The sequence below is a fragment of the Trachurus trachurus genome, assembly GCF_905171665.1.
Source record: "Trachurus trachurus genome assembly, chromosome: 10".
Classification (NCBI taxonomy): domain Eukaryota; kingdom Metazoa; phylum Chordata; class Actinopteri; order Carangiformes; family Carangidae; genus Trachurus; species Trachurus trachurus.
Genome location: NC_139894.1, coordinates 36,630,463 through 36,918,820, shown reverse-complemented (window position 1 = coordinate 36,918,820; position 288,358 = coordinate 36,630,463). Strand labels below are relative to the sequence as shown.

Genomic DNA, 288,358 nt, shown 5'->3' with positions numbered 1-288,358 from the left:
AAGACAGTTGGTATCCATTTGCAACCGTTATATGGACATGCAGTGCTACGCCGAGACCCCCTGTAACTCAGAGAAGCCACGGAGGACTCTGAAACTTCTCCCAGCCCTTAGTCCACATGAGGGTGCAGTAGATAATGAGTTGAATGAAATTTCAATTTTGGGTGAACTATCCCTTTAACGTCCTTTGTGACCTAGTAAACTTGAAACACTGTTTGGTCAGATGCAGTGGAAATCTTCTGTTTAACCCTGAACCTCTGATCGGAAATTTCAATTTTGGGTGAACTATTCTTTTAACAACACAGGTCTAGATATAGATTCCTACAAAAAATATAAAATATCCATAGAAAAAACCATATAATGCACAAACAATAAAAATATGATACATTTTTATTCTTAGAATTTACCCACTCGCACACCAATGATACATCAGGGCAGTTTGGAGTTACCCATGGACACTGATGTGTGGACTGCAGATCAAGCCACTGATGTTGTGATTAGTGGACAAGCTGCTCCGCCTCCGGAGCCACAGCCGCTCCATACAGGAGCAGTCAGACGTCACCTCCATGTTTTGATAGAGTTCATGAATTCAGAGTTTTCCCTCCTCTGGTCAGAGGTTAAGCTGTGGAGACCCTGAATGTCTCAGCAGCTGATTTAGAATGAAACAGTCAAACTGAAGCTACACACCAAACATTTACTAAATAGTATATTTCATCATGGCACAAATTCTTTGTATTATTATTATCATTATTATTATTGTACTCACTAATAATAATAAATGATAAATAAATATGTATATTGTCACTCAACAAAGAGTGTGTGTGTGTGTGTGTGTGTGTGTGTGTGTGTGTGTGTGTGTGTGTGTGTGTGTGTGTGTGTGTGTGTGTGTGTGTGTGTGTGTGTGTGTGTGTGTGTGTGTGTGTGTGTGTGTGTGTGTGTATGTGTGGGTCCATGTGAGACAGGGTGAAGCTCAGGGAGGTCAGAGATCAAGTGGTTTGACCCTGAGGTCAAATGAGCATTACTGCCCTAACACACACACAGACACACACACACACACGCACATCAACTTAATATGATGTGAAGAGCTGAAAATATGTGAGGCCTAATGTGTGTGTGTGTGTGTGTGTGTCTGGTAACACTTCAGTCTCTGATTGACTTCTCCCTTTAGTATAAACTTAGAGTAAATAATTTCCATGTGACATTTGGATAATGAACGTAATACAGTATGTTATGGTTACAGTGATCTTCATGTTAATCAGATGACACTGAATTAGTAGTGATACCATCTCTGTCAGTACATTTGTCTTTGCCATGACACACTGAAGGATTCAAAGCAAGCTGAGCCAGTGAGGCTGCAGAGCTGGAGCGCTGGGTGGTGGTGAGACCAGACGACGGCGAGAGCTCTTCTTTGTGGAGAACTTTCCAGAAGCAGAGACCAGGGTGAGGTGAGTCAGTCCAATCAGTCTGAGCTGCTCAGTAGGCCGGGTCACTCTCTGTGGTGGAGAGTTGTCTGCTGGGTCCATAGTTTGGTCGGCTCGTTCTGTCAGAAGTTATGAATTTAACAGGAAAAGACCAAATGCAGATGCAGAATTGGAAGGTTAAAGGGATAGTAACATTTTTTTAAGTGGGGTTGTATGATCTACAAATAGCCCCTATACTTTAATTGCAGTAGAAGACTCTCTGCACTCCTCCCGTTAGCAACGCCAGCCCATAGCCCTGCCCAGAGATTTACAACATACCTAACCAACTGCTGATCGGCGGGCGCTAACCCTGGGCGGAGGGATACGTGAGTTGGTTAGGTCCAAATAAAAACTGGGTTTTTCCTGCACTTTGAAGGGCTGGAAAAAATGATATTATAGCGAACAATGGAACTATGTTTTTTTTTCAGGTAAAACGTCTTTTAGGCCGCGAAAATAGGCCGTTTCTTTGGGTCTGTTCACAACAATGTTGTAAATCTCTGGGCAGGGCTATGGGCTGGCGTTGCTAACGGGAGGAGTGCAGAGAGTCTTCTACTGCAATTAAAGTACTTAGGGGCTATTTGTAGCTTTAAAAAAATGTTACTATCCCTTTAAAAAAAAAAAACAGAAACTGGAGGATTGAGAGAAGCCAAATCCAGGGCGTTCAGGGCCATTGTCAAACCAAATCCAGAGTGTGTGTGTGCTACAATGGCCTCAGCGTCCTGCCTGAAAATCACTCTGCCTTTGATGACGGCTTGTCATCCATGGCACAGGTCAGATCCCACCTCCTGATCCATCCTCAAGGATCTTCTCCTGCTTCCTCGTCAGTGTAGGGTGTCAAGCCCCAGTATCCCAGTTCACATCATGCAAAAAAAGTCAGCTGCCATCTTCTCTTAACTTCATTGTTCTAAGTATCGGTACAGCCCCCACAGGAGGGAAGGGTGAAGGAGCATCCAGATGTGACCAGATGTGGTCCGACTTTAGTTAATGGTTCAGGATTGTACTAATGAGAAACAAATGACTGAGATAGAAAGAGAAACTTCAATAAATGTTGAAAATACATTGTCCTCTGAGCTCTCAGTGTTAAAGGTGCATTGTGTAGGAATTCCTCCCATCTAGTGGTGCGGTCACTTGAAATTGGGCAGACGGCAGACGGACGACAGCCGCTGCACGTAACGGCATAAACAAGCCTCTATGTAAACAAGTGGTCCGTCAGCACGAGACAAAACAATACACATGACAATATGTTGTCATGGCGATGTGGTATTGTTGACCTGACCCACGTTTTACCGGCTTTCTCTGGACTTCTGTGACTAAAATGACATCTGGTTTGTTACCGACGGCCGTCTGCCCGACTGCAGGTGAATGCACGATGTAGATATGAATGATATGAACGGTTAATTCAGAGCTGAAAGGAACACTTCAGTTTGTTGATGGGGGGGATTACTGATTAATGAAAAACATACTTTTGAACCAAATAGTCGATTTTCATGAATAGATAACAGAAGTTACACAATGTCCCTTTAAATGTCACTATAATTGCATCATATATAGCATCATCTGATAGTGTATCAGGATCCTCTATTTGGTTTGTAATTAGAGAGTAATTTGGTGCGGTGTGGTGTTAATTTGAATTTAATACAATTATTCTCTCGTTACTATAACTGTTTACTAATAAACACCAAAAATTATTTTTGTCCAAGTTGATAGAAAGTATGCTTTTACATCTTATTAGTGAACCCTAAAATACAGTGTGATTATTATCATTATTTTTATTATCATTATTACCATATTGTTGTTGTTGCACACTTCTCTTAACTGCCTCTGAACTGTAGCAGATTAGTCACCTGACCTTCCAGCTAATATGAGTGCTTCCTACATTGATTCAAACCATGTTAGAATAAACTATAAAGTGGATTTATTATTGTGATTCTGTTGAAGTGGAGAATAATAATCACAGTCAGATGATGTGGGAAGGCCTGGATTAAATTAACTAACTGCTCCAAATGCTTTACACCATGCACACACACAGAGAGAGATACACAGTGGACACTCTGTCAGCACATACATGCATACAGTAGCTGCACATAAACATGCACACATTACTCTCCCCACACAGGGACACACACACAGATAGCGCTGGCCGTGGACAGTGTCCAGACCACCAGCGCTGTGCTACCAATCCATAAATCATAATGTTTCTGCAAAAGCAGAATTTCATTTCCCTGCCGGTGCGTTATCAGGCTGAGGGGAGATATACAGCCCATCACCGTGCTCGTTTATTATCTCTGTGAATAGGGCTGTGGCAGGGATAGGGCTAGAACCTGGCAACAGCAAGCATGGGACTGGATCAGACTATTAACTGGAATTTCATATCAGGGCTAAGTCTATTACCTAAAGCACTGGTATCATGCTCTCCTCCAAGATACTCACTGTTCCAACACAGCTGTGGTCATACTGAGGAGTCCCTTTCATTTGTTCCATTATTATCTGCTCTCCCGCTCGCTATTGATTTGCACAGATGAGTGAGTTGGTGGCCCTGCAGACCCGCCGTGGCCCTGACCTGAAGCCTTGCCTTGTTAAAACACTAGAGTAGCTTGTCAGGCTTCATCACACCGGCTCTGAGGCTCATTATTACATAACAATACCTGCTCCAAACAACTAGTCTTCCTGTTAACACATCATTCTGTGTATGCACATCCACACTCTGGTCCATAAACTCATAACACTATACCTGAGACAGTAACCACCACATCGTCTCACTTTAACTTAAAGGGATAGTTCACCCAAAATTCAAATTTCACTCATTGTCTACTCACCCTCATGTCGACTAAGAGCTGTGAGAATTTTCAGAGTCCTCCGTTCCTTCTCTGAGTTACAGGGGGGTCCGCGCAGCACTATTTGTCCATATAATGGTTGTCAATGGATACCAACTGTCTTCGTCCAAAAAGACACACCAAAAAACATCCAAATACCTCCATACTTCTCGTCTGTAATGTCCCTCTTGTATTGAAGCCCCGACATGGGAGCCACTGGGAGACACTGAGAGCTTCCGCTACAAACAAGCTTAAAATATAGACTTATTTAATTTTTTTTCGGAACAATTTCTCATGTCGGGGCTTCAATACAAGAGGGACATTACAGACGAGCAGTATGGAGGTATTTGGATGTTTTTTGGTGTGTCTTTTTGGACGAAGAAAAGTGGTATCCATTCACAACCATTATATGGACAAATACTGCTGCGCGGACCCCCCCGTAACTCAGAGAAGGAACGGAGGACAAAAAATTCTCACAGCTCTTAGTTGGGTGAGTAGATAATGAGTGAAATTTGAATTTTGGGTGAACTATCCCTTTAAAGGGATACTTCAACATTTTGACATATTCGCCTATCATCATAATCCCTATAGCCATAGCAGTAGGTTCATTACCTGATTAATCCAGGTGTGTCTGACCTCACAACAATGGTCAGACACACCTGGATTAATCAGTTTGTCCAATAATGTAAGACAGGAAACAAAGGAGCTGCCTGAAGTTCAGGAAGTAGTGGAATACGCGAGCGAGCTGCATGGTATTTTCACATTTCCCTCATCAAACTAAATACACAATCCAACAACTCCAAAACGCTCTGGTGGACAAGTTGTGACCTGCACATTCGCCACGCTATGAGATAATAACGTATAATTATGTAACATTATGACACATGAAGCAAATACTCAGAACTACTTGCTTTTGAAATCACTCCGCCCAGCAGCCGTGTCTGAAATTTGTCTTGAAAACAACTCTGTCTCGTAATGTTACAATATCATTTCATAGCGTGGTGAATGTGCACAACTCACAACTTGTCCACCAGAGCGTTGTGGAGTTGTTGGATTGTGTATTTGATGAGTTTGATGAGGGAAACCCGTAAATACCATGAGCCTCCGTAGCGTAGCTCTGAGCAGCTCACGTCTCTGTCCCGCCAATCTAAAAACAGATTGCACCGACAATTAAAGGTAATGAACCTCCTGCTATTACTATAGGGATTATAGCAATGGGCGAATTTTCCAAAATGTTGAAATATCCCTTTAAAGGTGTACAGAAAAGAAAATTGAATTTGAGCCCACTTTGGGTCATAAAATTAATGTGATAACTCATCTTTCAGACGTTGTAGGCCAAACTTTGTGCAAAATTCTATTTTTGAGTAAATCCGGGATGAAAGTGTGTATTTTTTTTTTCGCATTGGATAATGCAGGCGCACGGATTATACGTCAGCCTGTACACGATTCACCAGCCACTGATATTGGATCCGTCATCCGTCATTCAAACGTCTGAGACACGCACACACACACGGAGCTCGGTCTCGCCCCAAGCTTTGAATATCCCGCCCGCTCGATAACGACCAATCAAATTCGTTTTCCTTACTCGGGTAAACTCGCGTTGCAGCTCGTGACAACTCGGCGCGACAAACAGGACAAACGGCCATTTCTGTACACCTTTAAGTGTTTAACCTCACAATAACCAAACTTGAAGACGCTACATGTACACAGTTCTGATGCCACGTAGCAATGTGTTTTAGAATGACAAAACGGAAGGATGAAGGGATGTGCAAAGATCAGAATGTGGACAATAACCTCTGTGTGCAGTGATAATACTCCAAGGTGTGACTGTAATGTGGTTGTTGATTGATGAGATCAGACACAGAAGAGGAAGCAGGCCGCTGGTCCATCAGCTCACTCTGGCCCTGATACAGACAAACATGTGATAGGACAATTCATTTACATCATATATGTTATTCATCTACTGGCAGGTGCAGCTGGAATCTCCTCAGAGATGTACAGGCCCAGTGTAGCCCATCCACAGGAATAGGGATTTAATGAATCCACATAACCTCTACCACCAGAAGCTGCCTTCATCAGCTCTTGTTAACATTTCTATGTTTTGTGATATGAACTGTTTTCTTGTCTGTATACAAGATCTATTACACATGGTGACATATTTTCTAATTTACAGAGTGATAAAAAGAGATATCCAAAATCCTCTCAGTAAAAACTTCTGGCTCTAATATGTCAACAAAATAAAACAAAATGTTGAATGTGGCTTTATCCATTGTTGAGATTTCTGTTCTGGAAATGCAAATGAGCGCATATTTAATTAGATATCGCCTCATTTTCATATTGAAACATAAAATTTGACAAAACTTGTAATACAAAAAATATTTGTCTTAATGTGAGTGATAAACTTGGGACGTGATGTCTGTTAGTTTCAACTTTTACCCTATTCACCTGTAGTGTCCCACCTTATCCCACAGTCCAGCACACTATGTTACTGGTGTCTCTAAATTACACGTAAGTATAAATGTATGAATCTATGTCCAAGCCCATCACAACCCAGCACACAGCAGTATAGACGATGGACGGATGGATGTCTCTGGAGGTGGACAGTCACACCTACAGTATGAGCTTCAGCCATCTCTGTGTTTCTGTGACGTTTGATGGGAGCTGTTGTGTAACTGTAAAGGAGAAGTGCCGTTTTTTACAACCTGGAACTTATTTTTGGCATAAAATATGGTGGTTTACTTTGGTGACATTTGGACGATATTTGGATCCATTCAGAGCTGTGTATATCCATAGAGTGGGAGTGATCGAGGCACCGAGATGCAGCCTCTAAATAACATTATCTGCTATGAAACTGGTTCATTTCACCAACATGTTGTTATATTCACTAGTGCTGTTCCCATTTAATATAATTTTTTTAATTTAATCGTTTATTTAACAGGGACAGTGCATGGCTCTCAGCCATACCAGAATTAGCTACCAGTTAAATTTCAGTCCCTGGGCAGGAACAAATAACATGAATCTAACACAGAAGCACATACAAATAGAAAAACTTTGAGTCTAGAGTTGCCAGTAGATCAGTAGATTGACCTACTGACCTCTGAACTGGATGATGTACATCATTTTTATAAATATAATACCTGGCTAAACAGTATTGTTCCGTACATAATTGCTAATAAAGCAATTAAAAAAAATAAAAAAGGGTCTTTCACACTTTTTTTGCGACGGTCGGCCTATCTACCTGGAATTTGCTACTGCTAGTTTTATGCAACATGGCTGAATATTTGTCAGATTTTAAGGGTGTGGACAAAGACTTTGAATGTGATGGACGTCCTCACCGTTTTGAGCGTTATTTAAAGGCTGCATTCTCAGTGCCCCGATCACTCCCACTATGGATATACACGGCTCTAAATATCGTCTGAAGGACTCCGAATGACACCAAAGTTATATGGGTGAGTAAACCAACGTATTTTATGCCAGAGATAAGGTCCAGGTTAAAAACGGCACTTCAATCTTTCCAAGAATATTTGTCTTATTTCTTGTCAAAATGTCTCATTTATAGTCAAAACTAATCTCTTTCCACTTAAAATAAGACTCATTACCTAAAAATGAACTTGTTTTTAGATCATTTCACTTGTTTCAAACTCATTTTCAATTGAAATAAGTAGAAAAATCTGCCAGTGAAAGCAAGTTTTTTGTGCTTGTAATAAGGAAGAAAAACTTGCTGCACTGTCAGATTTTTCTACTTATTTCAAGTGAAAATCTGCTTGAAAGAAGTAAAAAGTGTCTAAAAACAAGCTGCTTTTTATGTGATGAGTCTTACTGTGCGTTCACACCAAAAGCTTCCAAAGCGTCAAAAACGCTCGAGGGTGGGCGTCAGACAAGACAGCTCCCAAAACGGCAAATATTTTCAGCCGCTTTGGCCACTCATCACGGGACTGACGTCAAAGTTCGCTGGTCATTGGGGAGCCGAAATACAAAAAAACGGGAAAAAAAGGCAGCCGACGGACATTTCTATTCTGACAGGCTGCCACCAGTTGCCGCTTGACCGCATCATAGCTAATTACCCTAAAGTTAAAGCAGAAGTGAGTGATCCGGTCGTTTTGGCTAATGCTGCGTTCCAGGCAGGCTTTTGAAACCGTAAGTTACAGCTTCAAGTCACAACTTACGACTTTGTAGCGTTCCAGGCAACCCACTCGTGTTTTTCCGACCCGTTTTACCTGTGAAAGTCACTATAACGGCCACTCGTAACTTCTGACCCGTGAACTCGTACCAGATCGAACTGGTACGACTTCACAGGTCGGAAAAACACGAGTTACGAGTTTCCTTGAACGCACCATAACAGTCCTCGTCCATACGTCACCACATTCACGGCGTCCCTTGGCTGCACACACAGCCCTGCATGCCGTTCTCTCTCCTCATTGGATAAAAATTGTAGGATACGAGAAATGTTTTCTCCTCGGCTCAGAGCAGAGCAGAGTGACTGACAGACCCGTGTTTCAGACCAAACACTCTATGTAAGTGATTGCTGTCGGAAGATATAACTATTTAAGACTTATATTAACACAAATATATCACTTACGTCTGCTTTAAACCTGGCTCAACTTCTCATCTGGTGACGCTTTGGACGCTTTGGACGCTTTGGAAGCTTTGGAAGTGCGGCGACGCCTGTTGACGCTTTGGACGCTCAGTGTCGCCGGGCTCTCATTGAAAATGAATTGACTTCCGGCGTGTTTGACGCTTTGGAAGCTTTTGGTGTGAACGCACAGTTATTCTAAGTAGAATGAGATTTGTTTTGACCAGAAATAAGACAAATATTCTTGGTAAGATTTTGAGTTTTTGCAGTGTTTAAGCTCTGAAGGAAGCTGTTCTTCGGTAGGACTGAGGGCAACATAGAATGGGCTAGCTAGCTGATATCATGTGGCTCCTTCAGTGCTCATTTTGTGAATATTTAGAATTGTATTGTTATCTTGTCTAATTCTTGTACATTGTACTGACCAACACTGTGGGATCCCTGCCGAGCAGAATCCTTCATGATGGCAGCAGCTCTAATGCCTCAGCTCCATCTAACCACACAGTAAGTTACAGTCTGTAGCTACAGGCATGTCTGTTACTGCAGAGTAAATATCTGATATTCACACTTCTATATTATATTGTGATATTCATCACAATATGTGTTATTATAGTTACAGTCAGTGTTAAGATGAGATTGGTTCCTTGTTTTGAATTAAAGAAATCATTTAAACTCTTAAAATCTGCAGCTGCAGGTGAAAAATCAATCATTCTCATCGTCATGTTTTCTCATGTTTCAGTTGCTTGTGTGGTTATTGCTCTCAGATGTTAAGCAGACATGTAAAATCTGAAAATCAATTCTTTAAATGGTTTGAAGATGTGCAGCCCAGCAGCAGCACACTCTGAGATAATTACTGTTATATACCAAAAATTAAATACGGTCACAACAATTCGTTAATCTTTTCCAGATTTCACCTCCTGCTGAGTTTGACATTAGTTAAACATCAGTGTCCTGAGATGGAAGTCAGCAGGCAGCTGATGGCAGATTTCACAGAGCAGGACACACATCACCGTTTAATCATTTCATTCTTGTTATTTTCACCATAGAAAACAGTGTTGTGAAGGTGTGTCTGCCTCCATGTGTGAAGAGCGGCTTCGGTCCTGTCATCCTTAAAACCATCTTTTCATGTGGAATCCATATCCTGCTGCAGGAGCTTCAGGAGGTTCATGGTACAGTTTCAGCTTAAAGTCATTAACCGTCCCTCTAGTGGGCTTGACACAACACACAGAGTGGAGCTATTATGTGCTGATATTTTCTGACAGCTGTCATAGCACAGAAGTAAGGTAAGGCTCCCTGAAGGTGTGTAGAAATAAATTCTGACAGGAATGAACCAAAGAGTATTTTAATCACAATGAACTCCTACTGTGTCCAAAGGAAGACTTTAACACTTTGGACATGTATTTGTATTGTTCCCCGCTGTTGCTGGTCGATGGACTCTCTCTCTATCTGGCCTGTCTAGCCAAAGTCACAACTCAACTTCTCACTCAAAAAAAGGCAAAAATATGCCAAGTCACAACTCCACTTCCAGGTATGGGACCAAAAATGGCATGTTCCCCAGGTCCTTTTGGGGAAAAGCGGGGAACATAGGACCCTTTTTCTAAAATAGGGTTCTATGTTTCCCGGTCTGGACACAGAGGGGAACATAGGAACCTTTTGGGGAAAAGCGGGGAACATAGGACCTTTTTTTAGAAAGAGGGTTCTATGTTCCCTGGTCCCATACAAAGTGGGGAACATAGGACCTGGGGAACATAGGGATGATCCCGTCTGACCTGCCCTGAGTGGGTTTCAAACCCTATCACCAGGAAAAGTAACTATTGCGTTACTTATATGTCAAATTACTTGTACTCGCCCTCCTAACCATCTAACCATAAGCCGAGTTGGTTAGTTCCAGATAAACAGCTTTTTTACGACTAGTTGATGGACTGAAAAAAAAGTTTATATAACATACACTTTAACAGGAGTAGCCTTTTACTTTGTGATGGGTCTACTTGAGTCAACTAACGGTACATTTTATTGTCAGTAATGGTAAAATTACTCGTTGCTGAGAAAAGTAGCACCATTATTTTATAATGCCATTATTACCATCATTGGCAGCCACACCGGCCCTTTGTGGCATAGTTTGGACATGCCTGACTTAGATGGTCTGCAGCTGGAGTTCTTGCTCTCTTGTGCATGTTTTTTATTTATTTTTAAACTGGCAGCTGCAGTTAGGACTGTGCCTATGTAATGGAGGTCACGAGGTACCAGTGAGGAGAAGTGACGGCGTGTGGCAGTTAGCGGTACTGAAGTTAAACTCACTCACCCATAAAAGACTCACTCACCCACAAAAGACTTGCCAAGTGGTCATTGACCTCTTGGCGAAACGGTTAACATCGTCACGCACGGTGCGGGAGACTAGTTACTTTTATAATTTATTAATTCAGTGACCTAGTTACTTTTTGAGGTAAGTAACTAGTAACCATAACTAATTACTTTTTAGAAGTAATGTGCCCAACACTGCGGCGGCAGGGTTTTTTTTTTCACACCAGGCCTGACTCATTTAAAGCAGAGGTGAGTGGTCCGGTCGTTTTGGCTAATGCTGCGTTCCAGGCAGGCTTTTGAAATCGTAAATTACAGCTTCAAGTCACAACTTACGACTTTGTAGCGTTCCAGGCAACCCACTCGTGTTTTTCCGACCTGTTTTACCAGTGAAAGTCACTATAACGGCCACTCGTAACTTCCGACCGGTGAACTCGTACCAGATCGAACTGGTACGACTTCACGGTCGGAAAAATACGAGTTTCCTTGAACGCACCATAACAGTCCTCGTCGCTACGTCACCACATTCACGGCGTTCCTTGGCTGCACACACAGCCCTGCATGCCGTTCTCTCTCCTCATTGGATAAAAACTGTAGGATACGATAAATGTTTTCTCCTGGGCTCAGAGCAGAGCAGAGGGACTGACAGACCCGTGTTTCAGTCCAAACACTCTATGTAAGTGATTGCTGTCGGAAGATATAACTATTTAAGACTTATATTAACACAAATATATCACTTACTTCTGCTTTAATCAACCAGTCTTCAGACATTGATTGGTCAAACTGTCTGCTCTTGGAACAAAAACCTGCAGCCACACGGCCCTTTGTGGAATAGTTTGGACATGGACATCTTACTTCAGGTTCATCAAACAATACTCGCTGCTTTCTACAAATGCTTCATCGAATCCATCCTCACATTCAACATAACAGCCTGGTTCGGTTCACTCAGCATCTCCCACTGAAACAGTCTAAACAAAATAGTCAAACTCAGCAATAAAACCATAGGTCAGGAACAGGAGCCACTGATCAACATTTACAATACTCAGGTCAAGAAAAAAGGCACACATATCGCCACAGACACAACACACACACTACATAGCAACTACAGCCTACTACCATCAGCATGCAGATACAGGTCACTCCCACTCCGGACAAAGAGAGCATCATCCAGCTTCATACCCACCTCAATCCGACTTCTAAACACCTTACTCCCACCAGAACTTTTTCCTTTTCAATTAACCTGTTTTTAACTAATTTTATCTTTGTATTTGTCTTTTTTTTAACCTTTGCTGCGAGTACTTGTACTTATGTGTGGTTGTAGGAATGTGTATTATTATTGTGTTGGGTATGTAGGAAGACATCTCTCCCACTTTAGCTTCTCTCCACTGGCTTCCTGTAGGATTTAGAATAGACTTCAAAATCCTTCTGCTGACTTATAAGGCTCTTAATGATAAAGCTCCGTCCTATCTGAAAGAACTAATCATTCCTTACTGTCCTACCAGAGCACTCCGCTCCCAGAACGCAGGTCTGTTAGTGACTCCCAGTATCTCTAAAAACAGACTGGGAGGTAGAGCCTTCAGTTACCGGGCTCCTTTACTGTGGAACCAGCTCTCTCCATGGGTCAGAGAGGCAGACACTCTAACTACATTTAAGTCTAGACTTAAGACCTTCCTTTATGACAGGGCTTTTAGTTAGGGCTGGTTCAGGTTCAGGTAGCTCTGAACCATTTTATAGCTACGCTGCTATAGGCTGAGACTGCTGGGGGACACATCTGGTTACACAGAGCCTGCCTTCATCAACTCCTGCTAACATTTCCATGTTTCCCACATTCTGTGTCATAAACTATAAACTGTTTTCTTGTCTGTAACAACATCTGTTGTGGGAATTTTGGTCCTGCCGGTGGCGAGTCAAAGAACAAGACAGGAGAGGTAGCATGCACCCAAGTTTATTCTCCAGTCTCCACAGAGAGGGGGAGAAGGGAACAGAACACATAACTACATGGCAGGTAGCAGTTCAGAGTAGTGCCCCAAGAACAGGGATTGCAGTCCCTTCTTATACCCCACTTTATGACTCTGGTTACTTCATTACTACAAGCACTTCTAGTTTTCTCAGACAATAAAACAATCCAACAGATGTGCTACTCAACAAATGTCTACCCCCGTTGTTGGTTTCCCTATAGGAATTTACAACCTCAGTTAGTAAACAAGGTTGTACATGGGTCATCCTAGTGTCCTTCCTCTGCCCCCAGGTTTATTATGGTCAATACACAAATGTCCCCACTAATGGAGTTAACAGGATTGCAACATGGTCTTACTATAACTACTTCAAAGACTATGTTAGCCAAGTCTGGCACGGGTGAGGGATCCCTCCTCTGTTGCTCACCCTGAGCTTTCTCCTGGTTTTCCCTGTTAAAAGGGTTTTCCATGGAGTTTTTCCTCAGTGGATGTGAGGGTCTAAGGACAGAGGATGTTGTTGTGATGCCTTGTGAAGCCCTTTGAGACAAACTGTTTGTAAAAACGGGCTATACATATATGTCTGTGGTATGTAGGGATGTGTGGATCGTTGTATTGCACCTGCACTTTTGATGTCCTTCCGCAACGAAGTTCCTAACGGAATAATAAAGTACTTTTGAATTGAATTAACTGTATTCTGAGTATTTTATGACTTAAAAAAACGTTATTACCTCCAAACCCAGAACCTTCTTGCCAAGAGGTAAGAGTGCTAACCACCATGCCACCATGACACTCCCACTGTCATAAATTATACATATTTTTAAGTGGGTTCTATGCATAGCCAACACTCACAGTCAAACTGAATGATCCCTCCAAACACAGATCGGGTTCGTTCAGCCTTATTTCTCAGTCTGCTTTAACACCCTGATTGACATTAGAGCCATCCCATCATCATGACCCTTAATGGAGATGAGCGGTGTCTGGGACCGGTGCAGAGCTGACAGGTGCTCAGCTTCTGACTGGCTGTTCATCAGTCTAAGAGGAGGAGACATCTGTGGCTCTGATAGCTGATTGGTTGTCGGGGGCTGCTCGGGATGCAGCCATGCGTTGTATTGGCTGTACGCCTCTCAGTCAAAGTAACATGCTAATGTCATTGAAGTGGACAGTGATAATGTCATTCAGGCTGGATAATGCGTTGTGACTCGGCTGTGATAGTGGGATTATTACAGAGAAAACGAATTAGGAAAATGAAGCTGCAGTTAAAGCAGCTGATCAACAGTGACAACTCACCGATGAATAACTTTATTATTTTCCAGTTTAATTTAACATTTTCCTCTAATTTGTCTCCTTTAATCTAACCTTTATTTAAGCAGGCAGCCGTTTAAGAACAACTTCTGATTCAGGATGACAGCTAGATAAAACCACTGCTGGCAGCTGGATGATATTCTAACAAGACGTATGTGGAGAGGAATATATCACACACTTTCTGATTCCGCGTTCATCCTTGGATTTCAATTATAATGAGTCTGGTCATCTCTCCCATGGCTTTTAATACAGAAATCTGACTAATCTGTCTTTTTATTTTCATCTTTAAAATCTTAATAGTTTAACATTAATCCATCAAAGATGCTGCAAAGTGCCTTTTTTTGTTGTTTTTTTTACTACACAGCTTGAATAAATATGCTCTGACATTAACATAATGGCTGTTATACCTTTTAAAAATTCCATTTATAGGAATTCAATTTATTTGTGTAGCCCACATGTGTAGGTTTATACACTTATACTGTACACATGTATGTTATATCTGTCCATCGCAAAGCCTGTCCCTTCATATTGATATTGTACACATTTTTAAATTAACATATAGATTAGATTACATACAGATGTTTGTTTGTTTTTTATTTGGGAACATATGGTAACATCACTCTTAATATCGATGTCATATTTTTAGTACAAACCTTTCAATTTCCTTGTATGTCAGTAACAAATATCCAACAAGACACAGTTGTAACCTTTTCTGAGAGAAGACATCTCTTTGTAATGAACATTTAAAGGGACAACGAGGAGTTTATTTGGTTACAAAAATCATATTATATATCATTTTAATGTGGATGAATCTACATTACCCACTTGTTAATGGCTCCATTTTCAATAAATATATTGTTTTGTCTCTATCGTTATTTTGTTATTATTATTAGTGGTGGAAATGCTGGGCGAGCCGACCAGCGTTTCATTACTTTCGGTTTCGTGGACGCTGCCCGACGGTCATGAGAATAACGCCGCCGAATCGCCGTTTATGGTCGGAACTACAGCGGTATCTGATCGTCTTCCAACCTCTGACTTTAATTCTTGATGAATGAAAACATTATTGGCAAGACGTCCGCCTTGCGCCGGTCCAAGAATTTCACAGTGCGCACAGAGGCTCATGGGAAATGTAGTGTGAAAAAACACTTTGCTTTCCAAAACTCCTCGTTGTCCCTTTAAAAAGAACGTATGCGACACCATGCAGGGCATCTTGTCACACAGGTAAGTTGTCACATGTCATATTTCCTACAGCAGAGGGAGTTAAATCCAAAAGTTGCTCTTTATGTGTGCAAAGTGAGAAGTATATATACAGTATAGTATTTTTTTTAAACTGCACCATTTATGTAATAAAACTTTGTAAAACTGTACAGAAAATCTTGTGCATATTATATTTTGACACCAACACATACTTACACCAAAGTTCTGTACTAAAGTTGGTATCGCTAGCAACAGCAAAAACATCATTCAAATTGTGTTAATGCTTCTGAGGCAAGTGTGACATTTTGCCCGGTAAGCATAAAAAGCATCAGGCTACACATTTCAGAAGGTTGAAGGATGAAGATAATGACAATAAGCTTTTAATTAGAACACATTAATACCCAACACTTCGATTATACTTTTGTAGGAATTGACCAACAAAGGGGAGAAAATAAAGAGGGAAGTAAGGACAACGTGTAGGCTGTTAAAATGGTTGTGTGAGTTGTTGTGTTGTCATAAAGTTGAAGCAGAGAAAATGTTTTGTTATTTTGCCATATTTTCATTAAAAAATGTGAAGTGAAGGTTAAGAACTGATGTTGTAAACCTGTAAAGTCAAAGTGGTCTAAACACAAGCACAAGGACTTATTATTGAATTTAATATGGAAATGAAAGCAAAAAGGGTTACAGGATGCCACAGTCTCGCTTATTTCAAAATGTGATTTTGAATGATGTTAATTTGACTCATGAAAACTAATTTAAATAAACCACAGGGGCACATCAAACAGAATGCATCCTCCCTACCTGACATCCTTATTTTTCAACAATGCAGCTATCAAATACATGTTATATGTGTGTCTGTGGCTCCACCTTACCTTTAGCTGTGGAAAAAATAAATTCAATGCATGAGTCACTACAGGAATTAATCTAATAATAGTTGTAGCAACTGCTCCTCACACTGAATTAAGGGCTCTAGAAGTGACACAGCTTGTGAACCAGGATGACAACAGCACTCCCACAGTTAACCCTAACTCCATCCCAGCCAGAGGAGAACATAGCAGGGGCTCTGCATGGAGGCAACCTGTGGTAAAATGAGCATGATGTGTAAAAACACACACCTGTCCATGTCAGAAAACACGAGGACGAGGGAGCTGCTGAGTGTTGTTGAAGAGTGAAACCAACATCAAAACCTCTCAAGTGGCTCCAACAGTGACAGGCCCCATAGACTCCCATGTTAAAGACTTTACAGCAGAAATAAACATGTTTACAGCCTGCTAAACTGTTGTAGTCTCCTACAGTCAATGAGTGACTTTATATCTGTTAAAGAGATAGTTCACCCAAAATTGAAATTACACTCATTATCTACTCCCCCTCATGTGGACTAAGGACTAAACAAGCTTGAAATATAGACTTATTTAATTTTTTTCGGGACAAATTCTCATTTCGGGGTTTCAATACAAGACGGACATTACATACGAGCACCATGGAGGTATTTGGATGTTTTTTGGTGTGTCTTTTTGTTACGAAGACAGTTGGTATCCATTTGCAAACCGTTATATGGATATGCACTGCTACGCCGAGACCCCCTGTCAGTTTTGACCCCAGTCTTAAATCAGCTGTAAAACAAAAAAATAATTATTAATCATCCCTTTTTTTTCCCCTCATCTCTTGGTTACGTTGTTAGGCTTCCTTATCAATGAAAAGATTGGTTTTGCACTCATGATTTCAGTTTTAACTCTCATTATTGTTCTTATCATTATAACCGGGTAAAAAAAATGTTTTATTTTGTTTAAATTGAGGTTCCTGACAAAGTCAAATAGCCTTGATGCAATAAACTAATTTATGTGGTACTTTTATGCATTAAAAACCTATTTTTAAAAAAGGGTCAGTGGCGACAAGAGGAAGGTTAAATGTCATGGTGATAGCCTACCTAGCTACACTGGCTAACTCACCACAGACATGTAGGCCTAATGACTGCTCTATTTGTTGATAGAGGAAGCTGTGCGTGGATGTGATTGTTCTCTCTGTCTATGCCATGTGGATGGGAAGCTAATGCTAACTAGCTGGCCCCCTGCAGCCATGAAGATGGTGGACGTGATCAAAATGAGTCAGAGCAGCAGTGTGACCAAACACAGACACACACCAGGCTTCAGGCCACTGCAGTAAGTTTGAATGAAAACATGACAGACGGATCGATGGAGTGGAGACAAACAAAGAGGAGCAGGACTCCTCACAACACAACAACACAACAACACAGCAGCTGGACAAAGGGCCTGATAACAGGTGAGGAGCCACCAGCTGACTGGAGGCTGGAGCAGGTCAATCTGACTATATTCTGATTCAGCTACTGATTATTATAAGATTTTTGCAAAATTGTCCCGAAAAAAATTAAATAAGTCTATATTTCAAGCTTGTTTTGTAGCGGAAGCTTCTCGGAGCTCCTCTTCCCAGTTCATCAAATTTGGACGAACTGGGAAGAGGAGCTTCGAGAAGCTTCCGCTACAAAACAAGCTTGAAATATAGACTTATTTAATTTTTTTCGGGACAATTTCGCATTTCGGGGCTTCAATACAAGATGGACATTACATACGAGCAGCATGGAGGTATTTGGATGTTTTTTGGTGTGTCTTTTTGTTACGAAGACAGTTGGTATCCATTGACAACCGTTATATGGACATGCACTGCTACGCCGAGACCCCCTGTAACTCAGAGAAGCCACGGAGGACTCTGAAACTTCTCCCAGCCCTTAGTCCACATGAGGGGGAGTAGATAATGAGTGAAATTTCAATTTAGGGTGAACTATCCCTTTAATGACAAATACAAGAAAAAAGATTAGACAGTCCTTCCTGTTGGTATTACCCACCGCACAGGTGTGACATAAATAAACAATAAGATTACTTTCAGTACTCAACTACATATCGCTCTTCATCTCATTGCCCAAGGCTTTTCAAGAAATAAAGAAAATGTAAATATATTCAACTGAAAAAGATGTTTTAGCTTCTCAGCATCGTCTAACCACACACATTCATTATTTGGATCTACTTTACTAAACAGTTTTTGTCTTATAGAGTCATTGAGTTTTTCCTCAGTGGATGTGAGGGTCTAAGGACAGAGGATGTTGTTATGATGCCATGTGAAGCCCTTTGAGACAAACTGTTTGTAAAAACAGGCTATACAAATAAAATTGCCTTGCCTTGCCATAGAAAGGACAGTAGAACACAAAATGAATTTCATTCTCCACCTCTTGGATGTCACATAAATTACAAATTCTATGGTCTTCTGCTGTGCCGACATCTCTGCCTGTCTCCATATGAAGACCAAACCAGCTCTCAGGGATCTTTTCTTTTTAGACAAATTATACAAAACATAGTTTTCCGGGCCAAATACCTGTTTTATTTCACAGTAAGTACACAGCTTTGGTTTACCCCAAATATCTAATGCCCATCTATCTTTACTTTGTTGGAAAATAATTTATTTTAATATATTTAGTTTATACAGTGTATATTAATTTATCTTTATTCCTGTCAGAAATGTCCTAATGATGTTCTTTTCCCCAATAGTACAGGCTGACCTGTAGGTCATCAGGCGCTTTGTAACTGACCGACTCCTGTTGTCAACTGCACTGACAGTATTTATGTCCCTTGTGTAGGAACCCTTGTACTTTTTTTATGTGGGCATAAATAAATATTTCAAATGTGTGCTTATGAACAAACTCCTCAGCTTTAAGACATTGGAACAAGGGAACAGTTCAAAAATGATTATCATTAATACTCCAGACTGCTAAATGACTGTTTGAATAAACCACTGAGTACTTTAGTACAGTGGTTCTCAACTGGTGGGTCGGGACCCAAAAGTGGGTAGTGAAATAATCCTGCTTTATTAAGAACTACACATACAGAGAAATAAAATCATCTGAGAAAAACATCAAAACTTGATGAACAATTGATGCACATCTGATGTTGGACATGTATCTTATTTTGAAAAATAACACATGTACTTGTAATGTTCCTCCTCAGTTTCTTATTATTTGCTCTGAATGTAAAGATATCAGTTTCTTATTAATGTGGCCTGAATGCAGTGAATCTTGTTTTGTTTTGTGGGTCTCCATTTTGTGCAGTTTGATATTTTTTTTATTCACTTCCGTGCATGCAGTTGTCATGGTAACTCCTCAGTTTCATTCATGTGCTCTGAAATGCACTTTGCTCAATAAAGAGCAAAATGAGTTTTTAAAGGCTTTTAAAAAAAAATCTTGGTTTGAATTCTATAAAAGTGGGTCGCGACTTAATGACCATGGGAGAATGTGGAGCCCAGAGTGAGACTAGTTGAGAACCCATACATTGTGCACACTTTGATTTAAATAGGTAAACTATGGAAAAGTTCCCACAGCTGCTGCGTGAGTGCGTGTTACAGTAAAGCAGCCTCCATAATAGTCACTAACAACTGTCACAGCTTCAGAGTGTTGAGTTCTCTATGTGCTGACTCAGTCTAACAGCACCACCGTGTTCCCACACTTGTAGCCGCTCCAGAGCTGTGATGTGATGCCGGTGTCGGTGACAAGGCCCAGCGCCGGGTCACAGCACGGAGCCGCTTCCATTCACATGCAGATGTGCACTAATTAATTCTCATGTTTAAGGGAATTAAACATTATTGCAGAGAAAGGAAGAGTGCGGTTGGGAGCGGCTGTAATATGTAGGCCAGATAAAAAAGGAGGAGTGTATTTCCCTGTGATGGACACATATTTATTCACATTTCCCCAGCCAATTTCATTTAAGTGTAAAATGAGGAGATGAGGTTAGAGAACACAGAGAGCAGAGTTAGCTAATAGAAAACAATGACTGGTGTTTTATTCTCCGGAGGCTATTCTGCCGTTGTCGATGCTCCCTCTCCCCCCCCCCACCCCCACCCCACCCCTCCACCTCCAACTGCACAATGCTCAGAGACAAAGAGAGAGCACAGCCGGGCCAAGTGCCTCCTCTAAAACACACAGCAGCTTATTAACCCCGACATGCACACATACGCACACACACAGAGCGCCGCGGCAGGCTGCATGGCGATATCAGGCAGTAATATATTGAGGTTATATTCAGGTTGTAATGGTGTTATTAAAGCAACAAGCCCAGGCTGAATAGAGAGAAAATCCTATTAAAATAATTATAGAGGCCTGGGATATCTCTATGTGTGTGTGTGTGTGTGTGTCGGTGTGTGTGTTGAGAGAAGGAAGGAGAGAGTGAAGCAGCGCTCTCTCACATGCTCAAATACAATACGTCTGTGTGTGTGTGTGTGTGCGTGTGGGTGTGTGTGGGCGAGTGTGTGTGTGTGTGCCTGTGTGTCCTTGGCTTACTAATGTGTAGTAATTGACTCTGCTAATAGTGATTGCCAGTTAATTTTATTGCTGCTTTTCATCAGGCTCGAGATTAATTAGAATGTATTGCTGCTACATTTGCTGGTAGCAGAGCTCTTAAGAAATAATTATTCCTACATGTAATTATACAGTTATATCGCCACTAAAAATAACGGTCACACTGAAGAACGCTCAACACATTTCATTAAAGTTTCAATTTAATTCAAGAAAATGAAATGTCTTGTGTTAACATATCTTTTTAACACAAAAATACATTTACAACATTTAATCACCGTTTGTTTGTTTCAGTCTCTCTCAGTGGGTGCAACTTTGTGTCATTAGAGCAGCCAACATTTTCAACATTATTTAGTGGGTGGTCCATTAAAGGTGTTCAGAAAAGAAAATTGAATTTAATTCTACTGTGGGTCCTAACATTAGTGTTATAACTCATCTATCAGACGATGTAGGCCAAACTTCTAAAAAAAATTCTATTTTCGAGTAAATCCAGGATGAAAGTGGGGTATTTTTTTTCACATTGGATAATCAGGCGCACGGATTATACGTCACACTGCTCAGGATTCATAAATAGAAGTAAAAATAATAATAATAATATAATAAATAGAAGAAGAAAATAAACATATTTTTGTTGACACATGGAAACAACATGTTTCATGTGACCTAATTCAGTTTGAACCAGTTACACTGCTGTTTAACCTAAAAAAGTGCAAATGTACAATAAATTCATCATTTAACACCACACACTGACACACTACACTGATGATATCATTTATTTATCTCCCTATATACCCAAATAAGTCAACATGTTACCACTGGACCCCAAGCTTTTCCTTCTGGGCATATATCCAACTATCCCATACTTACAAAGTAAAGAATCTAGATTAGTAGATGTGTGTATATTACAAGATAAACGTATCATTTCCCTTAATTGGAAAAACCTTGATGCACCAAGAATTGGAAGATGGCATCAAACATGACATTGGAAAAAATAACGAACATTATTAAACAGAAACATCATGTTTTGATGACATCTGGAGAGCTTTTATGAGTTTTTTAAGACATGATATTAATGTTGGTCATTTGCTTCAGCAGGAGGAGGCTCTGAGGGAGTAGAATGACTATGAGATAATAACACAACGTTACCAGACAGAGTTGTTTTAGAGGTAAATACAGAGTCTGCTTGATGAAAAACTGTCCCTGAAGGCAACGAGCATCAGCGGTTTTGCATGTATTTCCCTCTAAAACAATTCTGTCTGGTAACGTTGTGTTATTATTTCATAGCGTGGTGAATGTGCAGGTCACAACTTGTCCACCAGAGCGTTGTGGAGTTGTTGGATTGTGTATTTGATGAGTTTGATGAGGGAAACCAAGAAATCCCATTAGCCTCCGTAGCGTAGCTCTGAGCAGCTCACGGCTCTGCTCCACCGTTCTAAAAATAGCTTGCACTGACAATTAAAGGTAACAAACCTACTGCTATGACTATAGGGATTATGGCAATGGGCCAATTTGCCAAAATGTTGAACTATCCCTTTAAACCAACAGGAGCAAATACTGCACTTGTTGGGGAGTATTTTGAGTGTGTGTGTGTGTGTGTGTGTGTGTGTGTGTGTGTGTGTGTGTGTGTGTGTGTGTGTGTGTGTGTGTGTGTGTGTGTGTGTGTCAGTGTGTAAATGATCCAGCACAGAGGAGAAAAATGCATGTATTTAAGCAGCAGAAATTCTGTGTATGAGCATGCACCAAACAATCCGAGCCTCTTTGAAATTCTGTGTCTGCGGGGGTTACACGCGCGTGCGTTTGTGTGTGTGTGTGTGTGTGTGTGTGTGTACTGATAGACATCAGGGAGCCAGATAGCTGAAGGCTGAAGGCATTAAGAGAGGAGAGGAGGACATTAATCCAAAGAAAATTAAAATCTGGAGCGGCGCGTTTAGGATGGAAAGCGACCGCCACTTCTGATAAGAAGTGGTTAAGGAGAGCACAGATTTAGATAAATGGGCAGGAGAGAGAGGAGAGGAGGAGGAGGAAGAGATGAGGAAGAAGGAAGGGAAGGGGGTGAGGGAAAAAAGGTGAGGGGGTGGATGAAAGGAGAGTACAGATTCATGAGGAATAGTGGAGAAGAGGAGGAAGGATGAGGGACGGAGGAAGACGAGAAGAGGAGAGGTTGTCCAACTCTGTAGCTCTCACATCTCTCGGGTGTGTGTGTGTGTGTGTGTGTGTGTGTGTGTGTGTGTGTGTGTGTGTGTGTGTGTGTGTGTGTGTGTGTGTGTGTGTGTGTGTGTGTGTGTGTGTTATGCAGCACATGTAGATAGCAGTGGTTGTGTGGGTCCTGAGCATCAATAACATCAGGTTATCTGGAGCATGGTCTGGTCACACTCACACACATACGCACTCTCTCTCTCTCTCTCGCTCTCTCTCTCACACACACACACGCGCACACACACACGCGGTGAGTGATAGCAGTGCCACAGAGGTGGCTGTCTGAGGTTAGCAAAGCTGTGCTCAACAGAATGTTGTAGATTTAAGACTGTGGCTAGAAGACAAGATATGGAGCAGATTTAGCTGCAACCTGAAGCCTGCAGCCACAGCTGCCCACGAGAGGAGGAGGAGGAGGAGGAAGAGGAGGAAGAGGAGCCACACCACTGGCCTTCCACATGGAGAGCCAGGCTGGAGATGATACTCCACCATTTCATCTTTTTTTTTTTTTTCAATTCAGCAATGGCGTTCGGCTGCTTTCAGCATTCACACGTATTTCCTTCAGGAAATACAATTTCTACTTTCACTTTATTATTTCATTTGCAACATGACACACAGAAAAAAACAAAACAGATGTGACACAAAGGTTCGTCAAATTTAGACTAACTGGGAAGAGGAGCTTCGAGGAATTTCCGCTACAAAACAAGCTTGAAATATAGACTTATTTAATTTTTTTCAGGACAATTTCGCATTTCGGGGCTTCAATACAAGACGGACATTACGAGCAGCATGGAGGTATTTGGATGTTTTTTGGTGTGTCTTGTTGTTACGAAGACAGTTGGTATCCATTTGCAACCGTTATGCACTGCTACGCCGAGACCCCCTGTAACTCAGAGAAGCCACGGAGGACTCTGAAACTTCTCCCAGCCCTTAGTCCACATGAGGGTGAGATAATGAGTGAAATTTCAATTTTGGGTGAACTATCCCTTTAATGAACAAGAGCATGTGAAATAAATTCCATGCAAAATGTAAAAACGAACCTGTTATTTACAAATTGTAGTCGAGCAGCTTTTTTATTTTGTAAATACATCAAATGTTAACCAAGCTATAACCAGCTGCTGAGCTAGCACTGCTTACCATCAGCAGGGACATGCTCTAAAGTTCTCAAGCTGTGATGCTGCTGCATGGTGGCCTCTCATGTGATAATGATAATAGTATCTGTAATCTTTTCATAGCAGCATGTGTTTACAGTCTGCAGATAAAGCGGTGAGCGCTGAATAGCCTCCAGCTGTGGAGCGGCTGACACATATTTAACACTGCAGTCAATGGTCTGACCACCTCATTCAGAAGTAAAACCTCCCATAATGGATAGTGGGATCAGTCAAGTGCTCTAAATGTGTATATGTCAGGTGAACTGACAACTCTGAGCCACACACACACTGTCAGGCAGCCAGTGGCCAGTCAATCACTCAGAACAAAGCTTTGAAGCTCAGAGTCAAGCCTGGCAGACCATGTGAAAGAGTGATTCCCTGTGTGTGTGTGTGTGTGTGTGTGTGTGTGTGTGTGTGTGTGTGTGTGTGTGTGTGTGTGTGTGTGTGTGTGTGTGTGTGTGTGTGTGTGTGTGTGTGTGTGTGTGTGTGAGTGTGTGTGTGTGGGGGGGGTCGACTGCAGAATGAGCAGTGGACTTGCTCTCGGCTACCACTGGTTTTACAGTTGTATAGCGAAAAAACCCATGAGTAGTTTATCATCAGCCATATAAGGCAATATTTCTCAACCATCAAGGACCCCTAAACTGAAGTTAGACCACGGACACCCCCATTGGACACAATTTTTGAGCTGTAATTGATTAAACGCACAATTATTGATTAAAATTAAATTAATCGTTTACTATTCTGATAATCGAATAATCGATTTTGGTAGTCCAAAGTCCAAATCCTCTGACTTCAGCTTCTTACAGTAAATGGGAATATTTCTGGTTCCTTTGTTATGACAATAAACTGAGTGTCTCTTTGGTTTGTGAACAAAACAAGACATTTGACGACGTCATCTGGTGGTTTGGGAAACACTGACTGACATTTTTCAACATTTTCTAACATTTTATTGACCAAATAACTAATTAATTAATCGTTTTACTGTAATAACCAGAAATACACAAATATTTGTCCTGAGACTGAATAACGTTACCTTTTTTTTAGTAAATGTACATTCAAATTACTGCCAATGGCATGATTTTTTGGACTTGAAAAGACATTTCTGGAAAAAAAATTATATTTCTGGAGAAAAAAAAATTGGTAAAATTTTACGAAAAAGTTGGGGACCCCCTAGAACCCTCTCAAGGACCCCTGGGGGTCCCTGGACCCCCCTTTGAGAACCACTGGTGAAGGTACAGTTGTATTACAACAGCTAAAAAGTATTTAGGTATAGTCAGGACACAGATAAAGGTTCATTTATTATCATGCTTTCACATGAAGAGGGTGAAAGTCATTCTCAGGTCTCTGCAGTGCAGTAAAGTGACAGCAAACATCTGGTTTTATTTTATTTAAACCACATTCTATCCCTACTTACTTACTTACTGCCTTAATACCGGCTGGCATGTACAGTATACAGATGTTAGATAGTTTTGGGCCTATGTCTTCATGGTGCAGGGCCTTCAGCTCTCCCTCCACTGTCCTACGCCATGATTCTTGGGTCAGTTTTTGTTTACCGTCTGGTGTCCAGTGAAAGGCATTTTGGGTGACGGTGTCCTTCTCATAACTGTGCGTTCACACCAAAAGCTTCCAAAGCGTCAAAAACGTGTCAGGCGTGCAGGAAAAATTCAGTTTTTATTTGGACCTAACCAACTGCTGATCAGCGGGCGCTAACCCTGGGCGGAAGGATACGTGAGTTGGTTAGGTCCAAATAAAAACTGTGTTTTTCCTGCACTTTGAAGGGCTGGAAAAAATTATATTATAGCGAACAATGGAACTGTGTATTTTTTTTTCAGGTAAAACCTCTTTTAGGCCGCGAAAATAGGCCGTTTCTTTGGGTCTGTTCACAACACTGTATGTTGTAAATCTCTGGGCAGGGCTATGGGCTGGCGTTGCTAACGGGAGGAGTGCAGAGAGTCTTCTACTGCAATTAAAGTGCTTAGGGGCTATTTGGAGATCATACAACCCCACTTTTTTAAAAAAATGCTACAACACCTTCTTAAAGGGATACCTTTAAGAAGGTGTTGGTTTGATATTGTTTTGGGCCTCTCTCCCTACATGAATGTTTAAACATCATTGATATGGACATAGAGGTATAGCCAAAGTGTCTGGTAGTGGGAGCGGTGTGAACAAAGTTAATAGCTGTGACAGGTAAGTGTGGTCCCAGGGCTGAGTCATTATTAGGAGTTGTCAATCAGTTGGAATCAACAGGGAGGTAAACAGAGACGCTGCAGCTGCAGGGCAGACTGGGCTGATAGCTGTGAGCCGGCCCAGGTCAACATGACATGTGAATTGCGGTGTGCACATGTGTGTATGAGGAGGTGTGTTTAACAGCTGCTGGTGTGCAGGTGATTCCCGGTGACAGGATTAGGGTTGGCCAGCTTTCCATTAGTGTGGACAGCATTCAGTAACCTTCACTTTCACCCCTCCTCAGGCCATACATTAACATTCACTCCATCCTGCCCACTCTATGACTTTACTTGACTTTATGGTATTTTGCTTGTCTGTGTGTTTATGTCTCTGAGTATATGTATGTAGCTCTGTGTGTGTGTGGAGGGAGGGGGGGCGGGGGGGTTAATCTCCTCAATACTGCTTCCATGAAATTGACATTTGACAATAATTGTGTAGCGACAGCAATTCGGTCTGTCCTGTGCTCTGAATGGATGAGTGTATTACACACATCCATACACACACACACACACTGACCAATCACAAGTAAAGTGCAATATTATGGCAAATCCTCAGTTTTAACTCAAGATGGAGAGATGGGAAGAGGAGGGGAAGATTGTCTGAACACCATGAAACAGGAAGCACTTTGGAAAACAGTGTCTGTATGACACCTGTGTTTTCACCTCATTTCAGCTCAGGAACCACATGTAGCACATCATACTTCACTCTGATCTGGCTAGGTTTGAGCACATTACAAACAAGACATTCCAGGCACTTTTCACAAGTTTTTTCTGTTATCATCAGATATTCACTCTTATTCAGTGAGAGGTCTGAAGAACTTTCATTTACCTCTTTGTCGTACCTCCAGTCATAAATCTTTTATTAAATTTCATGGCCCCCAACTCTGGAACTCTTTAGATAGGTCTCTTAAGCTTATATCATCCTACAAAATGTTTAGGACTAGTTTGGTGAGGTATCTTCTATCCAGGCAAAAATAATACTCTATGTCTAGTATAATTGAAATTAATTTGTAATTTTATGGATATTTTCTGTTTGTTTGTTTATTGTGGTTTTTTTTGTTTCTTTCCCTTTTTTTTTTGCTTTTCTTTTCTTTTTCTTTTTCTATTGGTTGATTTGTTTTAGTGATTTTGTATTGAGGGGGAGGATTTTATATAAGCCCTTTGGGCTTCTTTTCCTCTCCTGCACAATTATTTGTCTTTGTATTATTAAATAAGATTCTTGTTTTATTTATGTGCATATGAATAAAATAAAAAAAATTAAAATAGGACCCATTTTCAAAAAAAAGGGTCCTATGTTCCCCGCTGTTGCTGGTCGATGGACTCTCTCTACTCATCTCTCTCTCTCTATCTGGCCTGTCTAGCCTCTACCTGGTCTTTTTACTAAACTTAACCAACTCCTTTCTCCATTGCCTAAACCCAACCAATGGGACAATTACACTTCTCACTCAAAGTCACAACTCAACTTCTCACTCAAAAACAGGCAAAAATCTGCAATGTCCCAACTCCACTTCCAGGTATGGGACCAAAAATTGCATGTTCCCCTGGTCCTTTTGGGGAAAAGCGGGGAACATAGGACCCTTTTTCTAAAATACGGTCCCATGTTCCCCGGTCCGGACACAGCGGGGAACATAGGCGGCGCTAGGACAGTAGGAATGGGGAAGCTACGGGACAAAAAAAAGAGAAAGTTTTTACCCATAGGCAGATATATACATTTTGATTATATTCATCAAAATGAGATGCAGTAGAATGATTCCTTTCATTCTCTACTTGTTTTTTTTTGTTTTTGTTTTTTGCTGGTGTAGTAGCCCATAATCAATTAATCAATGTTCTTAGCATACGCCACGGGGCGTTTGTGTCATATTTCTCAACTATTTCTTCAGGGTTAAATCCTTTTACCGTAGTTATTGCTCTCGATGTACAGAAGCGACACAGTTGACAGTATCTGCTGTGCCATAGTTGTCCTCATCCAGTTGCGCACCCGCTGCATCGCTGAGAATGTGCGCTCACACAGGTGTCAGGTGACAGGATTTCAATTTTGGACGGGCCACAGTAATTTTGGATGGGCCACTACTTAGGAAAAAATAACACTAACATACATAGAGTTGGAAATTATTCCTGAATGACTCGTTCGTGTCTATATTGAAAGCACGCATAATTTCTGCTGAGACGAGCTTTGACAGCTCGGTGCGCCGCTCTCTCTCCCGTTAAAAGTTAATCTAGCTCACCCAGCGGACCCCTCTCTCTCTCCTCGTCTCTCTCTCTCTCTCCTGTTACTTATGTGTTTAACCAAATGCACGAAAAGCCAAATCAAGTCAGAAATGCGTAGCCCACATCTTTTTAACTCACAGACATTTATTTTCATAAAGTAATAAAATATCTGGACATTTTGCCATCGTTAACATTGAGACAAAAGGCTGCAGGAATGGAAGAAGAATTCGGCAAATCATCTTATAACGCAAAAAGTCACAACAAACAGGTTTTGCACAATGGTTTGCACAGATAAGTCTTAAAATATGTGCAACACCTTCTCATCACAATCCACACCATCTATCAGCTCAGCTGTTAAAAACCCAACTCATCAGGACGCGATGACCACCACTCACATTACACAACAAACCGTTAACAATTAATCCACACTCAAACCGAAGCAACAATAGTGTTAACTGTACTCAACAAGCTGTTATTACAAGGTTTACAACATGACAGGCTGTGTGTGTGCGTGTATAAAGAAAGAGAGGGAGGGAAGAGAAAGTACGTAACCTGTTAGCTGTTAGCTACCGTAGCTCAGGCGTCGGTCCGTCAGGTAAAAGCTGCCGTTTATTCCTCAAATGAAGCTCATGCAGTTATTCAGCCTCTCCGGTGGAGTTATCCATCACTGCTGTTGAATTAGCCGCTAGACTGCTGGAAGCTAAAACCGAGGGGGCGACTGTTTGTTTACAATTCACGAAAGCAACGTGAACGTACGTGCCGCACACACTCAGTAGAGTGAGGCAGTGAGGCAGCGTTACGTAGCCTCAGCCTCCCTCGGCGTACAGAGGCAAAGCACCACACTCGCTGCCTCTCCTCTGAAATACAACGAGACGGCGAGTGGTTTCTACGGCCGCTGCCTGACACACGCTGACACATTTAAACCTACGTAATGAGGCAGGTAACCAGTCAAATACGACCGAAAATTCTAAATCTAAATCTAAATTTTCCATTTTATTATTTGTGATGATTTTTATTTTATTTTCTGTGACAATCTAGGGGAAGCTAAGCTTCCCCTAGCCTATTGATAGCGCCGCCTATGGCGGGGAACATAGGAACCTTTTGGGGGAAAGCGGGGAACATAGGACCTTTTTTTAGAAAAAGGGTCCTATGTTCCCCTGTCCCATACAAAGTGGGGAAAATAGGACCCGGGGAACATAGGGATGACCCCGGTTTGAGCTTGGCCTGGGTGCTGTCTACAGGTCATCTCAGACCTATGGTGGCTACTCCCAAAAAAGACAGTTGTCCAATTTCATCACTTCAACAGTGATGTCACAAGTCTGAGTTCCTCAATTATTCATGTCATGTGTATGTATGTATTTGTTGATGTATTAATGTATGGAGTCTGCATGTTCTCCCTGTGTGGAATAGACAGTGGATGAATTGAAATGAAATGAACTGAAAATGTTTTTTTTCTAATATATTATTTCAAAAAGAAATAATTGTTCAAAAAAGTATAAATGTATATAAATCCTCCTCTACACCCCATCTGGAGTGTTTTGAATTTTGAATTCTGGTTAAAATTGTCTCTGCATTTGGATGAAACCTCCTTCTGTCTCACTGTGATTCTTTCCACCTCTAAGCACCTTGGACAGCACCCACAGCCGTTCCACTACTGATTAAACCTAATAATTAGCTCCGTGTGTGTGTGTGCGTGTGTGCGAGAGTGATTTTTATCATAGTTTTGAGGACATCCTATTCTTCTCCAATCATCAGCCAGCTCCCTGTGGGCAGACACTAATTAAAATCAATAGTCTCCTCAGACTGACACTGAAGGTTCAGCTACGACGCAGCAACATGACACAACCACACACACAACTATCTTCAGATTTCACAGCGGAAGCCTGCGAAGCCGCACGCTGCTTCACACGGGGACACACTTAAACACATCAGGCATCTAGACAACAAAAACACCTCTGTGCACTTTAAATCCAAACCTGGGAGTGTCAGTGTTAATAAAGCTCCTTATTGTGTGTGAAGTCTTTGTTAGGCTGGCAGGGTGACAGGGGTGATGGGGTCGCGGGGGGAGGATGGAGGAAGGTGTAGAAGGTCACAGGGACCTTGTTGACCTGGAGATTTGCTCCAAGATAAACACAAAAAACCTTTTGTGTGGCATAACAGCCACCAACAGTGAGTTACATTCTTACAGTGCTGCCTACAATACACAGCACATCCCAGCTGCCCCACAGCCTTTGTTGAACAGGTTCATTTATCAATTGCAAGTTTGGCTGTGATTGTTAGGGATCTGGCTGATGTGATTTGCTAACTCACACCATCAGCAAAATGAGGTTCTACAGTAATTGCTAATTAACACTGTGGTTAGTTTATATTGTGCTGATGACGATAGCTGTGTATTGTGCAGAAATAGACCTCATTTACACAGGTGTGTGGATATATACGCACTTCAGAGAATTGTAAATAATGCGCAGCGATTGGTCGGGTCCGGGCTATTTTTTGGGCAAATTTAGGCAAATTCTGAGCAACAAACAGGAGAATAGGAAGACAGGACAGTTGACCTTGTAATGTTCACTTTGCACCAGTTGAGGCTTGAACCCACAACATCTGAAACCAAAGACCATTGTCTATCGCACTGAGCTAATTGGCAAGTAGTAGTTCAACAGTGGCTTCACAAATTGAGTAAGCCATTCACTGTCGTGCAGGCAGATTTGAAACCACAGTAAAAAGAAAAATCAGTTTTTGAGGTAAAATTCTGATATATTTGTCAAACATCATCTACTATGACTCTAAGATTTTTTACATTTGTTTCACAAAGACCATTTGGTATTTTGATGTGTTATCATCAACTCCCTTGTTGGGTCTTGAACCCACATCCTCTGACACCACAGTGGGCGCTGCACCGTGGCTGCCCTCTGCTCCTCAGGGATGGGTTAAATGCAGAGAAAGAATTTCACTGTACTAGCTGTATATGTGACAAATAAAGTACCTTTACCTTTACCTTTACCTTTACCTTACCAAGAACCAGCTCCTAACTCACTGAGCTAATTGACTGGAAGGGTAATCAGGTGTTTGTCTTCTCAAATTGACTCAGGGAGTCACAGGCCAGGCAGCAGTTGTCAAGGCAAATTTTTTAAAAATCGGGGACTCCCGGTATTCCTCCCTTCTGCACTGACGTGTCGATGTACTTATTACCCAACAGGAAGTTGGAGAGTCTCTTGGGCGCGATGCCAAAGAAAATTTTGCTCTCGCTGAGCAAGGAGATGACCTGAAAGAGAAAGAGCATATTTTTTAATCTTCAAATCAGCGAAGTTGTACTTACAAAAATAGATGCAAAAATTACAGTAGACTGTTTTATAAAGTACAGTATGTTTCTGTTATAAACTCATTGTAAGAATATTTAACGATGGAGTAATGTATTTTATCTAGAAATGAAACAAAATCACAAATTTACAAAAATTTACTGACGTGTTTTTACAGTGTTTAAACTCTGATCTCCAAACATTAACACCAGCTATCAATCCAGTGTGAAAAGGCCAGTTCCACCTGAAGCATAGACCATAATCACACCTGACAGTTGTGGATGGAGTCCTACAGGAGCTCTACATCCTAATTAAACAGCACCTCCACCATGAGAGGAGGGAAATCCCCCTTAAAGCTACAGGAGAACAGCCACCAACACAATGTAACACTGGGTCATTCACATCTGTAGGTAAACAGATCCAAGTACTATTGTCTGTTGAGCACAAACAGCTCTGTGCGGTGGCCTTTTGCTCTGTGTGTGTGTAGCTGGTGTGTTAATAGCAGGATGGGTGTAGGTGATAGCAGTGTAGCAGTGTTTAGTCCCATCCCATATATTAGCAGATGCTTTCTATCCATCCATCACACACAGCCAGAGTGGCTGAAACACACCAGCACACAAGACACATTCATCACAGCCTCTGAAGATGGCAACACACACACACACACACACACACACACACACACACACACACACACACACACACACACACACACACACACACACACACACATAATACACACCTCAGCCAGTCCTACAGTAAATGTTTCTGTGGGATGGTAGTCAGTGCAGCACGCACATGCAGACACACACACGCACACACATCTCATCCAGACCTACAGTAAATGTTTCTGTGGGATGGTTGTCGGTGCAACACACACACACACACACACACACACACACACACACACACACACACACACACACACACACACACACACACACACACACACTGACCAGTCTCCTATCATCTCCTCTACTCTTCAGTGGGCAGCAGTCTTTAGAAAATTAACTTTGAGAAATCTGGAAGAGACACACAATTCATCACATATAACTCTGTCAACCACAACACTAGAGAGAAAGGCTGTGGGTGTGTGTGCACATGTACGCGTTTGTGTGCATGCACGCATGAGGGTGTGTGTGTGTGTGGGAGAGGGGGGCATTGGGTGGGGGGTGTCAGGATCACTCTACTGCTCTTCACTTTGAGGGCTTTAGCCAGCTCTGGCGGTTGTTTAGACAAAGACTTTCCTCTCATTCGTAGGGCTGGGCGATATATCGATATAAAAAATATATCGATATATTTTTTAATGGGATATGGAATTTGACCATATCGCATATATCGATATAGTTCAAATTTGCGCTGTGATCCTTGCTCCATTCAGGCTGCTGATCTGGAGCTCTCTACACTGCTCGCTGCGCTCCGCTCCGCTCCGCCCCTCCTCTTCCTATTTTATTCATGCTTATCAGACCGCTGCTTCACCAGCTGACCGAGAGGAACGCAGTCGCACCGAGTCCACGTCGACCTCGTTGCCGTTAACGAGCCGAGCCGCGGCTCTAGAGGCTCAGTCAGCTGCTGTAGCACGGCTGTTAGCCGTTAGCTGTTATTAGCCGTTAGCACGTCGTCCCCTGCAGCAGCGTCAGAGCTCCAGACCTCTGTGAGCCGCGGGGCTTTCACCAGATTCAGCTCGTAAGGTTCGCGTTTACCCCATGGATCTATGATAATATAATACATCCATGGTTTACACACGTTTGTTTTCACTCTGGTCCAAACCGTGGGTCCGTGAGTGTCACGTGACGTTTCCATGACGACTGACCGGAAAAAGACGTGGGGCACGTCACGTGACTCCAGGTTAAAAAAAAAATCTCTGAGAAATAACAGAGACACAAGGCAGTTGTTGTTTTTTAGTTTTTAGTGCAGACAATTGATAGTTTTTTTTATTTCAAGAGTGCCTTTCTATAAGACTCTGCTATAGCTGGTGTTTATGTTACAGAAATGTCTTATAATAAATTATACATGATAATGACAATATTTTCAAATTTCCAGCCAACTTTTAACATTGATCTTAGAAGAGGCCTTATGGAATCACGCCTTCTAAAATCCATTACTCCATTACTTTGATTTCAAAAAAGGTACTCTTGTCAGGCAGTATTTATGTTTACATTTTGTTATTTGAACTGAACATTTATTCATGAACCAGATGAAGAAACCTGTTTATTATTTATTCATTTGATTTTGCAACTGTTAAGTGAAGTAGCCGGTTTCAAAAAAACTACCTGTGGCTTGTCATATTTGGCTTTAACTTTGACTGAACATTTGCTCTCACTTTGCGGAAAAATATTGGGATATATATCGTATATCGATATTCAGACAAAATATATCGGGATATAACTTTTGGTCCATATCGCCCAGCCCTACTCATTCGTACCATTTTGCATCAGCAGCAGAATTGTAAGTGAATGTTTCCTGGAGGCAGCTGTGTGTCTGTGTGATAACAGTCCTGAGACACACTGGAAGTGATGCATTTTACACCGTTCTCTGCAGTTAATAGAAGAAAGCACAGTAACAGCAACACATCTCTCCATGCAAAGCAAAAGGAACAGTGAAGATGGGAAAAATATGAAACATATACTGTAGGGGTCTTCATAGGTGTTCTCATCCATAGGCAAGGCAAGGCAATTTTATTTGTATAGCCCGTTTTTACAAACAGTTTGTCTCAAAGGGCTTTACATGGCATCATAACAACATCCTCTGTCCTTAGACCCTCACATCCACTGAGGAAAAACTCCATAGAAAAAAAAGGCAGCGGTCGGTGCAGAGAGATGGAGCTCCGGTGGATCTGTGGAAACACAGAGAGAGTGAGAGACACCAAGGCCAAACTACATAGTGCAACAGATAAAGATAATGACAATTCAAAATGTGCGTAGAGGAGAGGAGAGAAGAGGAGAGGAGAGGAGAGGAGAGGAGAGGAGAGGAGAGGAGAGGAGAGGAGAGGAGAGGAGAGGAGAGGGCTCCATGTAACCAGATGTGTCCCCCAGCAGTCTAAGCCTATAGCAGCGTAGCTATAAAATGGTTCAGAGCTACCTGAACCTGAACCAGCCCTAACTAAAAGCCCTGTCATAAAGGAAGGTCTTAAGTCTAGACTTAAATGTAGCTAGAGTGTCTGCCTCTCTGACCCATGGTCTTTTGAAAGTCCAATTATGCCAGAATGTCTATGTTTTGGGCTTGTCCCCAACCCAGACTTTTGAACATCTCCTTCAGAGTAAAGTAATCATTATATTCATAAACTTGACTTTGCATTGTCACATAATAACGTTAAAAAATATATATTAAATATATTAAATTCATTTGGTTTATATTTGAGCAATAACATTTTGTTTGTTTGTTTGTTTGTTTGTTATGGCTGTCCCTAACATGTGTCATTTGTAGCATACTGTATATGAATGTACAGATTAAATTATTATTAGGCTATAGGTCAAACAGAAGATTTTAAATTGGGCTCAGGAAGGAAATGGAGGAATGGAAACAACACACAGAGACAGGATAGTTGCTTTAAATAGGTACTATGGGGAAAAAAGAAAGAAACTAACTCAAGGTAATCCCACAAAACCTGCCCGATACCATACCAGGGTTTGTACAGTTCAATGCAAGATGCAGATCAAAACTTTATTCCAGTGTGGCCCAGCGTCCCACCCCAAAGTCCCAATGAGTCCACCACACGTTGCCAGGTAATATGACGCCATCACACCAACTGTGATAAAGATTTTTCAAACTACTTTTGCCAGACATGACAGAAGCACCATGATTTATTGAATTCAAGTGTGAGTAATTTGAAGTATTACTGACATGGACAAAATTGTTGGTTAGGGTTAGGGGTCCCTTGTGTTGAATCTGTGCAGGGTTCAACAAAATCTCAAGGCTATCAAGGTATTCTGGAGCTAAATGTGCTGCCCAGTGTTAGAAACCCCGGTCTGAGTGGCAGGTCAGGGGTCCTCCAACAGGGTACTGGACTGTTCTGAAGTGGCCTTCTATGAGCCCTGCTCTAAATCCTATTGAACACCTGTGGAAGGAGCTGGGACAGGCAGTCTGGAGAAGGAGCCTTCAGACCTGAGACAGCTGCGGTCTGGTCAGCAGGAGTCCACAGGTGCAGAAGTCTCACTGAGAGTTACACAAATCACCTGACTGCAGTGATTGGCTCAAAAGGTTGTGCAACAAATAGGTTGAATATGGAGAATGCTTATTAAAAGATATATTTTTTCAAAAATAATACATCCATGGGTGCAGAATACAAGTATTGCTTTTCCATAAAAAATTCTATTTAATCTGAATCAACTTATTTAAGAAATGTTGACGGGTTGGACAATGACTTCCTGTTTACCTCGTACCAGTCGGGTACGGGTCACTTCTCCACTGTTCTGCCGACGCTCCTCCCAGTCGTGTGCATTTGTTTTCAACTCAGCCTTTGATAATCGATTAGTGGATCGATGGATTACCATACACATGTTATGGTGTGTGTATTTGTAAGTCTTATCTGTCATAAACATGAAATTACGGTTTATAGGGCACGTTTGTGTTGCGGACTCGAGGTGCCACCGAGACGAGAGGAGAGCTGTGACACCGGGTCAGAGGCTCTGATCGCAGGTTTGGTTTCCAGCAGCGATGTGGAAGGAGCCTCCACTCTCCCTGTAACAAGCTACAAGTCATTTATCTAATATCAATATTAGTCCGAAGCTGTTTAATGACGGTTAAAATGAAACATAAGGTAAATATCCTGAATAGTTCTTCTCCTCTGTGCTACTCTGATCAGAGCGGTGTCCCTAGCAACGGTCTGTTACACTTAGCAATGTTCTGGCAACCAACTGCTGGAATTATTTTTCTGTTGTTGCAAATCCTATCTTGATCAATAGATGGTGGTATTCTGCTCATTCTCCATATTCAACCTTTAAGTTAAGATTAAGTTAAGGGTACCATCATTTTTCTCCAGGCCAGTTTCATTAGTTTGTTTTTTAAATAATTCTGTTGAACCACAATGCAAATGCAGTGTCTGATTTTAGTTAATTTTCACTGAATTATATTTATTATTTGATGAAGGCTCTTAGTGTTCTGTTGATGTTACAGTATCAGTGTGTGAGACATACACGTTTATATTCCTCTTGTCTCATTCTGTCTTTTCTGTTGCTATTTGCTGCTGCACAAATGTAAATGTAAATTTCCCCACTGTGGGACAAATAAAGGAATCTTAACTTAACTCTCTCGTGGTCAACCCAGGCAGTAGCTGGGTGATTGCTTTATCTACTAGTGGCTGGTGCTTTGCTCCTCTGGTGTTTCTACCAATTCCTCCTGGGCCCTGCTCATGTACTGAGCCATGTAGCTACTCATCTTACTCACTATGATGCCCGACAGGAGCTTCCATGTTGTGCAGAGGCAGGTTATGGCCTTTAGTTGGATGGAACTGCCTCCTGTTCGGGACTGTCCAGGCTCCGGGTCCCATGTCTTCACTGGTTTAGCCTACTTGTGCTGCCAGGCGTTAATACTGCACACTTAAAAATGCTGGGTTGAAAATAACCCAATTTGGGTTATTTGTGTAACCCAACGCTGGTCCATATTTGGACCTGGCCAATGCTGGGTTGTTTTAGACCAACAGGGTTGGGTTATGGGCTTAACCCAGCATGTTGGGTTGAGACTGTATACCAAAAAATGGGTTAAAAACGACTCTGCTGTTGGGTTAATGTTATCCAATAAATGGGCTAAAACACAACCATGTTGTTGGGTGAAAGTTACCAAAGAAGTGGGTTAAAATGAAAATGTTGGTTTGAGAACAAAATTAGCATTAATTAATGAACATTAAAGCAGAAGTAAGCGATATATTTGTGTTAATATAAGTCTTAAATAGTTCTATCTTCCGACAGCAATCACTTACATAGAGTGTTTGGACCGAAACACGGGTCTGTCAGTCACTCTGCTCTGCTCTGAGCCCAGGAGAAAACTTTTCCCGTATCCTACAGTTTTTATCCAATGAGGAGAGAGAACAGCATGCAGGGCTGTGTGTGCAGCCAAGGGATGCGCGTGAATGTGGTGACGTAGGGACGAGGACTGTTATGGTGCGTTCAAGGCAGCCCGTAACTCGTGTTTTTCCGTCCTGTGAACTCGTACCAGTTCGATCTGGTACGAGTTCACGGGTCAGAAGTTACGAGTGGCCGTTATAGTGACTTTCACAGGTAAAACAGGTCGGAAAAACACGAGTGGGTTGCCTGGAACGCTACAAAATCGTAAGTTGTGACATGAAGCTGTAATTTACGGTTTCAAAAGCCTGTCTGGAACGCAGCATTACCCAAGACGACCGGATCGCTTACTTCTGCTTTAACCTTAGCATTGCACAATGAAATTGTTATTAAACCTGAAATTATTCAATGAAACAAGTACATAATGCTCATTATTTTATTACCATACAAGTAAAAGGAAAATTTCAAGTTCAGATGTAATTCACTTTAAAACAGTGGAATACATTTTTACCATTGCTGGATCATAAAATTATTGCAAAGTGCATTGATTTAAGTGCTAAACATACAATAACTTGCATAATAAAAAAGAAAAGAAAAAGAAAAAAAACAAAGTGCATATAGCTTTTTGCCCCCTTCACATGTTCAGTCTACATACTTTGGCAAATTACATCAGTAACAACTATAACCCATTCACCGCACCCGACAGAGATGGGTGCTCCAAGGCTATCCCACTGATGCTTCTCCCTAGCATGGGGACATACAGGTATTCTGCGCTACTGCTTGCGGTCGCCAGGTGCACTGTTTGTTCCAGGCTGAAGAATAAAGAAAAAAAAAAACAAGATTAAAAAATTAGGTTCAACAGGTTAGGTTCAACTCTAGTGTAGCCTCTGCAGCTTATAGCCAGCAGGCGTGGATCATGTCAGGGCCTGGTGCTGCCCAGCTCTTCATGCTTGACAGTCTTTCTACAATATCTGCAATTGTAATGCTTTTTGGCTCGTGACCCCATTTTGACATCACAAATTTCAGATGACCCCGCGATCACAAGCAGTCACATGATCACGGCTGTCAATCAAGATGTGCCAGCTCAGATATTTTTACTGTATATGCTGCATTTTACTTGAACTCGATGTATATTTGAGAAAGTGAAAGTATAGAATACAGTTGTTTAAGGTTGTGTGTGGTGTTTTTAATCATAATTTTAAAATAATTTATTTATACGGCGATCAAGCCTTCTCCTGGACTGCACCCTGCCTCTGGAACTCCCTCCCCCAGCCCATCAGAGACTCTCCATCACTCCCCCTCTTCAAATCCCGACTGAAGACTTTCCTTTTCACCCTCCCCTGCCCCTAAGGTTTTTTTTGTGTTTTTTGTGTGTGCTTTACTGTTTTTATGTATTATATTGTATCTGTAAAGCGTCTTTGGGTCACTGTAAAAGCGCTATACAAAATAAATGAATTATTATTATTATTATTAAGAATTAGTTTAAAAAAATATTTGTATCAGTTTTTTTTAATTATCAATTACTAGACATCTTGGCGAGCCTACATGGGGTCCCGACCCCAAGGTTGAAAAACACTGCTGTAAGCTGTTGTCTGTTATAGCTCCCATGTGACCAATCAATCATCCAGGGACAGTGTGATTGGTGTAAAACAGAAGCTTTATATTGTGCGAATTGTTTTTAACAAACAGTTTTTTACAGTGTTTTACCTCACTCTCCTAGTCTGAGAGCAGCAGGCCAAAGACACACGACAACGAGTGAATGAGTTTACTGAGTTCTCATAAAGGAGTGGATGGCAGGTAGAGGGGGGGAGGAGGAGGGAGGTCTCTTATTAGCAGGAGAAGAATGTTTCACTTCCTCCATTTCCCCTCTTTCCCTCTCTGTCTCTCACACACCGTGAAAATTAGCCAGCCAGCCAGCTTGGTGTGTCTGTGTGTGTGTATGTGTGACAAACTGCTGCCATTATCCCCCTCTGACAAAAACCTCTCTGAGGGCAATTTCTAGAAATTATTTCAACAATGGTGCACACCAAATGTCAGCTTTTACTAATTATGTTTATGCTAATTGTTAATTAGTGTCTTAATGGGGTGATCTTAATTAACAAAAGACTTGCAACAACCAGTGGCAACGGGCTGCCATAAAGGAGATATAATTGTTGCACATTGCTTGATGAACATGGATTTATTGGCCAGTTTAACCACAACATTTGTTGTTTGATAAATAGAAAGGACAAAGAGAGCAGAGAGAGGAAAGTGTGTGTCTGCGTGTGTTACTCCGGTGGATGAAGAATCCCACAGCACAACTGCAGCAGAAGTGAGTGATATCACTTGGAGCACTTTCAGAGGGATGTGATGAACAGCAGAGCCACTGACACACAGATCCACATACATATTAACTCACAGGAAGCATGAGTGTTCGTGCTCCTCAAGATAATGTTAGTGGGGCAATAAACTACCCACTTCTGCAACCTGAGCCACTTCTGCTTAAATCATGGACTGTGAATAAAGATGGACACAGTTGTAATGTTTCACAATAAAAGCCCTAAGGAAATGGAGGGTATGTGCCGATGTAATTTGAAAAGATTACAGGAAGTGTTTAGTTTGTATCAACAGCACAGTGCAGCAGCTTTAAAGGGATAGTTCAACATTTTGGGAAATTGGCCCATTGCCATAATCCCATAGTCATAGCAGTAGGTTCGTTAACTTTATTTGTCGGTGTAAGCTATTTTTAGAATAGCGGAATACAGGCTCATGGGATTTCTTGTTTTCTCTCATCAAACTCATCAAATACACAATCCAACAACTCCACAACGCTCTGGTGGACAAGTTGTGACCTGCACATTCACCACGCTATGAGATAATAACACAACGTTACCAGACAGAGTTGCCAAAATGTTGAACTATCCCTTTAACAAAGCAAACAGGGGGAGATAAAACTGAAGCTTTGTCACATCCAACCGCCTCTCAACATCACTGGGAATTACAATTTAACACCTGTTACCTTCTGCAGCTGTGGTAAATAAAGGCCCCACATAATACATATGGGAGAAAATTGTGTGAAACCTCATACTTTAAATGGTTAAACATATATCGTGTATTTAGCTGATCTATTTAAACTGATGCTGACTTTACAGGTTAAGGGGCCTTTGTGTAACATTTGAACATTTCCCACTCTGATGGCTCCCTAGTGGCAGAAACAAAGACACAGTTCAGCACCACAGACAGGTTGTGTACATTGCCGTCGTGAGAGCCTGTTCATATTTGTGTGTGTGATGGTGGAGTGGTGGTGGGACGGGGGTGAGGGGGGTCATAAACAGCAGAGTGGATACATTGTGTTGTGGAGATAAAAGATTCCAGTGGACAGATCAATAGGCCATATCAGCCTGCTGTTAAATTACTGATAACACTATTTGCTTTCTTTGCTTTTTTTTTCTGCCACTGCACACATGCAACATTTCTCTGCCTCCAGCCCTGATGTTATACTCAACGTGTGTGTATGTGTGTGTGTGTGTGTGTGTGTGTGTGTGTGTGTGTGTGTGTGTGTGTGTGTGTGTGTGTGTGTGTGCGTGCACCTACAGCATGTTCTTGTAATGTCCTCACAATGCTAATAAATTGAGGAACAGCCTGCAAAATGTTGTCCTGACAAAAGCTTAAGGGATTCAATTGCAGTTTCATTGTATTCACATGTAATTATACAATAATAAGTAGCTTTTTTTGTATTGTGATTGAGTCTTCATTTTATTACCATCATCATGTTTTGCTATTTTGATGCTTGAATCAGATAAAGAAAATAAACATCATACGTATACGTCAGAATAACAATAAAGTTGTAACTCTGCAGAGCTTCCTTGTGTTGAGGTCAGGTCAGACATGCTGCAGAATAAAACACTGGTCACTACTGAATGATCAAACATGAGCAGCATTTTACTGGAGACGTCAAAGCATCATGTTGAAAGTTTGTCGACGAACCCAGAATGCAGACTCTGCATGGGGTACGGAGGGATTTATTGACAACAAACTTACTTCAAAATGCAAAATTTCAAGCTTGTTTGTAGCGGAAGCTAGGAGCTTTGAGAAGCTTCCACTACAAACAAGCTTGAAATATAGACTTATTTAATTTTTTTCGGGACAATTTCACATTTCGGGGCTTCAATACAAGACGGACATTACATACGAGCAGCATGGAGGTATTTGGATGTTTTTTGGTGTGTCTTTTTGTTACCAAGACAGTTGGTATCCATTTGCAACCGTTATATGGACATGCACTGCTACGCCGAGACCCCCTGTAACTCAGAGAAGCCACGGAGGACTCTGAAACTTCTCCCAGCCCTTAGTCCACATGAGGGGGAGTAGATAATGAGTGCAATTTCAATTTTGGGTGAACTATCCCTGTAACATTTTAGGATTAAAGTTTTGTCAAATTGACCAGCACTCACTGTCTCAGCTCCACACACTCAGTCTGGTTATTTATTTATTTTTATTTCAATTTTGGGTGAACTATCCCTTTAATGCAGACAACTCAACCAAGACAAAGGGAGACACTGAGGTTAAATACACAAGGAAAGACACATCAGGTGAGACACATCAGCTAATCAAGACAGGAACTTCAAAATAAAACAGGGAACAACAAAGTGACACCGAGACAAGACACGGGGACTTTCACAACAAGACAGGACGCAGACCAGGACACAAAGGACCTGAGCCTCCTCAGGGACCAGTTCAACTCCTCTTCCTGCCCATTCTATATAGCCTACACACCACAATAGTTGTGTCATCTGATTATTTCTGGATGTGGCAAGAGTTGTATTGATGTATACGCATGAACAGTCCTCTGTGCTTCTCACTGTTCCTGCCAGTCACCCAGCTTGATGTAGCCTACTGTGGTCATCTTATCAGATCCCAGTCCAGGAAGTGAAGCAGGAATCCAGCTCCATGCTTTGAGCTTGAATGGGGGATCAGATGATGTTAAATGAACTTGATAATCCTTATGTAATCACCTGGCTCATCCAAGTGAGACTGGGCCTGGTGGAGCATATGAAGGACAACATCATCCACTGCATTATGTTCCTGCTAGATAAGCTGGAGGGGTCTAGTGCATGTTGAACCTGTGGCCTCAGAAGATGGAGGAGAAGCTGCTCCGGGGTTTTCATCATGTCAGCTGTGAGGACCATCAGTCTGTGGTCATTCATGTCAGATGGCTTATTGACCCTAGGTACTGGAACAAGACATGACGTTTCCACAGGACTTGAATCCTCTGTGCACAGAGCCTCAGAAAAGCCTGCAAAGGAGATGTGACACTACACTGAAAAAGTTTTTGGTTAAACTCAATGAATGAATGATGGACATTGGTCTAATACACATGTATTGTATTTCTGTGTGTGTATGTTTCTGTGAATTCTAGAGTATGGTCATGTTTTGGTTCTAGTGAATGTGCATCATATACTGTATGTACATATATCATGTGACCAGAGCCTTAAAGGGATAGTAGCATTTTTTTAAAGTGGGGTTGTATGATCTACAAATAGTGTTGTGAACAGACCCAAAGAAACGGCCTATTTTCGTGGCCTAAAAGAGGTTTTACCTGAAAAAAAATTGTTTGCTATAATATAATTTTTTCCAGCCCCTCAAAGTGCAGGAAAAACACAGTTTTTATTTGGACCTAACCAACTGCTGATCGGCAGGCGCTAACCCTGGGCGGAGGGATACTGTACGTGAGTTGGTTAGGTCCAAATAAAAACTGCGTTTTTCCTGCACTTTGAAGGGCTGGAAAAAATTATATTATAGCAAATAATGGAACTATGTTTTTTTTTCAGGTAAAACCTCTTTTAGGCCGCGAAAATAGGCTGTTTCTTTGGGTCTGTTCACAACACTGTATGTTGTAAATCTCTGGGCAGGGCTATGGGCTGGCGTTGCTAACGGGAGGAGTGCAGAGAGTCTTCTACTGCAATTAAAGTACTTAGGGGCTATTTGTAGATCATACAACCCCACTTAAAAAAACATGCTACTATCCCTTTAACGCTTTTTCTCACTGTAAGGTCACTAGTTGAAATTACATAATTTTCTCACTGTTATTTTCTCACTCAGCTCTTGAAAACATTGATTAAGTATAGATATGGACACTGAAAATGTTAAGTCTTCCCAAGACATTATTATTATTAAAATATAGAATAGAAAAACACAGTTTCATGTGAAAAACCAGAGTTTTTGTGTCAGAAACAGGAGGGATACTGACACAGTGTCACCTCAGCATTCACAGCTCCCAGTACAATCACTTCTATTGAGAGGAGCAAACTGTGCATGAGGAAACACATGACTAATCACAATTGTAATCAAATGTACATTTTATTGCAGGTTAACATTTTACTAAATTCATCCTTCCATTGGTCATTAAAAAACAGTATATATACACTTAAGTCTTATTTGGGACATGGCATCGCCCTGGCGCCCTCTATTGACCAGCCACCACTCCAACATTTGTCTTTATTTACTTGAGAGTGACTCAATTTAACAAAAGAAAAATCTACTGTACAATTTACGATGAAGACTGTGTGTGTGTGTGTGTGTGTGTGTGTGTGTGTGTGTGTGTGTGTGTGTGTGTGTGTGTGTGTGTGTGTGTGTGTGTGTGTGTGAGAGAGAGAGAGAGAGAGAGAGAGAGAGAGAGAGAGAGAGAGAGAGAGAGAGAGAGAGAGAGAGAGAGAGAGAGAGAGAGAGAGACAGAGAGAGTTATTTAGTCTGTTATTCAGTATGTGCCAACACCGATGGCTATCAGTTTAATTCAGTGGCTTAAGAGGAAGTGATCTGTCGATCTCTGGTCTATTCTTAAACAGGATTTTCTCTGTTTCTTATTTGGCTCCAGCAGGTTTATACTCCCATTCACATCAACTGGCAGCAACACAACTAATTCCTGCTTTAATAGCTACAAACTGTTTGTCCCCTCTCAAGCCTCAGAAGTTAACTTTTAACAGGGCCGTGCACAGACATTTTGGGGGACAGCTAAAAAAGGACACCCTTTAACCAACAAATATTGTGCAGAAAATACTAATTACCTGTAGCTCCCACAGTGCAGTGGTACAAGCCCAAACATGTCTGATAGCATTTAGTATCTTCAAAAGGAAGCCATGTCTTTATCAAGGTTCCACCACCTAGCTTCTTTAAACCGTCGGGAACAGGGGCGGAGTGGCCATCGGGAGGACCGGGAGATTTCCCGGTCGGCCGGCGGCCAATAAACTCAAGGGAGCCGGCCGCAAGCTGCCCTGCGTGGCCGTGTGGTGCCCACGAGTTAAAAGTAACTATACGCCCCCATGAAAATCTCCAAGCTCTACCTCTTTACCCATGTGGAAAGTCCAGCCATCATTTGTACCCCTTCATGTCTCTCTACATCTCACTCATGGTTGCGGTAGTGAATCACACTCTCATCAATCCAGCCTACTAAATGATTTTTGTTTAGCCTCCTATCTTTATCTAATTATTTTTGTTCAATGTTACAGAACTTTCATGACCACAAAATATAAAATAACCAGCAATTTAATTTGTTTGTTTGTTCTTAAACTAATGTAGAATGGTGCAAAGCCTCATGGGAAACGGTAAATGCGTTAGCCTATCACTGTGAAAGTTATCATTAAACTAGCGGCTACGGCCATAGACTGGCTCTGCTACGGCTAAAAACAGAACGACTCAAGGAAGCCAACCAGCAAACCTTATCAGTCCTGCCCGTGTGTTACGTTATCTATAAGTTATATTCATTTAACAAGACAACACAGTCCGTGCTTTACTGTAAGTGGGCCAGTGCGCGTCGTTACGCGGACCGCGGTACCGTTACGAGCCGGAACCTCTCGCATCACAGCAGCAGCTGCTCTGTCTTCTCCATGGGCACCGAAGCATGTTGGTGAGTAGGACAAGACCCGAAACGAAACCGTGGCGTTTGCAGCGCGCTGTCAGTAAAATCAATTTGCAGAGTAGAGTAGTTGAGAGGGGGAAATAAAGGAGTAAACATGACTGGATGTAATGTTATGGTCAGCAGTGTTAAGTAGGCTAAATCTGCTCGGGAGGCACTAATTGCAGCTCTTTCACATTCTGTATTTCTATTTCTTTCTTTCTTTCTTTTAGCTAGATAAAAGTAAGTTAACAATGTGTTAAAATGCACCAGAATATGGGAAATGGTGTAGCCTTCATAAAAAAAATTATGTGGGAGGACCCCCAGACCCCCAATTAAGTTGTTTCACCCACATTTTTTTTTTTTTTTTTGCTTCTGGCACTCATATATTTTGCCATATGGAATGACACATAGCTCTGTTTGAGTGGTGAGCGGTACAGAAATATGTAAATGGTGTGTGTGTGTGTGTGCGTGTGTGCGTGCGTGCGTGCGTGCGTGCGTGCGTGCGTGTGGGTGGGGTGGGGGTTGGGCCGATCGTGGGCCGGTGCGGTCAGAATTTTCCCGGTAGATTTTGGTGCCCCACTCCGCCCCTGGTCGGGAACGTTACGGACGCTCTGGTCACTGGCATCGCGCCGCCTGCCAGCAGCGTCCAAAGGGGCGGGGCTTTCCAACTGCTCTGCAGATCCATGCGTCCATCTACACTCTTAGAAATAAGGGTTCCAAAAGGGTTCTTCTACAAGGACTGAGGTTCTACCAGGAACCATTTGCTTCTGAAAAACCCTTTTCTGAAGAAAGTATCGCTTCAGCTCCCTTGGAACCAGGGCTGAGGTGTTACCAAAAATGTACCAGATTCCAGGTACCAGGTACTAGTGGAAAAGCAAAAAAAAAAAAAACGAGTAGAGCCAAGATGAACCTTTATAAAAGGTTCTACCAAGAGCAAAAAAGGGTTCTCCTCTGATGACAAGCTGAAGAACCTTATATGGTTCTATTTAGCACTTTTATTTCTAAGAGTGTAGGCTAACTGGCCATGCACTTTACAAGGATGACCATATACTATTAGATTAGATATATACTAATCATGTTTCACTGTGCATTATGCATTATACTCTGTATATGAATAAAGAGACATCATACAGCCCCGGGAAACTGGAGGCCACAACAATTATTAGCTTTTCCTCCATCTTCGTCTTCTCTTTCCCTCTTCTTTTTTTCCTTTTTCAATTCCTCCCGCCTTGGGAATCCCAGTCTGCAATTGGCTGCTGCTGCTTCAACGGTAATGCTTTTCATTTGCATAAAGCCACCGACGCGCCGGACGCCCTTGGACACCGACGTCCATTTAAATTGGATGGCTGCCAGCTTCCTTGACGCTCTGGATGCTTTTGGTGTGTTCTGCATCTGGTCTGTAGAATCCCTGTGTGTGTGAACACTCAAGTTAAAGTGAACATGAAGTGAACTACAATCATAGCTAACAGCTGACTGTTACAAATGAGCTAAACACAAAGCTGCTGCGGAGACAGACAGCCGTCCTCTCTCTGCAGCACAGGAGCAGGACAGAGAGGAGGGAAGGCAGGATCTCACATTCAACCATGTTCTTCACTCCTTTCATCCAGAGCTATGATTTCATTTAGCCTACTGCATGTATCAACAAATGCATTCAAAAGCATGACCATCTAAGATAAGAAAAAGAAAAACCTCTTGCAAAAGGCCACATATCCAGTCAGAGGCCAAAGAGGCAGGTATTCCAGCAGCACCCGAGTCCTGTCTGTGCACTTGTCTGCTTTTAAAGGTACATTGTGTAGGAATTACTCCCATCTAGTTGTATATCGCAGCAACTCAATTGTATTTTTCATGCTGCATTCAAGTGAAATTGGGCAGACGGACGACAGCCGCTGCAGGTAACGGCATAAACAAGCCTCTATGTAAACAAGTGGTCCGTCAGCACGAGGCAAAACAATACACGTGACAATATGTTGTCATGGCGATGTGGTATGGTTTACCTGACCCACGTTTTACCGGCTTTCTCTGGACTTCTGTGACTAAAATGACATCTGATTTGTTACCGACGGCCGTCTGCCCGACTGCAGGTGAATGCACGATGTAGATATGAATGATATGAACGGCAAATTCAGAGCTTACCGGAACACTTCAGTTTGTTGATGCGGGTGATTATTGATTAATGAAAAACAGACTTTTGAACCAAATAATAGATTTCCGTGAATAGATAACAGGAGAAGTTACACAATGTCCCTTTAAATGGCACAGAGAGACTGCTCACACACTCTATGATGCCAGAACATTGTTGTTCTTCCTGTTCTCTCATAGTTAACAACTGGATGTCATGTTTGATCCATGCATTTTAAACATAACACAAACAGTATGTAGTGCAGAGTGGAGACCATGCAGCAGCACAATGCACAGCGTTAGCTCCTCTGTGGAGAAACAATAGCTCAGCAGAATGACGGTGCAGTGGGATGTTCTCAACTGTTGTGCTGATTCTTAACCATGTTGTCATCATTCCTGTATGAGGTTGAACATCAGTATTGATGCTTGTAGGTATCACAGGGGTGAAGGTGAAGTATCACAGTGTTTTTATCTCTTGTTGATTACCGTGACTCAGAGTGTAAGTGGGGACTGTGTAATCTGACATTATAATTGTCAAAGAATATGACTTAATTATCCAGGCAGCAGCTCCTCAGATTGAACATCCTCTCCTAATTATGAGGAGAGTGAGCCTTTCTTCACTGTGATTGGATGCGACAGAGACATGACAGCTAATGACAATGGGGACATGAAATGAGCAGACAAGAATATACGCCATGTTTCCGGTGAAGTCAGCATTTGGTTGTATATTTCAAATCACTAATTAGCTTATTACTTTCGAACCAAAAGCACAGCCTGCTTCCCTGTGTTAGATCATCTGGTCAGGTGGCACTGCTTTAATGAAACCGTTTCCTGTGTTTATTCCACAAGACGTAATTGTTAATGTTTTTTACACTAAAGTTTTTCATTTGCTTTTCAGTGTCCATGAAAAAACACAGACAGATTCAAGCCACCACAATACGGAAGATAATGGACTCATATGGTAACCATGGTTCTATGACTGATTGATTGTTTGATGAAACTTGCAGTCAACACAACTGTGAATGGTCTGTCTTTTCCCTGAGTGATATATTTACATTTTCTTAGAGAAAGATCTACTTTCCTGTCAAGTCTTCTTTTTTCCTTTTTGCTCTCTCTTATAGCTACATGTGCATCTCAATAAATTAGAATATCATGGTCAAGTTAATTGTAATGATTATGGCTTACATTTATGGAAAATCCAAAATTCTGTATCTCAAATTAGAATATAGTGAAAAAGTTCACTATTGTAACCTAATGGTGTCACACTCTAATTAGCTAATGAACACCTTTAAATGGGCTCTTAGTCTGGTTCAGTAGCTCCACTATCATGGTGAAGACAGCTGACCTCCATCACAGTCTCTCTTACTGAGATGAACCTGTCATTTCCTCCCTCATGACAGCTGGACGGGGGTTAAGCTCTCTATGAGAAAAATATACACTATTAGAGGGATAGTAGCATTTTTTTTAAAGTGGGGTTGTATGATCTACAAATAGCCCCTAAGTACTTTAATTGCAGTAGAAGACTCTCTGCACTCCTCCCGTTAGCAACGCCAGCCCATAGCCCTGCCCAGAGATTTACAACATACAGTGTTGTGAACAGACCCAAAGAAACGGCCTATTTTCGCGGCCTAAAAGAGGTTTTACCTGAAAAAAAATACACAGTTCCATTGTTCGCTATAATATAATTTTTTCCAGCCCTTCAAAGTGCAGGAAAAACGCAGTTTTTATTTGGACCTAACCAACTCACGTATCCCTCCGCCCAGGGTTAGCGCCCGCCGATCAGCAGTTTGTTAGGTCCAAATAAAAACTGTGTTTTTCCTGCACTTTGAGGGGCCGTTTCTTTGGGTCTGTTCACAACACTGTATGTTGTAAATCTCTGGGCAGGGCTATGGGCTGGCGTTGCTAACGGGAGGAGTGCAGAGAGTCTTCTACTGCAATTAAAGTATTTAGGGGCTATTTGTAGATCATACAACCCCACAAGTTTTTCTTCGTTACAAACTACTAAGAGAAAATCTACAAAAAGTGTAATACACTAAGGAGTTGAACAGGATCAAGATAAATAAAATATTGTTACTAAGGTGAAAGCAGAATATAATAAGATAAAATAGAATAAGATTTTTTTTTTTTTTTTTTTTTTTACATATGTACATGTACTTGAGTGAAATGTAAAAAATTAAAAATTAAAAAATAAATAAACATGTGCAGGGATGGGTGGGGGTTTCCTGCCCCCACTGGTCAACACATGTAGCACAAGTCTTCCACTGGACTTGTTAGGATCAGTTAGTACAGGTATGAATGAGGTTGAGGAATGTTATGTTAAAAGGTTCAGTGATTACTGGAGCTGCACCACACTGACGTTACACAACAACTGAAGAACCACACAATCCCAACAGACAGAAACGTGTCATCCATGTAGTGGACTCTCTGCTGTGTGTCTGTCTATAATGTGTGGCTACAAGAAACAGCTCCTAGTTTCATTAGGTGAAGGAGGGTGAGTGGACTCTGGTGTGGAGGAGATTTCCCTCTATGTCCTTATAAATGTTGTCAAGTGGCCAGCTATGACTCCATCGCCCCTGTGTGTGTGTGTGTGTGTGCGTGCGTGCGTGCGTGTGTGTGTGTGTGTATCTGTGATTGGTTTCTGTTTTATGGACTGGCTGGCAGAGTGCTTGTAATCCATAGAAATAAATCTGCTTTATTTGACCTTAGTGTTAACTCCAATAAAATACACTTTACTGACACACACACACACACACACACACACACACACACTAAAGGAGTGTGCAGTGAAGATATCATTGCTACTGTGTTGGAGCCACTCTGAGAATAACATGTTGTGTTGAACTGTTTTAGCCACAGAGACCTGAAGCTGATCTGAGGTCTGAGCTCTTTAAAGCTGGACTCTCTCTCAGTCTCCTGCACTGACCATCTCTGACAATCATCTTCATGGTGTTTAATGCACTTGAGTCCAGCAGCAGCAGCAGCAGCAGCAGCACAGTGAGCTGAGTGTTTACTGTGTGGTTACAGTGCAGATGCAGACAGCTCATAAAGGCTTTATTACTAAACAGCTCTGTTTCCAACTGGGTGAGGATGATCAGCTCAAATGGCTTCAGATCTAATGCAGAAACATGCAGCGTCTATTTTACTGGAACATTTCCATCCCTCTGACATCTTCCTGCTGAAGGAAATCAAACGTACGATGAAGAAAATAAAGTATCGACTTCAAATAAATCAGGCAACTTTTTGCATGATGCATTTATGTAGATTAAGTGAGGTTCATTTTTGATTAAATGACTCATTTGTTTTTGTATGAACAAAATTTTTTTTTGTGATTCAACAATGTTCAAATTATGTCATGGTTATTTCACTTAAAGGTGTTCAGAAATGGCCGCTTGTCCTGTTTGTCGCGTATCCTTCTATGAGTTTCCACGAGCTGCAACACGAGTTTACCCGAGTAAGGAAAACAAATTTGATTGGTCGTTATCGAGCGGGCAGGATATTCAGTGTTTGGGGCGAGACCGAGCTCGGTGTGTGTGTGTGTGTGTCTCAGACGTTTGATTGACGGATGACGGATCCAATATCAGTGGCTGATGAATCGTGAGCAACGTGACGTATAATTTATGCGTCTGCATTATCCAATGTGAAAAAAACTACCCCACTTTCATCCCGGATTTACTCGAAAATAGAATTTTGATTTTTTCTGATAGATGAGTTATTTACAGTTAGAGTGGAATCAAATTCATTTTTCTTTTCTGTACACCTTTAAGATTCTATTTTATAAGTGTATATATTAACTAAAATCTAAAGACACACACAGATCTTTATTTATGGACATTTTTACTTGGGTTTTACACATCACATGTACACATGAGTTAATAATCACAACCCTAGAAAGCTGTCCTTGGTCTGAACCAGGCCCATATACTTCCACGTATGAACAGAGTCCAACTGTTATCCTTCAGTATTGACTGACATATCGACTCATTCCCTGTGTGTACAGTGAGTCCAGATGGTGAAGCAGTATCACACAGTCCTCCTGTGTGTGTCCATGGGCCTGACTGGGGCTGTGGAAATGGGAGAACACTGGACCAGAAGAAAGGCACAATTTATTTTGCTGTGTGGGATCAATTATATATATGACAACACACACATACAGATGAGCAGCAGATCAATATTTATGAACTATCAGGCTGCCATAAAGCAGGAAATGATGGCAGCCAATCAGTGGAGTCAGTGAGGTTGTTGTGTGAGTGTTCTGTGAACAAGGACATCATATGAATATACAATGCTTTTTTTAGAGCGAACCTGCTGATGAAACATCCCTGTGCTAAGTCTCACCTGAAACCTCATGTTGAGGACGTTTATCTGTCTGTTCTCATGGACACCTTGATGTGACATCTTCAAATTTGGCTTCGATTTTGGTGATCAATCAAAGGTCAAAGGTCGTGGTGAGTTTTTTTTTTTTTTTTAATTATTATTTTGCACAAACATATTATTTTAAATAATATAAACAATTATTATGATTGGGGTGTGCGAGGGAGAGGTATGAAACCCGAAAGGACTTATGTGAAATCCTCACCATGAGGAACATAATCAAAAACCAAATAATCCAATAAAGACACATGCACACTCTTAGAAATGTTGGGTTAAAAACAACCCAATTTGGGTAGTTTCCCAACCCAGCGCTGGTTAAATATTGGACAGAACACACACTGGGTTAATTTAACCCAACAAATTGGGTTGATTCCCTTAATACAACAATTAGTATATATTTAACAGAAATAACCTAAACTTATATTCACAAACACACTGCTAGGAAACTCCTCCCACCGAACGTCAACCCAATGTGTTGGGTAGTCCAAAACAAACCAACACAACATTATAGAAATTACAACTCAACTGCTAATAACTCCATTCCCAACAGAAATAACCTAGAGTTGTGTTCTCAGAATACCCAATTCAATGAAAATAACCCAATTAAATTAACCAACAGGCTCAGTTGGGTTGAAAAAACAACCCAGCATTTCTTTGTGTGCATAAATGAAAATACAGAGTATAAACAACACATATATAGATGGCTTTTTAAAATAACTATAGATGACTTTTAAAAAAAATAATAATAATAATGTTAAATAAAAATTTCACACAAACGGTTCGGTTTTTATGACTAAAAAAATAAACAGAGATGTAACCTGAAACCAATCTGGAGCAGAGGAAGTATATGCTCCATATTACTGAATACATTAGTACTGGTGGTCTGTGAAGGAGGCTGATCCCAGCTGACACAGGGTGAGGACCCTGGACCGGTCACCAGTCTATCACAGACCCAACATACACACACACACAGCACACACCCACATTCAGTTTAGGGTGGGTTGGGGTTGATTGATGACTCCACTTCTTTATCATAGGAGCTACTCAGAGCAAGGAGTTTTCCACTGCATGTTTTTGTCAATATTTCATCTCATCTAAAGGTTTTGCAGAACAATTGTAGTTTCTTTTTCTAGTTAGTGCTGCTGTACTGATGGGATACACATTGTTTTCAATGTATTCAAAATAAATGAAAGCTTCAGGTCTGACCTGATCACATCAAACTGTGAAGTTAGACTTCGTTTCAGCTCGTTCTTACTGCAGTTACATTAAACACACACACACACACACACACACACACACACACACACACACACACACACACACACACACACACACACACACACACACACACACACACACACACACACACACACACACACACACACAGAGGGAGAGAAAAGAGGAGAGAGAGAGAGAGTCACTGAGCTGTGACTTCCACCAATAAAAACTCATCTGGCTCCACTGCTTCACCCTAACCTCAGGGTCAGCACAGGGCAAACCCCCAGCCACACACACACACACACACACAAAATCATACGTAATATGAGATAGGTGACATTTTAGGAAAATATAAAGCTCTTCATGTGTGTCTGCTTCTTTTACAGATTTATGTTCATAGTGATGAGGGGACATTTTTTGTATTTATTATTAGCACATGAAAAATATAGATAACAGCATATTAAAAAGTAGAACAACAGTATACAATGTATACAGTAGATAAAGCAAATGTGCAGGAGAAACCAAAAAACCCCTAAGGGCTTGTCCAGTGGTCCTCCTATATAAACATTCAACATACATTTCATTTACAGTAATGTGAAGAACAACATAAAACAATTAGAAAAGAGACAGAGAGAAAATCAATGTTGTGTGGTGATGAAAAGTAAATATGTGGTTTATGTATTGCTCAACTGGGCCAATTATTTGTTTCTTAAATGAATTTATGCTTGTGCAGTTTCTAAGGTGGACTGGTAATGCATTCCAAAAGTGTGGACCTCTAAATCTAATTGAGAACTGAGAGAAAGTAGACTTGAAAAAAGTGGGATGAAGATTATTTGCTGACTGTTGAAATTATGAATCTGGGAATTGAACTGAAATACAGATTGGGAGTAACTTGTGAATGGATTGATGAACAAAAATACATATTTGAAAAGTATTTACAGCAAAGATAGGAAGAATATCAGTGGAATGATGCTGTGTCGTCTAAGTGCTAATAAAGAGGTCTGAACCCATCTGAATCACCTGGCAAAGACGTGTCGGTTCACACCAAGACAGACATTTGAATTTGATATAAAAGTAAGAAGAGTGAAGAGACAGAACGTCAGAAACAGAGAGAGACAGATAAAGAGACAGAGAGAGAGACAGTCAGAGACCCAGACCCAGACAGGGACTCAGACGGACACAGAGAGAGACATTAGGAGACCGGCAGCAGGAGGGAGAGACAGGCAGAGAGACGGAGAGACAGAGAGACAGGCAGTGGAGTGTAATGATTCCAGATGAGCTGAGTGGTCTGTGCCTGACAACTGAAATGAACAGGAATCAATAGTGAGAGCGTCTGTCTGCAGCAGATAAGACATACACACACAATGTTGACTATTAAAGACGACAGCTTGAGATATTACACTATTAGTTATGCTATTTTTAATCAGCTATCATATTTAATTAATTCTTCAGGTCAGATGCTATCTGAGTGTCGAACTGTGGATATGTATTGTAGTGGGGCCGTGTGTGTGCGTGGGTGGGTGGGTCAAGTGTGTGTGAGTGGAGGATGGGGATCTATTACTCCTGTAATGGGGAAGAGGAGGGGGCTAATCTAAAACACCTTGAAAAGACACAAACCCCACAGCACGGAGGCAGGGACACGAAAACAGCCCCACAGGAAAGAATTACTTCAACTTCCAGCTGAACATCCCATCAAAAAATCATTCTTCCTTTGTTTTGTTTTTTTGCATTTTCTTTTAACTTCAAAAACAGACCAATTCACACTCACTTCTTTTGTAGGATCATCTCTGTAGCGCAACACAATTATTTCACCTGTGTGTTAGGTCGCCCTACATCTAATGAATGAATGAATGAATGAATGAACAAAGACCATGTGCTTTCATCTGATTCCAGTATTTTTACATATAGAAAATTGACTGTAAAAGCAACTATAGAAACAATATTTTGACTGTGAGACACTGGATCATATAGGAAACCTACATAGTATTACTGTAGCTGTGTTGATGCATCATATCACTAATCATATGATGCTATGAGCTCAGAGTGGAGCACAGAAATGTAAGATCTGAAATATGATCATAAAAATAATTATGTCATTACACATGTCCTGTTAGAATTATAGATGTATTAAATATGAAAGGAGCCACATTGAAAAAAAACAAAGTAATAATAATAATGATGATAATAATAATAATAATAATAGTCAGAGGCTGTGTCGGCAGAGGCAGGCTGAGGTGTGATGAAGGCCTCAGTATCATCATCATCACCTCTGACTAGCCACCGCTGAGACATCAGGCAGCTCAAGCTGCTAATTATAGTAATTATGATTCATTACTGGCTGAGATTAATTTAATAAAGAGGAGGTTGAGCAGAGCTCGTTAACCTTCATTAGAATAATTATAGACACAAAACACACACACGCTCACTTTTACACGCACACACGCGCACAGGGAGAGGGGGAGAGGCTGCTGCTGGTACGTGGGAACTGTCACTGTGTGTGTGTGTGTGTGTGTGGGGGGGGGGGGGGGGGGGGTTGCAGCAGATCGTAAAATTATCGTGAAATTATCGATTTAAACCCTTAAAACATACGCGCGCCATATTATCATAGACTATCATAGGATTTTCAGTGTTTTCATTTATTTATTTATTCTATTTTATTCCATTTCTTATTTAAGACATATGTATCTATGTGTTTGGTTATCATAATTAGCATGTATTATTATTCCTCTTATTATTATAATTATTACTTTGTTGTTATAGCTTCAAAATGCTGCGCGTTACATTTATTTAATTTCTCTGGATCAGGATTTCCGGTGACTAAACGCACACACGTCATAGTAGCAGCTCGTGCTGGCCCTAACGCAGGGTGGCGGACCTCCCAGGTGGACCCGGGTCTGCCTGGGTCTGAGCTGCAGACAGAGCCCCTCCTCTTCCTCCTCCTCCTCCTCCTCCTCCTCCTCACTCACCTGACTGATGCTCCTCTCCTCTCTCCTCCATGACGTCCTCTTGTCTCTCTGTGTGTTTTTTGCTTCTGCTTTATAGTTTCCTCCACTTCTTAGAATGCTAATATTTCCCAAGGTGAAAACGCTGCTGCAGATATTCAATAAAGTTAATAATACACTGACTGTTTTAAAATAAAGCCATAAAGTCTCCAAGCAGACACAGGAAGTAGATCAAAAGGGGCTGGTAATGGCCTCTTCTCTCTGATTGGCTAATCATGTCTCATTGTTTCAGTCATTATTTTGCTCAACTTTTAATTTCGCCCCCCTAAGGATCATTGAGCAAAGCAATTACATGGAGCTGACCTTGTGTATCAGGCCGGGAGGAGGACAGACAGGGAGATGTCCCGCCGCCTCTCTCTCTCTTTCTCATTTCTTCCACAACAATATAAAAAGTGGCGTCAGAGCGTCGTCACCGCTCTCTGCTCTGCTCTGCACCCACAAAGAGACTCAACTGAATATTAAAAGGATAGTTCACCCAAAATTCAAATTTCACTCATTATCTACTCACCCTCATGTCGACTAAGAGCTGTGAGAATTTTCAGAGTCCTCCGTTCCTTCTCTGAGTTACGGGGGGTCCGCGCAGCAGTATTTGTCCATATAATGGTTGTCGATGGATACCAACTTTCTTCGTCCAAAAAGACAGAAATTGTTCCGCTGGTCAGTGCGGAACAATTTCTCATGTCGGGGCTTCAATACAAGAGGGACATTACAGACGAGCACTATGGAGGTATTTGGATGTTTTTTGGTGTGTCTTTTTGGACGAAGAAAGTTGGTATCCATTCACAACCATTACAAATACTGCTGCGCGGACCCCCGTAACTCAGAGAAGGAACGGAGGACTCTGAAAATTCTCACAGCTCTTAGTCGACATGAGGGTGAGTAGATAATGAGTGAAATTTGAATTTTGGGTGAACTATCCCTTTAAGTCCCAGCATTAGAATAAACACGTCATGTGTTAAATCAAAATCCAATTCTGTGGTCTATTATTTTCTGGCATAGTAATGACTGCCAAGGATTAGGAATCAATATTTCACTGCAGCGGGGACATTACCGGCTTTATTCAGCCCGTAATTGAGTTTTGAGGAGGGGCCTTATAGCTGCTCTGGAATCTGCATCCCAGATAAGAGTCCTGTTGGTGTGGATGTGGATGCAGAGCAGACCTGAACCCTGCTGGCCCCCCGACCCTGTGTCCGTCCACCTGTCCTGACACGTGCACAAATACTGTAAACCTGGTGGGAGTATATAGGGAGCGCGCCTCACACACTCTCTACTGTCTGTTTTGCCCAGAGCGCGCACCCCGAGATAATAGACTATTAGTGGAAGTGGGATTAATTTGTAGCCAATTACAAGCTGTATAGTTGAATAGGAACGCATAAATAAGGAGGGATACACACACACACACACACACACACACACACACACACACACACACACACACACACACACACACACACATTATGTGAGCGTGTGATAGAGGGTCCTCGAGGGGCCGCCTAAAGACCAAAAAAGGAGTTTAGAGCTGCAGGAGCTGGAGAGAGAGAGAGAGAGAGAGAGAGAGAGAGAGAGAGAGAGAGAGAGAGAGAGAGAGAGAGAGAGAGAGGAGGGAGGGATGAAGGGGACAGAGAGGGGACGGGGGTCTTCACTTAACTAATGGGGACAGAGAGAGAGAGACACAGCAGAGAGAGGAGAGCGCGCTGCTTTAACCATTAGCCACAGATCCGTTCCATCCCATCCCGCCTTTAACTCCTGTCAGGCTCCAGAGCGCGCGCACCCACCGGTGATCAGACGGAGCGCGCGGGGCTCAGAGCGCGGTGTGAAGTGTGTGTGAGAGTGTGTGTGTGTATGTGTGTGTCACTACGGGACAGCGGCGCCGTCACGCAGACGGTAGATGACGGCAGTGTGTGTGGACGCCGAGGATGAACCGGAGAGAACAAGTTTAAACTTTTAACGGGGACCGAGTCCGGAATCCAGCTCGACCCCGCATCTAGTCCAGACTCTGACCGATGGGAGACTTGAAGGGGCTGATAACCTGACCCCCCACCACCACCCCTCCCTGGATGCTGCTAGTTGTGTGTGTGTAACGCGCGTCAGGCGGAAACTTTTCTGTTCACACGGCTCCTGCTTTTTTTTAATCCGGATCGTCGCTTTATGGGAAGGAGCGAGTGAATTAAGAGATGAACCGGGACAGAGCGGTACCGGGACCGGGGCCTGGGACGGACGGGGTCCAGACTGTGATATGCCGGGACAGAGCCGCGGCGGCGGGAGGGGGGCCCGTGCAGGCTGCTGACACGACCCAGTCCGCCATGAGCCGGGACAGAGCGAGACCGGCGCCGGACGGGGACGGGGACGGGATCCAGACCGTGGTTTTAGGCCCGGACAACGGGGACCTGCTGGTGGACGGGGACAAGCGGCTCTTCTCGAACGCGGTGGCCGCGGGCAGAGACGCTCAGGCCACGGAGAACCACACGGAACCTCCGAGCAACCCGGTGCTGGCGCCGCCACAGCAGGTAGAGTCCCCCAGACCCCAGACCCCAGACCGAGCTGGAGCGGGTCTCCTGCTGCTGGACCAGAACTAGAGCAGGTGTAGGGTCCAAGACAAAGAGACAGAAGCAGAGCACAGCACAGAATTCAGCACAGACCCGATCTGAATTTACAGAGGAAGAGTTTGATTATGCTGTATTGTTGTCAAGTAGACTCATTTATGCCACGGCCTGGTCTTGGTCCGGTGTTGGTCCGGTGACGGTGTGGGCCTCTGAACAGACATAGCTGTTTATTTGTTCCCGCGCTGAGTCAAACTGAACTCAGAGTGAAACTTTATTCTGAGAAAGAAAACAGGAGAATTCCAGTTTAACTATAAACTAATTTAATCTGACATTTGATCTGTCTTTTAAACGAAATCACAATTATCTGAAGGAAAATTGTGTGAAATTTTAGTTCAGCAAGGCAAGGCAATTTTATTTATAGCCCGTTTTTACAAACAGTTTGTCTCAAAGGGCTTTACATGGCATCACAACAACATCCTCTGTCCTTAGACCCTCACATCCACTGAGGAAAAACTCCATAGAAAACCCTTTTAACAGGGAAAACAGGAGAAAGCTCAGGGTGAGCAACAGAGGAGGGATCCCTCACCCAGGACGGACAGACGTGACATAGATGTTGTTACAGACAAGAAAACACTTTATAGTTTATGACACAGAATGTGGGAAACATGGGAATGTTAACAAGAGTAGACTTGGTGTAATTTAAAAATCAAACCAAGCGTTTCTGTCCTTAGCGATAATGAAAAAGAATAAAGCAGTTTTGTAATGTCTCCTATAAAATAAGAGGAGTTGTTGGTGTTAGTGAGGGGCCGCTGCGCTGTGTGGTTGTGTTAATGGGCCCGTGGCCCCGGATTACTGGCGGACAGAATTCCTCCGTGGAGAGAGTGGGATTATTCCTGTGGAGTCGCTCCACAGCGGCCTCATCAATACATGAACGATCCTATCAGCTGCCTCTCTGAACCTTTATCTGCTGCACACACCGGGACCACCGACTCCTCTGCTCCACATAAATCTGAAGGACACTCAGTGACCGGGTCACACAGATATGAGTGGGAGGGATTTATGGAAACATAAATTTGGGTTTTATAACATTTAAATACATCGTTCAGCAGAGATGCTATAAAGAGGAAAATAGCTGATTTCCTTTTTGTCTCATCTGACGAGTGTAAATAGACAGACGCCAAAATGTGTGTTGTTGCTGTGTGAGTTTGTTCCAAGGAAACACTGATGTGACCGTGTTTTTTATTATTATTTTATAGTGTGTCTTATTTGTAACAACGATTTTTATTATTGTTGTTGTTGCTGCTGTTATTATTATTATTATTATTGCTGTTATTAGTAGGCTGTTATTAGATGACTAGAAAAAAATGAAATGACAAAAGCATATAATAATAACAATAATGATAATAATAGCATAGTAATAATAATAATAATAATAATAATAATAATAATAATAATAATAATAATAATAATAATAATAATAATAATAATAATAATATATTGATATTGATAATAATACTAATAAATAAATAAAGGCCATGACTCATTTTTAAAACACAGCTCAGAGACAGTGGAAGGTCCTGAGCCTCAGCCGGAGCTACTTCACTCAGCAGTTCAACTGGCGGGAAGAAGCTGAGTGTAAAATAATTATAGCCTAATAATAATATTGCTATTATTATTATTATTATTATTATTATTATTATTATTATTATTATTATTATTATTATTATTATTATAATAAATAATAATAGCCTAATAATAAATGTGTCATAATAATAATAAACAGTAATTGATGAGTTCCGGTGTGTCGTTTTCCAGGGCCCCACCGGGCACCGGACCACATCCTTCTCCGTGCTGGACATCCTGGATCCCAACAAGTTCACAAGCAACCGGAGACCCCAGCAGCAGCACGCGAGCCACCGGGGAGAGCGCGAGCTGAGCGGCTACGGAGCAGAGAACCGGAGAGGAGGAGGAGGAGGAGGAGGAGGAGGAGGAGGAGGGGAGCGGGAGTCCGGCCTGGAGACCAGCAAAGGCTGCTACGGCGCGGAGGAATACCCGAGCAGTAAGTCTACCTCCGCCGCGTATTTACACTAACTTTTAATTTGAAATGTGTGTGTGTGTGTGTGTGTGTTTGTGGAATTGAACGGCGGGAACTGAACCCCCCTCATCCACCACAAGTCATCAACAACAAGGACTTTTTCCTTCTAAAATATTGATCTGGATTGAATTCGTGTTCGTTCACACTTGATTGGACCGTTAGATGTTTCATTCTGCTCGTTCTGCATGCGGCCTCGGCCTCGTAAATCCCGCTTTAATGACACTACTTTATTTTTCTGGAGGATTTAAAAATTCCCAGTTATTAGCGTGTCAGTGTGTGTGTGTCTGTGTATTGTGTGAATGTGTATGTGTGTGTGTGTGTGTGTGTGTGTAAAAGAGTTGCGAGGTAATTGGCAACAGTGCATGCTGATAGGTAGGCTATTATTGATCTGCTCAACTGTGTGTGTGTGTGTGTGTGTGTGTGTGTGTGTGTGTGTGTGTGTGTGTGTGTGTGTGTGTGTGTGTGTGTGTGTGTGTGTGTGTGTGTGACCCATTAGACCTGCTTCCTGTTTAATGAAGGTCTATTTATTTATTATGTCTTCTTATTTCTTCACAAATTTCAAAATAAAAGCCCGTCTGAGCGTCAGCTCTGGTAATTTTTATTTTGTAATAAAAAGAAGTGAAAATGTAGAGCAGTAAAATTATCTCATATAGAAACAAACATTTATGTGAAGCCCATGCTTCCTGTTGTCGAACACGTGTTGCAGAAAGAAAACAAACAGAAGCTGTAGCCTAAATGTTTGAAATGAGCTGAACCTGGATCAGCTCCGTTTTTTTTTTTTGTTTAAAATAAAACTCAGTGAGACTCGGAGCTGTTACATTCTATAAATAACAGCAGCATTTTGAAGCTATATAACATGAAATTAAAGTGTGTGTGCGAAGTTTTAATTTAATGTATAACTTTTAGGAGCAAATGTTCCTTTGTGAGCAGCGCTGTGACTGGAGGAAGCTGCAGTAGAAACGCAGCGCGGTGTTTGTGTTGGAGCTTTATCTTTCTTGTCCTGTACAATCTGGTTCGTTTTGTGTCCATGTTAAAAAAAAAACAAGTTCGACCAGTTAAAACGTAAATTATTCTTATTCCATTTTTACTGTGCTCTTTTTTTCCATATTTGATAGGCTATTGAGTATTAACGGCAGCGGCCTGCAGCTTCACTCACTGGGCCTCACAACCTTATTTCAATTAATGTATGTAGGTCTAATAAACATAATAAAAAAAAAAGTTTTGCTAAATATTTTCTTGTGATTTTAGATTTTATTCTAAGACGAAGTTTTAAAATCTCATCTCTTATGGTGGTTAATTAAAAAAAAAAAAAAAAAAATTTTTTTTCCCCCAATCAGGACTAAATGGATCCGTTCACTCACTAACCCTTTTTTTCCCCATTCTTTTACCTGTTTTTTGTTTTTTGTTTTTTTTTGCATTTGTATTTGTTTATTCTTGTTGTTAATTATTAATGAGTGCTGTGTGTAGAGGCTCCTGAGGCCTGCTGGCTCTCAGGAGCTTCTGCAGGCCCCAGCATAGTGTGTTCATTAAATTCATTCTAACTGTAGATTTAAGGTATCATTTTTTCCATGGTGAGCCTGTTCTCATACTGTGGCCGTGGGCGTGAACCTTGGCTCAGTGGATCAGTTGTGTCTGCATAGGGACTGAGGCAAGGCCGTAATTACCATATACATTGGGGGGGACACATCCCCCCCCAATATTCAGATATGCTCAAAATGTCCCCCCCAATATATAGCTATCTGATGAAAAAATAAAAATGAACAAATAAAAAAGTATCCCATGTGTAAGCAAATTTACCGTACTTTCTGGTCTATAGAGCACACCTGAATATAAGCAGCACCAGGCCGTTGCTAGGAATTCTGCACCCCCTTAAAGAATACTAAAGTGGGCCCCTCCCCCTAACTTTTCCAGTTTTTTTTTCTTAGACTACGCATGTATTATCATTTTTTATTTAATCTACCTTGTTTTGATGCTAATGCAACATTACACTGCAAAAACCCAAGTATCTTACCAAGAATATTTGTCTTATTTCTAGTCAAAATGTCATTTCTAGTCAAAACAAATATCATTATACTTAAAATAAGACACATCATATTAAAAGTAGCTTGTTTTTAGACACTTTTTTACTTCTTTCAAGCATATTTTCACTTGGAATAAGTAGAAAAAATCTGATAGTGGAACAAGCACAAAAAAACATGTTTTCACTGGCAGATTTCTCTACTTATTTCAAGTGAAAATTAGTTTGAAACAAGTGAAAATTATCTAAAAACAGTTTGTTGACGGTTTTTTGTGGGCCCCACTGGGCACTGGGCCCCTAGAATTATCATCACCTTCTCCCCTATACAATGGCCCTGGCAGCACCAGCTAAATTTTAAAAGAAAATACGTATCTAGGCCGCACTTGAATATAAGCCTCAGGTTTTCATGTTGAAACATGAGATATTTACACAGAAAGACAGTAGGGAACTGTGGAAGTCCACTCGCTTTTCTGCTGTTTTGGTTACGCTCCTCTCAGACATGTGCATTTGTTGACAACGAAAGAGAGAGATTTGGTCCCCCCCCCCCCCCAATGTTGATTCCATGGTTACGGACTTGGACTGAGGGTCCTCCCTTCCACAGCTTGTGTGTGTAACCTGCTGTGTGTTGTGTGTTTCCAGAGGAAGGCTTTGTGTACAGAAGTCCGGACGAGGACGACTACCACAGATCTGGGACTCCGGAGTCAGACGCTCCGGACGGCCCCTACAGCAGCGAGGAGAGCAGCTCGGCCCTGCTGCCCGGCAACGGAGACAGGGACGCGGGCCAGCTGGGCCACCAGGACGCTTCCAGAGACACCAAGAGCCCCGGAGCAGGGTCGGCGGGCCAGACCAACGGGGCCGGAGCCACCAAGCCCAAGAGGAAGCGCTCGGGCTCAGACTCCAAGTCAGGGAAGCCCCGTAGGGCCCGGACTGCCTTCACCTATGAGCAGCTGGTGGCGCTGGAGAACAAGTTCAAGTCCACGCGCTACCTGTCGGTGTGCGAGCGCCTCAACCTGGCCCTGTCGCTGTCCCTCACCGAGACCCAGGTCAAGATCTGGTTCCAGAACCGCCGGACCAAGTGGAAGAAACAGAACCCCGGCGCCGACACCTCGGCCCCCACCGGAGGCGGTTCGGGGGGCGCGGGCGGAGGGGCGGGGGGCCTGGGGGGCCTCAGCCCTCTCAGCCCCTCCCCTCCGGTCAGCGGCCACCTGGCCATGCACGCGGGCTACGCCGGCCACCACCACCCCTCCGCCGGCAGCCTGGTCCAGCTGCCCTTCCTCACAGCCAGCCACGTCCTGTCCCCCTTCATGCTGGGGACGCAGAGCTACGCTGCCCCCGCCTTCTACAGCACACACCTCTAGACACACAACCTCCCCTCAGAGACAGACTGCCAGCTCTGCTCTTTTTACTACCAATATTTGGAGGCTTTAATTTGAATGGATTATTTTGATAGAATGTGAATATGAACAGAACCTGTACATAAATCTACTTGTAGCTCTTCTGAATGCTGTTTTAAACTCTGTACTAGACCGATAGCTGATTTCTTTGATTTGAAAAAAGTCTGTATGAATATTGAATGTTTATTTATGACTTAAGGAATGGCTTGATCTATTGTCAGTACTGTGTATCTCCAGCTGTGGTTGTTTTCACATGGACTTCTTCTGTTATTTATTGAATTTGTTGACAGTTTCCAGAAAACCCTTGGATGTATTGAATCCTCAGATCATATGATTGTCTTTGATATTAAAATGATGGGAATTAAACAATGAAACAACCCAGTGAGCTTATTTCAGTCACAACAACTTGGAGTGGATCTGAAGTGGTTTTGGTGAAGAGGTTTTTGTCTGTGTCACAACCTAACCAAAGCTTTGTGCAGCTTTTCTTTCAGCTCTGCACAAAATGCACCAGATTTTAAGTGTTGATTCATAAGAAGCAAATATATTTTGGGTTTTAAAAACCAAGTGTATTTTTCCAGCTGGTCTCTCAGGCGTCTCTGGAGCTCTAGTGGAAACAGGGCTGTGAGCCATTCTGTGTTTAAAAAAAAAAAAAAAAAAAAGCAAATTTCAGAGGAATGTGGAACGTGTGGACTGAGGCATCGATATTATACCGAACATAAAGCTGCTATAAAATCACACTACAAACCTACACAGCAAGTTACAAAAACCCACAATATTCATTTGAATGGAAGAATTTCAACACTTTTGTTACAATAAGCATAGTATTATTTTTAACAGTAAAAATCTAGTACTATTTTAATTTCTGAAGTAAAACTAATCCAAAAATTATGGAGTTTTGTTTTGAACAGAACACAATGCATTTTATTTATTCTTTTTTTTTTTTTTTTAGCTGTTGATGTGTTCTGCTCCAGGAATAAATACTTTCTACAGTGGTTACAGTGGTACAGTGGTTCCCAACCTTTTTTGGCTTGTGACATCACAAATTTCCAATTTTCAATCAACATGCGCAAGCTCAGATATTTTTAGATGCTGCATTTTATTTGAACTCAATTTATATTCGATAAAGTGAAAGTATAGAATACTGTTGTGTTTGGTGTTTTTAATCATAATTTAAAAAATAATTTGTTAAAAAAAATATTTTTATCAGTCATTTTTTTAAAATCAATTACTTGACATTTTAGGCGACCCCATTTACATTCCAGGCGACCCCACATGGGGTCCTGACCCCAAGGTTGAAAAACACTGATTTAGTACTTAAAATGTTGCATCGTCCCCATAATGCTGTCACAACATAAATGAGACCCACAGAGGACTCGTCATCTTCATCCTGATCAATGTCAGGATTAATGAAAAGGATCATCTCATTATCATTATCATTATCAGTTGAGACAAGAGTTCATTATTTCAAGTCATTTCAGCCAAGTGTTGTGAAATACAGATTCAGTTCAGTGTCAGTTCCAGTGAGACACAGCAGCAGTGATGTCTCAGGCTGTCTCCTGCCTGACGGACTGACTGAGCAAACCTCAACTTCACAGTCAGGTGAGACACTTTCAGAACATGTGAACCTGACAGATCGGTTCACCTGCTGGTCTGAGGTTCTACTGTGTCATTTTTAATCCAAATTTAAGAATTCTCAATCAAGCTTCTCTGAAACGAACGCACTGTACTCGTACAGTCTGCAGGAAGCAGCGCAATGTGCTTCACAACAACCGTACATCTAACACAACACATATATAACACAAATATGTCATATAGAATAAACAGACAAATAAATAAACAACAACCTAAGTAGATAAATGTATGCGTTCATGAAATTAAAGGCAGATTAGAACGTGTAAATTACATAGACAAAAGGTGTAGATTATGCATGTGACAGGTAAATAGAAATAAAACAAATCAGTGCTTTAAATTGTTTTTTTTAAGTGATTTCTGGCATGTATAGAAAGCTAACACAGGGATTTAAAGGGATAGTTCAACATTTTGGAAAATTCGCCTATCACCATAATCCCTATAGTCATAGGGATAGGTTAATTGCCTTTAACTGTCAGTGGATGTTGTTCTGAGATCAGTGGGGCAGAGGCGTGAGCTGCTCAGCTAGCAAAATGGAGGTGAATAGGTCCCCTGTCCCTCATCAAACTCATCAAATACACAATCCAACAACTCCAAAACGCTCTGGTGGACAAGTTGTGACCTGCACATTCACCACGCTATGAGATAACGACGTATAATTATGTAACATTACGACACACGAGGCAAATACTCATAACTACTTGCGCTTTTGAAATCACTCCACCCAGCAGCCGTGTCTGGAATGTAGTTCCGGCTACGCATTTGCCTCGAAAACAACTCTGTCTGGTAATGTTACATTATTATTTCATGGCGTGGTGAATGTGTAGGTCACAACTTGTCTACCAGAGCGGATCTCAAAACACTGTGACTATAGGGATTATGGCAATGGGTGAATTTGCCAGAATGTTGAACTATCCCTTTAAGAACCAGCTTGCTGTCTGTTGGGTTTTTGTGGATTAGTAGTTACTGTATTCAGACAGAGAGAGACCCAGAATCGTGTATTATCTTCGTAGTTATTATTTTGTAAATTTGAAAGCTATGTTGAGGTGGAAGCAGGAAAAGGAATGGATCAAGGACTGAGCCCTGTGGAACCTCTCAGGTCACAGGAGCTGTATCAAATGGAAATCCCTGTCAAGAGAGGTAGTAGATAAGCTTGTGAATCTTGTCTGTCTCAGAATCGACAGTGTTAAATGCAGCACTGAGACCTAACAGCACTGGGATTCAGACTCTGCAGAGTCCATGTTAGTGCAAATTTTAACAGGGGCATGATGAGATCTAACTCCAGCCAGAACAAAAAACATACAATTTGTAATTTTGGTTTGGTAGGTATTTAATTATTAAAAAATCTAACCTTTTCAAAGATTTTGATGAGAAATATGAAATTTGGGATTGGTCTGTAGTTAGTCTGGGTGAATGGATCTGGATTATTAATGGATAATGCGTTTTCCACTAGCTTTCAGACAACAGTTGAGGAAAAAAACAGAAAACTGGAGGGAGCAGTCGACAATTTGTATTGTCGCTTTATTAAGAGCTGAAAATAGATTTTTAAAAAGTTGTAGGACATGGGTTTTAGTGCATCTTGTAGTAGAAAGTAGATGACTGACTGACTGACTGAATGGTTTATTTTGGTCATACGATATAAATTGATGATGATTAGTTAAGAATGGTGAATTAATGAGACCATCATCAGTAATTGCTTTTTAGCTGTTTTCCAGATGAATCTGGTGTGGACAATATCGGATCAGGCATGGATTTAACAGTATTAATATACTGTTATATATATATAGGAGCCACATTTCACTTAGGCTACTCATTTCACTTACTGACATGATGTACCCGGGTACTCAATACTAATAATACTTAAAGCAGAAGTAAGCGATCCGGTCGTTTTGGCTAATGCTGCGTTCCAGGCAGGCTTTTGAAACCGTAAGTTACAGCTTCAAGTCACAACTTACGACTTTGTAGCGTTCCAGGCAACCCGCAACTCGCATTTCTCCGTCCTGTTTTACCTGTGAAAGTCACTATAACGGCCACTCGTAACTTCCGACCCGTGAACTCGCACCAGATTGAACTGGTACGACTTCACAGGTCGGAAAAACACGAGTTACAGGCTGCCCTGAACGCACCATAACGTCTTGTCAGCCGATGGAGTTAGCAGCCCCCGCCCTCGTCATGGATCTATTGGTCCTCGTCCCTACGTCACCACATTCAGGCTCATCCCTTGGCTGCACACACAGCCCTTCATGCCGTTCTCTCTCCTCATTGGATAAAAACTGTAGGATACAAGGAAAGTTTTCTCCTCGGCTCAGAGCAGAGCAGAGTGACTGACAGACCCGTGTTTCGGTCCAAACACTCGATGTAAGTGAATAACACAAAAATATCGCTTACTTCTGCTTTAATCTTGAAATGATGGAGCACAAGAAACAAATGAGACTTAAGAAAAAGACTGAATTTACTTCTGGTACAAATCTCTGATGTTGATTTACACTTATCATCACACACACACACACACACATCATGTCTTTCAAAATCACATGCACATAAACATTCAAAATCACATAAAAACGATGAATTTAACCAGACAACAGGAGAAAAGGAGCAGACATCGAGGTAGTCATCAAAATGAAAAGTGGAGACTTCCAAAGGGTCTGGTGCTGAACCATGTGGTCTATACATCAGACATACAGTACATCATTCATTTAGGCATCAACAGTGTGTGAGGAGCTGCTCATGAAGAATCTCTATCATCATCTCTCAGCACGCATTTGATCAGTGGTCAATAATCAATAATCAGTCAATCAGTCCTGTTACTTCCAAAGCTTAAAGAAACCAATCAAACGCATGTAGTGTTCAGACATTGGGTTGTCAGATCTCAGTCCACTGCTGAACTCAGGTCAGTTCAGGGCGTAGTTGAACTGGTTGGAGAACTTGTCGTGTTTCCTGCTGTCAGCTTTACTCATCACCTGAGCCACTCTGCGCATGGCGCTCCTGGAGGACACACACACACACACACACACACACACACACACACACACACACACACACACACACACACACACACACACACACACACACACACACACACACACACACACACACACACACACACACACACACACACACACACACACACACAGACAGAAAACAGAAAAACATTAATACTTGTCTTTTTTCTTTGTTTGTTTGGCGTGTTTTTTATTTTTTATGATTGCCGTTGTTTTTGATTTCTTTTTCTCTTTTCTCTTTTTTTTTTCTTCTTAAATATTCTAAAATTTTGGTTTTCAGATTTTTTTCTTTTTCAGGTGTATATATAAATCTAAAAAAACAAAAACAAAAGACAATTGTTTGTCTACTAATACCACTTGAATTGTCCAAATGGTTGCTGAATTAATATTGTAAAAGTGGTTGTGAGGAAATAATAAAAAAAAAAAGAAATTGAAAAAAAGTGAGCCAGTGAACGTACTTGTTGAAGACTTTCCTCTCCAGCCGGGAGCGGGACGTGTTGGAGCTCTGTTTGAGGTCGCTGAGGTTGGGGAACTTCTTCTTTTTCCCTTTTCCTTTTTTACGCACTCTGTCCGAGCCCAGGTTCTCTCCGGTCGCTGCCTCGATGTCTCGCATCAGATCCGCATCACGCCAGTCTGCAACATACAGCCAAGACATCATTTACAGCTGGGTGCAAGACTTGGAAACTATGACAAAGACTTAAAGGGATAGCTCAACATTTTGGCAAATTGGCCCATTGCCATAATCCCTATAGTCATAGCAGTAGGTTCGTTACCTTTATTTGTCGGTGCAAGCTATTTTTAGAACGGCGGAGCAGAGCGGTGAGCTGCTCAGAGCTACGCTACAGAGGCTAATGGGATTTCTTGGTTTCCCTCATCAAACTCATCAAATACCGATCCAACAACTCCACAACGCTCTGGTGGACAAGTTGTGATCTGTTCATTCACCACGCTATGAGATAATAACACAACGTTACCACACAGAGTTGTTTTAGAGGGAAATTCATGCAAAACAGCTGTAGGCGAACCTGTTGGGAAGGATGTACAGTACTGTAATCTGTGATGACTATATGTATTTATATGTATTTATTGTATCATGTGTGCTATGTGAGCTCTACTGTGTTGACTCTGAACTTTTGTTGCAAACCAAATTGCCCTTCGGGGACATTAAAGATTTTCAAATAAAAAAAACCGCTGATGCGCGTTGCCTTCAGGGACAGTTTTTCAAGACGTTACCAGACAACTCTGTCTGGTAACGTTGTGTTATTATCTCATAGCGTGGTGAATGTGCAGCTCACAACTTGTCCACCAGAGCGTTGTGGAGTTGTTGGATTGTGTATTTGATGAGTTTGATGAGGGAATCCAAGAAATCCCATTAGCCTCCGTAGCGTAGCTCTGAGCAGCTTGCGGCTCTGCTCCGCCGTTCTAAAAATAGCTTGCACCGACAAATAAAGGTAACGAACCTACTGCTATGACTATAGGGAATATGGCAATGGGCCACCTTGCCAAAATGTTGAACTATCCCTTTAAGCTAGCCTGCTCTTCCTGCCTTTCCTATGACTCAGCCTGCCCACCAGAAGATGCCTTCATCAACTCTTCCTTGACTCAACAATCCCCATTTATCCCACATCCCATGTTATTAATAGTTTTCTATTGTATTTCTGTATGCAACTCTATGTCCCGTCTGTCCGTCCTGGGTGAGGGATCCTCCTCTGTCTCTCACCCTGAAGTTTCTCCTGGTTTGTCTTGGGAGTTTTTCTTCAGAGGATATGAGGGTCTAAGGTCAGAGGATGTTGTTATGATGCCATGTAAAGCCCTTTGAGACAAACCGATTGTAAAAATGGGCTATACCCAGAGGAAAGCAAAGTCCAAGATGAGATCTCATTGTTGTTTCTTTCATTTCTCCTAAATGAGCTACCGGTATATTTGATACTAAGGTGAGACCAAAGGCTTTTTCTCCTGCTGCTCAACTTCAACTCAGGAGAAACAAGCACATATAATATCATGCTTGATCTCCATATGATCTAAAATAAGTCTAATTTAAGTCTGATACATCATTATGGTTTGGTTTTAAAGACCAAACATAGAGGTCTTGTGTCACATTTGATCACACTTTCTAAAATCTGAAATTGTTGTTTTGAGGTAAAAATATATTTTTTAAAGCATTTTTGAATATGAATTCTATAGCAGTTTCTTTCGTCTTTTGTAAAGTATTACTTCAATTAAAAACTCTTTCTTTTTTATTATTTTTTTCTAAAGATTTTCTCAGAATCCTTCCCCTTACAAAGGATTAGATATTCTATAAACGTAATTATTGTTCTTTGTCTCTCTCTGACAATATGTCAGCATCCCTGCACAGCCATTGATAAAAGCCACACTGTTGCTGTGGCATTGTCAGGGGTCTATTCAGCTGTGGACATAAGTGTCAATCGTACAAAAAAAAAGCTCTAGTTTTTGTATTTCTTCTTATCTGGCTCACCCTTTTATTATCTTTTCACTTTTTTCACTCATTTCTAAAATATTCATATGAGACTACAGAAAGAGCTCAAAGAAAACTCAGCTATGACTCCCAAGATCTCATCATTCTTCTCAAATGTCTCAATGTCTTCTCATAGTGGCCTCAGGATAATATAGCTCATCTGTGTCTCACTCTGATCAAAGGAAGAGATCTCTAAATTATATTGAATAGGTCTCATTTTTTCAAATTACCAAAGACAGTTTAAGTGCAAAGGATTGTGGGAAAATAAACTGTTACTGCTGTATTCTTCTGCCCGCAAATTTGAAAACTGCTAGACTTGCCTTGAAATATGAACTCCTGTGTAATCAAGCTAAACTCTCTCATCACCTCTTTTCTTTCCTGAGTGTAAATGCAGATGATGAGAGAAACAGTGCTACAGAAACACACTCATCTGAATCCACTTCTGCTCTTAATGAAAAGCGCGATGCCATATTACTCTGTGTGATAACGTAAAAGTGTGTGTGATGTGGAGTAATGACGAAAGCGACCGGACGAACACACACTCTGCTTAATGACGAGCCGAGGGGGGAATTAGTGATAAAGCTGTGGTAATGCAAAGTAATTACACTGTGATGGTGACGGGACTGAAGTCTCTGTCAAAACACTGACCCCTGCTTTGTGTGTGTGTGTGTGTGTGTGTGTGTGTGTGTGTGTGTGTGTGTGAGGGGTTATTAATCAGCCGGGCTGACCCTGGGTCTGACTGGACCTTCAACTATCCCTCATTACACACACACACACTCACACACACTCACACACACACACACACACACACACACACACACACACACACACACACACACACACACACACACACACACACACACACACACACACACACACACACACACACACACACACACACACACACACACACACACACACACACACACACACACACAGATCAGCAGTAATTGAAAAGCAGCTGGTGTATTTAGGAGAATCATTACTGCTAAAGAAGAGCAGCTGCCTTTACATTGTGTGTGTGTGTGTGTGTGTGTGTGTGTGTGTCTATTACTCTGTTGTGATCTTAGGAGTTTGAGAAAGAAAACAAGGAGATGAAAGAAAAGAAAAAAGAGGAGAAGCTCCAGAGAAAGAGAGAGAGATGGTCTTGTGAATTTAATCTGCAGCAGCAGGGCTCTCCTCTCTGTCAACACCTCTTAGCCCTCCAGCTGGGTCTGTGTGTGTCTGTGTGTCTGTGTCTGTGTCTGTGTGTGTGTCTGTGACTGTGTGAGTGTGTTTGTCTGCGCAGGGGCCAGGCCACACACACACATCCACGAAGGCATCTAGGGTTTTTGGTTTGTTCAGATGTCTCTCAGCTTCGCATCAGTAAGCACAGTGTGTGTGTGTGTGTGTGTGTGTGTGTGTGTGTGTGTGTGTGTGTGTGTGTGTGTGTGTGTGTGTGTGTGCGTGTTCTTGTACTTACTACGTTGTGAGGACCGGAGTTTTTAACCAACAGAGTGAGGACATTTTATCCGGTCCTCACTTTTTCTAAGGGCTGTTTGAGGGTTAAGACTTTAGGTTATAATAAGGTTGAAGTTAGGTTAAGATTAAGCCTGTGAATATTCTCATTTGTCCAGGTCATAGTCATCTCAAGGAAATTTAAACCGAACGCAACTGGACTTAGTTATTTGTCTGGGAAGACGTTTCACCTCTCATCCAAGAGGCTTCATCAGTTCATGTAGCATCTGACCAGGCTGGGACTGGTAGGTTCAGAGTAATGGTTAAGCTTAGGCATTTGTTTTGGATGGTTAAGGTTAGGGTAAGGGGCTAGGGAATACATTCTGTCAATGAGTGTCCTCACAAAGATAGCATTACAAGGATGTGTGTGTGTGCGCGTGTGTGTGTCAGTAAAGCAGAGTGTAGTGTATCTCTGTCAGTGAGCCCAGTGTGCTGCATAAACTCTGAGACAACCCAGCACACACTAAGACTGTCAATCCTGTCAGGGAGCCACACGTCCACACAGTGTCCCCACGGTGTCCACACAGGGTCCTCACTAAGTCTACACACTCAGCGTCCACACTGGTTGCACAGACTAGTCGATTAGTCGACTGTACTGCTCCACAATGACGTTTTGAGCTTGACGTCGACTAGTCGCTGATCATGTGACAGTACAAGAGAAGAGCTGCTTGAAACAACAGCTGAGTGCGCTGAATGAAAATAATCCCTCACCCTAACTGATTTAAAGGGACAACGAGGAGTTTTGGAAAAGCGAAGTGTTTTCACACTACATTTATGAGCCTCCGCGCACCGTGAAATTCTTTGACCGGTGCAAGACAGACTCATGTTTTCATTCATCAAGAATTAAAGTCAGAGGTTGGAAGACGATCACATACCGTCGTAGTTCCGACCATAAACGGTGATTCGGTGGCGTTATTCTCATGACTCGCCACAAAACCGAAAGTAAGGAAGCGCTGGTCGGCTCGCCCAGCATTTCCACCATTAATTAAAATAACAAAATAACGATAGAGACAAAACCATATATTTATCGAAAATGGGCCCATTAACAAGTGTGGGTAACATAGATTCATCCACATTAATATGAGACTTTTTTATAACCAAATAGAAACTCCTCGTTGTCCCTTTAAATTGTCTTCTATTGCTGAATTCACGGCCTTGGTAAACTTGGTTATTCATTTTATTCTAGGTGAGAGTGTCCAAAGTGAGGACGAGGATGATGGTGAGGGAGAGCCAGTAGTGCTGCAATGGATCAGAGTTGATCTGTGATGGCTCCACGGATCGTTGATGAAAAAAAAAGTAGCATGTAACACTAGTGCAGCCGCACCACTTTTCATTGAAAAAAAAAAAGAAACACTTGTGCACAACAGCAGCCGAATAAGCTGGCAGTTAAAAAAACAAAAAAACAAAACTTGGCTCATATCAACAGCTTTACGTTACGTTTACCAACAACACTTGGACAACATGTTGTTGTCTAAGTGTTGTCCATTGTCTAACTGTGTCTGTTTATGCCTCACCTTTGTATAATAGCTTGTATTCTGTGTATTTTATCACTTTTATGTTATGTGTAGGGACTACAGATGGAAATTAGCTGGGAGTGAAATCTGGTGCAACCATCTTTTCATTTTTTTTTCTTTAAATGATTAATGTAATTGCACATTGTCCCTTATTAAACTAATAAACTAAACTAAACTAAACAGCAACAATTAACCAACCAGGATCAAAAAACACAAACTGTGAGTGAAACTGTGACGGAGCAGGACTGTGATGGTGTCGAGGCCTGTGTGTCGTTTTCCTCTCTAATTGATACGCCTTCTGATGGTGGACATCCATGTTACTGGTCTTTACTCACTTCATGTGGCTCATGTCTATTAAAGGGACAACGAGGAGTTTCTCCATCAGCAACGAAAAAATCTGCAACAATAAAAAAAGTCTCATATTAATGTGGATACACCCACACTTGTTAATGGGCCCATTTTCAATAAATATATGGTTTTGTCTCTATCGTTATTTTGTTATTATTAGTGGTGGTGGAAATGCTGGTCGAGCCGACCAGCATTTCCTTACTTTGGGTTTCGTGGCGAGTCATGAGAATAACGCCGCCGAATCACCGTTTATGGTGGGAACTACGACGGTATGTGATCGTCTTCCAACCTCTGACTTTAATTCTTGATGAATGAAAACATGAGTCTGTCTTGCACCGGTCAAAGAATTTCACGGTGCGGAGGCTCATAAATGTAGTGTGAAAACACTTTGCTTTTACAAAACTCCTCGTTGTCCCTTTAATGTCCACATGCCAGGGTTTTATTAGAAGACATGTCTTCTTCTGTCCTTTGCTTTATATCTGCTTTTACTCTCTCATAGTTCATCTCCATGTTTCTTTCTTTGCTGGGATTGAGGTGTTTGTATTCCACAGATACCTAATCTCCATCTGATCACATTTCACTTTGCACTTGTGGCCATGCTGCCAAACTCTCCAAATGATGACATCACACAATACTCTCATTTACATAGGCCTACTGCTGTCTGCACCTGTCCTCATTTGGACAATTACTTGTAGTAGATCACCCACAAAACACACACAATGTTCCCATGAACGTGAGATTTAATGCTCTTTACTTACTGGCAATACTCCAGTCAACATGTCTAGTGAAACTAAAAGACTTAACAACAGCTGTGTGTGAGTGCTGCAGGTGAAGGATGAAGGAGCTCCATCACTGTCACACTGATTTCTGTGTGTCTGTGTGTGTTGTGTGTGTCTATGTGAGATTGTGGATCAATAGTGCTGTTGGTAACAAAAGATGCTATTTCATAACTCACTGGACTGCATGCCATGGACACACACACAACCACACACACACAGTTGGTGGCTCACAAGACACTGCAGGCTGCTAGTTGACATGTGGACTCTCTTGGTCTTGGTCTTGGTCTTGGTCTTGGTCTTGGTCTTGGTCTTGGTCTTGGTCTTGGTCTTGGTCTTGACTCGGTCTGGTTATATAGTATTTTTGTACTTTACCTTCCTCTTTTAATTCTTTTTCATATATCTCTTAAATAATCTTTGTATAATTCTTTAATATCTTTCTTTTCTCTTAAAGTGATAGTTCACCCAACATTCAAATTTCACTCATTATCTACTCACCCTCATGTGGACTAAGGGCTGGGAGAAGTTTCAGAGTCCTCCGTGGCTTCTCTGAGTTACAGGGGGTCTCGGCGTAGCAGTGCATGTCCACATAACGGTTGCAAATGGATACCAACTGTCTTCGTAACAAAAAGACACACCAAAAAACATCCAAATACCTCCATGCTGCTCGTATGTAATGTCCGTCTTGTATTGAAGCCCCGACATGAGAAATTGTTCAGAAAAAAATTAAATAAGTCTATATTTTAAGCTTGTTTGTAGCGGAAGCTCCCAGTGTTGCTCTGCCGGAATCTCGCGCGATTTGCGGAGCCGTGAACTGTGTCGACGCAAATCGCGCGAGATTTGGACGGACCAGGAAGAGCAGTAGTGGGAGCTTCCGCTACAAACAAGCTTAAAATATAGACTTATTTAATTTTTTTCTGAACAATTTCTCATGTTGGGGCTTCAATACAAGAGGGACATTACATACGAGCAGCATGGAGGTATTTGGATGTTTTTTGGTGTGTCTTTTTGTTACGAAGACAGTTGGTATCCATTTGCAACCGTTATATGGACATGCACTGCTACACCGAGACCCCCTGTAACTCAGAGAAGCCACGGAGGACTCTGAAACTTCTCCCAGCCCTTAGTCCACATGAGGGTGAGTAGATAATGAGTGAAATTTGAATTTTGGCTGAACTATCCCTTTAAATTATGTTGTGCTTTATTGCTGAAATTGAATTGATTATTGATTTGTTGTATTCCTTGTGTTTTTTATGACGTTCTGACTTTGTTGACTTTGCATGTGTGTTTGAACAAACTGGTCACCATGGACACGCCAGTGTTTAGAGTCCAAATCATCACACCTGTCTCGCCTACAGGTGGTACTGTGTGTGTGTGTGTGTGTGTGTGTGTGTGTGTGTGTGTGTGTGTGTGTGTGTGTGTGTGTGTGTGTGTGTGTGTGTGTGTGTGTGTGTGTGTGTGTGTGTGTGTGTTGCTCCCCACCTGGCTGCTCCTCTCTCCGTCTCCACTCCTCCTGCTGCTCCCTCAGTCTGTCCTCCTGCCTGCAGGGTCGACCCTCCTGGTCTCGAGGAACGATGGGGCCGTGGAAAGGACACTGGAGGAAACAGAGTCACAGTTCAGACACACACCCCCCAACACACACACACACAGGCAGTCCAGGTGTGTGAGTGTGTGTCTGTTACCTTGAGCCGATCCTGCCTCTCACACAGCTTCCCGTGACCGAGGGGAGCTCTGCAGTGATGGCTGACAGGAACGAAGCTTCCAGGGAAGGAGATGTATCTGCTCTTACTCTCCGCCAGCAGCTGCTCATTCTCGACCTCCTCCTCCACCTCACAGGGAACCCAGAACTGATGCTGAGAGGCCGCCCTGCAGGAATAACAAACACAGTGTCCACTTGATCCACCACCACATGTCCTGACCGTTTCACTTCTGTCTGACTGGATTAAAGGAGACATATTATGCCCCTTTTCTACAAATTAAAATAGTTCCCATGCATCTTAAAGGAGAATTTCGGTCATTTTTGACCCCTAAATCGCTGTCCTGATGGTCAGCCAGTGTTTTGCTTCCCCCAACACTGGGTGACCATCAGGACAACGAGTTAGTGGTCAAAAATGGCCGGAATTCTCCTTTAAAGACATATCTGTGACATGCTTTGGTCAAAATCAAACATCACAGCTCTTTTCATCCTCTCAAAACAGCCCTGTTCAGAACGGCTGGTTTCAGTGTCTGTCCCTTTAAATGCAAATTAACCACTGCTTGACCCGCCCCTTCTACTGCTACCAGGTAGGGGTGGGGAGGGAACAGTTCGTAAAACCACATAGATTTCAACCTAGGGAGTCAGAAAATTACAGATTTTTTTTTCATCAGTTCTCACATTTTAGGGGCCAGAAGGCAAAACAAACACCTAAATATATGTTAAAGAGCCTTCAAAAAGTGGTATTTCCATAATATGTCCCCTTTAAATATAAAAACTTTAATTCTCAAACGGCAGTGTAGACTGTTCATAAAAAATAGGGGAATACCGTACTTAAATCATGTGTGTTTGTGTGTGTATGTGTGTGTTGTTGTTACTTGACAATCTTGCCAGCGTTGGGCTGCTCCTGGCCCCAGTAGTACAGGTCCAAACCAAACGGAACCACAGGAGCATCAACAGGCCTCTGATCTGAAGCTGATTGAGATGAACTGGGACCAGTGGAGCTGCTGCTGCTGCTGCACAGGAGACACATGGGGGGAGGGTTTACAGAAACACCTGATGGTTAAATGACTGACAATGAGCAGAGGACTTAGGTCATGTACATTGGATGCAGAGAGGTCCTCTAATGCCACCATTATCTAGCAGGAACATAATGCAGTGGATGATGCTGTCCTTCATATGCTCCACCAGACCCAGTCTCACTTGGATGAGCCAGGTGATTACATAAGGATTATCAAGTTCATTTAAAGGGATATGCCAACATTTTTTTTTCGTGTCTTGCCTCACTCCCGAGTCCATGACCAGCAGATAGACACCATCCTTTCGACTGTGCGTGCAGTAACAAGGGAGATAGAGCCGTATCGCCTGTAATTAGCTTAGCTCAAACACTGGAAGTGTATAGGTAGTGTTAGCCTGCCTCCTACCCGAGCTGGAATCAGCAGTCAGAAGCTGATTTCATTTTAGCTCTAAACTCTGTAAATATATCACTTTATCAACATTTCAAACATTTTTAGGTGAGAAAGTAGCCGTTTAGATCAGCAGTGTGTCGTTCATTTGTCTAAATACCAGCTGTTTACAATTTTGTTCTGACAAATTTGGCGCTACTCAAGCTAGCCGTTGTGACCAACGCACTTGCGGTTACTTTCACAAAATAAAACACCCGTTGCCCTTTACATACAGAAAACCATGACGATAGAATGTGTGCTTTTACTTTGAAATAGGAAGCTAACCTACCCTCAATGTAGCTAGCTTGAACCAAAATAAACCGTCTTTGCTTGAACCCTCCGTTTTGACCGATCTCGTCCCGTTAGCGGCATTTGACCGCTCAAGATGCCTTACCGGAGAGTTTTGTCAGCTCTGAGACGAAGATCGGTCCGTTTAGAGTTGCTGAAGAGTTTTGCTGAAGGCTAACACTACCTATACACTTCCAGCGTTTGAGCTAAGCTAATTACGGGCGATACGGCTCTATCTCCCTTGTTACTGCACGCACAGTCGAATGGATGGTGTCTATCTGCTGGTCATGGACTCGGGAGTGAGGCAAGACACGAAAAAAAATGTTGGCGTATCCCTTTAACATCATCTGATCCCCCATTCTGAAAGACAAGCTCAAAGCATGGAGGTGGATTCCTGACTGGGGGACTGTGTCTCAGGGACACAGAGGACTAGAGGAGTGCACCTACACAGTAAACTCCTCCCTTTCCTCAGTGAAACAGGAGGACTTGTTACCTGGACCCTGCAGGCAGAGACAGGTTCTGTTTGAGAACCCTCAGGGTTGCAGCTGCACATGTTGGGTCTTGCTCCTCTTCTGTGAGTCGCTTCAGACGCCTGGAGGAAGAGGAGGAGGAGGAGGAGGAAGGCTGAGGGGGAGGAGCAGCTGGTCTCTTAGCAGGAGGGGTCTTTGTAACAGGTGCTGCTGAGGTGGACGGAGACGGATCCAGCCCTGAGAACACAGACCAGACGGAGTTCAGATCAGACTGTAGACCAGTGGTTCTCAACGTGGGGTCCGGGGACCCCCAGGGGTCCTAGAGAGGGTTGAAGAGGGTCAACCTAAATATCAACCCAAACTTTTTTTGTTCGTTTGTTTTTTTTTTTACTTCTTTTTTTTGGACAATTTTACCACTTCTTCCTAGAAAATGTTTGAAGGTTTTTGGAGAAATTGTACCACTTTTTTCCAGAAATTTCTCCATAATATTTCCAAAAATCCACACCATTGGCCCTAATTTGAATGTAGAAAACCTGTTTGTCTCTTAATGTTCATAGTTCTATCAGGAAGTAGGGCACACAGAAACAGGCAGTGTGTGTGTGTGTGTGTGTGTGTGTGTGTGTGTGTGTGTGTGTGTGTGTGTGTGTGACACCACAGTCTTCAACACAGAGGGTAAGATCAAAGGGAGCACTAAGCTGTGAACTGATCCCACACATAATTAGATGTGACCTGCCACAGTCCACTGAAATTCAACCAGTAAAAGTCTTTTTTATGAAAAGCCTAATTGGTATATGATGATGTCAATGACACATCATGGTCCAGCGTTATCATCATTATGACAATAGGGGGGTTAAATGTGCAGGACTAGACATTTAGAGTTAGTTAGGATAATTGGTTAACAATCGAAAATGTGTTCAAATGATCCACCTGCAAGTTTCTGGACCTCTCAGCCTGGTTTCTGTTAAAGGGATAGTTCACCCAAAATTCAAATTTCACTCATTATCTACTCACCCTCATGTCGACTGAGGGCTGGGAGAAGTTTCAGAGTCCTCCGTGGCTTCTCTGAGTTACGGGGGGTCTCGGCGTAGCAGTGGATGTCCATATAACGGTTGAGAACGGAGCTCACTTTTCTTCGTCCAAAAAGACACACCAAAAAACATCCAAATACCTCCATGCTGCTTGTCTGTAATGTCCCTCTTGTATTGAAGCCCCAACATGAGAAATTGTTCCGAAAAAAATTAAATAAGTCTATGTTTTAAGCTTGTTTGTAGCGGAAGCTCCCAGCACTGCTCTTCCTGGTCCGTCCAAATCTCGCGCAATTTGCATCGACACCCAGTTCACGGCTCCACAAATCGCGCGAGATTCCGGCAGAGCAACACTGGGAGCTTCCGCTACAAACAAGCTTAAAATATAGACTTATTTAATTTTTTTCGGAACAATTTCTCATGTTGGGGCTTCAATACAAGAGGGACATTACAGACGAGCAGTATGGAGGTATTTGGATGTTTTTTGGTGTGTCTTTTTGGACGAAGAAAAGTGAGCCCCGTTCGCAACCGTCATATGGACATGCAGTGCTGCACGGAGCCCCGCTGTAACTCAGAGAAGCCACGGAGGACTCTGAAACTTCTCCCAGCCCTTAGTCCACATGAGGGGGAGTAGATAATGAGTGAAATTTGAATTTTGGGTGAACTATCCCTTTAAGGTGCATTTGCTGGTGATTGTCTCTTGACAATTCATTCTTCATTCATTTGTTTTTGTTGCGTTTATGTATCAATCAATCAATCAATCAATCAATCAATCAATCAATCAATCAATCAATCAATCAATCCATCAATCAATCAGCCCTTGAGACCTAGCTGTTTAGTATAAGGGGCCGTCCAAGACATAATTCATTCTGACCCACATATTCTCCTTCCTCATACACATATTCTCATTCTCACTCACATTCATTCTCCTTTCACGTTCATGTATGTATTGTTACTCACATACATACATTCTCCTTACTTCTCACACACATGCATTCTCCTTTCACATACATGTATACTTGTCATACATAATACCTATTTTTCAACACATGCACACATTTTCACTCTCACGTACATGCATTTACACTTACACACATTCTCTAATTTCACTTACATTCTAACTCTTGATGTGGCTTATAACTTAGAAGTTATAATGCAAGGTTTGATGGTGAACTCACCTCTGTTCTAACTGAAAACAACTGCTAATGCTAATGCTAATGTTACAGCTCTATTAAACAGGTCAATCACACAATAAATAGTCACATCATCCATGTGTCTCGCCATGATAGGACAAACTTCTCTCAAAACACACACACACACACACACACATCCTTGTAATGCTATCTTTGTGAGGACACTCATTGACATAATGTATTTCCTAGCCCCTTACCCTAACCTTAACCATCCAAAACAAATGCCTAACCTTAACCATTACTCTTAACCTAACTTAAACCTAATTATAACCTAAAGTCTTAACCCCTTAAACAGCCCTTGGAAAAAGTGAGGACCGGCCAAAATGTCCTCACTTCCCAAAAATGTCCCCACTCTGTTGGTTAAAAACTCTTTCCAGTCCTCACAACGTAGTAAGTGCAAGAACACACACACACACACAGCTGATTGTGGAAGTGAAACCAACAAAAACACATGGGTCCTATCTTCCACCTGTCAGGGCAGACAGTATGCCTTTGCTAGCTTCAGTCTGACGCAGTTCTGAGGAGCAACACCCATGTTCTATATATAGCAAATATTTCAGTGTAAATGGTATGGCATAAGACATGCACTCAAACAATGCCCAGCTTATGGAAAAGCCTGCAACTAAAGGACAAAGTCACCTTGCAAAGCAATGCTCCACTAAAGGTAGACCGACCAAGTGAATGGTCTCTCTGTGACAGCTTTGTGGGCATGGTGGCACAGGAGGAATCCAAGCCTACAGAAAAGGAAACACTAAGTGTGACTAGTGGAACAGGACAAGTGGACAGAGGCATTGCTTGTGAATGGAGTTGTCAGCACTTTGAAGCAGGATACAGGGCTGATAGCTAATTTAGTCAGTGAGCATGACGTCAGGGCCCTGAAGGTGAATGGACAACCCACTGACACAAAAGGCAAATGCAGACTTAAAGTGAGGATAAAAGGGAAGGATCACAGCCTTATGTTTGCAGCTGTTCCAGAGGGACACCTTAGCCACTGCTAGGTGACAAAACATGACAAAGACTGGGTCTGGCTGAGAGAGGGAACCTCAGCAACAGAAATGCATTGAACAGTAGCCTAGCTGCGTTTCCATTACAGATTTTCGCAAAATAAAAGCGATATTTCTGAAAAGTGCAATTGCTATTTGCGGGTGTTTCCATTGAAAGGTATTTTGCGAATGAGCCGTAATGCGTCTTGCGTTTCTATGGTGACGGCACAGCGATCTCAGCTGCCTACAGCTGGTGCTGTTATTGTTTTTAACAAAGACGAAAACAGCGCTTGATTTGTTGAAAGGCAAAGCCCGTGTGGCGCTGGCAGCGGCCACACATAAGGAAGCACTGACACTAGGGCCAGTTGTTCTATACCGTGCTGAGGCCCGAATGCCCCCTCCACTGTCCCCCGCTGGCCCGCACTCACACCACCTCCAACCCAAGCTGCTCAAGCACGGTTGCCTCCGTTGATCAAGAGGGATTATTTGTTTACCAACACGGCGGATGTGCGCTTTAACCTGACTGCAGAAAGAACGGAGCCTTTTAACACCAGCGGTGATGAGGCGCTGACAACAATATAGGCTAGGTGGTTGTGTCCACACACCCGTACTGGTTTATGTGACTAAAAGGGACATTTCGGCGCAGGAGGGAGTGGAGCGTGGATGCAAGCCAATCTCCTTCAACCATGCACGGAAAAGGGGAATGATATTAAAGGTTTTCTAATTTATTGAGAAACAATGCTCAGGTCAGCAATGCATGACAATAAACATGTGGTTCATTTGTCCCCTCAAGTTACATAAACACAGCGTGGACACACACAACTCCGCTGACGTGTAGAAAAGCGAAAAAAGTGTTTCCATTACACTTTTGCAATACACGTTTGTATCGATACGTCTCAAAAACCACCTCATGAGAGCGTAAAAACCTTTTAGCGATATTTGAGAGTTTTTTCAAAATGTAGGTGTTTCCATTACCAGTTTTTCATTTCGATATTTAGGTTTTTGCGCATTTCAAGGGGTAATGGAAACACACCTAATGTGGAAGCATAAGTGAACCAGTATCCAGACATCTTTCAAGGGCCTAACTTTCACCTTCAAGATACAGGTAAAAGAGAGCGCACAGCCTGTTGTTCATGTTCCAGCACCATCACTGGACAAGCTACAGCAGGAAGGACTGGAAGACAGCAGAATTGGTTAATCCCATGAAATTCCAGAAACAATGGTGATTCACATGTGTGCATGGATCCAAAAGACCTCAATGCCAACATAAAGAATGAGCATTACCAGATTCCAACCAGAACCAAAACTCCGGTGGGTCCTATACGTCCTATATGTCCCACTCTGCAGCGGAGACACAGCGGCCTATAGAGGGCCAGGAAGAGGATTTTCCTGTAAAGTTCCAGCCTCCTAAATTTCACCAGGAACTTCATTAGTGTAAACAGGACTATTGATGAGGCTCGGATGTATGTGGATGACATTGTGCTTCAGGGATTCCAGCATCTGGAGAGAAAAAGCTACTGTTTTGGAGGAAGGAGAGCCAAGATCACAGACATTTGCTGAAAACACAGGAACTAATTCTAGAGTACCAACCTGAAAATGATGCTGTCGCAGCACCAGCAGCAATAGTGGATCAACTGAGCAGTTATACACATCACATGCTGAGAAGATCTCCATTGTTAAGGCACATAGACACTATCTTTAAAACACAGAGATCAAACTGTGAAAAAAAAGATCTAATAAAATAAAATAAAAATCAATAGGGTCAATAACAAACAAACCAATGCTGCAAGGCTGGATGGTGCGTGGAATGTTGGTCGCTGCTTTGTTGTGACATCACAAAGTTACAGGAAGTCTTGACGGCTGGTTTTAAGGCTCAGTTTCTGGCATTTTGTGCATTTCTTTGAACTGAGGCTTTGACATTTTCACAGATCAATCCAGAACCTAGAGCTGCTTTAAAATCAAACTACTCATTCACAGCTATCTATATACTGCATAGGACCTTTAACTGTACTACATACAACATGGATATTAGCTTATTGTGAGTTCAGTTGATTAAAAAAACCTAACTCTATTAATATCCACCTTTTTTGCCAGCAATGGAAAAGGATCTAATCTGCGGGGTTTGTGCTCTGTCTCAGGTTTAAAGGTAGGCTACAATATGTAAGAAATCTAAAGCAACTGGCTGTAAAATCGTCCTAATATGCCACAGAGACTCAGGAATAATGTTCATATAACATACTGAACTCACCAACAACAATCCTACAGCCAAGATATTCGCATTAAAAACATTTCTTTGCAGACCGCAAATCATGTTTATGTTTTGAATTTCTATGGTTGGCTTGTGTCGCCACCCAGCGCTTTTTCCCCGTCACAGCATCAGTGGCATTTCAGACTCCGGGTTGCCAGTTAGCTTCCACTGAGCTGCAACTACGGCTGGGAGATAAAACCAGATCGCGAAAAAAAAGATTGTGTTCTAGGCTATTATCGGTTATTATGGTCATATTTCCTTGATATCACACGGTAGAAATAAGCAGCTTGTCGCTCTGCCGTTTAATAGGCTACACAGCTTGCTGTAGTAAGCTATAGCCTAGTTGAGCTGCTGCTGAAGCTAAAGGGAAGCATTACAAAGTGAAAGTTAGAAAAGGGGGAGGAAATGTGGCGAAATGGAGCCGATGGTAAATTAAGTGATTGTGAACGACCGGAGAGATTGTGATTGTGTCTCCGGTCGTCATGTTTTATGATCCGACGTCAGAAAGTGGAGGAGAAACCATAGACTGTAAAGGGAGAAACGGAATGAAACGGAGCGGCTGGTGTCGTTTATTCTGCGGTAAGACGTCTCATATGTTGGCTCATCTACGGCGTGCAGAACACGCACTAACACCTCGTCCTGACATGCAGCGAGCAAGCAAAACGGCAACGAAAACTCACGCGAGGGTGTCCTGATATGCAGCGTGACGATTTTGTCGCGAGTATATTCTATTGGTTTAGAATCCAAACCAATCAAATTATCGAGGGACGTAAACAAACTTGCGGCGCTATTTTGAGATTCCTTGCATTTCCTGGTTGCCGTTTCTCACATCTTTGAGTGTTTTTTCCTCTCATATTCTCCTCTCTCTGACAACTTGCTTGTCAACAGAAAGCAGCGTGTACTTATGGGGGGACAACGTGCTGCTGTGTTTTGAATTTGACTGCAGCAACAATTTTGGCCACATTCCCACATATTGTACCTTTAATTATATTAGCATGTTTAAAAAACTTATCTGCTAATTTCATTGGAAAGGGGCTTCTATTATATTGATCTTTTAATGATTAAATATTCAAGATGGGAAAATAAATTCACACGTGCATTTATTTAAACTACTTAATAAATAAGGGATGAAAAAAAGTAGTTATTATTTTCAGTACGGAGGGCCACCTGAAACCAGCATTAAAATACCCCGGTTATGGTTACAGGGCTGATATGAACCTCAGCTCCTCCTCCATCTATCACGCCTCCATCTCTGACTGTCACATGATGACACGCACACTCAACCTGCTCATTACAAACCAGGAAAATGGCAGAGGTTGGTCTGGATTTCACAGACACTACGACACACTGATCAATGGGAGGAAAGTGGTGTAGCTGTAGGTGTCTGACTGCGGTGTACGGATGTGGAAAATGGGTGGGTGGAAGGTGGCAGGGGTTCAAAGACAAGGAGAAGAAAAAAGAGAAAGGAGGGTTCAGGGGAGAGAGAGCGAAGAGAGAGGAAAGGTGGAAAGAGGTATTGATTTTCTGGGGGTTAAGCAGGGCCTGTAATTAAAATGTTAATTTGAGAGAGAGAGAGATAGTGTCCTGACAGCAGAAATGGGGATAAGACGACTGATAATCAGAATGACAGAACAGGACAGAGGGGAGGAAAGAGGAGAAGGGGAGAGATAAACACTCGCCAAGCACTTTATTAGGAACACCTCACTAGCGTTGAGTAGCTCCTCAGTTCTTCATCTGGAACTGATGGAGCAGATGTTGACACTTTCCTGACTGCATGGCATCAGATTTCACAGCTGCACATTGTGCTGTGGCTGGCACGGTGGTGCAGCGGTCAGCACTGTTGCCTCTCAGCAGAAGGTTCCCATGGTTCTGGGACCCAGGCCCAGGCCCAGGGGGGCTTTCTGGGTGGAGGTTGCATGGGTTCCCCAACTTCCCACAGTCCAAAGACATGCACTCTGGGAGTGGCCAGAGAACCCAGAGTGCATGTAAACGCAGCACTACACTCTTAGAAATAAGGGTTCTAAAAGGGTTCTTCTACTGTAGAAGGCCCCCCCCCCCCACAGTGTTCACGGAGGAAAATAAAATGTACCAGGCTGTAAATATGTTTTTTTAAGCTGTAAAGTCGGCCATTTTAACATGGGGCTCAATTGGAGTTGCTCCCTTCTGGAGTCAGCCCCCAGAGGCCGCCGGGGTACTGCAGCTTTTTGAACGCGGAAGTGGTCTTCACTTGTAGAACCCACAACCTTTGGGTTCGACCTGGAACCATTTGCTTCTGAAAAACCCTTTCCTGGAGAAAATGTAGTGTAGTGTTCTTGGTAACACTAAGGGTTCCAGTAAGAAACATTTTGATCCAGAGAACCTTAATAAAAGGTTCTACCAGGAGCCAAAAAGGGTTCTCCTATGAGGACAAGCCGAAGAACCTTATATGGTTCTAATTAGCACTTTTATTTCTAAGAGTGTATCGGGTATCATTTCAGAGCTCTGACTTTCCAACTTGACGTCACAACAACATCAAAACATGGCGGCCCTCGTCTTAAACGGTTAGAATTTAGACATATTAAGTTATTTGTTGAGGTTTGAATGCATATTTTTGTGTATTATTGCAGTAGCCTATATGAAATACGTTTATATTAAGCTGTGATTGTTGTATTGTGTGAAATTGTGTTCCTCGTATGTGACGGAAATAAGGTTTAACTGTTATCAAGGCTATAACATTATTATACTCATCTGCGGCGTCTCCTCTCCTCCAAAATAAACAAAATTTACTGCTGCATATATTTTTCGTATTCAGCTATGAGCCACAATTCGCCAAACTTCCTTCAGGTATCCATGTTTTTTCTCTTCTGAGTTCCTGCAGCATGAACGCAATGATGTCGGAAGTTGGACGTTTCCGAGTTGGGAATTCCGACCTCCGAGTTGTTTTGAATGCAGCATAAATGTGTGTGAGTGTGTGTGTGTGTCTGTGGATGGGCTGCTGAAGTGTCCACCCTCGGTTGGGTTTGGGTTGATTCCCCCCACCCCCTCTGCAACCATGCATGAAGAAGCGGTATAGACAATGAATGGAGGGACATTCTGCTGTCAATCTCCTGTTCCAGCACATAACAACGGTCCTTCAGGAGTCAGGACACCACACCACCACCATGGCAGGTTGGGTCCAGGGTTTAAACTCCAACCATACCATCCAGACCTCAACACAAACACAGATCCCCCGTTTCTAAACTGCTGCCACATGGTTGTATGGTTGCATGGTTGCATGAATAAACAAGAGTTCCTAATTAACCCTCCTGTTGTCCTCCTGGGTCAAGAAAGGAAGGACGAAGGGAAAGAAGGAAGGAGAGAGGGAAGAGATTGGGTCAACTGGGTCAAAAAGTAAGGAAGAAGTAAGGACAAAGGGAAGGAAGGAAGGAAGGAAGGAAGGAAGGAAGGAAGGAAGGAAGGAAGGAAGGAAGGAAGGAAGGAAGGAAGGAAGGAAGGAAGGAAGGAAGGAAGGAAGGGAAGGAAGGAAGGAAGGAAGGGAAAAAGGAAGGAAAGAAAGATGGAGGGAGGGAACAGATTCGTTCAAGGAAGAAGAAGGGGCAAAAGAAGGAAGGGAAAGGGAAAGAAAGATGGAGGGAGGAAACAGATCAGGTCAATTGGATCAAAAGAGGAAGGAAGAAGTAAGGACAGAGGGAAGGAAGGAAGGAAGGAAGGAAGGAAGGAAGGAAGGAAGGAAGGAAGGAAGGAAGGAAGGAAGGAAGGAAGGAAGGAAGGAAGGAAAAATGAAGGAAAGAAAGATGGAGGGAGGGAACAGATTTGTTCAAGGAAGGAAGAAGAAGGAAGGAGGAAGTGAAAGAAGGGATGAAAGTGGGGAGGGAAAAAGGAAGGAAAGAAAGATGGAGGGAGGGAACAGATTCGTTCAAGGAAGGAAGAAGGGAAAGAAGGGGCAAAAGAAGGAAGGGAAAAAGAAAAGAAAGAAAGATGGAGGGAGGAAACAGATCAGGTCAATTGGGTCAAAAGAGGAAGGAAGAAGAAGTAAGGACGAAGGAAGGAAGGAAGGAAGGAAGGAAGGAAGGAAGGAAGGAAGGAAGGAAGGAAGGAAGGAAGGAAGGAAGGAAGGAAGGAAGGGAAAAAGGATTGTGGAAAGAAGGAAGGGAGAAAGGAAGGAAAGAAGGAAGGAAACAGATTGGGTCAATTTGATCCAGAAGAACAACAGGAGGGTTGCGGTCAGTGTGTGTAAAGGCATTACAGTGTAGTGCACACATTGACTGCTGTGTGTCACAATATCAACACAAACCTCCACTTCTTTATTGTCTATTCTCATGTATTTTACCATCTCAGTGGACCCATGACGTTTCGCTCTTCCTCAGACGTTCAGAGTACTATAGAGACAGACGCCATATTTAAAAGTCACGTCATACTCACACACCTGCTATGTATCAGCTCCAATCAGTAAACAATCATTCATTAGCACTGATTGTGCAGCAGTTACTCGTACACATATTAAACATAATACACAAAGTGCTGGTATATACAAAAATATCATTTCAACGGGCCAGGCCCAAGTTAAAGTGAAACTCAATTTTCATTTTTAATCAATAAAATCAATTTATCGGCCAGCTCTAGAGCCTTGAATTGTAATTGGTCAGCTAATGAGCCAATAACAGCTCTGACCTCTCCTTCAGAGTTTGTAATGAGTTAATCAGAGACGAGATGTTGCTGGGAATGTGTGTGTTCACTGCTCACATGGGTTTGGAAGCAGGTGGAGCAGAGAAGGCTAGGAGCTCTGCAGCTAGTTAGTAGTTTTCAAGCAGCCCTATGCTTGTATTATCTGGCTATTTAGCTTTGTGTGCCATTAACCCCCCCACCCCAACACCCCACCCTCCGTGTGTGTGTGGGAGATGGGAGGGTTAAATGTGGTGTGGGGCTAATGGGGGCTCATTACAGAGGTTATATTGTTAATTTGGTATGGTCCCTGTCGATGGTAATGGTCTAGCCCACTAATCACCCTGACACACACACAGCTGTTTTGGACCCATCAGATACAATCTAATTACTTTTGTGTCTAATTGATTAGTAATGGAGGGAGGGGGGTGGTGGGGGGAGGGGGGGGGGGGTCTCCCAGGTAAAGAAGAGGCTCAGTATGAATAGAATCACTCAGTGGACTGTTGGCGAGCAACACAACGACGACGACATGGCTGACCCAGCAATAACAGCACAGCCAGCATGTTTGTTGTGTTACGGTGTCATTAAAGGGATAGTAGCATTTTTTTTAAAGTGGGGTTGTATGATCTACAAATAGCCCCTAAGTACTTTAATTGCAGTAGAAGACTCTCTGCACTCCTCCCGTTAGCAACGCCAGCCCATAGCCCTGCCCAGAGACCAACCCACGTATCCCTCCGCCCAGGGTTAGCGCCCGCCGATCAGCAGTTGGTTAGCTCCAAATAAAAACTGTGTTTTTCCTGCACTTTGAAGGGCTGGAAAACATTATATTATAGCGAACAATGGAACTGTGTTTTTTTTTTCAGGTAAAACCTCTTTTAGGCCGTGAAAATAGGCCGTTTCTTTGGGTCTGTTCACAACACTGTATGTTGTAAATCTCTGGGCAGGGCTATGGGCTGGTGTTGCTAACGGGAGGAGTGCAGAGAGTCTTCTACTGCAATTAAAGTACTTAGGGGCTATTTGTAGATCATACAACCCCACTTAAAAAAATGCTACTATCCCTTTAACACAGACAAATAAACACACATATAAACTTCACATCTGAGTGTGTGTGAGTGACGGTGCGGGGTGTGAATGTGGCTGACAGAGCAGCGCCGTCCTCCGCCGCCTGCAGCCTGGAAACCATATCAATAGGATTCATATCCATCTGATATTTACAAAAAACACGTTGCCGTGGAGCTGACGCAGCAATAACATGGTGGTTAATGACCTGGACATTTAACCCCTGACCTGCTGCTGTGCTGCCTGGAGGCCAGACATGATCCATACCAGGAACAGTACGAGAGCAGACAAGCATGTGTAGCAAATGTGTTGACAGGACAATATCCATCAGAGATACACAGGAAAAGGACACAATCAGTCTCCATTGAAAGGCTCAGCTCATTGTTGTTTCTCCCACCCGGGGATAACACAGTTTAAAGATTTATTTCAGAAAAAAACAAAAAACTAAAATCATTCCTTGAGCTTAAAGCAGAATATAACATTCCCAACTCTGATTTTCTTGAAGTATATGCAAATCCAGAGCATCCTACATTCACTCACTGATGACAAAAAGCTCAACTTTGAAGTGTCTGGATTGGAAGAAACTCAGTTAGACGATATCTTAATGAAAGGATGCCACTCAAGTTTCCCTACCTTACTTAAAAAATTGGGAGGCAGACATTGCAATAAAGCTGGATGAAAACATTTGCCAGAACATCTGCGAACTAATACACTTCCCATTTATGAGCAAAAATAAAAGAAACAAATTGTAAATTCATTCATAAATGTTATCTGACCCCCATGAGAATGCTTAACATTTTGAAAGAAAGCTCACCACATTGTTTAAGATGCAAAATTAAAGAGAGAACATTCATGCACATGTTCTGGCTGTGCCATAAATTAAATAGTTTCTGGAATCTGATTGACTTATTTACAAAATCTGTTTGCATTCTGCATCTGTTTTGAATTTGAGTTATCCCCTCATGTTTACTTACTACTAAATAGACTTGTAGTCAAGACCGCCTAAACCGAGACCAAGACACTACCAAGACCAGACAGTATCAAGACCAAGACACTACCAAGACCAAGACCAAGACAGACCAAGTCAAGACCAAGACCAGTTCAGCTCGAGACCGAGACCGAGACCGAGACCAAAAAAAAAAGTTGTTTTTGCCATTTTGCATGAGTTGTAGAACATAAGCACCATATTGGGTTCAGCTGCTTAGTATGAGAAATGTATTATTTCAACTACAGGCACAATAATACAGTGACAGTACATGTCTTGTGTGTGAACTCACTATAAATGTTTTCATCAATTGACTAAAAATCTAATATGTGTAGCAATTGCATGACCACACCGTACTACACTATTTGAGGATTGACTCTTGAGTGCTGTTAAGGACTGACATGACTATAGTCCTAAAGTCATCTAACAAAATAACAATTGTTAGTTGTGTGGCAAACATCTGTAAAACCGAACCTGATGACTGACGAATTCGCCGACATTTTGCGTCCTCCTTCATAGATCTTGACTGTGCTTCAGAGGCTTCAGAGGGGGGAGGGGAAGCGTGAGAGGACAAGCGCCGCCGTCTGTGTCACAAAATGTATGTGATTGGTACTTGAAGGGGGCGTATAATGATAGCTGTATTTTTAAAAAAAACTGTCCTTGCCTGCCTGGATAGGTTACATTCCCTTCGAGACCGCGCTGCCAGTCCGAGACATTGCGAGACCGAGAGACCCGAGACCGAGACGAGACCGAGACCAAAGACTGTCGAGGCCGTGACAAGACCAAGACCACGAAAAAGCGGTCTCGAGACCGGTCTCGAGACCAAGACCGGTCTCGAGGACTACAAGTCTACTACTAAATTATCTTATCTTATCAACCTGAGCCATTTAGACTCAAAGAAATGTAGATTATTGTCATTTATGGAAAAATGAATCACCACCAACATTTCATATGTTCCTGGATCTTACAGCTCAATTTCTTCCCTTGGAAAAATATAATCAGGGTAGTAACCTTTGTATACCTATATAATTCTGTCACTGAATTGATATTTAGTATTTTCCTTCTTTTTTGTTTGTAGGTGTATGTGGGGATGTTGAAAGTGTTTTGTGGGGCTGAATGAAAAAATAAAAATAATTCAAACACAGATGATGTTTCTGTGAGTCAAAGTGTGTCTGACCAAAACCTCCAATCTGGTCTTACTGACTGACCCCAGGTCTGCTAACTCCTTTCACACAGAGAGGAGAGAGTCTATGACAGACAGCGACGGGCGTGGATTCCAAATAAAGCAGCTGAATAAGAACTTGACCTGCTGCTGAAGGCCGCCTCTTAGAACTCACTGTGTGTTTGTTTGTAGAGTGTGTGTATGCATCTTAACAGATTAGCATGGCAGCAGGTCTTCCTTTGTAGCTTAACTTGACTGTTGATCCAGATGTCTGTGGGTCTGGGCTGACCTGGACTTACCATACTCTGCTCGGAGATGTTCTGGAATGTGGGGCTCGTATCCCTCTTTCTCTGGAACCTCATCAAAATCGTCGTCGTCGTCCTCCTCCTCTCCGTCTGAAGAAGCCTTCATCTGAGGAAGAGGAGGGAAGATGTGGTGTTTGATGTTACATCAAAAAAGACAGAGAAGAACATTCCACATCTCTGTCCTGAGGCAGGTGTAGGACCAGTGTGGATGGATCCAACGGAAGAATTAATAATAAACAATAATAGTCCAGTCATTTGATGAAAAAAGGTTGAACAAATTACAACAGAAGCAAACTCAACTGATTTTGTATCCTCAACATGTCCTGAGTGAGGAAAAAAAGCCCAGAAGAATCCTATTAGGGGAAAGTTTAGAAAAAGACCCAAATATCCCATTCATACGCCTATTCATTATTTTTCTCACCTGAATAGGGTACAATTTTTAACCTTTAAATATCTCCATGAAAATTACTGAGTTGATTACTTACATTAAGACAAACAAAAAATGTATTACAAGTTTTTTGAAATTCTTTGTTAACATGAGCAAATTTGCATAGATTTGCATAAATTCCACCGTTTTGACGGCACATAAAGGTGCTGTGGTGGTACCAGCATGAAAATTAGAATGAGTTGACTCCAGAGGTTCATAAAGGGACCTGTGTATTGTCTTGAAATTTCAGACCAAGTCACGGAGTTTACAGTACTTTCACTTTCGTCAGCTTACCAACTGTAGCTTTAATGAGCTAGGGCGCTTAGGCAAAATGAGTCCGCAGCGACGGATTCTTGAAAAATTGCAGTCATCTTGAAATTTAAAGTGGTTTCTTGTGGGCTGACCGATGGAGTCAACTCATTCCAATTTTCATGCTGGTACCACCACAGCACCTTTATATACGTACACATATGCCGTCAAAACTATCAAATCTATGCAAATTTGCTCATGTTAACAAAGAATTTCACAAAACTTGTAATACATTTTTTGTCTGTCTTAATGTAAGTAATCAACTCAGTAATTTTCATGGAGATATCTGAAGGTTAAAAATTTTACCCTATTCAGGTGAGAAAAATAATTAATAGGCGTATGAATGGGCTATATTTGGGTCTTTTTCTAAACTTTCCCCTAATGGGATTCTTTGGGGCTTTTTTCCCTCACTCAGGACATGTTGAGGATACAAAATCAGTTGAGTTTGCTTCTGTTGTAATTTGTTCAACGTTGACCCCTTTTTTTGGCTTAAAATTACTGGACTATAAACCATTGATTAATGTCTCAGTGTTGGACCTATAGCACACCTGTCTACACTGTTTACTCTACTTTAATAAAACATGTTATTAAATGACGGACTGTGTGTTGTCTCCTTCTGTGGCACCATGACTAGAATAAAAACAGAGTGGAGCTTCTTCCCTCATAAACAATAGCCAAGTTTAATCTGGTCAAGCCTTCTGTTCTGGATATGTGGTGCATATGACACCCCCTCTTCATCTTGTAATAATTGCACACATGCTTAAAAAATATAGTATATAAATAATATTATGAATCAAAGAACATATAATATTATAATACAACTTTTTTCATATTTATTGGTCAGCCACAAATCTCTGTGGTGGCCTGAGATGGAGTCAGTGTGGAGTCCAGCTGTCTTAAAGGGATAGTTCAACATTTTGGCAAATTGGCCCATTGCCATAATCCCTATAGTCATAGCAGTAGGTTCGTTATCTTTTAATTGTCGGTGCAAGCTATTTTTAGAACGGCGGAGCAGAGCGGTGAGCTGCTTAGAGCTACGCTATACGGAGGCTAATGGGATTTCTTGGTTTCCCTCATCAAACTCATCAAATACACAATCCGACAACTACACAACGCTCTGGTGGACAAGTTGTGACCTGCACATTCACCACACTATGAGATAATAACACAACGTTACCAGACAGAGTTGTTTTAGAGGGAAATTCATGCAAAACAGCTGATGCACGTTGCCTTCAGGGACAGTTTTTCAGCAAGCAGACTCTGCATTTACCTCGAAAACAACTCTCAACTGTCTCGTAACGTTCCAAGAAATCCCATGAGCCTCCGTAGCGTAGCTCTGAGCAGCTCGCAGCTCTGCTCCGCCGTTCTAAAAACAGCTTGCACCGACAAATAAAGGTAACGAACCTACTGCTACGACTATAGGGATTATGGCAATGGGCCAATTTGCCAAAACACAGGAGGCCAGTGATGGAGGGACTGGGTTATGTACTCATCCTGGATCAGTTACAGAACTGATCCTCAGGACTGGCTTCAGACTTTAGTGTTAGTAGTTTTAATAGATTGTGTTGTGACTTTGATAAAGGCATGATCTATTTTAAGACAATTCCATAATTCAAATGAACGTGTAAAATAGAAATAAATCCAGATGGTTCACGTACAGTACTGGTTCTGGACTTCATCTGGATGAACTCTAACACGCAGACTGAGGAGGAGAGTAGTTAAACTCACCTTCTATGTCAGTCCTTCTCTCTCCTTGGCTTAAGGGAGATAGGGATGGCTGTGTGTGTGTGTGTGTGTGTGTGTGTGTGTGTGTGTGTGTGTGTGTGTGTGTGTGTGTGTGTGTGTGTGTGTGTGTGTGTGTGTGTGTGTGTGTGTGTGTGTGTGTGTGCATTTGTTGAGCTACTATCAACGCTAAGCAGAATTTATGGTTTTTAATTTCCCAGTCAGGCTGTTAGCCACTGCCTGGGCTACAATGCAGAACACAACACTCCTATACACACGGGGGTCATACATACAAATGTGCTTATGGAAATGATGACACAGACACACACACACACACTCCAGTCCAGTTCAGCATAATGATCACAGTGATTAGCGTTATGAGGAGCAGTAAAACCTAACGTTAAGCTAACCTCTTATTCCCAAAGGCCTCTTTTCATTAGTGTGTAATACCTATGTGTGTGTGTGTGTGTGTGTGTGTGTGTGTGTGTGTGTGTGTGTGTGTGTGTGTGTGTGTGTGTGTGTGTGTGTGTGTGTGTGTGTGTGATAGGAGGCTGCTGTGTTCCGGCTGATGAAGCCCATTAAAATGTTAGAATTAGTTTACGAAGGCAGAGTCCTTAGATGATTAATGAAAGATGTTCACACACACAGGACAGTCAGTGAACATTGCTCAGCCCTCTCCCACTCTGTCTCTCTCTCTCTCTCACACACACACACACACACACACACACATACACGCAATTAAAACACCTCATAATACGAATGCCACTATTCTGTTAACCAGCAGCTAAACAATTAATGCCTAATTAGTTGTCATTAAAGACAAAGGCAAAGAGCAGACAGGTGGACTCAGAGAGAAACTAGACTTCATTCATAAAATCTGAAGATGATGGGATCCGATATTTCATGTTAGGCAAACAAAATGCAAACCCTTCACTCCTACATTAACAATAACATGTTTTTAACAAATAATTACAGGCACACCTGCTAACTTACTGCTCAGATATTAAAAAAACTCCATACGGTATAAAGGTAGATGTTTGTATTAAAGCTCCATACGGTATAAAGGTAGATGTTTGTGTTAAAGCTCCATACGGTATAAAGGTAGATGTTTGTATTAAAGCTCCATACGGTATAAAGGTAGATGTTTGTGTTAAAGCTCCATACGGTATAAAGGTAGATGTTTGTATTAAAGCTCCATACGGTATAAAGGTAGATGTTTGTGTTAAAGCTCCATACGGTATAAAGGTAGATGTTTGTGTTAAAGCTCCATACGGTATAAAGGTAGATGTTTGTGTTAAAGCTCCATACGGTATAAAGGTAGATGTTTGTATTAAAGCTCCATACGGTATAAAGGTAGATGTTTGTATTAAAGCTCCATACGGTATAAAGGTAGATGTTTGTGTTAAAGCTCCATACGGTATAAAGGTAGGTATAGGTATAAATGCTGTGTTTGGTTTACGCCAAACATGTCCTCTGTTACTAAGCTCAAATAATTCAATTCTAGATTCATCTGTGCATCTGTCCGTACGAGCATATTTTTCAAAAAAGGCCAGGTTTTGGTCTAGGTGGTCTCTGGCAGTCTTCAGTCTTACTTTGCACAGCTCGTGCAGCGTGTCTTATGGGAGATGTGTACTCTGACTATCCAAAGAGCTTGGAGACTTCATGAACTGCTTGCAGTGAACTTACTAGCACGGCTTGACCTGGTCATAGATGGTTGCTTTGAATGTTCACCAGTTGTTGTTTTTTTTATCCGGCCAGTGGAATGGCTTAAGTTAGATTCTCTTTAGGCTTATTCATATGTCTTCCCAGACTCATATTCATCTATCCGTCCTATTTTTGATGGACCATTAAATGTTTTCTGCATCCGTCAATCTCTCTGGTGGACATTTTTGATCAGTGTGCAAGCTTTTTCCTGTTGTCTTGGTTTCCCTCATCAAACTCATCAAATCCAACTCCAAAACGCTCTGGTGGACAAGTGATAAATACTGCTTACTGAAAAACTGTCCCTGAAGGCAACGCACATCAGGTTTTGCATGAATTTCCCTCTAAAACAACTCTGTCTGGTAACGTTGTGTTATTATCTCATAGTGTGGTGAATGTGCAGGTCACAACTTGTCCACCAGAGCATTGTGGAGTTGTTGGATTGTGTATTTGATGAGTTTGATGAGGGAAACCAAGAAATCCCATTAGCCTCCGTAGTGTAGCTCTGAGCAGCTCACGGCTCTGCTCCGCTGTTCTAAAAATAGCTTGCACCGACAAATAAAGGTAACAAACTTACTGCTATGACTATAGGGATTATGGCATGCCAATTTGCCAAAATGTTGAACTATCCCTTTAAGTAAGTTAATTTTGTGTAGTTTTTGTATAAATGGTGCAGTTATATCACATGTATAAATCTAATCTAAGAGAAAAATTAATATTGATATGTTGATATTTCTTGACAAAGAATGGGGCTAGGTTATATATGTGTTCCAAGTGTGAAGCAGAGCTGCTATTACAGATGTTCCTCTTAATCCAGATGTTGCTCATCCTTAGGAGAAACATTTTCAACAGCAAACTTTCTCCATCACCTGACTCCTCTACTGCACATATTTATCCTCACAGTACAATGGATTCACACTCAGCACACGTACACACACACACACTCACATTCACACAGATATAGACTATAGGTTTTGTGCTTGTCTGCTTTAATCCTGCCTGGTTTATTCTGCTCTGATCAATGACCTCAGACTAAGAAGTGATCACCCAGCTGGAGGAAAATCCTGCCCTAACATCATCCCTTTTTCCCCTCTTCCTGCTGCTTTGTCTCTAATTCACCTTAATTTAATCCTGATAGCATCGAGTGCTGTCTGCCGGCCTGGCAGAGCTGTAAGTCTCACAGCAGAATTAGCTTTCCTCCAGAAACATTTTGCTGACGGGGATCATGGCTAAAAAATGGCCTCTATTCCCCCACATGGCTGCATGGGGGGCTGCTTTGCATTTAAACAGAGCTTTAGTTTACTCTCTAGGAGAAAATCACACAGAGTCACCCGCAGGAGATAAAAACTGCTTCTTTAAATGAAACTCAAGATTTAGCAGACAAATTAGAAGTGATGGTCTCAGAGAAGCAGGGCCATGTGTCACTGTAATAGGAATGAGACAAAACAAATATCGCCAACTTCAACATTAAAAACCTGCACAGATAGAAATAAAATAGTTCCTGAACAGAGCAGAATAAATAAAAAAGTTGTTTAAGTAAAGCAGGGTTATGTGTTACTGTAATGGCAAAGCATAAAATATGGAAGGCTCCTAAAGGCTGGAACAACAAGCACACAGCACAGATCTGTTGGCTCCACTGTGGATGTATGGATGTATACAATATTTATCCCCTAGGGGAGATTCATTAACAACAACAACAATACAAATGAGGATGAGAATAAGAATGGACCTGCCCAGTTCCTCTCCTAGGTATCTATATGTATGGAACACGTCAGTGTGTTACCTCATATGTAGTCTGGCCTGACGGAAGTGCGTTGCTGCGATTAGCCTCTGATTGGTCGGAACGAGCTGTCACTACCCGATTTGCATCTCTGCCCGATTTGTGTAAATACTAGGGCTGGGCCGATACGCTTTTGTGCCGATTTGATTCTCTAACGATTTTTGGGTCCCAATTCGATTTAAATTGCGATTCTGATTGAACAAGTATTGCAATTTTATGTTTCAATTATTGTGATTTTCTGTCCTTAAACAAGAGCAGGTTGAACCAAACACTTGACAATAAGTCATATTTACAAAATACAATACACACATCACATCAGTTTGTCTGTTGTGTTCGTTTGTTCACATAGATATCTGTGAACAAACGAACACAACAGGCCAGTTTGACTTTGTCGAGTGTAATGGCACAGAATACATGATCGTACAATAAAGATTGGTCGTCCCAAAAAAAAAATAAAAAAAAATAAAAAAATAAAAATAAAAAACAAATCGCCAGAAAAAAATCGCGATTAATATAAAAATCGTTTTTTTGGCCAGCCCTAGTAAATACTGGTCTGCGCATCCGCCATCTTTGACCGCTGCCTACGGCAACTCCACTTTGACAAAATTCATTAGGGCACTGCCCGATTTGCGGAAGCGGAAGTCTGCTTAAAGTTCTGTAAATTTAAAATACGGTACTGTGAAAATGATTTTAAAAAAGACAGTCAGTCAGTCTGACAGTCTGTTTAACTGACATGTTGTAACCTAGCTACCGCGGACGTCCATCACAAGACAGCTGTGTTGTGGTAGTTGTGATTGTTTGTGGTTGTCATGGTGATGAGGCCGGCGAGAAAAGACGAGAGTAAACACTAAAAGTCGCCTCTGTTCCTGTTTTCTGAGCATCAAGATCCATACCACCACAACCCACCCTCAATTTACATTATTAATAAAGTTTTTTTTTTTTTTTTTTAAATAAAAAGATAAAGCGTCTCTGGTGACGCACATAGGGCAGTGATCCTAAGTCAATTCAACTAAGTTTGTCCAAGTGGAGTTGCCGTACGTAGCTGTCACAAATCGGGTAGCGATGCAAATGGGGTAGTGACACGAGCCACCCGGCGGAAGTCCTGCCTCCGTGCTGCAGCTTTCCCAGTCCGCCCGGTGACGGGAAACATCAACAAACAACAACAGGAACCGAACCATGGATCTATTATACATCCGTGTCATGAACCAAACAGAAGAATAAATATCTGTCAGCGGTTGCCAACCGCCGTTAAACCGAACAAAAGAAGAAATATCCGTCAACGGTTTCAATTATTTCAGTTCATGCACACCGTCAGGTCCTATGTACATATGTGATTCATCTCATGTTTATAATATCTCTCTGATTAATACTGTAGGAGTATAAAAGCCATCACATGAACTGGTTTGTTCATGTCTGTTTCCATTCATCTGCCATAGACCTGCATTTAAAAAACAGACTTTTTCCAATCATTTCTATTTCAACTATCCAACACTAATGATAACAATAGTAACATTTATTTGTAGAGCACTTTTCACATAACACAAATAAGAAAGTTTCCAATGTAGGCCAGTCCCAAACCATTAAGAGCTTTAAAAACAAGTCCAGGGAACTTCAAATCTATTAAAAAGATAACGGGAGCCAGTGGAGGGAGGCTGTAATCAGGATAATATCATCTCTCTTCCTTATTCTAAGTCCTGCGCTGCAGTTCTGAATAAACTGCACTCTTCCAGTTGCCTGCTTCATGAGTCCAGTAGACCAGTAGGAAGAGCACTGTGCAATCATCTAAATGCCGGAATATCTGCATCTTTATGGACGCCAACAACATCCAACACCATCCATCATCTCACACTGTCCAACAACAGCCAACACAGGCTGCTGTGGCAGAGGACGACTGCCTATTAAGGATAATAATGTTTGGATGTCAACATTCTTTTGGTGTAATGCATCTTCTGCAGGGCGGAGTCCAAATAAAAGTGTCAACCAGAGGAAAAAGTTTGGTTTGTGCTGTTTCCACAGGTGTCTGTGCTTTTCTCCGGGCTCTAAAGCCTCCACCACCCCCGACTCCCCCCTGAAATAAGACTCCTAGCCTTTATAAAAATGATGTGAGGGCCCCGCCTCAGACAACTGCTCCCCTGACTTCATTTGTCTCTTGGCAAGTTTGATGGCACTGCATTTAAAAACCCATTCAATCTTATAAACCAAAAATTAAATGTAGTCGACTGTGATGGGCACTCAGTGCATCTGCTATTTATATGCTAATGCACACTCAGCCTGCCAAGGTCTGGCAAATTATTACTGCACAGCCATAAGTCAGGTGTATGGCAGAGAGGGGAGGGGCGTGCTAACCATCACACACACTCACTTATATAGGAGGAGAGGAGGAGAGCAGGGGAGGGGAGAACACACGGAGGTGAAAAAACCTTTAAAGATGTCTCCATTGTCTGCCCTGACAAGTTAATATAGCTCTCCACCTGGCTACACACACACACGCATGCACACACACACACGCACACTAGATGATTTCACTCTGTGTTTAGGGCTGAAATGGAAAATGTCTTCTTGGAAAAGTGAGCGTCTCAAGCACCGCCATTATCACAGAGAGGAACAATTAGCTTAATGGAAATGTTATGCACACATGCTTTTATAAACACACACTCACCTTCCAGACAGTGTCACACATCAACGACACACCCACAGAGTTTAACACAGAGTCTAGATTCTTGGTGCATCCTTAAAATAAGCTTCTCCAGGATTGGGCGGTAATACGGTAATAAGGTACATACCGCCGTATCTTAAAATAGAGGAGAAAAGACGACACGTCGCTCATATAGTGAGTTGATCCTCAAAAAAAACACAACTTCTGCAAAAACCTTGGCTAGATTTGAAGCACTACGTTGCCATAGTGTGTCTTGTAGGGTTGTGCCAACGTTTTTTTTCTTGCAGATGTTATAAAAACACACAGAGACGCTGCTACAGTTGAGCAGGGGTAAATACAGGGTCTGCTTGCTGAAAAACAGTCCCTGAAGGCAACGCGCATCAGCGGTTTTGCATGAATTTCCCTCTAAAACAACTCTGTCTGGTAACGTTGTGTTATTATCTCATAGCGTGGTGAATGTGCAGCTCACAACTTGTCCACCAGAGCGTTGTGGAGTTGTTGGATTGTGTATTTGATGAGTTTGATGAGGGAAACTAAGAAATCCCATTAGCCTCTGTAGCATAGCTCTGAGCAGCTCACGGCTCTGCTCTGCCGTTCTAAAAATAGCTTGCACCGACAATTAAAGGTAACAAACCTACTGCTATGACTATAGGGATTATGGCAATGGGCCAATTTGCCAAAATGTTGAACTATCCCTTTAATGTACTGTACATGTTTTGTTGTTGTTTCAGTATTCTCATGTGGTGTTTGGTAGGCTGTTTGGTAGGCTGGCATCTTGGTGACTCCGTGTGAGCTGTACAACATGATTTTTTGGCCAAGCTAATACGGTATACCACGGTAAAATGTGGAGGAGGTTTAAAGGGATAGTTCAACATTTTGGCAAATTGGCCCATTGCCATAATCCCCATAGTCATAGCAGTAGGTTCGTTACCTTTAATTGTCAGTGCAAGCTATTTTTAGAACGGCGGAGCAGAGCCGTGAGCTGCTCAGAGCTACGCTACGGAGGCTCATGGGATTTCTTGGTTTTCCTCATCAAACTCATCAAATACACAATCCATCAACTCCACAAAGCTCTGGTGGACAAGTTGTGACCTACACATTCACCACGCTATGAGATAATAACAGAACGTTACCAGACAGAGTTGTTTTAGAGGGAAATTCATGCAAAACCGCTGATGCACATTGCCTTCAGGGACAGTTTTTCATCAAGCAGTCTCTGTATTTACCGAACTAGAAACATTACAGGTAGCTGAGAGGTTAACTATTAGATAAATGATAGAATGATCAGAAGAGATCACACTCCAAACACTGCAACGCCTTCTGATGTGATGGGTTAACATGACTGGGACAGTGTGAGGTTGTATTAAACGTGCAATCATTTTTAGGGCCCGGCTAATTAATTCTCCGAATATCGCCCTTTGAGAATAATTGTCTATTGGCCAAAAGTTGGCTGACAGACGCCGATGTTAAAAGAAAGAAGTTTCTTTAGGTGGAACATTCTTTGTGGAGACTTGGTGCAGATTTGATCAGTCCACTTGTCCCACTTAAACTTACTGTCAAGCACAATCCCTAGATATCATACCCAATAACTTGTTATACATACGTTGCTTATCCATCTACCTATTGTTAGCATTGTTCATATGCAGCTCGCCCCACACAACAATGTTTGACAATAAAAGTATTTGAAAATAGTCAAATGTTCTCGCTTCAATCTCTATCTTTGTAACAAGTGTTTAAGCTATATTTAAAGGATCAAAAACAGCTTTTTGTTTTATTTTATTTTTTATGTAAAAATTTAATCTGCCAATATATCAATTATTGGATTTTTTTTTATTCCATAATATTGACAACAGCATCAGCCCCCAAAAAATCCATATTGGTGGAGCCCTAATAACTTTAAATGAAAAAGGTGCAGGACCTGTCCTGCTTTTAATCCCAGACATGTAGAGATGCTGCAAGAACAAGATAGTTGTAGACCGCTCCAGCCTGACATCATGTGGTTGATGAGGTCGTTGATATGAAGTCATTAACATCTCAACGTCCATTTATCTACAGAGACCAACAAAGGCTCTTCCAGGGTTCCTGGCTCAGTGACTTCACAGTTTGCAAGACATGTGTTCATGAGTGATAAGTATTAATGGTGTTTTTATTGTATTGATCCATGTGATACATTGTTTATTTGTGTGTTGCTGACCAGTGTTGGACACTGTTGGTTGTATTAAATCTCCTGAATGGCTTCTTTTAGGCAACATTTAACATTTGAGAAGATGGGGACAGAACAACAACCATGACATGTCATCAGGGACTCAGAAAACATGTTATGTCCAACAGCGCTACAGCCAGTGTGTTCTTCTACGAGAACAACGTCTGTTTGGGTTTGTCCTGTGTGTTCGTGTCCACTCTTAACACAGCCAATGTCAGAAAGCAAAGAGCTGGACTGACAGATGTGACCTCTGAGTTGGCTCATTTTCTCCTGAACAGGTTGAGCTTCAGGTAAGGTTCACTTTATCTATCTATATCATTGTTTTGTACTGTTTTTTTTATTTATGTCTTGTGTTTTTACTGTTTACTGTCTTGCTGCCATGTGGAGCTGCTAAAACTGATTTTCACAGTGAATGTTGGTGACAATGTTGACATTGACAATAAAGGATTCTACTCTATCCACCACTTTATTTTCCCATGATCCATTGCGTCACACCACAACGGAAGTGGGTTTTAGTAGCATTCTAGCGAGCAGCTAACTGGTAGCGTTAGCCACCGGTGTAGGTACCAAATGTGGGGGCTCCGGGCTGCCAAAACCGTTTTGACTAAATCTGATGTTTGTTAAGTCTATAAAACAAATTATTGAACAAACATTACTATTTCTGTGTGCACGTTTTTGTAATTAGTCATGGTTATCGTAGTTGTTAGCTTTGCTGCTGCTGACAGCTAACGGCAGCAGCAAACTCATCAGGACGTCAGCTGTTAAAACCCTCCCGTTGTCGGACACGACACGAAACTACTCTAGTTAACTCAATCATGTTGGAACTAGGATATCCGCTGGAAAAAAAAAAAATTTCATGGGCCGTTTATTGAGTTATTGTTTATTGACACTGCTAATGGCTAACAGCTAACGGTCAACGTTAGCCCAGCTAATCTAAAATGTTTGTTCAACAAATCGTTTTATAGACTTCATAAACATCAGAGTAGTCGCAACGGTGATATAGTGACGTGAAAATGTGACAGAAAGCTATAACCTCGTCCGTATTGTTCTCATTAAAATTAGGTGATGATTATAAATAAAGTCATCACGGCCAATGTCTATCAACCAGTCTATGCTATCAACAATACAGTAACGGTGGAATGGAGTGTCATGGCGACACCCAGCGTCATTCTCCGGAAAGTGGTGGATTCTATCTCATAGAGGGGGGTGGCTGTTTAAGTAATGTCAACAGTCAAAGGTTGGAAAAAATGTAGTTGTGGTCTTGTATCAGCTGTCTTCGTGAAAGAAGCTCCAGCTGCAGCAGTTATCGATCAAGCTTTTTGAAAACCAACTTGGATGCAGGTTCTGGATGGAGGATCCAGAGCAGGACTGACTGGTTCTGGTCCCTGTCCTGGTCTTGTGTGAGCCTCCATCACCGGCCTGCTGAAGACATTATTTTCAGAAACGGGGTTGTAACGGCAGGTCAGCTGCCTCTGATTGATTCCAACATATTTACAAACTAATTAGGCCTCAAGCTTCCACGGGACTCTGACCTATTCACAGCTTGATTTGCCACAACATCCCAAATCTCTATTACCACCTTGCACTGCTATTCATTACTACACACCCTGGATCCCCAGGGATCCCAGACTAATGACAAAAAAGCTTTCCTCTCCCAACCCCCCCCCCTCCACCACAGTCGTTCCTCTGCTGCTTCACCCTATTATACCACTCCAACCCCCCGTCCCCGTCCCCGTCCCCACCCTCACACAGAGACGCGCCCTTCGTCTCTGGGGAGCAGTCAGCTTATATGATGTATAAGGTGACATCTTTATTTCACTAACCTAGCGTGGCAGGTCTATTAGCCAGTCCAGAGCTTTCCCAACCTTTCCCTGTCAATGAGCTTATTCTCAACTATCTAGTTCACTTCCCCCTCCCAGCCTGTCTCAATCTGTGTTTAAAACGCTTATTATAGGCATTATTATACATTCTCACCTAGCGCCAGGCCCAGATTACCCCGGGCCCCTGAATACTCAGGGAGGACACGACCTGTCTGAAAACATGTGTGTATGTGTGTGTGTCTGTGTGTGTGCCTTTTAAATGTTTTAAGACACAAACTCTGTGATGAACTGTGATTAATCTGAAGGTATGGAAACTAGGGCTGGGCCAAAAAAATCGATTTTTATATTAATCGTGATTTTTTTTTGCTGGCAATTTTTAAAAATCGATTCTCATATGAGAATTTTTTTTTTTTTTTTAATTAAAAAAAAATAATATATATATATATATTTTTTTTTTTTTTTTTTTTTTTGGGGACGACCAATCTTTATTGTACGATCATGTATTCTGTGCCATTACACTCGACAAAGTCAATGTCACGTAACATTACGACACATGAAGCAGATACTTGGAACTTCTTGTGTTTTTGAAATCACTCCGCCCAGCAGCTGTGTCTGGAATGTAGTTCCGGCTAAACTTTTGCCTCAAAAACAACTTTGTCTCATAATGTTAAGTTATTATTTCATAGCGTGGTGAATGTGCAGGTCACAACTTGTTCATGAGAGCGTTTTGGAGTTGTTGGATTGTGTTTCGCTGAGCAGCTAGCGTCTCTGCCCCGCGGATCGCAAAACAACATGCACCGACAATTAAAAGGGAATTAACCGACCCCTATGACTCTAGGGATTATGGCATAGGCGAATTTGCCAAAATGTTGAACTATGCCTAAATGTAGCATATTTAATCCTGCATAGTTTCTCTTTAAGGCTGAGTCTCTCTGTGGTCTGAGGCTTTGATACAGACACAGTAGTAATATAGAACCTAGAGCTGCTAATCAATGAAGACATGGACTCGGACCTCAATAAGCTTCAAATCCTGTTAACTGTGGAGGATACCTCTGTTTTATTCCACTCCTTTAATATCCACATTTCTATTGTTTTATGCACCACATGCATTAATGAGGGAATAATTGAGTATAAAGAGAATGAAGGAGAGAAATAAAGACAACTAGTGCAAGAGAAAAAACATAAGGGAGAGAGAGACAGAGTACAAAAGAGGGAGTGTTAGAGGAGAGAAATAGAGGGATAGTCTTTCTTTGTTTATCTCCAGTGAGAAACAGGCGGCCACATCCATTGTGCTGTGATAAGATGGGTTATCAGCAGTAAACAAGGCCTGGGCCTGTTTGAATGGAGCCCAGAGTGACTGAATACACTCTTAAAAATAGATATGTTCTAATAAGTCTGCACGTCTCATCCTTCTATAAACACACGCCTATGCTTTCTGTCAGCAGCTCTGCACAGATTCATACAGGTTCTCCGGTCACGGGCTGGATTGAAAACTGCTCCAGACAGATTCATCGGGCTGGATATTCCTACAGCAGCTGCTTGAAGAAACTATATTTAAAAGTTGCAACAGAAAGCTTCCACTTGATCGAAGACAGAAGAAAGTTCCACTAAATACTATATCACAACACTGCAAACTAGAGCTGAAAATCATATTGTGATTTTTTTTTTTCACACTTTGTATGAGTCAGGATTTCAAAAAAACATCTAGACAATATGATCTGTAGACTGGTCCTTCCACCACGGTTTACCTTTTTGAAAATGTGACGATCTGGATATTGTATTTTAGTTCATGTTACAATTTTAATCATTTCCAATAATCATGTCATAGAGAACTGGATTTTATCTGTTTTACAACAACAACAATAAAAAACAGTCCACTCATTTCTCCCCAGTTTTTTCACATCTCACTCCAAACACCAGAAATCAACCACTATCACTGAGACACTAAGGGAACTCCATCCAGTGACAAAAGTCAAAGGATCTGGTGAGTGAACTGTGATTTATTGCTACTGAATATGTCGAGAATCAGATTTTTATACCTGATAAATAGTATTTCTGTCCTTCTATTAGAACAGCATCACACAATGTACAATATCAAGCTGGCAGTCCTTTGTTTTATGTGAGGACACCAGATGGAAAGTGGCTTCTGCTAAATGTGGTGCACACATCACTTCATCTTTTAAATGAATAAGTTCAACCCAATAAAATAACTAAATACGGATCCTTAAAAAGTCTTACAAGGCATTGAATTCATTAATCTAAAAACAAGGCCTTAATTGGCATTAAAATGTCTTAAATCAATTTTTCAAAGGTCTTAAAAATGTTAACACTTGGTAAGTGGGATTTTATGATTATAATTAGTCTCAAATCTCAAAATAATTGGTAACATTCTGACATAGAGAAGTTAGTGGCGGCCGTCACTGCTAAATTTCTTACCGCCACCAGCTCCCAAATCTGTTTTCCCCCCCCAATCATTCATGTAGCAGTCACTTTACCTTGGACCACATAGGAAAGTGGGTAAAATTGTCCCTAACCCTATGTAATAGATGTGGTGACGGTTTTTTTTTTTTTTTTGCATTTGTGTTTATTGTGAAGTCGGTCTTAAATTTCATTTCAAGTGGCTTTAAAAAAGTCTTAAAAAGTCTTAAATTTAAGTTGGCTTAAGCTGTAGGAACCCTGTAAATCAATAGTCTGAACTCTGGTTCTGCTTCTCCAGATGAAGTCATCAGAAACAGGTTCACGAGATAAATACAACAAGAATATTGTGCTGTTCAATTATACTGCCTTATTTTAGTGATATGTAGAACTGTGGGGTAACACATTATGTTTAGTGCAGAAAAGAGCAGTTAGAATCATTCATGTGGCTGAATGTAGTTGATCGGATCACCCAAGTAAGTACAATTTTTGGAATTCTCAACAGAAAGATTTGAAGGGTTGAATGGATATTTTTCATTTTAAAAAATGGATAAAGAGAAACAAATGAGAAAATATGCTTTGGGAATTTTACTGGATGTTTAATTTAGAGTTGTTTTGGCTTGTAAATTAACTTATACTGTATGGGTTGTTATTTTGTTGACACATCATCAAGGGTGTAGATGAGGGTGCAGGTGACTGGAAGTGACAGACCATCTAATATAACATGTATTGCATATTGTATTGTGAACTGAATGTGTCTCTGGTATTTTGGTGCTATCACAAATGTGTGTGTTGTCCTACAAATGTATATTTATTAATATGTCTTTGGTATTTTACCTCATTGTTGCTTTTTTTTTTAAGGTTGCCTTTTATCATCAGGCAGAGGGACTGGCGATGAAAACTAGCTTTTCTAGCATTTACATTTGTTTTTTACAATGTTTTATTAATGTACATTGTCCCTTGTCAAATAAATTAAACTGAAACATTCTCTGAGTTTAAGTTAGGGGCAGCCATAAAAAAAAATATATATATTCTTCTTACTGCTCTTTTCCAATCATGATAAAGTGTTGATTTGAATGTATACACCGTTTCAGAGAGTATAAAATACAGGTGTTACCAAGGATACTAATTAAGGCTCCATTCCATTTAGTGTACCAGAGCGTTTTCTAATGAGCCACACCTGTCTTTGTTTACACTCTCTGAAAGGGTCTATAGATGTGTCTATCATCATAGTGTATTGTACTGTACACTTTCATGAAAGGAACAAATAAAGAATGAAATGAAATCTACATTGGCTTTGATTAGCCACAAGTGTCAAAAACACTCAATTCAGCCTGATCATTAAAAGAATAGTTCACCCAAAATTCAAATTGTTACAGGGGGTCTCGGCGTAGCAGTGCATGTCCATATAACGGTTGCAAATGGATACCAACTGTCTTCGTAACAAAAAGACACACCAAAAAACATCCAAATACCTCCATGCTGCTCGTCTGATGCCGGCACAAATCTCGCGAGATTTGGACTAACCAGGAAGAGAAGCTTCCACTACAAAACAAGCTTGAAATATAGACTTATTTAATTTTTTTCGGGACAATTTCGCATTCCGGGGCTTCAATACAAGACGGACATTACATACGAGCAGCATGGAGGTATTTGGATGTTTTTTGGTGTGTCTTTTTGTTACGAAGAAAAGTGGTATCCATTTGCAACCGTTATATGGACATGCACTGCTACGCCGAGACCCCCTGTAACTCAGAGAAGCCACGGAGGACTCTGAAACTTCTCCCAGCCCTTAGTCCACATGAGGGGGAGTAGATAATGAAATTTCAATTTTGAGTGAACTATCCCTTTAACACTGAGATTTTACCCACAACATCATCAAAGTGCAACCCGCACAGGTGACATCTCCAGGACTGGTCAGGCTGACCAGAGATCAGAGCTGATTACCAGGCTCATAATGAGGCAGGGTCACCACTTAGATCAGCTGCTCTCAGCTAATACTGTCGCTTTTAAAAACTAAATCCAAACCACGTGATGGTACAGTCGGATCAACAACTCACCGAGCATTTATATATTGAGAGCCACAGACTGAACAATGAATAAAAACACCCCTGTGCATTTCTATTTTCAACACAGCTCTAAAACGTGGATGCTTTCTCCCCTCTCTATCTTCCACACTGCCCTCCTATTCTCAGCTCCCCAGTTCTAGGAGACTTTCTTCACAGGCCTGTTGAGACACAAACCAATCGGCGTGTAAGCAGCCCGATAGAGAGGGACCCAGTAATGGAAGGCCTTTTAAGGCTAAAAAGGAAAAGCTAATTATGATAAAGGGGCTGTAAGTTGTGTGGTTATCGCAGTGCTGGGCCTGCTGGTGCAGCAAACTGGTCCCTGACAGTGATAACCACGCAGAGCGAGACGCCCGGCGCTCTGTCACTGTCACTCTGCTGCTCTGTTCAGCTAAAGATGGATTTACACGCTACAACTTTTATGTCTTTTTTTTTTCCAACTCATAAAGCAGCCCCTTTTCATTGGTCCTTTAAAAAGTGGAAGCCGCAGCCTGCAGGAGATGCCTCTGGATTCTCTTTGTTCTGAGCCTCAGCACCATGAGAATGCACAAAGCATCACTTAAAGATATCTCAGCACCGGTGTTTCCTCTAATTAGCAGTAAAGTAACTTTCATGAGACGCCAGCGGTGTGGTCTGGTCTGTGCCTCCATTTCCAGGTGGAGCTCAAACAAGCAGCTGAGTGACAACGCTGAGCTTGATACAGACATATCAGCTGTGGAGGCCTGGGCCGCATTAGTAGTATTAAAGGGATAGTTCACCCAAAATTCAAATTTCACTCATTATCTACTCACCCTCATGTCAACTAAGAGCTGTGAGAATTTTCAGAGTCCTCCGTTCCTTCTCTGAGTTACGGGGGGGTCCGCGCAGCAGTATTTGTGCATATAATGGTTGTCAATGGATACCAACTTTCTTTGTCCAAAAAGACACACCAAAAAACATCCAAATACCTCCACACTGCTTGTCTGTAATGTCCCTCTTGTATTGAAGCCCCGACATGAGAAACTTTACGGAAAAAAATTAAATAAGTCTATATTTTAAGCTTGTTTGTAGCAGAAGCTCCCAGTGTCTCAGTTCACTGCTCTTCCCGGCGGAACGATTTCTTATGTCGGGGCTTCAATACCAGAGGGACATTACAGACGAGCAGCATGGAGGTATTTGGATGTTTTTTGGTGTGTCTTTTTGGACAAAGAAAGTTGGTATCCATTGACAACCATTATGGACAAATACTGCTGCGCAGACCCCCCCCCGTAACTCAGAGAAGGGACGGAGGACTCTGAAAATTCTCACAGCTCTTAGTCGACATGAGGGTGAGTAGATAATGAGTGAAATTTGAATTTTGGGTGAACTATCCCTTTAAAGTGAATAAATGTGAACATTCTCCCCCTTTGCACTCCAGCTTTTTTTTTCTCTTTGTGTCTGATGCATTCTGCGACATGGCTGAGCCACACCACCTCACCCCTCCCATGTATCATGTTTGTTTAGCCACCGGTACCGATCATCTCAGAGTGTGACCGGCTCAGCCACAGCCAGCACTGATCATTTTCGGCATGCATTGCAGATGGTGTACATTATATTAGCCTCACACACTATATGAAGTGACATGGCCGACATGTTGTTTTGCGCAAACGTGTATAGGTTCAATTTCAAAGTGTATGTTGTGGAATGGGATGCAGTTCTATCTGTGGTCACTAGATGGCGTGGATGAGAGATGGTTTTCAATTTTAAGACATTTGCAAACATGTGTCTACTCTCTGCCAGGATGGATTACTGACTGGTTTTGTCCAATAAAATGAAAGCCACTACACAAAGGGTTTAGGTGAGGTAGTGAAGGGTCTCGCTGTCTGAAGACACTGCAGGAATGTACAATGTGACACCTGGATGTGGAAATGGCCACACATCCATTGGCTGCAGCCTCACCTAGAGTGGGTTAAGTCTGTTTGAGTCTTCTGTAGCTGACAAAGATCCAGTTTAGGATTTCCTCGTATATTTGATTTTTCCACAATATAAGACTGTCACTCGCTCTGATGCGTGCTTCAGTGTTGCTCCACTAGAGAAATATTCAGTTAGAACAAACCAATCAGACGTGTGGTCTGCCTGTCCAGGCTGATGGAGTCAATATAGACAGTTATAAATACACCTATGAAGATGCTCCATCACAGTACAGAGGCGTGTCAAATTATTATTCAATCAAAAAATATATTTCAAAACAAAAAAAACAACATTTTCAATCAAAGAAAAAAAGTGTTTGAATGAAAAATTGCATTTGAACACCTTTTTTTCTTTGATTGAAAAGGTTTTGTGATTAAAGTGAGAGAAAATATATTTCTTGAAGTAATCTTTTTTGTGTTTGGGCCATGGTATGGATAGGACATTTGTGTCTTTATTATTCAATCCCCAAACAATATCACTTCAATCAAAAAAAATATTTTCAGAAAGGGTTAGGGTTAAAAAAAAAAAAAAAAAAAAAAAGTGTTCAAATGCATTTTGGGGGATCTCAATTTTTTTTTTTTTTTGCATTCAAACACTTTTTTTCTTTAATTGAAAATGTTTTTTTTTTTTTTGATTGAATAATAAAGACCCAGTCCAGCTTCAGTCTGTGTGTTGTAGCCATGTTGCTCAACCTGTGATGTGCTGTAGGCTGCTGCCACCTGCTGGCCTTGTTCCATACTAACAGCAACTAACTACTGACATGGAAACACATGTAGCTACATAGCACTTCCTTCTTCCTGAGGGTGTTTAAAAACTCATGAAACACATTCAACTCTACATGACTTCATTTGACCTCAGATTGAATCCAAAAACCTCTGAAAGGAGCCGGGTTCTTTCCAAGCTACACAATTCCTCTGACATATGACATTGTGGTGATATGAGTCTTTTCCATTTGGACTGCTGTACAAACATGGCAGCACAAGATGGTGACACTCTCTAAAGCAAGACCCTTGCTACATACAAGAAGAATTATAAGGCTATGAATACCGAACAAATTTTATTTTATAGTGATTATACACTTATTCAAATATATTCACAGGTAGTATAATCAGATTTTGCCAATAAACCTTGTCAATTATTACACACTGGACCTTTAAAGCCCCAGTATGTAACTTATTTGGCTTTTTATTTGCAAAAATCAAATATGTCTTTCATAAATACGTATTTTACTGAAGTGGAATCACACCTGCATACAAATGAAAGCTTCCTCGTTCCTTAGAATGAGTTGTTACAAGTCGTTACAAATACATAAGTGGGTGACGCACCGAACCGAGGCGGCCATGTTGCATCGCCATTTTTTACGTTGAGTGGCAGCGTGACCGTAGGTAACCATGGAAACTCAGCGGAGCTGTGGGCTCGGCCTGTTAAAACTGTCACCACTGTGTAGTGTGAGGAAGGACGGAGGCACTGGTGTTGCATTCAGGTGCAGTCAGGCAGACGGCCGTCGGCAAACCAACCGGATGTCATTTTACTCCACCAGAGAAAGACGGTAAAACCAAGGGGGCAGTTGTCGGACTGAGAAGTGAAGTCACTTCCGCGTTCAAAAAACTGCAATCCCCTCGGATTCCTCTGGGGGCTGGTGTCAGACAGCAGCATTCTCCATAGACCCCCATGTTAAAATCGCCGATTTTACATCCTCAATAAACATGTTAAAAGCCTGGTGTCAGAACGGTTTTTTTGTCTCAATCGATAGTTTCTACCCCCGCACACACTCTGAGGGGGGTGAATTTTTTTTTAACTCTACCGTTTTACTGTTATTAGGTTAAAACTGGCCAATTAGGGCGCGGAAACGTTGAGTGACAGGTCCGGAGCGGTCCGGAGACAGCTGCTTCGAGGCCAGTGGGCGGGTTCTCGGCCGGCCAATCCAACATGGCGCTGTTCAGGCCGCCATATTTGAGTCACAAAAACGACTCCCCACAACCAATGGGTGACGTCACAGGTGCTACGTCCATTCTTTTTAGTCTATGGGTAAAACGTGGGTCAGGTAAACAATACCACATCACCATGACAACATATCGTCACACCTGTATTGTTTTGCCTCGTGCTGGTGGAACACTTGTTTACATCGATGCTTGTTTATCCTGTTACATGCAGCGTCTGTTGTCTGTCTGACGTCTGCCCCATTTCACGTGAATGCAACATCAAGAATACGTTCAGATATGCAACCGCACCGCTAGATGGGGGGAATTTCTACATGTTATACCTTTAAGACAGTATAGAAAAGAGTGTCCAAATACAGCACAGACGCTTGTGCTGTACTGTATGTAGTGCTGTATTGTTGTGACATGAACAGATGACAGTTCATCCGTTAGAGTTCAAATGCTGAAGCTTTGCACAACACTAGGCTGTGACAACAGGGACAATATACTGTATCTCTTTGTCCACACAGGAAGTGTTTATCAATTCAGAGCACTTTGGTAACAGCTGATTACAGTGATATGTCCGTCATGTCATTTTAAACCCATCAAATACAACATGTCTGTGCTATTCATTTCAGACAGTCAGTTGAGGGATACAGGAGGTGCTTTGTGTTACCACTGGTTATTTCAACTGGGACCAAACTCTCCCCTGAGCTGTGAAACAGAGAGGAACTCACCACTCTGCGCCGCCTGGTCTTGTAGTCGATGTGAAGCTCTTTGTGTTTCTGCAGTGCAGCTTCCAGAGAACTCTTCAGATCCAGTGCTCTCCTCAGTAGCTGCTGGTCTGCTCCGGCCTTAGTGAAGACCTGGACACACACACACACACACACACATTGGTTAGCAGGGGTGTGTACAACAATACGATAAAAGCATACTAAAAACATGTGTCATATTTTAAAATGTAATATTGCCAACTTTCGCCATATTAGACACTCGTTGACAACAGATGCTGCAAAGACATATCTAAATGCGATGATTCTATCCTACATCCAGTATTGTATATCATCTTGGTCACAGGCAAATAAAACTGTATTAAACACTGTAAGATCACTCTACGGGCAAGCTCTGAAGATCCTGGACAGGAAACCACGGTATTACCATCACTGCAGCATACTCTCTAAATATAAGTTCTTGAGTTTTGACAACCTAATCAAATTCTGTAATATTCGACTGGTTCAGAAGATAATACACAACGCAGCCCCTCCCCCTCTGAAAAATTGTGTACAGCTCCGCTCCGAGTCGACAATTAGAGTCTCAAGATCAGTATCCAGGGGTGACTGCATTATCCCCATGCGACACTCCTCCTTTGCACAATCTGTCTTTTCATGGACAGCCATCAAAGAATGGAACAAGCTGCCTGAAACCCTGAAAAGCAGATCAAACTATTTAAATTTCTCTCATTATTTAAAGGGACAACGAGGAGTTTCTATTTGGTTATAAAAAAGTCTCATATTAATGCGGATGAATCTACGTTACCCACATTTGTTAATGGGCCCATTTTCGATAAATATATGGTTTTGTCTCTATGGTTATTTTGTTATTATTAGTGGTGGTGGAAATGCTGGTCGAGCCGACCAGCGTTTCTTTACTTTCGGTTTCGTGGCGAGTCATTCAATTCAATTTTAATTTATTTAAAAGGGACAATGTACAGTTAAAACATAAATGTTGCCATTTGATGCACTATACCAGATTGTAGCTTTAAGCTAATTTGCATCTGTCATGAGAATAACGCCGCCGAATCGCCGTTTATGGTGGGAACTACGACGGTATGTGATCGTCTTTGAACCTCTGACTTTAATTCTTGATGAATGAAAACATGAGTCTGTCTTGCACCGGTCAAAGAATTTCACTGTGCGCAGAGGCTCATAAATGTAGTGTGAAAACACAATGCACCCAATCCATGAAATTATCTTAAAATCTTATGGAATATGAATTGTGGAAATTTTAAATGTTTTATGTATATTTGTATCTTGTAAGACTTAGCTTTTCTCTCCATTGATTATATAGGATAGGGTACACCTCAGCTCTCTCAGGTGTGTTGCACTTGATCAGGTCTTTTTAGATGTGGAAACTGTTGTTTTTGTGTCTATGTGCTGTCTACTGTCTGTTTGTGTATCACTCTTGTATAGTAGTTTGTGGTCTGCGTTTCTTGTCTGTTTGTTATATGTTACATGTTGGGACTGCAGATAGAAATGAGCTGTGAGCTAAATCTGGTGCAACCATCTTTTCGTTTTCTGTAAATGATTAATGTCATTGCACAATGTCCCCTAAATAGACTAATAATATATATATTGTGAGTAAAAAATCATTATTGATACAGTATTATTTATTATTTCAGTGTATCAATATTTTACTGTTCAGACTGTTCTACCACCACATGCTTCCACGTGAACATGTGGTACCATGGTAACAGATGGGAGCTCCGTGCAGTTACTGACCTGAACCCAGCCCTGCACGGTTGGTAGATGTTTGGTTGTTATCAGTTTGTGGAGGTCTATTACCGTGGAAACCACTGCCTCATTATCTTCTGTCTCCTGCAAATGCAAACCTGAAAGAGGAAAACGGAATTAAAGGAAAGACAAATAAACATTTTACTGATATCTGATTACTGATGTCTCATCCCTGGTGAAGAGTTCTACAACATTGTACTGTATTTAAATCTGATTAGGAGTCTGATTATCCTCAAAAGGGGTTAGCCCAAGTATCACAAAGTTCTGCACTTAAAGGGATACTTCACTCAAAATCGATAATTCACCAATTTTCTACTCACTGTCATGCCAAGGAAGGGTTTGGAGTTGTTGTTGTAGCAGTAGCTCCCAGTGGCTCTGTTGATGTTTGTGCACATGCGCGAGATTTGCTGCGAGATGTTCGCTCATCGTTGTAAACCATTGGATGTATGATGTAAACACGGAAGAACATCTCGCAGCAAATCTCGCACATGCGGCAGAGCCACTGGGAGCTACTGCTACAACAAGGCTAAAAACAGATATCAAATTCATTTTTTCCAAACAACTTTTTCCTGTCGCAGCTTCAGGACACTTAGGTCAGTAGGACGAGCAGTATGGGGGTATTTATCTATATAATATTTTGGGTGAAGTATCCCTTTAAAAGAACTTCCTGTCCACACTGGTTTAAGAGCTGCAGATTGGAGCTCATGGTGACGAGTCTGTGCCAGCACAGCCATGCTCTAAATCAGGGGTCTCCAACCTTTTTTCCTCTGAGAGCTACTGTTACAAAATGAAAATGGCCAAGAGTTACTCGTGTTTTGTAACATTAATTAAAACAAAACTGTGTTTCCCAGTCTTCATGGAAATAGTCTGTTTTTAGCCTCTACCATACTGATAACTGAAATGATTACTGTCAGGTATTGTCCCTCCTCTATTAAATATGAATCACAGGACACGTCTGTTCTGATGATACAAGTCAGTGGTCCTGAAATGTGTGTTTCTCTTCTATACAACACATTCTACATCTGGGGACAGAGCTCCATGGGAAACAGTAGGAGAGGAACATCTGGACAGGAGACCGGGATTTGATACAACACCGACAAGCACTGAATGTCGCTGTAGGAGAAGCAGAGCTGATTGGTCGGTTCTTATCACATGACATGCAGTTCACTTGCTGCCTCCCAAAAAGATGAGATTTTGGACATGAGGACAGACATGAAAAACAGTCACAACACACCGGCTGCCTCCACTACGGCTTCACTTTGGTTGTGAACACACACGATGCACATCTACACGTTACATCTGAATGGCCCCATGCACAGACACACAAAGCGTGTGTGTGTGTGTGTGTGTGTGTGTGTGTGTGCGTGCTGCTCTCCAACACGCAACTAATGCTGCCCACAAACAGACTTCTGTGTCTGCACTAGTACAGACCTGAAGTCTGAGCAGCTCCTCCTCTAACACCTCTGACCTACAAAACCATGAGGTGTCTGTCACTCAAATATGTCACATGAGTAAGTGTCAATGTGATGTGATGAGTCAGTCAAGTCATGGAGCACAGTCTCCAACATGTAGTGTAGTGGATCCATGACCTGAGGAACTACAGAGCGTTAATGAAGTTCCTACAGTGATCATAGTGTGTATCTGGTGCAAACATTCTACATCAGAGACTGTGTAGCTGCTCCACTCACCAGGACTGAGGTTCAGGTCCAGATTGTAGGCGTGAGAGATGAGCCCCGAGTTCCTGATGAATAAGTCTTCATCAATACACTCCTCCTCCTCCTCCTCCTCCTCTTCTTCACTACTTCCCTCCTCACCTTCTTCCTGCTCTCTCTTCTCCTGTCCTTTCTCAATCTCTTCCCCCTTCTCTTCTCCATCTCTCCTCCTCTCTTTGTCCTCCTCCTCCTCCTCCCTGTCATCTTCAAAACCTTTCTCCTTCTTCCCCTTCCCCTTTCCCTCTTCTCTGTCATTCCTCTTTCCTCCCCTCTTCTCCGACATTTCTTTCTCATCTTCCTTCTTTTCTGTGCCACAGCTGGTGTTTTCTTCCCTGCTCCCCTCTCCCTCTCTCCTGTCGTCCCTCAGGTCTCTGCTGCAGCAGGGCTGTTCATCATCTGAAGGATGGCGGTTGGCTGGTCTGGAGTCTGGAGGTGTGCTGTTTGAGTCTGAGAGGCCAAACTCAGGGAAAAGCAGCTTCATACAGGACTCCATCTCTGTCAGCGTGGCCTCAATCTCCTGCTGGGACTCTGACAAACAAACATGATTTATATCAGAAGTCTTGTGGAAAGTGTTTGAACTTTAAATATGTGAAAATGAAATTGCATTAAAACTCTGAGTTATTGTGTATCCATAAACATGAAGAATTTAATATTTAAAGCAAATAATGATGCTGTTACACTTTAACCAACAACACACAGCACATAATCACAAAATATTTGTCATTATGTGCTCTGGTTTCAGAGTGCTGTATAACAGCTGATATCATATGTGGTGACATCATGATTCATGGTGTATCATTTTCATAGTACTGTAACACCAGGATCCTGCTCCTGTTCCTCTAACAGGTCCACAATACCTGGACCATCAGCACATGTTTTAACTGTCTGGTCTTAAAGGGATAGTAGCATTTTTTTAAAGTGGGGTTGTATGATCTACAAATAGCCCCTAAGTACTTTAATTGCAGTAGAAGACTCTCTGCACTCCTCCCGTTAGCAACGCCAGCCCATAGCCCTGCCCAGAGATTTACAACATACAGTGTTGTGAACAGACCCAAAGAAACGGCCTATTTTCACGGCCTAAAAGAGGTTTTACCTGAAAAAAAATACACAGTTCCATTGTTCGCTATAATATAGTTTTTTCCAGCCCTTCATAGTGCAGGAAAAACACAGTTTTTAATTGGACCTAACCAACTCACGTATCCCTCCGCCCAGGGTTAGCGCCCACCGATCAGCAGTTGGTTAGCTCCAAATAAAAACTGTGTTTTTCCTGCACTTTGAAGGGCTGGAAAAAATTATATTATAGCCAACAATGGAACTGTGTATTTTTTTTTCAGGTAAAACCTCTTTTAGGCCGTGAAAATAGGCCGTTTCTTTGGGTCTGTTCACAACACTGTATGTTGTAAATCTCTGGGCAGGGCTATGGGCTGGCGTTGCTAACGGGAGGAGTGCAGAGAGTCTTCTACTGCAATTAAAGTATTTAGGGGCTATTTGTAGATCATACAACCCCACTTTAAAAAAAATGCTACTATCCCTTTAATAGATGACAGAATCATGGAGAAGCCTCAGTTTAGCATAAATGTATCTGATCACAGATGTGGTGTTTACCCTCCATTTCTCTGCAGGCTGCCTCCACCCTCTCCTTATATATCCTCTCCATCTTCCTCTGTCTCTCCTCCTCTCTCCGCCGCTCTGTCACCGTCCTGGCCTCAGCATCCTGGAAGTCCACCTGACCACACGGACATGGCTCACATCACAACATGGAACTCAACATGGGAAGCACTGTTCATGCAGACAGGAAGTATTGGTTTAATGCAGAGAAGAGTGGCCTTCACCTCATAATGTTGGGAATTTTTTGACTAATTATTTAACATTTTTCTGTCTATTTTTTTTCCTCCTGTTTTTCGGAGTAATTTTTTTTTTTATCTGACTTAAGATTTCAAAATCCCGTGAGAAGCTCCCACCTGCAGGTAACGTAAGGACTGGTTTCAAAATAAAGGTGCTACATCAGACCGCTCTGATATTTTCTGAGTGACACTCTCTGAGGTGGTGTTCTGTAATGACAGGTAGTCTCCTTTCAATATCAATCTGAATTTACAGGGAACATATTGAAAATCGCCTTGCATATCATGCAATTGAATCCGTTTTGGAAGGTCACCTTTGTTCTGAAATCAGTCCTTAGACGCTCTATACACTCCGAGAAACATGAGGGGAAAATGTACCACGAAAAACAGGGAAAAAAATAATTTGTCAGAAAAACAAAAAATAAATATTCAAAAAAACAAACCAGAAAATAAATTACTCGGGAAAAAAAGAGTTTTGCTTTAATATTTGATCCTATAATGAATTCTCAGTAGACTCCTCCTCTAACCATCTTGATGCTCTCTGCTCTTTCACCTGGGGGCGGGGCTTAAGGCCTGTGTCACATTTCTCAATCAGGAAGTAAGGATCAATTTGATTTATTGTCACTTTTTAACTGTGAAAACCACGTTGAACAAAATATGAATCATAACAGAGGAGTTGAACATGTATCTGGAAAGGAACTTTAAAATCATGTTATTATAGCTGAAGTTATTTTAGGTTAGGGAGTAGAACTGAAACAACAGGTGGATGTTTGCTTCAGTCTCATTCAGTCGTATCTCACCTTTTTAACTTGTTTGAGGAAGTGGTAGCCAAGAGCCAACTTCTTATATGCCGTCCCATAAGAGCTCTGCCACGACTGGACCGTCTGGATGGCCAGTGACCTCAGCTTCCTGGCTACTTCTTTAGGCGGTGGGAGGGGCTGGTCTGAGTCGGTCTCCACTGTCAGCTCCAGGAAGTCCTGCAGGAGGAGCATTTCTCACACATTAAAGCTCTGTTGAACTCAGTCTGCTATCAGAGCTTCAGCTCCACAAATCAGCCGCAATTTAATGACTGTACATGATAACTTAAAGGGGTAGTAGCATTTTTTAAAAAGTGGGGTTGTATGATCTACAAATATCCCCTAAGTACTTTAATTGCAGTAGCAGACTCTCTGCACTCCTCCCGTTAGCAACGCCAGCCCATAGCCCTGCCCAGAGATTTACTACATACAGTGTTGTGAACAGACCCAAAGAAACGGCCTATTTTCACAGCCTAAAAGAGGTTTTACCTGAAAAAAAAATACACAGTTCATTGTTCGCTATAATATAATTTTTTCCAGCCCTTCAAAGTGCAGGAAAAACACAGTTTTTATTTGGACCTAACCAACTGCTGATCGGACGGGCGCTAACCCTGGGCGGAGGGATACGTGAGTTGGTTAGGTCCAAATAAAAACTGTGTTTTTCCTGCACTTTGAAGTTATAGCGAACAACGGAACTGTGTATTTTTTTTCAGGTAAAACCTCTTTTAGGCTGTTTCTTTGGGTCTGTTCACAACACTGTATGTTGTAAATCTCTGGGCAGGGCTATGGGCTGGTGTTGCTAACGGGAGGAGTGCAGAGAGTCTTCTACTGCAATTAAAGGACTTAGGGGCTATTTGTAGATCATACAACCCCACTTTAAAAAAATGCTACTTTAAAGGTCCAGTGTGTAAAATGGGGGTAAAACCGTTATATATCTAGTGTTCAGATTCTAGACTGCAGCGCTCCCCCCTCCCGTCGTCAAAGTGACGGTGGCCTCCGAGGACAAAAAAACATGTTTACCATGACTGAGACGAGTATTTCAGGAGCATGGAGCGATGAGGTGAAGATCTAAACCATTTTACAATATGTCTGCTGTTTTCTACTCCTTCTTCTTTCCTTCTGCCTTATTCTTCGTTGGTTTATATGAACACAAAACTCTTGAAACGTGCTCTCTGACTGGCTGGATTTTCCATTCAGGCTGCTGTACAAACATACCGGCGCAAGATGGCGACACTCTCTAAAGCTCAAACCCCTACATGTATATATAAAAGAAGAATTATAAGGCTACGAAAACCAAACACATTTTATTTTATAGCGATTATACACTGATACAATTCATAGGTAGTATATTCAGATTTTGCCAATAAACCTTGACAATTATGACACACTGGACCTTTAAACACCTGTTATAGGTCAGCTGTGGTGTGTACCTGGAAGTTGTCGACCAGCAGCGTCCTGAAGTGGTGAGATCTGGAGAAGAGCTCACTGGCGATCTGGAAGGCTGACAGTCTGATCTCTGAGTGCTCCTGGTTGAGCTGGGACATGACCAGGTGGTACAGGTGGTCTATGCAGTCATTAGACACTCTGAGGGAAGGGTCAGAACCAACATCAGCACCGGGGTTTATACAGAAATCTATCTATACAAAGGTTTTCAAAGACGTGATTAATATCCTTGTGTACATGGGTGCAGATCCCGGGGGGGGGGGGGGACATGTCCCCCCTAATTTCTGAAAAACATGAATTGTCCCCCCCAATAAAAAATACCCCAAACTATTCAAAATGTAACAAATGTATTTTCAGACTTCACATTCTTCACATCTAAAAAGAAATGATTGAAATGGTGGAACAAATAATGTTTGAGAAAAATATTTCTGACTCCACATCCCATCTCTGGTCTCCTCCACTACGATGCAAATGAATGTGTAGTTTCTTACACAGACACTGATGACATCAGCAGGCTTTAAAGAAACAACCCCCTCAAACTTAGGGCTTCACATTTTGATATTCATCCATATCAATTAATCATGTATAAAGTTCCATACACTGGGAGAAAAGGAAGATGGTGAGGAGAATTGGGGATCTGGGAGGGTCGGAGAGAGGTGAAACGTGAGTAGACATTACATGTCCGAGACCCTTAGAATTAGAAATTAATAATATAACAGCAGTGATACGGCTGTTGGCTGTTTAGGACAAATAAACAAGAAAGGTAAGCACAATAAATGATTCCTTGTGCAGGACTTTTTGAATGATATGCCGAGACTCTGCGGAGTTGTGATTTATGGCGGCATGGTATCAGTTGTATGGGCGAAAAAAAAAAAATCTCTTTTGTGTCCCCCCCCAATCCTGGAATCGGATCTGCACCCCTGCTTGTGTATACAAAAATGTGTCAGATTATCACTCAGGAACACCAAGGTGGATCAATTCTGTCTAGTATAACACTGTCTTATATAATACTGCACTCTCACCACAATTTTATATTGTTAGCTGCGGTGGCTTCAAGTAGTTTCATATTATTCTCATTTATTTCAATTTTTCATTTTTTGTTGACAGATCATTTGTCCAGATATGTTTAAAAAGATCGATCCTGCTCTCAGTCCACCTCAGCAGTTTCTGTCCAGTTAAAGGGATACTTCAACATTTTGGCAAATTGGCCCATTGTCATAATCCCTATAGTCATAGCAGTAGGTTCGTTACCTTTAATTGTCGGTGTAAGCTATTTTTAGAACGGCGGAGCAGAGCGGCGAGCTGCTCAGGGCTATGCTATGGAGGCTAAGGGAATTTCTTGGTTTCCCTCATCAAACTCATCAAATACACAACCCAACAACTCAAAAACGCTGTCATGGACAAGTTGTGACCTGCACATTCACCACACTATGAGATAATAACGGAACGTTACCAGACAGAGTTGTTTTAGAGGGAAATTCATGCAAAACCGCTGATGCGTGTTGCCTTCAGGGACATTTTATCAGCAAGCAGACTCTGTATTTACCCTGTATTTACCTCGGAAACGGCTCCGTTTCATAACGTTCCGTTATTATCTCATAGCGTGGTGAATGTGCAGGTCACAACTTGTCCACAACAGCGTTTTGGAGTTTTGGGATTTAGTATTTGATGAGTTTGATGAGAGAAACCAAGAAATTCCTTTAGCCTCCGTAGCGTAGCTCTGAGCAGCTCACGGCTCTGCTCCACCATTCTAAAAACAGCTTGCACCATCAAATAAAGGTAACGAACCTACTGCTATGACTATAGCGATTATGGCAATGGGCCAATTTGCCAAAATGTTGAACTATCCCTTTAAGCTCTCTGTGTGGGAACATACTTGCAGATCTTCTTGATTTCCTTCATCTTGTCCTGGTGGAGCTGAGGCTGTCCTGACGTGGTCAGCTCCTCCACCAGCTCTGACAGCCGCTCCCTCTGAGACAGCTCCATCACTGCTCATCAACACAAAACACTCATGACTACTCAGAGATCACCCAAAGTCAGCATCTCCAAAACACTTCACTTCATGGAACATAGACACACAATGACAAAATGCTACCAATGAAGACAGTGTATCATGTGGGGGGAGTTAAAGGGGCAATGATGAACAAGTGTTCCTATCTGAAAAGGTCCTGGGGAAAACAGAGAGCTGTGAATTAAGATAGTGGTGCTGGCTGATACTCTGCATTCGGTGCAATTTGGGCTGTCTGACTGAAAAAAAAAAAAAACTTTTAACCCTGTAACAATGTCTCAATCCCCTAACAGTGTTTCTTGTTACAGGCATACAAGGCATGTAGCATCACATTACTTTAGGAAATCATGAAATTATAATATTTTTTAACACTATTGTTAGTTTTTTCCTAAACACTTGTTAACTATCATTTAGCCTACATAATGTCAATCTCACAATTAAAACTATGAAATATATGTAAGAAAAGATGCTAACACTTTCTTCTCTAAACAACAGTAGCCTAAAGACTTGAGTGATGTCACTTCTTCAATGCTGAGGATGTTGAACTGAACCATTATTTTTAAAACGGGGGAATTAGTATGCTGTCACGGTACTTGGGGACATGATAAAATATTGCTATTTCATAAAATTTATATTTTTTCAGCAGTCAGGAATAATACTATATTAAGATTTTTTTTTTTTTAAAGGTTAATTGCAAGTTTAATTTGTTTTAAATTCAATGAAAAATGATTCTGGTTAGCCGTGACATACAATTTTTTCCTAAATAACCCATTAAAAAAAACCAAAAATATTTCTATTGTTTATTGTGTTTTATAATTTAAAAAAACACATGGATCCATCAATTTATGGCTTTAAAATGCAAAAAAAAAAGTTATTTTATTTGAAATTCTCTGAGGTAAACCTGAACCTGAGGGACGCGAAGATCATCACCCTGCCGCTGTTTTAGGTTGTGAAGATGTCCACCTATTGTCAAAACACTTGATAGTCTATGTGTCAGTTTACAAGCCAACTGCACCATGCTGTCCTGCATGACATAGCCTACACTCTGATGACTTTTTTTTAGAGATAAATAAAACCCCTGGCTACAGATGAAACGTCCTCCGACGACAGAGTCGCTGCTTCATTGTCATCACATTAACGTTACGTTATAAGGAGAGTTCTCTGACGTACAGGGTTAGTATTAACTCAACTAATATGTTAATAATGTTAATGTAGCCAAACATGCGCACTACTCACCAGCTACTAGCCTGTTATTAAAGGAAGACGTGTATAAATGTTGTCCCTATGAGTCTTTCTTCATTCATGTCCCAGCCGCTGTTGTGTCCTGTTGTTTACATCTCACCAGCTTCCCGAAACACAGACTTACTTCCGGTTCCGCGTGTACTTCCGGGTGGGGCCTGTCAGAATAAAAGCTTTAGAGCAAGAGACGGACTCAGTCAAAAACACGATGCGCCCACTGATACAAAACCAGAGAAATTCTTTGGAGAACTTTTTTGAACAATGTTTTATTTATTTATTTTTCATTACAGTTCAAAGCAAGACTTTGTTGATCAGGTGTGGGAAATGTATTTGCAACAGTTATATAAAAACATGTACAAAATGAGGAGCATATTAATCGTCTCCTACCTGATAAGTTGTAAATTTGATCCAATTTACATTAGAGCTGACAAAATGTTTGTGATGTTTTGTGATGTTCATGTTTAAACAGAAGCATACTATTACAAAAGCCTAATAGTTTACATTTGGTATGTCATTGTCCTATTTGATAGTATAAAACTTACATGATTGATTGTTATTTATTGCACAAAATAGTTCAAGCAGAAGTAAGCGATATTTTTGTGTTAATATAAGTCTTAAATAGTTCTATCTTCCGACAGCAATCACTTACATAGTGTTTGGTCTGAAACACGGGTCTGTCAGTCACTCTGCTCTGCTCTGAGCCGAGGAGAAAACTTTCCTTGTATCCTACAAGTTTTATCCAATGAGGAGAGAGAACGGCATGAAGGGCTGTGTGTGCAGCCAAGGGATGCGCCTGAATGTGGTGACGTAGGGACGAGGACCAATAGATCCATGACGAGGGCGGGGGCTGCTAACTCCATCGGCTGACAGGAAGTTATGGTGCGTTCAAGTCAACCCGTAACTCGTGTTTTTCCGAGCTTCCGACCCATGAACTCGTACCAGTTCAATCTGGTACGAGTTCATGGGCCGGAAGTTACGAGTGGCCGTTATAGTGACTTTCACAGGTAAAACAGGTGCAACAGGTCGGAAAAACACGAGTTATGGGTTGCCTGGAACGCTACTTGTTGTAAGTCGTGACTTGAAGCTGTAACTTACGGTTTCAAAAGCCTGCCTGGAACGCAGCATTAGCCAAAACGACCGGATCGCTTACTTCTGCTTTAAATGAAGTTGGTAAGCAAGGATGGATTTTTAAATAGTATGTTTTCAACCTGTTATTCCAAGGCAGCTGGTTGATTAAAGGAACTGTTTCTTTAAATCAAAAAAAAATTTCATTTATGTTCAAAACTGTTGTTTTTCATATTTAATTCAAATAATAAGACTCACAACATGTAAGAGTGTTCATAGACTCTCATAGTGCACGCGTAAAACAGCATAAAAAGTGATTAAACGTGAATATTAATATTCATTATTGTGTACTTAAGGTGAAGGCACATTCTTTGAACGGCTCAAAATTTATATTAGACCAAATAAATGGGAATAATTCACTTTTTCTTGTGTTGACAAAAATGAAGTAATGGCCCGAAAAACACATATTTTATGAAAAAATTACAAAGTCGGGAGGTTGCACTGAATCATTAGTTGATTGCTGAGAATTTGTTCTATAATCATGTATAGATTTCTTAATGTTGGATTTTTTTTATTTTCAAAATTAAAACCTGTTTTATTCAAATTAAATTCTCAAAAATCAGTGATATATAAAATAAAATATGTACAAAATATTATTTAAATAGAGAAAAAACTACATACGTGTTGTTTGGTTGGAGATATTGCACAGTAGGTGGGCATGAATACAAGTGTACAGCTTGTATGAAGTGAGCAAGGTAAAAAAAATAAAAAAAAATAAAAAAATACACAAGAATAAATTACGCAGAAGAGAAAAACTTTAATAATACAACCGAGTGAGGTACAGTAATGGAGTGTAATGAGAAAAGTGGATTGTGGAAGGTGGCTGATCAGTAGTGCAATAATGTCAAGGACAGAGAGTCCAGAGGCAGACTGCTGCTGCAGCCTGATGGGAGCTGGAATGAATGACCTGCAACAGCGTTCCTTCTTGCTGCAAACACCCAGCTACCTTATTGAATTCTAAATGAATAAATGTTATTCTCTCCACTGACATGTACTGTGCCATATGATCCAATCTCCCATTGTAGACGCTGCGTCTTTCTTCCTGTTCAGAGCCATCAGACCTGTAGTGTAGCAAATATGATACATGTGTACTCTCTAGATCTCAGATTAAAGGGATAGTTCACAGAAAATTGAAATTGCACTCATTATCTACTCACCCTCATGTGGACTAAGGGCTGGGAGAAGTTTCAGAGTCCTCCGTGGCTTCTCTGAGTGAATGAGTGAGAGGCTGGCCGACCGAGCAGCTCTGCAGACCCCGGCTGCTGTCTCTGTGATGTCCCGGTCGTTGCTCCACAGGTGGAGCTTCTCCGAAAAAAAAAAGCTTCACCTCTCCGAGAAACATGGGAGCAAACTTCTAAACAGCCGTCATCTGGATTAACTGGCCGTATATTTGGCATCTAAACAGTTACTTTCTCGCATGAAAAAATATTAAAACTTTACACACAAGGAGGGCAAGTTACGTTGTTGTTGTTGTTGCTGTTGCTATCAGGTTGCTATGCGGGATCATGTGCGGGATTCTGATTGGCTGACGTGGGCTTGAGCTTCTCACTACACTGCCACCTACAGGTTTGGCTCTTGACGGCATATATACACGGGTTAGTGTAAACGAAATAGAGATGGGATTTATGGGAGCCGGATCTTGGTGAGCCGTTCCTTTCAAAGAGCCGTTCAAAAAACTGGCTCATTTGACTGATTTTTAAAAAATATTTATTAAGTTTTAAGAAGCCAGCCTGGTGGTAACTCATTTTATCTTGGAAATAATGGGGTGAGATTTGGAACAAAATAATACAAAATTAGATATCCCACTAATATCTGAGTTTGCACGCCACTTACGTAGACAATGGAGCAGCTTCAATTGACTGTTATGAACACACAGAGATGTAAAAAAAAAAAAAAAAAAAAAAAAAGAACGGTTCCCAGCTGTGACTCGGTTCCCATCGTTCATGTTAACGAGCCGTTCAATAGAATCGGTTCGTTCGTCAATGTCACAACACTAAAACGAAACGTTTTCTGAAAACAGACTGCCGTGCACGCAGTTTTCTTTGTAAACGGAGAGGGGGAAATGTCTGTTTATGAAAATAGCCGGGCACGTGTTAACGTAGTCTCAGTCATTACCTTGAGTGTTGGTTGACTGACTGTTCTTTGTCCCCTCTGATGTCATCATGTTGGTTGTTGTTGTCAGGTAAACAGCTGTTGTTGTTGCTGTTGTTGGTGTGTCTCCACCTGAACAAAGTGAACAAACATAAAACACGTCATGTTTCCTTCATGAGATTGTCGTCGTGAAAGAGGAACTTCCTCATTTATTATTAATGTTAGTCGTAGTACAGTTAATTATGCCTAAATTAAAGAATGGAATGGAAGAACAAAATCAATAATCAATTATCTGTTTTAACTGAAGCAAATGACTCCACCTACAGAGAGAGAGAGAGAGCTTATCATCTCCTCACCTGTTGATTTCTGAGTCTTGAATTCAAACAGCTTCTTGTCTTCGTCACTTTACATGTAAGTAATTTTGTCTTCTGATCAAATTCAGACATTTTAATCTTGATAGAGCCAGAACAGTCAGACTGAGACGTCTCCATGTTTTTATCTTCATCATCAAACAGCCACTGAACTGAGTGTTCACATCGTCCTCTATACGACCACACAGAGCAGGTCAACTTCACCTCATCATCATCACCGACCTTCTGTTCAGTCACTGATGGAGACAATGAGAGAGAAATGAGCTTCATCACTGTAATAATCAGAATGAGTGAGATGATTCAGTGTAAATACTCACTGGTGACGACAGACAGACCAACCACAGCAGCTTCACCTTGTTGTCGTCCCTCTCTGTACTGACTGCAGTTGTGATCTGTAACTAACTAGCATGTGTGTTTACCTTCACCCACCCAGACAGATGGATCAACCAATAACATTAATCCTGTTTCCCTCTAATTCTGTGTCGTCGTTGTGGTGCCTGTACAGACGACTGTGCTGCTGCGATAAGACAAGTTAACCCTTACATACTGTTTAAATTTGATACCTTCACAGTATGGTTCGGGTCAATTTTGACCCGGACCAAGAATTCCCTCATAGTAAGTGTCTATATTGAATTTTAAACTACAGATCTATTTAGAATGTTTAAATAGCCTATGACACATAAATTAATGTATGATTAAGTGTTAAAAAAAAATTCAGAGAGCAGGGAGAGTGCATTTTTTAAGTTTTACAACACTCGTTTTTGGAGAAAAACTTCTACTATTACACAGTATTACATCCTGTTCTACATAAGACATAAACACATAAAAGCCACAATGATTTAAATATATTTCATTGAACTTTAAAATGGCATGAACATTGTGGAACTGTTGGAATTCATAATATGACCATGTTTAACCATTGCAACCATTACGTGCTATATGTTATAAGCTAAATGCTATATCATAAGAAATCTTAATTATCAATATTAATTCAACATTTACCACTTAGAACACAAAAACATTAAATAATAAAATGCTTATTATAAAAGAAATGCACTCTCCCTGCTTTATACATAATATGGTTTTCTTTGGCATTGTCTTCCTGCTCTGGCACATCCTCCACCAAATCACTATCAACCTCCTCCTTTTGGAAGATCAGATAAAGGGCCTGTTGTACCAAGTCTTGTTGCCACGATGTCAGTCACTGAAATGGCAGCTCAGGAACCTCTATGTCATGACCCCCCACCACCACCCTCCCAACGCAAATTGATTCAAATTTGTTACTTTATAGATTATTTTATTACATTGCAGGTGCAGGTGCTTGCAGGTGCAGATCTCGTGTCTGTGTCAAGGCACCCCTTGACCTCAGATGACCTCTGTTCCATTTGTGCACCATACTGTATGATCACCACTATGCTGTTTTACTATTTCACTGTTTCGAGGTTTCCCCATGCCCCCTCAAAGACCAGCAGGTGTCTGTCTCTGTGGGAACCTGGGCAAATGTGGTGGGAACACAGGCAGTTCTCGTGACAGTGTCGAAGTCCCCCTTGAACTCTGTTTCTGTCACCACTGTCCCATAAATCATACACACAAACATGCCCTGTACAGTTCCACAGTTTCAAGATTCCCTAAAACCACAATTTTCTTTGATTTGACCCACACTGGTGGATCTAAAATCCATCTAAACAGATACGGGTCAAATTTGACCCGAAACAGCCTCAGTGTTTAAAAATTTGTAGCACCTGTTCAAAAGTATACAATTTAAAAATATTTTCATTTTTGTGTATTTTGGGTCACTTTAGGAAAAGTCATAAGATTTCAGCCTAAAAGAATGATGTTTAGGGTATTTTTTCTGCTGTCAAATGTCAAAACGGGTCGAATTTGACCCAAACAGTATGTAAGGGTTAAGAAGAAGTAGATGAAAAAGAAGGAAGAAGTTTGTCGCTGTGTTCACTTGAGTCTGATTCAATCAGACTCAAACCACAAACCAAACTGGGCCAATCAGATTGTCCATTATCAGATACTCCAAAAGACTAGACATCACTTTAATATACATTTATTTTTAAATTATCACAAACGAAACAGAGCCCTCTGTTTTCAGAGCAGCCATTTTGACATGAGGAGTTATTAAAACGGCTTCATTCCTTTTAGTTGAGCCACATTCAAGACTTCCGAGGCCTCCTTTATCTTATGAATTAAACCTGGGCTTTGCCTTGATGAGTCCACCTCTCCCTCTTGTCCTGAGGGGTTTGTCCCTCTGTGGTTGTTGCATGTCCACAGTCCATCAGTCTGTGTACTCCTCCTCTTGCACACTGTGGTCATTTTCTTCTCATTTTGATTTGCAGTGCATCTATAAGTTCAACCATCTCTATGAAGTAGCTGTTCTCCTCTCCCAGAATCATCTCTGACTGGACCATGTCCTGGTACTGGTCTCGGAGCAGCACCAGAGAGTCCAGCAGAGAGCTGTCTGAGCGGTACCGGTCTGAACACATCGGAGCCATGGCCAACAGAGCCCGAAGAGCCTGAGACAAACAGAAGCAACAGTCAGGATGAGATGAGTGAAAACTGTTCCAGTAGCACTGCAGCTGATTACAATCTGTGTTAAAGCCATATTTCAACATTTTTTAATTTTTTAGGGGTAGGTTCATTATCTTTAATTGTCGGTGCAAGCTGTTTTTAGATTGGCGGGGCAGAGACGTGAGCTGCTCAGCTAACGCAATGGAGATCAACGGTATTTCTGTTTCCCTCAACAAACTTGTGACCTGCACGTTCACCACGCTTTGAAATAATAATGTATAATTATGTAACATTACGACACATGAAGCAAATACTTGGAACTATATACTTGCGCTTTTGAAAACATTCGGGCCAGCAGCCGTGTCTGGAATGTAGTTCCGTTCATAGTGTGGTGAATGTGCAGTTGTTGGATTGTGTATTTGATGAGTTTGATGAGGGACAGGTGGAAATACCGTGCACAGTGCAGAGCTCTCTGCCCCACTGATCTAAAAACAGCTTGCACTGACAATTAAAGGTAATGAACCAGTCAGGTGCAAATATGACTTGACCCCAAAAAATTCTAACAAAAGGTTTCTCAGTGGTTTACAGTAGTATCAGATGAACTTAAAAACATACTAAAAGTTTACCAAAGTTTGACTCCAAGAAAGGCCTCATTTTCAAAATGGCAGCCATCAGGTCCTTAAAATGACCATTATTCCTTATTCCTCCTAGACCAGGAATACTGGTGCTGCCTGATACATGTTTTGACCATGTAATATTCTAATTAGCATGTTTGCATGATAGATAAATGTTTACAAGTACAATTATATATTAAAGCAATTGGTTACAAGCACATTTATGCAAAAAAATAAGTACAATTTTCGTTAAAAGGATAGTTCACCCAAAATTCAAATTGCACTCATTATCTACTCACCCTCATGTGGACTAAGGGCTGGGAGAAGTTTCAGAGTTATCCGTGGCTTCTCCGTCTTGTATTGAAGCCCCGAAATGCAAAATTGTTCCGGAAAAAATTTAATAAGTCTATATTTCAAGCTTGTTTGTAGCGGAAGCTTCTCGAAGCGGTTCGTCCAAAGTTCGTCCAAACCCGAAATGCGAAATTTCGGAAAAACAATTTCGCATTTCGGGGCTTCAATACAAGACGGACATTACATACGAGCAGCATGGAGGTATGTGGATGTTTTTTGGTGTGTCTTTTTGTTACGAAGACAGTTGGTATCCATTTGCAACCGTTATATGGACATGCACTGCTACGCCGAGACCCCCTGTAACTCAGAGAAGCCACGGAGGACTCTGAAACTTCTCCCAGCCCTTAGTCCACATGATGGTGAGTAGATAATGAGTGCAATTTGAATTTTGGGTGAACTATCCCTTTAAGTAATTGCATATTTGGGTGGCTGACATGAACATAAATTAAAACTTTTTTGTTCGATAGTGCTTATAATTGTCCTCCGGTGTGACATAAATTGTAACAATAATATTTCATTTAGATAATAGGGATTATGGCAATAGGCCAATTTGCCAAAATGTTGAAATATCCCTTTAATTATCAGCCTTTCTCTCACCTTCTCTCTGTAGTCATGCTCTGTGGACTCCAGCAGCTGAGGGACCAGACTGCACCAGCCCTTCTCCATCAGCTCCCGGTCCAGGGACACCTTAGAGTACTGCCGCACTCGCTCCACATGGGAGGCGTCGTGGATCAGGTCCAGACCCTCCTGAGAGATCAGCTCCTAGGAACACACCAGACCAGACCAGCATCAGGATCAGCATACAGTACGCTTCATTCTCAAAACACGGTGAAAAACATGTCCCTGCATTTTCCAGACACACAATTGCTTGAAAATTAAAATAAATAAATAATCCACATTAAACCAAAATTATGTAATTCAATACCATTTTAAATGATGATGATAATTTCAGTTTATATATTTACTGTTTGATTTTATTTTATTTTTTATAAAAAAAACACTTGTCCCACTGCCATGGTTCAACGCTATTGGACAGTGTAAAAATATTTCCTCTTTTTTGTTTAAAAAAAAAAAAGTGGCCAATAATGGGCAAACACTGGGCTTAATATATGAATAAAATTAAATTTAAATTGGCTATTTAATAATAAAAATGTTTTAAAAAGAATATCTGTCCTTGGATTTGGTGTCATTGGTGTTACTGGTATCACAGACCATTATTTTGAAAGGTTAAGAACATGTAAGAGAACTCCCAAGGTCAGAAAGAAGAAGAAGAAGAAAAAGAGCCATTTAAGACAATACATTGTGAGTGTCTCTTTCATGAGTAAAAAGTAAGATATTTCACATTTCAAAGGAGGTTAAATCGAAAGCAACTGGACTTAGTTATTTGTCTAGGAAGACGTTTCACCTCTCATCCAAGAGGCTTCATCAGTTCATGTACGCAACTGACCAGGCTGGGACTGGTCCGCTAGCCTGGTCAGCTGCGTACATGAACTGATGAAGCCTCTTGGATGAGAGGTGAAACGTCTTCCTAGACAAATAACTAGTCCAGTTGCTTTCCATTTAACCTCCTTTGAAATACTATGACCTGGACAAATGAGAATATGCACCGGCATATTTCACATTAAAATGTCATTTTTCAATGTGGTTCTTTTTTTGTGTCATTGGTGTTACTTTGATTTGCGTTATAATGAAATATTTTTATGAAAAAAAAAACAGTTTAATGAGTATAATTTATAGATTTTAAGGTGCTGACTCATGCTGGCTTTGAGCTAGCTTGGACACTATTTTGTGTAATTTGCCTTTTATAGATATTTGTCATTGGTGTTATTGATAGAAAACTAAAAACTAAATACGTTTGATAGATGAAAAAAAAAGAAAAATATTCAAGTTGTCCATTATAGTTGGTAACATGGTCAACATGCTAATAAATAGTTCCCACTAAATTAAATTTGTGAAAACTGAATTTAAATTTTAAAGGGACAGCGAGGAGTTTCTCCAGCGGCAGAACGAAAAATTCTGCAACAATAAAAAAAGTCTCATATTAATGTGGATGAATCTACGTTGCCACTTGTTAATGGGCCCATTTTCTATAAATATATCGTTTTGTCTCTATTGTTATTTTGTTATTATTAGTGGTGGTGGAAATGCTGGTCGAGCCGACCAGCGTTTCTTTACTTTCGGTTTCGTGGCGAGTCATGAGAATAACGCCGCCGAATCTCCGTTTATGGTCGGAACTACGACGGTATGTGATCGTCTTCCAACCTCTGACTTTAATTCTTGATGAATGAAAACATGAGTCTGTCTTGCGCCGGTCAAAGAATTTCACGGAGCACGGAGGCTCATAAATGTAGTGTGAAAACACTTCGCTTTTCCAAAACTCCTCGTTGTCCCTTTAAAGGTGTACAGAAATGGCCGTTTGTCCTGTTTGTCGCGCCGAGTTGTCACGAGCTGCAACACGAGTTTACCCGAGTAAGGAAAACAAATTTGATTGGTCGTTATCGAGCGGGCGGGATATTCAAAGCTTGGGGTGAGCCCGAGCTCCGTGTGTGTGTGCGTGTCTCAGACGTTTGAATGACGGATGACAGATCCAATATCAGTGGCTGATGAATCGTGTACAGGCTGACGTATAATCCGTGCGCCTGCATTATCCAATGCGAAAAAAAAATACACACTTTCATCCTGGATTTACTCAAAAATAGAATTTTGCACAAAGTTTGACCTACATCGTCTGATAGATGAGTTATTACATTAATTTTATGATCCAGAGTGGACTCAAATTCAATTTTCTTTTCTGTACACCTTTAACTTTTTTGACTCGAAAAATCACCGTATTTTGATAATGACCCATATACACATCAGGGTTAGAGTCCTGAAAAGGGTTTTCTTGTACCTTCTCACTGATCATGTCATATAACATGGTGACGATGCGTGTTCCCAGAACTCTGCCTCGATCCGCCCGGAACAGCTCCGATAGGACCGTCAGGCCCCCATGTGACAGGAAGTTCCTCTGTGCGTAGGGGAAGTGACGTAGGAGGGAGGCCACGGCAAACAGGACCTGAGAGGGGGACAGTCACGTTAGAGGACGTTAGTGACCAGCTAAGTGGGTCTGTCCTCCTGGACTGGGATGTCAGAGGGTGTGACTACCTTCTTCTTCACTCTGAGTGGTTCAACGGTGGCCAGCACGGTCAGCAGCGTCTGCAGAGCTCCACTCTCCACAGCTTTCACCTGCACCTCCGGGTTACTGCAGGACAGGGAGGACAGGGAGGACAGGGAGGACAGGGAGGACAGGGAGGACAGGGAGGACAGGTAGGACAGGGAGGACAGGGAGGACAGGGAGGACAGGTAGGACAGGGAGGACAGGAAGGACAGGGAGGACAGGGAGGACAGGTAGGACAGGGAGGACAGGTAGGACAGGGAGGACAGGGAGGACAGGTAGGACAGGTAGGACAGGGAGGACAGGAAGGACAGGGAGGACAGGTAGGAGAGGGAGGACAGGTAGGACAGGGAGGACAGGTAGGACAGGGAGGACAGGTAGGACAGGGAGGACAGGGAGGACAGGTAGGACAGGGAGGACAGGTAGGACAGGGAGGACAGGGAGGACAGGTAGGACAGGGAGGACAGGGAGGACAGGTAGGACAGGGAGGACAGGAAGGACAGGGAGGACAGGGAGGACAGGGAGGACAGGTAGGACAGGGAGGACAGGGAGGACAGGTAGGACAGGGAGGACAGGAAGGACAGGGAGGACAGGTAGGACAGGGAGGACAGGACAGAGACATAGTGTCCATCAGTTCTACTGCTGACAGAGGGAACGGCAGCGCTCCATGCAGGGTGACGTTCAGGCAGAGAGAACAGCAGATACTTGCTCCACCTGCAGGACTTATTTCATGTGTTGATCCAAAAGAAGATCTGTAGTTTTAAAGGACAATTCCAGGCAAATTCAACGGCTGTATTTTCCTAACATTTTAGGTCTAAAAGAAGGAATCTGAAGATTTTCAGTTTAATTGCTCCTGTTTTGCGGTAGTTGTGTCTGTCCCCGCATCGCCACGGCAACAATGAATGGGAGCGGATGCAAGTTCTGCTGACATGTTTGTAAAACTAGATCTAATTCGAGACCCCAGTTGATGCGCTTGTGTATTCACGTGCAGTCGGAAGCTCCCGTTAGTGTCATAAACACAGGAATATCAACTCTTGACTTGCTTCAAGTAAATAAACTTCTCGGTGCATGTTTAAGTCGCCATCTGACGCTGTCTGTGGAAAAAGAATGAAGCTTTGAGGGATATAAATAGCATTTTGTCAATGATACAATGTCTATGAATTTCTTTTTTTTTCTGCTTGTCCCTTTGGATGGGAGAAGTTTCTTCTTGTATTTCTGTATATGCTGTTACATTTTCAATTCTGAAAACCAATAAATAAAGTGGGGAAAAAAAGGTAAACAGCACTGGCAGCTCCACTTGTCATGCTAACTGAAGGCATGTCAGATGGGGATTTAAAGGGATAGTTCACCCAAAATTCAAATTTCACTCATTATCTACTCACCCTCATGTCGACTAAGAGCTGTGAGAATTTTCAGAGTCCTCCGTGCCTTCTCTGAGTTACAGGGGGGTCTGCGCAGCAGTATTTGTCCATATAATGGTTGTGAATGGATACCAACTTTCTTTGTCCAAAAAGACACACCAAAAAACATCCAAATACCTCCATAGTGCTCGTCTGTAATGTCCCTCTTGTATTGAAGCCCCGACATGAGAAATTGTTCCGAAAAAATTAAATAAATCTATATTTTAAGCTTGTTTGTAGCGGAAGCTCCCAGTGTCTCAGTTCACTGCTCTTCCTGTGTTGCACTGACCGGCGGAACAATTTCTCATGTCGGGGCTCTGAAAATTCTCACAGCTCTTAGTCGACATGAGGGTGAGTAGATAATGAGTGAAATTTGACTTTTGGGTGAACTATCCCTTTAAAACAGAACTAGCAGTGATCAGCCGTCATGTGGACGTGTCAACAGTGTTTGTACCTGGACAGAGCTGATCCCAGGACGAAGGCAGAGTTCTCCTGCAGTCTGACATCAGAGCTGTTCAGACCATCCAGGATGACCTGGAGACCCCCCATGGAGCACAGAGTCTGAGCATTGTCCACCTAACACACACACACACACACACACACACACACACACACAAGTTACTCAGTGTGGATGTGCCAGTCTTTACGTGTGTCACTGTGTGTGTGTGTGTGTTGTGTGCCGTGTTACCTGGTGAACCATGTACTCCAGCTCCAGGAGGATGCTGACTCTCTGCTCTGCCGTGGTGTTACTGCTGTTGAACTGCTCCAGCAGACGCTTCATTATCTACACAACAGCACACTGACATGTTAGGTTCCACATACAGTAGCTACAGCCACAGCCTAGCACCTGTGGTGGACTCAGATCAGCTTCCACTGAGTGATGAACTGCTGCAACTGGGACCAGCTGAAAAAACCCAGACGCTAAAGCAGTGAGGGTGTTGTGAATAAAGCCTGTGCTTAAAGGGATAGTAGCATTTTTTTCTCCCGTTAGCAACGCCAGCCCATAGCCCTGCCCAGAGATTTACAACATACAGTGTTGTGAACAGACCCAAAGAAACGGCCTATTTTCACGGCCTAAAAGAGGTTTTACCTGAAAAAAATACACAGTTCCATATAATATAATTTTTTCCAGCCCTTCAAAGTGCAGGAAAAACACAGTTTTTATTTGGACCTAACCAACTGCTGATCGGCGGGCGCTAACCCTGGGCGGAGGGATACGTGAGTTGGTTAGGTCCAAATAAAAACTGTGTTTTTCCTGCACTTTGAGGGGCTGGAAAAACACAGTTTTAGGTTATTATCTCATAGCGTGGTGGATGTGCAGGTCATAACTTCTTCACGAGAGCATTTTAGCATTGTTGGATAGTATATTTTATGAGTTTTGAGCAAAAGGCTAAAGTACTGTTTTGTGGGAAGCTTGCGTCTCTGTCCCGCCGACCTAAAAACAGCTTGCACCGACAATTAAAGGCAATGAATCTACTGCTATGACTATAGGGATTATGGCAATATGTGAATTTGCCAAAATGTTGAACTATGTTTGAACCAGGATGGTTTAGTGTTGACAGTGTGAGCCTCAGTCTCATTCCAGTGCTGGCTGTCTTTTAGCTCTGTGTTTGCTCTCCACCAGTTCCTCTTCAGCTCCTTGCACTTTATCAAGACTCTCTTCACTTTACATGAAGTCATTGATCTGCTGTTGATGTCAGTATGGATTAGTACAGCTGCTGACATGAGCATGTGTTAGTGGATGCACGGCATTAGCCAAGAGCAGCTGACGTGAGGCAGTGTGTTCTGTACCTGAACATCCGTCTCCACCAGCAGCTCCAGCTGAGACATGTCTCTCTTTAACTCCTCTAGAGGGCGGAACTTAGAGGCCACAGCGTCGTCCTACACACACAAGAAAGAGACGTGTAAGTGTGATGTGCTGTGTTTGTCTCAGATTGACACTGGTCTGGGTCTCAGCTCACCGGCTTCATGTCCTCCTTGATCTTTTTCATGGCCTGTTTCAGTTCATCGGGACTGAAGAGGGACTCTGCATCCTGTGTGTCCCTGGGAAAGACAGACAGACTCACTGCTCATTAGGGCTGTCAAAACGAACATTGCTATTCAAATAGAATTCAATTTTTTTTTTTTTTAAATGAGAAGATTCGAGTGTGGAAACTGTGTGCAATGACGCAATTCAAAGTCCAAAACAGACCTCTGCCGCAGCACCTTTTTCACGTATTTGTAAAAGCAAAAAAAAAAAGAAAGAATAATAACAATAAGATAAAAAAAAAATAGAAGCACAGTGGCAGAAACATTGTAACCTGTAACCACAGCTGACCACAGTGGTCTGTAGCAGCTACAATATGACCGCTATGGTCTGAGAAATAAATGATCAGAAATCAACTGTGTTTCATTTTGATCAGTTAAAGCTTCAGACGCCATCAAACACTATAACACATTTGATTGACAGAGTCGGTCCCGGATCCAATCTTGTTCCGGCAGGATCCGGCACAAATTAAAGGGATAGTTCACCCAAAATTCAAATTTCTCCGTTCCTTCTCTGAGTTACAGCTCTTAGTCGACATGAGGGTGAGTAGATAATGAGTGAAATTTGAATTTTGGGTGAACTATTCCTTTAAGCACTTTATATCTTATCTATTTATATATATTTATTATACATTTCTGGCCATATCTATGTGTATCTGGCCTTATAACATTTAAATTTCCCTTCATGAAGTTTTGTATTGATTTGGTAAAACTTGTTGCAAATGTTCCATTACAGATTTGGTTGGAGTGCCCTCTAGTGGACGGGACGTAGGCCTAATAAGAAGCTGGTATCAGTGTATACGGTATAATGATATTTATTTAAAAAAATTTTTTTTTGAATATTTAATATAAGAAGCATTAGAAATTTGAATATGATTTGAGGGGAGGATTGACAGTCCTACTGCGCACACAACACTGTGACAAGCTCTCTGCTGCGTGTAATGGTACCTGTGCTCCTGGGTCCAGTATTTGATCTGCTCCTCTCCCAGTCTGACCTCCCTTTGACCCGTCTGCAGATTGAGTCTGACATGAGAACCTGCAGGGACGGCCTGGTCTGAGGAGACACACACACATGGTCAGGTCACAGGTCACAGCTCAGTCTACAACAGACAACCTACTGTCAGCACAGCATCCACTACATTACCTGGTTTGAGTGTTTGCCATTGGTCTGTGGGTTGGACCACCTCTAAATCTAGCTGCTCCTCTTCATCGCCTCCTCCTCCTCCTCCTCCTCCTCCTCCTCCTCCTCCTCCCTCTGTGTTTTCCACTACAGTCAAGGCAGCCTCAGACTGTGGAGCCACAATAAGAAAATCACTGTTTCATTTGGTTTTCTCTACTACATGCTACTGTTCACACACAGAGGGGTTATTCACTAGATAACACAGTGATGACCAACAACAAACAAGACAAGCCATCCAGCAAAATAAAAGATAAACAGCAATGGTGCAACACTGCAAACAGGTACAGTACAGTATAACACTAGTAATAGCATATCCTAGTCTTTGAATGGAATTCAATATAAAAGTCCCAAAGTAAAGGACAAAATACATTTAAAAATAAAAATATAAATGCTCTGATTTTTGTTTTTACAGGGCTACAAAATAATTCATGAAGATCTGTGTCATATACAAGAAATTGTATAAAACATTCTCAAAACATCTACCAACCCTGTTGACATTTTAAAGGGATAGTTCAATATTTTGGCAAATTCGCCCTTTGCGATAATCCCAATAGTCATAGCAGTAGGGTCGTTACATTTAATTGTCGGTGCAAGCTGATTTTAGATCAGCGGGACAGAGACGTGAGCGGGTTTCCCTCATCAAACTCATCAAATACACAATCCAACAACTCCACAACGCTCTGGTGGACAAGTTGTGAGCTGCACATTCACCACACTATGAGATAATAACACAACGTTACGAGATGGAGTTGTTTACAAGGCAAATGCGTAGCCGGAACATTCCAGACACGGCTGCTTGGCGGAGTGATTTCAAAAGCACAAGTATTTGCTTAATGTGTCATAATGAATTATACTTTATTATCTCATAGTGTGATGAATGTGCAGGTCACAACTTGTCCACCAGAGCATTTTGGAGTTGTTGGATTGTGTATTTGATGAGTTTGATGAGGGAAACCAAGAAATACCATGAGCCTCCATAGCGTTAGCTGAGCAGCTCACGGCTCTGCCCCGCTGATCTTAAATCAGCTTGCACCGACAAATAAAGGTAACAAACCTACTGCTATTACTATAGGGATTATGGCAATGGGCCAATTTGCCAAAAGCAGTGTATGAAATATAGAGGAGAAAGCATTTACATACTGTATATCTGGTATATGTGAATTTTAACCTCTTCTTTCAGGAAAATTGCACTAAGAAAATGTTGTGGCTGTATGAAAAATTGTCCTGCATGGGAATAATAAAGTTTACAAAGACTAAATCAGACTGCACAGCTGGGAATGATGTGTCCAGAAGAAGAACCTGTTACCAGTGGTGCATTTACTGCACATGCACACATTAGCGTTCAGCTCCCAGAACTCAACAACACCTTCGTTCTCATATGATATAATGAGCCTATAATGAGCCCCTAGCCTACTGCTCATGTGTTCATTCAGAGATGAGCCGTAACTCACCCTGTGACCCTGACCGCTGCTGATGTGGAGGCAGAGCAGCATCAGGACCAGAGCCAGAGTGATGCAGCTGGGTGAAGATCCTCTGGTCCAGCTGGACCTCATCGTCATGGAGACTGAAACACAAGGGGACACGCGGACACCTGAGCACAGCTGTCCTCTGCCCTGGTGCACACTTTCACACACAAACACACTCTCACACACACCGGACCTGGAGGATACACTCGTATACACATGTTAGCAACAACTCAAAGTGAGCCCAGCACTTCATCAGCTGCTGACCGGACAGTGACGTGTCACACTCACCTGTCTGTTTCATGACGTCAGGCGCTGACTCCTGTACAGTTTAGAAATCGTCACTCACAAACATGGATGTATTAGAATAATAGATCCATGCTGACAAACGGACGGCTCTCGAACATCACAGGCTTTTTACCGGCAGGCTTCCGTCACCGTCCACTACGCTCTCTGACGTGGACCAATCAGAAGCAGCATGTCTCACTACGCTCTCTGACGTGGACCAATCAGAAGCAGCATCTCACTACCGCCACCTGCTGGTCCGGAGACACAAATAATTGTCAAGTTGTATGAGGTACATGGAAGGTATATGTAGGCTACTGTAGACCATAATTATGAATGATGTAATTAATCTACTGTTTATTAAGGTGAGACACTACAAGTGAATAGGGTAAACATTTTAAACTAACAAATATGGAAAAAGGAGGTTTTTATACGCACATCATGCTGTAGGCTATTGAGGTGCAGGGCAATAAAAAGTAATGTAGACAAAGAGAGGGTTGCCCGCTACAGGAGGTCACAGTGATTTATTTAGCACAAACGATTTATTTGTGCTAAATAAATCACTGTGACCTCCTGTAAGAGTGTGCGGGCAAACTAACAAATATGACCATGAAATTTCCCAAGTTTATCACTTACATTAAGACAAATATTTCTTGTATTACAAGTTTTGTCAAATTGTATGTTTCAATATGTAAATTAGGCCATATCTAATTAAATATGCACTAATTTGGATTTCCAGAACAGAAATCTGAACAATAGATAAAGCTACTTTCAAAATTCTTGTTTTATTTTGTTGACACATTAGAGTCAGACGTTTTTACAGAGAGGATTTTGGATATCTCTTTTTATCACTCTGTAAATGAGAAAATACTGTCACCAGCCCGAAAAAAAAATTATTCTGTTTTTAGGAATAAAATGTTTTATAAATCAGGCTGTGAATGATATATCAACAAACCCCTCTGTCGTTATGTGTTGACTTTTGGTGAATTTAGGAGAAATCTACTGACGATAGAGACAAAATGAAGTGAAATAAAACTTTTCTGAAAGAAGACATGTGAAGGAAGAAAAACAATAGCCCAAAATCTCGAAACTGATCAGTGCATGAAATAACTATGTTTTTGCCTGTAGTGTCTCACCTGAAAACAATGTATATTGTATGAAACGGACTGAAAGGAGCTAATCAAGTCACAACCTCACCTACTAGAGTCACAGTTGCATCATTTATTTGACTAATATTTGTCTTTAATTGTCATCATTAGTGTGAATTCTGAAATTTTGGTTATAAACATGATTTGTGAGGTTATAGTAACTTCACCTCCCACAAATTCTGATCAATTTCCAGTCCAAGCGAGTTGAAGAAAGTGGTTAAAGCTTTTCTTGAGATGTTGTCTTCATGAGGACTGGACGCACCGATAAAGTGTAGTCAAGTTACACATGATTCTGATCTTTGAGATAAAACAACTGCTGCCACAGTAAAAGGGAAAACATACAACATACAATTTAACAAACCAAATTCAAACGCTGTTTCATATGTTCATGTATCGTTTTAGATTTTATTTTGTGTTAGATGTAATAATACAGTGCAATAAGAAGACAATAGTAAGTGTAAACACATGAATGAAAATAAAGCCTATCAGAGGTCCTAGCAGCATCCAGATAGAGCATGGCTGTGCTCCAGATGAGGCCTACTGCTGGGCACACTGGTTCTCCATGCTGTCTTTGGAGCGGACATGGATCATCTCCACTGCTCTGGCCTTCCTCCCTCTCTCCTCCCGTTTGTTCTCCGGCTGGTTCGCCTCTGTCAACTTCTCTTTACAGTCCGTCACAGGAGAGCTTCAAGGACCAACACACACACACACACACACACACACACACACCAAATGTATAAACATACTGCAGTCAGCTATACTAATGATCTGATTGTTTTGTTTTCTTCTACAAATATATATATACATTTAGTTAGTTAATCTTAGTCAACACAAACTGTTCAAATCTATCTTTTGTCACACTGCAGCCTGTGCTATGAAGCTAGTTATCACTTGTCAAAGATGCAGAGTCGTTCATTCTTAAAGGACAATTCCAGGCGAATTCAACTCTGGGGTGTATTTTCATATCATTTTAGGTCTAAAATAATGAATCTGAAGATTTTCAGTTTAATTGCTCCTGTTTTGCGGTAGTTGCATCTGTCCCCGCATCGCCACGGCAGCAATGAATGGGAGTGGATGTAAGTTCCGCTGTTTAGGCTGTTTCCATCCCTCAAAGCCGCAATTTTTTTTCCACAGACAGCGTCAGATGGCGACTCAAACATGCACCCAGAAGTTTATTTACTTCAAGCAAGCCGACATGTTTGTAAAACTAGATCTAATTCAAAGTCTCCCGGAGTCTCGCGCGAGACCCAGTTGCCGTGCGTGGTGTGTTCAGGTGCAGTGGGAAAAGCTCCCGTTTGTGTCATAAACACAGGAATATCAACTCTTGACTTGCTTCAAGTAAAAAAAAACTTCTCTGCGCATGTTTGAGTAGCCACCTGACGCTGTCTGTGGAAAAAAATGTACACTTCAAGCAAGTCAAGAGTTGATATTCCTGTGTTTATGACACAAGCGGTAGCTCCCACTGTGCCTGAATACACCAGCACTGCAACTTGGGTCTCGCGCGAGACTCCGGGAGACTTTGAATTAGATCTAGTTTTACAAACATGTCGGCTTGCCCTAAGTAAATAAACTTCTGGGTGCATGTTTGAGTCTCCATCTGACGCTGTCTGTGGAAAAAAAATGCGGCTTTGAGGGATGTAAACAGCCTAAACAGCGGAACTTACATCCACTCCCATTCATTGCTGCCGTGGGGATGCGGGGACAGACACAACTACCGCAAAACAGGAGCGATTAAACTGAAAATCTTCAGATTCCTTCTTTTAGACCTAAAATGATATGAAAATACACCCCCTAGTTGAATTCGCCTGGAATTGTCCTTTAACATCAGAATAGCTAGGAATTATGTATTTACAGGTTTTCTCCATTGGTTTGGCTCATTTTTTGAAACAGAAATGACATTCTCCAAACAACATGGACAAACCTCCAAACCACTCAGCAATTGTTAACAACAGAATTGTATTTCTCATTCATTTCATCAAATTGCAAATGTCTTTGTACATCTTTGCAAATGATTAAGTACAGGTAGCTGCAGTTAGCACAGTGTCCAGGTGAAGAGATCTTGTTTTTTTTGTTTTTTTAAAGTATAGGCTATGTGTTTGGCTTTTCATGCCCTTATTTGATAGGACAGTTGGGAGAGACAGGAAATGGGGAGGCAGAGAGAAGGGGAATGACACGCAGGACAGGGCCGCTCGACGCGGGACTCGAACTGGGGCCGCCTGCAGTGAAGACTACAGCCTCAACACATGGGGCGGGTGCCCTGAGAATAGATCTTGTTGATCTAAACTGATTGTTGATTCTCAGTCTGATGGTTGTTCTCCCTCCCGTTTTTTTCTTTTTATATCAAGATGTACTTCATTAATTGTATTATTATAATAACAGAAAACACCCCATGTTCATGTGGTTTTTTTAAAAATAAAATGCATTGTAAAAGGAAATATGAACAAATTCCAAAAAATAAAATCAAATAAAGGCAGCAGTGACCTTGATAATGATGACAGCAGATTGTTGCTGCCTAGGGAGGGAAATGATGATGCTCTGCTTCTGCAGTAACACCAGCGATCAGGACAGGAAGCTACAGAAGAATAACCTCACTGCCAAAACAACTATGAATCCACAGTGTGTGTCTGTGCTGTGAGTACTGACCTGGGGTTGGGGATCACAGCCGGCTCCTCTTCACTGATCTTCACACACTTAGCTGGCCTCCCCGGCCCAGCCAGCTCTGAGCCTGTCCCACACACACACACACACACAGGCGTCGTTAATGATCCTCACACCACTCAGCTCTGTGTTCATGTTGGAATGTAACGATCATGCACACACCTTGTGTGGAGCTCAGAGCCTTCCCTGTAGAAGGAGCGTCAGCCTCGGGGTCTGCCGTCTGATTATGCGTGACATCCATCCCCGTGGTAACAGCCTGCTCCTCCTTGTTAGGGGCAGTGTCCTCAGAAGAGTGTGTGATGTCCACAGGAAGTTTTTCTTTCTTTCTTTTCAGTATCAGATTCTTCTTGGCGTCTGCAGAGAGAAGTAATCCTGGTTCAGCTGGTACACTCTAAATGTCCTGAGATACATGTGGCTCTGGTGTTCATCTACTGACCTCTAGGCTCATACTTGTGCTGCAGCTCCTCTACTCTGAGCTGCAGCTTGATCCTGTCGCTCTGAGCCTGCAGCAGACGTAGATACACACAAAGAAAGTGTTCAACAGACATGCAGTAAGAAGAGACCAGAGAGAGACAACAGACTCAACAGTCAGCAGGAGAAATGTACATGTATCTTCTGACTCCTCCTCTATCACAGACAGAAGGAAGCCTGACGGCCAGAGCACTCGCCTGTTTGAACAGCCGTTCAGATGAGAAGAGTTTCCTCTCCAGTTCCAGAGCTCTCTGACTCTCCGACAGGGACTTCATCCTCTGCAGGGAAAGCTCATCTCCCATACGTTCTGCATCCTTGCTGAGGACACACACACACACACACACACACTGACTTTCTCTGAACCAAAGAGCCCATGCATACAGACTGTCTATAAAAAGTATTCCCCCTCTTGGATGTTTTCCCCTTTTTCTACTCGCCATCATGCCAAGGAAGGTTTGGAGAACTTTCTGAGTCATCAAAACTCTTTTAGAGTTCCAGTTGGGGTCCGGCTGGCAACGGATTTCCATATAATGGGAGTGGATAGAACTCAGTTTTGAATTGTCCAAAACACACACTATGAAACATCCAGATACCTGTTTTTAGCCTTGTTGTAGCAGTAGCTCCCAGTGGCTGCGCAAGATTTGCTGCGAGATGTTCGTTTGTCAGTAGGACGAGCAGTATGGAGGTATCTGGATGTTTCATAGTGTGTGTTTTGGACGATTCAAAAGTGAACTCAATCCGCCAATATTATATGAAAATCCGTTGCCAGCCGGACCCCCCCTGGAACTCCTAAAGAGTTTTGATAACTTAGAAAGTTTTCCAAACCCTTCTTTGGCATCACGGTGAGTAGAAAATTGGTGAATTATTGATTTCCCTGTAGCAGAAGCTCTTCTTCCCGGTTTGTCAAATTTGGATGAACCGGGAAGGGGACAGACCCTGGTTCGTCCAAATTTGACGAAATTTGATGCATCAAGAAGCTTCCGCTACAAAACAAGCTTGAAATATAGACTTATTTAATTTTTTTTCGGGACAATTTCGCATTTCGGGGCTTCAATACAAGACGGACATTACATACGAGCAGCATGGAGGTATTTGGATGTTTTTTGGTGTGTCTTTTTGTTACGAAGAAAGTTGGTATCCATTTGCAACCGTTATATGGACATGCACTGCTACGCCGAGACCCCCTGTAACTCAGAGAAGCCACGGAGGACTCTGAAACTTCTCCCAGCCCTTAGTCCACATGAGGGGGAGTAGATAATGAGTGAAATTTCAATTTTGGGTGAATTATCCCTTTAAGAGTATACAGAGCATACTATAGAGTTTACTGTACTGTCTATATACTGTTAATACTGTGCAAGTATTTTTGTCAGCCATCAGTTAACACTGAGCGGTGTAGCATCAGTCAGTGAGGAGGTAGAAGCGTGTGATGTTGATCTGCCTGCTACAACAGCTGCTTCTCTCCTCCAGTGTTGTGTCGGGGCAGGTTCACAAGTCTCTGACAGTAGGTGTCAGACTGAAGGTGTGTTTCTGTGCCGCAGCGGACGTGAATGACGCGGCTAACGTTACTCACACAGTGTTGTTGAGCTTCATCTTGAGCAGGTCGGTGTAGTAGGTTTCATCTTGACCGTCGCTGCACTCTGCTGGAACTGGATTGGCCGGCTGAGACTTCAGTAACATCTACACAGACACAGACAGACATAATAGTTGTTCTACAGTGTGATAATCATCTTTGACCGTTTCTGTATCAGCTGGGATTTTGATGATGGGACGGTCCACTCAAAACTGCTCTTCAGAAAACATTAGACACAGAGGCTACGTCCGTCTTCCACAGAGTAGATAGCTTGATTTGGAATCCTTTATTTTATTTGTTTGTTTGTTGTATAAGAAAAAAAAAGGTCAATCAGTTCTCACCTCCACCTTCTCCAGTCTCTGTAGTTTACTCATCAGATTCTGGATCTCTGCGTTCCTCTCAGAGAGCATGGACTGAAGTCTCTCCAGCTGAGCAGGGTCGGCCCTGGAGCCCTGCAGCTGCATCAGAGTGGCGATCTGAACCTAGACCAGCGCCATTTAACATTCAGTTATGAACAAACCACAGCACGTGTTTGTGTGTGTGTGTGTGTGTGTGTGTGTGTGTGTGTGTGTGTGTGTGTGTGTGTGTGTGTGTGTGTGTGTGTGTGTGTGTGTGTTTGTGTGTAAGGATTGCACATGTCCAGGGGTACGTTTCAGAAAGCGAGATTAGTGGAAACTCTGAGTATGTTGAGCCTGAGATGAGGGAAACTCAGAGTTTTCCGTTTCAGAGAGCCGGATCAGTGTAATGCTGAGTCAGTCGCTACGGCAACATGCGCTGTGAAGCAAACCTCCTCGGTGTCCAACTATTCATCAATTAAATGAACCGATCGCCAAATAATACAAGAATGAAGTAAACTAAATGTCTTAGGCTACTGTTTGATTTGAAGTACAGCTGAACAAACCAATAGAGCTATCAAATTAAAATGGACATTTTTAAGAGGCCTCAGATTACACAACCACATAGGCCAGTTTTTTATATAATCATGAGAAAAGGCATTGCTGACCAAAGTCCATGGTTATACCTTGGGTTCGAACACGGGCTGACTGCGTGAAAGGCACATGCGCTACCGAGTGAGCTACATAACAACACAGCATTTTCTCCGTCAATGTGTTTTTGTCCCATTGTCAGAGTTCTTTAGCGAACACACTGCACTCTTTTTCCCACGTCAGCTCACGCGGTTTCGGCTCAATCTGGTGTTTTTTAATGTGTTCATACTCCACATAAATTCGTGGCTTTTCTTTCTCTTCTCTCTTTCTGTCTTTGTGAATCCTGTCATCTGTGCTCCACTGATGATGGCTTCTTGTGCTCACGGTGAACGCGCCTCCCTCAGGCTCACCAGACTCTGGGTTGATTGAACTAATCAGCTGTTCTGAAACCGAAAACTCAGAGTTTTCCAGCTCAGGCTCAATCAACCCTGAGCTGGGGATTTGACTCAGAGTTTGTTGAACCTGCTTCCTGAAACGGAGCCCAGTTGTCTGTGACACTTGGTACCTTCATGCGCTGCAGCTGCTGCTTGCTGAAGGCATGTTGCTTCTGCAGGGACTGATACTGGACCTTCATGCTGATCAGCTGTCTCTCCATCTCAACACGTTTATCCTCCAACTGAAACAGATGCATACTGGTTTCTGCCTGTCGTTTGTTTACCTTGCATCCCAAAAAATGTTGATGCATGACAGTGCGTCTACCTCTGCAAACAGGGAGTTCCCTTTGCTATTGGGATCCTGGGCCTGCTGCAGAGCCTGGTCCAACTGGACCTGAAGGTCCCGGTTCACCTCGCGGGATTTCTGCGGAGTGACAGATACACAACATGAGCATGCAGAAACAAGGAGAAGATCTAGACACCACTACCATGTATTTTTTAGAAACATTTATTTCACAGTATTACCCTTGTCAACTAAAAAGAAAATATATTTTGAAAGATTACAATGTTGTGGGAGCAAGAACGATTAGAAAGCAATATCTGTCTTATCCTGTCCCTCAGAAAACAAAAGAGATCACATTTAAAATACTGAATGACATTTATCCATCAAACCACTTCCTACATACTAGATTTAATTTGGATAATAATATGTGTGGTTTTTGTGAGAATGACATCGAAACAGTAGAACTTTTTTTTTTTTTGAATGCGAGTATGTTGTACAATTTTGGACTTCATTTCAAAACTGGCTGTTATCTAAAACACATTATTTTGCCCCCATTAAATTGGATGTCGATCAAGGTTGGACTACAGTTAAAGGAAAAGAACTTGGACTTTTTGGTGAACATTTAATTTCCCTTGCAAAACATTTCATCAACAGATGTAAGTACCTCAAAGTGAAACCCCACTTCAATGAATGGATAAACAAACTCAGAATGTATAAAAAATCTTTGCATTACATTAAAAACCAAAAATGCCCTAAAGATATTTTCTTTGCTGGACTTATTTAAGACCCTCACGTTCTCTTTTCTTTTCTTTTTGTTCTTGATTGATCAAGATAGCTGATTCAGCACTGTGCATTTATCTATTACCAATGTGCCTTTAATGTTTGTATTTTGAAGATACTTAAATAAAAAAAAAATAAAAAAATAGCATGTATTTCTTCTTGTACAGATTTACCTCTAAGGAATTGAAGCAGTTGACAGCCTCTTTCTCCCTGTCCTCCTTCTCCTCTGTGATTTGCTCCAGCTGACGCTGCAGGCTGCTGGTGGTCAGCTCCAGCTGCTGCTCTCTGTACTGACACTCCTGCAGCGTCTGCTCCAGCTCCACCTGTCACACAGAGGCCCGTGTTATCTGCTGCTGGGAGAAAAGCAGGTGTCCCAGGGCTCAGGAGGCAGAGCAGGCCATGCACTCAACAGAAGGTGTGTAGATCCTAGATCCTGGCTGCTCAGGCTCTACCTGATGGGTGAATGTACCAAGTATAGCACAGTCCATCTCCCATGTGCCAGATGAACAGTTATTCTCCCCTACCTTAATGTTCTCCAGATCCGCAATCTTCAACTGCACCTCGATCACCTCAGACGTCATGGATACTTGTGTGTGTTCGTTCAGCGCTTGCAGCTCTTCCATTTTGTTATTCAGCGTTTCCGTCTGCACCTCCAGTTTGTGTTTCAGCTGCTTCTCCCTGAGCTCAGATTCATCCAGAGCCGACTGCAACCTTAGCATCTGAGAGCAAACACATCACATGATTATTTTACCTTATTAAGTGGTGACACACACACACACACAGTAGCTTTGTACTCTTAAAGGTAGGGTTGGAGATCCTATTCTGCAGCATTTTTTTACTAAATTGTTTGCTGTTCCAGATACCCATGTAGTTTAGCTACAGTACAGTACAGTGAACAGAAAGGTCTTCCACAGTGAAATCCTGAAATACTAAAGAGGAGGCAGAGCCATGATTTTTTCCTGCACTTTGAGGGGCTGGAAAAAATTATATTATAGCGAACAATGGAACTGTGTATTTTCTTTCAGGTAAAACCTCTTTTAGGCCGTGAAAATAGGCCGTTTCTTTGGGTCTGTTCACAACACTGTATGTTGTAAATCTCTGGGCAGGGCTATGGGCTGGCGTTGCTAACGGGAGGAGTGCAGAGAGTCTTCTACTGCAATTAAAGGACTTAGGGGCTATTTGTAGATCATACAACCCCACTTTAAAAAAAATGCTATTATCCCTTTAAGACAGCACTGTTAGGTTTGTTTCTAGCACAGTAGAACCCAGTAGAGCACAGGAGAGTTGACCTTGTTGTGGAGCTCACTGAGAGCCGTGCTGTGGCTCCTCTCCAGATGTTCCTGCTGCTCCTGCAGCTGCTGTCTCTGATGGCTCTTCACACACTCATGGTCTGACTGCAGTGACTCCAGCATCCGAGTCTTCAACTGCACTTCTTTCTGCAGGGAGTACTTCTCCTGTTCCAGGGCCTGTAAGGGGACACCGGGACAGGTACTGTGGTTTAAAGCTCTAGTCTGAACAATCCACAGATTTGACCATGAGAAGTTTTATCCTGAAGAAGTAGTTCTTACATAGACTGTTGACTCAGAATTTCATATCTTAAAGGGATAGTTCAACATTTTGGCAAATTGGCCCATTGCCATAATCCCTATAGTCACAGCAGTAGGTTTGTTACCTTAATTGTCGGTGCAAGCTATTTTTAGAACGGCGGAGCAGAGCGGCGAGTTGCTCAGAGCTACACTACGGAGGCTCATGGGATTTCTTGTTATTATCTCATAGCGTGGTGAATGTGCAGGTCACAACTTGTCCACCAGAGCGTTGTGGAGTTGTTGGATTGTGTATTTGATGAGATTAGTGAGGGAAACCAAGAAATCCCATGAGCCTCCGTAGCGTAGCTCTGAGCAGCTCAGAGCTCTGCTCCGCCGTTCTAAAAATAGCTTACACCGACAATTAAAGGGCAATGGGCCAATTTGCCAAAATGTTCAACTACCCCTTTAAACCCAGGAACAGAAAGTTTTTGCATGGTAATTGCTCTACAAGTCAGAGTGAATGTGTGAGGGCTGTGCTTTGTGTCAGCTGAGTCTTACCTCAAGTGCATTTGTCATCTCTATTCTCTGCTCATCCAGTCTGCTCTGCAGGTCCATGTGCTGGTTGAGCAGGTCTAAACCGGCCTGAGCAGCCTGCTGGACCTGCTCCTCCCTCTCCTTCAGCTGCCTCTGCAGCCGCTGGATTTGCTCCTCTGCCGACATCTGGAGTGAAAAGGAAAGGCGTTAGTGAAATCTGCTTCATGATTCAAGCACCATGTTGACTGCAGCCTGCCTCACTACATATCCAACACCGTACCCACATGCAGCAGCTTCATACTGCTTATAGGTGGAATGGTGTGCTATGCGAGGTCCCTCAAAATGAATCAGATTAATCAATTAATCGAACAATGATCGATTGTTAAATTAATCATCAATTATTTTGATAATCAAATAATTGGTTTGAGTAGTTTTTTAAGAATAAAAAGTCAAAATTCTCTGATTCCAGCTTCTTAAATGTGAATATTTCTGGTTTCTTTGTTCCTTCATGACAATAAACTGAGTCTCTCTTTGGTTTGTGGACAAAACAAGACATTTGAGGACGTCATCTGGTGGTTTGGGAAACAGTTAACACTGATTGATATTTCTCAACATTTTATTGACCAAACAACTAATTGATTAATCGGTCAAATTAATGACGGATTAATCGATAATGAAAATAATCGTTTGTTGCAGCCTTAAAGGGATAGTAGTATTTTTTTAAAGTGGGGTTGTATGATCTACAAATAGCCCCTAAGTACTTTAATTGCAGTAGAAGACTCTCTGCACTCCTCCCGTTAGCAACGCCAGCCCATAGCCCTGCCCAGAGATTTACAACATACAGTGTTGTGAACAGACCCAAAGAAACGGCCTATTTTCACGGCCTAAAAGAGGTTTTACCTGAAAAAAAATACACAGTTCCTGATCGGTTCCTGATTGCTGATTGGTGGGCGTTAACCCTGGGCGGAGGGATACGTGAGTTGGTTAGGTCCAAATAAAAACTGCGTTTTTCCTGCACTTTGAGGGGCTGGAAAAAATTATATTATAGCAAACAATGGAACTGTGTATTTTTTTTCACGTAAAACCTCTTTTAGGCCGCGGAAATAGGCCGTTTCTTTGGGTCTGTTCACAACACTGTATGTTGTAAATCTCTGGGCAGGGCTATGGGCTGGCGTTGCGTTGCTACTATCCCTTTAAAATGATGCAGCACAAGGAGACAACACAGGACACAAGGGCTGCTCCACAGCAGCATGAGTCTAGACTGACTCCAGGTCAGATATACCAGAGATGGAGGAAAGGCTCCTTATGAGGCTCCACCTGCTTCTGTGTATGGTAGTTACAGTAGGTTCAACACTCTCAGTGCTGGATGTTTTTAGTACTTTCAAGTAAGCGATATATAAAACATTTTGGATTGTGCAGATAGATAGATAGATAGATAGATAGATAGATAGATAGATAGATAGATAGATAGATAGATAGATAGATAGATAGATAGATAGATAGATAGATAGATAGATAGATAGATAGATACTACTGTCTGTGAGTCTGACACAGTTCAACATCAGAGGGTGTGCATGAGGTTGTGTGTGTGCAGACAGACTGCCCAGTGCCCACTGATTTGCTATTCATTTGTATGGTTTGTTGTGGCAACCACACAAGGTTAACAACTGTTACAATTCCTTTCAACATCAATGGAGTTATTACTTGTAGTACCAAAAAAATGTCATATAGGCTACATGCTGAGATGCCCATGTGGCCTAGCATATGTGGGCAAGACGACCAGACCACTAAAGGTGAGGATTTCCGAACACAGGTCCAACATACGCAATCATGACATCAGAAATCCAGTGGCCGTACACTTCACACAGGCATCCCACAATGTCTGTGCTCTTAGATATATTGGCATTGAACTTGTCAAACCACCTAGCCGGGGAGGCGATGTGAACTCTTTATTGCTGAGGAGAGAAGCCTTCTGGATATACACTCTCGCACCTTGGCCCCTAAAGGGTTTAACGAGGAGTTTGACCTAAGACCTTTCCTGTAGTGTTGCTACAGTGTTGCTCTGTGTGTACCCAATGTACTTTATAACTTGTGTGATGCATTTTTTGTGACTACTCTTCACTATGCCTGGTTGCTATAATGTACTTTGATGATGTACTCTGATTCTCCTATGCTGACATTACTGCTCGAGCCTGTGGTTGTTACTGTTTTGTGCTCTGATTACATAGCTCCATTGCTCCAGTTTTGATGTCTGTCTCTTTTCATCAGTTTTTTTCTATTGTTTATTGCTGTGGATACCTGATGAATTATATTTTCTGTCACCACTTTCAGGATGGTTTAGGCACCTCCTTGTTTTTACATTTGTTTTCTACTCTAAATTACATTGCATTATGACGGTGATGCCTGATGCTTCTGCCATGTGATTTTTCTAGTTGACATGTGCTATTTGGTAATTTGTTTGTATAATGTAGACTGTTTGTTCAGTCCCAGTATGTGTATCTATCCTCTATCTTCTGTTTTTTTTTTCCAATCATCACATGGCATGTCAGGTGACCTGTGCATTTATTTAAGCAGGTGTGTTAATTACTGTCTTCATGTCTGATGAAGGGCTGAGATGCCCGAAACGTTACCACTTGGTGTGTGACAATAAATTGTCTCTACCTAACAACTGTTACAACCCTCAATGCAGACCACTTCTAACAACTGCATTTATGCATCAGGCATGAAGTTTTGCCCCTAAAATTTGAGTCAAACTGTGCTTTAATATCAGTATTGACCATAGACTGTAAAGGGTATTGACCATACAAATTCCATTTGAGTTGGGCTCTTATTCTGACAGATAGTCAGTAGTAGCTATTACTGTCACAACATGATCAGACTTTACACTTTGCATGTTCTACTGCTTTCAAAGACAGTTGTTTGTTGTTGAAACAATCAACATTTGTATTGTGTATTAAAATAGTAGGTATTTCTTCTCAGTTGCTTGTAACGTTAAGCTCATACTATGAGCTCTCACACCAGTGTCGGTTCGATAGGCGTTAACGTTAGGTTAATGGAGGTCCCACAAACAGACTCAACGGCTGTAACGTTAAACGGACCGGTGTCAGTGAACTGCCGAACCTCAGGCGTCTCCCACCGGGGACAGGAGCATCACGGTGTCATACATGGATGTACAGAAGCATGGTATGTTGTTGGAGAAGACGGTCTCCTGTGGATAAATCACCGAGACGTCCACCAGACCCAGCCCCGGGCCGACAACAACATCAACAGACGGCCCATTAACTAACTGTTACTGTCGACGTTACTGACGCTTCAGAGCCGCTGACAGTTTAATGTTCCTTCTAGTGACTTAGAAGTAGAAACAGACAGCAGGTAGACATTTTCTAATCATTATAAAGTGGATATGTCAACGAAATAATCATTTTACCTCGTCTGTGAAAAGTCTTCCGTCAACACACAACTGACCGCCACTTTGGTTTAATGCAGTTCAAATGAACTATCGCGATACTATTGTACGAGAGTGGCTCACCGAGAGTTGTGTCTGATTGGCCAGTGAAGCGCCAGGGGGCGGGAACGTAGGTTCTTCAGGCAGCAGCACCTTCTTTTTACAGTCCACCAAAGATAACCGTCTTTGGCACCACAGTCTGGTAGTTCTGAGTTTTTAATAGGTTTTTACTCAACTTGCTGTGTTTTTGTTATGTAACGTTAAGTACGGTATGTTCTTGTCGTATTTTGTCTGATGGACACTTCTGTGAGGAGAGGAGTTTGTTCAGGAGAGGAGCTTCTTTCATTGAAAACGGATGCTACTCTGTTCCAGCTGAGATCAACAGCTGTTTTCATGGTGGCCCATGTGGTGCAAAGCTGAAGGCTGGGATGTGGAGATGACCTGTAGGGACTCTGCCATCAGGCATCATGGGACATGTCAAGTCTCTGCTCTGCCCAGAGTGACGAGCTGGAGATGTTGCAGACCAAACAGACTAAACATGAAACAACAAAGAATTTTCCTTTGGGGATTAATAAAGTCTTTCGTATCATATTCGCATTAAAGGCAATCACCACCATCTGGCAAAATTGTTTAACACAAATATTTAAAATACAGTTTAAAAAAACAAAAGTCATCTTATATTATCAGCCCAAAAAAGTACATTTAACCTGGAGAAAGTATGATGCCTCCTGTAGGAAATCTGATTCCAAACTGATTCAAATTGCCATTTTAATTAAGGCTACACATCAACAGTTGTTTTAGCACCACATAAGACTTATCACTTACCAAGTCTACTTGTTCTTACCATATGCTAAATTAATCATCACTTGGTTTTTTCAATACTATTTTCATATTGCATATGATATGTGCTTTCATTACTGACAATATGTATGAACGTTTTATTCATTTATTAGTGGAGTTTATATTGTTAGAAAACAACACAGTAATAATGTATAAATGATACATCTAATGGATTTATTCCAAATCTATAATTTTAGTCCACTATTGCTTTTAGCGAACAGTTCAAACAATAGGCCTACAATAATTCTATTTAATACAATACCAATGCCCAAAAAGCTAACAGCTTTAAAAACATATATACCAGATACTATGTGTACAAGTACAAAGATGTATAACCTAGTAGTAAAATGGTTTAAGGTTGATCACAGCTCACACACTGACCAGTTGTCAAGGTAATCTAATCAGATTTTGGATAATGGATTAGATCAAATCTTGAAAATGGGTTGTTGGAGTTTGAGTTTATATGAAAATGGGTTGTTCAAAACTAAAAACGGATTTTGAGATCAGATAAAATCATGTAATCTTGGTTTTAATCTGAACCAAACTCTGTTTGTGTTGTTCAAAACTTTTTGGTAGGATCAAAGATAACTTTGATCCAAAAAAATGATCTGATCCCAGCAGTCAGTGGATTCAAGGTGGTTTTCAGGAACAAAATGTGCTTGAAATAAAATTCAAACTGGTAAAATAAACAATAATGCTGCTGTTCTACCTGCTGTTTACAGACCTAGTAGCCTTCAGTGTCTCATAAACTGGATTTGGTAATCTTGTCTGGATCAGACTGGTCCAATCCAACCTGGATAAAAGTAAGAAGGATTACCAGGTGATCCTGGATAGCAAAAAGGGATTTCAAAATCTGGATAATTTTGATCCAGTCCATAGGCTCCTGAGACTGTTCTATAATGTTGGTCCAGTCTTACCAAGTTTAACAAAAATGAAGCCTGACTGACCTAAGACCTGTGTTACCATGGTTACGGAGTGACACCTGTGCTGACCAGTAGCAATAATGGATGAATTCAGGTGTCACACTTGCTGTATTAAAGACAAAGTCTTGGTCTTGGCCAGCCTGATGGTGTCTGCTCTACTTGGTCTGTGCTTGGGAGTGTGTATGCATTTTGTTTTCTTTTAACAATGAATATGTAAACACAACTGGAGGGAAGACACACATCCTCACTCACTCAGTGACACTAGCCTCTCGCTGCTCCGACCATGAGCAGCTCATGAATTTGTACACACACACACACTTTTAGACGTCCTCTTTCTGTTTTTGTTGTTTTTTAAGTTACTTTTTTATTTTATTTTTCACAACAACCTCTGAACTTGTCATGTCTTTCTGATTATTACAAACATTAAAAACATAGACTCCTGCCCAGCAAATTAACTGCACCACTGCATATGTGAAGTTACATGCTTGTTGTTGTGTGTCGCTGCTCTCTCTTCATCATGTTGTCACTTTGTGATTGCTACTGTAACCTCCATTGTTTGGATTTGTACAGTAGCGAGTAGATTCTATTTGTGTGACGCCATCTTTCCACTGAAACATCTGTGTTTAGTGTCAATAAATCACAGACAATCTGTCACTTCACTTTAATTCACCCTTCATCACATCCGTTTTTAATGTATTACACTCTACCCACATGTCCATTCAGTTCACACAAGATTTGTGTTGTTACATGAACCTCAGTGCCTCCTGCTCACATCATTCACTCTGAACAGAAACACTACAAACAGATGATGGTCCACAAATGGTTTCCAGAACAATGTAAAACAAATAATGTTAATATTGTCATCTGTAAGGAATCGTACAACTAGAACAAGTTACACAACGCTGCTTTCTCATATCCACAGTCTGTGTTCTTGTCAAGCTGCAGCGATTGACGCGTCGTCCGGCTGTCGACCCTGAGGCTGAAGAGAAACAAACACAAACTTCAGTCTGACCCCCTCACGCCACAGCAGAGCTGTGGATGCCTTTCTGTGTGTGTGTGTGTGTGTTACCTTGACAAAGATGCGTTGTGGCAGGAAGCGTCTTAGTGTGTGTGTGTTAGAGGCCGGGCAGCGGGGCAGGCTGATGTTGAGCTGGGGCAGTGTTTGGTAACCGGCCATCAGAGGGTAGTAGTTATACAGCATCTGCTGCTCTGAGCCGGGGAGGATACGGAGACGCACCTGTGCAGCGATGGATCAATCAGAGAGCAGCATTCAGTAAAGCCACATCACAAAATAGCAGCAGCAGTCGCAATATTCACTTTGTTTTTTGTTGTTCGCCGTAAAATCTATAATGGGACTGTCATGGAAAGTGGGCGTGGATACACCTAAAAGTGGGCAGGTCAAAACGGGAAAGTGGGAGGAGTTGTAACAGAAAGTGGGCTGTGAGTGCCGAAGCGGAAGCAGGAAGTCACGGCCCCATGGGTCCTCAACTTGGAAAAAGTCTCCATGTAAATGAACGGGAGTCAAAGTTTTATTTCGTGATCCGATTGAATTGACCCTTTGCGTAAGCCCCGCCCCCTTGGTTACTGTTGCTACGCCGGGCAAGCTTTCACTCCCAGCCATGCTCCTGGCAATATTTGGTATCGATTTCAAAGGAAATATCAGCAAATTTCTGGATAAACTGTTCTGAGATAATAGAGAGAAGAAGTCACAAAGATCATTCAGAGTTTTCAGTGACGTGACTCGCGCAGGAGGATAAAACATCTGTTCAACGACACGACTGGACAATGTACAGAGCAGCAGTAAGGACCAGTAATTTTACCATCTATCAACCCACGAAGACTTAGGTCATCTCACTGGTCATGAAACGTTGTCAAACTGCAAGTTTTTGGGCGATTGTGAACCACATACAGCTTTGGCTGCTGTTTTTTTTCTCCCACCGCTGTATCAGTCAGTGAAAGCAGTCCCTGCCTGGAGGATCCCTCGCCTGAAAGCCCAGGTAAAAGCCCTAAAAGTACAGCTGTCATTTCGGAGGTGAACATATGGTTATCCCCGTATTTACACTTGCTCAAGTCGAAAAAAAAGTCCGCTCGTATCTGAACATCTCTATATTGCTGCTGCTGCCGCCGCAGTAGCAACAGCAGCAACAACATCCTTCTCTACAAACAAATATTTTTTGTCCTAGTCTCAAAATGTGTCCACAGAAGCAAACGTAATGACTCACTGCGGAAAGCTTGCCAGGCCTATACGGTTGCTAACGTAGGATTGGACAATAGCCGTTTGTGGGAGGAGTTGGCGAAGGGTCAATTGTGCCATGAGAAAAAAATATGATCTCTACCTGTTTAAAACATCACGTTTCATGCCGAGAAATCAGCAGTTGGTTGTAAAACTATTGTAGAATAAAATTCAGAAGAATCCGTAACCAGAAAGACTACAGGTGGCGTAGGTGACGTCACACACCAAATGCCGCCCTTCCCCGTGTCAGTTGGTGACATATTTTTTGTGGGACACCAGATTTGTAGTCGCAGAGCGGTCGTCACACAAAATACATTCTTCGATAAACTGCTGATTTCTCGGAATGAAACATGATGTTTTAAACAGGTAGAGGACATATTTTTTTCTCATGACACAATTCAATCGGATCACGAAAAAAACTTTGACTCACGTTCATTTACATGGAGACTTTTTCCGAGTTGAGGACCCATGGGGCCGTTACTTCCTGCTTCCGCTTCGGCACTCTATACCCGGAACTGGGCGGGGTTATAACGGAAAGTGGGCAGGGCTACTGCTAAAATGGGTTTGCTATAATGGGGGGAAGTGGGTGGGGCTTAACAGAAAGTGGGCGGGGCTATTGCTGAAAATCAGGTGTGCTATAATGGGAAGTGGGCGGGGCTGTGGCCATCTGTCTGATTCCATGTGAGTGCAGCATAAGGCTTGCGTGATGTCCAAATTGTAATATTGTAATTATTGTATTCATGATGAATTTCTAATCTCCCTGATGATGTTCTCATTTCCAAAAGGATGAGGTGAAATTGTGTATAATTAAAGGGATAGTTCAACATTTTGGCAAATTGGCCCATTGCCATAATCGCTATAGTCATAGCAGTAGGTTCATTACCTTTATTTGTAGGTGTAAGCTATTTTCAGTACGGCGGAGCGCAGCAGCTGGCTGCTCAGAGCTACGCTATGGAGGCTAATGGAATTTCTTGGTTTCCCTCATTAAACTCATCAAATTCAACATCCCAAAACTCCACAGCGCTTTTGTAGACAAGTTGTGACCTGCACAACCACCACGCTATGAGATAATGACAGAACGATACGAAACGGAGCCGTTTTCGAGTTAAATACAGGGTAAATACGGAGACTGCTTGCTGAAAAACTGTCCCTGAACGCAACGCGCATCAGCGGTTTTGTATGAATTTACCTCGAAAACGGCTCCGTTTCGTATCGTTCCGTCATTATCTCATAGCGTGGTGGTTGTGCAGCTCACAACTTGTCTACAAAAGCGCTGTGGAGTTTTGGGATTTTGTATTTGATGAGTTTGATGAGGGAAACCAAGAAATTCCCTTAGCCTCCATAGCGTAGCTCTGAGCAGCCTGCTGCTGCGCTCCGCTGTACTAAAAATAGCTTACACCTACAATTAAAGGTAACGAACCTACTGCTATGACTATAGCAATTATGGCAATGGGCCAATTTGCCAAAATGTTGAACTATCCCTTTAAAGTCTTTGCTCTTCTATCGTCTACTGCCACTTTAAAGAAAGCACAGCTGTACCTGTTTGAGTCCAGAGAACATGAAGGCATCAGAAGGTTCAACAGCCATCTCCACCTCCTGCACCAGAGCTGTCCTGTTCTCTATGTGGTAACGGACTGGAAGAGACTCTCTGACCCGACCAAATGATGGCAAATCTACAGCAGAGATCATCACACACAAAACAACTGACTGGTAAAGGTGAAATGTATAGAAACACTGAATATTCTAAATGTGTCCAAAAAGCCCTGTAAGAAGCATGAGGGCCTTTAGATGTGTGATGTGAAGATACTGACCAGCGTGGATGTAGAGGGGAACAGGCTCCAGGATGACATGAGGTAGAGTGACTGTGGTCTGGATGAGAGGACTGTCGGCACTGGACGGCTTCCTGGCAACACCAATCCAAGGAGACAAGAAGACTTTGGTTTAATCAACTACTGAACACAAGACGCAGGTCAATCTGATGACCTCTACTGGCTTCAAATGTATATTCAACTGTTTGACTTTTGGAGTACGATCAATTTGCTTTAGTAAAATACAGAACAAATAGAGATGTGGCTGTCACCCCGTCAATAAAATATAATGACTAGTTTGTAGGGGTGTTACCGTAAAACTAAAAACCATCTTGTGTTATAAAAGTAAAAAAAGAAATACTAAATAAAACAAGTGCATTAGGAGTGTTATAACACCATTCATTAATACTAGACGGAAAAAAACTTGCACTTGACAACTGACAACTATTATAAAAAAAAAAACAAGAAACTTTGGTTTATACAGTTCATTTAGGTTAGATGCCAGTTGCTTTGGAGATGTTTCTGGTGTCTGTGTTTATGTCAAGAGGCTTAAAGCAGAAGTAAGCAATATTTTTGTGTTAATATAAGTCTTAAATAGTTCTATCTTCCGACGGCAATCACTTCTATAGAGTGTTTGGACCGAAACACGGGTCTGTCAGTCACTCTGCTCTGCTCTGAGCCGAGGAGAAAACTTTTCTTGTATCCTACAAGTTTTATCCAATGAGATAGAACGGCATGATGGGCTGTGTGTGCAGCCAAGGGATGCGCGTGAATGTGGTGACGTAGGGACGAGGACCAATAGATCCATGACGAGGGCGGGGGCTGCTAACTCCATCGGCTGACAAGAAGTTATGATGCGTTCAAGGTAACTCGTGTTTTTCCGACCTGTGAAGTCGTACCAGTTCCATCTGGTACGAGTTCACGGGTCGGAAGTTACGAGTGGCCATTATAGTGACTTTCACAGGTAAAACAGGTGCAACAGGTCAGAAAAACACGAGTGGGTTGCCTGGAACGCTACAAAGTCGTAAGTTGTGACTTGAAGCTGTAACTTACGGTTTCAAAAGCCTGCCTGGAACGCAGCATTAGCCAAAACGACCAGATCGCTTACTTCTGCTTTAAAAGCAGCAATGGGGAGAAGTTGTTGCACACAACTTGTCTTTGTCTTTAACATATCAGGGTGATGCTGATTTTTATGTATTTTTATTTTTTATTTTTTATACCTACTTTTCTGTCTTTTCTTTTTTTTTGATTGAATTGAAACAAAACATTCAACAGCACTGTACAGTTTTTCTTTTCTGTGTGTGTGTGTGTGTGTGTGTGTGTGTGTACATACCTCCTCCATGATATCAAGTACTGTCCTGTAGCCACTGTGGTGTTGCTGTTGGTCAGTGGTGGACATCGCAGACAGAAACACTCACTGGCACATTCCCCTGTCTGCAAAACCACTGAACACACACACACACACAGTTGTTGTAGTCATGGTACCAGTATGACAGTAAAAGGTTTTGTGTGATGAAGTCAAAGTGCTGTGTACCTTCCTGTAGCTGGGACTGCAGCTGTGCTGTGTTGTTGCTGGTCATGGTGAGGAGCTGCAGAGAGGAGGAGGCCAACACCAGAGGCCAGGGAGACGAGGAGAAGATGTCCGTCATCAACAGGAAGGGAATGTCCACTGCTACTCGGTCCAGTGGCTCAAACTGGAATCACACACATACCCAGAAACTATGTTAAACTCACTGTGTTCCACTGGCACACACCAACACCAACAATCTGAACATTTTCCACATTCCCCTGCTTTGTCCCGTCCATTCCTTCTGAGGGACAAAGCTGAACAAATGCTGACATACTGTAGCTGGTAGTCACTGCTACAACAACTCACCTTGGTGGACACAAACTTGACCGACACCTCAAATGGGACAACTGTCTCTATTGCAGCAGTCTCATCCTGGAAGAGAACAGAGCAAGAGAGGAGCAGGTGAGAGAAGTGCTGCCAACCAAACAAGCTGCAGGAGTCACAGTCCCACTGAATCAACACTAGAGTGTTTACGGAGCATGATGTCACACACAGGTCAGCTATTGGCCTGTTGGATTCAATAAATCTCTGTTGTTCTATGTTACCATGGGTATGACTTTGTGAGTTATGGCAAACACAAACAAATGTCTCTACCTTGTGACATTTGCAGACAATCTGCCGTCCTTCCACGGTGGTGTCGATGCTGTAGGCCACGTGGAACAGGAACACCCTCGGCCCAGTCGACACACACTTCACATACACACTTTTCTCCAGCTAGACACAAGCACACACACACAAATAATGAGTTGCAACTTTGTACTGTGGGCACATTAATACAGGTAGAGTGCATGAAATGCTGCGTTGTACACAGGAGCCGACTGTTAATGTTGGCTAATGCTACTGAGCGCTGTCTGACCAAGAATGAATACTTTTCACTAGCATTAATTAGTCACTCCTCTCACTCATAGACGGCAGAAAAATGTAAACACGCTAACGCCGGCGTGACATCAGCACGTCACTTGCAGCACCATGCTGTACCGGGCCGACCCACCGGGAAAACTCCCGGTACTCCTGTTGGCCAGTCTGCCCCTGGTTGTATACAAGTGTCAGAACAATGAATGAATGTGTGTGCACCTTCTGGCCTGGTTTCAGGTCTCCCAGCAGGACGTCGGGCAGTAGAGCAGGTGCACTGTCATCACACACCATTGAGCCGTCCAGTGTCACGTGTGTGGTCTGGCTGAGATTAGCATCCTGGCCTGAACACACCAACCAAGACCAACATTAAATCACATACTGTCACTGATGTCATGCCCTACATCTGGAACCACGACACTAAGAGCCTATATTATATACAGTAGTTATGTTAAACACTGTTAATGCTGCTAATGCCCTGAAAGTATTAGTTCAATCTGATAAACCTCATTATTTGGTAAGTATGAAGTGAGATATGAAGACTTATACAGTTTATATCTGTAAACGACAGATGAAAAGAATGTTCAAATGTGGCCAAAGAAACCAGAGTGAATTTGTTTTTTCTAAAACATTCAAACATTTTCCATTCACAGACTCACTATGTAATAAATCTGATGGGTGCCACGTCACTGTCACTGTCACTGTCACTTACATCTTCATCAAAGCTGTGTGGAAGATTATCTTTGAGATGAGTAAAGGCCCCCACATAGTCTGGCATACTGTGAGCGGTACTGTCCAGTGTTCACGCTTGTTTGATGTTTCATAGTCAGGCGTATCACCGTGTACCAATTTCCTACATTTCTCATGCCAGTTTCCTATATTTCCCACAATCCTTGTGTGCTTTCTGTCATGGAGTCATTCACGGATGAAGAGGGTACTCGTAAACGGAGTCCGTGCGGTCATAAAAATTGAGCTTTGAGTGGACGTCCGCTTTGAGTCCACGTGGACGTCTGTGGATGCTCCGCCAAACTATGTGGGGGCCTTAAAGATCTGACATTTTTTGGGTAACACTGATGTTCCTTCCTACAGCACCATGAGTGTGATGCTGTCACAGTAGTTGTGCTTATATCAGTGTACCTGGTTTGAGGCCAGCTGTCAGTTTGACGTCTTTGGCCACACTCTCCTCATGTGATTGGACAGTGAGGTTGATCCAGTACATCTCATTGTTGAGGGCAGGAGGCTGGTGACTCAGCTGAACGGAGATCTTTGGGACTCTGGAGATGATCCTAAACATACAAAAGACAAACACATGAACATCTCACACTGGTGACAGCAGGGCAGTGATGGTGTAAGCGGAACTGGGACCAGGCCTCACATGGTGCTGTGCTGCATGATCAGGCTGTCCCAGTCCAGATCTGGCTGCGTCTCCATGCCTCGGCCCCAGCGGCGTGAGGACCTGCTGGCCTGCAAGGCCTCATGGGTAGAGGCTGCATCTCCACCCGCCCCTCTCCAGCTTAGAAATACACAGCGGCCATTGTCCCGGCCCAGCATCAACTCAATACCTGTCATCTGGACACACACACACAGGGAGAAATGAGCTCTCGCTCTCTTTCTCTCTCTAAATGTGCTTTATTGGCATGACAGTTAAAAGAACTATGTTGCCAAAGCATTAGGAATCAATGACACAATACAACTCATGAAACCAAATATATACAACAATATACAAATAAATAAAAAATATACATAAAATGATTTACCCTATGCGTGTGTGTGAGCATGCTCGTGTGTGCTGATCAAGTTCTCTCTCTCTCTTATACACAGTCTAAATGACATGAAACTTAAAATATATATATATAATATGTGTGTGTGTGTGTGTGTGTGTGTGTGTGTGTGTGTGTGTGTGTGTGTGTGTGTGTGTGTGTGTGTGTGTGTGTGGTAAGATTGGGCATCATTAGACTGTTGCAAGTTGTTATATATAAAACATACACATATTGTTCTTAAATGATGACAGTAACAAATGATAATAAAAAACAACAATATTAAATGACATCAATAATGGTTCTGATCAGCATTCGTGTACTTTTCTAGTATCGTGGCAGAATGTTACATATTGTGCAGCTAATTTAGTAAATTGTGGATCTTCTCCCAGAAATACTTTTAACAGATCATCACCTGTTTTCCCCTGGTATGATGGATCTGCTGCAGTTATCTTTTGTATGAACACCTCTCTCTCACTTTGGTACAGAGGGCAGGAGAGGAGAAAATGGGCCTCAGTTTCTGTTTCTCCTGAAGAACAGTGTTTACATGTTCTTAGTTCTCTGGGCTTCCATTCTTTTTTATGCCGACCTTTTTCCACCTCTAGTTGATGGTCAGAGAGCCTGTACATTGCCAATGTGTGTTTTTGTGCTGGAGAGTATTCTCTCTCTCTCTCTCTCTCTCTCTCTCTCTCTCTCTCTCTCTCTCTCTCTCTCTCTCTCTCTCTCTCTCTCTCTCTCTCTCTCTCTCTCTCTCTCTCTCTCTCTCTCTCTCTCTCTCTCTCTCTCTCTCTCTCTCTCTCTCTCTCTCTCTCTCTCTCTCTCTCTCTCTCTCTCTCTCAAACACACACACACACACACCTACCTCAATCTTCTTGCCAACGTCTTCAGTCTTTGCTACGAAGCTAAAGTTGTAGCATTTGGTTACCCCTGGCAACAAGGTCATGCTCTCCTGCGCCGATGACTCCACCACACACCACTGGTTGTACTCCTACACACACACACAGACACATGATCATTTTGTTACCAGTTCCAGCTCCAGGGTCTGGGTGTGTAACGGCTGGTGTGTGTGTGTACCTGGTTACTGAGGCTGATGGACAGCTTGTTCAGAGACACAGGGTGAGGACAGTCAGCTCGGAGGAAGACTTGGAGCTGGATGGGCTGGTCGACATGGAAACTGGGACCGCAGAACTTGGCCTTACACTGGACTGGAGGCGGAGGGAGACAGGAAAGAGACACCCTAGTTATCTTTTCCAAACTTGATACACAGCTGTGAAATTTACACAAGAATGTGAACAGTTTGTTTCTTTGAGTGAGTATGTGAATACTCACTGAAAGGGATGTAGTCCTGTACTTCTATGGTGAACTCGTTTGATCCGGCTAAAGACATGCGGTCGTTCCACAGAGACCTGGCTGCAGTGACGGAAGCCAGATCACAGTCGGGCTCAGGGTCGGGAACCTCGTTCTGACAGAGGAGAGGAGACACATTTCACAACAGGAGACAACAAACATATACAACATCTGCAGATTCAGCCTCATCTCGGCTGTGTTGTGTTGCCTAGATTTGTTTTAATTAACCTCATGTATTTTATGACCAACTGAACATATGTTTTATCTTCTCACCATCAGGACTTTGATGAGATTCTTCTCAATCCTCCCCTTCTGATCCTCCTTCAGTGTTGAAGCTAGAAGACAACATAAAGATATCATTACATTGAGCTGTTTCCCAGTGATGGCTAATGGACAGGAAAGCTGTAATATAGTCAATTGTCAAATACTTGGAGGACACGTGATACATGCTAATTGTATTTAAAGGGATAGTTCACCCAAAATTCAAATTTCTCATTATCTACTCACCCTCATGTTGACTAAGGGCTGGGAAAAGTTTTAGAGTCCTCCGTGCCTTCTCTGAGTTACAGTGGGGCTCCGTGCAGCACTGTATGTCCATATGACGGTTGCGAACGGAGCTCACTTTTCTTCATCCAAAAAGACACACCAAAAAACATCCAAATACCTCCATACTGCTCGTCTGTAATGTCCCTCTTGTATTGAAGCCCCAACATGAGAAATTGTTCCGAAATTTTTTTAATAAGTCTATATTTTAAGCTTGTTTGTAGTGGAAGCTCCCAGTGTTGCTCTGTCGGAATCTCGTGCGATTTGCGGAGCCGTAAACTGGGTGTCAATGCAAATCGCGCAAGATTTGGACAGACCAGGAAGAGCAGTGCTGGGAGCTTCCGCTACAAACAAGCTTAAAACATGGACTTATTTAATTTTTTTCGGAACAATTTCTCATGTTGGGGCTTCAATACAAGAGGGACATTACAGACGAGCACTATGGAGGTATTTGGATGTTTTTTGGTGTGTCTTTTTGGACGAAGAAAAGTGAGCTCCGTTCGCAACCGTCATATGGACATGCACCGAGACCCCCTGTAACTCAGCCACGGAGGACTCTGAAACTTCTCCCAGCCCTTAGTCCACACGAGGGTGAGTAGATAATGAGTGAAATTTGAATTTTGGGTGAATTATCCCTTTAACAGGGTTAGAACAGGACTTCATGTGATGAGTCATTCTCCAGCAGATCTACAGCAGCAGCAGCCATGGTTCCTCCAGTTAACAATTTAAAGGTGTGCATCAGTGGCTCTCAACATTATCTCACTCATGGTCCACATCCATTCCCATACAGAGGCCGAACCAGGCTCCGAGTATTATTTTATTTTAATGATGACAACAGAACATTCAAGACTGAAAAGAAGCAGCAGAAGCTCAGTTGTTTTTGTCCAACAGAGGAGAAATCCCTTGTTGATTCATCTAGTGTCCTAGACTCTTCCCATTACTAATAAAAATACATTTAATATGTTGTCCTATCTCTATGTAAAGCATTCTGAACTGCTTCTGCATGATATGGTGCTAAATAAATTTGGATTTGAATTTACTAACCAGCTATCCATTCTGATTCTCCAGTTGTGTCTGAGACTGAGATAACAAATCATGTGATGATGTGTTCTAGCAGCACAGTCACTTCAACGTCTGTGTAGGTATTATAGGTCTGTGTAGCATACAGGACAACAGCCACAAAATCATACTATTATTCTGAAATTAGACAGATTAGATTTGGCAAAAGAGTTTTAGGTTAACCCTAACCGCTGTTGTGCATGGCTTTTGACTTCTTGAATTTCATTTGTGGAGCTGTCCAGTTTTGAAATTCGAAAAATTAAGCCTATCAAAAAATGAATATTTTTCACAATAAACAAAACAATTATTTTCTGTTGTTATCAGACCTGGGACATAAGGTCACACTAGGTGGTATAAGGTCATGTAAGTCAATGAGCATTTCAAGGTAAACCAACTGAGAATATTGCAGAGGTGGACAAAAAGCAGGTGGATGACAGGTAGGGTTCAGCGATGGCTCAAGTGTTTGAATGTAGCCTTGTTGCTTACCTCTGCCTAGGAGCTCCATGCAGTATATAATGTAGTCTTTAACACTGGCCATGAGATAAGCACAGCGCAGAGCTGTGGTCAGTATGGCTGTCAGGAGTCCCCACCAACGCTCTGTTCGATAGTCACACATCACATAGTCCAGCAGCCTTATGTCATACACAAAAAAAAGTTTCACTACTTTGCACAACAAAGAAATATCTGGTATTTATACAGTAAGGATGCAATTTAGAAAGACGGTAATTTAATCAAACTCAAAATATATTCACATATTCTTAGATAGTGGATCTTAGATTTTCAAAAGATATATAAACATACAATCATCAAAATTAAAACAAAAAAGGCTTGAAATATTCCGCTGTAATGAATCTATGATTTTGTTAAAGTTTGATTTTTTTAATTAAACTACTACTAAACAGACTGTGTTATTAAAGAGCTTGTAGTTAATTAACCAGAGTTAGCAGTAATTGTAGTCAGAGATTATGACACTGGTGTTCCTCTAAACATGTCCACAAAGTTGAGAAGAGTGTTTTTCTTACTTCAGAGCTTTGGTGTAGTCTTTAGCGTGGTAGTACTCCTCTCCCATCTGCACCACTGAAACCAAGAGTGTGAGGGTCAAACAACACAACACAGATCCATCATATTATTTAACTATCTAGATGACCACAAAGTCTGTGCATAATGAACTGGCCACTACCACCTCTGTGGTCAATCCCATTTCTACTCATTTTTGTGAGTTTTTCCTCCTGTAGTTTTTGCTGCATAACAAGAAAGAATAGAACAATAGGGATCCCACAGCATTCACTGCTGGGATGCCAAAAAATACATCTCATCATCCCTCTCTTTGTTGTAGATGAGCTGAACTGGAAGCATTAAAGGCTCTGCAGAGATGAGGAGAGCACAGCGATACTCACTGAGGTGACTCTTCATCCGGGGACACTTGTACTTCTTAAACTGGGCCACAGCATTACTGAGCAGTGCTATTATCAGTTCCTGTAGGAGCAGAAAGACCATCATGTTTTAATACATTACAGTAGCAGAAGCCACACCAGTGTTTCCCACAGGTTTGCTCGGCTGTGTCTGTGAACATCAATAACGGCGAAAGAGCACTATGTGGAGATGAATGAATGGAACGATATTACGTTGGTCGAACCGAAGCAACAGCTCCTTTTTCTCCGTCATTTGCTACTTTTTTTTCCATCTGGTGCTTGGAACATTGTTTAAACCATTTCACAGGAGAAAAACACATCACCTCACTGATCAATCTTTCCTGTCAGAATGAACACAGTTGTACACACTCTCTCAATGTGGAAGATAGTAGCATCTATTATCACCATTGGTACCAGCAGCAAAGCCTTTGATTTTGGCATCACCAATTAACATATTTTTAAATGGTACACATGTTAGTTGTAATAGTTTTGGTGACTTCTGCCTTTAAGCAGTGGAACAATGAAAAAATGAGCTCTGCTCAGGCCACAGCTGTGTGTTTATTGGGTGTGTGAACTTACAGAATGAGGGACATCTCTCTCTTTAATCTGCAAGGACAGAATCCCAGTCTTCTCCTTCTCTGCATCTGGAGGATCAATACCTGAAGCACAAAGAGCAAACGTCTTACCCAGACATTGTGGTCTCATGGTGCTCATGATGCTAAGAACCGCTCCTCCTTCACTAGACAGAATTTATGCTTCTCCTACTCTGGTGTCCTTGTCTCCACGACCTCTGCCCATAGAAGTCCAGTCCTCCACTCTGGGTGTCCAGTGGGTCAGGGGAGGGGTAGCCCGCTCCAGTCTAGAACCAGAGATCATTGGCTGGTCATTCAGTTTGTGTTTTAAAAAAGTATCTGTCCTCCATGTCAGTCTTAAAGTGGTAAATAAACGTATGTATTGTAAATAATGAGTCTGGTGATGATTTTCTTTTTTAGAGTTACCGTCTAACATGAGGTAAATACTATACCCAGGGGGCAAAATCACAGTTTTTTGGAAAACAGACACGGAGCGTTGTAAAAGGTTTGACAGCAGAAATGATATCTAGGAACTTCAAGGATTAAAACCTGGGTGGACAACCCGGTCAACTAGCTGCTGGAAAGCTACAGGGGCCAAAACCCCTTTCTTTGGTCATTTTGCTGGCGAAATTATGTAAATGCAAATATTTAGGTACTACAATGGCATAAATAGTCATACAACTATAGAATTTGGCAGAGAGTATCTTGACACATAGGGGGAGGCATGAAAAAAAGATTCTGGGGTTTGTTGCAACTCTATTTTAAGATATCACCCTCAACATCCCAAAAAAGACAAAAAAAGTACTGTTCGCCTGACAAATTCTCATGAAAATTATTATTTTCCAGCACTTTATGGAGAATATCTATGCCTAACATGTATATAGAAAACTTCCTTAATTCATAAGCTTCCATTTGAGTCCAAGATAGCCTTTCTACTAGCTACTGGAAAGCTACAGGCTGTCTCCAAACAATGCAACACCTATTTTGAAAAACTACATGTTAACTGGCATGATCAGAAACCATTCTATTTCTGGTCTCCCCAAAGTGAACAGATAGATAGAGAAGACCGTTGGCCACAGCAAGTGGGGCTTTTGAGATAGAAAGGCTATCTTGGACTCAAATGGAAGCTTATGAATTAAGGACATTTTCTATATACAGCGGGGAAAATAAGTATTGAACACGTCACCATTTTTCTCAGAAAACATATTTCTAATAGAGCTATTGACATGAAATTTTCACCAGATGTTGGCATCAACCCAAGTAATGCACACATACAAAGAAATCCGAACATTAATGTCCATAAATTAGGTTATGTGTAATAAAGTGAAATGGCACAGGGAATAAGTATTGAACACATGAAGAAAAGGAGGGGAAAAAAGGTATGGAAAGCCAAGAAAGCAGCTGGAGTTTGTCAGTATTTAGAATGTAATCATGTCTCCTATCAGTGCAAAGTAATATCTGCTGGTTTAGTCCTGATTGATGCCTTTTAAAAAGGTTTCTCACCACCAAGGTGTCAGACAATAAGTATTGCATGGTGGGCAATGGCAAAGAGCTGTCTAAGAGCTGTCTAAAGACCTACGCAACCAAAGATTTCAGACAGAAGAGTCAAAACAATAATCAGAAGGGTTCCCTAACAGTCCAGGACCACTGGTGGAGAGCTTCAGAAAGACCTGGAATCAGCAGGTACAGTTGTTTCATAGAAAACAATAAGTAATGCACTCAACCGCCATGGCCTCTATGTCTTGCATGGTGTGTGTGCATGGAGGCCATGGCGGTTGAGTGCATTACTTATTGTTTTCTATGAAACAACTGTACCTGCTGATCCCAGGTCTTTCTGAAGCTCTCCACCAGTGTCCTGGACTGTTTGGGAACCCTTCTGATTATTGTTTTGACTCCTGTTTTGCAATAGTAAGGTTGTGTAGGTCTTTAGACAGCTCTTAGACAGCTCTTTGCCATTGCCCACCATGCAATACTTATTGTCTGACACCTTGGTGGTGAGAAACCTTTTTAAAAGGCATCAATCAGGACTAAACCAGCAGATATTACTTTGCACTGATAGGAGACATGATTACATTCTAAATACTGACAAACTCCAGCTGCTTTCTTGGCTTTCCATACCTTTTTTCCCCTCCTTCTCTTCATGTGTTCAATACTTATTCCCTGTGCCATTTCACTTTATTACACATAACTTAATTCATGGACATTAATGTTCGGATTTCTTTGTATGTGTGCATTACTTGGGTTGATGCCGACATCTGGTGAAAATTTCATGTCAATAGCTCTATTAGAAATATGTTTTCTGAGAAAAATGGTGACGTGTTCAATACTTATTTTCCCCGCTGTACATGTTAGACATAGATATTCTCCATAAAGTGCTGAAAAATAATAATTTTCATGAGAATTTGTCAGGCGAACAGTACTTTTTTTTGTCTTTTTTGGGATGTTGAGGGTGATATCTTAAAATTGAGTTGCAACAAACCCCAGAATCTTTTTTTCCTGCCTCCTCCTATGTGTCAAGATACTCTCTGCCAAATGTTATAGTTGTATGACTATTTATGCCATTGTAGTACCTAAATATTTGCATTTACATAATTTCGCCAGCAAAACTACCCAAGAAAGGGGTTTTGTCCCCTGTAGCTTTCCAGCAGCTAGTTGACCAGGTTGTCCACCCAGGTTTTAATCCTTGAAGTTCCTAGATATCATTTCTGCTGTCAAACCTTTTACAACGCTCCGTGTCTGTTTTTTTGCTCTGCCCCCTGGGTACTAAGCAGAATTAGGCAGCATCAGTGGCCTCACCTGACAGAGCTGCTGAGCCATCTGCTTCCTCTCCTGGCTGTAACAGGCTGCCTGCTGGTAGTAGAAACCCGGGTTCTGGGTCTGGATGGCTGTCAGACCCAGTTTGATGGCTTCATCAAACAACTCCCCAAAAGACTGGAACCTGACAGAGGAGGAGACAGGGGGGACATGAGTGAGGAGTGTGTCTTTTTGTTACGAAGACAGTTGGTATCCATTTGCAACCGTTATATGGACATGCACTGCTACGCCGAGACCCCCTGTAACTCAGAGAAGCCACGGAGGACTCTGAAACTTCTCCCAGCCCTTAGTCCACATGAGGATGAGTAGATAATGAGTGAAATTTCAATTTTGGGTGAACTATCCCTTTAAGGTTGGATGTGTTCTTCACTCTGACACTCAGCAGTGCACAGTTGTAGAGTGGTCACTCCATGCCAACAGACTGACTGGATATTTGCACAAATAAGCAGGTGTACAGCTGTCCCTAGTAAAGGGCTCAGTGGGTTTTTCATCCTCTTTAATTCATCCAAACAGTACAGAGGAAACTAATAGTAATCTAGTGGTTTAGAACATGACCTGTGCTCACTGTCAACAAGACAGAAATTGGTTTGTGCAAAAGAAATATGTGCACAGATCTATATAGAGAGATGACTGTCTGTGTATCTTACTGTTTAGACATCCATGCAGCATGCTCAAAAGCCAGCTCAGCACTGCCTATCTTCTTTTTACACAGGTCAATGTGCTTCCTGAACTGAGCTATAGCATCCAAGGGAGTGTTGTGCTGGAAACACAGACGACAGATCTGAAGAGACAGAAAAAAGAGAGAGAAAGACAAAAGGATAGTTGTTGTTTATTCTCAGTGACAAATAAGAACTGTGGTTCATTCAGCCTCTCAGTACAAAGTCTGGACAGACATCACTGAAGGGACATGTAGAGGTTACTGCTGGAGGATCCACTACCCAGAATGCACATGTTCGCTCCATAACATTAAGGGATACTTTGTGTATTTAAAGGTGGAGAATTAAATCAGTGATCAAGGTAGACAAACCCTTTTAAAACATTTGCTTAAGTATATAAGCCAGTATTGTACTGTCACACCCAGTGAGTCCGGAAACATACCTTATAGTTGATGAATCCAGCCATAGTTTTAATCTCCAACATGTTGGTCTCATGGGCTCGAAGCTCATGGACAAGACTGTATGCAGTTCTGTAATACCTGTGGAAATAAACACACCCACAGTGTAAGCTCATACTTAACAACTGGTTTATTATTATTATTATGTCTACCTCTCTAACACTTTGACAATGTGATAAGTTATGGTAGAAGAAAACATCAGTTGCATTTTGTCTAGAAAATGAATAAATAAAAAGCCCTGTTAATAACAGGAATAAATCAGTTTTCAGTGCAGCTTGTTTCATACACTGTTGGGGATTGATCATGGCAAAAAATCTGACATAATGAAAATGTATTTGCAACCAAAATTCAGTAGAACAGTATAGAAATTATGTGTTTTAGTATCGATGCAATTCTTTATTGATTCCTGTGGGTTTTCTGTGTAGAAAGAATTAGGCCTATACAGGTTTTCAATGTCTACAACGCTAATTTTATTCTGGTTATTTGGTTTCTCTTTGCCCTCCCCCACTGGGCACTGGTCTGTCTCTCTGACTCTGTCACTAACTGGAATGGATGCTGCAGTGTAATGTAATGATGGACTGACAGTGTTTCTTCTACAGCCATTCAGGTGGTCTGATATATTGCCAGCGCCACTGCTAAAATTTCACTCAGTTGAGTGAGTTACAGTGAGTAACTGCTCCTCACGGAGCCGCTCATCCTCCTTCAGTGAATGGAGCAGTTTGTAACAGATTGGCGAGCAGCCGCCGTTTCCATCGTAGAGCCACAGACATTGCAAATTGCACTGATAGTGTCATTTTGTGTGAAACTACACTATCATTTGGACCACTTCCGACCGTCTCCTGTCACTATGATCACTTTGTGGAGTATGTTATTGTTATAATGGTACTGTTCTGCGAGGCATGGGAAACAAAGTGGAAGGCTTACATAAGGTAACTGATAAGCAAAAATGAAAAATAATGTTGATGGATTGAATGAGACTCAACTGGAACTGCTTCTTGATTCCCATCTCTAACTAATGCCGCTTTTCCACTAGTGCAGCGGTGGTACGGTACGGTAAGCAGGGTTTCCCGCAGCGCTTTCCTGTTAAGGCGGCCGCCTTAACAACAAAGAGCTGCCACCTAAACTAACGTCTTAAAAAAATTAAAATGTAGCGATATTCCCCGCCGCCGCGCCCCCCCCCCCCCCCGTCGGACGAGCGCCTTCATTCATCTCCGCATCTTCTCACACACATACACACCACAGAGAAGCACGCATGCATAACAGCAGCGCGCGTGGCGAAACTTTAATACGGCGCCCCCCCCCCGGGCGATCGATCGATCCGCTCACGCGCCCCCCCCCCCCCCCCCGCCCCGCCAACAGCACAGACACCACCTTAACTAACACATTTTCTGGGGGAAACACTGGTAAGGTATGGCACGCCACATTTGTAAAGATTTTCTAATCCTCTATTCACTGTCTCACTGCTTCATGGTTTTCATTTACCCCAACCTTTTCTGAAAGCTGGCTGAAAACTACTACTGTCTATGGTCCTACAAGGAGGAGATGAGAGCAAAGTGTCAGCAGAAAGAACTCCTGAATGTGGCCTCACTCACTTGAGAGCATTCTGTGTGTCCTGTTTCAGCTCACTGAAGAAAGCGATTTTAAACTGGTGCCTGACGAACAGCAGCTGGGAACACAGAGAGGAATCCGACATGTCACAGTGGTTTTTCATGCTTAGATTATTTGTACAATGTGGTTATGCTGCATTGATTAGCATAGGTTTAGTCAGAATTTGTAGCTGTATTGCACACTACCTACCTGATGTGTTGTCTTGTTAAGGAACTCCTTGTGCGACTTGACGCGACGGATCTCGGTGTAGTAGTATGTCTGAGCGTGTTCGTAGAAGGCATTCTCCAACCTGGAGGACAACAGACGTCTCAGTGGAACCAGTGGAGTACCATGCCTATATCCCCGTCTTACTGCCCCATTGGGAACCATGTTGTAATTAGTTCGTTGAATACTACCTTATAATGTAGCCCACCAGGTGGTCAGTGTGAGGCAGTACAAACAGACTCTTGCCAGACAGATCACAAGCATTGCAAAGGGCTGATGCTCTCTCTGAAGCAACCAGATCCTCTCCTGTGGAAGAGCACTGATGGTTTAGCATGGCAAAGAACCCAGGAGCAGACGCAGCAAACGTGCAGTCTAGTTTAAGGCTTTACCTGGAGGCAGGGGAGTTTTCTTCTGGATTAGAACCACAGCCACCTTGGTGTTTCTGCCCTGAAGACTGGTCCTGAAGACAAACAAATACACAACTGCAGATAAAAGTCACTGTGGTTGTCTTTCTTATAGAAGAGCATCGGGTGTATATAACCCAGTCTGTTTATTCCAGGTATGATGGCTCTCAGGAAAGCTTTCAGTACAAACTCCATGAAGACTGGAACAAGGTTTGAAAACACACCGTAGTCTTCCATCAAAGCAACATGACCTGTCATTTATTTAAAGTTACTGAGTGGAAATGGACAAGGTTTCCCAGGGCATAGAAACTGTGAAGTGTGCTGCAAAGTTATTGGCTCTCTCACTCAAAACCCACCTGACTATCTCTACTTTAGTGGCACATTCAGACTGTTTCTCCTTCCACTGCGGGTCGTCCCAGTCCAGTTCATAGAAGAGAACCACCAGAGCAGGTACCAGGTTCAGATGTTTGTTCATCCAGCCTGTTTTCAGAATGCCTTTGGGGATGTACCACTCATAGGACGTTCGCTGGGAGACAGACACACAGAGGACACATCTGTTACCAAACACTCAGGAAAAAGACATCATTTATTATAGACAGTTTTTATTTAATGTACTTCTATTTATTTTGATTTATCTTAGTGGGCTGGCACAGGACCAGGGCGTCGCAATTTCGTTCATCCTATGTTTTTAACATGTGTTGTATGACAATAAAGAGACCTTTGACCTTTGACTGTATCACTGACATAATGAATGCATGAATTTTTTTATTGGTCATTCCAAGAGTATAAACTCTGGTCACAACCAAAGGGTAGGGGCAGAAGCCTCAGCTTATATATAGCCCCCCCTTTTCTTACATATCAATCAAACCAAGAAGCATATACACACCTACGTACATATGTATCTCATATACACCTACACACACATACATGAATAGGTCTATTATACATTCACATACATAGCTACAAACATACATACATCTATCTTTTTATAAGTAGTAACCCCCCTCTCTCTCTCTGAACATGGACTGTATGTTGAAAGGAAGCAGGTTATTTCTGGATTTGTACATGACTAACGCTGTTTTCTGGTCTACCAAGTCCATGCATTTAAGTGCTTTTGACCTTATAAATAATAAATTGGTATGATCATAAAAGCCAACATTATTTACTATCCTTATTGCTTTTTGTACTGTGCATACTGTCTGTACTAAGACTAACGTCACAGTGTTTTTGTTGTTGTTCCAATTACATACTAAGATTTGATGGGGTATTACACTGAATATCTGATGCACTCTCTCTATCCTCCACTCACCTTAGTGCGACACTTGGGGTACTCATGGTCTCCTGGGAGCACTTTGAAAGAGATGGGTACTCTATCTGCTCGACGGTTAGCACAGAAGGCATCCCAGATGGCTCGGTGGACAGCGTTGTACACCACATCCAGACCGGTTAGAGCCACAAAGGCCATTGGCCGGCAACATAGCTCCGGGGGAAGTTCCCACTGGGAACCTGCCATCATGGTTCAACAACGGACACCCCTGCACAAGAGAGAGCAACATCATCAGTCAGGACAGAGGCAACGGGATCAAATGAGTAACACATTTCCTGCATGTGTGAAAGTCAAGTCATGTGTTGTCTCACTGGGTTTAGAGCAGAACCCCTTTAAATATCCTATCAGGGCTCCAGACTAACTTCATTCACTAGGAGCACAGTGGCCCCCTAACTTAAAATGTTAGGGGCGCAAGCAGAAAATGTACAATCATATTTACATTTTCTTTTTATTCATGATCCTCACACACATTTTCCTGCCACCTGTAATGACAAATTCCAGATTCTTTGAGTTGCCCATTCCACATTTCACCATTGTCTAAAAAAATACAATATACTGGTTGCACATATGCAAGTAGATGAAAAATTTACTTGCACCCTCTCAAATTTTAGGGGCAAAATGGCTCCATTTAAGGGCAGTCTGGAGCCATGCTTATCACTAGATAATTGTGTCAGGATGTAGCCTGATAAAGCAATCAAAACTACAAAACTTGCTTATAGAAATGCGGACTAACTATTTTGATTTTGAAAACATATATTAGAGATGAATCTGCACCTTAGGGAAAGGCAGATCATTAGTCTATTATCGACGATGTAAAAAACAACAACAACACCAACAACAGCAGCAGTTTAGCTCAAGAAGTCGGTTCAAAAATAATCTCTCAACATTTGTTACTCTCCCTGATTCACTTACAATGTAAAATGTGCTAAACTGTAATCCTTTGTAGAAATCGCTGCAACGTTTAGAGATCCGATGTTGATATTGTGCTGTTGCTGTTTCCACAGCAGCTGACCTGACGTAAACAAGTCACGAGACTGAGGTTAGCACCAGCTGAGCACTGGAGCTAATTAGCAGCCAGCAGTGACACTTGTTTCTCGTACTGACCCAAGTAACACGTTATCACTTACGTGGAGATTTTTTCATATGCCTTTGCACAGATACGTTTTTGTTTTTGTCAATACAACAAACTGCCATGCATCCCATAAGCGGGAGATAATTAATATTTTCTCTAACTTAGCTGTGTAAAGACATAAATAGCGAAACCATTTAGACGAAAGCGGAAGTAAGATAACTACTACTGGCTACTAGCATTGCTGCATACTGTTAGCATTGCCATTAAAGCCGCAACACAGTTACATTAACTGTAAAAACGGATTAATAGATAAGACACTAACATACCTCAGCTGCATTACTTTAGGTGAACTGGTAACTGTGCTAGTTCGAGCTCCCAAACTGGTCTTGACGGATAGCAGGCAGAGCGAAGGCTTGTCTCATAAGGCTAGCTGTTAGCGTTAGCTGGTGGGCGAGGTTACGAATTGAACAAGCAGATAAACGTCAGTACAGTTTTAGTTTGAAGCTGCCTGCCTTCGTTTGAGCTAGGCTCCAACTCTAGTTACCACCTGACAGCTAGACACCAATGTGTCAACCTCGACACATCCAGAAAAACACAAATAATTCAACAGCTGTTGAAGCAACAACAGCCGGGCTAGCTGGTTAGCTACCTGGTCAGAACTTAATTTTAACACTTCCGGTTCGGCTTTTCAAAATTAAACGGCCACTTGACCGCATCAGTAAATTTTAACAAATAAGGTAAATTATGAAAAAGAATCAATAGGCTACTTGTGATATTATGATGATAATGATCATCTTAAAAATACATGCACTTTATTGCACATTAATCAATGATGTAGTAAGGCCTACAACAAAATCACCTGATATGACCTTATATTCAGCTTATTTTGTTGTGTAACTGTCTGAGAGCTAGGAAGTGTTGAGGATAAGAAAAAAAATATTTTTATTACCAGAGTGAAGACATGTTAATCTAGCACGATTGTTTGAAAATATCACATTATTAGGCTACCCACAGAGCCAAGGGGATCTCTGCATATGGAGCTTAGAGCTGTAGCTCAACAAACCGGTAACCTAGAGGGGTGAGAGGAGCACCTGGTTTTAAAATAAAGCTTAGTTGGCATTAATACCTCAGTTGGTGTCTTGTATTTTCTGTGAAAATTCCAGATGTTTATGACTCTACAATAAGAAATAGTTGGTAGGTGTTGATCAAATGAAGAAAGGCCAATTAATAAGTCAGGTGACCAGGGCCAAAGGCAACTAGGTGGAACTTTAGGCATAGGCATTAAATTAGGGTTGTTGTGGAAAGGGACAGGCTATACTGAGTTGGCACAGCCACACAGTGGTGACAGACTGAAGCAGCGTCTCAGCCTGGACGCTGTTATCTGACTGAATGATTTGCTGGACCATTTGTCTAAAAGGAATCAATGTCCCCAACCCATTTCAGATGACTCTACTCCTGATATCTTGTTAGCTACTCACAGCATACAAAACATGAGGACAGGTAGGAGGACATTTAAGGAAAGGCCGAGGTGTAGCTCCTACTGCAAATCAACTGCTGCATTTTAACAACTAATTTAAAATAAAATTATATTATCATGGTGGAACACAGCTTCGCATGAAAGATGTTTGTCTTATAGAAAAAGTAAAAGGCAAGCTAGAAAAAAATATATATGCTATGTAGCCTATATAGACAGTGGTGTAGTCTAATTTTTTGTAGTGGGTAGGCATAGGCTACTGCTTTTTAGGTGGGTAAATTGTTCATAGCCTATCACTGGTCAAGGACCCCCAAATTGACACAAATTAGACCATGGACCTCCATTGGACAAAATTTGAAGCAAACCCCAGAAATACACAAACAATCACGTCTAAATGGCCTTCTTTCTTTTTTTTCTTTTTTTAAAGATTGTAGAGAAATTACTGGAAAAAAGTGGTAGGCTACAATTTCTCCCAAAAAGTTGAAACTGAAACTGAATTTGAACTGAACTGAAAAAAATTCTCCCAAAAATGTCTAGAAAAAAAAAAAGTCAAACAATGATTTAAAAAGTGATAAAAAAAATTCTACTTTAGTTAGATAGTTTGGTTGTAGCTATAGCTACTATACTGAAATAGGCTATGCATTTTCAGTGGGTAGGCTACCACTGCCTATTATAGATAAAAGCATTTGCAGTGTTTCAAGTGAAGCCGGCGCCGGTCAGCTGACTCTCTGGGTAGACACACACAGGTTAAAGTCAAAGTTGCTGCGGGAGCAGAGAGCGGAGCTCATGCAGAGCGATGCGCCTGCTTCCTGTCAGCCTGTCCTCCTCTCAGCTCACAGCCGCATCCTGATCCTCCTGATCCTGATCCTCCTGCCCGGCCTGAGCCTCAGCACACGGAGCCGGATCAAGAGATGGAGCAGCATCCCAGCAGCGGGACCACCGCGGAGGACCGAGCCCTGTTCCTGCGGGACTGAAGGTGAGCGCCCGCCCAGATGTTTGTAGTAGCCTACCGTGGTGTGTGTGCGTGTGTGTGTGTGTGTTTGTGTGTGGATTCGCTATTTCTATAGTGAGGCTTTAACCTTCATAGACGGTTTCAGAGTGAGTTTGAGGACGTGAAGGACGAGGAGCGCTGCGGTGTGCTGCGCTGCGCGGTGTGGTCGCTGTACTAAGTAGCTAGCCGAGAGGCTGTGGTGATGAAGATGATGTTACTGGCTGGGTGTGGAGGACGATGCAGTGAATCAGCGCTTCAGCAGCTGATGGGACAGACACAGACCTGGTGGCCTATAGGCTACCTGACACACTCTGGTCTACAGGGGCTCAGCTGAATGAACACCACCCAGGTTATTCTAAGAGCCTGTATAAGGAGAAGTTATTTTACATTTTACACCGCCTTATTGTTTAACTTCAGACATTAATAGAAACATCTCCACTGTTTTCAGCCAAGTTCAAGTGAAAATAGGCAACATTCCATTAAACTATAGGCCTAGTAATTCTGTGCCAGCTGATGTAAAGGTGTGTTGCCTCTGACAGGTAAAGACGTGATGAGGTCAGATGTATGTTCCTATGAGCTCTGCTTCATTTCCCCCAGCGTAGAACGGGAACTGACAGTGAGGAGTCCACCTTATAGGCCGGCATCAAGTTCAGATGAACCGGTGTGGCTGACAGCAGGAGGCCTTTAATGACCTTGGTTGGGACTGTGGATATCACAGTTGTCATGGTCAGGGATGTTTCCTGTCCTGTACTAATGTGGCCCAGAGTAGACAAGAGCTTTAGTCCAGGGAAAACTGCAGTTCGGGAGTTCCCAGCCTTCCCATGGGAAGTTAGTCAAACATTTATCATGTAGTGCTGTAAAACAGAAAAACAAGCACGGAGGCTGCACTTGAATGAATTAATCTAGTCTATTCATCTCACAAAACATTACCTAACACGTAGGTATTAACCTGTGCATCATGTATCTATATGCACATTTCCCCATAATTCATCTGTAGGCTTATATCCAACCACATCTTTAAGATTGTATCAGGAAAGCAGTGAAATGAATATCACTCTGTCACTCTGAGTGTGCAAGTGGATAAGGACAGAAATGATAATAATGCTACGGTTTATTCTCCGACCACACTGAGAGGAAACTAAGCAAAAAGAAGCCAGAAAACCACAACGACACACTCACACTCTGTTGAGCCCCTGAAGATTTCTGGCTGCCTGAGTATTTAATACACCACAGACAGGAGCTCCATCAAGTCAAACGGATTAGGCCTACTGAATCATAGACTTACAGCACTGATATGATAAGAAACAGTGTGGCTGAGGCTATAGAGTGAACGGACTTCTAACATGGTGTTATCTTACAACATCATATTGTGAGGGATTTGATTTTGCAAATCATCAGTATTGGCCGATATGCAAATGGTCATTTTATTTCATACTTTTCTTCATCTTTTAGAGGAAATGGTTGAACTTAGTTGGTGAAGAACACTGGTACGTAAACACTTTAGAATATCAGATTCTGCAGCTGTTACTGCATCTTTTCAAGTTTCCCCTTAAATGCTCATAAAATCACTTCCTTGTAGACCTATCAGACATGCAGATAAGTCAACAGTGAGTAGGAGTTTAACTGTAATGAAGTAGTGGTCTGATGGAAAAAAAAAAGACTGTGTGGAAAAACTATTAAATGTCAATTTTAATGCCAGTCACAACAGTGGATGATATGGTTCAAACAGTCAACAGTGAAAAAAGCCAGTCTAATTATGAGGTACAATACACTCTTACACTCTTCTAGGTTACTGGATGCTTCTATATATTTGCGTTCATATCTGTCTAACGCTTTTATCCAAAGCAACCCCTGCAGTGATGGACATCACTAAAGGTTCAGTAGGCCTACAGGAGGGGGACTAGGAGAGGGACACCATGTCCTGATAGTCCTTGGTAGCTTGTTCCACCACAGGGGAACCATAGACCAGAAGAGACTGGACTGAGACTGTCCTGTATACAGAGACAGTGGTATAGAGCACATTCTTTGAAGGAACAGGATTGAGTTGAGTTTAAAGGGATAGCTCATGTCGACTAAGAGCTGTGAGAATTTTCAGAGTCCTCCTTTCCATCTCTGAGTTACGTGGGGGTCCCCGCAGCAGTATTTGTCCATATAATGGTTGTGAATGGATACCACTTTTCTTCATCCAAAAAGACACACCAAAAAACATCCAAATACCTCCATACTGCTCGTATGTAATGTCCCTCTTGTATTGAAGCCCCGACATGAGAAATTGTTCTGAAAAAAATTAAATAAGTCTATATTTTAAGCTTATTTGTAGCGGAAGCTCCCAGTGTCTCAGTTCACTGCTCTTCCTGTGTCAGTGCAAATCTCGCGTGATTTGCACTGACCGGCGGAACAATTTCAACAAGAGGGACATTACAGACGAGCAGTATGGAGGTATTTGGATGTTTTTTGGTGTGTCTTTTTGGACGAAGAAAAGTGAGCACCATTCACAACCATTATATGGACAAATACTGCTGCACGGACCCCCCCCGTAACTCAGAGAAGGAACGGAGGACTCTGAAACTTCTCACAGCTCTTAGTCGACATGAGGGTGAGTAGATAATGAGTGAAATTTCAATTTTGGGTGAACTATCCCTTTAAGTAGAAGGCGCAGACTCAGAATCGCAAGGTGAGAGTGACTTTTACTAGGCTCGTGTCCGTGTGCCAGATATATAAATGATGTGTATGCACTATGCACAAAAACCGTATGGTATTTTTAAACACAGAATGTGCAGTGTGACACACAGGTTTCCAAAGCCATTCAAGCAAAATATGTATTGACCATTACATTTTTGCTTTTTATACAGCAGTAACAAGATTGCAATTCATATAGTGAAATAACTGTGTCAATGTTCCCTTCAGCATCATTTAATATCCTTATTTATCTATTTATTGTTATTCTGTAAACTGTTTCTTACTATTTTTACAGTAATAGTTATAGCTACACCTTTGAAGATCTTGCAACAACTGTCATCAACAAATCATATAATCAAAACTGATTTTTGTGCATGTTCTATTCAGTCAGTGTATGACTCCATAAAGTTGTCACTGTTTCTAACTTATTTCTGGATTGACATTGTGGTTGTGTTCTCAGATTTGTTGTGATGAACGTGTGTTGTTCTCATTTGTGATTAGTAACTGAAACAGCCCGTTCATACTTCACTTCATTCAAACACAGTCGGTTTAACTTTATATACAAGTAGGCACATTTTTACTGGGTGTCGGTACACAGACTGAGCTTTGTGCATCTGGCCCCAGACTGACTGCTGCACTCTGGACAGTCTGAGAGGTTTCCACTGTCCATGAGGGGAGGTCCACCAGAGGAAATTTGCAGTATTTGAGCCGACAAATAATAAAAGTACTGAGTCAGATGAGATCTCAACGAGACACGACCAGGAGACAGATGCAGTACGATCAGGGAAGGAGAGATGGTCATCAAATAGATAGATAGATAGATAGATAGATAGATAGATAGATAGATAGATAGATAGATAGATAGATAGATAGATAGATAGATAGATAGATAGATAGATAGATAGATAGATAGATAGATAGATAGATAGATATGCAAAGCTAAAAACCAAGGTCCAGTATTCCCTAGATGGATATCATGATGGAGAGACACTGGCCAGGACAGCTAGAGTCCATGATGGAGAGAGGCTGGGAGAAGTTTCAGAGTCCTCCGTGGCTTCTCTGAGTTACAGGGGGTCTCGGCGTAGCAGTGCCCTGTAACTCAGAGAAGCCACGGATAAAAGAGAGATTTCAATTTTGGGTGAATTTCAATTTTGGGTGAACTATCCCTTTAAGTCTTTGGGACATTTGTCAAACTGCAACTTGCCAGATAATGTAACAAACCAGCTTTTCAAAAGGACTACAAGGTCTACAGCAGAAGCTACTGACGTACCCAGAGATGTCCTGCTGGGTGAGAGAACAGCTGTCCTGTGTGGACAGAGGAAGGGACATGCATCATTGTGTAGCTGTCAGTTGGCGGGACAGTGTCGAAGTCTAATCTGCATCTTCATTCATTTCATAATGATCTTCTGCTCCAGACTTCAGCACACCGCTGCACACCTCCCCCTCCCACCTCACTGCATCTCACTCACTCTTTATTTTTTATGAGACAACACACTACTGCAGTCTTAAAGCAGCAGGCACGCACACAGACGTCACAGGGAGGAGTTTGTGTTGAGGTCATGATGATGCTGAGTCATCTCTCTTGCTTCTCTCAGCTGCCTGCCTCTTGTAGCTCAGTGTGTTTAAAGGACAAAGCGGGAGACTGTGTCTGCAGGTGTCTGCACTTTTCACTCACTGTAGTTTTCAGGCTGTCATGGTCATGCACTGCGCATTACAAACAAATAATACAACAACATATCAGAGGCATATAGGGCTGTATTGAGTTTACATATTGCATGGAAGCTCATTTATATCTATCTTCAGCCTGCAGAAGACTATATGTGGTGGTTTTAACTATGTCCTGAACTCCACAGCCACAAGTTCAAGTTTACTCCTCGACCAGCACATTCAAAACAGGGTCAAAAACTAAAGGGGAAAAATATGTTTGTTGAATTTTCTATGGAGAGCCATGATCCAAGTTGTTACATGACATTATCCGGTCTTGAATTGAAAGTTTTTCACTTTTAGTTGGATTGTCATACCTTTATCCAAAAACTATCATAAAAATAGTCAAATAGTAAAAAAAATTTTTACACTGGGCACTTGGTAGCAATGTTGTGCAGGACAATAGAGGCTAGTTTTATGTTGCACTGTTTATTATGTTGCTCAGCTGCACATCATGTTTTGCAAAGAGCAAAGTTGACAAGTTCTGTGCATGTGTATTTGCTGTACAAGTGCACGCATGTGTGTGTACACTTGGTTGTGTATGTGTGTGAATGAGAGCCTGACCCCTTACCCTCTCAAAGAAAACAGGAAATGGTTTTACTATGATTGAGTATGACTGCAGGGTTATTTGAAGGCATTAAAGGGATAGTTCAACATTTTGGCAAATTGGCCCATTGCCATAATCCCTATAGTCATAGCAGTAGGTTCGTTCCCTTTAATTGTCGGTACAAGCTATTTTTAGAACGGTGGAGCAGAGCCGTGAGCTGCTCAGAGCTACGCTACGGAGGCTAATGGGATTTCTTGGTTTCCCTCATCAAACTCATCAAATACACAATCCAACAACTCCAAAACGCTCTGGTGGACAAGTTGTGACCTGCACATTCACCACGCTATGAGATAATAACACAACGTTACCAGACAGAGTTGTAGAGGGAAATTCATGCAAAACAGCTGATGCGCGTTGCCTTCAGGGAGCGTTTTTCATCAAGCAGTCTCTGCATTTCCCTCTAAAACAACTCTGTCTGGTAACGTTGTGTTATTATCTCATAGCGTGGTGAATGTGCAGGTCACAACTTGTCCACCAGAGCGTTGTGGAGTTGTTGGATTGTGTATTTGATGAGTTTGATGAGGGAAACCAAGAAATCCCATGAGCCTCCGTAGCGTAGCTCTGAGCAGCTCGCCACTCTGTTCCGCCGTTCTAAAAATAGCTTGCACCGACAATTAAAGGTAACGAACCTACTGCTATGACTATAGGGATTATGGCAATGGGCCAATTTGCCAAAATGTTGAACTATCCCTTTAGCCAGTGAATGTTGTTCTGACATGTTATTCCAGGAGGTGCGGTGCAGTACAGTGATACGACAGCAGCACACTGTTTACACATCAACATCAGGCGAATGATGTGACAGTGAAGCTGAGGTTAAAACAACCCAGTGAAGGTTCTGCTCATGGTTAAAGGAGCTGTTTGATAAAATGCTGCCTTCCAGAGACTGAAGGTGTGACACTGTGGCATCTGTCCACAGCAGTGGTTAGGTGAGAGCCTGAAATAGACCAATCAACCGCAGTGTCTGGTCTGTCCTTCCTTCATCATGAACTTTTTGGACATACTGCATGAGTTAAAATGTTAAAAATTAGGGGTGTCACGATTTCGATTTTTTATCGCAATCGATCAAAATTACGTCATGGTCTCGAGCATCGAAGTCAAAGAGAGGATCGACGATCCCCGACGAAAAGGTGCAACTTGCCACTTAACTTTTTGTCGATGTATTATTTGCGGGGGCTTTGGGGGATCTGGTGACGGTGGAGGATCTGGGACTGATTCACTGTGGGCCACCGCCAGTCTGATCAGGTCCATCACAGCACGGCAGCAGCAGCACTGCCCCGTTGTCACATTACTCTCGCGTATCACCTGATGTGATACATTATGGAAATTGCATCACTTAGGCTATATGTAGCCCATCTTTTGAAATAAGATTTACTGTACAAAATTTGATGAATAAAACCAATGATCGTAGACTAGACTAGTCTGAAAATGGCATAGACCTCTGTGCTGTAAGAAAAAGAAAAAAAATTGAGAATCGAATCGTGACCCTAAAATCGAAAATCAAATCGAATCGAGGATTTGGAGAATCGTGACACCCCTATTAAAAATGTAAAAGCTCATGAAAAGTCAAGACCTGCGTTACCTCAATGTCCTTTACAGCATGAGGTCAAGGCCTTATAATATCTATTCTTTCCTTGGCTCTCCATACAGGGTCATGAGGGGGCTAGAGCACATCCCAGCTGAGGGCGATAGAGGGGTGCACCCTGGACAGGTCACCACTCTATCACATCTATCACATGAGCATGTCTTTGGACTGTGGAGGAAACTGGAGTACACAGAGAGAGGCCAATGCCTAAATGCCTTAATCCATAAATCATCATTGTCACTGCTCCAGCTGATGCAGAGCTGAATAACTCTGTGAATTATTATCCAAAATATAATACTGGAAGTCATAATGATTGTTAATAACAATGAGCTGTTGAGTGTTTGGCGCTGGAGGTGGTCTGATATAAAAGTATTGATAGGTAAAGTGACTATGGTGTAAAAATATTGACAAGTATAAATAATATAAATAATATAAATGCTACTACTGCAGGTGTGCAAGAAATAAAAATATTGTGATGTAAAGTGACCATTGATATAAAAATATTGCAAAGTAAGTGACAATGATATATGAATATAAATATACTAATACAGCAGGTATGCATGAAATAAAAAGATATCATCATGTAAGGTGACCATGATATACAAATATTGCAAAGTAAGTGACAGTGATATAACAGTACTGCAGGTATAAATTATATAAATAAAATATAATGGTAAAATGTCCAACTTTGCAGCAGAAATAAACATGTGTATAAGACCTGTTTGGTCTCTGCACCTGATGGCATCTGTTTATATCACTCACCTGTTCACATTTATTTATTATTTATTTATTTTTATTTATTAGTTTATTTCATAAGGACAGTGCACCCCTAATCAACAGAGTTGAAACTGTAAGTGGGCCAGAGTTAGCCAACAAGGCTAGTTTTCGTCCGTTTTCTCTGGCCAGATGTTAAAGGCAACCTAAAAGCCAAAAAAAGGGGCAACAATTAAAGGGATAGTAGCATTTTTTTTTAAAGTGGGGTTGTATGATCTACAAATAGCCCCTAAAAGTACTTTAATTGCAGCAGAAGACTCTCTGCACTCCTCCCGTTAGCAACGCCAGCCCATAGACAACAGTGTTGTGAACAGACCCAAAGAAACGGCCTATTTTCACGGCCTAAAAGAGGTTTTACCTGAAAAAAAAATACACAGTTCCATTGTTCGCTATAATATAATTTTTTCCAGCCCTTCAAAGTGCAGGAAAAACACAGTTTTTATTTGGACCTAACCAACTCACGTATTCCTCCGCTCAGGGTTAGCGCCCGCCGATCAGCAGTTGGTTAGGTCCAAATAAAAACTGTGTTTTTCCTGCACTTTGAAGGGCTGGAAAAAATTATATTATAGCGAACAATGGAACTGTGTATTTTTTTTTCAGGTAAAACCTCTTTTAGGCCGTGAAAATAGGCCGTTTCTTTGGGTCTGTTCACAACACTGTAGTGTTGTAAATATCTGGGCAGGGCTATGGGCTGGCGTTGCTAACGGGAGGAGTGCAGAGAGTCTTCTACTGCGATTAAAGTACTTAGGGGCTATTTGTAGATCATACAACACCACTTTAAAAAAAATGCTACTATCCCTTTAAGTACTTTCAAAACACAACTTACACAACAATCTACCTAGTAAAAGCTCATAATAACAAGAAAAACAGGTAAGAAGTCTGACATACAGCATAACAAAAGCTCATCATGGCATGCAGACATAACATGCAGGGAGAAGAAGAGCGAGAGAAAGCAAGAGAGGAAAGTACAGCTAGAACACATGTAAGTAGCACACAGAGCTAAAACATTAGCACAAACAATATCAGACATTACAAGGCAGGACAGAAAATGGCAGGCATTAGGCAAGAAAACAAAAGCTAACAAACAAGCAAACAGGAAAAAAAAAACAGGACATATAATTACAAGCATTGAAAAACAAAATTTAATGAAGGGTTAAAGTTATGTATAATTAATGATGGTCTTGCCTGGGTGACAGGATGAATGCTTGTTGCACACCATCCATCTGCTACTAGATGGCAGTGTGGTGCAGCACTCTGACCATCTACCACTCTTCAGAAACCGGTGGTAATGTCGGAGGCTACATCTTTACTTACGATCTATTATCAATGCTCAACCACAGGGAACTGCTGATGAAAGTGTGTGTAGTTGTGTGCTAGTGTGTTTGTGAGGCAGTGAGAATATGTTATGAGAATCTGGTTCTGTGTTTGTGGGCTCAGACCTGGTTTTAGGCTTCAGGTTAGAAAAAGGTTCATGTTAAAGGGATAGTAGCATTTTTTTTTAAAGTGGGGTTGTATGATCTACAAATAGCCCCTAAGTACTTTAATTGCAGTAGAAGACTCTCTGCACTCCTCCCGTTAGCAACGCCAGCCCATAGCCCTGCCCAGAGATTTACAACATACAGTGTTGTGAACAGACCCAAAGAAACGGCCTATTTTCACGGCCTAAAAGAGGTTTTACCTGAAAAAAAATACACAGTTCCATTGTTCGCTATAATATAATGTTTTCCAGCCCCTCAAAGTCCAGGAAAAACACAGTTTTTATTTGGACCTAACCAACTGCTGATCGGCGGGCGCTAACCCTGGGCGGAGGGATACAGTACGTGAGTTGGTTAGGTCCAAATAAAAACTGTGTTTTTCCTGCACTTTGAGGGGCTGGAAAAAATTATATTATAGTGAACAATGGAACTGTGTATTTTTTTTCAGGTAAAACCTCTTTTGAGCCGCAAAAATAGACCGTTTCTTTGGGTCTGTTCACAACACTGTATGTTGTAAATCTCTGGGCAGGGCTATGGGCTGGCGTTGCTAACGGGAGGAGTGCAGAGAGTCTTCTACTGCAATTAAAGTACTTAGGGGCTATTTGTAGATCATACAACCCCACTTTAAAAAAATGCTACTATCCCTTTAAGATCAGGGTTAGGGAGGGAAGAGTGTTCTCACAAACTTAGACTTTGTATAAGTCTGTGTGTGTGTGTGTGTGTGTGTGTGTGTGTGTGTGTGTGTGTGTGTGTGTGTGTGTGTGTGTGTGTGTGTGTGTGTGTGTGTGTGTGTGTGTGTGTGTGTGTGTGTGTGTGTGTGTGTGCGCGCATGTGCAAATTGCGCACATGCGTGTGCACACTTGTGTGTGTGTGAGTGGTCTTGTAGGATGCTGATAAGCCACTGTAAGGGCCGAGCTGATAAGCAGCTAAATGTTAGCTTGGTAGCTGTGTGTGTGTGTGTGTGTGTGTGCATGTGCCTGCATATCTCTATGTGTGTGTATTTGCCTGAATCATATTTATAGTCTCCTGCAGGATCACAGATTCATGTGTATTTCTTCATTTAATGAGGAAGCGCAGAGTGACATTGGCTTGTGCCCCTCCCCCTCCCAGCCCAGAGATAGACAGAAGAGGTGGGGCCGAGGGCCGAGGGGGCCGAGGCTGCACTGGAGGGGCCCACTCTGTGTGTGTCGAGCCTCTTATCCAACACGCACATTTTCACATTGTTTATCATCTATATCTCAACAGCTCCTCCGTTTGCTCTGACTTCAGCCTTCAGACGTGTTGGTGGACGGGTCCACTGATGACAGGACACAGGTAAGGACCATCACACACACACACACACACACACACACACACACACACACACACACACACACACACACACACACACACACACACACACACACACACACACACACACACACACACAGAGGTGTTCATACAGAGTTAATGATGCATGCATTAAGTAGAGTATAATTACTTGAATCTACAGTATGAACTTGTATGCACACATTAAAGCAGGTCTTAAATATAAAATTAGCTGCACAGGTACATGGATGGTCAGTATCTGATGGTTATTATTACAAAAAAGGAGAATAAAAAAAACACAAACTGTAAATCTTGATTCATTTGGGCTAAAAATGCAAATAATGATTCTCTACCTTTGATATAATAGTAGATATACTGTTGTATGTTATTTAAAAAAAATGAACCTGAAGCTAAACTCTAATGGTCCCTGCTGCAAACTACTGTCACTGGCAAAAAGAAGTGAACTGTTAATGTAAAAAGCAGTGGTAACAGAGAGCAGCAACCAATGGAAAGTTGTCAGCTAACTACATACTACAGCTAACTAACTACATACCTGTAGCTGTGTTCATGTTTTGGGTGTGGGGTATATGGTGCAGTCATTCTCCAGGATTTAGTCATGGGCATGTTGTTGATCCTGTCTTGCTGATTAGTTTGGAAGATTTTTTTTTATTATTAAATTATCTTATAAAGAAAAAAAACTGGCCACACAAACACAAAACAACAATGAGGATGTGTAAAGTTAAAAAGAAAACAACCACAAATAGATGTTAAAGGCCCCATGCTGTGCACTTTTCTCTGGGTTTATTTACCTGCTGATATCCCTAACAAGATGTATCATTGGTTTTGAGTACCTGTGATCTGCTTAATATCGTCCATATTGCCCCTTTCTGTTGCCTCTTTCTGGAGTTCTAACAGGCACAGGTCATTTGGCCAATCAGAAGAGAGAATGAGAACCTCTCCTCTGATTGGCTGACTGTTTTAGAGTGGCATGTGGTCGGGCCAATCACAGGCAAGTAACTGAAACCTAAGCTGCATTCATAGAAATTGAAAAATAACAACTGGTCACGGTGGGCGGAGTTACCTTGTGTGTGACATCACAGAAAGGAGGAAGTGCTATCTGCTCGTCTCAAAGAGAATGTTCGTACAAATGGGCGTTGTGTGTTTCTCCGTTTATGACCAGTTTGATGCATGGGACAGTATATACGTGGCCCAGAGACCTCCCCAAGCATGAAAAAATAACCAAAATCACATTTTTCATGCCATGGGGCCTTTAAACAACTACATCCTTCAATCACAGAATCAAAGCCAAAATGAAAGACAATGGACAACTTCCCAGTGGAAGGTTGCAAAAGGCTTTTTGTGCATCTTGACATGTTATATATGTAACAATGATGCATTTTGTCCACCAAGGTCATGCCTATAGGACAGTATGGGGTGGGAGGGGGCCTCTATAGCTCTACAGCCACTTTGCCCTGCCCATGCACCAGACTCCTATCACATGCAAATGTTCCGCAGCACTGACAAAATTTGTTTTTGAATATGTTTAGGCTCATTCAGTTTCAACAGTTTCAATAGGGTGCTCACATTTTAGTGCTCAGGCCCCCAAATATCAAACAAGACAAACTGGTAATGTTCTAATGAGCATATGGCATGAAAAACGTTAATGTCAAAGCTTTAATGTCCCCTGAATCTTTACATAATCTTTTATTGAAGATAAGGCGATATAAAGCATTTATAAGATTTTTTGTCTCATTTGTTTGTTATTTGTGCACTTGTTGTGATTGTTGTTTAAGAGGAATCTCAGATTTATTATTTTTTATTTGATTATTCATGATGCAGAATATATGCATTTGGCAATGATAATGTATTGGTCTCATGGCTACATGTGTGTTGCATGTGCATGTACACAGTATGAGTCACTGAGTTGGTAGAAAGGAGTCAAACTGTCAGCCATATTTTACAGTATTCTGTTGAAGATTTCAGGTGTTAAAGGGATAGTTCAACATTTTGGCAAATTGGCTCATTACCATAATCCCTATAGTCATACATAGCAGTAGCTTCGTTACCTTTACTTGTCGGTGCAAGCTATTTTTAGAACGGCGGAGCGGCGAGCTGCTCAGAGCTATAGATAGATAGATAATATTTTATTACGGACTCAGATCCATTATAAGTATACTACGGAGGCTAAAGGAATTTCTTGGTTTCCCTCATCAAACTCATCAATTACACAATCCAACAACTCCACAACGCTCTGGTGGACAAGTTGTGACCTGCACATTCACCACGCTATGAGATAATAACAGAACGTTACGAAACAGAGCCATTTTCGAGGTAAATACAGAGACTGTTTGCTGAGAAACTGTCCCTGAACGCAACACGCATCAGCGGTTTTGCATCTATTTCCCTCTAAAACAACTCTGTCTGGTAACATTCTGTTATTATCTCATAGCGTGGTGAATGTGCAGGTCACAACTTGTCCACCAGAGCGTTGTGGAGTTGTTGGATTGTGTATTTGATGAGTTTGATGAGGGAAAGAAATCCCATGAGCCTCCGTAGCGTAGCTCTGAGTAGCTCGCGGCTCTGCTCCGCCGTTCTAAAAATAGCTTGCACCGACAATTAAAGGTAACGAACCAACTGCTATGACTATAGGGATTATGGCAATGGGCCAATTTTCCAAAAATGTTGAACTATCCCTTTAAACTGTCTCTGACTGCCTCAGTGTTATGATTTTGTTCTTCACAATAATAGGCTACTGCCGTCGTTCAGATTAATGTGTACCAACCATTATCAGAGGGAAGGTTAAAAAAAGGAATTCAGTTTTTCCTCTGAGACAAAACATATTACAGTAATGCATTTCAGAGCAGTAATGAAATATAACCACTGGAGGGTGTCATTTCTCTGGTGTATAGGCAGCATCAGCTGCAGCCAAACGTAGCTGTCTAGTTGTTGTAGGTGTATGGTGTGGTGGAGGGAGGGAGGGGGGTGTTGAGTGGGGGTGGGGGTGGGGGGGGGGGGGTGAGATGGGGGTCGGTACCAAGTCCACTTTTGAGCCTCCTTATGTTTGCACATGGTGTTCATTATGGACAGACTGTGACTAGCACAGAAGTCCAGTAACAAAGCTCCTCTCTGGTTCAGATCAGGGAGCCCAGTTCTCCCATTCACACCCCTACAGGTTTCTCCATCATTGTCCACATGGGCACTGAAGTCCCCCAAGAGTCCATTCCTTCTCCAGGATTATAGTTCCAGAGGCCTTTCTGTGTGTGGAGGGGAGCCCAACTATATCTCACACTAGAGCCCAGTTGTTCAAAAGGTGTAATAAAAATTATCCGGATTTTGAAATCCCCTTTTTTGCTATCCAGGATCACGTAATCTGTTTTACTTTTATCCCAGTTGTTCAAAGCAAAGTAGGATTGGATCAGTCTGATCCAAATCCAAATTTTCAAGATTACCAAATCCGGATAATGATGCTCTAGATGGGACTGTGCATCACACTGAAGGCTGATTGGTCTGTTAACAACAGGTAGAACAGCAGCATGAGGTCTCTCAAAGTGTGTTTATTTGAAAACGGAGTGTATGTATTTTTTTCTGTGCCCTTTGTTGTTTCTTCAATGTCTGTGTCAATGTCGGGCTGTTCAAATAAATTGGAAAAAAGCAAATATACAGTACACTAGTGAAATTGTTAATATTTCCCCATGTGTTTCAAATTCAAACTTCAAGTTCAACTTCAGGGGAAAAGTAGTTGGGGAAACGTTTTTCAGTTGTAGGATATTCAAAAGTTAACATTATTTACTAATCACTGTTGTGGTTTAAAATTAGGTGCAAAATATAGATCAATAAATGTATAGGCTATCAATCAATCAATCAATCAATCAATCAATTTATTTATTTCGGGCATGTCAATTTAAATCATCATCATCACACTTCATCTTAGTTCAATAATACAATGCACATGGCCGAAAGGGAAAGCGGGAGAAGCAAAAGCTATATAGGCTACTACATTATGAATATTGTTTATTTGACTAGTTTGAATTTAATTTAAATCACATTTTGTTCCTGAAATCCCCCCTGAATCCACCAAACTGTTGGGATCAGAATAATCCTGATTTTTTGGATCAAAGTTATCCCGATCCTACTGAAAAGTTTTGAACAACACAAACTGAGGGTTTTATCCAGATCAAAACCAAGATTGGATTACGTGATCTAATCTGATCTCAGAATCCGTTTTTGGTTTTGAACAACCCAATTTCAAGATTTGATCCAATCCATTATCCAAAATCCGATCGGATTACCTTTGAACAACTGGGCCGACACTCCACTCCATGTCCCCAGGGCCTGTCTTTGGTCCCGGGGGTCTAAATGCTGAGCTCCCTGCCTGGTCTGGCTGCCTGTGGGTGCTGAGCCTACAGGGCAGCAGCTTCATGGTGTTTCCTCGGGCTGTGGTTGGAAATATCCATCAATGCTCATGTTGTTGTGATGATATCTGTATAAATCTGTATGCAGGATGTACAGCATTGATTGTCCATGACAATTTTCCCTCCGGGGACATTAAAGTTTATTTTGATTGATTGATTGATTGATATAAAGCTGCAACATGTTTTTGAGCCACGGAGCGCTTCACTTCATATTCGACTCTGAGTGCACGTTTGTAATGGCTTAGTGCAAGTCTGAGTACAAGTTACAACATACAGACAGCTTTTCTTTTTAGCTTGTTGTGTAGCAACTGGCCGAGTGTGCTTTGCTTGTGGCTGTGGAGATCCCATCAGCTCTGCACACTACCCCCCTGCTTCTCACAAACAACAACTCATACCTGTTTATATTGACATGCAGAACGTTAGATCTGATCACAAGTGGCCAGTGGAGATGCATGTGGAGGAAGGTGTGAATGAACAGGGCTTATTCTCACCTTTTTCCATTATAACAATAAAAGTTAAAGTGCTGGAGCATGGCAGCATTAATGAAGGCTAATTGTCTCTTTATCTCAGGTTAAAGCCACACTATGACTGAATTAGATGCCTCCGGGGTGGGGGATCATCCTCCATCCTATATGATCTTCCTGGTGGTCTTCCTCTTCTTCATCACCGGACTGTTGGGCTTCCTCTTCTGTCACCTGTTGAAGAAGAAGGGCTACCGCTGCCGGACTGGAGACATGGATGATGACGAGCAGGAGGAGGAGAAGCTTGGAGAAAATACAGATGGTGGGTTCAGAAACAAGAATATCCCAACCTTAACATCAGTTCACTATGGTTTCAGGGTAATAATCAGCCTGTGGTCACCTATCTAAAGCCTTGTCCACAGGGTTTCCGCGGGTCATTAAAAAGCATTAAAAGTCATTAAATACATTTAGCTAAACTTAATGCCTTGAATGGCATTAAAAAGCATTAAATTCAATTCCCAGAGGTATTAAAAAACTGGACCAAGGTTGGCAAATTTGATCAGAGACAAATCGGCTGGTAAATAAAAAGGGGGGGCTGGTGATTGAGAAAGGCAGATAAGCTATTTTATTTTTAAATATTGTTGTTGACTTATGGATAGTGGAATAAATATTGTACTGTTGAGCATATATGGTATTATCATACAGTACTGCAATAAATATAATGGTCTTGTTATTGAGGTATTGTAATATTGTGAGATTTTGATATTGTTACATCCCAAAGAGCAGAAAATAGGGGGATGATACAATTGATCTACAGTAAAGTTAAACGTGGGTGAAGAAATAGAGGCATTAAAAATGTTTGAAATGGCATTAAAAAGGGCATTAAAAAGCATTACATTAGATTTGCTGGTACTGTAGCCTACCTGCAGAAACCCTGGTCCACCTCTGGAGAACTTTGATATAGAATTACAACCCTGGTGATGTCATCCAGTGTTTAGTGAGGTATCAGCCCGATGCCAAGTCCTCCAACACAAACAGCCACAGAGGGACAGGCGTGTAGCTACATAAAACTCAAGCTACAGCAAACCACAGGCACAGAACTCATTGTTTATCTTGAGTTCCATGTAATTCTTCGATGACTGGAACTTTGTACAAGCCTTCCAGGCTTCGTTCCCTCCTTGCACTGTTTTAACTTGTGCTAAATAAATAAATCAAATCAGAACACAAGCACGAGGAAACACTAGAAGAACAGGGATGAAAGATCTGACAATGGTCAGTGGAACTATATTTTCTCAACAACAATTTGTTTTTTTTTTGTTTTTATTTATTTATTTAAGGAGGACAATGCACATTAATGAACATAATAAAATGTAAAGGTGCCAGTGTTAGCCAACTGCTAGTTTCCGACTGTAGTCCTCCTGGCAAGGTGTTAAAAGCCATTAAAATGAACACAAGGACATAACAACATCATTCATAAAAGCAGGAAAAAAACACATACAACAAACACATGTATCCAACAGAAACCAACAGACATAACAACTACTAGAAAAGACAATTAACATGACACTATTATAAAACAAAAGCAGAAACAAGAAGTGTAGTGCAAGTTTCATTGACAGTCTGGAGGAAGAGCAACAGTTTCATTCCATCTACATTACAGTATATGAAGGCAAATAGCTCTCAGTGTAGGAAACAGGGTGCTGTGTTAAAAATAATCATATGAGCAAAGAATTGTGCAGTGGTCGATGACAGGAACCATCTGGTTGGAATATCTGAGTGGGTTAGTTCCAAGTGAACCAACAACAACAACCCAGACCTTTGACTGCAACTGGGGTTTTGTCATATTTGGCTGAGAGGATGTTGTGGTTTCTGTAATAAACAGCAGCTGCTACAGCGCTTCCTCTTCTGTTTCTACTGATTTCAACATTATTCATCAGTTTAGAAGTCTTCAACGGGTGCACCAGCTCTCTCACCTGGCTGCTAGGTGGTATATCATATATAAGACTTGGATTTGTCTCTCTTTGTTTTCCAGATGAGGATGAGGAGAACCAGGACACAGTGGAGCAGATCCTCAAGTGCATCATTGAGAATGAAGGTGATAATATAAAGAGGCTGAACAGTCTTTAGGATTTCTGTTCATGTTAGTTTATTTAGGTCAGGTTAGGTGGCACATGCTGTCATGTTTTGGTTTATTGTCCTGTTTCTGTGTTTGATATCACTGTTACCTGAATCAGATGAGATCAGTGTGTATGAGTTCATGCAGTTCACAGATGAGTGGCTCTAATGTCAGTTCTTCTGGTCTCCTCCAGCTAACATGGAAGCCTTCAATGAGATGTTGGGAAGCCGCAATATCTGTGTGCGTCATGACCCCAGGTAAATGAGATTTGAATGTAAAACCTATGAGATTTCATGTGACACAGTTGAGATTGCATGCAAAACCTATGGGATTACATGTGAGGCCATGTAAATTTCCATGTAAAGGGTCAGTTCAAATTGTCACGGTGAAACCTTGAGAATCTGCAATATTTGTGTCATAACGTTGATGATGATAATGTTCATTTCCAGGTTGCGTAAGGAGTCTATTGGTGGTGTTCCTCCTCATCATCACACCGTCCACTCCGGCGCTGACCTCACCTCCTGCCACCTCTGTGCCCAGGTCCGGTCTAAGAAGGGCCGCAGACAGAGCAGGACCCCCCGGTCCAAACTCAAACCTGGAGAACAGACTGTATTCTCTGTGGGCCGGTAAGAGCAGACCTTTAATCCAGTGCTTCTCACACTTTTTTACATCAAGGACCACTAAATTGACACAAATTAGACCATAGACCCCCATTGGACAAGATTTTTAAGAAAACACCAGAAATGCACACATTTGTAGACTGAAGAATGTTACTTCAAATTAGGGCCAATGGTGGGAAATATTGTAGAGATATTTCTGGAAAAAAGTGGTACAGTTTCTCCAAAAATGTTTAAACATTAAAAAAAATAAATAAATAGGGGCGGTGCGTGGCGCAGTGGTTAAGGCGGCCGCCCCATGTAAAGGCTACAGTCCTCAACGCAGGCGTCCCTGGTTCGAATCCCGTGTTGGGTGGACCTTTCCTGCATGCCATTCCCCCTCTCTCTGCCTCCCCCTTTCCTGTCTATCTCACTATGTGCTATCAAATAAAAGGGAAAAAATAAAAAAAGGTTTTTAAAAAAATCCTACAAAAAGTGGTAATATTTCAAAAAAAAAAAAGTTTTCAAATTCTAGAAAAAAAAGGGATACAATTTCAAGGAAAAGTTGGGGACCCCCTTGAACCTTCTCAAGGAGCCCTTGACCCCACTTTAAAGTGATAGTTCACCCAAAATTGAAATTTCCATATAACGGTTGCAAATGGATACCAACTGTCTTCGTAACAAAAAGACAAACCAAAAAACATCCAAATACCTCCATGCTGCTAGTAATGTCCGTCTTGTATTGAAGCCCTGAAATGCGAAATTAAACAAGTCTATATTTCAAGCTTGTTTGTAGTGGAAGCTCCTCTTCCCGGTTCGTCAAATTTGGACGAACCAGGGTCTGTCCTCTTCCCAGTTCGTCCAAATTTTTTTTGGGACAATTTCGCATTTTGGGGCTTCAATACAAGACGGACATTACTAGCAGCATGGAGGTATTTGGATGTTTTTTGGTTTGTCTTTTTGTTACGAAGACAGTTGGTATCCATTTGCAACCGTTATATGGACAAGCACTGCTACGCCGAGACCCCCTGTAACTCAGAGAAGCCACGGAGGACTCTGAAACTTCTCCCAGCCCTTAGTCGGGATGAGGGTGAGTAGATAATGAGTGAAATTTGAATTTTGGGTGAACTATCCCTTTAAGAACCATTGCTTTAAACAACCCCCCTCCAAAGCATGTTGGGATACGAAAGCTATTTTGAATCCTCTGTGTCTCCTCGTTCTCCAGGTTCCGGGTGACTCACACTGATAAGAAACCGCATGGAGGAGGAAGTCCCAATCCAATGGTCAGCTCAGACCAGCTGGACCAGTCCCAGGACAGCGAGGACCAGAAGGAGGGCGGGTACAACCTGAGGAGCATGTTCAAGGATGTACGACCTCCCACGGAGAACGCCAATGGGGTCGCCCCGCCTGTGGGGAAACGAAGGAAGAGCATGACCATATTTGGGCTGAGGCGGGGCAGCGACCCGGTCGGCGTTAGAGCAGTAGAGGGGGCGACGAGGGAGATCAAGTTCTCTATCCAGCAGCCACCTGTGGTGCCGGAGGAACAGGTGCAGACGGAGACCAGGGAGACCACATCTGAACGTGGTACTAGACCTGGTTCCAGGCCTGAGACTGATCCCTCAAAGAGCCAAAGGTCTGCTTCACCGAGACCTGAGCCCAAGACAGCAGGCTATGAGAAACAGACCCATGCTTCTAGTCCTGGTCCTGAGGGATCCGCTAAACATCAGCCCACCCCTGGGACTGCAGCAGCCCCCACCGCCCCCAGCTCACTCCCACATGTCGGGGATCAAGTCTTAATGGAGGCTTTTGATCCTGAACCTCAGCAGACCTCCACACCGATCTTCCCCATGCCCGGTTCCCTTCCAGGTTTCTCTCCTGCTGCTCCTGCAGCTTCCTGCTCTACTGCAGATGTTCCCGTCATCCAGACACCCCCCAACCCCAACCCCAGCTCCAGCTCAGACCTGGATCCTAGTTTTGGTGCTAGCCTAGCTTTAATAAGTTTAGATTCATCTTCTCCGTCTTCGTTCCAAATGAAGAGCCCGTCTCCAGGCTCTTCGTTAAAAACCTCTCCCATCCCATCAGAGGCCGCCTCCTCCCGTGGCCTCACTCCAAGCCCCAAACTCCCATCAGGCCGAGCGGCGTCCGTCCAATCCACCATCCCGTCAAAAACTGCCAGTCCGTTACAAACTCACTCCCCTGTTCTTAGTCCTAGTCCCAAACTTGACACCAGGTCTCAAAGTCTCGCTGCTTCTCCAGCTGACCAACACCTGTCCCTCAGAAGTTCACCTCAGCTGACCTTGGAGTCGGGAAGTGTGATGTCTGGGATGTCCATGACCCAGGGGGACGTGGTTTCAAGTCCACAGGGAGAGAGAACCACGACAGCAGAGGTGAAGAGGAAAGGGATCCTAAAAACACCTGCAGTCTCACCCAGCGAGGGGTCTAAAGGTTCTGCCCTGTCCTCTCCCTCTGATCAGCTCTCTAAAGACAGACTGAGCAGCTTACCTGTGTCCCCCTCCAGCCCGCTGTCCCCCTCCTCACCTGCAGGCGGCAGAGTGAGCAGTGTGACCATTGTCAAGGCCAGTCCTGACAGCAAGAGAGAGTTCTCTGTCTCCACTATGGTGGAGGATGAAAGAAAAGACCAAGTTAGTCCAACAGCTGCTGGTCAGGGAGCAGAGGTGTCTGTCTCAGGTACAGGACCAGCTGAGACTCCGAGGGCAGAGACTGCTGCAGCAGACAGAGAGGACATGGTGGAAATGGAAGATATTAGAGACTGCAAAGTGACGGAGGAAGAGGAAGGAGAGCGGAGGACGGAGGAGGAGGAAAAGGAGATAGTCCGTACTTCAGACTGAGAAATTAACTCTCCCACATTTTCCAACTGGACTATGAGAAAATGATGGAAACATCTTTGTATTTAACCACAGCTGTGAATATATCGCACTGGCACTAACTGGCTGGTTCAATGACTGACCACTACTCTGGTCTCTGATCCATTTAAACACAAATTACACACACCTATTACACACACCTCATGTCTAGGGATGTCACGATTACTTGTTTTCACAATTAATCACGGTATTTAACGCCACAATTAATTAATCGTGAAGATTCCTAAATACCGTCACTTTCCGAAAAAGATGATGTTGGAACCATATCGGCAGATGTGTGCCAAAGCAAAGGTAAATGCACAGATACTGGTCCATTTACCTAACGTAACATTAAATTGGTAGGAATTTAAATGTTAGCGTGCCATTTGTATTTTATAAAAACCCCAAAACAAAACAAATAAACGTTTTATTTGGTATAGATGACAATTTATGACCTGAATATTTCAAACATTTCTTCTGGGGATTAATAATTGGTCATATATTAATAGACACTTGAAATATTTTGTGTAAACAATGAGTAATGTAATTATATTTGGACTATGTTTGATTTTACACATTCATAGTGTCGTGAAATTAGTTAGCATAATAATCGTGATAATCGTAACATCGTGATTATTTCTCTGACAATAATCGTACCAAGAAAAATTTTAATTGTGACATCCCTACTCATGTCATGTTTAGCTGTCCACTGCTCTGGGGGTAAAACATCTCCACTGGCAATTTGAGCTTCCCAGAAGACGAATCCTGTTGATTCCAGTGACTCCCTGACCTCCCTCCATCTCTACCCTCAGGTTCACTATAATCCCTGTTCAGACCTGGTGTTAGCATCTGTCTCAGGTCAGCCCTGAGCTCAGGTGTAAATGCAGCAGGGCGCAGTGAGGACATATTTAAAGGGGAATTGGCGGGGTTTTTAAAAAAAAAAATCTGGACCTTATTTCTAGCATAAAATACGATCATTTACTCACTCAGATAACTTTGGTGTCATTACAATCGTTCCAACAAAATTAGCTCCAGCCGAGAGCCGCGTATATCCGTATAATGTGAGTCTACAGGGCAGCAGAATGCAGCCTCTAAATAACACATTATCTGCAGAGAAACTCCTTCATTTCACCAATATTTAGTTCTGATAGGCTAGTGCTATGCCCCTCTGAGTCCGGGGTTAGCTGTTATCAACATCCGGGGTCTGTAGGTTGACCTACTGACCTCTGACCTGGATGATGTCAACTCTGAGCGCCGCGCGGCACGGCTTGTTGCTACCGCTAATGCTACGGTTCGTTTCTGCGTGTTTCTGACTTGTCAGAACAAAATGAGCAGCTGGATGAAGTTCAGCTTCCTCAGGCTTCCTCTCCTCAACCTGGACTCACTAAAGCTCCGGCTAGTTGAGATAAAAATGGACCTGAATGCCGAATTGGAATCATTATTATCAGAATGAGCCGGGCAGCGGTCGGAGATGACATCATCCAGGTCAGAGGTCAGTAGGTCAACCTACAGACCCCGGATGTTGATAACAGCTAACCCCGGACTCAGAGGGGAATAGCACTAGCCTATCAGAACTAAATATTGGTGAAATGAAGGAGTTTCTCTGCAGATAATGTGTTATTTAGAGGCTGCATTCTGCTGCCCAGTAGACTCCATTATATGGATATACGCGGCTCTCAGCTGGAGCTAATTTCATCACAACGACTTGTAATGACACCAAAGTTATCTGGGGGAGTAAATGATCGGATTTTATGCTAGAAATAAAGTCCAGATTGTAAAAAACAGCAATTCCCCTTTAAGTTTCTGATCATTCAGACCACATTCACAGGTCTGGGACACACTGAAGAACCAGCTGCTTCTTCAGCCACATCCTCAGTCACAGTCTCAGTAGTCCCAACATTATGTCATTCAAAAATATTTTGCTATTTAAAGTGGATAAAGCTTTACTTCATTGTAAGACAATAACAATAACACCCATTATCTGAAGGCACATTTCAGGGTAAGATGAAGGAATATATTGTTATTGGAAAAACATTATGCACAATGTATTTTTTAAATGTAGTAAAATATTGATAATTGGTAGATGACCAGTGGTCAACCAATAGTCCATAGTTGCTTATTAGTGAACACCTAGGTTTGGACTGATTACATTTGAGCTGTGTGATCATTAATTTACTGCTGCACTAAAAATAATGACTGTTTATAGTTTTATGATGCACTGGGGTTTGTACCATCAGATCTCATCTTTAATCTCACCTATTGACCATCCTGATTGTCAATCAATATGAACACTAGAGACACTTCACAGCAGCTGGACCAAAAAAATATACCAGTTCAGTGATTATATCTAATCTAACCCCATGCAGTTGTTTGCAAAGGTTTGTGCAAATGGAAAATTATTAGTTTGTATTTATTCATTTTGTTTAGCTGACACAAGGAATTATAACTCCAGTGAGAAAACATTAAAGATGAGTCATGCACAATCATATCTTCTCTAGCCTCCTCTGTGTTGTAGCATCAGTTAGCTTCATGTTCAGATTCTCAGGCAGCTGATTAAAGGAGCTTAACCCTGACCCTGATGGCAGGTCTTCACCTCCCTCACCAGTGTGTTTAGTATAAGCACATAGTGGTAAAACATATGCCACAATCACTGTTTTTTTCATTTTGTGTTCACGTTTTTATTGCAGGAAATAAAAGGATGACTAAAAGGATCCATTTTAACGTGTTTGCTGCATGTAAATGTGTCATTTTCCCAGCTTACAACTGACAAGTGCAGTTCAGTGTGTTTACATCTGTATCAAACAGTCATTTAATTTGTAATTCTCCTCACTCTCTTTCTGGTGTGTGCTTCATTTTGCTTCTGCTGTGAGAGTGATACGGTGGCCCTCAGCTCCACACAGACAAAACACACACAACCCTCATGAGTTTGACTCCACCTGTTGCTAATTCTTACATGTACAACACAACAGAAGTGTTTCCAGTGAATAAACAGGCTGGCTGCACTGCAAAATATCAACTATCTTACCAAGAATATTTGTCCTATTTTTAGTCAAAATGTAATTTCTAGTCAAAACAAATCTCATTATACTTAAAATAACATTTAAATAACATTTAAAAAGCAGTTTGTTTTTAGACACTTTTTCCTTCTTTCAAGCATATCTTCACTTAAAATAATCTATTAGTGGGGCAAGTTTTTCTTTCTTATTACAAACACAAAAAACTTCCTTTCACTGGCAGATTTTTCTACTTATTTCAAGTGAAACAAGTGAAAATGATCTAAAAACAAGTTCTTTTTTAGGTGATGAGTCTTATTTTGAGTGGAAGGGATGAGTTTTGACTAGAAATGAGACATTTTGACAAGAAATAAGACAAATATTCTTGGAAAGATTTTGTGTTTTTGCAGTGTGGGATGCACATGGATATATTCGCCATTTGTACTCCTGCAGTGTATTGAGTCCTCAGGGCCACCGTAGGAGCTCAGTGCTTTACCCTGAGGTGGAGGACTGGACCTCTCTCTGGTTCCCACCAGCTGTTTTAACTGCTCTGTTAATACACATAATATCAGTAGAATAAGTTCTTGTACTAATGTAATCAGGTGCTTCCACTGGGTAAAACACTACACAACCAGCTCAGTCCAGACAGACTGTCTTATCAGTTTAGTGCAGTTGTGATATTGATACATATTCATTCATATATTCATGTTGTTCTTACAGTAACACCACCTCTCTCTGCTCGTGCTCTGTCTCTGTGTGGCAGGAGGCTGTGAAACACCGGCTGTTCATCCAGCTCTACAGTCCGTCAAGCTGTGAAACGTATAAATCATGCATTTTAAAATCTGATGTGTATTTTCAAGTATAATGGGATATTTTAAAGTCTAATCTGCAGAGCTTCTCCATCACGTTACAGACAGCTGATGACTGTTATATGCTTTAACAGTAGAGCCCAGTAAGACTGCTCACTCTGCAGTGAATGTGGACTACAGAGGTTTGTCCACTCGTTTAAAGTCTGATGATGATGTTGAGTGTGTCAGGTTGTTTTTTTGTTGAAAGTTTGTATGTTTGTCTGACTGCTCATGTTCATGATTAAAGCTGAGTCTACTCAATGTCGAAGTCATTGCACAAAGTCATACTTCTTGTTTTGTTTTTTAAATTAAATATAAGGCATGACAGCTAGCAGTCATAATAGCATTGTGGGATAAGTCACAGGTACTGTGCACCAACTGAATTCATATTTCCCCATATAGATACATCTAGATTACAGATTCCACAAAAGTGGAAAAGGTCAAACTAAAGAATCTCAACATCCTAAAAAAAAAACCCAACTGCAATTCACTACACAGTTACTACAGGGACTTTGTCTATATGTGCTTGAAGTTATCATGTTTTAAACAGAGATTACAAACACTATCAAAAAGTAGCACTTGTATTTTATAAAATGAAATGAATAACTTACAAAACCATACCAGTACTTACAGTCTAGTCTAGTGCGATGCATGATGGGGACATGAGCATCTCTACATAACACGGTGAAAATGAATCCTGTCTGTTCCTGGTATAACATCAAAGAGGTTGTCTTAACACAGAGTCAACCAGAGACATAACTATTAGTATTAGTTTCCTATATACATGTTAGGCATAGATATTCTCCATAAAGTGCTGAAAAATAATAATTTTCATGAGAATTTGTCAGGCAAACAGTATTTTTTTTTTTTTTGTCTTTTTTGGGATGTTGAGGGTGATATCTTAAAATTGAGTTGCAACAAACGCCAGAATCTTTTTTTCCTGCCTCCCCCTATGTGTCAAGATACTCTCTGCCAAATTTTATAGTTGTATGACTATTTATGCCATTGTAGGCAAGGCAAGGCAAGGCAAGGCATCTTTATTTACATAGCACATTTCATACCAAGGCAACTCAATGTGCTTTACATAAAGACAAAACTTTAAAGAGAAGCATAAAACAGAATAAAAACAAACACAAAAAACAGAGTTAAAAGCAAGAGCAAATAAAAGAAAATAGATAAAGTTTAAAGTTCTTAAAAAGAGCTCAGCTATAAGCACGTGAAAAGAGAAATGTTTTTAACCTGGATTTAAAAGTGCTTACAGTTGGGGCTGATCTCAGTTCTGCTGGTAGTTTGTTCCACTTGTGAGCAGCATCACAGCTAAATGCTGCTTCACCATGTCTGGTCTGAACTCTGAGCTCCACTATCTGACCTGAGTCAGTAGATCTCAGAGCTCTACTGGGTTTATACTCTACTAACATGTCATTCATTGTAGTACCTAAATATTTGCATTTACATAATTTCACCAGCAAAATGACCCAAGAAAGGGGTTTTGGCCCCTGTAGCTTTCCAGCAGCTAGTTGACCGGGTTGTCCACCCAGGTTTTAATCCTTGAAGTTCCTAGATATCATTTCTGCTGTCAAACCTTTTACAACGCTCCGTGTCTGTTTTCCAAAAAACTGGGATTTTGCCCCCTGGGTATATAATAATAAACATACATTATAAGATAAGGGCCTGGTGGTCTGTCTTGAGATTGGGTGAGCACACACATTAAAGCAGAAGTAAGCGATCCGGTCGTTTTGGCTAATGCTGCGTTCCAGGCAGGCTTTTGAAACTGTAAATTACAGCTTCATGTCACAATTTACGATTTTGTAGCGTTCCAGGCAACCCACTCGTGTTTTTCCGACCTGTTTTACCTGTGAAAGTCACTATAACGGCCACTCGTAACTTCCGACCCGTGAACTCGTACCAGATCGAACTGGTATGACTTCACAGGTCGGAAAAACACGAGTTACGAGTTGCCTTGAACGCACCATAACAGTCCTCGTCCCTAAGTCACCACATTCAGGCGCATCCCTTGGCTGCACACACAGAGAGGACTGCCCCTTTATGCCGTTCTCTCTCCTCATTGGATAAAGGTTGTAGGATACAAGGAAAGTTTTCTCCTCGGCTCAGAGCAGAGCAGAGTGACTGACGGACCCGTGTTTCGGTCCAAACACTCTATAGAAGTGATTGCTGTCGGAAGATAGAACTATTTAAGACTTATATTAACACAAATATATTGCTTACTTCTGCTTTAAGTGATGCTCGATTTTTTTTTTTTTTTTTTTACCTCCCATTCATCAGCTTGTTACAAAGATCCTGATTTGTCTGATGCAGGTCCAGGACAGGAATGTTGCACATACATTATTTTATTTAGTAGGACAAAAGGAAGTGGCTTCAATAACTAGCAGTCCTGGCATTGGCAGAGTTGTCTCTCCAGGCCGCCATAATGGAAGATAACTGCTGAGGGAACCAGTAGAACAACGTGTTGCTTATCATTTGATTTTCAGTGAGTCTCACCTCAGTGCATGTGTTGTGAAGGACATCTGACAAATGACATCGTAGGAGTGACTCAGAAACAGCATGGGGGACAAGGGTAACCCAGAGTTTAAAACATTAAAACCACTTTGATGAGACATTTTGTTCCCAGACCCAAAGCTGTTGATTTTAGTTAGATCACTGTGTTTTTTTTCTTAATCAAACATTGTATTTGAACATAGCCTGAGCTGTTGTTGTTAAAGGGATAGTTCACCCAAAATTCAAATTTCACTCATTATCTACTCACCCTCATGTCGACTAAGAGCTGTGAGAATTTTCAGAGTCCTCCGTTCCTTCTCTGAGTTACGGGGGGGGGGGGTCCGCGCAGCAGTATTTGTCCATATAATGGTTGTCAATGGATACCAACTTTCTTCGTCCAAAAAGACACACCAAAAAACATCCAAATACCTCCATACTGCTCGTCTGTAATGTCCCTCTGGTATTGAAGCCCCGACATAAGATAAGATAAGATAAGATAAGATAAGATTACACTTTATTGTCAGATTACTCTGAAATTTGTCTTGTGTCCCATGACGTCCAAGGTTTCACACAAATAATAACAACATGAGAACATGAGACATGAGAAATTGTTCCGCCGGTCAGTGCAAATCTCGCGTGATTTGCACTGACACAGGAAGAGCAGTGAACTGAGACACTGGGAGCTTCCGCTACAAACAAGCTTAAAATATAGACTTATTTAATTTTTTACGGAACAATTTCTCATGTCGGGGCTTCAATACAAGAGGGACATTACAGACGAGCACTATGGAGGTATTTGGATGTTTTTTGGTGTGTCTTTTTGTACGAAGAAAGTTGGTATCCATTCACAACCATTATATGGACAAATACTGCTGCGCAGACCCCCCGTAACTCAGAGAAGGAACGGAGGACTCTGAAAATTCTCACAGCTCTTAGTTGACATGAGGGTGAGTAGATAATGAGTGAAATTTGAATTTTGGGTGAACTATCCCTTTAAAGTTCATTGGATTGATGACAACATTAAAAAGATTTTTCAAGCTCACTCTCAAAGCCTCATGTTTTATACTGTCATATTGGATCTCAGTCTCTCCCCTCAGAGATATCACACACACACACACACACACACACACACACACTGAGGGGAACATTTCTATGTAATCTAAGTACATACAGTAGGCTCTGTGTCTGCAGGGAGACTGTAACCATGTCATCTGTATTTGTTTTGAGTCCTTCCTGCGCTAGTTTACATTCCAGCCTCTGGCCCTGGAGAGTCCTGCAACAGCCACCAGGCACAGGTCAGAGATCAGCATCACTTCCTGGGAAAAAATGACACTTTGAGACAGTGGTTGCTCCTTATGGTTTCTTAGAACTGTATTTTCATCAAAATAAGGACGTGTTTATTGAAAGGGTTTTTTTTGCAATCTGGAGGCTTAAAGGGATAGTTCACCCAAAATTGAAATTTCACTCATTATCTACTCACCCTCATGTCGACTAAGAGCTGTGAGAATCCTCCGTTCCTTCTCTGAGTAACAGGGGGGGTCTGCGCAGCAGTATTTGTCCATATAATGGTTGTGAATGGATACCACTTTTGTTCGTCCAAAAATATACACCAAAAAACATCCAAATACCTCCATACTGCTCGTCTGTAATGTCCCTCTTGTATTGAAGCCCCGACATGAGAAATTGTTCCGAAAAAAATTTAATAAGTCTATATTCTAAGCTTGTTTGTAGCGGAAGCTCCCAGTGTCTCAGTTCACTGCTCTTCCTGTGTGGCGGAACAATTTCTCATGTCGGGGCTTCAATACAAGAGGGACATTACAGACCAGCAGCATGGAGGTATTTGGATGTTTTTTGGTGTGAGCACCATTCACAACCATTATATGGACGAATACTGCTGTGCGGACCCCCTGTAACTCAGAGAAGGAACGGAGGACTCTGAAAATTCTCACAGCTCTTAGTCGACATGAGGGTGAGAGTAGATAATGAGTGAAATTTGAATTTTGGGTGAACTATCTCTTTAACTATAATATCAGAGAAGGGAACAGGTCAAAGAAGAATGAACTGCACATGTTGGGCATTATAGCCCCTGTTTTCAGAGATGTTCATGATAAAAATTCACATTTGAGACAACCTAAACGAACGGATTGTTGATGCTGAACAGAAACTGATGCTTAGTTGCTTCAGGTCCAGGCACAACAGGACAGATGTGGTCGTGGATATGGAGGTGCAGCTGAAGTTGATCTGTCTGGAAGGACAGAATCTGAGGATTGTTGGTAAAATGTTATCATGGTGCTCTCATTTATCAGGCCGTCAAGGGTGAGATTACCTGAACACTCTTTGGGAGAGAGCAGTCTTGGAATACTGGATGTATTTCGGGATTATCTTTCAAATAACACAAAATAAATACCTACTGTCATGGGTTCATAAAACTGATTCCCATGTGTAGCTGCTGACTAAGACCATCTGCAGCTGATACACTGACTACAATAAGTATATCTCTCTATTTTTCTGTCTGTGTGTTTGACAGGGGGTGCTGTGTATAAATCCAAACAGGATCTCTCTTGATGCAGCATCATTTATTCTATTCATTAGATTCACATGACGTCACTGTGTTTCTGCGCCGCCATATTTGTGTCCGAATCAGGGCGATCTGGGCACAGATCACAGCGTCACGTTACCAGAACAAGTGGAGTAGTAGGAGGAAATCAGCAAGAGACCGAAAATTGACATTATTTGAAAGATGCCAGGATTATATTGTGCTGTTGACTGTGATAGCAGTCGCCAAAAAAACCCCGGACTGCAGTTTTATTCCATCCCAAAAGACGTAAAATATAGGCGGAATAAATAGTTGACTCTAGTCTATCAGTGGCAGCATGGGCTGTGACAATTAAGTCTCACAAAAAGAGGGCATTCACTTTTTTTTTAATAACATGGATATATTGAATTCTGCACTTTGATTACTTTCTTATTAATTACTCACTGATTCTGCATTTAGGGTCTTTTATTTCTGTATAACGGACCGTTGCTAAGTAAAACGGGCCGTTGCTAGGGACGCCGCTCTGATCAGCGGAGCAGGGCAGAAGAACTATCAAGGATTTTTACCTTGTGTTTCATTTTTACCAGCTTCAGACTAATTGTGATGTTAGAAAAATGACTTGTAGCTGGTTAGAGGGAGAGTGGAGGCTCTCTGCCTCCCTCACCGCTGCTGGAACCAAACCTGCGATCAGAGCGGACAGAGCGGACGGGCCAGCGCAGTGTCACAGCTGTGACCAGCTGTGTCTGTGCCACCGCGAGTCCGTGACACAAACGTGTCCCGTAACCGTCATCTCTTATGACAGACAGGACGACATAAATGCGCACATCGTAACATTTACATGATAATTCATCAATCTACTGATTGATTATCAAAAGCTCGTTGAAAACAACTACACACGAGTCGACCGGGAGGAGGGTGAGGGGCAAACAGCGGAGAAGTGACCGGACTAAGGACTTTGATCAACATTACGTCTCAAATTAATTAATTAATTCATAAACTGTGTAATAAGTGGGATAATATAGAGTTAGTCTGTTGTTATAGAGATATAAACCCAGACAGGATGTATGAAACCCTGTCATTTTGTCAAGAAACTGTCATTTCCATCCTGCGGTTTGCATGCTGTCATATGAGGAGACCTGTCAAATCGGACACAAATATGGCGGCGGTCCCTTCGACGTGACGTCACTGCAACCTATGAATAGTAAGACAACGGTTTCCAGTCTGCCATCACACTGAACCTCTGTCACACTGAAGAACAATGATTAAACATTTATTCAGAGAAGATTTCAAAATGAAACAATTTTATCAACACACTGACATCTCAGTAAAATATAGAAGGGTTGTAGTGTACATTTTGTATTTTTTCATATTTTCTATTCAGTAGTGTCGTGTCAGCTGAAAGAAAATGACAACACTGAATCTGAATCTGTTTATACTTCATACCGTCTGTGCTGCCTGGTGCTTACAGTCCACTCTCAGTAACTCACACCATTTAACCTTGGTCTCTGCTGTGTGTTTGACCACTCCTTTTAAATATCGCACAACAATGACACATTAAAGGGGAATTGCTGTTTTTTACAATCTGGACCTTATTTCTAGCATAAAATCCGATCATTTACTCACCCAGATAACTTTGATGTCATTACAAGTCGTTCCGACAAAATTAGCTCCATCTGAGAGCCGCGTATATCCGTATGGAGTCTACAGGGCAGCAGAATGCAGCCTCTAAATAACACATTATCTGCAGAGAAACTCCTTCATTTCACCAATATGTAGTTATGATAGGCTAGTGCTATTCCCCTCTGAGTCCGGGATTAGCTGTTATCAACATCTGGGGTCTGTAGGTTGACCTACTGACCTCTGATCTGGATGATGTCATCTCTAGTTTCTGCGTGTTTCCGACTTGTCAGAACAAAATGAGCAGCTGGATGAAGTTCAGCTTCCAGGCTTCCTCTCCTCAACCTGGACTCACTAAAGCTCCGGCTAGTTCAGATAAAAATGGACCCGAATGCTGAAGTGGAATGATAATTATCAGAATGAGCCGGGCGGCGCTCAGAGATGACATCATCCAGGTCAGAGGTCAGTAGGTCAACCTACAGACCCCGGATGTTGATAACAGCTAACCCCGGACTCAGAGGGGAATAGCACTAGCCTATCACAACTAAATATTGGTGAAATGAAGGAGTTTCTCTGCAGATAATGTGTTATTTAGAGGCTGCATTCTGCTGCTCTGTAGACTCACATTATATGGATATACACGGCTCTCAGATGGAGCTAATTTCGTCGGAGCGACTTGTAATGACACCAAAGTTATCTGGGTGAGTAAATGATCGGATTTTATGCTAGAAATAAGGTCCAGATTGTAAAAAACAGCAATTCCCCTTTAAGGTGTGTGTGTGTGTGTGTGTGTGTGTGTGTGTGTGTGTGTGTGTGTGTGTGTGTGTGTGTGTGTGTGTGTGTGTGCATGAAGGTGCCTCAGGGCTGAGGTAAAGGCTTCTGAGCTGGAGGAGGTGGAGGAGCTCGACACTGGAACAGAACAGGTGGAGGAGAGAGAGAGAGAGAGAGAGAAAGAGAGAGAGAGAGAGAGAGAGAGAGGTGTTAAAGGGATAGTTGACCCAAAATTGAAATGTCACTCATTATCTACTCACCCTCATGTGGACTAAGGGCTGGGAGAAGTTTCAGAGGGTTGTGCCGATTGGCGATCCAATCGTCTATCGGCGATTGGAAGGACGATCAGCGATGTTTTGTTTTCTTGCCGATTTTACACACACACATAGCCTACTCGCTACTTTTTCATTGATCCAATGCGCAATCTGTTTGTTTTGTTTTAATGAAGCCGCTTGGCTTGCTGCTTCCAACAGATACTCTGTCAAATTTCACCAATCAAATGCAGCCACTGGCGACGTCCAATCAGACGGAGCCAGGTAGTCATATGACCGCACACAAAATCTCTGTGGTAAACAGGGTGGCCACTCCGCCTCAAATTTGAGGAAACACGTTTAGCTGGTGTTGTGGCTGTGACTAGGCTGCCGACGCCAGTACTGTCACAGCCCGACGAGGTGTTCACTGATATGCCACAAATAAATTACGAATAGATTTTTCGGCTTTCGGCAACGCAATATCGTTCCGTTCATTGATCATAGTGCTCTTTCTCCGTTATTAGCCCTCACACACACACAGAGAAGTGGCATGCATGACAGCAGTGCACGGTAATAGCCAAACTCATACGCCGACGCCGACGATAGATAGGTCTATCGGTGATCTCCTGGGAGGGCGATTGGGACGATCTGAGAATGTCAAGATCGCCCAACACTATTTCATAGTCCTCCGTGGCTTCTCTGAGTTACAGGGGGTCTCGGCGTAGCAGTGCATGTCCATATAACGGTTGCAAATGGATACCAACTGTCTTTGTAACAAAAAGACACACCAAAAAACATCCAAATACCTCCATGCTGCTCGTATGTAATGTCCGTCTTGTATTGAAGCCCCGAAATGCGAAAAAATTAAATAAGTCTATATTTCAAGCTTGTTTGTAGCAGAAGCTTCTCGAAGCTCCTCTTCCCTGGTTCGTCCAAATCTCGCGAGATCAGTGCGATTACTGACGCCGGCGCAAATTGCACGAGATTTGGACTTGTTTTTTGGTGTGTCTTTTTGTTACAAAGACAGTTGGTATCCATTTGCAACCGTTATATGGACATGCACTGCTACGCCGAGACCCCCTGTAACTCAGAGGAGCCACGGAGGACTCTGAAACTTCTCCCAGCCCTTAGTCCACATGAGGGGGAGGAGATAATGAGTGAAATTTCAATTTTGAGTGAACTATTCCTTTAACCAAACACACACATTCTGTAGTGGGTGCTGTAAAGACTGCTGTTACATACTGGTCTCAGTCGACTGCTGCAGAGGTCTGGAGACTTGTGGCTGCCTCCTCCAGCGTCTGATCAGAGACACAACCACAGACCGTCAGTCATTATTAAAGGGATAGTTCACCTCAGCTCTGATGGACACTGTCTCACCTGCTGTGCTGTCTGCAGGCCTGTCCTCCACGCAGGCGGGCGGGGAGCTACAGCCAGGAGAGGGGGGGACTGGGACAGGAGGGGAGAGGAGGGGCGTGGCTGTGGCTGTGGCTGTGGCTGGGAGGGGCTGGAGTGTGCTCACCTCCTCCTCCTGCTTCTCCTCCTCCTCCTTGCCTTCCTCATGCACCAGCTCCACCACCAGCGATGGGAAGACTCCGGTCCGTCCATTCAGCTCTCCCTCCCAGAAACCGTCATCCACCTGAAACGTGGTGCACAGGCAAGGCAAGGCAATCTTATTTGTATAGACATTTTTTTTTTACAAACAGTTTGTCTCAAAGGGCTTTACACAGCATCATGAAAACATCAGAGGAAAATCCTGACATCATAAATCCCCCTGCTCCTTCGGGACCCAAAAGTGGGTCGCGGACCCGTTCTGGATGGGTCGCGGACAGCTGGTCAGAAAAGTAAATAATATTTAATGCACATCTGATGTTGGACATGTCTTTTATTTTGAAAAATAACTTATTTTGAAAGGCACACGAGACACGTGAACACATGCAGTTGTAATGGTCCTCCTCAGTTTCTTATTATTTGCTCCATTTGCTCTGAATGCAAATATATCAGTTTCTTATTAATGTGGCCTAAATGCAGTGAATCTTGTTTTGTTTTGTGGGTCTTTATTTTGTGCAATTTGATATTTATTCACCTTTGTGAACATGCTCTGAATGCAGAGATGCATTAGAAGTCGAATATATCGTTTTGTTGGTCTCCATTTTGTGCAGTTTGATATTTTTGTATTCACTTCGTACATGCAGTTGTCATGGTCCTCCTCAGTTTCATTCATGTGCCCTGAAATGCACTTTGCTCAATAAAGAGCAAAATTAGTTTTTAAAGGCTTAAAAAAAATTCTTGGTTTGAATTCTATAAAATTGGGTCACGACTTAATGACCATGGGAAAATGTGGAGCCCAGAGAGAGACTAGTTGAGAACCCCTGATCTAAACACCTACTGGAGTTTTCTCTCTTTCTCAGCAAACTGCATTCTCTGATGAAGGCTGTGGAGATGTGACTGACAGCTGAGAAGAGCCACACCCCGTACCTATATCTACCCCTGACAGCATTCACCTGTGGTGGAGCTGTTGGGTAGGGTGACACAGCAGCTGTGAGTTTGACAGGTGAGGTCAGTATCAAAGGGTCATAGATATCCTCTGTGAGACTAGCCTCACTGTTCTGTCATGACTCAGTGTAGAGTCTATGATCATCATCTTGTGAACTACACTTATTACCCAGGGGGCAAAGCAAAAAAACAGACAGGGAGCGTTGTAAAAGGTTTGACAGCAGAAATGATATCTATGAACTTCAAGGATTAAAACCTGGGTGGACAACCCGGTCAACTAGCTGCTGGAAAGCTACAGGGGCCAAAACCCCTTTCTTGGGTCATTTTGCTGGCGAAATTATGTAAATGCAAATATTTAGGTACTACAATGGCATAAATAGTCATACAACTATAGAATTTTGGCAGAGAGTATCTTGACACATAGGGGGAGGCAGGAAAAAAAGATTCTGGGGTTTGTTGCAACTCAATTTTAAGATATCACCCTCAACATCCCAAAAAAGACACACAAAAAAAAGTACTGTTCGCCTGACAATAATGAAAATTATTATTTTTCAGCACTTTATGGAGAATATCTATGCTTAACATGTATATAGAAAACTTCCTTAATTCATAAGCTTCCATTTGAGTCCAAGATAGCCTTTCTACTAGCTACTGGAAAGCTACAGGCTGTCTCCAAACAATGCAACACCTATTGTGAAAAACTACATGTTAACTGACATGATCAGAAAACATTCTATTTCTGGTCTCCCCAAAGTGAACAGATAGATAGAGAAGACCGTTGGCCACAGCAAGTGGGGCTTTTGAGATAGAAAGGCTATCTTGGACTCAAATGGAAGCTTATGAATTAAGGAAGTTTTCTATATGTTAAGCATAGATATTCTCCATAAAGTGCTGAAAAATAATAATTTTCATGAGAATTTGTCAGGCGAACAGTACTTTTCTTTGTCTTTTTTGGGATGTTGAGGGTGATATCTTAAAATTGAGTTGCAACAAACCCCAGAATCTTTTTTTCATGCCTCCCCCTATGTGTCAAGATACTCTCTGCCAAATCTTATAGTTGTATGACTATTTATGCCATTGTAGTACCTAAATATTTGCATTTACATAATTTCGCCAGCAAAATGACCCAAGAAAGGGGTTTTGGCCCCTGTAGCTTTCCAGCAACTAGTTGACCGGGTTGTCCACCCAGGTTTTAATCCTTGAAGTTCCTAGATATAATTTCTGCTGTCAAACATTTTACAACGCTCCCTGTCTGTTTTCCAAAAAACTGGGATTTTGCCCCCTGGGTATATCTATCATTATTGAGCCATATTCACCTCCGGTTAAAAGTTCCGGGTCCAAAGTTCAGATCCAGAAAATAAATTATTAAAACAATTAGGACAGCAGATTGTAAACACGATCATTCTTTTGGGGGAAAATATTTATTGAAGACTCAAACAAAAACATTTTTGAACTTGGTTTATTTTAGAAATACAGTGTGTCGCCAATTTCTTTTGGAAAATAATTATTGCAACAAATCAAGATAAGGTGGAAATGCATAACAAAAAAATGGGAAAAACTTACTTTTGAGTAAATGTATATTAAGTAGTTACTGTTAACTTGATTTTAGTAGTTTTACATCCCTTTTTTTTCTGTCCTGTTTTGGTCCTGTTTTATTACGTCATCAGGTTTGTTCTGTCCTTTGTTTTCTGTTTGTCTGTTTTGGTTAGTGTATTGTCACTGTATACATTGTGTATAGGCTACTATTGCATGTTTCCATTAAAGAAAAAAACAGAAAAAAAACAATTAGGACTCAAATTGTGAGAGACATCATCAACAACATCAACAACATCAATGATCCAGACATCTACTGCACCTGTCCTTGTTGACAGCGGAGCAGGTGTATGAGCGCCCCCTCCTGGAAAGACAGCTCCTCTGCACTCTGGGCCTGGTAGGTGTACAGAGCTCTGGCTAGACCTGAAACACATCACATCTAAATCATATGAGTATCATAAACATGGTGTGTTATTTACTTTGTACTTTGCAAAGTGTGAGTCAACCGCTATGGGATTTTAGTGGTAATACATAACATACGGATGTGGAATGTCTTATTTACAGACAGTCTGGGTAGTGATGGTAGGCTACATTTATAATTCATTTGGTGATCGATTTTATTCATAACTCTATAGACTTCTTTATGATGCCGTCTGGCCCATAATTGTTTATTTCACTTGGTTGTTTATTATCATTTCAGTAGATTTGTAAATGAAATGTATTTTACCCATGATTCCTTTAGTCCTTTAGTAAGTTAGTTAGTAAACTGCTCAGAGCTACGCTACGGAGGCTCATGGGATTTCTTGGTTGACCCTCATCAAACTCAAATCCAACAACTCCACAACGCTCTGGTGGACAAGTTGTGACCTGCACATTCACCACGCTATGAGATAATAACACAACGTTACCAGACAGAGTTGTTTTAGAGGGAAATACAGAGTCTGCTTGATGAAAAACTGTCCCTGAAGGCAACGCGTATCAGCTGTTTTGCATGAATTTCCCTCTAAAACAACTCTGTGTGGTAACGTTGTGTTGTTATCTCATAGTGTGGTGAATGTGCAGCTCACAACTTGTCCACCAGAGCGTTGTGGAGTTGTTGGATTGTGTATTTGATGAGTTTGATGAGGGAAACCAAGAAATTTCATTAGCCTCCGTAGCGTAGCTCTGAGCAGCTCGCCGCTCTGCTCCACCGTTCTAAAAATAGCTTGCACCGACAAATAAAGGTAACGAACCTACTGCTATGACTATAGGGATTATGGTAATGGGACAATTTGCCAAAATGTTGAACTATCCCTTTAGTAACTGTAAACAAGCCTTGATTTCATGTGTTGTATATATGTATATTCTGGTACAGCAGTGTCTCTGTCTCTGTCTCTCTCTAACACTGTTTACCTCTGCCTCCTGTCCTCTCTTTATTCCCAGTGGACGATGTGGAGTTGAAGGAGCAGTCCAGCTGAGCAGCCCCCTCTGCTGGTAGACACAGGAACTGCACGTAACGCTCAGGAACGTAGCCCACCTGTCCACAGGCGTTACACACCTGCATACGTAGCGATGAACACACAGGTGTGAGACTGGAAAATACACACACACACACAGTCTACCAGGATCAAAGCAGCCGATACCTTCAGCCAGTCCTCCATGTCTCCATCTTCAATCACCTGTAGCTCCTCCCCTTCCTTGATTGACAGCTCATCCGATTGGCTGGCCTGAAGGAAACGACACCAGATCACACCAGGTCAGACTAAGGAACGGCTGTAAAGCTGCACGCAGACATTGAGCTCAAATTCTTCTTCCTCTTCATGTCACATTGATCACATCAATGGGAGGAGTCAAGCTGCCATGTTGACCAAAATGTTGAGACAAAAGATATTTTGTTTGGTGTATTTGAGTTCATTTGAAAAGAGGCAGAGACATCCAGAGTGAGGGTTCTGAAGGATTGGTGTGATGTGTGTTCAAGGTAAATGTACACATCCAACTAGGAACTACACACTCCATGAATAGAACCGACAGCCATCTTTGATTCCTTTGTACCATCTGAGGTCCACATTGTTAAAAAATCTATACACTGGGACTCTCATTTCAAACTGAGCTGTTGTGGAAGCACTGAACCAAACCAGATGCTTCTCTCATGTGGTTGGAAATCTGGCAAACTCTACTGCTAATGTCCCCCCCAATTTCTGAAAAACATGAATTGTCCCACCCAATAAAAATACCTTAAATTATTCAAAATTGATCAAATGTATTTTCAGACTTCACATTTTAGATTCACATGTAAAAAGAAATGATTGAAATGGTGGAACAAATCTATTTCTGACTCCACATTCCATCTCTGGTCTCCTCCACTACGATGCAAATTAATTTATTTTACAGACACTGATGACATCAGCAGGCTTCATATTTTGATATTCATCCATATCAATTAATCATATATAAAGTTCCATGCACTGGGAGAAAAGGAAGATGGGGAGAAGAATTGGGGATCTGGGAGGGTCGGTGGGAGGTGAAAGATAAGAACGTGAGTAGACATTACATACCCGAGACCCTTAAAATTATGATTTACTAACAGTTAAAGGTACATTGTGTAAGAATTCCTCCCATCTAGCGTTGCGGTTGTAGATCACAAGCAACTCAGTCCTATTTTTCATGCTGCATTCACGTGAAATTGGGCAGACGGCAGACGGACGACAGCCGCTGCAGGTAACAGCATAAACAAGCCTCTATGTAAACAAGTGGTCCGTCAGCACGAGGCAAAACAATACACGTGACAATATGTTGTCATGGCGATTTGTTGATGGGGGGGATTACTGATTAATGAAAAACAGACTTTTGAAATAAATAATCGATTTTCGTGAATAGATAACAGGAGAAGTTACACAATGTACCTTTAAGTAGATTTGCGCTGTCGGCTGTTTAGGACAAATAAACAAGAAAGGTAAGCACAGTTAATGATTCCCTGTGCAGTTCTTTTTGAATGACAGGGCAAACCTCTATGAAGTTGTGATTTATGGGGGCATGGTATGAGTTACATACAGTATAACATTATGTACCGCACTATTGATTGATTTCTCCCCGGCTTCGTTGTAAACAAATGCACATAAGCAGGAGGAGGGTTAGCAAAAAAGGCGGAGAAGAGACCGGACTTGCATAGTTCCTCTTTAGGTATCAACTGTCTCCTGTTATTATTATCAACACCCAGTGTCTCAGTAGCCTACATCTTCTTTCAGCTCCAATACTTTGCAAATATGACCAATAATAACTACACAATAAGTATATAGTGTGCAGCACCTGATAGCTGAAGACGACTCTGCAGGCTGTAGGATACACACACACTCCTGAGGCTGACACTGGGTCTATGAAGATGTCTCCATTCTCGTCATTGTAGTCCTCAAAGTCAGTCAGCTCAAACTCGTCCTCCTGAAGACACACAACAAACTCAGTAAACACAGAGGAACAAAGCAAGGGCCAGGCAGAATGTGTGTGTGTGTGTGTGTCAGCATACTGAGAAGTCCTCGGTGGACCTCCTCTGTTCACTGAGCCTCCTCTCTCTCTCCAGCTCCTCCTCTGCTTGGTTCATGGCGTCGTGGAGCCACAGGTCAGTTCCTGTGACTCTGAGTGAGAGCAGAGCCAGACGGGCCTCAGCCTTCACCCTGTTCAGCTGAGACAGACACACACACACACACACACACACACACACACACACACACACACACACACACACACACACACACACACACACACACACACACACACACACACACACACAGACATAGCTGCACTTCATGACTGAGTCAGTCTGCCGCCTTTCAGGAGACAGTACAAAGACGTTTCTGTGCAAGTTTATATGTGAAAAAAAACCTTTCAATGCCTTTTGTAATATTTTAAAGGTATAGTATGTAGGAATTCCCCCCATCTAGCGGTGCGGTTGCATATCTGAACGTATTCTTGATGTTGCATTCACATGAAATGGGGCAGACGTCAGACAGACAACAGACGCTGCATGTAACAGGATAAACAAGTGTTCCGCCAGCACGAGGCAAAACAATACAGGCCTGACAACATGTTGTCATGGTGATGTGGTATTGTTTTACCGTCTTTCTCTGGTGGAGTAAAATGACATCCGGTTGGTTTGCCGACGGCCGTCTGCCTGACTGCACCTGAATGCAACATCAGTGCCTCCGTCCTTCCTCACACTACACAGTGGTGACAGTTTTAACAGGCCGAGCCCACAGCTCCGCTGAGTTTCCGTGGTTACCTACGGTCAGGCTGCCACTCAACGTAAAAAATGGCGATGCAACATGGCCGCCTCGGTTCGGTGCGTCGCCTACTTATGTATTTGTAACGACTTGTAACAACTCATTCTAAGGAACGAGGAAGCTTTCATTTGTATGCGGGTGTGATTCCACTTCAGTGAAATACGTATTTATGAAAGACATATTTGATTTTTGCAAATAAAAAGCCAAATAGCCAAAATGTTTAAACTCAGAGAAACTGACTTAGAAAGTGAAATTTCCCCTTTTCCCCATTACTTCTCCTGTCTCTCCTCTGTGTCTTTAGTCACAGTCATTGGGTGAGAATTGTTATGTTACCAGTGCTGTAAGTCTTGAAAAGATAGAAACACTCTGACAAAATGTAATAATGTAGCATTTTATAGGTCATTGGTCTGGGTCCAGAGAGGACTGGGTGGAAAACACGATGGAAAATGTAGAAAACACGATCATATACCCTGGCTTTCCGGACACTGTCCTGCACCTCTGCTATCTTCTGCTCAACTCTGAGCTCTGTCTCTCCTGACAACAGCTTGAGCCGACTCTCCAACATCTGCAGAGCCTGGAATGACACACACACACACACACACACACACACACACACACACACACACACACACACACACACACACACACACATAAAGCTCTTCATGTGACACAGTACATCATTTTTGCTCTTAAAGAATTGCTGATTAAACAGTCTCATCTGATAAACTTTAATGGAGACATATTCTGCACCTTTCCATGAATTAAAATAGTTCCCAGGTGTCTTAAAGACATGTCTGTGACATGCTGTGGTCAAGTCCCCCAAGGATCAAACATCACAGCTCTTTTCATCCTCTCTAAACAGCCCTGTTCAGAACGGCTGCTTTCAGTGACTGTCCCTTTAAATGCTAATGAGCCACTGCTTGCCCCGCCCCTTCTACTGGTCCCAGGTAGGGGTGGGGAGGGAACAGTTCGTAAAACCACATACCGGTAGATTTCAACCTAGGGAATTTAATTACAGATAGATTTTTTTCATCAATTCTCACATTTTAGGGGCCAGAAGGCAAAACAAACACCTATATATACAGCTCTGGAAAAAATTAAGAGATCACTCCCAAAATGATCAGTTTCTCTGGTTTTACAATTTATAGGTATTTGTTTGAGTAAAATTCAATTTTTTTGTTTGTTTGTTTTATTCTATCAACTACCGACAACATTTCTCCCAAAATTGAAAAAAAAAAAATTCTCATTTAGAGCTTTTATTGGCTAATGACTAAACTAGTCTAAATAACAGAAATATCAAGTCTTTTCAGACCTTGAATAGTAATAATAATGCAAAGAAAACATGTTCATATTTATTCCTAAACAACACAGCAAGAATATTTTAACTCAGGAAAAGAAAAGAATGACTGTCGTTATGCTAATTCAAAAACTAGTTACATCATTGGTAGACATCTGAAGGAACAGCTCATAAAACCACATGGATTTCAGACTCCCTAGGTTGAAATCCATGTGGTTTTATGGCACAAGCCCCAAGACAAACAACCAAATATTTGTTAGAGAGCCTTCAAAAAGTGATATTTCCATAATATGTCCCCTTTAATGTAGAAAATCCTAATGTCACTCTAAATATCTGATGGAGGAATTGTCCAGCTGAGAATTTCACATGTGAAGAAGTAACGTAGAAGAAGATAATGTAGAGTGTCAATAAATAACGGAAGTTTAGGCCACTACCACAAACACTCATCTTGATAATGAAATGAAACGTGTTGTCAGGGTGACGTAAACAGGAAGAGGCTGAATAAAGAGTGAGCTGTGACTCTGAGCAGTCTCACCCTCTCTCCGTGGGTGAGGATCTTAAAGTCTTTGGCTGCTTTCGTTGCCCATTTTTTGGCCTCTTTAACCAGACAGCCGTCAGTCTCCGATGAACACACCTCCTGCAGAGAACACACCTGCACACGGGAGACACACACGCACACACACACGGCAGCTATCAGACTGTCTGTGTGTGACTGCATTATGCTTTGGTTGTGTGACTGTGACAGCAGACTGAAGCGGAAATGTGTGTACACAGAGGTAGGATATGAGGTTGATATGAAAAGTTAATGTTTTCTTTAAATAATGGTTCACTATGAAATACAACACTCACACACACACACACACACACACACACACACACACACCTTGTCATGTGGAGCAGGTTGGAAGGTGAAGTCAGTCATTTTGCTGAAGGAAGCAGATTCTTGCAGGAACTGTTTGATGTTTTTCTCTCTGGTCACCTGACAACACAACAGCCAATCACTGTTAAAGGACAATTCCGGGCATCTTAGGTCTAAAAGAAGGTTTAGGATTTGGAAAAGATATACAGTACTGTGCAAAAGTTTTAAGCACTTCAGACATTTCCATTCTTATCCATCATGCATTTTATTCTGAGAAGCCTCTGACCGGTCCCACATTTATTCTGCAGTATGACGATGACCCAGACATAACAGTGTCAAAAACAACGATGAGTCCTGAGTGCCCCCCACCAAAAGAGTCCTGATCCGGGAGTGTTGCCAGCCATTAAGCACTACTGGGGCACAGCTCAGTCTGAACGTATTATTCTTCTTTAAAGGGATAGTCCAACATTTTGGCAAATTGGCCCATTGCCATAATCCCTATAGTCATAGCAGTAGGTTCGTTACCTTTATTTGTCGGTGCAAGCTGTTTTTAGAACGGCGGAGCAGAGCCGCGAGCTGCTCAGAGCTACGCTACGGAGGCTCATGGGATTTCTTGGTTTCCCTCATCAAACTCATCAAATACACAATCCAACAACTCCACAACGCTATGGTGGACAAGTTGTGACCTGCACATTCACCACGCTATGAGATAATAACACAACGTTACCAGACAGAGTTGTTTTAGAGGTAAATACAGAGTCTGCTTGATGAAAAACTGTCCCTGAAGGCAACACGCATCAGCTGTTTTGCATGAATTTACCTCTAAAACAACTCTGTCTGGTAACGTTGTGTTATTATCTCATAACGTGGTGAACGATAATCAAACCATTTTATTTATTTATTTTTTTGGCTTTTTATTTTGATAGCACATAGTGAGATAGGGGGAGAGGGGGAATGACATGCAGGAAAGGTCTGCCCGACGCGGGATTCGAACCGGGGACGCCTGCGTTGAGGAGTGTAGCCTCTACATGGGGCGGCCGCTTTAACCACTGCGCCACGCACCGCCCCCATTTAATTTTTTTTTAGGGTGACTTTTAACACCAGTCCAGGGACAACAGATGTAAAATAGCCTTTTGGCTAATTCTGGCACGTTTACATTTGTTTAAATGTTTTTATTAATGTGCAATGTCCCTGATCTTTAAACCTTTAAATAAATAAATAAATGTGCAGGTCACAACTTGTCCACCAGAGCGTTTTGGAGTTGTTGGATTGTGTATTTGATGAGTTTGATGAGGGAAACCAAGAAATCCCATGAGCCTGAGCAGCTCGCCGCTCTGCTCCGCCGTTCTAAAAGTAGCTCACACCGACAAATAAAGGTAACGCACCTACTGCTATGACTATAGGGATTATGGCAATGGGCCAATTTGCCAAAATGTTGAACTATCCCTTTAAGCATTAAAGTGTACCACCTATGTGACATTTATGCTGGGCAAAGCTCATTTTTACTGGGGCTTGTGCCATTTCTATTTGCTCCTGTCATAATCATTACGACCACCCGATGTCACCCACCAACAAAACATAACCATGGGTCATAATCATCTGCAGCATACATGACCTATGGGCACATTGTCAGACAATATCTGAGCACGAGTGGCTCTGTATTTGAAAATGTGTCACTAAGTAGCACCAGACAGGACTCTCTGCACACGTACCTTGGCTACACTGTCCCATATGTTGCTGTACAGTTTCTGTGTGGACACACAGGTGTCCAGCTCTGTCCCACACAGAAGGAGGAAGTGACTTCTGAGATCATCATAAATATTTCCATCCATTTGCTGAGGAAGACAAATGTCAGAGCAGTTAGGAGAGATGGACATGGTTCCTGTAGAGCAGCTTTGTGAAGACAGAGGTTAGGTTAGGGCAGGGCAGGGTAGTGTGAGTATTTGACTGTACAGATGTTTACAGATGCACCCTAATAAAATGTAGGCTATGTACATGCACTAACCCTCCCACTAGGAAATCAACTCTGGGGGGCTGTATAGCTCACTGGGTTGAGCGGCGGGGCACGAGAGCTAGGAATTGAGCCAGCTTCAACAAGAGTCTGGAACACTGTGTGACCTGTCAGAAAAGTGAATCTTAAAGGGATAGTAGTATTTTTTTTAAAGTGGGGTTGTATGATCTACAAATAGCCCCTAAGTACTTTAATTGCAGTAGCAGACTCTCTGTACTCCTCCCGTTAGCAACGCCAGCCCATAGCCCTGCCCAGAGATTTACAACATACAGTGTTGTGAACAGACCCAAAGAAACGGCCTATTTTCACGGCCTAAAAGAGGTTTTACCTGAAAAAAAATACACAGTTCCATTGCTCGCTATAATATAATTTTTCCAGCCCCTCAAAGTGCAGGAAAAACACTGTTTTTATTTGGACCTAACCAACTCACGTATCCCTCCGCCCAGGGTTAGCGCCCCACCGATCAGCAGTTGGTTAGGTCCAAATAAAAACTGCATTTTTCCTGCACTTTGAAGGGCTGGAAAAAATTATATTATAGCGAACGATGGAACTGTGTATTTTTTTCCGCAAGTCCATTTACCATTTACCATTTAATACTAACACAAGTGGAACACAACACAACTCAATTATAAAGACGCTCCAGAAAGAGAAACACTGTCCACAGACAGGACATCAGCAAATGATGTGGTCAGCGCGCGCGTGCGTGTGTGTGTTACCTCCAGGATGCATGGTAAGCTGTTGGTATAGTAATGTTGCTGATGGGCATTCACTGCCACTAGAGCCAGGAGATATTCATTCCGAACTTCAGTCAAATGGTCATCACATTCTTTCAGCCTAGCTGTGAGCTGCACACATAATAAATAAGAGAATTGTAGGCCACTACCACAAACACTCATCTAAAAAAACACACACACACACACACACACACACACACACACACACACACACACACACACACACACACACACACACACACACACACACACACACACACACACACACACACACACACACACACACACATACAGGTCACCTCATTTCACTGTTCAAATGTGTGCTGCAGCTGTTACAGTTTTTTTTTTTTTACAATCACTATGACCTGTTTTTCAATAAAACACTTTTTCAAAACTCTTTACACAGTTAGTGTAGACCTGTATTTTGTTTCATTGCTTTTGAAAAACAGTTGATTGCACTCATGCAATAGTGAATGACGGCCACTGTACTGTTTTTTCTTTACTTACTCATTCTCATTTGCAAATACTATAATACAGTACAGTGTTGTTCTTTCATAAACTTTACATTCTTCAAAGCTGCTGAGTTGGGTCGTTCACTTTTTGTACTGAGTGTTACAAAAAAGGAACACAATTCATGCCTAACAAATATAAAATGAAGAGGAGTTCAGAATAAACTACAGCACAAACATCAGTTTATGATCAATACAATAATCTGTCACAGTAGAGCTGACACATGTAAGATTCAGTTTGTGTTCCATCAGTTGTCAGTGTTTTTATGACACTGTGCTGTGACTGACTACATGTTTCTGTTGAAGACAACATGTGTCAGTGTTTTGGTACATTTGGTGAGTTGTGTTAGTGTATTAGGCTACTGTATTTTGGAAATGTGTGTCTGTAGTTAGACTGACGTTAAAAGTTTTGAAAAAGTGTTTCAAGTACTGACAAATGGGTCATAGCGGTCGTAGAAAACTGTAATGCAAAAACACATTTTTTGCAAACTCATTTTACTGCTCAAATGTGCTATATGATATGATACACATTCAGCTCCATACCTTAGCGGTCATCTTCTGTAGTCCAGTTTTAAAGTGGAAGATCCCATGTTCACTCTTTCTGGCTCTGAAAAGTAAAACAGGACATAAATGTAGAGAATGTAGCCCTGTTTCAAACTAATTTTCAATTGAAATAAGTAGAAAAATCTGCCAGTCAAAGCAAGTTTTTGTGCTTGTAATAAGAAAGAAAAACTTGATCCACTGTCAGATTTTTCTACTTATTTCAAGTAAAAATATGCTTGAAAAAAGTAGTGTCAAGTGTCTAAAAACAAGCTACTTTTTAATGTGATGAGTCTTATTTTAAAGGAGTCATCACCTGGTTTTTTATGTATCCAATCCCCCTTAAATTGCTTTGAATCAGTTCTTAAAACTTATTGGAAACTTTTTGTCAAATTTGGACGAACTGGGAAGAGGACAGATCCTGGTTCGTCCAAATTTGACAAACCGGGAAGAGGAGCTTCGAGAAGCTTCCGCTACAAAACAAGCTTGAAATATAGACTGACTTAATTTTTTTCGGGACAATTTCGCATTTCGGGGCTTCAATACAAGACGGACATTACATACGAGCAGCATGGAGGTATTTGGATGTTTTTTGGTGTGTCTTTTTGTTACGAAGACAGTTGGTATCCATTTGCAACCGTTATATGGACATGCACTGCTGCGCCGAGACCCCCTGCAATTTCAATTTTGGGTGAACTATCCCTTTAACACACACACACCCACCTGGCCTGTGTGTCAGCAACTTTCTCTCTGGCAACATTGGCGATATGGCTGAGTTGGTGGTAAGTCTTCTTGATGGTGTGCAGCTCCCGCAGAGCATCCACCACCTCACTCTGGACTTTCTGGAGCTGCTCCAGGCCCTACCACACACACACACACACACACACACACTTTTGTAGTTACTGTATGTCATCATAGTCACAGTGCGGTGAGCTGCAAAGATGACTTCCTGTGTTTGTGTGGTTCTCTCACTCTCTTAGCTCGGATGTCCTTTGCGTTGCGGAAGCTCCTGAAGGCTTGAGCCGTCAGGCGGCGATACTCCTCTGCAGCAGCAAGTCGTGATGCAGCAGTCTGAGCCGTAGCATCCACCACTGACCGCCACACACAAAACACACTCCTGGAAAAACAAACATCATTACCTGTGGAAACTAACAGTGCAAACCCATGCACCTTCACAATACTCATTATGGTACTCTGGTTCTCAACTAGTCTCACTCTGGGCTCCACATTTTCTCATGGTCATTAAGTCGCGACCCACTTTTATAGAATTCAAACCAAGATTATATTTTTTTAAGCCTTTAAAAACTCATTTTGCTCTTTATTGAGCAAAGTACATTTCAGAGCACATGGATGAAACTGAGGAGGACCATGACAACTGCATGTACTGAAGTGAATAAAAAAATATCAAACTGCACAAAATGGAGACCAACAAAACGATATATTTGACTTCTAATGCATCTCTGCATTCAGAGCATATTCACAAAAGTGAATAAATATCAAATTGCACAAAATAAAGACCCACAAAACAAAACAAGATTCACTGCATTCAGGCCACGTAATAAGAAAGTGAGGAGGAGCATTACAACTGCATGTGTTCATGTGTCTCGTGTACCTTTCAATATAAGTTATTTTTCAAAATAAAAGACATGTCCAACATCAGATGTGCATTAAATATTATTTACTTTTTTGACCAGCTGTCCGCGACCCATCCAGAACGGGTCCGCGGCCCACTTTTGGGTCCCGACCCACCAGTTGAGAACCACTGGTGTAGTGGACAGGGGGGGATCCAAGGCACATGTGTGGCATGAAAATGTGAACTCTCAACTTGCAAGAACAAGAGTAGACATCCCTGCAACATTAGCTGATGGCTGGCTGAACACAACCTGTTGTATTTTGCAGGAATCATTCTAGAGAACATGTTTATGTAATGGATGTGCACTCACTCCACCCATAAAGGACGTGCTAATAAACTAGCCAAGTGGTTGTCAACCTCTTGGCGAAGAGGTTAGCATCATCGCCTCCAGTGCGGGAGGTTGTGGGATCGAATCCCACTTAGGACAGGCCGTGAGAAACACAACGCAGAGGGCCAGATATGACATTGGCTACATTTACATAAATGTTCTTGAAGTCAATTGCTGCATTCCTGATTCATTCTTATTACAATCATTTAGAACACTCAAAGTGCAAAGATCTTATTTTATAATAAAATACTGATTTATCTAAAAAGATAATCATTCAAACTTCAAATATAAAATGTATTCTATGTAATGCTCACTAGTATTTTGTAGTTCAGTGTGCTAAGAGTGACAGTGTTTGTTTCCTGAGTGAGACTTTTCGCTAGTGTTGTGGATGAATGAGCTTCTTTCTTCTTTCTTTCTTTCTTTCTTTCTTTCTTTCTTTCTTTCTTTCTTTCTTTCTTTCTTTCTTTCTATATCCCAACCAAAGCAATTTCACAATTTGACAATATCATCACAACATTTCTTTCATTGGTTGGAAGGGAGCAGGGAGAACATCTTATATTGCCTGCCCCTCACTCAATATCTAATTATTCTAGTAATCTGTCACTGAGCAACATTCTTGCCATAAAACATACAAAACAAAAGAAAACAAATGATGAGATACTGTATGTATGATGTTGTGAGAAACAGTTTTGGGGATGAGATGAACTGTTAGGCTGTGTTAAATGTTTTGCACATGCAGAAATCAGCCTGAAAGAAGTGAAACAGAAACTATGGGGGTTCCTTTGTGCCAAACGTGTGCACATGTGCACTATCTATGAAAACTGAACATGTGGCCGAATGTTTGTCAAGACTGTACTGACATGGCCTACAGTTCAAAGCAGAACAGACATGAAGGGGTAATTCCATGTTCAGACCACAGAAGTGGGCACATCTGCGTCACAAATGGAACTCAACAGCTGGTGAGATAGCTGCATGTGTGTGTGTGTGTGTGTGTGTGTGTGTGTGTGTGTGTGTGTGTGTGTGTGTGTGTGTGTGTGTGTGTGTGTGTGGAGTTACCCAGACGTGATAGTATCTGTGTTGCCCCTCTGCCAGTCCCTCTTCTGGTACTGAACCGCTAACCTCTGAAGAGCCTGAAACACAGGTCACCACATCACATCACAACACTGAAACATGCATCAACCATACAACAACATCACAACATCACATAAAAGGTATCCACACTGGAGCACAAGACGATGGTTTATGAAAAGTTCATAAGTTAGATTACACATTGCTCTATTGCACCTCAATTCTTGTTCAACAGCTGAATAGGCTGGAACAAAGGAGAACTTAAAGCTGTTTGATCTGCTTTGTGGAATTTGAAACCTCCTCCCTGATGGGAGAAGTTGGTATTCTGGAAACAGGGGTTGCATTGAGTCAGATGAGATGGTTGTGGCTTGTTTAACTGCTGCATTGACATAGAAGCTCTCTATGGACTCATCATTTTTCATTTGCGTTTTTGATCATTGAACTGAGGACAAATCACTACACCATAAAACTTATCAAACCTTTCTTGTTCCACAATTTTTGCTCAATTGTCACATACTTCACTGCATCTTCAGACTGTCCTCTACAAAGTTACCGCCCAGCTTTCTGATATTTGAAAAATTGAGCCAACAGTGAATGAAAACGTTTGACTGTAAACAGTACTGTAAACTACCAGCCAATTCTTGATAGATACATTTTAAATTTTGACATTTTGACAGTTTTTGAAATCTGCCTTGACAGCTGCTGTCACCATGAAGAGTCCGTTTGTGAAGCCACACAGGTCTCACTTCTGCCCAATTACTTCAATGGGTTAGCAGCTGGTTCTTGGTGTCAGAGGTTGTGAGTTCAAACCTCAGCTCAGGCAGAATGGATTATGTCAATGTTCTTGTTGTCTTCTTATTTTGTCTCTTGTTACTCAGAATTGCCTAAATTAGTCCAAAATTGCCTGGCCCCGACCACTGCTGGAGGATTTTACACAGTGAAGAACCAGGTTGGACTTGAACCTGGGCTACAGTTAGTGCTGCCTTTGTGGTAAACTCTAGCCTATCACGTTTTGTCACCATGTGAACACCTGTGTTCTCAGCAGTGATGAGTGATTGACATATTTGAGCATTTTATTTTAAAAAAGTAACGGAAAATGTCATTTCCCAGGTAATAAGTTACTTTTATAATGTAGTAATTCAGTTACTTTTTGGGAAAAGCATAACTAATGACTTTTTTTTTAAAGTAACCTGCCCAACACTGGTCCTCATGTGTTGTCTAACTGATGTTTCCTGAATATGTTTGGGTCTCATCTGTTTTGAATGAATGAATGAATGAATGAATGAATGAATGAATGAATGAATGAATGAATGAATGAATGAATGAATAGGCTACTTTATTTCAAACATGTGAATAACATATTACACTTGAAGCACTAGTCGATAAAAAACCTTTGTATGTTTGAAAAGGAGTAGGAAGAAGCATTAGCTTATTAATTCCTACCCCTTCTCCACCTACAGTAGTAGTCTACTTGCCAGCCCATAGGGCCCCATTGTGAACCCGGAAATGTTGAGTACCCTAAAGTTTTATGTTAGAAATAGATAGTATGGGTCCCCAGTATTCAGAAACTGCCGGATGCTAACTTATATATATTGGGCAATTAGCATAACTGACATAATTAGCATAAATTAGCATAATTGCCTATATGGGCAATATTTCAACAAAATTGACTTGGCTGATCTGGGCAATATTGGAGTGGTTTTAGGGGTTATTGATGATGCTGAATCCATTTCTGACATTTTCAAAATTCTAAATGGCTGTCTAAACCGGAAGTGACCAGATTTTAACCGCCAGTGGGCCGATTGTGATAGGGTAGTAGTAGTAGTAGTAAACCTTTATTTTACCAGGCAAGAATTGCTAAGAATACATTCTTATTAAGGCAATGGCCTGGTAGGAGGCGAAAGACCTCCTAAGGGGAAGGGAGAGGGGGAGTAACATTAAAATATCAAAGCACATACAACAACAGTGACACAAAAGAAGAAAGAATAAAGACATAATACAATGACATACCACAGAATGACAGTTAGTTTGACGTACAGTGACATACAACAAGTTAAGTAAGGACAGAGACACTAAAAGTAAAAACAGTGATACTAGACAACCATAAATGAGACAGTAACAAAACAACAACAGTAACAGACGGTGTTAGTGAGGTTAGTGAGGTGACAGGATCAGAGAGAGCTTTGGCTGGGACAGCTGCAGGTATATTTTATGGATTTTGTTATGACATGTTTGTAGGAGTTGACAGAGGTAAGAGTTTGTAACTGTAGGGATTTTTGGAGTTGATTCCAGCTGTCGGCGGCAGCAACCTGGAAGGAGGAACGGCCCAGGGAAGAGTGCATCCTTGGGGCATTTAACAGAATGAGTGGAGCAGAGCGGGTGTTGTGTGTAGGGGGGGGGCGCAGATGCAGAAGCTGGGTTAGGTAGGGAGGAGTAAGACCTAGGAGGGTTTTGAAAACCAGCATCAGCCAGTGAATGTTGCGCCTGGTTTCCAAGGGGGGCCAGTTTGCCAGGGTGTAGAGGTCACAGTGATGGGTCCTATACGGGGCGTTGGTAGCAAATCGAATGGCGGAGTGGTATAGAACGTTGAGCCGTTCGAGTGCTCCTTTGCAGGCAGATCTATATATGACGTCACCGTAATCAAAAAGTGGAAGCACAGTGAGCTGGACCAAGGAGCGTTTGGCAGTGGCAGTGAACGAGGAGCGGTTGCGGTAAAGAAAGCTGAGTCTGGCTTTCACTTTTGACTGCAGAGAGGATAAGTGCTCAGTGAATGACAGGCTGCTATCTATCCAGACTCCCAGATATTTATAAGAGGATACCAGGTCAAGTTGATGGCCGTCTGCAGCCAGAATGGTACCATCTTGGACAGCGTGCTTACGACCAAACCACATGACCTTGGTTTTGCTGGAGTTTATGGATAGGCCAAGGGCAGAGAAACCAGACTGTACAGCTCGGAAGCTCTGTTGGAGTGTTTCCAGGGCGATTGCATGGGAGGGGCCGGTGGCATAGAGCACTGTGTCGTCGGCATACAAGTGAATAGATGAGTTGGCAGCTGATTTAACTATATCATTTATGTAAATTGAGAATAGGACTGGGGCTAAGATTGAGCCCTGTGGAACACCATTTAAGATAGACAGGGGTTGTGAAGAAATACAGTCAGATTTCACAAATTGGGTGATGGATTTCATCTGGTCACTTCCGGTTTAGACAGCCATTTTGAATTTTGAAAATGTCAGAAATGGATTCAGCATCATCAATAACCCCTAAAACCACTCCAATATTGCCCAGATCAGCCAAGTCAATTTTGTTGAAATATTGCCCATATAGGCAATTATGCTAATTTATGCTAATTATGTCAGTTATGCTAATTGACCAATATATATAAGTTAGCATCCGGCAGTTTCTGAATACTGGGGACAGATACTATCTATTTCTAACATAAAACTTTGGAGTACTCAACATTTCCGGGTACTCATTGTTGGCAAGTAGACTATAGTAGCTAACTAGTAGCCTACTTTAGGTTATCTTACTTCCTGTATATGCTTTTTTTTTTTTTTTTTAAATACTCTCAACAAAACAAACAATCACCAACAAACAACAACACCATGACTGCTTGTGTCAAAATAAATACAATAAGTGACAAGTATGGCAAAAGTGTGAAAACCTTAATGTCTGTCTCTTCTTCCCTGTACCTTATAAATACCATCTGTTTGTACCGCTGTTTGAATTTGCTCATGGTTGGACATTGTCTGAGCTCCTCCGCTAGTCTGTTCCACAGTCTCACTCCACATATTGAAATGCAAAAGGTTTTTAAAGTTGTGCGTGCCGTGCATACAGATGTTTTAGGGTTAGTTCCCCCCTCAGATTATATCTCCCTTCTCTCAGAAAAAAAACATGCTTGAATATTTACTGGTAGTATGTTATTTGTTTTCATATGCTTTGATACAAGATGCAGTGCACTGAGCTGTCAGGGCCACCGTACACATTTGGAAACACCACTCTCCTTGTTGTTATTTCCCACGAAGTTGGGTATGCACACACACACACACACACACACACACACACACACACACACACACACACACACACACACACACACACACACACACACACACACACACACACACACACACATATACAACACATTCTCCACCATGGTGCAAAAACTAGAGCTTTCCTGAAAAGGTGGAGACTTGGATCATCTCATGAGAGCAGAGCAAAGAGAGCTCTGTTAGAGTCACATGACGCGACCAACAGCACAGAACCAGCGCTCTGCCGCTGAGCTGGGATCAGATCAATACGTCACCAGCACTTCCAGTAAAAAATGACAGAAACAGAACTGATGGGGTGGACTAGAATAGATTCTGTTCACTCACCTGCCCGTACTCCTTCTCTATAGCTGCCCGCTGCTTACTGAAGGACCTGAGGGACAACACAACAACACAACAACACCAACACACATGGAACTTAACACGCTTTTATCCTCAATTTCTGTATTGATCTCTCTGGCTGCAGCGGTGTGGAGCATCTCACACACACACACAGAGTCTGGTACCTGATCTCCTCCAGCAGGTCGGTGTCCTGATGGTGTTTGGTTTGCAGCTTACCGAGCTGCTCAGAGAACACCAGCTTCACCTGCTGGCTCTCCTTCACCTGCACATGGTCACATTTCACAGTCAACTACACCACTGACATGAGTTGGAGTTCCACACGCTAACTCACGCACACAGGTCATGCAGCTTAAACCAGGACAACAAAGAATGAAGATGTAGGCTATGTTTTGACACCTTCCGTTTCTCCAATCAAACAATAATTTAGGAATCAGCTGATTCACAACACCAGCTCAGTTCAGTCCTGGCCCCAGCAGTGAGGAAGAAGCAGTTTAAAGGGATAGTTCCAAATTTTTGGGCAAATTGGCCCATTGCCATAATCCCTATCCACCTTTTTCCGAACATCAAAAACGTAAGCCTTTTTTTCTGTAAAACGCATGGATCATCACACCAGCTTTTAACAGTGGATATCACACAAATTGACATCCGTGTTAAAAGCCAGCATTAATAGATCCATGCGTTTACCGCAACTATGACAACGACTGAATACCATGGAAACGTAAACGTACAATTCCACCAAACCGGCAAAACCGGCTTCCTTGTGGATAGTCATATTTGTTACCTTTAATTGTCAGTGCAAGCTATCTTTAGAACAGCAGAGCAGAGCCGCGAGCTGCTCAGAGCTACACTACGGAGGCTAATGGAATTTCTTGATTTCAATCCAAAAACTCCACAACACTCTGGTGGACAAGTTGTGACCTGCACATTCACCACGCTATGAGATAATAACAGAACGTTACCAGACAGAGTTGTTTTAGAGGGAAATTCATGCAAAACCTCCGATGCGCCTTTCCGTTGGGGCCAGTTTTTCGGCAAGCAGTCTCTGCATTTGCCTCGAAAACAACTCCATCTCGTAACGTTACAGCTATTACAGCAATTAAAGGTAACGAACCTACTCCTAAAACTATGGGGATTATGGCAATAGGCCAATTTGACAAAAATGTTGAACTATCCCTTTAAGGCTTAAAACTGTTGTGCTCAGAAAGCAAAGTATGTAATAACTCCTCAAACTTAAAACATCTGTATTATGATTATCCAAATATCTTTCATGGTGTCATTTCTAATGTTACTAATGATGTTCCAAGTATTGAATAAAAAAAGCGTATATATTGTATGATGATTAAATATCATCATACAATATATTATATAACAGTTACCATTAGAGAACCATCACTGGTTAGCTTCTCTAAACAGTTTCACAACCATCAGCTTTCTGCAGCTCAGAGACATGTCATGAGAAACAGAGATGGTGATGATATGAAGTCTAACTCTGACTGGGCTTCAGATATGTGTAATACACCACGCTCCTGCCACACTCCTGCCATCAAAGTGAAATATCCAAGTAAGTCAGATGATTAATAAAATGACCTGCACGAAAAGTTCAGTTCAAATCTGACTGGACTGATCGGTTCTGTTTTGCTAAAAGTGACAGTCTCTCACAGATAGAGTATATGTCAGCACATCGAGCGTAGGGGGCCACAACTCATTTCAACACTTGCAGGATGTGGATGAATTTGAACCTTACTAATAAATCTCTATGTGGCAGCACAGTGCATATATAAATGCATTTTTTGTAGTGTCAGCTGTGTGTCTTACCTTCCTGGGTGGTGGCTGCATGTTCAGATGCTGGAGGTGTCCGTTGGTTTCAGCTCTGCTGCTCTACTCACTTCCTCTGTGTTTTCACATGTGCAACCTCTCTCTCTCTCTCTCTCTCTCTCTCTCTCTCTCTCTCTCTCTCTCTGTATTACCTCACTCACCCATTCACCCTCTCTCTCTTGAAGCTGGAGTATGTAGCCTGTTCAATGGAACCGCTGCTTATAAGGAGATGGCTTAAAGGTTGAATATGTACAATATTTATTAAAAGCTATATTTTTTCATAAATAATACACCCATGGGGCCTTTAGAGGGGTACAGAATGAAAGTATTGCTTTAACATAAAAAAATGTATTTTAGTCTGAATTATTATTTTTAATTTTTCTGACGGGCTCGACAATGACTTTCTGTCAACGTTCTGTTTACATTCGTACCTGCCTGTAGCCGACACGTGGCTCAGTTTCCTGCCTCCTCCCGGTCCTATGCGTTTGTTTCCAACCAAGCCTTTTTAATAATCAATCGGTGGATCAATGGATTATCATATACATGTTAGGATGGGTGTATTTGTGTAGTCTTATCTGTCATAAACACGTTTATCGTCGCGGACTTTCGGTGCCACGGAGCTCCTTTTTTTTCCAACTTGACGAGAGCAGTGACAGCGGAGGCTCTGAGCAGCAGCGGTGTGGAAGGCAGAGAGCCTCCACTGTCCCTGTAACAAGCTACAAGTCATTTATTATGCTGTTAATGGCGGTAAAAATGAAACATAAGGTAAATATCCTGCTTAGTTCTCCTCTGCTGTCCTCTGTTCAGAGCGGAGTCCCTAGCAACGGCCCGTTTTACCTAGCAACGGTCTGGCAATCGACTGCTGGAATTCTTTTTCTGTTGTTGTTCTTGTAATTCTACATAGTCAACCTTTAAATAACAATAAACTAGTAATGAACAAATATTTAGTATTCAGATTATAATAGGAGGATGATATCTGCTCTGTGCAATAACTTACTTACTTTTTTATTTGCACTGAGCCTACCAACTCCTAGAATGAGGAAAGCAAACGGGTCCTGCATGGACTCTGCAGCCCACCGACTGGTAAAACGGTGCTAAAACAGGCTGTTCAGACTCAGCTCCTGTGGTGATGTCACGACGGGAGTGAGGCCGGCCCCTCAGCGCGATAAAACGCCTACCACGTCTATTTCTATGGCTGCAGTGCACAGCAAGAAACTCCTGAACTAAATTGTGTATGTACTGTAGGGTTCTCTAAAAATCTCTAAAAATGTGTATAAATATACATTCTTTATTTTACTGGGTTTCTACAATCTCAGTCATGTTAAAAAATATGCAGATTATCCCTTTATATTGCTTCTAGAAGACGAAGTAGAGTAGGACTTCATTTCCCAGAATCCTCTGGTTTTTCTCATTTTTGCAATAGTCATGTTTAAAATAAATATTGCTCATATATTAACTCTGTATTTCATGTATTATATTGTTTAACAATATTCTATGGTCTTTAAAAAAATTGATAAAAGGTTAACTTTTGAGTTAAAAAAAAAGAGACTAGAACATTCTCCGGAAAGGAAGTATCCCAGAGTTCACCGGGACAGTGAAGGAGCTGGATGCATTTTCCTCGGCAGAGAGAAGGAATTCAATGTTTGGAGACTCGGACTAAAGGTTGGCCCAGATATTGCACTGCCACAGAGACTTTAACCGGTCAGAATACTCTTTTCACGTAGCTCAGTCGAGTGTGTTTACTTTACACGACGATTAAGTTTTTTCCCGAGCTGCGACATCGTGGTCTCCGCCATAGAGTGCCGAAGCGGAAGCAGGAAGTAACGGCCCCATGGGTCCTCAATTCGAAAAAAGGCTCCATAGAAATGAACGGGAGTCCAAGATTTATTTCGTGATCCGTTTGAATTGCGCCATGAGAAAAAAATATGTCCTCCACCTGTTTAAAACATCACGTTTCATGCAGAGAAATCAGCAGTTTGTTGTAAAACTATTGTAAAATAAAATTCCGAAGAATCCGTAACCATAAAGACTACAGGTCGCGTAGGTGACGTCACCACATGGCGCCCTTTCCCCGTGTCAGTTGGTGACGTATTTTTTGTGGGACACCAGATTTGTAGTCCGCAGAGCGTCGTCACACAAAATGTTGTTGCCGTTTTACGATAAACTGCTGATTTCTCGGCATGAAACGTGATGTTTTAAACAGGTAGAGGACATATTTTTTTGTCATGGCACAATTCAAACGGATCACGAAATAAATCTTGGAAGTCGCCACAGGACATTCGTGCGGGGGCGAGGACGGACCGGACGAGAGGAGGAGTCGACAGCAGGAGACGAGGACGTGTCGCAGGTAGCCGGAGCTACGGGAGTCAGCGGGGAGCTGTCTGGACATCGCTCTGCGGCCTGGCTGGCTACACCGCCATGTTGCTTCTACACTGAGAGGTTGCGTGAGTACTTGACATTGGAACGATACCGAGTGCAGGATACAGGCACGGGACTGTGTTAAAACAGACTCGGTTTCAAAGTTAACTCTTCTCACAACTGGACAAAACTTCATGTTCACCTGAGGAATGAGCTCTCCTGTGTTGGGCCATGCGTCAGAGATAATTCCTCAGGTCTGGACTCTGCTGTCCATTTACATCTCAAGGAGAAAGCCCACTCCTTTGAGGACAGCAATGTCCAGATCCTAGACAGAGAGGACAGATGGTTTGAAAGAGGAGTTAAAGAAGCCATCTTTGTAAAAGTAGAGAAACCATCCCTCAACAGGGGAGGAGGTCTGAGACACCACCTATCTCCAATTTACAATGCTGCCCTTTCATCCCTTCCCAGGAGATTCAACAATCTAGCCTCAAAGAACAACTACTGTTCACAAGTGGCAAGTGCCTCCAACGACTGTCTTTATAACAACATAAGGCACTAACGAAGTCGAAACCAACTTCCCATCAAAGACAGTCATTTAACGACTGTCGTTGGCACTTGGAGCACAAAAGGGAACCAGTGACATCATCACCCTTGTGAACGCCCACACAAGAGGTTAAATAGTGAGTCTCTACACCAGATAGTTGGACCAGTCCCAGCCTGGTTAGCTGCTACATGAACTGATGAAGCCTCTTGGATGAGAGGTGAAACGTCTTCCTAGACAAATAACTAAGTCCAGTTGCTTTCGATTTAACCTCCTTTGAAATACTATGACCTGGGCAAATGAGAATATGCACCGATTGATTGATTGATGTTAATGATATAGTCTTGCTTGTCAGGCTAACATAATACAGAAATGGACAGACACAACAAATACAAACTTTGCAAAGACAACATATGAACAAAATAAAATAAAATAATTGAAAATAAAGATAATTTGATTTATTTTGTTTGTTTGTTTTTTCATATCCGAAAAGGAGTGGGAAGAAGTAAAACCTATTTACTCCCACCCCTTATTCATAAATTATCTATCAAGTTATCTAGTCATTATAGTCTATAGGTCTAGGTGGGTGTGCAAAACCTCATGGGCAGCAGCATGGGCGCATGGCGTCTGTCCGACTACCCATTTCTCCGACCACATTTCTTTATTTTTGCGTCCATTAGTCCGACCTCCCACTTCTCCGACTTAAGTAGCCCTAACCCTTAACCTTACCCTTAACCTAACCTTAACACTGTAGAATGAGTAGTCGGAGAAATGAGCCGTCGGACTTTTGGGCAGTCGGACTGATGTATGCTCCCCCAGCAGCATAGCCAGTAGGGCTGTCAGTTTTTAGAAAACTTAGGTTCGAACGAATATTGAATGACCCGTAATTCGTTCGGATATATTCGAATATTACCCCTCCCGCGCGTGCCGCCGCCACAGCACACACAGTCGCGGTGTTTTATTTTGAAAATTGACCGGATACTCTAGTTGTTTCAAGTTTGACTTCCTGCCCAGCTTGACGCTATAGCGAGCGGCTCTAGCACAGACGCCGAAACGATCGCTGCAGGGCGCGAGCCGGCCGTGGAGGTGCACGCCGCGACACCACACCAGCGGTTATGGGCACAGAAAGTAAACTGGCTCCGCTTCTCGGCTCTTTCCACGTCCGGTGGACGTTCCGCGGCGCTATGCAGGCACTGGGCACTGCAGCCAAAGACGGTAAATAGAGTATCTTTGCTGCAGCCTACATATCGAGCAGGTCATTACCGCTCGAATACGAACTTTTCACCCCACATTCGAACGAATATTCGAATGTCGAATAAAAAGTGACAGTCCTAATAGCCAGGGATGAGCAGGTAAACTGGAGGGTTTAAAGCAGAAGTAAGTGATATATTTGTGTTAATATAAGTCTTAAATAGTTATATCTTCCGACAGCAATCACTTACATAGAGTGTTTGGTCTGAAACACGGGTCTGTCAGTCCCTCTGCTCTGCTCTGAGCCGAAGAGAAAACATTTATCGTATCCTACAGTTTTTATCCAATGAGGAGAGAGAACGGCATGCAGGGCTGTGTGTGCAGCCAAGGAACGCCGTGAATGTGGTGACGTAGGGACGATGACTGTTATGGTGCGTTCAAGGAAACTCGTATTTTTCCGACCGTGAAGTGGTACCAGTTCGATCTGGTACGAGTGTACCGGTCAGAAGTTACGAGTGGCCGTTATAGTGACTTTCACCGGTAAAACAGGTCGGAAAAACACGAGTGGGTTGCCTGGAACGCTACAAAGTCGTAAGTTGTGACTTGAAGCTGTAATTTACGATTTCAAAAGCCTGCCTGGAACGCAGCATTAGCGAAAACGACCGGACCACTTACTTCTGCTTTAAGTAGCCCGCCCTATTTGGATGAGGAGAGCATGTAACTGATCAGCTGATCAGGATGGGCGCAGCTTGAGTTGTCTGCCTGAACCAGCTCCACAGGCTTTGCATCATATACTGTATACCTTGTATTGGAATTCAAGTGGAGAAGCTGGTGCAGCCTCTCGACTGCTCCTTGTGCAGCCACCTCCAAGCTGATACAGTGGCCAACCCACTGTACATTTTAGCATTAGTTCATTTCAAACTTCAATATCTGCTGGTTATTTTCTAATCTTCTCTCAGGGTTATAGGGTTAAAGGGATAGTTCACCCAAAATGCAAAATTTCACTCATTATCTACTCATCCTCATGTCGACTAAGGGCTGGAAGAATTTTCAGAGTCCTCCGTTCCTTCTCTGAGTTACGGGGGGGTCCGCGCAGCAGTATTTGTCCATATAATGGTTGTGAATGGATACCACTTTTCTTCGTCCAAAAAGACACACCAAAAAACATCCAAATACCTCCATAGTGCTCGTCTGTAATGTCCCTCTTGTATTAAAGCCCCAACATGAGAAATTGTTCCGAAAAAAATTGAATAAGTCTAAATTTTAATTTTCAGATTTGCACTGACCGGCGGAACAATTTCTCATGTTGGGGCTTCAATACAAGAGGGACATTACATACGAGCAGTATGGAGGTATTTGGATATTTTTTGGTGTGTCTTTTTGGACGAAAAAAAGTGGTATCCATTCACAACCGTTATATGGACAAATACTGCTGCGCGGACCCTCCCGTAACTCAGAGAAGGCACGGAGGACTCTGAAACTTCTCCCAGCTCTTAGTCGACATGAGGGTGAGTAGATAATGAGGGAAATTTGAATTTTGGGTGAATTATCCCTTTAACCATTGCTTCTGATCATTAGTCAACAGTAAATATATTGTGTATGGCATCAAACATCTGAGCTGAGCTGCAGCAGATGATATACGACTGTTCTTTGTCCAGTTCTCAAATTCTGGCCTTGACACCAACAGATAAATACGATGAGCAGCACAGTCCTTGAACCATGATGTCGATCTGGGTAAAATGTTGTTATACCAACAAACCACAAGCTGGATAATTCATAGTAATTATTTTATTGTGTTATACAAAAACAAAATAAGGTACATGGAAGCAGATAATGAATAGGTACATCAGTTGACATGTTTCCTTGACACAAATATAAGTTAATAATAAATAGAATAAATAATAGGTCAAAAACTACATATTTGCAAGCCTACACTGTAATTCATGTTCAGCTTGGGGGTGTTGTACACAACTGCTGAAGAAGCAAGTCAACAGTTCACTGGCACATATGGACTAGATAATGATTCTTTGTTGTTGGTGTACTTGTCATTAATATAACTCTTCACATGGTCCAGCTTCTTATGGAGGCACGCTGGAGAGATGGCGGGGTGTGCAGACTGGGAGCAGAAGCTGGTGTTATTCTGCACAGAGAAAACAAACAGCGGGCATGAATGTATAAAACAGCACCTCATTCTATATCTTTATTACATATTTGATTAAGCTAAACTGCTTGCCTGAACTCTTTCCTCTTCCTCTCTCATCTAACGTTTCCTGTCCCTAAATCTGTGAGACCCTGACACCTACTGGTGGAAGTTTGCTACTGATCTGAACAACCGGTGTCAACAGTGAACAGTGCACTTAAATTTTGGGTAACACTTTACAATAAGGGTCCTTTAATTAACATTAGTTAGTACATTATCAAGCATTAAAGGGATAGTTCACCCAAAATTCAAATTTCACTCATTATCTACTCACCCTCATGTCGACTAAGAGCTGTGAGAATTTTCAGAGTCCTCCGTTCCTTCTCTGAGTTACGGGGGGGTCCATGCAGCAGTATTTGTCCATATAATGGTTGTCAATGGATACCAACTTTCTTCGTCCAAATAACACACACCAAAAAACATCCAAATACCTCCATACTGCTCGTCTGTAATGTCCCTCTTGTATTGAAGCCCCGACATGAGAAATTGTTCCGAAAAAAATTTAATAAATCTATGTTTTAAGCTTGTTTGTAGCGGAAGCTCCAAGTGTCTCAGTTCACTGCTCTGCCTGTGTCAGTGCACTGACCGGCGGAACAATTTCTCATGTCGGGGCTTCAATACAAGAGGGACATTACAGACGAGCAGTATGGAGGTATTTGGATGTTTTTTGGTGTGTCTTTTTGGACGAAGAAAGTTGGTATCCATTGACAACCATTATATGGACACCCCCCCCGTAACTCAGAGAAGGAAAGGAGGACTCTGAAACTTCTCACAGCTCTTAGTCGACATGAGGGTGAGTAGATAATGAGTGAAATTTGAATTTTGGGTGAACTATCCCTTTAACCATTGCTTCTGATCATTAGTCAACAGTAAATATATTGTGTATGGCATCAAACATCTGAGCTGAGCTGCAGCAGATGATATATGACTGTTCTTTGTCCAGTTCTCAAATTCTGGCCTTGACACCAACAGATAAATACGATGAGCAGCACAGTCCTTGAACCATGATCTCGATCTGGGTAAAATGTTGTTATACCAACAAACCACAGGCTGGATAATTCATAGTAATTATTTTATTGTGTTATACAAAAACAAAATAAGGTACATGGAAGCATATAATGAATAGGTACATCAGTTGACATGTTTCCTTGACACAAATATAAGTTAATAATAAATAGAATAAATAATAGGTCAAAAACTACATATTTGCAAGCCTACACTGTAATTCATATTCAGCTTGGGGGTGTTGTACACAACTGCTGAAGAAGCAAGTCAACAGTTCACTGGCACATATGGACTAGATAATGATTCTTTGTTGTTGGTGTACTTGTCATTAATATAACTCTTCACATGGTCCAGCTTCTTATGGAGGCACGCTGGAGAGATGGCGGGGTGTGCAGACTGGGAGCAGAAGCTGGTGTTATTCTGCACAGAGAAAACAAACAGTGGGCATGAATGTATAAAACAGCACCTCATTCTATATCTTTATTACATATTTGATTAAGCTAAACTGCTTGCCTGAACTCTTTCCTCTTCCTCTCTCATCTAACGTTTCCTGTCCCTAAATCTGTGAGACCCTGACACCTACTGGTGGAAGTTTGCTACTGATCTGAACAACCGGTGTCAACAGTGAACAGTGCACTTAAATTGTGGGTAACACTTTACAATAAGGGTCCTTTAATTAACATTAGTTAGTACATTATCAAGCATTAAAGGGATAGTTCACCCAAAATTCAAATTTCACTCATTATCTACTCACCCTCATGTCGACTAAGAGCTGTGAGAATTTTCAGAGTCCTCCGTTCCTTCTCTGAGTTACGGGGGGGTCCATGCAGCAGTATTTGTTCATATAATGGTTGTCAATGGATACCAACTTTCTTCGTCCAAATAACACACACCAAAAAACATCCAAATACCTCCATACTGCTCGTCTGTAATGTCCCTCATGTATTGAAGCCCCGACATGAGAAATTGTTCCGAAAAAAATTTAATAAATCTATGTTTTAAGCTTGTTTGTAGCGGAAGCTCCAAGTGTCTCAGTTCACTGCTCTTCCTGTGTCAGTGCACTGACCGGCGGAACAATTTCTCATGTCGGGGCTTCAATACAAGAGGGACATTACAGACGAGCAGTATGGAGGTATTTGGATGTTTTTTGGTGTGTCTTTTTGGACGAAGAAAGTTGGTATCCATTCACAACCATTATATGGACAAATACTGCTGCGCGGACCCCCCCGTAACTCAGAGAAGGAACGGAGGACTCTGAAACTTCTCACAGCTCTTAGTCAACATGAGGGTGAGTAGATAATGAGTGAAATTTTAATTTTGGGTGAACTATCACTTTAATTAACTGTTTACAGATATATTAAAGCAGATATCACTGGCACGGCCGTTTCGGCTAATGCTGCGTTCAAGGCAGGCTTTTGAAACCGTAAGTTACAGCTTCAAGTCACAACTACGACTTGGTAGCGTTCCAGGTAACCCGTAGCTCGTGTTTTTACCATCCTGTTGTCTGTGAAAGTTCCCTATAACGGCCACTCGTAACTTCCGACCCGTGAACTCGTACCAGATCGAACTGGTATGACTTCACAGGAAGGAAAAACACAAAGTACGAGTTTCCTTGAACGCACCATGAGTTAGCAGCCCCCGCCCTTGTCAGGCATCAATTGGTCCTCGTGCTACGTCACCACATTCACGCGCATCCATTGGCTGCACACACAGCCCTTCATGCCGTTCTCTCTCCTCATTGGATAACACTTGTATCCCACAAGGAAAATTTTCCCCTCGGGTTACAGCAGAGCAGAGTGACGGAGAGACTCGTGTTTAGGCTGAAATACTTCATGTAAGTGATTGCTGATGGAAAATAGGACTATTTAGGACTTATATTAACAAAAACATTCCACTGATATCTGCTTTAACAATCATTATTATGTATTACTTAGGATTAGGAAAGACATTAATTAATGTAGCCTTTTAGTAAGCAGTTAATTCATGTTTACTACTCAAAGTTAGTTAATAAATTATTAAGTAATAATAAAAGTTGAATAATAATTAGTTATCATTATGTATGCATTACTCAGCATTAATTAACACATTAGTTTATATATTAATGCTTAATAATCTACTAACGTTAATTAAGGGACCCTTATTGTGAATGGTTTACCAAATTTTGTTTAGAATTTGTAACACAAACATCATTTGTAACTGCCTTGTGTGAATTGATAACTGCTCTGTCCTTGGGTCTCATATTGAATTAGCTGCATGTTATGGGAACATTATAAAATCTGAAAATTACAGAAATGATCTATCATGATCACTCACCAGAGCTGGGTCTTTTATTTCCGTTATTTTCAGTTCATGGATCAGATAACCAACAGTTTCTTTGTCGGGGTTACTGGAATTCAGTTTCTTCAGGCCTTCAATGAAGAAACCAGGAAAACCACAGTCCTTTCCAGAGGCAGGAACATGACAGTATTAGTATAAACTTTGACTTAATGTCCTAAATACATCAAACAAGCAGTCCATTTAGTTGCTGTTTGGAGTTGTCACTTCAAATTTAGCTTATTTAATTAGGGTTAGGGTTAGTCTTTACACCATGTAGCAGCTGGGTGCTAATTGTCCCTACCTGCTCTTGGACTCCTAACAATGATAATACTACTACTAATAATAATAAAGGAGATAGAAACAATAAAAGTAGGGAACAACATGGACAGGTACAGAATGGGTGAAAAAATAGAATTAAAACAAGTGAAGGCATGAAAAGTAGAAGCAGTAACACAGATAAGCAGAGCTCAATAAAGTAGTGTGATAAAATAAGACAATGAGGAAAAGGAATAAGGAAGGACATTTTCTTTCTTTTTTAAAAAATATAAAGGACAGCAAGGGATAATACAAGGATAATATGGATAAATGAACCATTTTAAGAAAATAAAAGCAACAAAATGCTTGAGGGTGTTAGGTAACTGAAACTAATTTAGAGAAATAAGAAGAAAAATCAAGATGAATGGATTATAGGCTGAGTAAGTTCCTCCTGACAGAAATCAGTTTGATCCACTGACTCCATTATAAAACAAAAAGTCAGGTTTTTCACAGATGTGGAAAAAAAAAGAAAGATTTCTTGCGTGGTGGAATCTTTGCAGTTGTGGATTGAAAATAATTCATATCGGATTCCATTGTTAATCTTTATGATCTCTCTGCTACTTATTTACAAAAAACAAACGTAACTCACCACTGCTGAAATGTTGTAGTTGAAACACTTGCATTCCTACAGAGATTTACACACAGGTAGAGAAAAAACAACGATGCATTTACCAGGCAACCGAGCTGTGCACAAATAACTGAAATCGTTTCAGATGAGATAACAGCAAAGCAGGAAGTGGTGTGTGCACTGCAAGTTCAGCAAGAAAGCCATGATAAAGATATTTCTGTGTTTCTGAGTGAGAACGAATATAGTATTCTGCTGTTTTTGTTTTGAGTTTAAATCAGTTTTACCTTTATGTGTTACAGTCATCATGTGTTTCATAGTGTTGTTTTCTGAACTGCATACAAATGGGAGACAAATGCTAAGAATGGTGGAGTCTGTGATCTCTAAGGCTCTTCATGCTGGGACACAATATTTGGGGACAATACTATCTGACCTGTGACCCAGCAGCCTGAACCCACTCATCAGCCATTTAACTCCATGATGGATTCATGGGAAGTTGGGGGATTAAGAAGTATGTGGAAGTGAAAATCCTAATATAGTGAGTGATAATGACAGAGCACAGAAGTGAAACAGAGCTGCAGCATGAATCATGTCAGACTTACAGTGCGAGTGGAGCTGCAATCCCAACAGCCCTGTCAAACAAGAAGGTATAGAAACCATCACACATGGACACACCTAGGCAATTGTTATTATCTAATAAACAAGGACAATAGGAAGTATGTGTTTCCCTAACATTGCAACATGTAAACAACACTGTGAAGGAGCTGCAGGCCACATGAACCTGAAGCTCGAGGAAAGCTGTGGCTTTATCTGCAGAGTAAAATACTGTTTCACTGAACAGACAGTATCTGAGGATCTGAAGTGCATCACCTTACCTTCACACTCTGATTAAAGGCTTTCAGGTCCACGTCAAACTCGTGATGAAAGAAGGTGGTTGAATGAATGGAGGTGATGAAGAGAGGCAGCAGCAGAGGCAGCATCCAGGTGGAGGAGAAGGAGCCAGTCATGGTTAATAGGTTCTCAAGTCACAGTGTGGATGAAACTTTTTGTTTTTCTGTATGAATGTGAATCAATTTCTCAGCCTGTATCTTAATTAATGCCTGTTGTATTTGGGCTGGTTTTTATCAAGCTTTCTGAGCCTATGGTTACACTAACTGAACTCCTTCCTGGTGCTTTGTTGATGGATATGTGGCAGGACTGGAGCTTTTATGTCAGGATCTGACATTTCCAAGTGATTGGGGAATCCCTGCCTCTTTTTTTCTTCAGGGTTTGATCATTTGTGTCAATGTCAAAGGGCTCCCACACAGGATGTCCTAGTCAACAGGACCCTGACATGGTGGCAAGAGTGATAGAGCGTGTTTGCTGTTATAGCCACATATCAGTGAGATCTGATAGGTTATGACTGTCGCGGCATTTCCTCACCTCTGAAGACCAGGTCGTCACTGCACAAAGGAAAACAAGTCGTCAGGAACTTGTTCCGCAGTTTAAAGGCTGTGTGTACACATACATGTGTGTATACATACAGTATGTGTATATACACATACATGTGTCATGCATATACATTATTTATATGTATACATGCTCCCTGTAGTTACCTCCAGAGAGCACTGTGTCATGATCCATAGCTGCAACATCAGAGACGCATAAAAGCAAAACTTGACAGTGCTGTTTTTTTTTTTTTTTTTTTGGGGGGGGGGGTTATTTTTTATTTTTTACAATAAATAGAAAGAAAGAAAGAAAGAAAGAAAGAAAGAAAGAAAGAAAGAAAGAAAGAAAGAAAGAAAGAAAGAAATGAAAGAAAAACATAATTGTTCCATTGAAAGATCAATAACAGAAGAACAGAAACTGAGTTTAGTCTCGATATTACTAATAAAGTTATCTTTTCTTTCACAAGGGCATCATATCATTGACATAACATTTAAGAACATTTTAGTAAACTTCAAATCAAACAATGTAAACAAAGCTTTCCCCATTTCCGTGAACGGGTTAGAGAGATTTCTGCAGTCGGTAACATCAGAGATGCGACAGCTGAAGAACCGGTGCTTTTCTTAGAAAGTAAAACCACCTCGTCACAGCAGTGTGGACACTGTGGAGGTGTTGGAAGACTCATTTTTGGCTTGTGAGCTTGCTGTGGACAAAACCACTGGAAAGAAATATCTTCCTCTAACCTGGAACTTAAACCTCAGAATGTACACCGTTGTTGCAAGATTGTGTCTACATGTCTCTGACTCTGTGGAATTTCAGGGTTTAAGACATGAGTGTAATCTCAGTATGATTGTTGGTTTGAGTGTTTCTGCAACTGATGATCTCTGGATTCTTACACAGTCTGTAGAGCTTTTACTCAAAATGGATCTGGACGAGTGTTGAGGAAGCAGAATCAGAATCAGAATCAGAATAATTTATTGATCCCCAAGGGGAAATTTCTTTTTGTTACAATAACAACTCCAACTCAAAGTATACAAGTTAAAAGAGCAAGTAGTCAAGAAATATAAAAGAAAGAAATATAAATATATATAGAAATATGTACAAGTACAAATATGGACAGGAGTTATTGCACATAAGTATGGCATTAAATATGGATTATTGCAGAGTCAGTTTAGGGGCCAGCCCACTGACTCAGAGTGTCTGACACTCAGAGTGAGGAGTTGTACAGTTTGATGGCCACAGGCAGGAATGATTTCCTGTTTGTTTGTTTGTTTGTTTGTTTATTATACGGATCCCCATTAGCTGCAGCAAAGCCACAGCTATTCTTCCTGGGGTCCAACAGTATCAAATACACATTCAATAATACAAAAACAGAGACATTATATAAAAAAAACAAAAATTAAAAACAAAGAAAATACAAAAAACAAGTGAGCAATACTCCTCACCTAACAAAACAAAATCAGAGTGAGTGTTTCCACTTTGTTACTGTGCTTTACCCATTTTTTTTGTTAGTAAGACATCACATACTAAACCATATTGCATCCATATCTACATATTATATATGTATACATTATTTCACAATCAACTTACACTTCATATCATATTGCATATACATTCATTCTACAGCATAGATTCATTCTGCAGTTTACACATTATAATAACCCATATATATCTACATATCTATAAAAATATACAACATATTATACATATAAATATACCCTGTTTTCCTATTTTGCTAAATACTTTTTTATTAATATTTAGAATTTCTTTATGTTAGTGGTTAGTTTGATATTTTTAGGCAGTGAATTCCATTCTTTCATACAGCACAGTGCGCTTGATGGCGTTAGATCTTGCTTTAGGTATTGTAAAGTTTCCTATGGCTGCATGTCTGGTGATATATTTATGGCTCTCTGCACTAAAGGCAATAAGGTTTTTAAACAAAATAGCAGCTGCTCTTAGGACAGATATATTTCTAATAACAATAAACAGTGAGTACAATAGTCTGTCTTTGACCAATAACCAGTTAAGTTTCTTGTGCATCGCTCCGTGGTGCATCGTGGTGCGATCAGTCTGAAAGAACTCCTGTGTTTGACCAACACGTTATGGAGCGGGTTGGACACATTGTCCAGGATGGCTTTCACCTTGTGAAGCATTCTCCTCTCTGACACCACCGTCAGAGAATCCATCTTCACCCCCACAACGTCACTGGCCTTGCGGATCAGTCTGTTGAGTCTGTTGGCGTCGGCTACCCTCAGCTTGCTGCCCCAGCACACCACAGCGTAGAGGATACCACAGACTCAGAAAAAAGAGGCGGCTCTGGACCTTCTTGTACAGGGCTTCAGTGTTCTTCCTCCAGTCCAGTTTATTATCAATGTGAACCCCCAGGTACTTGTAGTCCTCAACAATGTCCACATTGACCCCCTGGATGGAAACAGGGGTCACCGGCACCTTGGTCCTCCTCAGGTCCACCACCAGTTCCTTGGTCTTTCCTTGGTTCTGCGCACACCATGTGACAAAGTTGCCCACAGTAGTCCTGTACTCCACCTCATCACCCTTGCTGATGCATCCAACTACTGCTGAGTCATCCCAGACCTTCTGGAGGCGACAGGACTCTGGTGTACAGGGTGAAGAGGAAGGGAGAGAGGACGGTCCCCTGCGGGGCCCCGGTGCTGCTGACCACCCTGTCTGACACACAGTGCTGCAGGTGCACATGTAGTAGTAAACCTTTATTTGCAGGCAATAATTGCTTAGAATACATTCTTATTAGGCAATGGCCTGGTAGGAGGTGGAGACCTCCTAAGGGGCAAGGGAAAGGGCGAGTATAACATTAAAATATAGACAATAAAAGCACATATGACAACAGTGACACAAGAGAAAAGAAGAATAGAGACAATAGGCCTAACATACAGCAATGACATACCACAAAGTAACAGTTAATTTGATGTACAGTGACATACAACAAGTTATGTAAGACAGTGATACTATAGATGTAAAGACATTGATACTAGACAGCCATAAAAAGGAGACAATACAGAATAACAGCAATGACAGATGGTGAGGTGATAGGATCAGAGAGAGCTTTGGCTGGGACAGCTGCAGGTATATTTTATGGATTTTGTTATGACATGTTTGTAGGAGCTGACAGAGGTAAGAGTTTGTAACTGTAGGGATTTTTGAAGTTGATTCCAGCTGTCTGCGGTCGCAATCTGGAAGGAGGAACGGCCCAGGGAAGAGTGCGCCCTTGGGGCATTCAACAGAATGAGTGGAGCAGAGCGGGTGTTATGTTTAGGGGGGGGGGGGCGCAGATGCAAAAGCTGGGTTAGGTGGGGAGGAGTAAGACCTAAGAGGGTTTTGAAAACCAGCATCAACCAGTGGGTGTTGCGCCTAATTTCCAGGGGTGGCCAGTTTGCCAAGGTGTAGAGGTCACAGTGATGGGTCCTGTACGGGGCGTTGGTAGCGAAGCGAATGGTGGAGTGATATAGGACGTTGAGCCGTTCGAGTGCTCCTTTGCAGGCAGATCTGTAGATGACATCTCCGTAATCAAAAAGTGGAAGTACAGTAGACATACTGTGGTCTGCCAGTCAGGTAGTCCACAAGGGGGGAGTCCACCTGCATCGCCGTCATCTTCTCACTCAGTAGGGCCCGACGGATGGTGTTGAAAGCACTGGAGAAGTCAAAAAACATGACTCTCACAGTGCCCCTCGTCCTGTCCAGGTGTGTGTAGACGCGGTTGAGCAGGTAGAGGATGGCATCCAGTTGATTTTGTGAGTGCTGCCATTTCAGTTTTTCCAGATGTGGTGTGACCACAGGCCGGAGCTGATCCAGGATGAGTCCCTCCAGGGTCTTCATAATGTGGGAGGTCAGCACCACCGGTCTGTAGTCCGTGGAGCTGCCGGGGCGCGGCGTCTTCCACATCACGGGGACCCTCTGCAGACTCAGGCTCATGTTGAAGACATGCTGGAGTCTATGGACCCAACCTGCCTAGGGTCCAGGCTTCTGCTGGTGGTGTCATGGTGAGGGGAATAATAATAATAATGGCTTGGATTTATAGAGCTCTTTTCTAGACACTCAAAGCGTTTTACAGAAACTGTTATTCATTCATCCCACGGTCATATCAGTGGTGGCCAAACGGCCCTTCTGACCACCACCAAAGATTCATACACATTCGTACAAATGTTTTCTTCTAGATGCCAATCAATCATGGTTTTGAATAACAAAGTCTGAATATGTCCAATCCCTTTGTGGACACAGTTCTATTGGCCACTTCCAGCAGGATCATGCTCCATGTCACAAACAGTGAGTCCAGTGAATCTCTGTGCCCCCCACTCTCAACACCTGACTCAGTCTAGGCAGAATTTATGAACATGTGCTTATTTAAAGTGATGACGGCATGTTGTGAATATTTATAGGCTAATATACAACATTAAGGGGTGCTGAATCCAAATCAGATGTATATGAAGCTCAAAGATTTCCCAAAATGCTTCAAAATTGAGAAATCCAACATGGCTGCTACCACCAGGCTCAAATCTATTTAGTACATACAGTATCTTTTGACTAAACAAGGTACAAACATGAACTACAGTAAATGCGCTCCTACATGGGCAATCCGATGCCATATTCAGATTTGAGATGTAATTTGGAGAAACTGCTCAGATATTGCAAAAATATTTAACCCTAACCCTTAACTATAAATAATTACTCAGCTATTATTGTTATTATCAGGTTACTTTTACTTACTTTTGTATTTTGTATGTCTCATGTGATAATGTGATAATGTGACATGTTTTATGTTGTCCTATAAATTTGAGCCTGACATTTTTGAGCTTCATATACAGCAGATTTGGATTCAACACCCCTTAATACCCCTAGATTATAAATATTATAAATATTCACAAAATGCCTTCATGGTTGTGATTTTGTGAAAATTGACCCTGTCTAACTCCTGCAGAACTTTTGGGAAGTGCTAGAACGGGCGACTGAGGGCCGAATGTGCAGCTGATAAATCCCAAGAAATGGTGTGATGCAGTCATGGCAACATGGAGCAGAGGACGGTTCAGCACATGCTGCATCCATTAGGAACAGAGGAACTACCCACTGTTAGGATGTAGTCCCTTGTAATAAAGTTAATTACTGTAAGAAAAAGCACTAACACACCATGAGGCTGGCATTTCTGGCATCTGGAAGATCTGACACAAAACCATATGTGGCTAAAGCTTCACTGCTGGAAACTCCAGAAACTCATCAGCATTATTGGCATTAATTTGTATGCAGGAGCACAGGAAGTGTGATAAGTGTTCAATAATCACCAACAAATCAGAGGAATCATCTAATCAGCTGATCTCAACCAGCAGAGGTTGTCAGGGTGATTTTCTTTTACTCAGTGAGTAATGGATAGAGCTGAGAGACACCTCTCAAACTCGGGCTGAAGACTCTGTTTGATGCACTGATTAAACAGCTATTTCTGGTGGTGTCAGAGATAGAAGAAGGCTGCTCACAGAGCAGTCCAACTTCTTCCACTGAAGATGTGATGTTCAGTCAGGAAACACTGGCAAAACACTGAACATGTCAGCTGTGTCTCAGTCCCTTCAGATGACTAAGCTGTGGCCCTTCATAGCATTTAAAAATGAAAAGAATCTTTTTATGTGTCACCTGCTGCACTTAACATATAACCTTTATAAACCAGATGTTTCAAGGCCCTTAGTTTTAACAGCTGTACTGTTGATCTGAAATGACACATACATTTAACACACTGACTGTTGGTGCACGGACATGCATGGTTGAGTCAATATGGACATAATGCTGTAGGCTACTGGCAGTGCTGTTTGATGGCTTGTTGGTATTTCCTCCAACACATCCATGCACAGTCACTGAGCACTGGGACTGAGTTTGCTGTCACATTATTTTTTATAATTGGTAGCCTATATTATTGGAGCTAACACTATGCATGAAAAGTCCTTAAAGCTATGGCCTACGATTTGGAGGATTGGTAGGCTAATTATTATTAAAGGGATAGTTCACCCTAGAATGATATTTCGCTCATTATCTACTCACCCTCATGTTGACTAAGGGCTGGAAGAATTATCAGAGTCCACCGTCCCTTCTCTGAGTTACAGGGGGTCTTGGCGTAGCAGTGCATTTCAATGCAACGGTTGCAAAGGGACACCGGAGCTCTTCGTAAAAAAACACACACAAAAAAACATCCAAATACCTCCATGATGCTCGTATGTAATGTCCGTCTTGTGCTGAAGCCCCAAATTGCGTAATTGTCCCGAAAAAAATTAAATAAGTCTATATTCCAAGCATGTTTGTAGCATTAGCTCCTAGTGTTTGTTGTCCGGTCTTCCGCTGCCAGCGCGCATGCGCAAGGTTTGCACTGAGACCGACTCGAGTCTCAGTCGGTCTCAGTATCAGTGCGAACCTTGCGCATGCGCGCTGGCAGCGGAGTGTGTGTGTTTTTTTACGAAGAGCTCTGGTGTCCCTTTGCAACCGTTGCATTGAAATGCACTGCTACGCCAAGACCCCCTGTAACTCAGAGAAGGGATGGTGGACTCTGATAATTCTTCCAGCCCTTAGTCAACATGAGGGTGAGTAGATAATGAGCGAAATATCATTCTAGGGTGAACTATCCCTTTAACATTGTTTATACGGCGATTATGGTCCTGTGGTCCGATATACACAATATAAATAGCAAAAAGAACCAAAAAAAATCCATTCAGTCTATCAGCCGTGGGCCTGCATAGAAATTGACCAATGGGCGCCGCGCGCCCTGTCCGGCTCCCACTGGCTCGTACCCTCCATCCAATCCCCTCGTCTCCCCTGCTCCTCGTTCCCACGCCCTTCCGCTTAGAAAGTAGTTGTAACCGCTCTGTCTGAGCTGCTCAGCCACAGACACATGAACCCATGAATTCAGCGCCTGCTGCCCCCCATCCCCGGTGTGAAAGCCCGCTGAAAGCCCCACTAGGATTCAGAGAAGCACAGTACAGAAGCACAGAATGTTTTGCTGCCGTTATTACTAGTACCGGTGCCGCATCGAGTCTCCCTGATCCTCCGCCGCAGCCGCACCCTGACCGGGGTGCTCTGCACACTGCACCCTGCACACCGCAGCCCTGCTGAGCTACTGTCTTCCTCCTCTCCCCGACACACAGCCGCTTCCAGCCGCAGCTGCAGTCTGCACTGCGGCGCTGCGGAGCTCCAGCCCCCGGTCTTCCTGCTCCTCTTCCCCAGGCACAGCACCCTGTGCCCGGTCACCCAGCACGAGCAGCCTCCCTGTAGCATGTAGCATCTGTGCTCGGCGCTGCCCGTACCAGCGGTCGCCGCGGTCCCGTTGCCGGGGAGGGCGACGACAGCAACTGGCATCGCCTCATTACCGGCAGCTGGTGCACAGCGGCGGCATCGGGACTGGCGCCGAGCACAGCCTCATGCTACAGGGAGACTCTTCGCGCTGGTGACCCAGGACAGGGTCCTGTGTCTGGGGGAGAGGAGCAGGAAGAGTCGGGGCCTGTCGCTCCGCGGCGCCGCAGTGCAGAGAGACCCGCTCAGGCTGCAGCGGCGGTGCTGAGTTTATGTTGAACAGGTAATCTTTGGTTTTATTGTGGAAGTTGTGACTGTGAATATGACATTTTACTCTGCATTCAAAGCCGCGTTTGGTTTCTGCAGCAGGCTTGAGGCTTGTTGCCTGCTCCGCTCTGCTCTTGGGGGGGGGGGGGGGGGGGAGTGTCGGGAGGAGGCTCCGAGGGACGGGCCATACAAGCTCGGTGGGGAGGGAGGTGCTTTTTTCAAATTTTTCTCATCCTCTTTCAAATCATAGCTTTAATGTAGGAACACTCTTAGAAATAAGGGTTCCAAAAGGGCTGAGGTTCTACCTGGAACCATTTGCTTCTGAAAAGCCCTTTCCTGAAGAAAGGGTCTTTCAGGGTGTATTCACACCTGCAGTGTTAGTGCGCACTAAATTTGGTCCAGTTTGGGTCAGTGTGAAAGCACATCGCACTCTAATGCACCAAAACTAGTGCGGCCTGAGGAGGTGGTCTCGGTTCGGCTCCAGCCGAACTTTGGTGCGCACTAGTTGATGTGTGAAAGCAACCGCACTCTGGTGCGAGCCAACTGCCAGGCGAACTCAACACGTTTGAGCTAAAAGGGCTCCCGTAGTCACTGAACGGGTTAACGCAGCGGGGTGCCCGGTGCTCCGGTCCTACGCAGCTCTGTCCCCACAAACGAAGCAGCAGCAGCGGGGCAGCCGGTCGCTGCGTGTCCGCTGAGTCCGCTCAGACACCGACAGGTCGGCGGGTCTGTCCCTCGGGTCCGCGGAGCAGCTGGTTACCGAGCTGCAGCAGCAGAGGTCCGCCGTGTTTAACGTTTAACCGGGAACTAACGGGACCGAGCTGGGTGAACGCAACCGGAAACCAGCCGGAAGTACCGAACATAGTTATACATGCAAACAATATAGAAATAAATGACCAGAGCTACTAACAACCGGCCCTACTGGAGTCTCCATCATTTAAGTTTTATCAATCAGCGCTTCCAGATTTCAGCCGGTAGTCATGGAGACGTGACGTTCTCCAAGTTTGGTCCCGAGTGACAAAAAGCAGGTGTGAACGCAACCGCACTAACTGAAAAATTAAAAACAATGTATCATTTTAACATTTGGTGCGCACTAAACAGGTGTGAATACACCCTCAAGGGTTCTTGGTAACACTAAGGGTTCCAGTAAGAACCATTTTGATCCAGAGAACCCTTTTTTGTAAGAAGTGTAGAAGAAACGTATATATCGTCCTATTTGGGCCTTTAAATTCTCTCCTCCATTTAAGTAAAATAAACTTCAAAAACTCAAAACACGACGCTGGAAAAGATGGATCTTCAAGTAGAGTTGTCTTTAATTCACTTCAGAACAAAGCAAAAGAAAAACAACCCGAGTTGCATACATAGGCAAAAGATAAGAAAAATAAAGTTCAGAACTTCGTGTACAGAGGTGCACTGCCAAGAGAGCGACAGAGCGCCCGAGCGACTGATTTCATATCATCCGTGTGTGGCTTATATGCTGGTGTGTGTGTGTGTGGTTTTAGGTACTTTCCCATCCCGTGGCCTTATCTCTGCTACATCCTTGATTTCAGCTAGAATCCTTTCCCTATCATGCCATTCTGCCAGTGTATTCCAGGAGGCTGCCCATAGACTTTCATGTGATTCTGCGAGCCCTTTCTCAGCCCTTGCCTGTTAGCTATTCCATGGATTTGCACTAGCATAACAACTTTCAGCAAAACAACAGTCACAAGGGGTCATACATAGTTCACTCTTGTCTCATGACTTTCCACTTTTGCCTTGAACTCCAAACCCTGTTGAAATGTACATTTTCATCCATTAAGTGGTGTTAAAGGGCATGTTGCGATGTTTGTAGGCAGATAATGGCAATCAGTGATGATAAAGCCACGGTGGAGTGAAACAACATAAGAACACGAGAAATAAGTATATTCTATAAACATTTCTTTCTTCTTTTTTTTTTTTTTTTTTAGAAATCTGCTGAGCTCTACAACTCACTGAACTTAGGCTTTTGAGAGTTTGTACAGGCTAGGTGATCTAGGGATACAGTTTTGGTATCTGAAGTTATGAGTTTAAGCCCTGGTTGATGCAGAGTGACCAAGTTAATGCCTACTGAAGTGTTGTGTGGAGCATCTTTACATATGCTCGTATATGTATGTGTGTGCCTTTCTCTCTTGTAACATTTGTATTGATTTGTATTTATTCTATTTGAATATAAACTGCCACTCTTCACAAATGAAGTTCCTAACGTTCTTCAAATTCAAATTGAACTGAATTCACTTTATGCACAGCTACACTACTTCCTGAAATAAGCCAGCTCGTTTAATTCCTGTTTTACATTATTGGACCAACTGATTAATCCAGGTGTGTCTGACCACTGTGACTACTCAGACACACCTGGATTAATCAGTTGGTCCAATAATGTAAGACAGGAATTAAACGAGCTGGCTTATTTCAGGAAGTAGTGTAGCTGTGCATAAAGTGAATTAAAATTGCTGAATTGAGTTGAGGATAATATACTACACTAGTGACAGACAATTTGAAAATAATTATGGTACACACAATTCTACCCATGTATTTGTCTCCTCCTCATACTTTGTCTTTCCATGGGATGCTGCTATACCCTGACTGCTTTAGTCATGTTGTGAAGCCACACACAAGCTGTCACTTGCTAAGTTCAGTGATAGAGGAAGGTCATTGATGAATTGATGTTGCAAGTTCAAGTGTTATCTGATGCAACAATCATATTGTAATGCTGACTTTCAGGCTACAGCATTGGGGTTTGTTGATGCTAAAACTGAACCTTGGTCTTGGTCCTGTCCATCCTGTTGGCTACCATGTAGGACAGGGGCGGAGTGGCCATCGGGAGGACCGGGAGATTTCCCGGTCGGCCGGCGGCCAATGAACTCAAGGGAGCCGGCCCGCAAGCTGCCCTGCACGGCCGTGTGGTGCTCACGGGTTAAAAGTAACATTTGCTGCACGCCCCCATGATAATCTCCGAGTTCTACCTCTACACTTACTTAGAAAGTCCAACCATTATTTGTACCCCTTCATGTCTCTCTACATCTCACTCATGGTTGCGATAGTGAATCAGACTCTCATCAATCCAGCCTACTAAATGATTTTTGTTTAGCCTCCTATCTTTATCTAATTATTTCTGTTCAATGTTACAGAACTTTCATGACCACAAAATATAAAATAACCAGCAATTTAATTTGTTTGTTTGTTCTTGAACTAATGTAGAATGGTGCAAAGCCTCATGGGAAACGGTAAATGCGTTAGCCTATCACTGTGAAAGTTATCATTAAACTAGCGGCTGCGGCTAAAAACAGAACGACTCACGGAAGCTACCCAGCAAACCTTATCAGTCCTGCCCGTGTGTTACGTTATCTACAAGTTATATTAATTTAACAAGACAACACAGTCCGTGCTTTACTGTAAGTGGGCCAGGGGGCATCGGTACGCGGACCGCGGTACCGTTACGAGCCGGAACCTCTCACATCACAGCAGCAGCCTGCTCTGTCTTCTCCACGGGCACCGAAGCATGTTGGTGAGTAGGACAAGACCCGAAACCGTGGCGTTTGCAGCGCGCCGTCAGTAAAATCCATTTGCAGAGTAGAGTAGTTGAGAGGAGGAAATAAAGGAGTAAACATGGGCCGATGGTGGGCCGGTGCGGTCAGAATTTTCCCGGTAGATTTTGGTGCCCCACTCCGCCCCTGATGTAGGAGCTAAGAGCTGGTTTCCCCATGGATTGTACTCTATGGTCTTCCTGCTCTACAAAACAGGTGTGACATATCAGCAGTGATTATGTGGAGCATGCCCACATGCGTTGTCTAATTAAACTCTGATTAAGGTGTATACATGATGGAGAAAATCGAATTCCAATCGCATTATCTGGGTGTCTTAATCGGAGTTCTCACCTTTGATTTCAGTCGGACTAAGGTGTTTACATCCACTTCAGTTGTCCAGTTATAGTCGGATTCAGGCAATAATTCGGTGTTTTCAAGTAAGTAAGTATGTAAACGTACTGACTGTGTCTCTTGCACCGCGGATGAGAGCAGGGCGACTGGTTTATGCTCTGTCTGATCCCTCAGCGGGGGGTCAGACTCGGCTCATTTTGGTCAATGGGAAAGGGGCCAAATGCCGATTGTTAGCGGGTCGACCCGCGTTTAAAAAACCTGCGCCGACCCGCTAATTTTAGTGGGAAAACGGCTTAACTCTCTTTTTTTGTCTCCTCCTATCTGTCGTGTTGCTGATTCCACCGGACCTATGCCTATGACTTTTGTACGGTGGCCGTGAGGGGCCAGGACGCTGCAAACTCCACAACACAACACATTAAGACAAACGCGCTGCAAATGTCACAACACGATGGAAGTGTTTCCAAGGGACACTTGAAAGTGATGCACAGCCACCGTGGTATCAAACAGTCTGTTAAAAGAACACTTACTGGGGCGGTGCATGGCGCAGTGGGTAGAGCGGCCGCCCCATGTAGAGGCTGTAGTCCTCACCACAGGCGGCCCCGGTTCGAATCCCACGTCCGGCAGCCCTTTCCTGCATGTCATTCCCCCTCTCTATGCCTCCCCCTTTCCTGTCTATCTATAGGCTACTGTGTACTATCAAATAAAGGCAAAAAGCCCAAAAAATATACCTAAAGGGACAACGAGGAGTTTTGGAAAAGCGAAGTGTTTTCACACTACATTTATGAGCCTCCACGCACCGTGAAATTCTTTGACCGGCGCAAGACAGACTCATGTTTTCATTGAAAACATGAAAAGCGCACAATGCCAGAAAGCATGTAATCAGGCACACCTGCCAGTCTTATTCACCCAGACCAAGTTGGTTTTATTTGAGGAAGGTCATCAGCGGACCCCAAGAAGTTTGCTCTTGGTTATGAAAGATTTTCATATTAATATTGATGAATCTACATTATCCACACTTGTTAATGGGTCCATTTTCGATAAATACTAAACTCATACTACTACATACTACTAAAACTCATCTGGAGGACCTTATCTGGAACATTGCCACTCATAATACTCAGGTTTGAGATGTTGAAAGTACTACAGTATACACATTTCAACCTTCTAGTAGAGATGTGCTTGGCATTTGTGATCAAAATTGTCGAGGGAGACACATGGAAAAACAAGCACATTTCTTAGTACAATGTTTTAGTATTTTGCTCATAACAACATTGCCCTTCAGAGGTTATTGTGGGTTCCATAACCCCAACAAACACTTAAGAATCAATACATTTCTTTCAGGCAGGGCTAGACAAGCTTAACTGAGAAGGAATTTTACTTGAAAACCTTTTAATTTTAAATACATAACAAAAGTCAAATGTTAACTCACTATGAAAATAAATTTTCATGATTTCCGCCTATTGTATCACTGTGTTTAGGGCTTACAGCACACAAATTAAATGAACTATCAACATAACATTTGTTGATACATATGCAAACCAAAGTATGATTAGAGTGACCATTCTTAACTTATAGGCTAGCATCACTCACTCGGAATTACCTAATTTGGCTGTTTTTAGAGAAGAGGTTTGTCAAAAGAAATCTTATTTACAATAAAACTGTACTAGATATCTCCATACAACCACTGGGTATTGTTCAACAACATCCTAGGGAATACAATAATAGTGTATTTGAAAGGAATTGATGATTTTCTGTTAAATAAGAGAAAAGTTAAGGGTCCCCCTTTCCCATTATCACAAAAATGCAATTTCGGCCTAAATTACAACTATGTTTTCAGGTTCATTTTTCATGATTTTTTGAAAGTGAATTAATTTCTGACTGACTGGTGATGTAGGACAGATACCTGGTTCATAGCTCAGCAAATATGAATGGGAAAAGAGTGAGCATTCTCAAGTGATGGGCTTTTTTGTCATCTTTCCATTAGGCGGACTGGCCTAATTTGTCTGTTTTACAGAGATTGGGGTAGTTCTAAATAATACCCCAAAAAACAAATTTTGCCCCAAAATAAAAGTTCACAACATTCCATTTCATGAATAGGAGACCCTAAAGATAAAAAAAAAACACAGTTGTGTTTTGTTCTACCTCGGCCCTTCCTGCTAGTCTATAACACTAACGCACCTGTCTTGATGTGAGATAAAGTGAGCAACACGTGAGATAAAGTATGCACTACATATAATACATATTGACTTATTGTAATGTGGCCCAGACATATTGCACGCACACCACGCTCCTGCCACACTCCTGCCATCAAAGTGAAATATCCAAGTAAGTCAGATGATTAATAACATCAACTAACATTACCTGCACGAAAAAGCACGAAAGTGAGTCAGGGAAACCATCAGTTCAGATCTGACTGCACTGATCAATTCTGTTTTGCTAAAAGTGACAGTCTCTCTCTCTCTCTCTCTGTGTGTGTGTGTGTCTGACTCACACAGTGTCGCTTGGCTCTTCTTGAGGTGAATGGTTGTAGAGATGCTGCTGATAGCTAATGTGGAAAGCTGTTTGGACATTTTGCAGATGGGTTTCAAATCAGCCCTAACGTGATTGATGATATGCAGAGATATGTCAGTTACATATGTACGCTAGCTACTGTGCAAAAGTTTATGGCACTTCAACTGGTTGTTATAATACTCTGTTGTTGTTCTGACACTGTACCTTTTTATGTTTTGGGACTCCGGATGGAAACTAGCACTAGCTGCTACAATCCGGCACATTTACATGTTTTTATATGTCCATTAATGTGCATTGTCCCACCCAAATAAACCAATAAAAAAAAATAATAATAAATAAAAAAAATAATAAAATAAAATAAAATAAAATAAATGTTTCGATTCTTATTCATTATCTGATCGCTCCCACATTTATTCTGCAGCCTGTGCCAAAAATACAAATTTGAATTCACTGTTTTGCCAGTGGAACTGTTTTCCACTGGCAGGTTGAGTTAAGTCAAGTTGAACGTTTACTGTGCTGATGTGTGATGTTGTGTTACACAGTTGGGACTTCTTTCATGTTGCTGATTGTTGTGTCTTCACATTTATTTCTTGATTTATTTAGGGCTGCATTCAACAGAATTGCCCGTTGGGATAAATAAAGTTTGTTCAAGAAAAACAAGAATACGACTGAATCCTGCAACAGATGGGACAGAGGTTTTGTATGTCTAGATTTGACCGTGGAAGTTGCTTTTTTCAGAGCGCAGACATGACTGTGATAACACTCCACAAGAATGTGGGCTACTCTCTGTTTGACTGGTGATCGAGGAGATGAATATCATCATGTATTTGTTTCTTCTTTAATGAAGAAAGAAAACAGTTCATCAGAAGGTTCTATACAGAGTAAATTACATATATACGTATATATATCATTTACAGAGTATATAATTTACCCTGTAGAACCTTCTGATGAACTGATTTCTGTCTTCATTAAAGGATAATTTCCGTTTTTTACAACCTGGACCTTATTTCTAGTATAAAATACGATCATTTTACTCACCCAGACAACTTTGGTGTCATTTGGAGTCGTTTTGACGAAATTAGCCCCAGTGGAGCGGCGCGTATATCCGTATAATGCGAGAACACGGGGCACGCAATGCAGCTTCTAAATAACACATTATCCGCTCATTCATTTCACCAATATTCCTGGGTTAGCTGTTATCAACATCCGGGGTCTGTAGGTCGACCTACTGACCTCTGACCTGGATGATGTCATCTCCGACCGCGGTGCGGCGCGGCTAACTTGCTACCGCTAATGCTACGGTTCGTTTCTGCGTGTTTCTGACTTGTCAGAACAAAATGAGCAGCTGGATGAAGTTCAGCTTCCACAGGCTTCCTCTCCTCAACCTGGACTCACTAAAGCTCCGGCTAGTTGAGATAAAAATGGACCCGAATGCCGAAGTGGAATGATTATTATCAGAATGAGCCGGGCAGCGGTCGGAGATGACATCATCCAGGTCAGAGGTTAGTAGTCAACCTACAGACCCCGGTAGTTGATAACAGCTAACCCCGGACTCAGAGGGGAATAACACTAGCCTATCAGAACTAAATATTGGTGAAATGAACGAGTTTTGCAGCGGATAATGTGTTATTTAGAGGCTGCATTGCGCTGCCCCGTGTTCTCGCATTATACGGATACGCGCCGCTCCACTGGGGCTAATTTCGTCAAAACGACTCCAAATGACACCAAAGTTATCTTGGTGAGTAAATGATCGTATTTTATGCTAGAAATAAGGTCCAGGTTGTAAAAAACGGAAATTATCCTTTAAAGAAGAAACAAATACATGATGATTTCAAATGCTCATGTCACTAAGTATTACTGTATGTCACTAAGTATTTTCTCTTGAGTGTCAAATGAGTTGCATGTACGTACATTAACTCAGTTTCATTTCATGGTGTACACTGGCCACTGTCTACCCTGATCTCTTGTTCTTTTTTGTCCCTTAGGGGGACAAAAGGGAAATACAATGATTGATTGATTGATTGATTGATTGATTGATTGATTGATTGATTGATTGATTGATTGATTGATTGATTGATTGATTGATTGATTGATTGATTGAATGAATATCACATAGAAACACCATGTGTACCAGGTTTAACGCTTAGTTTTCTCACACACATCTTTAATGTGAACGACTCTTGTGCATCACATTCTTCAGACTGTCAACACTTATCTCAAATCCACAACTGTGAAAATGTCAGAACAGAGAGATTATCATTAGTCAGTCTTTCCTGTTAGCTGGTAGTCACAACAGTGCATGCTATGTTTTCATACAGTAGAAACTTCATCATGTGCTAAAGACTTGACTGTAGTTGCACACAATAATTTATGATATATTTAGGAACAAACATAAAAGTCAGTCATAAGAGGAAATTACATTTATTCATATCTCACAGAAACAGGAACAACATAGAACATGTGTTTGTCTTTCCCTCCTTCCTCTCTACTCCAGGAATTCACTCCTCAGACTCCCCTCGCTGTCGCAGAAGTTGATCAGCTCCTCCACCTCATCATCACCATCCTCCTCCTCATCTTCCTCCTCAGCCTCCGGTGATGTCTGCGCCTCCCCTTCTCCTCCCTTCCCCTCTAGCTCCAGGTAGCCCTTAGCTGTTTGGTTGACTGCCCCACCACTCTTTTTTCCTCCTCCTCCTCCACCGTCACATTCAGCTTTCATTTTGACAGGCTGAACCATTAGGATGCCTTCATCCAAAACGGGGGTTCCTCCAGGGCTGAGCCTCTCCCCCGTGGTCTGGCTGGCTCGCTCTGGACTCAGGGTGTGAGCACTGGGATCCAGGACGACTGTGGTCCTACTTGTGCAAAGGCCCATGATCAGTAATTCAATGTCTGAGTAATTGATGCGAATCAAAAATCCTCTTACGTTCTTTTATTCTCTGAGGATACAATGAAGAACATAAATCAGATTCCTTTAGGCCTTCCTTCTTCTGTTGAAAATCCCTTAGAAGCCTCAGACTTCGACAAGTGTCAAAGGTAAGTCAGGCAGAAAAGAGAAGGAACATACGTCTCCAAAAACCCTCTTGAAGATGGGAGTGTTTCTTGATCTTAGGAGATCATGAATCATCCTGTAAATCATTTCAGAGTTTCAGGTCTGAGGCCGGGGGAAGAGGTTTCTCTGAGTTTGTTCCTCTAGCTGGAGATGAGCAGACTGAGTCCAGAGAGTGGGTCTCCTCTTCTCCTGTCTGGAACTATAAAGAAAGCAAAACGGTCCACAGAGCGCCTGTACTGATCCTCCTCGGAGCATCTGGGAATGTGAGTGGGAAGGTGAAGGATTACTTTCTAGAAGTACATCGGCGTATCACAGGGGCGCGGTATCAGTAGAGCCCATGTGAACTGATGAGCTCCACAGTCAGAGTGAGTCGGTGCTCAGCCAGCGGGGCTGAGGCCTGAGGATGATCACATGTCTGTTTTCTGTCCCAGCCTCTTGTCCACAGACGGTTTTAGCAGGCTGCATTGTCCCCTCTGTCTCAGCTGGTCCTCTGAGGGTCCTCGACTTTAACCTGCACAGAGTCAGAGAGCAGCAGCCTGTTAGTGGCAGCTCAGCACAGCCTAACAGTTAATCACACAGTGAGGCGCAACACAGGTTATAACGGCTAACTACGTTGGATTAGATTATTATTACGTTTGTTAGATTAATAGGAACAAGATCATATTCTGAATAAGACATTTTTCACCGCAGTCGAATTAAATTCAGACACATTCAGAGCAGGGTTGTTATAGTGAACTAAAACTAAGACTTAACTCAAACTAAAACTAGCAGTGGAAAAAAAAAAAAAAAAAAACGAGAATTAAATAAAAACTACAATGAACAATGTAAAACTAACTAAAACTAAACGTCAGATAACGTCAGCTTAGTTGTAGTTTTCTTAGAGATGTCTAAAGCGGGGACGACTTGGAGTATGACCCACAGGTAGATAAGAGTGAAACCTGATAGGAGGACTGATGGGAACATTATGGGATGCAACTAAAAGGGAAATATCCCACAAATGTGGAAGTTCGTCTTCAAAAGGTCAATTTCTCAAAATAAAAACTAAACTAAAACTGATTCATCACTTGTTGAACTGACTGAAACAAAGAAAAAAAAAAAAAGCAACTGAAAAACTAAATGAAAATAAAAACTAAAAATGTTAAAACTATAATAACCTTGATAAAGTAGACTATAATTATATGAAGACATGCGGAGTGTCCTGATGTCCGTTGCTTTATGTATACACCTTAATCACACTATATTCTCCTGGAATTTTCACAGCATGTTTCTGTGTAGTCCAGACTTTACAATCTCACTCATATACTGTATGACTTCAGTATACTGTAAGCTGCTTTCCCTGTCATCATTTTAAAAAAGCTTTTCTCTTTAATTTTACAAAGGTCTTAAGATTTTACTGAGCAAATTCGGAGTGTCCAGGATGGATTTGTTTAAGTTCAAGATGTGGAAAAATGACCCACTAAATTCACACTGGCAGACTTCTGGTTGGGTTTAAGATACAGCTCCAAGAAGGGTTTTTGTAGGTTCTAAAGGATCTCATCAACATAGAGCAGCGGTTACTTCATCTATTCTAGGAGCAACCTTAAAGGATAATTTCCGTTTTTTACAACCTGGACCTTATTTCTAGCATAAAATACGATCATTTACTTACCCAGACAACTTTGGTGTCATTTGGAGTCGTTTTGACGAAATTAGCCCCAGTGGAGCGGCGCGTATCCGTATAATGCGAGAACACGGGCAGCGCAATGCAGCCTCTAAATAACAAATTATCTGCGGTGAAACTCGTTCATTTCACCAATATTTAGTTCTGATAGGCTAGTGCTATTCCCCTCTGAGTCCGGGGTTAGGTTGACCTACTGACCTCTGATCTGGATGATGTCATCTCCGACCGCTACCCGGCTCATTCTGATAATAATCATTCTGCTTCGGCATTCGGCTCCATTTTTATCTCAACTAGCTGGAGCTTTAGTGAGTCCAGGTTGAGGAGAGGAAGCCTGTGGAAGCTGAACTTCATCCAGCTGCTCATTTTGTTCTGACAAGTCAGAAACACACAGAAACGAACCGTAGCATTAGCCGTAGCAAGTTAGCCGCGCCGGGCAGCGGTCGGAGATGACATCATCCAGGTCAGAGGTCAGTAGGTCAACCTACAGACCCCGGATGTTGATAACATGCCACCACGAGTTTCGCCGCAGATAATGTGCACATCCTAAAGGCCTAAAATCTATGTTTGTGAAAAGAAACTCACAGCAGGAGACCTAAAAACAGTCCACAACTATATGAATGAATACAATGGTTTGGATGAGTTCAGGTTTCATGAACACTCCAGGACCTCCATGCCAACATGGACCTACTTTTGGGGACACCATAATAATTTTCGACCCATATAGGTTAACAAACATGCATACATACAAACATTGAGTCAATTAACTGGACTATTATAATTGGTGCTATTTGGCAGTGGTGGACAGTAACGAAGTAAATTTACTTGAGTACTGTACTTAAGTACATATCCAGAGGATTTGTACTTTACTTGAGTATTAGATTTCTTTGGTACGTATTACTCTTACTTGAATACATTTCCAAGACAAATATTTTTACTTTTACTCGAGTTCATTTCTAGGAAGGCTGAAAAGTACTACTATTGGACACAAGCTGTGTTTGTCAAAGAAGGAAACCTATCACAGTGCAGCTCTCCACTGGGATCTTCTTTGGGATTTTCTGATGCCCTGATGTTTATCGTTTTGACTTCCTCAGTTACAATAATGACTAATTACTGACTGATAAATCATTTCAATATTGTGTCCTTTTAGATCTATCAATTAATCACAATCATTTTCAATGAGTTGAAACAAAGGTGGTGAAGGCCGTCTGATTCAGTGCTTCTCTCATGAATCACAGTTGTTGTGTCTCCTTGGTTGCGTGATAACAACATGGATCATTTCATATTGTTGGAGTGTGACTTTGTCCAGGGGTTGAGTAAGCATTGGAATCCCATAACCTATTGAAACTCCAGCTTCAAACAACTGTCAGTCAATGTGAAAACTGAGAGATCTCTCAGCTCTGAGTGTGTGACTAATCTAAAGGTGCAGAGGATTCATGTGGCCTGCAACAATATGATGGCTGAGATAGAGAGGCTGCTCTTATCTCTGCTGTGACAGAGAGAACTGGTCTGAGCTGCAGCTCACCGTTTTTCATCTGACTGAGTGTTTATGAAAAGGGAAAATTCCTCTGAACTTCTACAGTTCAGTCAGTTGGTCTCTGTTTGAGAGCGGCTTGGGAGGGAGAGAACTTGTTCAGGTGTGAACTGTTCTTCAAAAAAAAAAAAAAGGTGAAATCTCCGGGAGGGGAGTGTTGTTCCCTGAAAAGGTTCCAAGTACACAGCTCTGATTTCAGCCGTGCAACATGTTCCATGTTCACACTTGTTCACGTTTTTCCTCAATGTTATCTCACGGCGCTGAAGCTGCGATGAGTGTCGGAGCTTATCTTACCGCTGCCTGGTCGGGTTATGAGCGTAATGGGGCAACCACAGCAACCTCTCTGCTGTACTTGCAGTAAATCGCGTAGATGATGTGGAATCTGAGGATTCCCCTTTTCAGTACTTCAGTAATCCAGCTGGGGGAGTCCCAGTGAGGGAGATCACACCGAGACCAACCACTGACCAACTGCAGCTTCTTTTGTTAGAAGGAATACTGTCTGAACACTAGAGGTTCTGCACTGAATCATTCATTTGAAAAAGGCCACTAGTCCAGTCATTTTATGAAAAAAGGTTGAACAAATTGCAACAGAAGCAAACTCAACTGATTTTGTATCCTCAACATGTCCTGAGTAAGGGGGAAAAAAAGCCCCGAAGAATCCCATTAGGGGAAAGTTTAGAAAAAGACCCAAATATAGCCCATTCATACGCCTATTCATTATTTTTCTCATGTGAATAGGGTAACATTTGTAACCTTTAGTTATCTCCATGAAAATTACTGAGTTGATTACTTACATTAAGACAAACAAAAAATGTATTACAAGTTTTTTGAAATTCTTTGTTAACATGAGCAAATTTGCATACATTTGCATAAATTCCACCATTTTGACGGCACATGTATAAAGGTGCTGTGGTGGTACCAGCTTGAAAATTGGAATGAGTTGACTCCATCGGTCAAACGACAAGAAACCACTTTAAATTTCAAGATGACTGCAATTTTTCAAGATAGCCACATCCTTAGAGCAGGTATGACATTACGTATGGCTAATTTGCATACATACAACACCTGATCTAAACATTGGGTATAGCAGGTGAAAATGTCTTGTTCAGTCTTGTTAACATATTACAGTTAAAAAACGTAATATTAAGGTCTGAATGGAACCCTATCAGGCTATCAGGTGTTGTATGTATGCAAATTAGTCATACCTAATTGGATTATGCACTGTTTGCTCATACCTGCTCTACTAAGGATGTGGCTATCTTGAAAAATTGCAGTCATCTTGAAATTTAAAGTGATTTCTTGTCGGCTGACCGATGGAGTCAACTCATTCCAATTTTCATGCTGGTACCACCACAGCACCTTTATATATACATGTGCCGTCAAAACGGTGGAATTTATGCAAATTCGCTCATGTTAACAAAGAATTTCAAAAAACTTGTTATACATTTTTTGTTTGTCTTAATGTAAGTAATCAACTCAGTAATTTTCATGGAGATATCTAAAGATTAAAAATGTTACCCTATTCACATGAGAAAAATAATTAATAGGTGTATAAATGGGCTATATTTGGGTCTTTTTCTAAACTTTCCCCTAATAGGATTCTTCAGGGCTTTTTTTCCCTCACTCAGGACATGTTGAGGATACAAAATCAGTTGAGTTTGTTTCTGTTGCAATTTGTTCAACGTTGACCCCTTTTTTGTTCATTTTGCAGCAGTACAGAGAGACAACCATTCACACACAAGCATACCTGTGGCCAGGTTAGAGCAGGGCTACAGACTGCCCCTAAATGAGGAAAATTTGAGACAGTGTAAGTACATTTTTCATCTACTTGCGCATGTACAACCAGTAAATTTAGTGTTGTTGTTTTGTTTTTTTTAACCTTCGTCTTGTGTCATCTTTCTGCTGCCATCTATGGTGTTTTAGTCAGTTTTGATCCATGTTTTAAATCAGATGTAAAATACACTAAAAACTTTTTTTTTCATCCAATTTGTTTTTCTTCTCTTGGTTACATCGTTAAGCTTCCTTATCCATGAAAATATTGGTTTTAATATTTTTGGGTGTGGGCCCCCTGGGCCTTTTTTGTCAGTATGACCCTTGACTTCAATGTAACCTTCCTCTTGTCAGTTTTCTACTACCATCTCTTGTGTTAGGGTCGGTTCTGACCCGAGTCTTAAATCAACTGTTAAACACATTAAAAACAATTATTTATCATCGTATTTGTTTCTCATCTCTTGGTTACATTGTTAGGCTTCCTTATCCATGAAAAGGTTGGTTGTTCTTATCGTTATAACCGGGTCAAAATTGACCCGAACACCACAACCAGAGCATTTTAGAATTTTGTGGGGAAAAAAGGTTTTATTTTGTTTAAATAGAGGTTCCTGACAAAGTTGAAAAGCCTTGATGCTATAAATTAATTTATGTGGTACTTTTATGCATTTAAAACCTGAAAACGGGTCACCGATGACCTGAACACAAGAGGTTAAAGCAGAAGTAAGCGATTCGGTCGTTTTGGCTAATGCTCGTAACTTCCGACCCGTGAACTCGTACCAGATTGAACTGGTACGACTTCACAGGTCGGAAAAGTACAAGTTACGGGTTGCCTTGAACGCACCATAACTTCTTGTCAGCCAACGGAGTTGGCAGCCCCCGCCCTCGTCATGGATCTATTGGTCCTCGTCCCTACGTCACCACATTCACGCGCATCCCTTGGCTGCACACACAGCCCTTCATGCTGTTCTCTCTCCTCATTGGATAAAAATTGTAGGATACAAGAAAGGTTTTCTCCTCGGCTCAGAGCAAAGCAGAGGTACTCAATGTAAGTGATTGCTGTCGGAAGATATAACTATTTAAGACTTATATTAACACAAAAATATCGCTTACTTCTGCTTTAAGTGGTGAAACAACTCAAAGTATCTGTTATTCCAGGTGGTAGGCCAGTGTGTGTGTGAGGATCATGAATTAAAAGGAAATGTGAATATTTGCTTTGCAAGTCAATTTACAGTGTGAAACCCCTACATTTTCTGCTTGCGCTCCTAAAATTTTAAAGGGATAGTTCAACATTTTGGCAAATTGGCCCATTGCCATAATCACTATAGTCATAGCAGTAGGTTTGTTACCTTTAATTGTCAATGCAAGCTATTTAGAGCGCAGCCGTGAGCTGCTCAGAGCTACGCTACGGCGGCTCATGGGATTTCTTGGCTTCCCTCATCAAACTCATCAAATACACAATCCAACAACTCCACAACGCTCTGGTGGACAAGTTGTGACCTGCACATTCACCATGCTATGAGATAATAACGGAACGTTACCAGACAGAGTTGTTTTAGAGGGAAATACAGAGTCTGCTTGCTGAAAAACTGTCCCTGAAGGCAACATGCATCAGCTGGTCACTTGCATGACTTTGTGCTGAGGGAGGGGCCAGAGAACCAAGAGGAATCCACTAAGACAACCACATTAATACATTTAAATGTTTCAGACCTGATTTTACTGCTTTATTCAGACTGATGTTTCATGGACATTTAAAAAAAGACCTCTCAGAGATTTATATAAAACAACCACACATACTGTATATACAGGTGATATTGACTTTTTACACATTATTGATTCACAGATAATTATACTTGAAATGTTTGATGAATCCTGTGGGATGGGGGTAAGGTTCACCGTTCACCGTGCGACTGGGATGGAACAGGAGTAAAAACCTGATTCTCATGACTGTTGCAGGACAAATACTTCTTCATCCGCTTTGCGTAGTTAAACTGGAGTCAGGATCATTAGTGGTTAATAACTTACTTGACTCAGTCCAAAGTTCAATAAACACCCCTTTATTAGCTCACTGATTAATAAGTTAGTGTCCTGTGTTGACAGCCTTTATTCCAGGCGGGGCTAACTACGCCCTGACCCTCTTGTAAAGATGGAAAATACGTGTTTCCCTAAAAGGAGACCAGTGTGTTTAAAGGAATAGTAGCATTTCTTTTTAAGTGGGGTTGTATGATCTACAAATAGCCCCTAAGTACTTTAATTGCAGTAGAAGATTCTCTGCACTCCTCCCGTTAGCAACGCCAGCCCATAGTCCTGCCCAGAGATTTACAACATACAGTGTTGTGAACAGACCCAAAGAAACGGCCTATTTTCGCGGCCTAAAAGAGGTTTTACCTGAAAAAAAATACACAGTTCCATTGTTCACTATAATATAATTTTTTCCAGCCCTTCAAAGTGCAGGAAAAACACAGTTTTTATTTGGACCTAACCAACTGCTGATCGGCGGGCGCTAACCCTGGGCGGAGGGATACGTACAGATGTTACTGGTTCAAATTTGCGGGGTTTGTCCTGCACTGCAGGATCGCGTGATCGCGTGACTTTTCACCACAACTGTTTTCCTCTAGGTGGCAGCACCGTACTAAATACTGCTCAGACGTTTTGGGGACAATGCTGACAGCCTGATAGCCGCGATTAGGAGTGGCGCTGTTCATGATACAGAATACAAGAGGATGAAAGGAGAACTAGCTGCAGACAGTAAATAATATAGTAGCCTAGTTTTTCAATGACAAAATGTAACGACGGCAGCTACAGTAGACTATAGCCCACGTCTCACTCTCTTTTTTCGGTCATCTGTCTCGTCATCTCCAAAATGTGTTTTTAAAATGAGCCAACTACAGTACTGTGCAGTAGTGCCGCAGATTTCTCACTCCGCACCTTGTTTGAGAGTGCAGCTGGATGATTTCTTGTGAATGAACGGGTCTGTGTCACTTTGGGGCTGGGCGATAAAACATAGGATAAATAACTTTCCCTCGATAGAAGACGCGGCCGATACAAAGTCGTTTCATTCATCCATTTTTTGACAGACAACACAAACAGCCAGTGATAATGAGAGTGGTGACACCGTCAGCCATGCAGCCGGCCTGGACTTTTTATTTTTAATTATGAAGGATCATCTGCGCAAGGCAAAGATGATAGCATCAACAAAACACGGCGTAACACACGCGGCTGTATGGGACAGGCTTTTATTTAATTCAGAACAAACCGCTTAGCAAAAATGGAAAATATAGTCTATAATAATTAATTGATCTGTTGTTTGGCCACTGTTTGAAAATAACCCGAATTATGAGCAAATAATCTGATCCAGAACAGCAGTCATAATCAGACTTCTTCTAAATAAACCTAAACATTAAATAACTGGGTCAGGTCGGACCATGGGGTTATTTTTTCTCTTCTTCTTCACAGGAGAAGAGGAGGTGCGCTGCGCTCACGGACGCGTTGATGTTTTGTGATTTATCTGCTGCCTTGACTCTGCCCTTTATACATGTGCGTTCAGATTAACAATAAGACAAGCCATGGTTGAGTTTATTGAGTTTTAGCTGCTCAATCTCATTGTTTCAAAGAAAAGGGATTGATTTTTATAACGAAATGAAACGAAAACAATATTATATTGATACATTGTTGTAAAAAAAATCCAAAAGAAACGAAAATGAACTAAAGAAAATAACTTTCACACACACACATTAAAACAGTGCGATTGGTTGAAAGCTGATAATTAGCCATGTGCTTATAAGCTGATTGGCCGAAACCAAGAACAAAGCCGCGTGAATGGCCAATCGCCATGTGTTAACATTTCCATATTCCGCACATTCTGTGACAAACTGTAAACTGTTTTCTTGTCTGTAACAACATCTATTGCACGTCTGTCCGTCCTGGGTGAGGGATCCCTCCTCTGTTGCTCACCCTGAGGTTTCTCCTGTTTTTCCCTGTTAAAAGGGTTTCCATGGAGTTTTTCCTCAGTCGATGTGAGGGTCTAAGGACAGAGGATGTTGCTACGATGCCATGTGAAGCCCTTTGAGACAAACTGTTTGTAAAAACGGGCTATACAAATAAAATTGCCTTGCCTTGCCTTGCCTTAACGGCCGACATGTAAATCAGCTGTTTCGATGGGCGTTATATGAATAGAGATGTTAATGTGGTACTTTGCACATAGCCTCCTCTTCTCCTGTGAAGAAGAAGAGAAAAAATAACCCCATGGTCCGACCTGACCCAGTTATTTAATGTTTAGGTTTATTTAGAAGAAGTCTGATTATGACTGCTGTTCTGGATCAGATTATTTGCTCATAATTCGGGTTATTTTCAAACAGTGGCCAAACAACAGATCAATTAATTATTATAGACTATATTTTCCATTTTTGCTAAGCGGTTTGTTCTGAATTAAATAAAAGCCTGTCCCATACAGCCGCGTGTGTTACGCCGTGTTTTGTTGATGCTATCATCTTTGCCTTGAGCAGATGATCCTTCATAATTAAAAATAAAAAGTCCAGGCCGGCTGCATGGCTGACGGTGTCACTTTGTATCGGCCGCGTCTTCTATCGAGGGAAAGTTATTTATCCTATGTTTTATCGCCCAGCCCCAAAGTGACACAGACCCGTTCATTCACAAGAAATCATCCAGCTGCACTCTCAAACAAGGTGCGGAGTGAGAAATCTGCGGCACTACTGCACAGTACTGTAGTTGGCTCATTTTAAAAACACATTTTGGAGATGACGAGACAGATGACCGAAAAAAGAGAGTGAGACGTGGGCTATAGTCTACTGTAGCTGCCGTCGTTACATTTTGTCATTGAAAAACTAGGCTACTATATTATTTACTGTCTGCAGCTAGTTCTCCTTTCATCCTCTTGTATTCTGTATCATGAACAGCGCCACTCCTAATCGCGGCGATATGTGATACATAATCATCAAGTCATAAAGCAAGACAGGCTTTATCATATTACAATAGTTTCTGTGATTTAGGCAGTGTATACAGTAGTTAGTTCTAGTTTAATAGCCTAGAGTTTAAGCTGTGGATTACTGCACAGATCACTGAGTCATCCGCCTGTCGTCCTCCGTTCTCACAGATGCCACCTGGCGGTTGTTTTGGCACATTGAGGCTTTTCATTAAAACCTCTTGTCTCGCCAAAGAAAAAAAATGCATGAGTCTTGTGCCGTCTCGCGTGGACCACGCGTGAAGTCCGCAAATTTGAACCAGTAACATCTGTACTTAGGGGCTATTTGTACTGTAGATCATACAACCCCACTTTTAAAAAATGCTACTATCCCTTTAAAGTGTTAAAATGTCATTGCCAAGAACTGTGTGGCTGGAATGCTCCTCTCTGTCCACGGCCCCTGCTCCTAAGAGACAGCCAAAATTGTCCATGTTCCCAGCAGCAAGGCGGCAGTAAAGGATGTCGTCCTCTCAGCCACGGCCACGGCTCTATTTTGACAAGCGCACTTCCTCCTGATGTGTGAGTCCTGTGTGTCTCTTTGTGTGTTTCTGTCCTTCCATCTTCCTCCTGCCTGCTCCCCCTCTCTCACCTCCCTCCACCTCTCTCTGAGCTCCTGTCTTCCGCCCGGTGGAGACAGTGTCGAGGACAGGTCGTCCACAGCGGGTGAGAGCGAGGTGGAGTCCGGGCAGTCCAGCCAGTCCACAGCCGAGGATCGTGGGTATCCGTCCTGTGGCGAGGAGCCTGGAGACGTGAACTTCCAGTAGGAGTTCCCCTTGAAGAGATAGATGGAGCCTAGAGGAGGATCAAATGGACACAGTGATCAGAGTATTCTACAATAATCTCTTGATCAAGATCATCTGTCCATGTCATCTATGGATTTCCAACAAACACATTGTCACCTCTCTGTTCAGATTCCTGACAGGATTACTGGCGATGTTTCCTCTTCAATATCCAACGAATCATTAATCACAACTGATTTTTAAGGAAATGTTGTCCAGGAATCCATAACCATGTCTTCATAAGCAGATCATTTTAACCTACATGGTCTCAGGTCTATTGCAGACAAACTGTTTAACATAAATGCTAATACGGTTTCTTCTTGGAGGAAACTCTGAGGCTGCCACTTCACTTTGACAATAAGCAGAAAATATAACAGTAGGTTTTAAAAGACAATTCCAGGAAAATTCAACTCGGGGCTGTATTTTCCTAACATTTTAGGTCTAAAAGAAGGAATCTGAAGATTTTCAGTTTAATTGCTCCTGTTTTGCGGTAGTTGTGTCTGTCCCCGCATCGCCACGGCAGCAATGAATGGGAGCGGATGGAAGTTCTTCTGCTTAGGCTGTTTACATCCCTCAAAGCCGCAATTTTTTTCCACAGAAAAATTTCCCACGAAATGTGTTTACTTCCAGCAATCCAAGAGTTGATATTCCTGTGTTTATGACACAAACGGGAGCTTCCGACTGCACCTGAACACACCGAGCGTCAACTTGGGTCTTGCGCAAGACTTTGAATTAGATCTAGTTTTACAAACATGTCGGCTTGCTTGAAGTAAATAAACTTCTGGGTGCATGTTTGAGTCGCCATCTGACGCTGTCTGTGGCTTTGAGGGATGTAAACAGCCTAAGCAGCAGAACTTGCATCCGCTCCCATTCATCGCTGCCGTGGCGATGCGGGGACAGACACAACTACCGCACAACAGGAGCAATTAAACTGAAAATCTTCAGATTCCTTCTTTTTTCTTTTTTTAGACCTAAAATGTTAGGAAAATACAGCCCCGAGTTGAATTTGCCCGGAATTGTCCTTTAACACAAACCCAGTTTTTTTGTTAATACCAAACTAAACACTGTCACTGTATGTCGGATTTAACCTGTGACCTTTTATGGTTTCAGCTTTATAATATAGATTCATGGTCATTTCAGGCTGTAATAGGATCATTATGTAACTATACATATAATTGATGTACTACTGTTTCATATGAACACACATGTGAGCTCTCTGTATGGGAAGTTGACACATCAACCACCACTATGCATAAAAAAGACTAGTAAAGAAAGAGACACTAATGCATGACAGAACAGAAACACATGACACACCGTTGTTATCTGCGGTGATGCCACTGACTCCCTCTCTGAGCAGCTGAGTCCAGGTGTTGTCTTGTTTCTCCTCCTCAGCTTCCCCCCTGTCTCTCCACACAGCCCCCTCCTCTGGGTCCCAGACCAGACCACCCCTCCACGCTGCTGTCTCCTCCTCCTTGTTGCCACCAGCATCATCTTCCTCCACCTTCATCCTGAGCTCCGGGAGGGGCTGAGGGTAGCCGTCCTGCAGGGACAGCTCCTTGAACAGCCAGTGGTGAGAACCTGCAGAAAGATGGAAGCTCACCTGGTCAGTTTACAATGAATGTATGAATGTAGAGCTGCAACTAACGATTATTTTCATTATCGGTACGCCTTAAAGGGACAACGAGGAGTTTTGGAAAAGCGAAGCGTTTTCACACTACATTTATGAGCCTCCGCGCACTGTGAAATTCTTTGACCGGCGCAAGACAGACTCATGTTTTCATTCATCAAGAATTAAAGTCAGAGGTTGGAAGACGATCACATACCGTCGTAGTTCCGACCATAAACGGCGATTCGGCGTTATTCTCATGACTCGCCTCGAAACCCAAAGTAAGGAAATGCTGGTCGGCTCGCCCAGCATTTCCACCACCACTAATAATAACAAAATAACCATAGAGACAAAACAATATATTTATAGAAAATGGGCCCATTAACAAGTGTGGGTAGCGTAGATTCATCCACATTAACGTGAGACTTTTTTTATAACCAAATAGAAACTCCTCATTGTCCCTTTAAGGTCCAGTGATATTTACTGTTTGAACACTCCACGAGTGCGGACTGAATTAGGGAAGAAAGCGTTTAGTTACGCTACTCCATCACATGGAACAACCTCCAGGCTGAACTGAAAATGTCTGAACTCGTATCTTTTAATGTTTTTCGTCACTTCCTAAAGGTCCGACAACAAAAATCAATTGAGCGGTGCCTTTGCTGACCAACCTTGTCACCATGACCCCCTTGCTCCTTGCACTTTTGTTTTAACCTCTATTGTACTATGGCCCTATTTATTATAATGTAATATTGTAATGTATTTTGTATTTTATAATGTTGACGACGTGTGCTGCTGCCCTCTTGGCCAGGTCACCCTTGAAAATGAGATCTCGATCTCAACGGGTCTTTTTACCTGGTTAAATAAAGGCTAAATAAAAAAAATGATCGATTAATCTGTCGATTATTTAATAATAATCGATTAGTTATTTGGTCAATAAAATGTTAAAAAATGTCAATCATTGTTTCCCAAACCACAAGATGATGTCCTCAAATGTCTTGTTTTGTCCACAAACCAAAGAGAGACTCAGTTTATTGTCATAAAGGAACAAAGAAACCAGAAATATTCACATTGAAGAAGCTGGAATCAGAGAATTTTGACTTTTTTTTCAAACCAATTATTTGATTATTGAAATAGTTGACGATTAATTTAATAATCGATTATTGTTTGATTAATCTATTTATTGTTGCAGCTCTATATGAATGAATGGATGAATGAGAGGTGTGATTGTGGGCTTGTAAAAGCCAGACAGAGCTGTTATTCATAATGTTCTGAAACAACATGATGACTCGCCACAGGTCACATTTACTCAGATATTGGAACATACCGTTGATGAAGATGATGGCATGATCGGACTGTCTCTCCAACACAGCATGGAGCTGAGGCAAGTCGGGAGGCAGTTCCCTCCACAGCCTCCTGACCGAAGACCCTCGACCTGATACCAGACCTGCACTGCTGACCCGCCACATGGTCAGACCTGGGAGGCAGAGAGCGCTGGGGTCAGGATCTGCACATCCTCAATATACAGCCACGGTCTCATGAGTCAGTTCCATGTGCATTCAGCCTTTACCTTTGAAGAAGAAGGTTTCTCCACGGATCCTCGACACAACATCAAAACTGGTGTTGCAGCGATCAATGAATGAACTGAAGAGGAAACACACAGACTTCTTTAATGGGACACAATCAATTCAGAAACAGCACTTCAAGTCGCCCACTGAGACTGTGTCAGCCATGAACTGCCACTAACTCACAAACTATAGTCCCTCTGATGTTTCCTCCTGGGACCACCTTAAAGGGATATTTCAACATTTTGGCAAATTTGCCTATCACCATAATCCCTATTGTTTTAGGAGTATAGGTTCATTACCTTTAATTGTCGGTGCAAGCTGTTTTTAGATCAGCGGGAGAGAGACGTGAGCTCTGCATCTTTCCCTCATCAAACTCATCAAATACACAATCCAACAACTTCAAAACGCTCTGGTGGCCAAGTTGTGACCTGCACATTCACCACGCTATGAGATAATAACACAACGTTACCAGACAGAGTTGTTTTAGAGGGAAATGCGTAGCCGGAACTACATTCCAGACACGGCTGCTGGGCGGAGTGATTTCAAAAGCGCAAGTAGTTCCGAGTATTTGCTTCATGTGTCGGAATGTTACATAATTATACACGTTATTATCTCATAGCGTGGTGAATGTGCAGGTCACAACTTGTCCACCAGAGCGTTTTGAAGTTGTTGGATTGTGTATTTGATGAGTTTGATGCTGGAAAGATGCAGAGCTCACGTCTCTGTCCCACTGATCTAAAAACAGCTTGCACCGACAATTAAAGGTAACGAACCTACTGCTATGACTATAGGGATTATGATGATACACCAATTTGCCAAAAGGTTGAAATATCCTTTAATGCTCTACCTGGAGCAAGCAGGTGGTGGACGGGGCATAGATGAGCTTCCAGATCCTTTTTCGTTTAAAAAAAAAATCTTTTATGTTTAACAATTGCAATCACCATAACAAAGCAATGATCTATTCATCATTCATCTACAGTACATGGAATGTGTAAATCCACAGCTTCAGCTGTATTGCAGTTTTCTCCTGTAGAAAAGTGTCAGCAACTCAGATCTATTTGATTTCTTTTTTATGTTGAGGCCCTGTGCTGACTTCAGATAAACTAGAAGGACTGAGGACTGTGGTAGTACATTAGTATTATGAATGATCCGTCCAGTAGGAACACTGGAAAAAAAACAAGCATAAGAATCACATAGCTTCTCTGGTGAATCTCCTTATTTTACAGTAAATAACATGTGCTTTTGAATGAGTCATCAAACAGCTGCTTTATTTAGATGCAGCTGTTTTCCTCTGTCCATACCCACGGTGGTGGGGGTGGTGGGCTCTGTGGCGCAGCTGAGGCTCTGGGACGACGTCAGCAGCATCAGTCGACTGCAGCTGGTTCCTTTTACCTGAACCACAAACAGAAACTATAAGAAGCGATAGTTCACCCAAAATTCAAATTTCACTCATTATCTACTCACCCTCATGTCGACTAAGAGCTGTGAGAAGTTTCAGAGTCCTCCGTTCCTTCTCTGAGTTACGGGAGGGTCCGCGCAGCAGTATTTGTCCATATAATGGTTGTCAATGGATACCAACTTTCTTCGTCCAAAAAGACACACTAAAAAACATCCAAATACCTCCATACAGCTCGTCTGTAATGTCCCTCTTGTATTGAAGCCCCGACATGAGAAATTGTTCCGCCGGACAGGAAGAGCAGTGAACTGAGACACTAGGAGCTTCCGCTACAAACAAGCTTAAAATATAGACTTATTTAATTTTTTTCAGAACAATTTCTCATGTCGGGGCTTCAATACAAGACGGACATTACAGACGAGCAGCATGGAGGTATTTGGATGTTTTTTGGTGTGTCTTTTTGGACGAAGAAAGTTGGTATCCATTCACAACCATTATATGGACAAATACTGCTGCGCGGAGCCCCCCGTAACTCAGAGAAGGAACGGAGGACTCTGAAACTTCTCACAGCTCTTAGTTGACATGAGGGTGAGTAGATAATTAGTGAAATTTGAATTTTGGATGAACTATCCCTTTAAGAGACAGACTGTGTGTGGTTGTGTGTCACCCCAGCGTGCCGACACACACACAGACAGTGTAGGTGTCTGTATCAGTCATTACAGGAAACAATCAGATCGTACAGATCATAAAATGATAATGATGTCATAGTAATGAGATCATGAGAGAAAAGCTGTGCTTAAGGTAAATCATGTAGCCTGTAAGACCATACATCGCTGTGAAAACATATAACAGACATAACTGCATTTATTTGTTAATAGAAATAAAGCTTGCTCAAACGCTTCAGTGTCAAAGTAACTGATTAAGATCCTGACACACAGGTCTTTGACTAATAATACTAACACTGAGAAGACTCCTGATACTGTGACTTTCTCCTCTGACACACTCTGAGGCTTTAGTTGACATTTCCCATGTAGCAGAGAAACAGGTCTCTGACAGTACCATGGACATTCTTAAGGTGCTTCACTTTTCAAAGAGCGCGGGAGTTTCCAGTCAAACAATAATTAAAGGAGTCATCACCTGTTTTTTTACGTATCCAGTCCCCCTCTTAACTCTTTCACTGCCAAAGACGAGTTATCTCGTCTTAGCGAATCCAAGCGTAGTCTGCCAAAGACGAGATAACTCATCTTAGCGTTTTTTTAATGGCAACGCCATGCTGAATGTCTTGCCCTACTCCTCTGTGAAGATCAGACTTGTATCATCAAAATAAAGTGCAGAAAAACACATTTGGATTGAGAGATATAAAAAATATAGCGTGTTTTTCCCCCCTCATGGAGCGGTGCGGGTGTCTGACTGCAGCGGCGCCGCTCCGTGACACTCTGGCCGCCGGTGAGAGCTTAGGGGGCGGCGGCGGGGCTCATGGCGGCTCGGCAGCTCGTCGAAGCTCCGTGCAGCTCCGTGATACAAAGCACAAACTTTGGTAACAACAACCCCGTTGATCGCTCGTCGTTAGTCGTCAAGAGCTTTTGGAAAGTCGCCAGATTTTGCGAGAAATCACTCAGATAGCAGCTTGAAAATCCCGCGATCTAGTGTGGATGAGGAGCGGACGGCACCGGCGAACATGACGAGAGCTAAAGATGGTGTCTGTCTGTGAGCAGACTGTCTGTGGCTGAGTTCAGGGGGCACGTCAGCCAGAGCTGTAGGCTGTGTGTAGATGTGTGTGTGTAGATGTGTGTGTGAGACAGAGAGTGAGTGAGACCGCTGCCTGCTGACCAGAGGAAGCTGGATCTGATCTAAAGCGCTGTGTTTCGGCTACAAAAACCTGTCGAACTGATCCGCGCACACGCGCGCGCGCACACACACACACACACACGCACGCACACACGCACACGTACATGCACACGTCACGTACACACACACACACACACACACACGCACGCACACACACACGCACACGTACATGCACACGTCACGTACGCACACACTAAAAAAAAGGAAAGAAAAAGTTGTAACTCAAAGAAAAGAAAAAAAGAGGCTGGAGTAGTGTGTGTCAGTAGCTAAATGTTTTGTCTTTTGTCATCAAAAGTCATTTGTCAGTGTTGATTTAGTTGTTGTTTACAAGAGAACAACTGTACAGATGTTGAGGCATCACTAAAGCAAAATATAAAGGAGCCAATTGTACTGGTTCACCTGAAAATGACGGCCGACACAAAAACCTCTTTTTCTCAAGATTTTGGTGCCAAAATGGCATCTTGGGCTAAACTAACCTATATTCAACCGCCAATTTCACAAGACTGGAACAAGATAGAAACAAACAGTTTTTTTTGCTGGAAACTAGAGACCATCATCTTTCCTTTGATGGGTTGAATGTGTATGTAGTAACAGTACATAATATATGGTGGGTCTACAGAAATCAGTCAAAAAGCTGGAAAATGCCTGGCAAGCTGGAGGAAGCTGCTGTGAGAATGGCTGGCAGTCAAAGAGTTAAAGGCCCCATGGCATGAAAAATTTGATTTTGGTTATTTTTTCGTGCTTGGGGAGGTCTCTGGCCCCATGCATCAAATTGGTCATAAACTGAGAAACACACAGCGCCCATTTGTAGGAACTGTCTCTTTAAGACGAGCAGATAGCACTTCCTCCTTTCTGTGATGTCACACACAAGGGAACTCCGCCCACCGTGACCAGTTTTTTTTTTTTCAATTTTTATGAATGCAGCTTAGGTTTCAGTTACTTGCCTGTGATTGGCCCGACCACATGCCACTCAAAAACAGTCAGCCAATCAGAGGAGAGGTTCTCATTCTCTCTTCTGATTGGCCAAATGACCTGTGCCTGCTAGAGCTCCAGAAAGAGGCAACAGAAAGGGGCAGTAAAAATGATATTAAGCAGATCACAGGTACTCAAAACCAATGATACTTGTTAGGGATATCAGCAGGTAAATAAACCCAGAGAAAAGTGCCTTTAAAACTTATTGGAAACTTTTTTTTTTTTTTTTTTTTAAATCAAACATAGAGCTTGTTCTGACACTTTTTCATACAGCAACTTTCTCTCGTGAGAGTAAGCGCGAGGTTTTGACTGGTCCGGATGTTCATTGTATTAATATGTAATGAGGCGTGCATTGATTGGACGCAGGAAGGACAGAGCCGGAATGGTGGCTGGCCCAGTGGGCTACATACAGGCATTGCTGTATTGGAAACCGCATACTATGCTGCTCTCTGTTGTGTACCGTAACCATGTTATATAACTTAAAATAAAACAAAATTTAATTGGTTCATTGTAAAACATGTATTTATTGATGCAAATGTGGTGATTTCTGTACGTAGGCTACAGAGCCCCGGGACAAAGCTGCTGCTGCTCTGTGTGAAGCTTCACTTTTCATTCAAACAAACTAATACGGGTAAGTTAATTAACAATCGTTTCCTCCCCTGGCATGACGACGTAGTTTGACCGGCTAACAAGCTCTGCAGACGGGTTGCTGAGGAGACGCTCCTCTGGTGGAGCTTCACTTCTCCCAACGTCGGAGCAAACTTCTAAACAGCCGTCATTTGGATAAATAACCTCACATTGGGGCAGAGATGTTCACAAGTCTTTTTTTGCAAGTCCAAGTCAAGTCTCAAGTCTTTGGTCACGAGTCCAAGTCAAGTCTCAAGTCTCTAAAAAATAAAAGTCTCCTGTTGTAATGACCCTTCTATCATCTGCTGCTATCCGGTCTACTAAGACTACTGCACAGCTATATCTAAGAAATTCAAAGCATTTGCTGTATTATTATCACTCCTTTATCTATACAGTATTGATTGGTTGTTTATTATATGATCACTTTAAACAGGTTATTGCAATGCAATATGAAGAAAACACACAATGAAAGCTTTCCTTTAAAGGAAACTGTATTCTGAGTCAAGACAGAATCAAGGCTGCTATGCCCCTCTGCACTGGCCTTTTCTTCCTTTGCTTTATTGAATTCAGAAAACCCTTTGATGAACAACATGGAAAATGATTTAGGCTGTTAATTATATAGGTCATGAGATCTGGATGGTATAGCTCATCTTTATGTGCAGCAAAACCTTTCTGGAACCGCATGTTCCTGAGAGAAGAACTGGTTGTTATTATTTTTTTATTAGCTCCGTCAACTAAGTGCGACTCGAGTCCCCATCTCTGCATTGGGGATCTAAACCCTTACTTTCTCGCATGAAAAAATATTAAAACTTAATAAAGTGACGAAATAACAGCGCTACAGTGGGAAATAAAACAATAAGTAATGGCGGCGCGGCGGAAGTCGGGGTGGTGGAAGAGAGGTGTGTTTATGAAAGCAGGCTCCACGGTGACGTCACCGTAGGAGCAGAGTCAAAATCTTGTAATTTTGCGGTGTGCAGCCTCATGAGTTACTCTGGCTTAAACAAAGAGCCCAAACCAAAAAACTCAGCCACTTTCAAACTCCAGATTTTCAGGCAAGTTTCCACTGAGGTCCAACACCAGTATACATGTTTGAACAAGGAAAAATACAATTTTCGGGTGATGACTCCTTTAAATCTACAAGCAGCAAATAGTGGGCCTTCACATTACTGTGCCACACCAGTCAAAGCAGCTGTGGATCGTAGCCATGACTTAGACGTTAACATGGTCTGCAGGGAGAACATGGCTGCAGACACATGGAACAAATACATCCAGATACTTGGTTAAATGAAAAACACTACAGTTTTTCGTTTACACAGAATAAGGCTCATCTCTAACTCAAGCAATTGCAAGCAATTCATTTAGTGGTTAAAGTTGGAGTGTCCATGTCCTGGAGCTCTTTTGCCTCAATGCCCAGGTAGGATCCTTCATGTCAGTGCTCGTCACATGCTGAGAATGGGTCAGCTTGGACAATGAGTGTTTGGAGTATAACAGTCAAAATTCACAGCACAGCCACGACCATATCTGAAAACCTTCCAATAACTTTTAAAGGGATAGTTCACCCAAAATTGAAATTTCACTAATTATCTACAGTACAACCCCTCAGGGCTGGGAGAAGTTTCAGAGTTATCCGTGGCTTCTCTGAGTTACAGGGGGTCTTGGCATAGCAGTGTATGTCCATATAACGGTTGCATTTTTCGGGACAATTTCGCATTTCGGGGCTTCAATACAAGACGGACATTACATACGAGCAGCATGGAGGTATTTGGATGTTTTTTGGTGTGTCTTGTTGTTACGAAGACAGTTGGTATCCATTTGCAACCGTTATATGGACATGCACTGCTACGCCGAGACCCCCTGTAACTCAGAGAAGCCACGGAGGACTCTGAAACTTCTCCCAAAATTTCAATTTTGGGTGAACTATCCCTTTAATCACAAAGGCTTTAAAATGAAGTTGACCAAATACAGTATGTGCCAAAATTTCACATAAAAAAAAAAAAAAAAACTTCCTGTTTGTTTGCAGGGACTTTCTGTGTGTCTAGACAGGTTCTACAACATGCCTACCAAGGGGCACTGTTGAGGAAGTAGTAAAGTTCCATGAGGACTGATGGAACTGATTAAGAATGTTGTTCTTAATTTGCTTGCCTGGTTAAATAAAGGTTAAAAAAAAAGAAAAAGAAAATGTCCATCAGGCGTGAACCCATCTGGCCCAGGAGTTCTGCGTTTTGTTTGTTTTTTCTCTTTTGACCATGTGAACTTGGTGTAATAAACTGCACAGTGCCAACTGCTAAGCAAGTTGGGTTTGGCTCCGTCTTTCAGTACGTAACCATGGTGTTCCTCAGGAATCCATCCCATTGTCTTTTTGATGATTGATTAACAGATCTGCACACTGCAGCTTGTGTAACTGCGGTAGGAAGTGGCCTGAGTTTAAATTCCTGCATCTAAAATGTAACCAAGTACAATCATATGTTCAATTGATAGAAAGTAGCTGCTCCATGAACTGAGGTCTGCGGTGCATAATAAGTGCAGTCACACTTTACATCACACAGACCTTCACCCTTTGGATCACTTGAGTCTCTACAATAGAGGGCTTTCACACTGTGGCCATCTGTACTTCCTTTCTAACAGACTCGAGGTCAGCCCAGGGCAGGTCAGTGTCCACAGCTGTCCTCATCACAGTAATGATTCTGTCTGTGATGCTGCTGCAGTGCTGTGGTGTTGTGTTGTGTGGTTTGGTTCTAGGTCTCACCGTAGAGCTGGGTGATGTGCTCCAGATCCTGCGCTCCCAGGCGGTAGAGGAGGGGGTCTCCAGCAGGACCCTGGTAGTACGGCCTCATCACCGAGTGGCGCGACGAGGAGTGAGAGAGGCCCAGCGCATGGCCAAACTCATGGACCAGTACTGTGAACAGGTCAGTCCCCTCAGAGTCTAGGGGGGGGGGGGGGCAGAGGAAGAGAGGGAATGAGCTAGACGGAAGGGGGTGGTTGGGAGA

General features: G+C 42.0%; 8 protein-coding genes and 1 long non-coding RNA gene across 11 annotated transcripts in view; 2 read left to right on the top strand and 7 right to left on the bottom strand.

The window, feature by feature from the left end:
* Nucleotides 1-58,773: 58,773 nt before the first annotated feature.
* On the top strand, nt 58,774-64,612 carry nkx1.2lb (NK1 transcription factor related 2-like,b; the record flags this gene model as incomplete). The annotated part of the gene is made up of 3 exons (XM_083980808.1): nt 58,774-59,106; nt 60,958-61,201; nt 63,894-64,612. 3 exons carry the CDS (start codon nt 58,774-58,776, stop codon nt 64,610-64,612), a joined length of 1,296 nt encoding a protein of 431 aa, XP_083836934.1.
* A 4,122-nt stretch (nt 64,613-68,734) lies between these two features.
* Nucleotides 68,735-125,990, bottom strand: uvssa (UV-stimulated scaffold protein A). The gene is made up of 15 exons (XM_083980118.1): nt 125,885-125,990; nt 124,517-124,628; nt 122,628-122,781; nt 121,201-121,377; nt 120,165-120,285; nt 118,536-119,087; nt 116,836-116,945; nt 115,075-115,203; nt 93,385-93,496; nt 79,813-80,026; nt 78,465-78,599; nt 77,576-77,759; nt 77,376-77,487; nt 69,741-69,915; nt 68,735-69,265 (listed from the first exon to the last, which is right to left on the bottom strand). The coding sequence occupies exons 2-15, from the start codon at nt 124,624-124,626 to the stop codon at nt 69,172-69,174; spliced, it is 2,379 nt and encodes a 792-aa protein (XP_083836244.1). The 5' UTR covers nt 124,627-124,628; nt 125,885-125,990; the 3' UTR covers nt 68,735-69,171.
* A 5,626-nt stretch (nt 125,991-131,616) lies between these two features.
* sil1 (SIL1 nucleotide exchange factor) lies at nt 131,617-140,776 on the bottom strand (the record flags this gene model as incomplete). The annotated part of the gene is made up of 10 exons (XM_083981154.1): nt 131,617-131,996; nt 133,554-133,718; nt 135,847-136,011; nt 136,101-136,197; nt 137,965-138,086; nt 138,199-138,294; nt 139,302-139,391; nt 139,472-139,553; nt 140,484-140,589; nt 140,680-140,776. Coding segments are annotated over 10 exons (1,224 nt in total), but the record flags the coding sequence as incomplete, so codon positions are not given.
* Nucleotides 140,777-140,780: 4 nt separating this feature from the next.
* LOC310993002 lies at nt 140,781-142,605 on the bottom strand. Its single transcript, XR_014595720.1, has 3 exons — nt 142,470-142,605; nt 142,167-142,279; nt 140,781-140,824 (listed from the first exon to the last, which is right to left on the bottom strand). It is a non-coding gene; the product is annotated as an uncharacterized lncRNA (long non-coding RNA).
* A 1,415-nt stretch (nt 142,606-144,020) lies between these two features.
* spdl1 (spindle apparatus coiled-coil protein 1) lies at nt 144,021-156,257 on the bottom strand. The gene is made up of 14 exons (XM_083980478.1): nt 156,221-156,257; nt 152,818-152,979; nt 152,023-152,199; nt 151,258-151,452; nt 150,907-151,056; nt 149,996-150,094; nt 149,802-149,912; nt 148,652-148,792; nt 148,311-148,417; nt 146,938-147,058; nt 146,706-146,772; nt 146,432-146,623; nt 146,255-146,336; nt 144,021-144,296 (listed from the first exon to the last, which is right to left on the bottom strand). The coding sequence occupies exons 2-14, from the start codon at nt 152,977-152,979 to the stop codon at nt 144,149-144,151; spliced, it is 1,752 nt and encodes a 583-aa protein (XP_083836604.1). The 5' UTR covers nt 156,221-156,257; the 3' UTR covers nt 144,021-144,148.
* Nucleotides 156,258-158,647: 2,390 nt separating this feature from the next.
* trappc11 (trafficking protein particle complex subunit 11) lies at nt 158,648-180,336 on the bottom strand. 3 transcript variants are annotated; one of them, XM_083981004.1, is made up of 30 exons: nt 180,024-180,336; nt 178,608-178,833; nt 177,655-177,824; nt 177,284-177,354; nt 177,086-177,200; nt 176,880-176,979; nt 176,675-176,748; nt 175,067-175,163; nt 174,616-174,749; nt 173,951-174,092; nt 171,348-171,441; nt 171,162-171,241; nt 170,568-170,646; nt 170,193-170,247; nt 169,657-169,802; nt 167,842-167,903; nt 167,551-167,683; nt 167,296-167,426; nt 167,084-167,209; nt 165,840-166,033; nt 165,602-165,750; nt 164,687-164,808; nt 164,207-164,326; nt 163,919-163,984; nt 163,577-163,736; nt 163,376-163,487; nt 162,046-162,137; nt 161,774-161,907; nt 159,071-159,238; nt 158,648-158,980 (listed from the first exon to the last, which is right to left on the bottom strand). In XM_083981004.1, the coding sequence occupies exons 2-30, from the start codon at nt 178,812-178,814 to the stop codon at nt 158,936-158,938; spliced, it is 3,378 nt and encodes a 1,125-aa protein (XP_083837130.1). In that variant the 5' UTR covers nt 178,815-178,833; nt 180,024-180,336; the 3' UTR covers nt 158,648-158,935. The 3 variants fall into 3 exon arrangements, with proteins under 3 accessions (XP_083837130.1, XP_083837131.1, XP_083837132.1); XM_083981005.1 differs by lacking the exon at nt 180,024-180,336 and adding an exon at nt 179,538-179,616; XM_083981006.1 differs by lacking the exon at nt 180,024-180,336 and adding an exon at nt 179,065-179,126.
* Nucleotides 180,337-182,040: 1,704 nt separating this feature from the next.
* On the top strand, nt 182,041-203,609 carry rell2 (RELT like 2; the record flags this gene model as incomplete). Its single annotated transcript, XM_083981153.1, has 8 exons — nt 182,041-182,147; nt 192,229-192,297; nt 197,274-197,486; nt 199,197-199,259; nt 199,474-199,537; nt 199,730-199,906; nt 201,102-202,653; nt 203,553-203,609. The coding sequence occupies exons 3-8, from the start codon at nt 197,288-197,290 to the stop codon at nt 203,607-203,609; spliced, it is 2,112 nt and encodes a 703-aa protein (XP_083837279.1). The 5' UTR covers nt 182,041-182,147; nt 192,229-192,297; nt 197,274-197,287.
* Nucleotides 203,610-214,064: 10,455 nt separating this feature from the next.
* LOC310992124 (F-BAR and double SH3 domains protein 2-like) lies at nt 214,065-237,737 on the bottom strand (the record flags this gene model as incomplete). Its single annotated transcript, XM_083980120.1, has 20 exons — nt 214,065-214,139; nt 215,495-215,550; nt 215,630-215,888; nt 218,601-218,701; nt 219,671-219,815; nt 219,901-219,984; nt 221,564-221,692; nt 221,778-221,933; nt 223,001-223,105; nt 224,364-224,480; nt 224,712-224,807; nt 226,400-226,522; nt 227,415-227,543; nt 228,485-228,548; nt 229,205-229,341; nt 229,454-229,598; nt 231,499-231,572; nt 235,887-235,932; nt 236,066-236,163; nt 237,717-237,737. 20 exons carry the CDS (start codon nt 237,735-237,737, stop codon nt 214,089-214,091), a joined length of 2,136 nt encoding a protein of 711 aa, XP_083836246.1. The 3' UTR covers nt 214,065-214,088.
* Nucleotides 237,738-276,984: 39,247 nt separating this feature from the next.
* Nucleotides 276,985-288,358, bottom strand: part of mmp17b (matrix metallopeptidase 17b) — a gene marked incomplete at its 3' end in the record, with an annotated part of 17,354 nt that continues 5,980 nt past the window's right edge. The window contains exons 6-11 of the mRNA XM_083981152.1: nt 288,118-288,294; nt 281,830-281,920; nt 280,531-280,604; nt 280,288-280,437; nt 278,672-278,935; nt 276,985-277,370 (exon numbers count right to left, since the gene is read on the bottom strand). Of these exons, the coding sequence (XP_083837278.1) occupies nt 276,985-277,370; nt 278,672-278,935; nt 280,288-280,437; nt 280,531-280,604; nt 281,830-281,920; nt 288,118-288,294 (1,142 nt within the window). The remainder of the gene's footprint in view (nt 277,371-278,671; nt 278,936-280,287; nt 280,438-280,530; nt 280,605-281,829; nt 281,921-288,117; nt 288,295-288,358) is intronic.

Bases quoted from the DNA above. Each gene is read 5' to 3' on its own strand.
- trappc11 (XM_083981004.1), bottom strand. From the start codon at position 178,814: ATGATGGCAGGTTCCCAGTGGGAACTTCCCCCGGAGCTATGTTGCCGG. The intron at 177,355-177,654 runs GTGGGTTTTGAG...GTTTGTCTTCAG, and splicing joins ACTAAAGTAGAGATAGTCAG to GACCAGTCTTCAGGGCAGAA. The intron at 171,242-171,347 runs GTAGGAGAAGCA...TTTGTGCTTCAG, and splicing joins GTGGAGACAAGGACACCAGA to GTATTGATCCTCCAGATGCA.
- spdl1 (XM_083980478.1), bottom strand. From the start codon at position 152,979: ATGTCGGCAGAGGAGCAAATCCAGCGGCTGCAGAGGCAGCTGAAGGAG. The intron at 151,057-151,257 runs GTAGGGGAGAAT...TCTGTGTGACAG, and splicing joins CGGATCTGGAGAACATTAAG to GTGGAGCTGGAGCAGACGCT. The intron at 146,337-146,431 runs GTGTGTGCATGA...TGTGTGGGACAG, and splicing joins GGCTCTGAGCTCCACACAAG to GCTCAGAGCTGGCTGGGCCG.
- uvssa (XM_083980118.1), bottom strand. From the start codon at position 124,626: ATGGAGCTGTCTCAGAGGGAGCGGCTGTCAGAGCTGGTGGAGGAGCTG. The intron at 121,378-122,627 runs GTACACACCACA...CTCCTCCTGCAG, and splicing joins TGCTGGTCGACAACTTCCAG to GACTTCCTGGAGCTGACAGT. The intron at 77,760-78,464 runs GTAACAACAACA...TTATTCCTGCAG, and splicing joins AACGCTGGCAAGATTGTCAA to GGCGGCCTCTCAGCATCAGT.